Source organism: Mytilus edulis, chromosome 6, assembly GCF_963676685.1.
Source record: "Mytilus edulis chromosome 6, xbMytEdul2.2, whole genome shotgun sequence".
Lineage (NCBI taxonomy): Eukaryota > Metazoa > Mollusca > Bivalvia > Mytilida > Mytilidae > Mytilus > Mytilus edulis.
Window position 1 is genome coordinate 77,918,598 of NC_092349.1, and position 251,220 is coordinate 78,169,817.

At 32.2% G+C, this 251,220-nt stretch overlaps 11 protein-coding genes, 4 long non-coding RNA genes and 3 pseudogenes across 24 annotated transcripts; 10 read left to right on the top strand and 8 right to left on the bottom strand.

The window, feature by feature from the left end:
* Positions 1-2,799: 2,799 nt before the first annotated feature.
* LOC139528482 (uncharacterized) lies at positions 2,800-6,249 on the bottom strand. The gene is made up of 3 exons (XM_071324485.1): positions 6,108-6,249; positions 5,259-5,331; positions 2,800-3,403 (listed from the first exon to the last, which is right to left on the bottom strand). The coding sequence occupies exons 1-3, from the start codon at positions 6,126-6,128 to the stop codon at positions 2,988-2,990; spliced, it is 510 nt and encodes a 169-aa protein (XP_071180586.1). The 5' UTR covers positions 6,129-6,249; the 3' UTR covers positions 2,800-2,987.
* A 6,634-nt stretch (positions 6,250-12,883) lies between these two features.
* On the top strand, positions 12,884-17,900 carry LOC139528484 (probable thiopurine S-methyltransferase pseudogene; annotated as a pseudogene).
* A 782-nt stretch (positions 17,901-18,682) lies between these two features.
* Positions 18,683-20,618, bottom strand: LOC139528485 (uncharacterized). Its single transcript, XM_071324486.1, has 2 exons — positions 20,453-20,618; positions 18,683-19,182 (listed from the first exon to the last, which is right to left on the bottom strand). Exons 1-2 carry the CDS (start codon positions 20,616-20,618, stop codon positions 18,833-18,835), a joined length of 516 nt encoding a protein of 171 aa, XP_071180587.1. The 3' UTR covers positions 18,683-18,832.
* Positions 20,619-26,052: 5,434 nt separating this feature from the next.
* LOC139528486 (uncharacterized) lies at positions 26,053-27,702 on the top strand. The gene is made up of 2 exons (XR_011665601.1): positions 26,053-26,104; positions 26,970-27,702. It is a non-coding gene; the product is annotated as an uncharacterized lncRNA (long non-coding RNA).
* A 1,713-nt stretch (positions 27,703-29,415) lies between these two features.
* LOC139528487 (probable thiopurine S-methyltransferase) lies at positions 29,416-31,484 on the top strand (annotated as a pseudogene).
* Positions 31,485-33,797: 2,313 nt separating this feature from the next.
* Positions 33,798-35,755, top strand: LOC139526826 (uncharacterized). Its single transcript, XR_011665191.1, has 2 exons — positions 33,798-33,853; positions 35,081-35,755. It is a non-coding gene; the product is annotated as an uncharacterized lncRNA (long non-coding RNA).
* Positions 35,756-38,724: 2,969 nt separating this feature from the next.
* Positions 38,725-102,141, top strand: LOC139528505 (mutS protein homolog 4-like). 2 transcript variants are annotated; one of them, XM_071324522.1, is made up of 26 exons: positions 38,725-38,868; positions 43,494-43,574; positions 44,162-44,252; positions 44,776-45,041; positions 49,005-49,153; positions 51,325-51,448; positions 51,681-51,747; positions 52,502-52,623; positions 68,862-69,005; positions 72,118-72,389; positions 72,606-72,725; positions 73,156-73,168; positions 74,710-74,763; positions 75,061-75,233; positions 77,270-77,282; positions 78,707-78,752; positions 79,326-79,450; positions 80,915-81,009; positions 81,699-81,746; positions 82,055-82,222; positions 85,167-85,239; positions 87,640-87,704; positions 88,232-88,302; positions 88,979-89,082; positions 101,080-101,168; positions 101,796-102,141. In XM_071324522.1, exons 2-26 carry the CDS (start codon positions 43,535-43,537, stop codon positions 101,955-101,957), a joined length of 2,694 nt encoding a protein of 897 aa, XP_071180623.1. In that variant the 5' UTR covers positions 38,725-38,868; positions 43,494-43,534; the 3' UTR covers positions 101,958-102,141. The 2 variants fall into 2 exon arrangements, with proteins under 2 accessions (XP_071180623.1, XP_071180624.1); XM_071324523.1 differs by having other exon boundaries at positions 38,733-38,831.
* On the top strand, positions 45,825-47,781 carry LOC139528971 (piggyBac transposable element-derived protein 4-like). Its single transcript, XM_071325216.1, has one exon. The coding sequence runs from the start codon at positions 46,111-46,113 to the stop codon at positions 47,779-47,781; it is 1,671 nt and encodes a 556-aa protein (XP_071181317.1). The 5' UTR covers positions 45,825-46,110.
* LOC139528508 (uncharacterized) lies at positions 58,309-61,390 on the top strand. Its single transcript, XR_011665607.1, has 2 exons — positions 58,309-58,803; positions 59,243-61,390. It is a non-coding gene; the product is annotated as an uncharacterized lncRNA (long non-coding RNA).
* On the bottom strand, positions 62,419-67,131 carry LOC139528507 (tripartite motif-containing protein 2-like). Its single transcript, XM_071324526.1, has 2 exons — positions 67,019-67,131; positions 62,419-63,816 (listed from the first exon to the last, which is right to left on the bottom strand). Exons 1-2 carry the CDS (start codon positions 67,076-67,078, stop codon positions 62,998-63,000), a joined length of 879 nt encoding a protein of 292 aa, XP_071180627.1. The 5' UTR covers positions 67,079-67,131; the 3' UTR covers positions 62,419-62,997.
* A 6,552-nt stretch (positions 102,142-108,693) lies between the features above and the next one.
* On the bottom strand, positions 108,694-136,857 carry LOC139528488 (platelet endothelial aggregation receptor 1-like). Of its 8 annotated transcripts, XR_011665602.1 has the most exons (12): positions 135,464-135,576; positions 133,667-133,826; positions 128,686-128,745; positions 123,285-123,397; positions 122,503-122,529; positions 116,878-117,042; positions 116,437-116,532; positions 115,638-115,727; positions 112,466-112,577; positions 111,441-111,484; positions 109,154-110,840; positions 108,694-109,114 (listed from the first exon to the last, which is right to left on the bottom strand). XR_011665602.1 is itself a non-coding variant. In XM_071324489.1 (11 exons), the coding sequence occupies exons 2-11, from the start codon at positions 133,807-133,809 to the stop codon at positions 110,332-110,334; spliced, it is 1,359 nt and encodes a 452-aa protein (XP_071180590.1). In that variant the 5' UTR covers positions 133,810-133,826; positions 136,394-136,475; the 3' UTR covers positions 108,694-110,331. The 8 variants fall into 8 exon arrangements, 6 of the variants coding, with proteins under 6 accessions (XP_071180590.1, XP_071180589.1, XP_071180592.1 ...); XR_011665603.1 differs by lacking the exon at positions 122,503-122,529 and having other exon boundaries at positions 135,464-135,644; XM_071324489.1 differs by lacking the exon at positions 135,464-135,576 and adding an exon at positions 136,394-136,475 and having other exon boundaries at positions 108,694-110,840.
* Positions 136,858-139,543: 2,686 nt separating this feature from the next.
* On the bottom strand, positions 139,544-153,472 carry LOC139526827 (uncharacterized). The gene is made up of 9 exons (XM_071321978.1): positions 153,413-153,472; positions 152,426-152,571; positions 150,902-150,961; positions 150,032-150,144; positions 146,639-146,803; positions 144,811-144,963; positions 142,914-142,998; positions 141,347-141,387; positions 139,544-140,771 (listed from the first exon to the last, which is right to left on the bottom strand). The coding sequence occupies exons 2-9, from the start codon at positions 152,557-152,559 to the stop codon at positions 140,470-140,472; spliced, it is 1,053 nt and encodes a 350-aa protein (XP_071178079.1). The 5' UTR covers positions 152,560-152,571; positions 153,413-153,472; the 3' UTR covers positions 139,544-140,469.
* Positions 153,473-185,349: 31,877 nt separating this feature from the next.
* On the top strand, positions 185,350-186,000 carry LOC139526645 (GTPase IMAP family member 7-like). Its single transcript, XM_071321806.1, has one exon. It carries the CDS (start codon positions 185,350-185,352, stop codon positions 185,998-186,000), a length of 651 nt encoding a protein of 216 aa, XP_071177907.1.
* A 5,431-nt stretch (positions 186,001-191,431) lies between these two features.
* On the top strand, positions 191,432-201,876 carry LOC139526828 (GTPase IMAP family member 7-like). The gene is made up of 3 exons (XM_071321979.1): positions 191,432-191,484; positions 196,860-196,929; positions 200,805-201,876. The coding sequence occupies exons 2-3, from the start codon at positions 196,899-196,901 to the stop codon at positions 201,662-201,664; spliced, it is 891 nt and encodes a 296-aa protein (XP_071178080.1). The 5' UTR covers positions 191,432-191,484; positions 196,860-196,898; the 3' UTR covers positions 201,665-201,876.
* A 3,987-nt stretch (positions 201,877-205,863) lies between these two features.
* On the bottom strand, positions 205,864-233,864 carry LOC139528489 (glycosyltransferase 25 family member-like). Its single transcript, XM_071324494.1, has 8 exons — positions 233,669-233,864; positions 229,029-229,084; positions 228,025-228,131; positions 210,235-210,309; positions 209,164-209,221; positions 208,009-208,136; positions 207,016-207,219; positions 205,864-206,081 (listed from the first exon to the last, which is right to left on the bottom strand). The coding sequence occupies exons 1-8, from the start codon at positions 233,736-233,738 to the stop codon at positions 205,931-205,933; spliced, it is 849 nt and encodes a 282-aa protein (XP_071180595.1). The 5' UTR covers positions 233,739-233,864; the 3' UTR covers positions 205,864-205,930.
* LOC139528491 (uncharacterized) lies at positions 212,582-214,662 on the top strand. Its single transcript, XR_011665604.1, has 2 exons — positions 212,582-212,712; positions 214,232-214,662. It is a non-coding gene; the product is annotated as an uncharacterized lncRNA (long non-coding RNA).
* A 2,125-nt stretch (positions 233,865-235,989) lies between the features above and the next one.
* LOC139528492 (thyroxine 5-deiodinase-like) lies at positions 235,990-239,347 on the bottom strand (annotated as a pseudogene).
* Positions 239,348-241,765: 2,418 nt separating this feature from the next.
* On the bottom strand, positions 241,766-248,541 carry LOC139528493 (thyroxine 5-deiodinase-like). 2 transcript variants are annotated; one of them, XM_071324496.1, is made up of 2 exons: positions 248,421-248,541; positions 241,766-243,750 (listed from the first exon to the last, which is right to left on the bottom strand). In XM_071324496.1, the coding sequence occupies exon 2, from the start codon at positions 243,748-243,750 to the stop codon at positions 243,019-243,021; it is 732 nt and encodes a 243-aa protein (XP_071180597.1). In that variant the 5' UTR covers positions 248,421-248,541; the 3' UTR covers positions 241,766-243,018. The 2 variants fall into 2 exon arrangements, with proteins under 2 accessions (XP_071180597.1, XP_071180596.1); XM_071324495.1 differs by lacking the exon at positions 248,421-248,541 and adding an exon at positions 244,957-245,063.
* Positions 248,542-251,220: the final 2,679 nt, after the last annotated feature.

Sequence of the window (251,220 nt, forward strand, 5' to 3'; positions counted from 1 at the left end):
ATAATGGGCCTGTACCTATCTATCTCTGAGATGTAATGCCCCAAGTTGTATGTCAAGTATCTAATTATGATTTGAAAACAGCAATAATTATGAAGAGTCCCGCTATAAACAAAATATAAATATAAAATCCTTTTTTTCATCTACTACTATTGAATGGAATTGGCGCAACCCCGACAAACTTACTTACCAAGATACAAATCTATTTTTCAAACGAAAGATGAAATCTAAATTGATACAGCCAACCTCATATTTTAGTAGTGATAGAAAATATGTTCATACACGTTTCAGACACTTGTGCAGTTCTTTGACTGAAATGCAGATCTGCACCGTGTTGATACTTATCCCAATTCCGCATACAGCTGTTGTCTTTCTGTTGAGGATGGTATTCACAATTTATGTGAGTGCTTTTTTCACAACGAGCAGGAGGAATATTGTTTTTTAACTTAGAAAAATATGCTGGATCAATTCAGCTCCTATTGGCTTGTGACGCTGACATTTCATTTCAGCAAAATACACAAATTGTTGATTATGTACTATCTTATACCTAAATTATACATATTCAATATGTATTTTGATTCCTACCTTCAAATCCAGTCTCATATATTTCTCTTCAGCGCTATAAAATCAGGAACAATGCACCATTTTCTACATTTGCAAATGCCTGTGCCAAGTCAGGAATATGACAGTTGTTGTACATTGGTTTGGTGTGTTTTGTCATTTGATTTCGCGATTTAAGTAGAGACTTTACGATTAAATTTTCCTCAGAGTTCAATATTATGGTGATTTTACTTTTTATGATACATTTTGTGTTCCATATTATTTTGTTGTTTCAGTTTTAGTTTTTATTTGTTGTTTACTTGTATCCCTACTTTGTTTTTTGTCATTATCTATATCTGTTTATTTTATATGGATAGAGGACAAAACTTATGTTGTTACTAGTCTGTTTCCCGGCCGTTATTGAAATTCTTGACAATACAATATAGATGGAAAAAAAACGTAAGGAGTTTGTTTCATTATTCGTCTTATTTCAATTTCACGATTATTGTTGATATGGCATAATAGAAAAGATCTGCTTTGAAAAATTACAATTTCGATTTATTTAAAACACAAATGAAAATATCGTCTGTTTCGAAGTTGCCTATATTTAAGACAATTTACAGAAAATGATTCTTAATATCTTTTTTTTTTTCGTTTTTGTTGGGTTTTTGTTACTTCAAATTTGAGAAAAAACGAAACACTTTTATTTTCAAAGAACGTAAAAAGTGTGAAAAAGGGATATCTTATCTCTTGAAAAGGCATCACAGAGGGTTTTTCGGGGTGTGCGAAATTACATGAAAATGAATCTCACTGCATATCCGGAATATTTAGCCACATAGTACGTGAAAATGTCTTTTTTTAGAAACAAGTAATCGTACATAACTTAAACTACAATATGGACAGAAACATTGAGGAAAAGGCTACTATAACCACCTACCTAAATTACCGGATTTGTTATCACATAAGCAACACGACGGGTGCCGCATGTGGAGCAGGATCTGCTTACCCTTCCGGAGCACCTGAGATCACCCCTAGTTTTTTGGTAGGGTTCGTGTTGTTTATTCTTTAGTTTTCTATGTTGTGTCGTGTGTGCTGTTGTTTGTTTGTCTTTTTCATTTTTAGCCATGGCGTTGTCAGTTTGTTTTAGATTTATGAGTTTGACTGTCACTTTGGTATCTTTCGTACCTCTTTTAAATGGCATGCACATCTTGAACAAGGTGTGTCATCTTTACAATATGAAAATATGTTTTGCTGTGTATGGTTCTTAACCATAATGAACAAATGATTAAAAAAGAATATTAACTGTGCATTTTAAGAATTCAAAATGTATCAAGAAAGCATTTAAAAAAAATGTTTAACGAATAGAGATGAAAATAAAGAGAATCGTCTTTAATTTGATCTTTCATTGGTTTTGAAAAGAGTGCTACTGACGGGATTTTTGAAGTCTTCTTCAAGGCAAAAGAATATACGTCAGAAGTCAAAACGAATCGCCTTACAAAAACATATACGTCGAAACTTTGAAACACAAAGGGGTCGTTCACTCTCATTTTTGTTAAGTGTTCTTTGTTTAAAGTTGTTTAAAAATGGAGGTTGAACACAATGCAAATGTTTTACAATCATGTTATTATCGGTGAAGGAGAGCCGCTTATAGCTTTCTTGTCATTACAAACAAGAACATCAAACAAGAGAGTATCGAATTTGGTCTTTCCCCTCACTTCTGTCAGTTTATCTGCAAAAACAAACTGATATTGATTTATTGTTTTGGAGTTGGAAACTAAATGTCCACAATCGCACATTAGAAGGACGGTGAAATATCATGATTGAGGAGACAAGAAATTCATCACTGGAGAATTATCATCTAAGGATTTTGTCAATAACATTAATTTTATAACTAAACATTTAAAGGCAGTTTAGTTTAAAAACATACTCTTTTTTACATATAAAAAGGGACTAAAGAAGGATAGTTTCAAACTGTAGTTCAGTTTGATGTACATGGTAAAATGTATAATATTTGATTTTAAAATAACGAATTTGAAGGGATAACATGTACACTTTTTCAAATTTAAAACAGCTGTTTTATGAGATTCAATGTAGTTTATTTAAAGGCAAAACTGTTCAAATTTATAGAAACTGCTTTTTTACATTCATTAGTTATATGTAAAATATTTATGCGTTTTACTATAAGGATAGCTTTATATCTATTCAATACATAAATGTGCATATACATAATTTGATAAAGCTGTACTAAATATTATGAAAAAATAAAATCCACAATGCTTTTTTTATTGAAAAACTAAACATATTGTGATTCACTTGTGTAGAAATATCTTGCTGGATATTATGATATATGCATAAATTTTAAGATCTCAGGATTAATTTATCTAACTGTAATTACTGTTCTTACATTAAACACAGTCTTCACTTTCAAAAATATAGAAAACAATTTTACTTTAGCCATATTGGTGTCTTACACAGTTAGAAGGGCAGGTTGACCTAGTGCACAAAATATCTGCCAACCAGTTAGCAAAATGGTGACAGTTGTTGCTCAACCCATTAAAATAATATGCTGCTTGGTAATACCTAGCACATCCTTTGACACATTCTGTACTGAGTACACCATATCCGGCAGCGGGATAATCAGTTTCAGAATTACAATGGGATCGTCTTGGTGATGTACCGATTAGTGTTCTTCCTTCCGTTTTACCGGCACTTTTTCCAATCAAACCAGTCCATTCATAGTAATATCCACGATAGTATAGATATCGATGAGTAAGTCTTATAGTTGATATGCTAGGTGACCTCTTTCCTCTGTTAAAACAAGCAAGGTTAGTTGTTCCGAAATAGAATCCATATCCTCTGGAACTACCTGCAAAAGTATTTCTCATCATTTCAATAATACAATTCTATAATATTTTAGAGCAATTATCTTGTTTGTCTTATTATAGAGTTCTTTACCTGGAATAAATTTTACAAATTTGATATAAAATTGCCTTTTTATCAGTTTCACATTCTGTCAAATTAATGTATTAAACAAAATGGACCGAACACAATGTCATTTGATTATTACCTAACTAGTATTAGAATTAACCAGATCACAGTCCGTTTAGGGGTAGCAGGTGCCTTTCTTATGTTGGAAAACATTTATTGATAATAAAGAGAATCACTTAAGCAGGATTGGAACAGGCCCCTTATTAGTAATCGGTGCTCCCCTCTTATAATGACAATTTTGGATCTGCCACTAAAAATATTCATAAAGGTCAGAACGAAAACGAATTCTTTCAAGTTTTAGTTTGACCAGAAGAGAGTTATTTTCCAATAGCTAATCATTTCAAATATTCTTAACTATAACATGTCTTTCTGAAGTTATTCGTTATAAAAAATACGTTCAACTTATCTCATGCATTTGCTTGGATATTTTTCTATGTCTTTTGTTGCCACGTAACTTTGGACTTGATCCGGTACTTATAAATCCTCAAAGTTTCAATCTTTGGCTTTGGGCGCTCCTGAAGAAAGTCAATCAAGTGAATACATTTTGTAAAGGGCTATTTTTTATTTTTCAATATGCACTGGGTCGATACAGTTGCTGGTGGACTAAAACACTTATTTTCTACTGATTAATTAGTAAGCCAGTAAAAAATTGATTTAAAACTATATATATGAACGCCAACGAGATTATTATTTTGATTAAGGCCGCAAATACTAGAAATTTAACTTTCCCTTAGTATCTTATAATTTATTTTTTTGCAAAAAACAAACTGAAGATTGAGCTGCATAACACAATCTTTATTTCCTGTAAAAGTGTATGAGAGAATCAAAACGATTTTATACGATATATTGATAGATGTTTAGAATATTATGTGGATCCAAAGGCGTTACTTAATTGTACTTAAACTGTTTGAAGCATTTTTAACAAATCGGTACGGATCAGTATGCTGCTAGAACATGTACAAATTCATTGTCGCATATTGTGATAAATCCTAAACGAAGAATGTGATACTGGTTCATAGCTACAACAAACATGTTCTTTGCTATACATGACAAAATATTTCTTTACTAAGTTCTTGCAAGAAAAATTGATTTAAACGAAAATTCTAAATTTATAATGAAAATCAATTTTAAAAGAGAGGAGAGCTTTCGACTCGATTCCAGCACAAATATAATATTTATTCTGTTATCAGATTTATCTTCGGGTTTATGTGAGAGTAATACTGAATAATGCATAATGTTTAATCATCTGATACTTGATGCATCAGATTTGACTTCTAATAGTTATCAAAGGAACCAGCTAGATTATAATTTAGTACGCCAGACGCGCGTTTCGTCTACATAAGACTCATCAGTGGCGCTCAAATCAAAATATTTATAATACCAAACAAGTACAAAGTTGAAGAGCATTGAGGATCCAAAATTCCAAAAAGTTGTGCTCAATCTGACAAATGTTACTGTTGACTTTAAGTCCTATAACTGTAATTTTGAACATCTATGTCATAAATTATCTTTAAGAATATCCAATATATTAAATGATATATAAAAGATATCTCAAATATGTGCAAGTATAATAACAATTGTCTTGAAAAGGAGATATTCTGTTTTTAAACATTCAAAAAGGGATTTGACTCAGCTTTTGAAAGGCTAGCCTCTACCACAGATTTATTAAGAGTGTTATTTTCAATCAGGTTCAGCTATCTCTCTTTTGTATAATTTGTAGACTAAATTCTTACCGAAACATCTCTCATTAGATCGGTTGCAACCATTTGATTTGTCCACAAAGAGAACAGCTAGTATCAAAAACAGCTGTAACAATAGAGATATAAGGGGTTTATAAACAATGATACATTGTTTTTTGTTAAACTATTTTGAAAATAAGGATTACAAACATAGCCAAAAACAATAAATTAAAAGATCTCTTAGTTAAGGATTTAACATATCAATACAGGTTCTAAAAGGCAAATGAACACTTTGATTTGACATTCATTGAAATTTTTGGGATTGTGTTGCTTAAGTCATTAGTTTTTATATAGTTGTATGTGGACTGGTGGTTTGAAGTTTTATGTATTTGTTGTTGTTTGGTTTGTAGTGTCATTGTCAGCTATCCGTTGATTAATGACTTTTGAATGTTTGTTTTTGGTATCTTTTCTCCCTTTCTTTTGTAAAAAAATTGACACTTTTATATCAAATTAATAATGAAATGTACATTGCATGTTCGTTGAATTATTATGTGATATAGATTATATTTTGTAATTTCACTTTTTTTTAGTGTGAATTTTTAAAATGTTTTGTATATTGACAATGTAGGTAACATAAAATCGGAGAAAATACAAGTTTTAAGAAAACAAATCTACCATTCGATACATGTAGCCAACAATTAAATACAGCGTTTTTACATTTTCGTAATATAGGGTATAACACGATCAAACAATACAGAGTTTGGTATACGATTTTCATAAATACACAACCTTCTATAGAATTTGTCAAGCTTACTAAAATAAAATGCAAAGAAATAAACATAGCAATATTTAAAAACCGGATTAAAGTTTTAAGACAAATAATAAAAATTCAAAATATCTTACCGCAAATCTATAAAGTTTCATGTTTAAATATTTTCTTGTAATACTTTGGCAGTCAAAATAATCTCACATTTGAAATTACTGTCTAAAAGGTTTAAATATGGTTAAGAATAAGTGGCGGCATGCGCAAATATAAATTTGACACATGTTCAGTACACTCGTACATTTATAGAAATATGAAAACATATCAATCTAAAAATAATGAAGTTGTTCTCATATAATAATTAAAACGTAGTACTTATAATGTAAAAAGCGTCGAAATGAAACTATACAACTATATGCTAGTGCTAAATGTATGATTGCAAAGATGAAATAAAAAAAATGGCTGAATCTGAGATTTTATACCGTCAATTCATTATCCAATGTAAGTTAACCCTTAATATCAAATCTCGTATAAGTCTTAAGCTTTCATCGTGTTCTGTTTCGGTATGACCATTTAATTTTGTTTAGGTTGTTTTCTTGTTCCTTAGTTTCTCAGATAATTTTCTGACGTTATTTATGTTTTTGGCAAAAAAACTATAATATTTATCTATAATACTAAAATAACGAGGTCCAATTTGTCAGCCGTCATGGGGTAAATCACAAGACAAATCAAAGAATTGAACTTTACACATAGCTAATATAGGACAATGGTGCTGATTAAAAATTACACCACTCCAGACCCTTTTGTTTTCCACATAATTAATACTGTCAGTAATTAACAAGTTCCGGGTCGAATCCGATATCGATACCATTAGTATTACCTATTACCTTATCTGTACGTTCCGCATCTGACAGGCGCACCATCAAACGGTGTATTTAGGATTTTGCTATATACACGCGTCATAATCACAGGGTTGACACTACTAAATTCAATTATTGTCACATTGTTCCCTATTGTAGTATTTTTTAATTAAAGTATGACTTTCTAAGATGACAATACGAATACTCAAACAGGAGCGGATCCAGCCATATTAAAAAGGGAGGTTCTAACACAGGATTAAGGTGGGGGGTCCAACTATATGTCCCCATTCAAATGCTTTGATCGGGTTCCAACCCCAGGACCCCCCCCCCCCCCCCCCCCCCCCCCTTTGGATCCGCCAATATAAAAACCTGGACTTAAAAAAATGCGTATAGATACAGTTTTCATTTGTTTGCCGGCATAACGTAAAACATCGAATCATGATTTCAACTTTATTTTTAACTAATACAGGACAATGCTGCTGATTAAAATATACTCCATTACAGGCCCTTTTCTTTCCCAAATAATTAATATTACCAATGACCGATAAGTTCCAGGTCGACGGGTTCAATCAGAAAGATTTTGAAGGAGAGAAAACTGTACATCTTGTAATCGGCATGACTTTATCAGATGACAATACCAATACTAAAATAGGGCTTACGCATATTTATATACTTTAATTCAGTCACAGACCCGCGATATTACGGGTGTGTCTAGTCTTATTAATTTATAGAATTAGCCTTTGATTCTTCACATGATTGATTTTAATCATGACACCATATGCATCACAACGATTTGATGTAAGCGTATCTTCCTAATTGTAATAATACTATTTAACTTCAGATAACGATTGGTATGCCGTGTTCTATGGAGAATAGATATTTTGTTGGGATTTCTTTTCATCTGTGTGTTCTTGTTGTTTGCTAGTTTTTTGCCATAATATTAACATTTGTACAAGAAGAGTATATTAACCAGTGACAACTGGAGCAGGATCTTCTTTTCCTTCCTGAGCGCATGAGATCATCCCTCTTTTTGGTTAGGTTCGTGTAGTTCAGTCTTTATTTTAATATGTTATGTTAGGTAGACTGTTGTTTGTCTTTTTTTCGTTTTTCTGCTATGACATAATGTGTTCGTTTACGACTTATGAGTATGAATTTCCATTGGATATTTTTCGCCTCACTTTTCTCAAACACTAAATTTATATACGGAAGTGCGACCAATCTGAACGGAATTTGCATATGAACTTTGGTAAACAACTAAAAGATATAAACATTTCAGCAAAAAATTCCAAAGACTGTTTTGTTTTAATAAATCACTTTAAATTTATAAATGGTATTATTCACTTGGAATACATATAAAAATATAGAAACATCCTAAAGAGTACCGACAATATAGTTCAACATTGTAGCGAAAAAGTTATAAAATTTATTTGAATAAAAGATTTGATCGGCCATTTTTTACACATACCTTTTCGATAATATAATGTTAAAATGAAATAGCTGTAGCCTTTTTAAATATATCTGTCTATTCTTTTCTATATTGACACATAGACGTCTTTTGACAGAGGACGCAGTCAGACCTACATGTTCTTTCACATTGTATAAGCATGTATAAATAGCCCAACTCAATGCTTTAATTTATTATTGCACAATGTATAGTTGTTCCTGAACTTGTTCGGTAATTGGTAATTCTGCCGGTAATTTAAACCATTGTTTTGTAATTTAAAATCTAGTATTTAATGCCTTATTTCACGAATATAGTATTTACAAATATTTCTGATCGTGTAAAAAGAGAAAGCAATATGTAGTGCTATTGAATTGTACATGTACACGAGCTTTTGAAGTTGAGCTTGAGAGATCGAACATGTTTCATCGGAATTCAGTCCTGGTATCTATGATGAGTTTATTTACAACCACTGGGTCGATGCCACTGCTGGTTGAGATTTATTTCCCCGAGGGTATCACAAGCCAGTAGTCAGCACTTTTTGTGCTGATATGAATTATCATTGATATGGTTATATTTATAAATTAACTGTTAACAAAATTTTGATATATTTTGAAATACTTCGTACTTTGTTTGGCCTTTTTAACTTTTTTAGATTCGAGCGTCACTGATGAGTCTTTTGTAGACGAAACGCGCGTCTGGCGTATATACAAAATTTAGTCCTGGTATCAATGATTTATTTCCAGGCTATGGTTATACTGTGTTTTATGCTCCTAATAGAATATCGCCATCACAACTACATATTGAAAATTATTGAAAACTTATGATGAAGTAACTAATCCGAATGCATGTCAATTGAAATTTATATTGGTTTCACTGTTTCCTTAACATAATTATGTCATACACCCAAGTGCACAATCTTTGATAAAACGCAGTTCCTGTTTGACCAGGATGAACTAAGGAAGAACATGTAAAACAGGAAGACAAAATATTTCATATGCGTAGTTAGCTAACACTTATATAAATTTCAAGTATTAACGAAGTTCACTAGATATAACGGTGTCAAAAACATAAGTTAAGTGGATTGATACATGTTCTTCTTAATCTGAATAAGAAACTTTTATAGATGTTTTGATATGTCAATCGGATTTTTAATTGATGTAAGACTTTTGATATCAATATAACTTAACTTTAAAGGGATTGGATGTTGAGTAGCATTCTACGAAATATATTTTTGAATGTTGGTCAATATATAGTTTTTCATAAAGAAGTAGACATATCTTTCCTGTAAAAGAGGGACGAAAGATACCAAAGGGACAGTCAAACTCATAAATCTAAAACAAACTGACAAAGCCATGGCTAAAAATGAAAAAGACAAACAGAAAAACAATAGCACACACGACACAACATAGAAAACTAAAGAATAAACAACACGAACCCCACCAAAAACTAGGGGTGATCTCAGGTGCTCCGGAAGGGTAAGCAGATCCTGCTCCACATGTGGCACCCGTCGTGTTGCTTATGTGATTATAAATCCGGTAAATAGTCTAATTCGGTAGGTCACATTCATGAAAGGGAAGGGGATTGTAGTTACGACGTAAGGAACATATCCGATATCATTTGTAAAACGGTTATTCCATAACGGTCAATCAACTCGTGATGGCGTCCGTAAAATTTACGAAGGGATGATTTCAACTTCACCATTTGGAACTCTTGGTTTAATAGCTTAATTGAGTCTTATTCATATTTCTTTAAAAATCTTAAGGGTACCTGGTATATAGAAAATGGTCTCTATTTGTCTTTTCCCGATCGACAGGTAATTCCTCGCTATAGTGTGGTGTGCGTTTGCTTTTACGGGATATATATTAAGACGCAGCCTTGTCCGGTTACAACGTGAGCATGACACATGCTTTATGCATGTAAAACATCATTGCAAAAACGTTTACTTTAAAATGTATTATACTAACACATTATGAGGATGACTTTAGCATTAAGGGTCAAATTTATTTAAGACGGTTTAAACATTGACATGACCATGATAAGTAAAGGCAACAGTAGTATATCGGTGTTCTAAAGTTTTAAATTCCTTGAGAGAAAAAATAGCCGGGTTACAAACATTGCAAACCGAAACCGCGGGAAACACATCAACTTTTACAGGAAAACATATGAAAAACCAGAACACCGAAGTGTAACAAAAACAAATGCCAACACGCAACGAACTTTTTGAAAGCATCTGCCATAGAATTGACTTCGTACATGATATTTTGATAAATATTGGTGGGTTAAACCTGGTTTCATGGCACACCAAACCTCCCGTTTTATGGGAAAATAAGGAATGAACTAACTCATCTGAACGCATGTCAATTGAAAATTATATTGGTTTGACTGTTTCCTTAACATAATTATGTCATACACCCACGTGTACAATCTTTGATAAAAAGTAAATTTCGTTTGACCGAGATGAATGAAGTAAGACATTGTAAAACAGGAAGACAAAATTGCATATGCGTAGTATGCAAACACTTATGTAAATTATCACGGTGTCAGACACCTAATTCAAGTGTATGATACATGTTCTTCCTAATTTCAATTAGAAACTTTTATAGATGTTTTGATAGGCCAATCGGATAATTTATTTATGTAAGACTAGTACTGTTGATATTAATCTAACTTAAATTTAAAGGAACTGAATGTTGAGTGGTCTGTTACGAGATATTTTTTGGTATGTTTGTCAATAAAGCTATATTTGTCGAGAAGAAGAAGACATATCTTTCATTTAAACTGATAAATTGAGTCTTTTTCGTATGTCTCTAAAAACCTTAAGGGTGCCTGGTGAATAAAAAAATTGTCTCTCTTCATTTTTTCAAGATTTTCAGTAAATCAATTGCTTAAATGGCTATGTTTTTGCCTCTGTGTACTAACGAAGACGTGCGCTTGTGCGGTCACAATGTGGGCGTTAAATCTGGTGCGTAGTGTAGAGTGCCCATAGACACACTTTTTCAAACTTTTTGGGACTGTTTATCTGAACATGTTTTTGTTCATTTGTAATAATCCTACCAGTACCGATTATCAGTCGTTTTGCATTTCAATACTGTAAATTATCAGTCAACCCAGTATCTATATCACTCTGTTCGGCTCTTAATAAAATTGCAGATCACGACTTTGTGACGTCATATACGTTGACTCGGTCTGAATTACTTCGACCCGGACATATCAGCGACGTCAAAATGTTTGAACCAACGTTCATAAGTTTGACCCGAACTAATCAAGTAATCTTCCGGTTGCTGGTGAAACTAAGAAAACACTTCTAAGTGGCGGATTTAGAATTTTTGTAAGGGTGCTCACTGACTGACCCAAGTGGGGGCCGCTGACTGACCAAAGGGGGATCGCTCCAGTCATGCTTCAGTGACTCCCTATATAAGCAACCAATTTTTTTCAACAAAAGGGGGGCCGTGCTTTCTGGATCTGCCTATGCTTCTAAAAGGAGCAAAACAGCCCTCTAAATCGATTGTCAGGTTATCTGCCTATTGATATATCATAAAATATAAGCTGCTCGACACAATATAAAGGATTTTTGATCTCGTTCGCTGTGCTCAATCGACAATCAACATGCAGACAAGTTGATAATCAGATGCGAGTTATTTAAATTTTTTTTTCATATCTATGTACATTTTACCAATTAAATCGATATTCTGATGTGTTTTATATCTATGTACAATTTACCAATTAAATCGATAGTTCTGATGTGTTTCACAAGCACATCAGAGGTTGACTTAAGAATTAAGGATAAAATATATCAAAGACGATTCAAACATTATGAGGTTCATGAAAAGTAAGGGTCAAACTTATCAAAGCCCAGTCAACGTATTTGACTTATCAAAAAATAAGGATCCAATTACCATACAGAGTTAAGTAGAATAATGCAGGCAGATGGCAGACCTAGATCAAAAAGTGTATTTACCTGATACCACAATCAATTCCTCTGTCAGTTCTTTATAACGTTTTGTTTAATTTTTTGTTTGTGTAATGTACAGAACAAGCCAAAAATGTATCTAACTTTCAGCAAAATTGCATGTTTTCATCATACAAATTTGCATATTTTTGAGCACGAGTGTAACTTAATCAGTTAGAAGTGTACTGATTGATAATTTTTTTCTGGAAAAAATATTTATTAATAGTTTGTAAGTAGCATATGAGCTTGCGAGTATAATTGGAACTTTAGGTGTTTTTGGTTTGGTTTGTATCTTGGGTTTGTTTTTGTGTGTTAATCGTCCTGAACTAATTTATTCACAGTTGCTATGTTGTGCTGTTATGCTGTCACACCAATGTTATGTGTTAGGATAGGATTGAGTTCCGCAAATATGTTGTCTGTATTCCCCTATTCCAACTAAGATGCTTGTAACAAGTTGTTGTCTATGATATTTTTTTATGCCATTAGTTTTTTTTCTTTGAGTTGTGTAACATTTTGTCGGTATCAATGTTGTTCATCGAAAAAGGCTGTATGGTGGCCTATCTCAGACTGGTCTATAGTAGCATATCTATCCCCATGTCATTAAATTGGTAAATCAAACCGCATCTTGATTTTTTTACTACTGGTAAAATTGTAGATTGAGATTGGAATATGGAGAATTACCAAATACAAAATAAACTTCTATGACGACGCTGAATTACAAAAGTAAAGACAATTAATTTACCGGCGAGTTTGGTTTTTATAGCTTGCTTGTTTTAATTTATTTATTATTGGGCTAATAATTATTTTTCGTTAATTCTGAAACATTTCTATTTATACTTATTTTTTTATTTTCTAGATGATATAAATCTGTTTTGCTAATTATCTCCTCGACCTTTCGACGTCATTGAAGATCCTTTTACCTGATATCTCCATCTGATCAAGAATATTAAACTGTTTTCATTCAAATATTATAAATATCTTGAACATTATCGTGTGCATTTTTAATATACAAATATTTTATAGTTATTCTAATATTTTAGTTAAACTATTTAATGCGAGATGCTACAGTATTTCAATATATATGCAACTGGACGTTCAGCCCCGATTAATAAAAATAATACAATTACAGAAACCTTTGGATGCCTCAAAATATAGAACACATACATCCCAATACGTCACAATATCTATTTTTAAAACTAATTAATAATAATGATCTTTATTGACATATAAACAAATTAAAAACATGTTTGTCACCAACTGAAAAAAAACAATATACACTCATACATATAATATACATATCAATTGTTGCAAAGTATATAATATAGAGACAAATAATAGTAATTTTATTACGAAAGATCCTTTGGTTGCCTCTAAATATAGATCATTCAGTGATATATTAATATATATATTGTTTGACTCCGTGTATTGACAAGTTTTACTGTTTTACTGGCGGCTTAACTGAGTAAAAGGTATGCATTTTGTTTTATCTAAAATAATCTGTGTTTAGTCTTTATTGAATTTCCGTTTCTCGATTATTAATACAAAAACATAAATTACTATTGTCTTCGCGGGGTTTTAATATATTAGATATATAAATATGTTCCTGTTTGTGTATTATTGATAAAAGAAATATTCTATTTCTAAAAAGGTGTGTACAAATGGTTAAAATGAAGTATAAATATCCGTATTAATTTTCAAAATAGAGTGATTAGATATGCAAACACAGCACGTCACGTAAAACGAAAAGGTTACTGTCCAACAATTTTTAATGGCTAAGTTAGACACGCGGGAAATATTTGAGAGGAAAAAACTTAATGAAAACACAGCATAAAAATTGTTTTATTTTTAAAATATTATCTAATGGTTGTTTTAAAATCTAGTGTATTGACCGTTATTCAAACCGGTAAAATTGTAAAATTTTTTGTTTAATCTGTTTTTATACGATCGCAAAAATTTAAATTTTTCGTCGTATATTGCTATCACGTCTTGCGTCGTCGTCGTCGTCGTCCGAATACTTTTAGTTTTCGCACTCTAACTTTAGTAAAAGTGAATAGAAATCAATGAAATTTTAACACAAGGTTTATGACCACAAAAGGAAGGTTGGGATTGAATTTGGGAGTTTTGGTTCCAACATTTTAGGAATTAGGGGCCAAAAAAGGGCCCAAATAAGCATTATTCTTGGTTTTCGCACAATAACTTTAGTATAAGTAAATAGAAATCTATGAAATTTAAACACAAGGTTTATGACCATAAAGGGAAGGTTGGGTTTGATTTTGGGAGTTTTGGTCCCAACAGTTTAGGAATAAGGGGCCCAAAGGGTCCAAAATTAAAATTTGTTTGATTTCATCAAAAATTGAATAATTGGGGTTCTTTAATATGCCAAATCTAACTGTGTATGTAGATTCTTAATTTTTGGTCCCAATATCAAATTGGTCTACATTAAAGTCAAAAGGGTCCAAAATTAAACTAAGTTTGATTTTCACAAAAATTGAATTCTTGGGCTTTTTTGATATGCTGAATCTAAACATGTACTTAGATTTTTGATTATGGGCCCTGTTTTCAAGTTGGTTCAAATCAGGATCCAAAATTATTATATTAAGTTTTGTGCAATAGCAAGAAATTTTCAATTGCACAGTATTCACCAATAGCAAGAAATCTTCAATTGCACAGTATTGTGCAATAGCAAGAAATTTTCAATTGCACAGTATTGTGCAATAGCAAGAAATTTTCAATTGCACAGTATTGCGCAATAGCAAGAAATCTTCAATTGCACAGTGTTGTGCAATAGCAAATATTTTCAATAATTCAGTATTGCGCAATAGCAAGAAATATCTTAATTGCAATTTCAATTGGAGTTATCTTTCTTTGTCCAGAATAGTAGTTGAATCAACTTAAATCTTTGTTTTATACAATACAGATATATAATTAATATTTCAATTGGAGTTATCTTTCTTTGTCCAGAATAGTAGTTGAATCAACTTAAATCATTGTTTTATACAATATACAATGTATATTCACTTTTTCTACCAACTGATAAATTAAAACAATCTTTACCATTCAGTGATAAAAAGCACTTTATTTTACATTTTAATATGTTATGATGTATTTAAATGAGTAGTTATTGTTGCAAACTCCATTAGAAATTTGAATTGAGATCAGTTTTGGAAAAAGGGAAAGGGGGATGTGAAAACAAATGGGGGTGGGGGGTTAAATTTTTCTCATTTCAGATTTCATAAATAAAAAGAAAATTTCTTCAAACATTTTTTTGAGAGGATTAATATTCAACAGCATAGTGAATTGCTCAAAGGCAAAAAAAGTATTTTAAGTTCATTAGACCACATTCATTCTGTGTCAGAAACCTATGCTGTGTCAACTATTTAATCACAATCCAAATTTAGAGCTGAATCCAGCTTGAATGTTGTGTCCATACTTGCCCCAACCGTTCAGGGTTCAACCTCTGTGGTCGTATAAAGCTGCGCCCTGCGGAGCATCTGGTTGTTTTTTGTAGTGTTGCTCTTTCTATAAATTTTTTTCTATAGAATTTTATGGAAGTCAGACAATGCTTCTCGTTTCGTCTTTCCATAGCTTTGTCAAGTTCACTTCGACTTACTTGTTTTGAATGTTCACCTTCCATTTTTTTTAACTGATAACTCATCCTTCATTCTATATATAGGTAACCGATGAAGGCTTTCCTATTAAACGTTTCATATGCACAGAAATCAGTCATGCGGAAAACATCACAGGTTTCGGGATCCTACCCCTAATCTGAACAGATGTGCCGAATGTTAAATAATGACCGTACGTTTTTTTTTATCAGCGGTGCTAAATTTAATCCAAAAAGAAGTTTTATACATTACGCACGTCTGGTGACCATTTTAGAATTACCTTCATCATAAACGCTCAAACTAAAACATCAAAAAGTCAAGGATGTACTCTCATGATTTATCAAACTTGAAATTAAGGATCCAATATATAAAAATAAGTCTGCCTTATAACATCTGGACTTACAACTAGAAACTAACAATAAAGGTCGATTGAGAAATGTATCACATACGATAAAATGGATGATTGCAGCTTTAAATTGTCAACTTATTCTTCCTGGTTTGTGGTACGATTTTCAAGATTTGTCATGCTTTATCATGATTTGCTTGAGAAAGGATGCACCTTACGAGGAAGCTCTTAAACTTAAGTGATTAAGTTGACGTCATTCGATCAAAATTTGTACGGATGGCATCACTATATGGTTGACCGATTATGAAATATCTATGCCACAAAGGACGTGGCCATGTTCCAATTATCAAACCAACAATTTTGTCCTCTTTCTTCTATTGTGACATCATCGCATGATACCTATTACCGGATTGTGGTTGCCACTCGTAGACTAGGAGCTGCATAACCTTCCTGAACATATGCGTTCAAATCCCGGATTGTAGTCGAGATTATGGTGCTAAGTCTTAAGTTTCTGTGTAATAATGCGGGGGTCTGTTCGTCTTTTACATTCTTTGCCATTGCACAGTCCTCGATTTCTGAGTTATAGGTGTAGATGTAGGTGTAGGTGTTCTTATACATTGTAGTATCATCAACCTCTATTTTATATTTAATTTGTCTGTTGATGAATGTGTGATATGATTCAGAAGCAAGATATTATTTAAATGTCCCCTATTGGTCATATAGCATCTTAACATGTTTAGGTGCGTGAATTTACTTATTTCTTTTTTATTTGAATTTTCTTAATGACGAGTAAGCATGCGAAAAAACGTTCAAGACGAACACGTTCCTTTTCACATTGTGGACAAAAACAACCCTGTGACATCTGTATGTTCTTATCATTGCTAAGAAGATATTATGATTAATATACATGTATTCAGTTTTGTAATCACAATGTTATTTTTGAAGGTCAAAATGGAAGAGAACATGACAGTGGACATGTGGGCAAAGGCTTGGGAAGAGGGCAAAACGAGTCACATTCCAGAACTATGCAATGCATTTACTAAACACGTTGACAAAATGTTAAAAAGTCGTAAACAAGTTAAATGTTTTGTCCCCCTCTGTGGAAAAGCTGTAGAAATGAAATGGCTTTGGGATAAAGGACATGAAATTGTTGGCGTAGAGTGTGGTGAGGAAGCACTTAAAGAATTTTTCGAAGAAAACAAAATCGGTTGTAGTATAATACAAATTCCTGAGCTTAAAGGCAAATTATATAAAAGTGATGATGGAAGAATACGGCTATATTGCTGTGATTTTTATCTGTTTAACTCAACCATTGAAAGTGAATTTGGGGCAGTTTGGGATAGTGGTGCTCTAAATGCCATCAACGCCACTGACCAGGAAAAGTATGTAGATATCATCAAATCACTTATGGGAGATAAATGTGTGAACCTCACTGTTATAGACGACTTTACAGATTGGGAAATCCCTGTAAATTATGACAAAATGAAGACTTGGTTCAAAGATGGATTCAGTGTAGAAGCAAATGATTATGTGAAAGCTAACAAAGAACTTGAATCGTTTGGCATCAAAGGGCAACAACTGTACATAATATCTAAAATATAAAAATGTAATTACAACATACCTCAATTTTTATCATATTTTGTTCTTATATCTGTGAAACATAATACAAAGTAAGTGACTAGATTTAACTTTTTGTTATATCAGTAATAAACCATTATTCAGTTTCAAACTTTTTATCTATAAGCCTACAAACAATAAAATGAGAATGGAAATAGGGAATGTGACACAGAGACTTACTACTATCGTCAAAATTTTCATTTTTTTCACAAATTGTAGTGCGATCGTGGACTAGTGGGACCTCGGTTTTAGGAAAGGCACATATATACCGAATGTAAATTAACTAACTAAATTTGCTCGAAATATTTGATGTAAACGTTAATGTTGAAAAAAAATGTGGGGGAAGATATCGAGAAAAACAAAATCACAAAGTCCAAGAAGTCAGAAAAATCATTTAAGATCCAAATGAAATTAAGGAAAAGAAAAAGAACGGTAAGGCTAACAACAACAATAAAACATAACACGCGAATAAAAAAATTGAGTGACAGGAAGCCTAACGAAATTGGGGGATGAGATTGGATGTTCTGGCAGGTTTATTGATGTCTGCCAAATCAGTAACACCAATCGTGTTAACTCATTACAGTTAGATATTAGGTGATAAACCACATGCGGAAAATAAACTAATAATCGAGGAAAATATATTGGACGATGAGTGTGATTTTTAACGGCATTGACTTTCCATGAGACTCTTGCACGGTCGGGGTAATGGAGTTGATGTTTTGGTTACTACAATCAGAACATATCGATAGTCATCTGTGATACAGATATGCCATAAAGGCCAAACCTATCATGATGGCGTCAGGAAAACTTTCGAAGAGATAGCTATAACATTCATTTAAAAACTTAAATTCATTTGCCTTCTTGTACAGTCGTTTAAAAAATGAGAAAAAGATACAATTTTGCGATGTTTTTCTAAGATAGGTGTAAGATTACCTGATTGAGTTTCCATCCTGAAAATGTTGTTCGTGTTTTTCCTTCATTGCTAAGAAGACGACCTTGATGTGTATAAATGTTTCTTAAACGAGCAGTGCAACCTTCTCTGATTTATTTAATTATGAATCCAGTAGAACAGGCATCATCACCGCGTTTTTCTGAGTCTGCATGTACTTTTCCACAAATCTGTCCATCAACAACCAACTCTACTCCGAATTCTCCATAACCATCATCATTTATACCCCCATCTACACAGATTGTCCAGGTGAAAGCATACATTCCGCTAGATGGTGCTTGGAAGATACCGGTATTAGTGTTGTAGACACCAGTGGTGTTGGTTTCTGTCATGTCAAAGATTAGCGTTTTTCCGTAGGACAAAGATTTACTATGGCCATTCACATAACCCTGAGACATATATGCAGAAAACCCTATAAACGCTCTCTTATTTCTACACTCGAAATCTGAAACAAATATTATACTTTTATTCTATTGTATGAGCATTATTTTAGATAGTGTAAAACAAAAAAAACTGTAATTTACATGGTTTTTTTTGTGTCTTGGCCAGAGTGGTCTTATCGAAAGTATCATTAGATTCGTCCTAAGACAAATGAGCAGACCAATTTTAGGTTTAACATAGTATTATCTTAAGACACTCTTAAGTTGTGTCTCGGAGCTATAATAGACGCATCTGAATTATGTAATAAAGTCCTAAACATACCCCGAAGTGCGAGATTTTATAAATTTTTAAAGCAATTTATTTTATATAAAACATTTATTAACAGCAAAACTAATAAATAAAATTGTTTACGAATTTTATAATTAGATACATAATTGAATGCATGATTTCAAATGTAACTATAAAATAATATCAAAAAGTATTATAATTCTAACATCCTGGATTTGTACCAAACTTGGACAGAAGCTAGTTTATGATCAAATGCTAGTATCAAGAAGTAAAATTGATAAACATGTATTTCCTGTTTTCCGTATATTTCTTATCAATGGACTTAGGTTTTTTTACCAGTTAACACTACATACAGTCAGTATGCAGTTAAAGTTTTAAAAAACCAGAAAAAAAAGATTTATCAACCATCCTGGATTTTAACAAACATGGGCAGAAGCTTCTTACAATCAAAAGATACTATCTAGAGGAACTTTTGTTTAAAAAATGAAGGCAGCAGTAGTATACCGCTGTAATTTTCCCCCCATTTTTTTAGCCTGCGACTTTTGTGGCAAAAGGGAGACAAAGGGCTCCTACACTTCGTTGTTGTTGATCAACCACACGGTATCACATTTAAAACATAGACAACAGCAAAATAGGCGAGACGCTGGGTTCAGCGGAACACTAACGAATATTTACTATTATTATCTAGAACATATTATTAAACAAAAAAATATATTCTAAGGTTTAAGGTTCACAAATCTAGCGTACATTGAAGTGCAATATTATAATGTAACAATAACATTATGTAACCGTAGACACATATAATTGTTGCATAATTGTTGCATTCGTTATCAATAGGTTCCTTTAAAACTTAACCGTGTATTCCGATAATTAGTCTTCAATGCAACAATATTTCAATGTAACCGTAGCCAGTTCCTATATTCAATATTCACGTGTACTTTTGGCTATTTAGTCTTCAGTTTATTTTCCAACAATTTGTCTTAAATGAAACATTTTGGATTTTTTAGCTTTCTATGTTTCGAAGTATTCTTCTATATAATTCTGTTTCCCGTTATCAGTTCTGGAAAGCCTTTCTAAAAACATATTTTGTATCTTGACCAATTCGTTTCTCAATTTTCTCTCACTTAATTGTAACTGTGTTACTTTCCTTGTACATTCCTCACTTTCAACATACACCACCATAGTAAGAGATACGACAACAAGATATAACATGGTTACAAGAATCAAAATTGACTCAGACAGAATTAGAAGGGATGTTTTCCATGTGCACATCTGTGCATTATATATACCTGTCATTTTATCTGTGTTTAATGGTTTGTTATCACGCAACGTATATAAAACAAAAAATACGGATATTTCCAGGAATAGTGCATGAAAACAATTGTATCTTATTGATTTTTTTCGAAATTCTAAGGTTTCTCTTCTCCAGTTATAGATAACATAATTTAGCTTTTTTTCAACTTCGTACTTTTGATTCGAATGTCATTGGTGAGTCGATGTACAACGCAGGCGTCTAACTCACAAAGTATTTTTTTTATCCTGATGTATATGTATGATGAGTAAATTGATCTAATATTGCTCACTCAGAGATTGCTAACAAACCTTTCGTCACTTAATGTTGAAAATATGTTGTTGGCTTGCTTCAAAATAATGTAAAATTCACACATTATGATAATAATATCATCACTGCTGTACTTGGTTTCATACTTAATTGAAATATTTGTAAATTTGTTTTTCGTATGTTTAAAAACATATGAAAACGGATGTTGAGAACCCCTCATAAATAACATGTCTTGATCATATGAGAATCATATGAAAAAAAAATGATAAACATAGGTTTATAAAAAAAAACGATCGCCTTATTAGGTACTGGGATGACCGTGTATATGTCAAATTTAATGTGGAAGTCTAGAAATGAGGCAGAAGAAGCCGTGTCTCTTGTATAATAATATCATATTATTCGAATATGTTCCATATATCGTAACTACAATCCCGTTCCCTTGTATATAATTAACGAATGTAACCTACCGAATTAGACTTTTTACCAGGTTTGTAATTACATGAGCAACACGACGGGTACCACATATGGAACAGGATCTCCTTACCCTTCCGAAGCACGTGAGATCACCCGCAGTTTTTGTGGAGTTCGAGTTGCTTAGTTTTTAGTTTTATATGTTGTGCCTTGTGTACTATATTATTTGTCTGGTTTTTTTCTTTCTTTTTAGTCGTGGCGTTGTCAGTTTATTTCCGATCTATGAGTTCTACTGTCCCTCTGGTATCTTTCGAACCCCTTTATTTACAACATTTAAATGAATGTCAGAATTCGTTGATTCTATATCGTACTTATATTTTTGATTTGTTTGATTCGTTTATCTGTTATCTATATTATCGTTTGCTTGTTACTCTTTTTACAGTTAAGCACATGTTTTACTCTGAGAACCTGTTGCACATCCACTAAACAACATAATAAGGTGGGGTTGATATCTTTTTTTTTAGTGTAACCCAATTTATGTGTCAGACAGGAATCTTTGTTCTTTTATATCTTAATGTGATTTTGCCGTTTGGGAACAGTTTTGGTGATTGCAGATTGAATTAAAGTGTTGTACAACTTTTCTACACAATGTGGGATCTAGGGTATGACATATAAAATAGACATCAGTATGTCTTTAAAGACGGTAAATTGATCTCAATATGTTTATATATATATTATGTTTATTGGTTGTATTTCCATGACATTGGACCAACATCTCCTATCATTTATATCTGCAGATTCAGTATTCCAAAATATCTGATTGAAACACAAATTACATGAAGCTAACATCACGAAAGATGGTTGATACTTTTATTACAACATCTTTATTGCATTGTATGTTCAATAATATTCTGAATTCGTGATTATTTCTTTGTAACAAAAACAAATATTTAGCGAAAATTATTAAATGAATATTAAACAGGTTCAATCTACCATTTACTTTTTATTTCATAAATAGTATACAAATAAAGGTGAATAAAACAAAACATATCAAAGTTTACGACTAGAAATTATAAGTAAAGGAGAAAGAATTTTTTACAATACAGTATAATTTTTGTTGTTTTTATTTTTATTCAATTATTTTTATGTTTTTGTGGTTTTTGTTTTTGTTTAGCCATTTGAATTGTTTGCGGTTTTTTTTTTTTTAGGTTGTCCTTTCGATTCCCCATGGTGTTGTCCCCTGTTATCTCCATTTGATCATGAACTCAGAGAGTTGTTAGCCAAGGGACCAAAATATAGAATTCCCCAGCCCATCAACTGGAAAAAGAAATTCAAGTTACTGATGGATGCAGTTGAGGACTATGCAAGAAAATGGGTAAAGCGCGAACCAGACGAACCAGAACTGGACACTTTGTCTGAATTGATCAAAGCTATTCGATCATGCATTCAGAGGCGCATATATAAACTACGATGTAATATGAGTACTTGAGTTTCTAACCCTTTCAAGAATCCGGAGGTTGTGGATGCTTTATCCTCTTTGCATGACAAATATGTCGTTGTTCCAGCAGATAAAGCCTCCAATAATATTGTCTTCATATGTAAAATACATTATTTGCAATGTCTCACTACAGAGCTTGGAATTGATAAAACTACTGGTAATCCTACATATTCTTTAACATCATTTACCAAGGACGAAATTTTACAAAATCATAAATCTGTCCTTCTTTCTTTTGGTATCAACATCAAAGAAAACGAAGAAAACTTGGCCTCATTATACTGGATACCTAAATTACACAAAACTCCATATAAAGAACGATACATAGCTGGTTCTTCAAAATGTTCAACTAAACATCTTTCTAAAGTACTGACTACTATTCTTTCTACAGTTAAAGATGGGCTTCAAAAATATTGTGAGGAGATATATTCTACCAGTGGTGTTAACCAGATGTGGATTCTCAAAAATTTCAAAGATCTACTGCTTAACCTTCGATCACAATCTTTGCAATTTTGCAGCAACATAAAAACTTTTGATTCGTCTACGCTATATACTACTATTCCCCATGCTCAGTTGAAAGATCGACTTCACCATCTCATAAAACAGAGCTTTTTCTATAAAAATGGGAATCGTAGATACAAATTTCTTGTTTTGGGTTACAATAATTCATATTTTGTGAAGAATCACACTAAATCTTCCAGAAAATATACTGAAGATGATATTATCAAAATGCTGGACTTTTTGATCGACAATATATTTGTTGAGTTTGGAGGATTTATATTTCAACAGACAATCGGTATTCCAATGGGTACTAAGTGTGCACCCCTGCTGGATGATTTGTTTTTGTACTCGTATGAAGCAGAATTCATTCAAAACCTTCTAAAAGACAAAAGCACCTTGCGAAATTCTTTAATTTTACTTTCCGATATATTGATGGTGTTCTATCATTGAATAACCCATACTTCAGCCAATACTTACATCTCATATATCCCTGTGAACTTGAAATTAAGGATACTACTGATACTAGAAGGACTGCTTCATACCTTGATCTTTTCCTCAATATTGACGTAGATGGACGACTTCACACGAAAATCTATGACAAACGGGACGATTTCAACTTCCCAATTACCAATTTCCCATTTCTCAGCAGTAACATACCATCTGCCCCTTCGTATGGTGTTTACATATCACAATTGATACGTTATTCACGTGCTTGTTCACACTATATGGACTTCATATACAGAAGTGTGCTACTTACGCAGAAACTTCTCCAACAAAGTTATGAGGAGGACAGATTAAAATTGACACTCCGTACATTTTATGGACACCATCACGAATTGGTTGATCCATACGATGTGTGTTTAACCAAACTAGCTGAGGACATTTTTACCACATGGTAGATTGTGGTTTGTCATTATGTCGTCTAATCTTTTAATTACCAAACGTGACTTATTCCCGATTGTGACTGTTTTGCTGAGTGTGAATTCGCATTACTATAAGACGTGTTACGGTACTTGTTTATCCCAAATTCATGTATTTAGTTTAAATGTTTAATGTTATATTTGTAATTCTCATCGGATTTTGTCAAATGTGTTGACGTCTGTTCTATTTTATGTATGTGTTATGGAAACAAAAATTAATCACCGCCGTCATTGATTAAATTTAATTTTGGTCAACATAATCTGTACGATAATTTACGTTTGAAGTTGGATTCATAACAAACTGCACATATATATATTATAGTTAATTGCTATTAATAAGTATTGCAATATGCATTGTGTTTAAATGCAATATCAGTATTTAGTTCTATTTTAATCTTTAATCAATTCTTATTCTATCTTACTTTTGAGATATAGTTTTTCATATGTGACGTAATTTTTCTGCTGTTTCAGAAATTTCATATATTCAAATGTGACGTAATTTTTAATGCCTTTTCACCATCGTATGTGACGTCATTTTCATAATTTACTGCGTTGAGGTCTGGACTGAGTCGGGTGTGTCTATTCTGTGTTGGTCATTCGTTATGTATTCGTATAAATTTGTTTTATGTAATGAGTTAATACTTCAGTTTCATTATGTATATCTGTTATATTCATTTGATAAAATTTACTGTTTGCAATAGCATTAATTGTTCTAAATAATAAGGATGTTCTTATCCCAAGCATAAAAACTTAGCCGTATTTGACACAACCTTTTTCAACTTTTGATCTTCAGTGCTGTACAACTTTGTACTTTTTTTCGCTTTCGATCTTTTATATCTGGGCGTCACTGATGAGTCTTGTGTGGACGAGGCGCGTTCTTGGCGTATTAAATTTTAAACCTGATGCTTTTTTGTTATTCATTAATCATGTGTTTCTTTGTCTAATACGTTTTCCTATTTATTTGTATTGTAGTCCTGTAATATTATGTTGTCATTTCTATGTTATATTTAACATTGCCATTAAAGTGCGAGGTTTGGCATGCCACAAACCCAGGTTCAACCCACCATTTTTTCCTTTAAAAATGTCCTGTACCAAGTCAGGAATATGGCCATTGTTATATTATAGTTCGTTTCTGTGTGTGTTACAATTTAACGTTGCGTCGTTTGTTTTCTCTTATTTTTAAGTGTAATTTCACATTGCGATAAGACGTGTCACGGTACTTGTCTATCCCAAATTCATGTATTTGGTTTTGATGTTATATTTGTTATTCTCGTGGGATTTTGTCTGATGCTTGGTCCGTTTCTGTGTGTGTTAGTTACATTGTAGTGTTGTGTCGTTGTTCTCCTCTTATATTTATGCGTTTCCCTCAGTTTTAGTTTGTTACCCCGATTTTGTTTTTTGTCAATGGATTTATGAGTTTGAACAGCGTTATACTACTGTTGCCTTTATTTAACTATTTCTATTCAAGGATTTTATATAATAAATGTTTATTTTGTCGAATGTATACATAAATTAAACAGTAATTTGAATATTATTTAAAGACAATATCTTTCACAAGATTGACTTTATTGTGTTTGCCAGTAGCCGTTGATCAACAATCAATGAAATAAGCAAACACGATAAACCTTTGGTTGCCTCAAGAATTAGAACGTTTAATATACCAAGGAATCACAATATCTATTTTTAGAAAATGTTTATCGTAATAATATTACAAAACACCCGTTGGTTGCCTCTTTATATAGATCGACAAGTGGTGTCGAATCCAGGTATATAAAAGCGTAAAATTGGTGGGTTAACAAATTATTAAAAGGTAGGATTTTTTTTTATTTAAGCAAATTTATGTTGAGTCTAAAAATAAGGAGATAAGGAGATATTGTAGGATTGCTAATGAGACAGCTTTTGTAAACAACTTGAGTTTACTGTACAGTCTACAAAATTAACTACTGTATACCTGGGGATGACAAATTCATTGTGAAAAAATGCAAGAGCTGATTTATGCCAAAAACAATAAATAAAAAAAAAAGGGTGACGCCTTATATTAAAATATTTTAACAAAATGTTTAATAATTATTGATTATCTGGAACTAAATATAATCCTTCGCGGGTTTTTATGAACTCAAACGTTTGCAGAAATGTAATTGTATTCTGAAATTTCAATGTCAGCTATGTTAATAAAATTATGTTCTAATTATATAGAAGAAATAGTGCGGTCTATTTAGCATCGAATTGAAGTATAGTTTTACACATGTAAAGGGTAATGACCTAAATATATCATTTCTAAGTTAGAAATGCGGGAACACTTGAAAGCAATAAATAAAAACAGTCCAAAATTTGGTTATATCTTTATATAAAGACAGTTGGGGAGTGTCCACTTGTTCTACTCCATTTAATTTGTTATAAAAATCTGTTATTTTTTTTTGACAACTCGGTGATCTGAATAGTTGATCTGGAAGCGTTTACTTTTTACATTTTACATAAAACATAAAAGTGTTAAATGACGAAATATGAGAAAATATTATTGCGCTGTAACTTGAAGATGGGAAGGAGGAGGTACCACGAAATATTTAAAAAAATCCCTGCAATATCCTTATTTTTTAATGCAGTATTTTTTTTTTATCATTTTTGTCCTTAACTTGTTTCCTTTTTATTAAAATTTTTTAATTATTTTTTTATAGTTAATAATGGAAGAGGGAGATTGCACTGTGACAGTAGACGAGTGGGCAAAATTGTGGAAAGATGGCAAAACAGATTTTCACATTTCCGACATTTGCCCGATGTTTACTAAACACGTTGACAAACTGTTAAACAATCGTGAAAAAGTTAAAACGTTCGTTCCCCTCTGTGGAAAAGCTGTAGAAATGAAATGGCTTTGGGATAAAGGACACGAAGTTGTCGGAATCGAATGTGGTGAGGAAGCATTGAAAGAATTCTTTGAAGAAAACAAAATAGGTTACAGTATTGTAGAAGTTTCGGCGGTTAAAGGAAAATTATATAAAAGTGATGATGGAAGAATTCGGCTATATTGCTGTGATTTTTATCTGTTTAACTCAGCTATTGAAAGTGAATTTGGTGCAGTTTGGGATAGCGGTGCTCTAAATGCCATCAACGCCACTGACCAGGAAAAGTATGTTGCTATCATCAAATCGCTCATGGGAAATAAATGCGTGAATCTCACTGTTATTGACGACGCTACGGAATGGGAAATTCCCGTTAATTTTGACAAAATGAAGACTTGGTTCAAAGACGGGTTTAGTGTGGAAGCAAATGATTATGTGGAAGCGGACGAAAAACTAAAATCTTTTGGCATTAAGGGGCAACAACTGTACACTATATCTAGACTATAAATTTGTATTTTGTCAATATGTACATCAAATCAAATACAAATCAAATAAATATTAAATCAAAGCATATCATGTTTTATTCTATTTCATGAAAAACACAATAAAGAAATTCAATGAATACTTTTAATTTCGCATGTTGTTTTGTTATAACAGTACAATGAAAGTTAAAACTTTTTTTTTGGGGGGGGAGAGAACATGAAATGGTTAATTCAAAAATACGTTGACAAAGAAAAGACAGAACGAACAACACGAAAGAGAAGAAAAACAAACAGTGTACTAAAAACTTAGGATTAAGCAACAGCAACCCGATCAAACATTATAGTCGCCGTCAGCTGAAATTCGTTATTACAGTGCGATCACTTAAAAGGTAGGTCAGTAGTGGTTTTTCTTTTTGCGATTTATGAATGGAATGTGAAAAACTATATCTCGAGTGAACGCGATTGATAGTTAAGATTATTTTTACCGATAACCGCTACGAATTTCAGCTGACGGCGACTATAGAGTTCAACGAAAAATGTCCCATGAGGAGCAGGATCTACTACCCCCTCCGGAGCACATGAGATCACTCCAGTTTTTGGTGGTTTTCATATTGCTCAGCAGGTTTTTTATGTTTTGATTTGTACAACGTTGTTTGTCTCTTAAATATTTTCTTTTTAAGCCTTGTCGTTGTCATTTTAGTTTCCACTTACGAGTTTAAATGTCTCTTTGATATCTTTCGCATTTATTTTGCACTTCGAAAAAGGGGAATACTGATAATGCACATTAAAATAAGTATTGTATTGCAATAAGAATTTTGAATGCTGTATCCAAATTTTTGACAATTGCATCTATTATATCTAAAAAAGAAGATGTGGTATGATTGCCAATGAGACAACTATCCACAAAAGACCAAAATGACAAATACATTAACAACTATAGGTCACCGTACGGCCTTCAACAATGAGCAAAGCCCATACCGCATAGTCAGCTATAAAAGCTATATCTGTTTGTTTTGGTCATATGTTGTTGTCAATATAAGGAATTTCTATTTGATTGTCATACAAGTGAGAGGTTTAGCTAACTATAGAACCAGGTTCAATCCACCATCTTTTTACATAAAGAAATGCCTGTGCTACGTCAGCAATATGGCAGTTGTTTGCCATTAATACTTGGTATCTTTTAGTTTTGACTGTGCCATTCGAAATATGACTTTCCGTTTGGAATTTTCTTATATTTGGGTATTTTTGCCTTTTTACTATTTGCAGATTACACGCTGTCTATCATTTTTAGTGAGAACTCTACAGGCACAGTATTGCAGATCTGTTAATATATATGCTAACAGTATATACCATGTATGTATTTTTTATGTTGTTTTGATTTTCATTACTATTGTTATTGTTTACGTTTTGTGGTGGTGTTTATTGACATTTTGATTTCCTATTCTTTCACGTGTTTCATCCATAATGCTTTACTGTTGTATTCATTAGAAAAAAGTCAAAAAATGTATACCAAAGTAGATTTTGCCTAAGGAATTTCATATACATATTAGATAATGTAAGCGAGAATGTAAGTCAAAATCATTTTAGATATTATCCCACTAGTAGTGATTATTTTGAAGCCATATGTGTTGGTGGACGTTAAGCACTTATAAATCAGGTAATTTCATTTGGTAGCCTTCAAATTGAAACGCCTATTATACCAGAATGTTTCAATATGTATTATTAGAAAATTTATTGATTATAACAATATCATTTCCGTAATCCCTTTGGTTGCCTCAAATTATAGAACGATGTCTAACTGTAAAATATATATTAGTTGACTTCGGAGATATAAACTCATAAATAAACTGGTGGTTTAACAGAACAAACGGTATTGTTAAACTCGTTTGTTGTAACTTTTCTTCAATTTGTGATAAGTTTCTCAATTTTCAATTAAAGAACTTAATTCCTAAAACGAAATATATTTTTTGTTGCTGGTTTGTTATATTTAGAATTTAACAGTTTCTTTTTGTGTACTATTTACGAATACACGGAAAGTGGAGGGTTGAAGACTGATACATATATTTATCTCCGTCACAATTGAATGAGGTTTTTTTCTTCTTCTAAACATGTTAATCCAGTAACCTGCGTCATGTATGCCGAAACTATTGTTTGTTTTACTTAATTGTTTTTAAAATAAATATGGACGTTCGTCTTCTCGTTCAGTTGTTTCACATTTGTCATGCCAGAGCCTTTATAGATTACTATGCGGTACGACTTTTTCTTATTGGGTTGGGTCCTACGTTCACGGGGACTTATAGTTGTTCACATCTTTGATTTCTCGTCTTTGGTCAAAAGTGGTCTAATTAACAATTTTGGAAGATCTCCATTTGAAATAACATTTATTCTAATCTGTAAGGCATGAACTTGGTGGTTGATATTTTGATAGTTTAATGGAATCTTTCCTAAAAAGAAAACCATAGATACAAATAGAATGTCACAGATACAAATGAATATGGATATTTGGTAATAAAAATGCAATGTAATTAACATGTTATAATTATGTTTTAGATCATAAAATGTATAGAAGATCACAAAGAAAGAGAACACAAACGGACAGGACTAATAGTGGAATTGCCTCAGCAGCGGCTAAGAAGGCTAAGAACCAACATTCAGACGTTGCAGTAAGTGATACAACTAATAACACTAATATTATAGATTTTTAAACTCATGGATAAGTGTAATCAGTCACATCAGATGCAAGTGTTACAACGGTTACAACAATGTGTTCTGTTCCTACATTGAATTCATCTAGTTCCATTCTCCCTTTTACTCCATTACTTTCAAATATCACTGACAGTACTTTCAACAAAAATAATTTACCAACTTTGTGCACCTGGTAATACCCAAAATGTACGCTTTATTTATACAGGATATATGGTACCCTTTGCAATATTCAAAATATTAGCTCAAAAAATGTAGGACAAATTGTTAAGCGAAAATATGTTGACATGGATAGTATAATTTTAAAATTGGTTTCAAAATATAACAGTGGTTAATCAGACACTTTCATTTAATCATTGACATCTTACGCAACAAGAAGTACAGTTTATTATAACGCTGTACGAGAAAAACCCTGTAATATGTAATATTGTTTTATTTCTTTTTAGATTAAAACGGACAAATCGACGAAATTGTGGAAGGAAGACAAAACAATCCACACTCCAAAACTCTGCACCATGTTTACCAAACACGTTGATAAAATGTTAAACAACCGTGAAAAAATAAAAATATTTATCCCTCACTGTGGAAAAGCTGTTGAAATAAAATGGCTTTGGATAAAGGGCATGAAGTTGTAGGAGTCAACTGTGGTGAAAAGGCAATAAAAGAATGTTTCGAAGATAACAAGATCGGATACAGTAAAGTAAAAATTCCAGCAGTTAAGGGGAAATTATATAAAAGTTATGATGGAAGAATACGGTTGTATTGCTGCGATTTTTATCAGTTCAGCTCAGCCATTGAAAGTGGATTTGGAGCAGTTTGGGATCATAGTGGTTCTCTTATTGCCTCCGATTTGGCCGAACAGGAAAAGTATGTAGCTGTCATCAAATCTCTTATGGGGGAAAAGTGTGTGAATCTCATTGTTCTCGACGAGTTATCTGTGAATTATGACAAAATCAAGACTTGGTTCACAGACGGGTTCAGAGTCGAATCAAGTGATTATGCGAAAGCTGACAAACACCTAAAATCGTTTGGCATCAAAGGGCATCAACTATACACAATATTCAAGATATGACAATTTGTATATCATAAACAATGTAGTATGTATATCAATACACATCTTTATGTGTTTCTTTCTTCTGAAAACCATAATAAATGATATTATATCTGATTTCGAATACTGTTATGGTGTCATTATTTGCAATTGTTTATAATTCTGAAGAAAAAAAATATTTCAGTATTGCCTTTGCATGTTCATGGCACAAAATAATGATACATGGAGAAATGGGACAGGTGTTAATAAGACTAAATCACCAACAACACAAATTTTCATAAAAAAATCATGATTATCATAACTTGAAATTATTAGAATACGTCATCAATATGCAGACCTGTTGCATGTATTATTTGGCTTTTTTGTTATTTCTATGAAGATAAAAAAAATCCCAAATGAGACATGTTTACTTAACTGTTTAATAAGAAAACATGTTCCGTTTATTTTCTGAATTTAACACGCACTCCAAAATAGCAATAAAACCTGGTCCAAAGTCGTATACTAGCTTTTTTCACCAATAGTCGTCCGTCGTGCGTCGTTGTCGTCCGTTATTTTCACAAAAATAGTTTTTTCAAAATATATTAGGCCTAGTTTAAATAACCGAACTTGGCAACAACCAACATTGGAGTATCTAGTTTACAAATATGTCTGATGACCCCGCGTTACAACCATAACGGCCGACGTGGCTAATATTAATACAGAGTTAAATGCAAATTGTGTCTATCATCTTGAAAACCGCTATAAATAGAGAAAACCAGACACGGCCAGAATTGTTCAGAATGTTGATATCTACCCCCTTTCTACATCCTGTCCTAAGTCAGAAGCATGTAGTTCAGTACGTAGTTGCCGTTTGTTCATATTTTGTTTTTCGTAAATTATTTTGTTATAAATAAGGTTCAAAGTTTTCTCATTTGAATTGTTTCACATTTTTTATGTCGGGGGCTTTGATAGCCAACCACACCGTATTGGATTTTCTCATTGTTGAAGTCCGTACGGTTGCCATTAATTGCGTACATTTATTTCATCTGATATTTGGAAAATAGTTGTCTCAATGGAAATCATACCACATCTCAATATACTTATACACAGGTGAACATGTCAAATGTCTTGTGGACACGTAGATACATTGGTGGACATATTAACAGACTGCTGGACAGAAGACAGACTAAAAGACATTTAGGCAGAAGATTGTCTATGTAGACATGAATTTAGATTGGTGGATAAGTGATGAAGCTATCAAAGTATCTGATATGCCGCGCTAGTTGGCACAGACAGTTGCACAAGCATATATATAATCAGAGTACTAGGTAAAGCAAATGCAAAATGCAACATCTAGTAGCCAATAAAATATTGTTATTTTGCTATATGTGGACAATGAACAAACTATTGGAGTCATCAATATATACAGATTGGGTAACGGAATGACAACATAATCATACTTAGGGAATGACCATTTGATAACCGGGGGAGGGGTTGATTCCTCTGATGGATTTGGTGCATGTTGTTTCGAAACGAGTAAAATTTTTTAACACGGAAAGACTATGTCTGATGAAATAAAACAGGTACAATGCATCCCTTGTGAATAGAATAGAAACAAGCATGTAAGAGATTAGCTGCAGATCCGCTATTATTATAAAACAAAAAATTACACGCGAATGCATTTGAAATATCATATTGTTTTGGGAGTATTCATTTTGTTATTGATTTTTTTGTCTTTAAGGAGTTCAGTTTGTGTTGGTCTTTTTTTACCTTTGTTTTATGTTTTTGGAATTTCGTTTTAATGTTCTTTTTGTATTGGTGTTTTTAATTTTTTGTGTAGTTACTCCTAGAATATTCCGTTTTTTTCCTTGACATTTCGATTCATTCATTGGTGTCTTTTACCTGTTATATCCATCAATATAATGGAATTCTATACGATTGTCATAAAAATTAGAGAATTAGTCATATTTAAAACCATGTTTAATCCACCATTTTCTACATAAGAAAATGCCTGTACCAAGTAAGAAATATGACAGTTGTTTTCTATTTGTTAGATAAGTTCGAGCTTTTGATTTTACAGTTTAATAATGTACTTTCTGTGTGGAGTTCATTTTTTTTTTTTACCTTTTTACTCATCAAGAGTATAGACTGTGTTATTGAAATGAATCTCAATGGTTATATGATGTAAGTGTGTTTTGCCGATTTCGTATCAAACACATAACAGTGAAAATTTCTAACATGAGTATTGACCTGAATATGCAAGGTATATTTGCCACTGGACATCGAGTGCCAATCACTCAAATTTTCCACGAAAAAAACCTGTGGTTGCCTCACAATATAGAACGCAAATAATCCGAAGATTTCCCAATATGTATTTTTAGATATTAACGCAAGTGATTAATGTCAGAAAACCCTTTGTTTGCCTTGAGATGTAGATGGATGGTTGAGTCTAGGTAAGTGTAATGATGTATATCAAAACTTTAACTGGCGAGTAAGCTGAGATAAAGGTACGTTTTTCTTGAATGTATTTTATTTGTGACAGATCTATATCATTGCAGTGTCTTGATAAACGCAAAATTAAGATTTCAATCAAAACATTTTTCTTTGTGGGATTTACTATATTCAATATTTTGCAATTCTTTTCTTTATTTACAATCTACTATCATGATTATTTTAACATCATGTGATCAAATAAATATAAAGTATAGATAAGGTATACGAATATGTATGTTTTCTCAAATGAAGTGTTTTGTAATGAAAGAGTAAACTATGATTTTTTTTTTTAATTTTTAAGCAAAAATACGCGGGGTTATTTTGAAGAAAACTTAAAACACTAAATGTGTATTCAGTGACACATTAAATCTGTCTGTACATATGCAAGTAATTAAGTTTATATATTTATTGACCAAAAGTCAAGTCATAGACACAATTCAATGGACTGTCATTTTTGTTCTCTCAAAACTTATGTCAATACATTTTCTCAAATATATTTGTCCTACAAAATCTTCCTGTTAATCAAGTAGCAGATCAGAAGGTTGTTGACTACTTTCAATTTTTTTTTATTTGGTACATGGTATATTGGAAAACCTATGACGACCATTTGATTTTATCGACAATTGAGAAGGTCCTCCTTTTGATTTTTTATAACAGAAATGCAAGCAGCGTTTTCTCCATTTAAGGCTAGAACCTTATAGTCTAGAAAATTATTTGAGCGTTTGCAATTTCAAGATATTTCGAGGATCTGAATGTTCGAAATGACTACAATACTGTCCAAGGTTTGGGGTATTAGCGTTGTTCCAAGTCCTGATCTTGTTTTTTCAGTGGTTGGAGTTGATTGCTGTCCGTATTAATAGTTTTTCGTTTGTTGTTTTAGCAAGATATAGATCGAGTGGTTGGTTTTATTCTTTTGAATTGTTATAACGTTAGAATTTTGCTAATTTTTGGAAGCTGTATGACCTGTAAATGATTGCATCCTCGTCCTAAGGTCGCTGGTGGATAGTGGTATCATTGTCAATCATACAACATCTCTAGTTTTTATAAAACAATCAGTCTGAAATGAGTGTTTCTAGAACTCGCTAAATTTACATTGTGCTACTAGTAGTTGCGGACCTAGTGAACTATTGCTTTACGAAAAAAATGATGCAAATATCGTTATTTATGGCCATGAACGCAGATTTGTTTTATGTTTTATTTTCTAATTCTTATTCTTTTACTAATGATACCTGTCATCGTAGATTGTAATGGAAGAAGATTATACTGGTGATGTTACTGTGGACGAGTGGAGGCAATTGTGGAAAGATGGCAAAACAGATTTTGTTAATCCTGAACTTAGCCCGATGTTTACCAAACATGTTGACAAAATGTTAAATAGTCGTGAAAAAGTGAAAACGTTTGTCCCATTTTGTGGAAAAGTTGTAGAAATGAAATGGCTTTGGGATAAAGGACATGAAGTTGTCGGCGTCGAATGTGGTGAGGAAGCAATTAAAGATTTTTTTACAGAGAACAAAATCGATTATAGTATTGTAGAAGTTCCGGAGGTCAAAGGGAAATTATATAAAAGTGATGATGGTCGAATACGGCTATATTGCTGTGATTTTTATCTGTTTAACTCGGCTATTCAAAGTGATTTTGAGGCTGTTTGGGATAGTGGTGCTCTTAATGCCGTCAACTTGGATGACCAGGAAAAATATGTTAATATTATCAAATCGCTGATGGGAAATAAATGCATAAATCTCACAGTTGCAGACGAATTATCGGTTACTTGTGAAAAACTCAGGAATTGGTTCAATGGTGGATTCAGAGTGGTGGAAAGTGATTTCATGAAACCTGATGAAAAACTAGAATCTTTTGGCTTCACAGGGTTACATCTTTACACTATTTCTAAAATATGAAAATACTTTATTTAGTCATAGATGGATGATCTTTTTTATTAGTTGTTAGTGGCTATGAACTAGCTGTCAGATAAATGGGAGTACTCTCAGATCTGTTCCTAGTATCTTTTTGTTGTTGGGATGTACAAGTACCCGGTCACGTCCACTTGTATTTTTGTATATCTGATGGGTTAAGCCTTTTTCAACTGATTTTTATAGTTCGTTCTTATGTTGTACTTTTATACCACTGTCCCAGGTTAGGGAGAGTTGGGATCCCGCTAACATGTTTAACCCCGCCACATTATGTTATATGTACCTGTCCCAAGTCAGGAGCCTGTAATTCAGTGGTTGACGTTGGTTTATGTGTTACATATTTTCGTTCATTTTTTTATATAAATAAGGCCGTAAGTTTTCTCGTTTGAATTGTTTTACATTGACATTTCGGGGCCTTTAATAGCTGACTATGCGGTATGGGCTTTGCTCATTGTTGAAGGCCGTACGGTGACCTATAGTTGTAAATTTCTGTGTCATTTTGGTCTCTTGTGGACAGTTGTCTCATTGGCAGTCATGCCACATCTTCTTTTATATATATATATATATATATATATACAACTCGTCTAAACATCAACCCAACAATGTTAGATCTGTAAATTTGCTTTCGCAAATTTTTGGTTCTTCCCTCGCCGGGATTCGAACCCATGCTACTGTGATATCGTGACACCAAATCGCCTGCACTGCAGCCGTCCCGCTAGACCACCTGGGCTCTCAAAAAAAGAGCTTTCGCTGGCCGTGTGTTACCTTTCCACGTCAGTTTTAATCTAGCGGCGTACTACAGTACATGATATATAAGGCATGAAGATATTATTGTTACAGATCAGCTAAATTATCTATAGTAAAGGATCCTACAAATTAATGTAATATACAGTCACAGAAAATAATTATATTTATAAGTACGTTTGAGTCAGTGACAACTCCACAACAGATGTATCCATCGGATCGCCATCAATGATGGTGATACATGGCTGTGTACATAATGTATATACAACTCGTCTAAACATCAACCCAACAATGTTAGATCTGTAAATTTGCTTTTCGCAAATTTTTGGTTCTTCCCTCACCGGGATTCGAACCCATGCTACTGTGATATCGTGACACCAAATCGCCTGCACTGCAGCCGTCCCGCTAGACCACACGACCACCTGGGCTCTCAAAAAAAGAGCTTTCGCTTTCGCATATATGTATATGTACAGTTTTACCAAAACATGGAATCAACAAGCTACAATGAACAAAGTGTCAACATTACGCACCTGAAGCAGATCTGGGTAATAACAAAGATAAATAATATAAAAAAATCAAATATTATACATAATAAAATAAGGGCGAAAGATACCAGAGGGACATCCAAACTCATAAATTGAAAATAAACTGACAACGCTATGGCTAAAAAAAAAAGACAAACAGATAAACAGTAGTACACAAAACAAAACATAGAAAAATGAAGACTAAGCAACACGAAACCCACAAGCAACTGGGGTGATCTCATGTGCTTTGGAAGGGTAAGCATATCCTGCTCCATATGTGGCACCCGTCGTGTTGCTCATGTTAGTACAAACCCGAGAATAAGTCTAATTGATAAATTCGGTAGGTTACATTTGTGAAAACGGAAAGGGATTGTAGTTACGACATAAGGAACATATCTGTTATCATCTGTGAAACGAATAATTCATAATTCGTTTAACCAACTCGTGATGGCGTCCTTAAAATTTACGAAAGGAAGATTTCAACTTCACAATTTGAAACTCTTGGTTTAATAGCTTCCGTGTGAGGTGCAGTCCTCATGAAATCATGATAGGAAATATCGTATCAATTTGGATATATATATATTCCGTATGCAGGCGCTGCTGGACTGTTGCAACATAGAAATGGAAAGTTCACAATTTGGAAGCTGAAATCATCTTTTTAGTCGGAACGTTTTGTTTTCAACCGACCACATTGTCATTTTCTAGATGTATTTCAAGTTATGAGGCAGACTTATATGTATCTGTTGTTTCGTTGTATGTGTTTGAGCTTTTGGTTTTGTCATTTGATAAAGGACTTTCCGTTTTGAATTTCGTTATTTTTGTGATTTTTTTTTTTTTTTTTTTTTTTTTATCCCAGTTCGATGGGATAGATGCGTTCAACATAGTCACCAAATTTAGAACTATTCAGTGAGATCTAACATCATCTACTTATAGCGGAAAGTAAAGTTAAAGGATATACAGCTAACTTCTTTTCTTTCTTCTTAAGAAGTTCCTGTGTAAAGTCAGTCTCATAAGAATAAAGGAACAAGTCAGCAAGAAGATGATTTGATGAACTTTCTCCCCCACCCTTGATTTTCATTTTGTGGGGAACCCTAATAGGACCAAGATTAATTATGACACTTTTATTATACCGATTATGTTTTATAGAAGTATCACAATCTGCCGGGTCCTATTGAAGTATCACAATTGAACAGGCTTGGTCCTAACCGGAAAATCGATTTCAAAAAGAAGAAAAATGTATGATAACGCTTAAAGGATTGAACATTTCCCAAATACCTCGATTGTTTTGTAAATTTTCCCCATTTCCCACTGTTTCTCCTGTCCGGCTTTCTCCCAGATCCCACTTTTTTACCCTTACATTACAAAGCCAGTTCCCCCGGTTACCCCTCATTCGTAGTTTTAGAGACATATGCATTTATATTCTCTGGTAGTTTGAAGTCGTCATGGTCTGGGTTATATACTATACAGTAATTAACTGAAACCAGATGGTGCACTGAGGCCTACTAGGACAACTGCTTCATTGCATGTTTTCTTGAAGGCATTTCTTATACTTAGAACGTTTTTAATATTATTTTTCAATGTTTAATTAAATAGAAAGAAGGCCCTGAAGACTTTATAGTAATACTAAATTAATCATTAGTAGCTGCAGTCATGTCAGTCATGATAGAATAATCAGTTTATAACGGACATTTGTCAAACACTTTGCTGTTCGTTCCTTTCCCCTACTTTAAAGTCTCCGTAGTATCTTCGACAAAAATTGCCGGGATTTAGGTTTTTCTTCTTAATGTGACCAGTTAAAAACACAGTGACACAAAGTATCTTTTAGAAACAATATTGAGGAGGAATATTTGTGTTTGTATAAAAAAATAATTTCGCATTGGGGACAGAACTTTACTTTGACTCGTGTCTATACAACATTGCTAAAAAGTATTCGTCAGAAGGTTGGGCGGTAAATACCACCCCCGGTATTTACCAGTGGTATTTACCGGTATTTACCGCCCCGGACAATACTCCCCAAGTGGTCAATACTGGCAAATACTGGTCAATTGAAATTTTCATGGTTGTTTCTACTATTAAATGAAGTAAAATCTTGATAAAAAGTCAAATATAATGTGTCAGCTTATAAAGTTAATGAATTTGATATGTTTTATTTAAGAATTGAATGCCTCTTTTTGTAAATTTATTGGGGTGTAAAAGCGTTGACCGAAGTACATTCTAAAAATGTACGCGCGGTCAACGCTTTTACAACCCTATAAAGTTACAAAAAGAAGCATTCAATACTTATAATTACATTTTTTAGCTATGATTATGAAAACACGAATTTTATATATTTTATTATATAAACACTAGAATTGAAAACCAAAAGATATATGTAAAAGAATGAAAAAACAGTAAATATTTTGTACTGAAACTCAAAATTACTTTTTGACAAATTTAAATGTCAAAATCCAATACAATGTGAGTCTTTGTGACAGCTGGGAACAGTATATCTAACAATAAATATGGTCCTGGTGACAGTATACATTTTCTTTATCAGTAATAAATGTTGGTAAAGCAAGTTAGATGCTTTTAAAGTGTAAACATATTACTGCAATTTCAATGGGTATTTTTTTTTCTCAATTTTGATGGGTCAGTAAAACAAGCTGGAAGTTTCTTATTTTACACATAGAGTGCAACTAGATTATATGATACCTGAATGTAAGCAAATCATATGATATTTATGTGGAGTCCTTTGGGGTACTCTACCCCCTCCTGTTTGATAACTTAGAAACGAATGAGATCCCCACCTCTCATATACATTCATGTATGGGACTATATAACTAATCAAATGAAATATCTAGGTGAAGTCCCTAGGGTCACCCACCACCTCCTGCTTTAGAACTTGGAAACAGTCGAGATCCCCATCCCTTAACCATATATATTCATGTATGGGACAATATAAAAAATCAAATAAAATATAGGGGGAGTCCCTGTGGGTCATCCCACCCCTCCTGCTTGAGAACTTGGAAACGGTCGAGATCTCCACCCCTAAACCATATATATTCATGTATGGGACTATATATAGAAATCATATGAAATATAGGTGGAGTTCGTGGGGCCATTCTACCCCTTCCTGTTTGAGAATTTGAAAACGGTTGAGATCCCCACCCATAAACCATATATATTCATGTATTGGACAATATAACAAATCAAATGAATTATAGGGGGAGTCCCTAAAGTCACTGCACCCTCCTGTTTGAGAACTTGTAAACAGTCGAGATCCTCATTCCTTAACCATATATACTCATTGTAAGGGACTAAATAACAAATCAAATAAATTATAGGGGGAGTCCCTGCAGTCACCCCACCCCTCCTGTTGTTTGAGAACTTGGAAACAGTCGAGATCCCCACCTTTAAATTAAACCATATATTTTCATGTATCATGTGTATGGGACAATAGAACTTGAATCAAATGAAATATAGGGAGAGTCCTAAGGGTCACCCTACCCAATCCTGTTTGATAACTTGGAAACAGATGAGGTCCCCACCCCTCAACCATAAATATTCATGTATTGGACAATATAACAAATCAAATGAAATATAGGGGAAGTCACTGGGGTCCCCCACCCCCTCCTGTTTGAAAACTTGATACAATACAATATACAATATGCTTTATTTTAAAAACACTCAGTCACATTGACATGTGAAACAAGAGGTAAATTACAAAATACAATCACATACAATTAAAGAAATAAATGAAACAACTTAGAAATGAAATACATGTATATAGAAAATTACTTTACTTTATATTATAATATTTTAATATCATAATATTTTAGTTAACTTTGAAATGAATAAAGATACGTTTTTAAGTACGTTAATTTTAGTCAATGACAGTAGTCCTTTCATTTTTGCTTCACTCGGATATTTCACATAGTACTCGGGATAACGGTCGAGATCCCCACCCCTAAACCATATGTATTCATGTATGGGACAATATAAAAAATCAAATGAAAAATAGGGGTAGTCCCTAGGGTCACCCACACCCTCTTGTGTGTGTTTTGAGAACTTGTAAAAGATTGAGATACCAACTCCTAAACCATATTCATTCCTGTTTGTCATTTGTCAATCAAAAAGATTGAATGACATACAAGGTCAATCTCATAGGCGTCACATATGCATATCAGTTTGCTAGACCTAACACCTGTCATTTTATTCCAAATTTAGACATCATGGACTTGGGGTGAAGGTGGGAGTCATTTACATTTACTATGGACAGGTCAGTCAGACCTCACCATTGATCCCTGTAGTAGTAAACATTTGTCTGCTTTGTGTCTCATAACTTTTGTACTGTAGAACACAAACTCAGTTTTCTTTCTATGCAGGGAAGCAAGTTCATTCATACTTTTACAAGCTCAGACTAAAGTCAACTTGAACTACTAACAGTCAACTAATATGAACAATTACGATCAACTAGAAGAACTGCAATCATTGCGAATTTGTACCACTGCTGACTCAAGACTCATGACCACGAAAAAAATATACTTGATATATATACGTTGCTATTGAAAATAATTATGTTTGCCTTGGTTTTTGGTTAACTGCCTACAGTTCTTACAGCGCTTTGATTTTTTTCTGGGACGCCTTCCTTCATATAATTATGATGTCTTGCAAGGCTATTTTAATTTTTTTCTGGGACGCCTTCCTACGACGTCAGAACGCTGAAGCCATTTTTTACGTCTGGAGTTTGAGAGCAAATTTTGGGGGGAACTTTGACACCTAATTTTGACATGAAACTTTCATTGCCGGTTAGAAATTTTTACGTAGTTACAAAGTCCTACCTTTTTTGTGCTTATTGATGTAAAATATATCCAGAAATATCCAAAAGAAAAGATTAAATAAGCTACGATTCCATTTGACAAAATGTTTGAGGTGGGCAAATATTTATTTTGTTTCAAGATGTTTTCCCACAATTACCAAAGAAACGTGACTTCCGGTGAATATAAAATTTAAAAAATGGTAAAATTTAATGGACCCGAACTTCAGGAACGTTTGACATTATCTGGAAATTCGGGTCTGTCAAATTTTTACCAATTTTGAGACTTTGAATTTGGGTAGAGTCACTTAAGCCCTGCATGAGTTATGTCCCTTTATAAATTGAAAATAAGAAAATTTGCAGTTTCCACACCAAAATTTTATTTTGCCATTTCCAAATATTCCCAAACTAATAAAGAATGTTCATTTCCACCAAACATAGACCAAGATCAATCTGAGTTGGTGTCACCAGGTCACTTTCTCCAATCTTGAGTTATGTCCCTTTTATAAAAAAAATGATAAATTTGCAGTTAAACACCCTTTCTTTAATTGCCACATCCATTTGTTCAGAAACTAATAAAGAATGCTTATAACGACCAAGCACAGAGCAAGTCCAAATTTGGGTAGCATTACATGCACTGTTTGGGAGTTCCCACATTACTGTAAAAGTATTTGTCATTGAAAGGTGCATATGAAAGCGCTCAAACACCCAAACAATCTCTAACATTGTCTAACATATATAATGACAACATAGTCAGATGCCTCTGTGTCCTATAGGTCCCATGTGTAGTCGCATTTGTCATCCATTTTTATGATTATTTATATTAGTTTGGGTTATTTTGGGAGAAAAATGAAGAAAAAGGCGTCCAGATATTGTTTCTGTCATCAGACCGACTTTTAACTCATACCTAAGACTAACACTTTTAAACTTAAAAAGAGGGGGTAAAGGTTATTTTCGTGCAACACTTTTTGCCACTTTTTATTTCATGTGTAGCCGTGAAAAAGGTTCGTTATTCCCTGTGTTTCTTAAAATCGATAAAAAGATCAATGTGCAAGAAATTTTTAATTGTTTGTTCATCAATGGCAATTTTATTTCGCGTTCTTTCGTGCAGATACCCCCTTTAATTATTTTCGCGTTATTATGCATATATACATGTACAGTTCTATGATTGTTATTCTAAAACATATAGAGACTCTCTATATAACATAGCAGTGATCGCCGTGGAGAAGTGGAAACATGGAATTGATCAATGTTGATAGTTAATAGCAAATACACTTTATTTATGTTATATGTATGTTCATAGTATACAGAAACGTGAAAATCATGGAATTTAACAGAAAGCAAAAAAATAAAGGGCTTTGGAAAAAAGGGAGAGGGCTTAAGACATGTAAGATAATTGCCCTGTCTCCCAGTGAACATGCCTATGACTCAGTTTGATACCTTTTCTGAAATTCTCCAGACATAAATTCTTTTATAAAAATTCATCCTACAACAGTTTACATACTTTCAACAAAGCTCGATTTTGTGGGTGTGTTCTAGTTAAGTTTTAAAGAAAACAAACATCAACAGGTATGAATTAGTTCACTGACCTGTCATTTTTGCAAGCAGAGACATCTATATATGTCCAATGGACACATTTTTTTTACAATGTATTACTCTTATAAGATTATTATATTTTTAGATTTTGATGAGTTCCTGTATCCAACTTTGATCTATTATTTGATGATGATGTTTCAGTCGGATGCTAAGAAACCCAAATATCGTAAGTACATAAAATGAAGTATTGTAATAAATATTGCATGTATCGTAATAGAAAATGTACATTAAAACTCCCTATTTTGTACTTTTTGACTGAAACAAAACTTTTTTATATTTATAAGTCAAGATATCAGCTGGAAAACACATATCACATGTAAAATGTCTGTGAGCTGAATTGAAAGCTCATCCATGTTACATGTACCAGGACTCAAACTTTATAAAGTTGCACATTAAAACATTGTTTAAAGATAACACTTTTTTGACTATCAATTTTCCCATACAAACTTCCTTTAACAAATTAAAAGTCATTTCAAGAATCATTTTGTCTTTTATAAAGTCATAAGTGTATAAATTTTTCTCATTGTTCTTTACGTTATTACTTAACGCATGTGTGTTGTACCATATAGGATAGGGTTAAACAAATTAAAAAAATTGATAATGTGATAATTGTTGATGTGCGATCTGCTATTAATTCACAAACTAAATGAACAGTTATCCTTTTGTAGTCAGATTTGTACCTCTTAATTCTATTGACAGGATTTGTTAATTTGTTTCTGTTATTTCCTTTAGATCTGACTAACTTTTTTTCAGAACTAGATTTATTGGAGACTCCAGTGAACAACCAAAATGACAGTACCAGTACTAATACATCATCAGTCAGACCTAATTACTCTGTATCAAGGTACTAACAATTAGAAAGCTGATAACAAAATGAACTCTTTTTGTAATGTAAAGAAAAAGATTTTATCATTTAATTTGCATGAGGTCAAACAACAAACAGACATATTCCTGAATATTTGTGCCTATCAAAAAATATTTAGATTAGCACTTTTGAAGTTAAGATCCCTACATAGTACATACCTAGCTACATGTACAATTATTATGATATTTAAAACATGTTTCTGAAAAATGCTGGCCCACCCCTTGCTCATATAGATATATATACTAACAGATCTTATTTTATTCTGCTGGAGTATAACTAAATCATTTGCTTTTTGTTTGGTGATGTGAAGAATTATTTTTATGTTACCGGTATATATACTGTTTGTTTTAATCTTAAATCAATAACTTATGTGTCAGCATGCTATCAGTTTTTGTGTCCTTGAAATCACAAAATAAGATCTTGGGATTTTCTTGATAGTTCTAAAAAAAAATTGCCATTTTTAGTATTCAACAAGGCTCAGAGTTTTATGCTTTGATTTCAGTTCTTCATACACCACTGGTCGAGGGAACTCAAACTTGTATACTCCTGGACAAAGAAGCTCTTCATCCTTCACTCCCAGTCATGGGAGTTCCATGTCATACACACCTGGTAGAGGGAGCTCCACATCATACACCCCAGGGAGGAGAAGTACTTCATCGTACACACCAGGTCGGAGAGGCAGTACCTCTATTACAACCCCTGGCAGTAAGAGGAAGACACCATACTCCAGTACAACACCAATGGATGTCAACTCATCAGTTATTGTTGGTAGGCACATGGTCTTGTATATTTTTACATTGCCTCTTCCAATGAAAAGATAATACTGATCCAAAATATACTTCAAATGTTTATTGTTTGGATGATCACTGCAGTACATTTTTACATTGAATAAAACATTAAAATGATAAAACTTATCACAGAAGTACTTCAAAGTTAAGAAATATATTTATTACAAAAAAAATCACCTGAAGAACATGTGATACAATTGTCATTGATCAGTAAGGATTTTTCTCCTCTGTTTCAAAACAATGACTTTTTAGCTCACCTGGCCCAAAGCACCAAGTGAGCTTTTCCCATCACTTGGCGTCGTCTGTCGTCATTAACTTTTACAAAAATCTTCTCCTCTGAAACTACTGGGCCAAATTTAACCAAACTTGGCCACAATCATCACAAGGGTATGTAGTTTAAAAAATGTGTCCGGTGACACGGCCAACCATCCAAGATGGCCGCCATGGCTAAAAATAGAACATAGGGGTAAAATGTAGATTTTGGCTTATAATTCTGAAACCAAAGCATTTAGAGCAAATCTGACATGGGGTAAAATTGTTTATCAAGTCTAGATCTATCTGTCCTGAAATTTTCAGATGAATTGGACAACTGGTCGTTGGGTTGCTGCCCCCAATTTGTAATTTTTAAAGACATTTTACCATTTTTGATTATTATCTTGAATACTATTATAGATAGATATAAACTGTAAACAGCAATAATGTTCAGAAAAGTAAGATCTAAAAATAAGTCACATGACCAAAAAGGTCAGTTGACCCCTTAACTCTTTATCTACCACTGACGGATATATACGCGGTATTTAACACTGTTTAGTTCGTAGTGACTGATAAATCCGCTTGCCAGTTCACCTGTGTATTCGCAGTGACTGATATATCCGCTGTAAACAACCACATGCGCAGTCGCGGTGACGGATATTCCCGTAAAATATACCACTGTTAAAACCCTTTAGATTGGACAATACTTCTGGGGAATCCCGAAATGAACCAATCAAATTCAGTTAAAATACATTGTTTTTTACACGTGTTTTTGCTCGCGTAATGCGATTGAAACAATGGCGGATGATTGGGCTTCATTCTTCGAATCCGACGATGAAGATGAAGAATTTGAGGGTTTTTCGCAGTCAGATATTGACGAAAGTGAAATTGGAAGTGTCGGCAGCGATATTAGTTTGTCAGATTTAGAAAGCGAGTCGTCTGAGGACGAGGAACCGGAGTTAGATAATGATATTTGGACAAATAATTTGTATAAACCCCCAGTCACGGAGTTTTCGCAACCGTTTGGGGCAGCATTTAATTTGGAAAAGGAGAAGAAAGCTATAGATTTCTTCCACAAATTCTTTCCTTTTTCACTTGTTGAAAAATTAGTGGAAGAAACGAATTCATATGCACGTAAAAGCATATTAACAAAACCTGACAAAGTGTGGGTTGAAACAACTGCAGTTGAGATGATGGCTTTTTTGGGTATCCATGTAATTTTTTCAGTATTAGGAGTTCCTAATTATGCTTTGGCATGGAAAAAACAATGGCCCTTTGAGATTCCTAGTATCCCAACAATCATGACAAGAACAAGATTTGAAAGAATCTCAAGATATTTCCACATGAAAGACACTGCCAACAATCCTCCGAGAGGACAACCAGGGCATGACAAACTTTGCCATATTAGACCTGTATTGGATACGTTAACAACAACATGCTTAGAAAACTATAGGCCACATAAAGAGCAATCCATTGATGAGGGCATGATTGCTTTCAAGGGTCGACTGTCTTTCAAACAATACCTACCAGCAAAACCCACAAAATTTGGAATCAAAGTTTGGGAACGTGCCTCCCCGCACAATGGATATGTGCATGAGTTCCAAGTTTATACAGGACGTGTAGCTGGTGTTCAAGTTGAGGAAGGTCTGGGTTCAAGGGTAATTAAAGACTTGTCCAGAAATCTGGTTGGCAAATATCATGTAATATACATGGACAATTTTTTTTCAAGTCCAGAGTTGTTCGATCAACTTTTGCAAGACAGAATATATTGTGCTGGCACGGTAAGAATCAATCGCCGTGGAATGCCTGAAGCCATCAAGGGGGCAAAGCTAAAGGAAAGAGGAGAGACACTAACCATGCAAAAGGGGAATCTTGTGGCTACTGCCTGGAAAGATAAAAAAGTAGTTACGTATCTCAGTACAAACTGTGATCCAACTCTAGTAAGAACGGTACGAAGGAGAAAAAAAGATGGCACAGTGCAAGATGTCCCTGCTCCAGCTGTGTCTGAGTATTACAACAAATACATGTTTGGAGTTGACTTGGCTGATCAGAAAAGGATGCAGTACTCAACTTGCAGAAAAGCCAGGAAATGGTACAAGTATTTGTTCTGGTTTTGTTTTGATCTTGCCACTGTAAATGCCCTGATTTGTATGCAGGAATCGGCAAATCATAGGAAAGTTTCCAGGACAAATAAAGAAACTAAGTTATCACAACTTGAGTTCAGAAAAGCATTGGCCCAGCAGATGATAGGGCAGTTCAGAGGTGTAAGGAAGAGAAAAGCTCCACCAGTGACTGGAAACTGTGGACTGGCACACTGGCCATTTCAGTTTGAAAAACCAGGCAGATGCAAACAATGCCTTAAACAAAACAAACGACATGAAGTATCAATAGGATGCAAACAATGTAACGTCAAACTGTGTATAAAGAATGACTGTTTTTTTAAGTACCACGAGGAACTGTTGAAGTGAAGCTGTGGCATTATTCATGTAAATAAATAGGAATATATATTGGAATTTTTAGGAAATTATATATAATTATAACAAAATTTTGTGTTTCAACATATTTTATTGGATTAATTAGTGTACATAACTGGATTAAAATCAGGAATATGAAAATTCAAACAATTGTGAGTAAAATGCATTTTTTATTTTTAATTTCTATACAGTAATTGCTGAATAATTTCATATTTAATTAGAGTACTGATTACACCGCTGTAGAATTTTTCTCACTGCAAATTATCTCTGGTAGTTAACCTACAAAACAGCTGCAGTAGCTAACTAATCAACTGTGTGTAGTAGTGAACTGTATAATCGCCTGTGGTAGATAAGAAGTTAAGGAGTTATTGCCCATTATAGTAAATTTTTAACAATTTTCACTAATTTGGTAAATTTTTAACAATTTTTATGCCCCACCTACGATAGTAGAGGGGCATTATGTTTTCTGGTCTGTGCCTCCGTTCGCTTCAGGTTAAAGTTTTTGGTCAAGGTAGTTTTTGAAGAAGTTGAAGTCCAATCAACTTGAAACTTAGTACACATGTTCCCTATGCATTTGCTATGATATGATCTTTCTAATTATAATTCCAAATTATAGTTTTGACCCCAATTTCACGGTCCACTGAACATAGAAAATGATAGTGCGAGTGGGGCATCCGTGTACTATGGACACATTCTTGTTACAAAATATTTTCCTCTGTATCTAAAGGGCCAAGTTTATTATAGATAGAGAAAATTTTAAGTACAAAAAATGTTCAGTAAAGTAAGATTTACAAACACATCACCATCAGCAAAACACAATTTTGTCATGAATCCATCTGTGTCCTATGTGTAATATGCACATAGACCAAGGTGAGAGACACAGGCTCTTTAGAGCCTCTAGTTTTAAATATGAAAAGGTAGATGTGGTATGATAGCCAATGAAACACAAGAGAACAAATGACACAGAAATTAACAACAGTACAAAGGAAATACTCTTTATGGCTTTCAACAATGACTGTTATGAATAAATAGTAGATAAATTACTGAAACAAGAGAAGCAAATATCTTAAATTGTCTTAAAAAGTTCATGCATTTCAGCTTTATATTCAACACATTCAAATCCAATAAGCAAACAAACATAATTATATAAATATTTTTCATAGTCCATGCATATTTAAGTTGAAAATACATTGCAAATTACTATTTTTCTCACACAGCTGTAGTAGAAGGAAGAGGGCTTGCCAGAGGAGAGATAGGCATGGCTAGTATCAATTTGAAAAGTCCTCTCCTAACATTGTCCCAGTTTTCAGACACACCAACGTATGTCAAAACTATCACCAAACTACAGATACTTCTTCCTGTTGAGGTTAGTATTAGAATATTAGGGACTCTAACATGCTTACAATTATTTTGTTTTGTTTTTTGATAATGTTGAATTAAAGCAATATGATAAACTGTTGTTTTGATGATAATTTTGAAATGAAATAGTGTGGTGAAAACTGCCTTATTGAAAACCTGTGTAAATGTAAAAAAAGACATCTTGAAGTTGTAACCACAAGTGAAAGACAACTAGATAACACCACTGTTAAAAGAAAAAAACAACAAAAGTACAAATAACAGTCTTCAAATCACTACCTAGAAGACATGATTAATCACTTAGCAAAACCCACCATAAACAAAGGATTATCTTATGTACTCTTGAATTTACAGGTTCAACATCTCTCGCTGATAAATATTAATTTTTTAAATATCTGCAAAATTTTGAATTTTATCTTTAAATGATTGTGTCAGATAAGCATTTTACCTCCAAATGAGTACCGTCATTTCTGTTTGGAGGTTTGGCTGTAAGTTATTTTACTTCATGAATAATATCCATGTCATGTGGTAAATACTTAAGCCTTTAGGTTTCTGATTTAATGCATAATGTCTCTGTCAGGATATCTATGTGAGATTTGCTCTATTGGTTTTTAATTTGTTAACACTGCAAAAACATTTAAGGTCAAGTAACAGTAAATTGGCTTTGTCACATATTTTGGTCAAGTAACAGTAAATTGGCTTTGTCACAGATTTTGTTAAATTTTGCATACATCTTTGTCTCATTGAACTATAGCCGAAAGAATAATGCATTTATCTTTTTTAATTTCTGAAATATTTTTATTCTATTATGGTGACTTGAATAACACCGGTATCAGTCAGGTTACAATTCTACCTTGACAGGTAAGTTTGTATTTAGCCTATAAAATACTTATTTAGCCTTGAGAATTGAAAGGTCAGTTTCCCATTCATACAATAGAGTTGATAAATTTGGCGTCATGCCATTTACCTTGTCCAAAATTTAGGTCACTTTATTGTTATTGTGATATTGTTAAAGTACAAAAGAACCCTATATTCTGACCAATACTTAAAACTTTGTGCATCTTGATTTAGTTGTTAAAAATCTGTTAATGTTGAATTTAGGGGTTATTTTAGGCCTTTTAATTGCATATTTCTTTACATGGTAGTTTTTTTTTTCAGATATAAAAAAAAAAAACTATCTGCTTGACTGTTATAGAAATAGACTATGCTTGCAGGGTCTTGTTTTTTGTTTACACCAAATCTGACAGATTATTATAAAGTTGCAAAATATTTTAAATGAGAGCTGAAATATTTCTATCTTTAAATGTGCATTGAACAATGTTGAAGGTTAAAATAATCATAATGTGAACAAGAATGAAGAAACCACTTGGTCCCAAAAAAAACCATCATCAACCAGGATATAATATTCCAAATTTTAATTTATTATACTAATATCAGTTGAAATCTCAAGACACTATTTTGCATGTTTACAATATAGGTCATGTCCCAACAGAAAATCAATGAATTTGACAGTACAATGAACTCTTAGCACAGACACATAAGGTCACTGTGAAATAGACATTTAGGGCAAGAAACAGTCAGTTATACCAAACCAGTTTGACTAGATGTCTAGTTTAAAACCAGTTTGACTAGATGTGTCCTATATTTTGACAATGTAAATGACATGAGGCCCTGCATGGGTTTTTTAATATCTGTATTCTTTAAATTTTTAGGGCATTTTTCTTTTAATAGCCTTAAAAATAACTCTCATTCTGTAAAGCAAATTCTCATGAAAATGATTTTACTATATAGTCTTTCTGTTACAAGATTATTTATCAATTATGCACATTGATCATTATATTATCGGTATTGCATTACAGTTACCTAAGTTTCCTTTTTATTTTGCACATTTATTCTTTATACTTTTGCACCACATTATTCTCTACTCTTTATTTTGTTGTTCATTTTCTCTATTCTCTATTTTTTGTTGCTATTACATTTATTCTCTATTCTGTAAACCCCATTCTGACCCTTATAGGTAAACTTCTATTGTATGAATGGGATAAACTGACCTTTCAATTCTCAAGGCTAAATAAGTATTTTATAGGCTAAATACAAACTTACCTGTCAAGGTAGAATTGTAATCTGACTGATACCGGTGTTATTCAAGTCACCATAAAAGAATTTTTTTCTCTGTTTTAGATAATTATGCCTAACACAGCATGTGAAAGTGGTAATATGACCAAACTGTTTACTCTTGTCAACGACCAGTTTGTCAACACAAGTCTGTCAGCTGTTCAAAGGAAATACTTTAATGAAGCAAGAGGTAATATTTGCAGTAAAATATTTAAAATTGAGAATGGAAAAAGAAAATTTGTCAAAGGGAGACAACATGACCAAAAAGCAGAAAACAGCCAAAGACCACCAATTGGTTTTAGTTAAAAAAAATATGGTGCCAAAATAGAGACTTGAGTTTTGTTTGTATAATAAAGTTCACTGTAGACAGGTTTGTTTGTATAATAAAGATTCACTGTAGACAGGTGTGTTTGTACTTGTAGGAATACAGTATGTGAAACAGCTGTGTGTACCAGAGTTTAGTACAGTGGAAATGGAAGTCACTTCCAAGTATGTATATAGATTGATGAAATAAAATGTTTTTATGGTTCACTGGTTAAGTTATTTAATTTTTTCTGCATCTCAGATACCATAAATATAAGATCAACAGTGTTTTGTGTATGGAATGATTTTAAGGTATGCATGTCTGTCTGGCAGGATTCATCTAACCTTGACCCATTTTCAAGGTTAATTTTCAGTTTTTAAAATTATGCCATAAACAGTTAACCAAGCGAGGCATTTTAGTATGTAAACTCTTCTAAATCATATTGATGTTATATGTATTATTACTTGAATTATTACCTCATCAGGTTAGTTCTGTTTCATTGGTGATTTGTTTTACCATACAAAACTGCAAATTTAGAAATGTCTATGCATCTGGTGCAAGAAAATTGGTACCATTACTTTTATTACTACCACTGGGTCGATGCCTCTGCTGGTGAACTATTAGTCCCCGAGGGTATCACCAGCCCAGTAGCCAGTACTTCGGTACTGGCATGAAATACGGATTTTTTGTGTTATTAAAAATTGCTGTTACAAAATATTAGAAATTATTATAAATTAAGGAATGTATCTCCCTCATGCAAAGCTCTGATTCCTTTCACGGATTTGGCTATACTTTTTGGACCTTTTGTATTATAGCTCTTCATCTTTTATATAAGCTTTGGATTTCAAATATTTTGGCCACGAGCATCACTGAAGAGACATGTATTGTCGAAATGCGCATCTGGTGCAAGAAAATTGGTACCGTTAATTTTATTTGTAGATACTATTGTCTGGCAGCAGCAGCAGCCCTGGTGAAGTATGTAGAATTCATACAGAATATTGTATTTGCACCAAGATCTATGAAGATTGTGTTTAAAGGCAGTGAAAACACCACAATGATAGGTAATTTAAAATATTTATTGTTATTAAATGAAAATGGGATGTCGGGAACACATTTCAATTTTTGGAAAGTTTAAAGCAGTCATATTATGGTGTGGGTTTGTTGGTATCTGGTTTAAGACATTATGATTTTCCAAATTACTATATATTTATAGTTTACTAATGATGGTATTTTGGAACAAAGCAAAAACTTATTTGATTTTTGGGATTGTGGGCATACCCATTTTTCCACAAGAATTACCAATGTGACCCAAAGCAGTGTTTTCATAGGTTTTAATGTACAGCTTTTGTTTTCGGGGTAAAAATTGCATGAAATGCAATCAAACCCTAATGGGACTCAGTTGTAATTGAAAGCTACGTACCCATATATGTTCCAGACCTCATCACAACTTTTGAGAGAACAAATGACATAGTTCATTGAGATGAACATTCATATTCTAACCCTGCAAATGTCTAGCAATTTACTTTAAGATAGTATATGCTCAGAATTTAAAGTTACAAACTGATGTAAAACTTGACTTGTGAAGAAAGCTATTTCAGTAAAAATTTCAGAAGTTGTCAATGATGCATATATCTGAGCTAAAATTTGTTACAAAGGAAATGTGAGCTTTTGCCATCACTTGGCGTCCGTAGTCGTCCGTCGTCGTCGTTGTCTGTCCAGTGTAAACTATTTCAAACATCTTCTCCTCTGAAACTACTGAACCAATTCCAACTAAACTTAAGCTGAATGATCCTTAGGGTATCTAGAATAAAGTTTGTGTTTTATTTTCTGTTTCGTCAAAGAACATGGCCGCCATGGCTAAAAATAGAACATAGGGGTAAAATACAGTTTTTGGCTTATATCTCAAAAACTAAAGCATTTAGAGGAAATGTGACATGGGGTTAAAATGTTCATTTAATTTAGGTCAAGTTTTATCAGGTTTGAAATTTTCAGATTAATCTAACTCATTGTTGGGTTGGCAGTGTTCCAGCTAGGCCATTTTCACAGGGCGGTTCCCCCGCCCTTTTCCTAATGCCGCCCTGTGCCCTTTTTGCAGTTTCCAGGGCGCCCTGCCTTTTTAAAGATAGATTGTATTTTATTTTGTTCGTTTTGTTATGATCCGCCATTAATACGAAATTTTACCTTTCGACAAGTTTATGACTTTGTTTACGACCCCAAGCTAATCAACGGTTACAACTGCCGGTGTCATAATCTGTTGTTACAGGTAATCCATGTATCGGATTGGTCATTAATGATCATCAACATTTATTCATTCAAATAGAATCGGTCAGTCGGCATGAAGAAATGTTTATACGACAACACAATTTGCAATGTTAACCTTAGTTTCATGGAGAATATGTAATTGACAGAATGTGGAAAACCATAATCAACTTGTTTTCCGTAATTATTTTTAGCATTGTTGATCCTATTTACTTCTTCTATGTACTGTGTATAATCCTCCAAAGAAGGAGCACACCCGAATAAAGAAAGATAACTCATGTTTTTTTCCTAGCATTGAGTTACCTACTTAAGATATGTCTACATACTTCTGGATTTAGAATTTACATGTTTAGGTCTTTTGAATTATGGGAAAATTTAAAGGGTGTTTGTAGCAGTGTGGGTAGGGTGCCTTGGTCATCTTTTTCTGTATTCTTTATTTCTAATACAAATTTTCACCAGCTATATCCTAACATTGTGCATTTACTGAGCACAGCTGCTGTATTACCATTAAGCACAGCAGAGACAGAAAGGGTCTTTCCCAGGTATAACTTGTATGACTATAGAAACAGAATGAAGCAGGAAACCCTGCAAAACATACTGCATATAAAGCTAAACTGTGACAAGCAATGCCTTGAAAACTTGTGTGACAAGGTGGTTGACAAGTTTTTTCAACATAAAAAGTAGACAAATCGAGTTTTATCTGGGCTAATCATTTGAATGGTTTGACACTAGTAATTTGGGGCCCTTTATAGCTTGTTGTTCAGTGTGAGCCAAGGCTCCGTGTTGAAGGCCGTACATTGACCTATAATGGTTACTTTTATAAATTGTTATTTGGATGGAGAGTTGTCTCATTGGCACTCACACCACATCTTCCTATATCTAATCATGTTGTACTTGTATATATATAACCAGTGATTCAATGAATAAAGACAATGTTTGACTAATATCTTTATTAAAACATGCCCTTTTCATATAATCATATCACACGTTAAATGCCCTTTTTCAGGATTGGCACCCTGCCCTTTTGAAATCCTAGCTGGAACACTGGGTTGCTACCACTAAATTGGTAATTTTAAGGAAATTTTGCAGTTTTTGGTTATTATCTTGAATATTATTATAGATAAAGATAAACTGAAAACACCAAAAGTTCAGCAAAGTTAGATCTACAAATAAGTTATATAAGACCAAAATTGTCAATTGACCCTTTATGGACAATTTTACACAATTTGTTTATCATGTTTTCTAATTTAAAAAAATCTTCTCCTCTGAAATTACTGAATCAAATTAAACCAAACTTAAGCTGAATGATTCTTAGGTTATCTAGAATAAAGTTTGTGTTTTATTTTCTGTTTCCTCAGAAAACATGGACACCATGGCTAAAAATAGAACATAGGGTAAAATGCAGTTTTTATACGACCGCAAAAATTTTAATTTTTTGGTCGTATATTGCTATCACGTTGGCGTCGTCGTCTGCGTCGTCGTCGTCGTCCGAATACTTTTAGTTTTCGCACTCTAACTTTAGTAAAAGTGAATAGAAATCAATGAAATTTTAACACAAGGTTTATGACCACAAAAGGAAGGTTGGGATTGATTTTGGGAGTTTTGGTCCCAACATTTTAGGAATTAGGGGCCAAAAAGGGCCCAAATAAGCATTTTCTTGGTTTTCGCACTATAACTTTAGTTTAAGTGAATAGAAATCTATGAAATTTTGACACAAGGTTTATGACCACAAAAGGAAGGTTGGGATTGATTTTGGGAGTTTTGGTTCCAACAGTTTAGGAATTAAGGGCCAAAAAAGGGCCCAAATAAGCATTATTCTTGGTTTTTGCACCATAACTTTAGTATAAGTAAATAGAAATCTATGAAATTTAAACACAAGGTTTATGACCATGAAAGGAAGGTTCGGTTTGATTTTGGGAGTTTTGGTCCTAACAGTTTAGGAATAAGGGGCCCAAAGGGTCCAAAATTGAACTTTGTGTGATTTCATCAAAAATTGAATAATTGGGGTTCTTTGATATGCCGAATCTAACTATGTATGTAGATTCTTAATTTTTGGTCCCGTTTTCAAATTGGTCTACATTAAGGTCCAAAGGGTCCAAAATTAAACTTTAGTTTGATTTTATCAAAAATTGAATCCTTGGGGTTCTTTGATATGCTGAATTTAAAAATGTACTTAGATTTTTAATTATTGGCCTAGTTTTCAAGTTGGTCCAAATGGGGGTCCAAAATTAAACTTTGTTTGATTTCATCAAAAATTGAATAAATGGGTTCTTTGATATGCCAAATCTAACTGTGTATGTAGATTCTTAATTTTTGGTCCAGTTTTCAAATTGGTCTACATTAAGGTCCAAAGGGTCCAAAATTAAACTAAGTTTGATTTTAACAAAAATTAAATTCTTGGGCTTATTTGATATGCTTTATCTAAATATGTACTTTGATTTTTGATTATGGGCCCAGTTTTCAAGTTGGTCCAAATCAGGATTCCATATCAAGTATTGTGCAATAGCAAGAAATTTTCAATTGCACAGTATTGCACAATAGCAAGAAATATCTAATTGCACAATATTGTGCAATAGCAATTAATTTTCAATTGGAGTTATCTTTCTTTGTATAGAATAGCAGTTGAAAATATATGTTGGAAATTTGCCAGACATGACTATGATGTCATTTTCTATTTTTATTTGCAAATAACTTTATGTAAATAACTTCATTGGAAATTTGCCAATATAAAATGTTGCTGATGAAGCTTTTTTTCCTTATCTTATCTAAAATGTTTTAAGATAATGTATGTTGGACATTTGCCAGACATGACTATGATGTCATTTTCTATTTTTATTTGCCAATAACTTTATGTAAATAACTTCATTGGAAATTTGCCAATTTAAAATGTTGCTGATGAAGTTTTTTTTTATTGTTTTATACAATAAACAATGTATATTCACTTTTACTACCAACCAATCTTTACCATTCAGTGATAACAAGCACTTTATTTTACATTTTTATATTTTATGATGTATTTAAAAGAGTAGTTATTGTTGCAAACTCCATTAGAAATTTGAATTGATATCAGTTTTGGAAAAAGGGAAACGGGGATGTGAAAAAAAGGGGGGGGGGTTTAAATTTTTCTCATTTCAGATTTCATAAATAAAAAGAAAATTTCTTCAAACATTTTTTTGAGAGGATTAATATTCAACAGCATAGTGAATTGCTCAAAGGCAAAAAAAAACCTTTTAAGTTCATTCTGTGTCAGAAACCTATGCTGTGTCAACTATTTAATTTTAGATTTAAAAAGTTTGAAGAAGAAATCTTTAATTGATTTGTAAAATCTTGACATTTGTTTAGTGTAAAAAAAAACATGTAATGTCAAAAATTTGATCACAATCCAAATTCAGAGCTGTATCACGCTTGAATGTTTTGTCCATACTTGCCCCAACTGTTCAGGGTTTGACCTCTGCGGTCGTATAAAGCTGCACCCTGGGGAGCACCTGGTTAGCTTATATCTCAAAAACTAAAGCATTTAGAGGAAATCAGACAAGAAGATAAAGTATTCATTAGGTCAAGGTCTACCTGCCCTGAAATTATCAGCCAAATCAGGTATCTGATTTTTAAAGGCAGTGCTTTAAGGCCTGACTTTCAAGTCATGAGGTTCATCTTTCCTTACGCAAATCTTTGCTGGGGGTCATTTTGCAAGAAATAGATCCGGAAATGTTTAAATTTCTCCTCTACTTTTTGTGGTATGTGTTGGTTTTTGTTCCTTTCATTTACATTGGGAAATAAAGAAACGATCAGTGTGTATTGTTCTTTTTAAAAATCTGTTTATTAATGTGTCTTTTGCATTATAAGGAGTCAATCTGATTACAAACTATCATTATTCGAATTCTGTGTGGAAAGAGGTCCGTTCAATTTCGAGTACTATTTGCGATCTAAAGATATTTTAAAATCATTTCACTCGTTAATATAACATGATATTATAATTAAAAGTCGACTGACCGTGAATTATATTGCATAATATACAATTTAAAGTATTTCTGTACGTGAAGCCGTATGACGTTATAGTTATTTAGGTCTCAGTTATGTAAAATATGAAATTATCGTTCCTGAATAGGGTTCCACTAATTAAAGACAAGAAGCGTCTAAAAGTGATAAGAAGCGACAATAAAATTAAAATAGCGATAAGAAGCGACAATATAATTAATTTAGCGAGAAGAAGCGTCAAGAAGACTATATAGCGACTATACATAAATAAAAAAAATGTCATTGCAACAACTTATTCCCCATAGATATTAAAAAAAAACATGCATTATTTTTTATTATAGGGGCAGTTATAAAACATTTTTTATATTACTGTCCATTGATAGATAAAAATATGTTTTTATTAAGAAGAAAGAGATTAGTTTTTATTAGATATAAAAAAAAAATATATTTTATGCACACGCTAAAAATTGGCCATCAAAACAAAAAAAATCAATTTCCTTTTTGAAGAATTTATTGAATCAAAACCATGCAATATCATTTCCTTTCTAACAGTGAAATTCTTCTTTTTCATAGGGACATATTTGATAGGTGTAGCTTCACCCTATCACATCAAATGAGAATAGCCTCGTGAGAGAATTTCGATTCGCTTGTCCCTTGTTAGTTATTGTCGCTTCGTCACTAAATTAAACTTCTTGTCGCTGTTTGTCTCTAAAATTCTTCTTGTCTCTTATTAGTGAGACCAGTCAGTTCCGTCCTTAACTTCCGTTTTTGCACTGCAAAACAATCACACAATTAACGATGCCTAGTCCTTGTTGTTGTGTACCTGAGTGTCATTTAAGAGGAGGACTTGCATTTCTAAATGACTTAATAAGAAGGAAAAGTTGGATCAACGCCATGGCTCAAACGTAGATTGTCATGTGCGATGCAATCATAGAACCCATATCAATCAGCTGTTGTTTGCAAGGCACATTTGACTGAAAACGACTACGTTCAGGAAACTATTCATGGTAAAACTTTATTTTCTTTAAGAAATATATACTGTTATTTATATAATCGCCATGCAAGTAAACCAAAGTCTGTTTGCAACCGCAATTATCGTTTTAGAATAAAAAGGGGGTGAATTCAAGACGTCATAACTTTTGGGATTACGATTCAATATCATCTGTTTGACATTTTTTGGTTAATACTACAATTGTATGGTTTTTCTACAAGAGATATATTATACTGATAATTATTTTAGCAGTAATTATGTAAATTTCGGTTGTAATGACAAGAATTCATGAGCTATGTCTCGGGCTTTCTTGAAAAATATCAATGACAATGTAAACAGGAACAAAACATGGACATGAATGATGCTCTTCACCTATGTTATAGTTATTTAGGTATGTGTGTTGCACAAGTCTTTCACAAGTTTCAAAAAAGCTAATGTTATAAAACTTTTTTCAGGGCACATACCCACTTTATAGAGACTTGTCTACTGCCATGCATTCCCATCCTATTTTCATGCACCATTTGTAAGCAAGAGACTGAATGGTTTACAAAATTAAAAATCAGGACGGTGTCCCGTTAAACCAAAAGAACTAAACTGGATGAATATTGTAGGAGAAATCTAGAGGAAAGTTTTGATTTGTGAAATTGGTTTTCCTGAACAGATGTACATTCATCCTGCAGGAAAGATTTATAACTGTCCACCACCAACTGACGAGCTAATGTTGAGCTTCACAGATGGAATTACTCAAACACCATAAATGCCTATGTTTTCAGCACAGATTTCACAAATCATGACACAGCTGTGCATTTTTATGCCCCACCTACGATAGTAGGGGGCATTATGTTTTCTGGTCTGTGCGTCCGTTCGTCTGTTCGTCCGTTCGTCAGTTCGTCCGTCCGTCTGTCCCTCTTCAGGTTAAAGTTTATGGTCAAGGTAGTTTTTGATGAAGTTGAAGTCCAATCGACTTCAAACTTGGTACACATGTTCCCTATGATATGATCTTTTTAATTTTAATGCCAAATTAGAGTTTTTATCCCAATGTCACGGTCCACTGAACATGGAAAATGATCGTGCGAGTGGGGCATTCGTGTACTAGGGACACATTCTTGTTTATACCTGTTAAGAGTCGAAAACTAAATATTATTTTTATATAAATAAACATATATTGTGTCATTTTAGAACTTATATTTTTCCAAAGGATGCATGAATGAAAGTAGTGAAATTCATTTTGCTTTGATATATAGATTTGAATTACAATTGTTCATGTTATTGTAATGCATATAAAAATAAGGAGATGTGGCACAATGTAAATATATGATATTCTGTGAGTTTATCAAACTAAAGGGGATAAGAAATGGGTATAAGCAGTTACAGGACTGTACTACTGTACAATCTCCAACAATGAGAAAAACTCATACTGTAAAGAGAATTTCATATTTACAAGCAAGTTTTGTTTTTGCATTGAATAATTTTCTTCTATTGTCTTAAAAGCAAATATGGGAAGTGGTTAAAATGCTAATGAGACAGCTTTTATGGCCACCAGATGTCATTGTTACCTTGATTAAAAACTCCTTTTTAGCTCACCTGACCTGACTCATCACTTGATTTCGTCGTCCATAAACTTTTACAAAAAATCTTCTCTGAAACTACTGTGCCAAATTTAACCAAACTTAGCCAAAATCATCATTGCGGTATCTAATTTAAAAAATGTGTGGTTAGACCCGGTCAACCAACTGAGATGGCCACTATGGCCAAAAATAGAACATACAGGTAAAATGTAGATTTTGGCTTATAACTCTGAAACCAAATCATTTAGAGCAAATCTGACATAGGGTGAAATTGTCTCTTCAGTGAAGATCTATCTGCCCAGGAATTTTCAGACAAATCTGACAACCCGTTGATGGATTGCTGCCCCCAAATTAGTAATTTGAAGGAAATTTTGCAGAGTTTGGTTATTATCTTAAATATTATTATAGATAGAGATAAACTGTAAACAGCAATAATGTTCTGCAAAGTAAGATCTACAAATAAGTCAATATGACCAAAATTTTAAGTTGACCCCTTAAAGAGTTATTGCCCTTTATAGTCAATTTTTAACAATTTTCATAAATTTTTGTATTTTTTGTTAATTTTTAAAAAATATTTTCAACTGTAAATACTGGGCCATATTTATTATAGATGGAGATAATTGTAGCACCAAGAATGTTCAGTAAAGAAAGATCTACAAACACATCCCCATCATCAAAAACACAATTTTGTCATTTTATATGTGTCCGTTGTTTAATATGCACATAGACCGTCCAAGGTGAGCGACACAGGCTCATGAGAGTCTCTAGGTCATTAATACAGGTAGATAACTTTATCATGTTTATACTGAAACATAATTTTGCTTGGAGGGAGAATTTAAAAAAAGTTCTGTCTTCAAAAGAGTTGACATGTTACTATGTACATTAACCATTATGTTACTTGATGTTCTAGCAATACACACAGAACGGAGACTAGTCAATCTTTGTGAATTATTTTTCATAGGATAGGAGTAATTGAATATGTGTATATAATCAATAATTAAAAATAGTTTTATTTACATTAAAAAGGAAAAGTTCTTATGTCTTAAAAAATGCATTTCATGGCGAGGTACAGAAAATATACTGTAAACAGTAGACTATAGATATAGGTGAACTAGGTACAAGAGAACTCTAAATCTGAAATACTACAAACCACCTCTGTTCTATGGAAGATAATGATATAACTGGACTAGAAATACATACAACCTGTAATTAACTGCCTTTACAGCGCTTTCGCGCTTTGATTAGGTTATTGCCCCTGAATTGATGATTTTAAGGAAATTTTGCAGTTTACGGTTATTATCTTGAATATTATTATAGATAAAGATAAACTGTATACAGCAAAAATGTTTACAAATAAGTTTATATGACCAAAACTGTCAATTGACCCCTTAAGGAGTTATTGCCCTTTAAAGACAACTTTTCACAATTTGTTCATCTAGTTTGCTTACTTTAAAAAACTTCTCCTTTGAAACTGCAGAATCAAATTCAGCCAAACTTGGGCTGAATGAGTTTCAGAGTATCTAGTATAAATTTTGTTTTTTATTTCCTTGTACGTCAAAAAACATATATATATATATATAGCCACTATGGCCAAAATGAAACATAGGGGTAAAATGCATTTTTTTGCTTTTGAAGAAAATATGACAGATACAAAGAACATTTAAATGGCATTTTTAAGCCATTCATTGATATATCTATTGAAAGGCAAAAATAATCATTTATAAAAGATTTAAGCAAAAAATTACAGGTGAGTGATTCAGGCTCGTGAGAGCCTCTTGTTTATCATGTTTAATATATATCAAGGGTCTGGAAATAGTCATCTTTACCTTTATAACTTTTGGCAATTTTTATAACTTGTCTACACTTGAGGTTTAAATCTTGTAACATGAAGTTGGTGGTCATGCTTGATTATTGTTTGAAAATTGTACAGGGACTCGTCTGTGTTGATGAACAACTGTTCTTGGGTTGCTGTCTCATTGAAGTTTACCCCTCACCTCCTTTTTATTTAATTCAAACTCACATATTTTCATATTATCAATGCTGGGGACTAAAGAGAATGAATCCAAAATTTAGTCTCTACATTCATGAACAATAAATTAACATGCATTATCATGATTTTATACATTGATTTTTTTAATTGAAATCAGTACATTTGGAAAGACATATAAAGTTTAATACATCAAATATTGATACCTCACCTGGTCTCGTTAAAAAATAAATAAAATATCGTTATTGAACTTGAACCTGAATTAACTGAACTTACACTTGTCTTAAAAACAGTAATTATATAGATATATTTTAGAATATTTCTTAAAAGTTGATTATCCACAAATATGTTCTTCTCACCAAGCACTTGATGACTTATAATAACAATAATATGATAGGGTTATCCAAGTCTTTTCTCAGTAACATGACAAATGTCACATGTGGAGAAGGATCTTGTAGCTCTTCCAGAACACCTGATATCAACCCAGTTTTTGGTGGGGTTGTTTTGCTAGGTTTTGGTTTTCTGTGTTTTGTTTTGTAGACTTGTTTGTCTTTTGGGTGTTTTTTGTTTTTTTTGCTGTGGTGTTGTCAGGCATCTTCAGTCTCTCTTTTGTAGTATAAAAGACAAGAATTATCAAGATTCTTCAATGTATAATTTATCCATAAGTAATATCAAATTCTGCCAAGTATGATCCCCAGGAATGGCAAGTAAAACATGAAGACGCATTACGATTAAAACAAATACGATGAGGATTCTCCAGTCCATCTTCTTTGTTAATCAGTACTTTACTATTCTGTCCATCTTTAGATATTACTATTATTCTATCAGATTCATAGTCTGCAACAATAATATTACCATAATTATCTGTACAAAGTCCTTTTGGCCCTTCTAAATCCTGTGTATATTGCCAGATCTGTTGACCTGATGCATTGATACAGTATACTGCTTTGCCATAACGGTCACTGTATATTACTCTGTCATTACAGTAAACAAGGAAATCACGAGTTGAGTCACACCCTTTTACTATTGACCTTAGTATATTTCCTTCCAAGTCTATTATACGGATTTCACCAGTAAACAAACTTACAGCAAGAGAATTATTAGAGAAAGATAAACCCCAGCATGGACTGTCTAATTTGATAACTTTGGTTACTCTTTTATTTTTCATATTGAAGATCTTAATAACTTTCTCACTAGGATAATTTATGGCAATAGTGTCCTGATTGATCTGTGTGACATTTGAGGCTTCACCAGGTATTTTTAACTGTTTGTCAAGTTTGCCATTAGAAGTAAGTTGGTAGACTTTACCATACCATTCCACTACTAGAATTCTTCCATCCATCAGACATATCATGTCACTGATAGGTTTCTTCATCACGTTGATCTTTATCTTTGTCTCAATATTGATTGTCATGTTGTTTACTTTTCCTTCTCTGCAAGGTTCACACAGTGTAGGTTTACTGGATGCCATGACCTGAACATATACAGAATATAAGTTTTTTAGCAAGCTTGCACTAAAGTGTCTAAAAATAAGAGATGGCATGTAGAAAAATACTCCCCTCCCCACCCCCTCATATTTTACTGATAGAATTAATTCCCCCCTTTTGCACTAACATTAAGATACTGTACCTCCTGGATTTAAATGTTTTTAGACCATGGATGAATTTGTCACCATTTTTTGTATTTCACAAAGCTTGGACAATAGGTTCTTCATAATCAAGAGATAGCTCCCTGGACAAGTTTTTTTCTTATTATTTTTAGACCATTATAAAAAAGAAGATGTGGTATGATTGCCAATGAGACAACTCTCCACAAGAGACCAAATGACACAGAAATTAACAGCTATAGGTCACCGTATGGCCTTCAACAATGAGAAAAGCCCATACTTTATAGTCAGCTATAAAAGGCCCTGAAATCACAAATGTAAAACAATTCAAACGAGAAAACTAACGGTCTGATTAATGTACAAAAAAATGAACTAAAAACAAATATGTAACACAGCAACAAACGACAACCACTGAATACAGGCTCCTGATTTGGGACAGGCACATACATACAGAATGTGGCGAGGTTAAACATGTTAGCAGGATCCCAACCCTCCCCCTAACTTGGGACAGTGGTGTAATAGTACAACATAAGAACGAACTATAAAAATCAGTTGAAAAACTCATCAGATGGATACAAATAGAAATACATATAACAAAAACATGTGGACGTGACTGGGTACTTGTACATCACAATGACACTAAGTTCAGATCTAAGAGTACTCACAGTTACTGACAGCTAGTTCAAAGCCAATAACAACTAATATAAGAAATCATGCATCTAAGACTAAATTATCAAAATCAGTACACATCCAACATCCAATGGATTTAGTGTAAAGACGTCATTAACAGTCAGAGAAAAACATGACCTTGTGCAATGCCAAGATACAGGAGTAGACAGATTGTAGATCGATAATTGAAAGTGCATATGTATATAACAATAATATATAGTTTGCTTTTAATTTACTGATAACAAAATTAATATTAATACCAACAAAAACAACATTCAAAGATCTATTGACAGTGTTGAATTGGTAATTTTACCATTAAACCATTTGGATTTTTTTTGGTAGCCAACACAACACTTTTTCACCTAAATTAAACTAGCTAGCAATAAATGATTAGAATAAAGTAAAAACAAGAATGTGTCCCAAGTACACGGATGCCCCATCTGCACTATCATTTTCTATGTTCAGTGGACCATGAAAATGGGATAAAATCTCTAATTTGGCATTAAAATTAGAAAGATCATATCATAGGGATAAAATTGAGAATGGAAATGGGGAATGTGTCAAAGAGACAACAACCCGACCAAATAAAAAACAACAGCAGAGGGTCACCAACAGGTCTTCAATTTAGCGAGAAATTCCCACACCCGGAGGCGTCCCTCAGCTGGCCCCTAAACAAATATATACTAGTCCAGTGATAATGAACGCCATACTAATTTCCAAATTGTACACAAGAAACTAAATTAAAATAATACAAGACTAACAAAGGCCAGAGGCTCCTGACTTGGGACAGGCACAAAAATGCGGCGGGGTTAAACATGTTTGTGAGATCTCAACCCTCCCCCTATACCTCTAACCAATGTAGAAAAGTAAACGCATAACAATACGCACATTAAAATTCAGTTCAAGAGAAGTCCGAGTCTGATGTCAGAAGATGTAACCAAAGAAAATAAACAAAATGACAATAATACATACGGTAAATAACAACAGACTACTAGCAGTTAACTGACATGCCAGCTCCAGACTTCAATTAAACTGACTGAAAGATTATGATTTCATCATATGAACATCAGGCACAATCCTTCCCGTTAGGGGTTTAGTATCATACTATCATAACATATATGAGAAGAACATAACCCGTGTCATGCCAATAACTGTTTTTAGAATAAATGTGTTTAGTTCCGATGCAAAGACCTTATCAGTGACTGAATATTAACGCCAAAATATGCAATCTTTAATGACTTGACAACAGTATCGTAATTATATCCTTTCTTAATAAGTCTATTCAAAGGTTTTGTAAGTTTCTGAGGTGAATACTGACACCTTTGTGCTTTATAAAGAATATTTCCATAAAAAATTGGATGTGAAATACCTGAACGTATTAGAAGTCTGCATGTTGAGCTATATTTACGAATGATGTCTTTATACCGATGATAAAATTTAGTAAATGTTTTGACTAGTTTGTGATATCGAAAACCCTGGTGTAATAATTTTTCAGTAATACATAAATTTCTCTCGTTAAAATCTAAAACATTGTTACATACACAAGCGAATCGTACAAGTTGAGATATATAAACACCGTAAGATGGTGACAAGGGAACGTCACCATCTAAAAACGGATAATTAACGATAGGAAATGAAAAATCATCCCTTTTATCATAAATTTAGTATTCAGCTTTCCATTAGTGATATATATATCAAGATCGAGAAAAGGGCAGTGGTCATTGTTAGTATTAGCTTTATTTAAAGTAAGTTCAACAGGATAAATTTCATTAATATACATTCTGAAGTCGTCATTATTGAGAGCCAAAATATCATCCAAATATCTAAAAGTATTATTAAATTTGTTTATCAGATGTTGTTTCGATGGGTCTTTGCTTATTTTTGTCATAAATTGTAACTCATAACAATACAAAAACATGTTTACTAAGTTTCAAATTGATTGGACTTCAACTTCATCAAAAACTACCTCGACCAAAAACTTTAACCTGAAGTGGGACGAACGGACGGACGGAAGGACGCACAGACCAGAAAACATAATGCCCATAAATGGGGCATAAAAATAATATAGTACAATACAGTATTTGTTATATTTTTTTAAACCAATTTTAATCATTTATTGCTAGAAATTCATGTGACTGGGGTAAAGCACAGGGTCAGTAGAACTCTTGAGTGAAACATATTTTTTTATATAAAAGAAAAGTTCCTTAATCTAGGTGCAATCACACTTTGATCCTAAAACTCATTCATGGTGTGGTAATGAATTTTTTTCGAAAATTAAACAAAAGAAACAACTCAAAATCCTGCAGTTCTGTAAAAAATCTAAGTCTTCTAAATCATTCAGTGAATCTAATTACATAGTCAAAATAAAATGGGAAAGTTGTGTTATTTCAAATATGCATACCTTTTGTTTTGATAAATTTTCTCCAGCATTATAATTACTTTTTTCAACATATGTTGACATTCCTGGTCCTATTTATACCTGATCCAGGTAAACAGTACACATTTAAATGTCTTCCAATATTCAATGAACTATTTAATATATCGATCTATCTATATTTACCCTTTATCAATGTTTATAGACAGGTTTAAATTTGTATAGATTCTTTATTTGCCTTAATGAAATTGGTCTGCATTTGATTCTTTCTTTGCAAATAAATTAATATTTTCTCATTTAAAAAAAAAAAGTTTATATTTAATTTAAATAAATGAATACCCATTGATTCAGTGATTTAACCTGGGAACAATATATTTGTTCCTGATTTAACCAAAAGTAATCAAATTGTTCACTTATGCATTTTCATTGTATTTTATGCCCCCTGCTATTAGGGGCATAAAGTGTCACCCTTGTCCGTATGTATGTCCTTCTGTACTTCCAAAATTTGTTTCTGTTCTCTAATTTTAATTGCCTCATGTAGATTATAATGAAGTTGTTTCATCATCAACTTGAATCTTAGTACACATGTTCATAAAAATATAAACTTAAAAATAACGTGAAATTTAAATTGTCACGAATTTATAAAACTTGGATCATTCCTTATTTTAAAAACTTCATCAAGTAAATAGCAAAATTAAATAGACGCGAAGTGGTCTAGAAAGGGTAAAACGCAAAATAAAGTATCCATGAAAATAAGTTGGTTTACATTACTTAGTTGTTGTATCCTTTAAAAAATGGATGAATGGTAAGGTGCTTTTTGTCTCGCCTTGACAGAGTAAAAAAGCGAGACATAGGTATGCTGTTTCCGGCGTCGGCGACAGCGTCAACAATGTATTTGTTTGTGATTAAGTCTAGTTTATGGTGAACCACAAGTGGAAGGTAAATCATATTTGGTATGCAGTTGTATAAGCATTGGCACATCTCATTTTCATGGAGATTATTTGGCCCTGCCCATTCAGTCATGGTCTATTGACTTCGAAACTTTTGCTTATTTTACATGTATTAGTTTGTGATTAGGTCAGTTTATGGTGAACCACAAGTAGTAGGTCAATGATATTTGGTATGCAGTTGTATAAGCATTGGCATATCTCATTTCCATGGAGATAATTTGGCTCCGCCCCCTTAGTCATGGTCTATTGATTTTGAAAAATTGTCTAAGTTATAATGTATTAGTTTGTGATTAGGTCAGTTGAAGGGGAAGCATTAGTGGTAGGCCAATGCTAATTAGTATTCAGTTGTGTAAGCATAATGGCACATCTCATTTCCATGGAAAATATTTGGCCTTGCCCCTCAGTCACAGTCTAATGACTGAAACTTATCTTAGTTTACATGTATTAGTTTGTTATTAGATCAGTTTAAGATGAACTTCTTATGGTAAGTCAATGATATTTGGTATGCAAATTTATTGGCATTTGCAAGTATTGTTTCCATGGAGATTGTATAGCCCCACTCCCTCTTCATGGTTCATTGACTTTGAAACTTTTACATAGTTTACAAGTTAATGTTTGTATTTAGGTTTGGGAACAACTTATAATAAGTCAATGGTATTTGTTATGCTGTTGTATTAGCATTGGCACATCTCATTTACATGGAGATTGTTTAGCCATGTAACTCAGTCATGGTTCATTGACTTTGAATATTTGCATAACTTGTGTAAGATTTTAAAGTATTGCTATTTTGATTTCAACATTTGCATAATCAAAATTACAAAAAGGCGAAACATATCTCTGTGATAACAGTTTTTTTTTGAAAGAAACAGAAGCTTTTTATACTTTATATTTTAATTTAAGGCAATACATATTTGTTTCAGATGCTACAACTGTGAAAAATCTTGAGCTGTTACAGAATGCCCGAGATCCTAAGTCTGACCACACGTTGTATGGAGTACTGAATCATACAAAGACTGCTGGAGGGAATAGACTACTCAGAGCCAATATACTACAACCACCTTCAGGTTAGATAACATAATATAATTTATACGTTTTGTTCTTATAATATAAAATCAAGAAGATGTGGTATGACTAATTCCCAGTATGAGACAACCCTCAAGCAAAGGCAAAATGACTTTTTTGTTAGCTAATATATATAGCTCTTTTTACAGCCTTCATTAATGAGCAAAACCCATACTGATAGAAAGTTATAAAATCATAAATGCTATAATGTGGATGGTGGATAAAAAAAAACACTACTCAGGTTTTCTTTTGTCTATCCATCTATTTGCAAATCCTAATATATACATTTTGATAAAATTGTAAGCCTTTATTGTGTTTAATTGTTTTGTTACAAGATTAGATAAAATTACCAAACATAAGACAAATTTGTCATAGATTTTTGCAATTCTGAGATATACTAACTAAAAACTGTCTTGTTCTGCAAACCCATGTTTGGCAACTGCAATTTACTGAACACAAAAGTTATAAATCCAGATCAAGATATAGCACATGGTATTTGACAACATACTACAAGAAACAATTTGGCTACAAATAATAAAAAGATAGAAAAGTTCTGAATCCCATAGTACTAGACATCATATATATATATCACCAATATCTGCTATTATAGATATAAACAGGTATTACATAAAGTATAGTGTCCTTTAGTTTTGGTTATGATACAAGCACATAATTATGTGGCAAATAATTTATTTTAAAAAATTGCATACCTTGATTTTTTATACGACCGCAAAATTTGAAAAATTTTTCGTCGTATAATGCTATCACGTTGGCGTCGTCATCGTCGTCGTCGTCGTCGTCCGAATACTTTTAGTTTTCGCACTCTAACTTTAGTAAAAGTGAATGGAAATCTATGAAATTTTAACACAAGGTTTATGACCACAAAAGGAAGGTTGATATTGATTTTGGGAGTTTTGGTCCCAACATTTTAGGAATTAGGGGCCAAAAAGGGCCCAAATAAGCATTTTCTTGGTTTTCGCACTATAACTTTAGTTTATGTTAATAGAAATCTATGAAATTTTGACACAAGGTTTATGACCACAAAAGAACGGTTGGGATTGATTTTGGGAGTTTTGGTTTCAACAGTTTCGGAATTAGGGGCCAAAAAAGGGCCCAAATAAGCATTATTCTTGGTTTTCGCACAATAACTTTAGTTTAAGTAAATAGAAATCAATGAAATTTAAACACAATGTTAATGACTACAAAAGGAAGGTTGGTACTGATTTTGGGAGTTTAGGTCTCAACAGTTTAGGAATTAGGGGCCAAAAAGGGACCCAAATAAGCATTTTTCTTGGTTTTCGCACCATAACGTTAGTATAAGTAAATAGAAATCTATGAAATTTAAACACAAGGTTTATGACCATAAAAGGAAGGTTGGTATTGATTTTGGGAGTTTTGGTCCCAACAGAATAAGGGGCCCAAAGGGTCCAAAATTAAACTTTGTTTGATTTCATCAAAATTGAATAATTGGGGTTCTTTGATATGCCGAATCTAACTGTCATGACTGTGTATGTAGATTCTTAACTTTTGGTCCCGTTTTCAAATTGGTCTACATTAAGGTCCAAAGGGTCCAAAATTAAACTTAGTTTGATTTTGACAAAAAATGAATCAGTTAGGTTCTTTGATATGCTGAATCTAAAAATGTACTTAGATTCTTGATTATTGGCCCAGTTTTCAAGTTGGTCCAAAAAATTTAATAAATGGGGTTCTTTGATATACCAAATCTAACTGTGTATGTAGATTCTTCATTTTTGGTCCTGTTTTCAAATTGGTCTACACTAAAGTCCAAAGGGTCCAAAATTAAACTTAGTCTGATTTTAACAAAAATTGAAATCTTGGGGTTCTTTGATATGCTGAATCCAAAAATGTACTTAGATTTTTTATTATGGGCCCAGTTTTCAAGTTGGTCCAAATCAGGATCTAAAATTATTATATTAAGTATTGTGCAATAGCAAGTCTTTTCAATTGCACAGTATTGCGCAATGGCAAGAAATATCTAATTGCACAATATTGTGAAATAGCAATTTTTTTTTAATTAGAGTTATCTTTCTTTGTCCAGAATAGTAAGCAAGAAATATCTAATTGCAAAATATTGTGCAATAGCAAGATTTTTTTTTAATTGGAGTTATCTTTCTTTGTCCAGAATCAACTTAAATCTTTTTTATATACAATATACAATGTATATTCACTTTTTACTACCAACTGATAAATTAAAATAATCTTTACCATTCAGTGATAACAAGCAGTTTTTTTACATCTTAATATTTTATGATGTATTTAAATGAGTAGTTATTGTTGCAAACTCCATTAAAATTTTAATTGAGATTAGTTTTGGAACAAGGGAAAGGGGGATGTGATTAAAAAAATTGGGTTCAATTTTTCTCATTTGAAATTTCATAAATAAAAAAGAAAATTTCTTCAAACATTTTTTTGAGAGGATTAATATTCAACAGCATAGTGAATTGCTCTAAGAGAAAACAAAAATTTTAAGTTTATTAGAACACATTCATTCTGTGTCAGAAACCTATGCTGTGTCAACTATTTAATCACAATCCAAATTTAGAGCTGAATCCAGCTTGAATGTTGTGTCCATACTTGCCCCAACCGTTCAGGGTTCAACCTCTGCGGTCGTATAAAGCTACGCCCTGCGGAGCATCTGGTTGGGGTATGTAATGTGATGTAAGCTATATATATGATATTATTATATAGAATCTTGTAATATTAATGAGTTTCACATGGTTAATTTTTACAAATGAGCAGATCTTTAAGATATTAAAAGAATCTCTTCAAGCTTAAGATTCAAAGATACTTATAGATTATTGTTGGTAAACTCAAAGAGATTGATTTTCACACTTGAGCCAGTACACCGAAAGTCAGAAAAGCAATCAAGTTGAGATGACCAATGATAATCTGTTTATGTTGTTTAACCTATGACTACTGAAGTTGTTAATTTCATTAATTTCATTAACAATTGGCATGTGAGCCCTCAGTTTTAGCAATAATTTTTCATATCACTCAACTCCACTGAGAAAGAAAATTATCAGTCAGCAAGATCAATTTTTTTGTGTGTAAAATAGCGATAATAATTATTTGGCTATAAGATTGAATTTTCAGATTTAGAAACAATATGTATGAGACAGGAAGTAGTGGCAGAACTGACATCAAAAGAAGAATTCTTCTATAATCTACAGACAATTGTCGGACGTTTTCTGGACATTGATCATCTCTTGTCACTATTTGTACAAATACCAAAGCAGGACTCGATGAAGACAGCAGAGAATAACATAGCTAACGTCATATACCTCAAACATACCTTAGAACTGATTGAACCACTCAGAGAAGCTTTGAAAGATTTTGAAAACCCACTGCTGAAAACTTACTATAAGGTAAAACTGTACTTTAAAAACTATTTGTTTTGATTATGCATAAAGTTGTTACAGTCCATGGAAATGTCCTTGTAAGAAAGTGATTGACAAGGCAAACTTGGAATGATTTAAAATCTTAGAAAGCAGATAAATTTGTTTCCATTTTAAAACCAAAACTCTCTCATTATTTTCACTGAATAAAGAACAACAATTGTATAGAGTGTTTTTATTTTTTAGTTACTAGAAGACCCGCGGTATGATATTATTATGACAAAGATTATCAGTGTTATACATGAGGATACAAGATACCAGAAAGGGACACTCCACATGAGGACTCAAAAATGTTTTGCTGTTAAGGTATTTATTATAAATTGAATGAGATATGATATGATTGACAGTGAGACATCTATCCTACATCAAGTTTAAGCAACATCTTGCGTAGTTGATAAATGTTGAACCCTTGTGTGCATCAGGATGTGCATTTTAATTGTACACATATTTCTGTTCGCATAGTTGAAAAACTACTGAAGAGAAAAAAGATCAAGCATGTTAAGTACCTTGCCTGAAAGATCAAAATTTTAGTTTCAAGATTTATCAAAAAAAAATTTAAAAAAACAATGAAAGCCTTTTTTCACATCAACCTTAATATGTTTCTTATTAATTTTAATTTGATTGTTTATTTAAAATTTTTTTTTTTTTTAAATCTTTGGCAAATTGCCAGGAGTATATATGTGCAATATAAAAAGGAACTCTCAAAACTTTGATTCAATTATCTTTAATTTTTCAGCCAGAAATCAATGGTAAGTATGTTGTCAATTATATATCCAAAAATATGTAGCCTTAGCTTGCAATTCAAATTAAGGTACATAAAGGGGCCCAAAAAATTACTATTGTAAAACAATTCAAATGGTATAACCAATGGTCTAATCTATATAAAAAAAACAAGAAACGAGAAACATTAATGAACCATATCAACAAAGGACAACTACTGAACATCAGGTGTCTGACTTAGGACAGGTGCAAACAAATGCAGCGGGTTTAAACTTATTAAGGGCATGCGATACAGTTACAGGGGAGGTAATGACGTTGCTAACGTAAAATGTTATTTTCGCGACGTCAAATTATGACATATCGGGGAAAGATGCATTTTTCGACTGATTTTTATCATTCAAACTGATTTAATTTGAAAACGAGTGCATGGACCCCTATTTTTTAAAACGGCAATTTGTTTCATTTTGCAAGGAGATTATGTGACCCAAATTTTATAAAACTGTAAATAGCGCAATTTTTTTTAATTTTGATAAACATGCAGCAAAAAATGACGCTTTTTCCTCTATTCATGAACATTTGATAAATATGAGTTATTTCTTAATAAATAATAATTATTAATGATACTTATAAAATACAGAAATTACCGATTATTTAACAAAAAACAATTTGTGTTTATCTTTTAAAATAAAAAAATTATGTCTTTCTTTAGAAAAAGAAAATACGGACACAAATCTGAATTTTGAGCAAATATACAAAATTTCGACCTCATTTTACTCAAAAAGTAGCACATGAAGGTATATTTTTTATTACATATTTGATTTAATCAGGTAAAAAATAGCCTATATGGAAATTTTCATCAACTTGTAAATACAGGTTCAAAACTGTATCGTATGCCCTTAATAGGTACCAACCTTCACCCTTACCTGAAACAATAATGTAACATCACAACATAGAAAGACACATATAAAATATCAATTGAAATGACTTAACTCAATCTAAAGACATATAAAAATAAACAAGTGAATATACAATGAACAAATAAATTTGATCCATGACACAATGTAGATACAAAATCAAAAAAGTGGGTGAGATAATAAAAAAATTCAGAAAGTCAACCATAACCTTGAACAAAATGCCACCATATAACAATGTAAACCTTGAGCAAAATACTGTCAAATATAATAATGTACACAGGTAAATGGAAAATAATTGTGTACAGTAATGGAGAACTGGAATATTTTTTACAAAATAAATGATTTTGTTGTTTATAGTACGAGAACAGGAGTGAAAACTCAGTAATACCAATAAATCATAAAAGCTGGTATAGATTAAAAAAGAGAGATAAGATATAACTTTGAATAAGCAAATCTTTAGAATTGTCACACGAGATAAATCTAAACTCAGGGTATTTATTAGCCTAAAATAGAAAAAAAATGCTTAACACTAAGTGTCATTTTTTTGTATTGTTTCATTGAAATATGGTATTACTGTTTTTTGTTTATTCTTTACAATTGAATAACCTTTGAAATTCTGTTGGTAGAACTAATTGTTAATTTTCTTTCCATTTCAGGTTTATTAGATGTAGCAAGGACAACTTACACAGAAGTTGTGGATGATGTCTCTAGTTAGTATATAATTATAGATTTCCTGTAGTACTGATACTTAAAGGCTTTTACATTAGGATAATGTATATTAGAAACTAGATCATGTTTACATCAAAAGAAATTAAGAATCCAATAAAAAAGTCATGGATATTTTTTTTTCACTATAAGTGTCAGTACGCTTTTAATATAAATTCAGTTTTATCTACCTCAATGTTTGTCTTGTTTTCACTGAGAAAAAAAATATGCATGGTATATTTGTTTGCATGTTATAAAGATTTAAGTCATTATATGTACAAGTACTTGTTAATGGTTTATAGATTTGGTAAAGCAGTTAGCAGAAGAATACAGTCTGCCATTAAAGACAAGTTATAACACGACTAGAGGATTCTACATACAGTTATATAGTAAAGATAAATACGATAATCTACCAGGGATATTTATGAAGGTCACCAAACAGAGAACCACTCTCAGTTTTACATGTGCAGATCTGGTAGGGCTACATGTTTCTCAAATCAGAGAAAAACAACACAATATTTATAAACAATTTAACTTATACAAATAAGTCAATTTGATAGCACTATACTAATGAATAAAGGCAGCAGTAGTATAGTTCTGTTCAATAATCATAAATGGATTAGGTGAAAACAAATCCAAGTCACAAACAAAAACCAATTGAAACACATCAACTATAAGAGGAAACAATAGAACAACAGTAGCACTGAAGTGTGACAAAAACAAAAGCCAACAAACATAGAAACAGACTATTTGATAACAACTGCCATATTCCTGATTTGGTACAGGACATTTTTAGAAAAAAAATGGTTGCTTGAACCTGGTTGTATGCCTAGCCAAACCTTCAACTTAGATGGCAATGTAAAAGATACCTCTTTTAAAAAATGACAACATTATGTTGACACAGTCAAAATGAAGCAAAATTAAGCAACTATTGGTCAGCATACAGCTTTCAACAATGAGTTTAATCCACCATTTAAATGCATATGTTTCCTTTACTTAAGTATAAGGCGTATAATGAACTTTTGTAATTGTTGATGGAACATGGTTCAGATGGGGTTATCTCCCATTTATCAGAATGAATCTCAATTAGAAATTAATTTTAAAGTACCTTTAAAATACAAATACATTGAACGTATGTGTGATATATGTGTAATTATTTTAAAACTGAAAAATAGAGTATGATAGAAAAATATTTTGTTAATTGCTGTAATAAGGCATACACTATTTTTGAAACAACCAAAATAGAATAATTATAGATTATTACATGGCATTTTCCATGGCTTGAGGACTGATATTGACCGAGGTCTGATAAGACATGTGATATGAGAAATAACAGGTTATGATCTATTTATCATATATATATGCTTCAACAATGGAGAAAAATAACAGATTAATATATTGATCCTTTTACGTGGTTCTCAAATAGAAGTTCAAAGAGTGAAAAGTTCATGAACGTCAGGCCTCAAATGTGGTACATTCGATATGAAATCTTTCTATCATATGCCTCAACAAATAAGAAAAACAGCAGTATGATATATTTAAATAATGGACGATAAAAAAAAAAATAATTCAACAATATACATAATGAACACTGTTTGGAAAAGCCAACATTTTTAAGTAAATTTCGAAATTAGGTTTGAAACTTTTTAAAATGCATTTATTTTATTATTTTTTTGGTTTTTTTTTTTCATTTTACACAATATACTTTCCAGTATCCAATTGTTTTGTACCCTATTTTGTAATGTTTTTCACTGAAAACGTACCATTGAGGTGTATTTTCTGGAATTTGCGGAGTATTACTGGAATGCCATGAGATAGCATTACTGAAAGGCATGTGATAAAAGTCGAAGCATGTGATAAACTTTTCATATCAGCCCGCTAAGCACCAATTAGAAAAAATATGGAATTTACATAAATTTAATGTTATTTTCATATGGTAATAATCCTATGTTATTTAGTGTAAGTATATGATAAAGCAAATTAAATTATTAAACAGTAGTAAATATACAATTATAATGGAAATGAGATTGGTGCTTTTAATTGATATTTTACAACCTTGTTTAAGACTGACAATATAAAAAAGAAGATGTGGTATGATTGCCAATGAGACAACTATCCACAAAAGACCAAAATGACACAGACATTAACAACTATAGGACACCGTACGGCCTTTAACAATGAGCAAAGCCCATACCGCATAGTCAGCTATAATAGGCCCGATTAGACAATGTAAAACAATTCAAACGAGAAAACTAACGGCCTCATTTATGTAAAAAATGAACGAAAAACAAATCTGTAACACATAAACAAACGACAACCACTGAATTACAGGCTCCTGACTTGGGACGGGCACATACATAAATAATGTGTCTGGGTTAAACATGTTAGTGGGATTTCAACCCTCCCCTAACCTGGGACAGTGGTATAACAGTACAACATAAGAACGAACTATAAATTAGTTCGTATGACAATACATTTTATTTGCATAAGATTGCAACATTTATATTACAGATAAAATTAAATGGTGAGAAAACCTGAATCTGTTTAAATTTTCATTATGTTATTTAGTTTTCTTTGTTAGTTTTTTTTTAGCTGTTCTCTTTTATAATTGATATTTACTGAGTTTTTAAATTTATATCAAACATTGATTTTAAAAATTGATTTTTGCTGCCATAGAAGTTGTGTTTAAGTTACAAAAAAAAATTCAGTTAATAAAAAGGAAGAGCATTCAAATTGTTGACCAAAAGCTTGCATGTGTATGTTGATACCATCTACTTTTGCAATGATTACATTTTTTTCCACCAAAAAAACCCAGAAGATCACATGCTGAGAAAAAAAAATCATGTTCATATTATTGGAGGTAGTTATATGCTTTTACAATGGATATATATTTAAAAATAGTAAACATGTTACTCTTGTTTGATTTCAGTACAGAATTTTTGTTATAAAATATGACTTCCAAGTAATCATAATTGATTTAACCCACTATTTTTCAGTTTGAATAAAGTTTCTTTCTGTTTTATTTGCTTTTAAGCTCACCTGGCCCGTAGGGCCAAGTAAGCTTTTCTTATCACTTGTCGTCTTTCGTCGTTAACTTTTACAAAAATCTTCTCTCTAACTACTGAGACAAATTTAACCAAACTTTGCCTCAATCATCATTAGGGTATCTAGTTTAAAAAAGGTGTCCGATGACCCTGCCCATGAACCAAGCCAACCTGGCTAAAAATAGAACATTGGGGTAACATGCAGTTTTGGCTTATATCTCTGAAACCAAAGCATTTAGAGCAAATCTGACAAAAGTAAAAATGTTCATGAGGTGCAGATCTATCTGCCCTGAAATTTCAGACCAATCAGGCAACACCTGAATTGGTAACTTTAAGAAATTTTGCCGTTTTGGTTATTATCTTCAATAATATTATAAATAGAGTTAAACTGTAATTGTTAACAGCAATAATGTACAGCAAAGTTAGATCTGCTAATAAGTGATCATAAGTCAACATGACCAAAATGGTCAATTGATTCCTTAAGGAGTTATTGCCCTTTATAGTCAATTTTTAACAATTTTCATAAATATTGTAAATTTTTACAAAATATTTTCTCTGAAACTACTGGGCCAAGTTCATTATAGATAGAGATAATTGTAAGCAGCAAGAATGTTCAGTAAAGTAATAAGGATCTACATTACAAACACATTACCATCACCAAAACACAAGTTTGTCATGAATCCATCTGTGGCCTTTGTTTGATATGCACATAGACCAAGGTGATCGACACAGGCTCTTTAGAGCCTCTAGTTTGTTTAGGCCTTGGTTTCCAATGAAATGATTATGTCCTTTTTTATGACAAATGTAAAATAGCATTCTACATTTGTAATCATGCATGTTCAATCATATGTTGAAATTTATTAACTTGAAGATATGTTATATTTTTTATTGCTTCTGTTTGCAGACAGAATTAGACAGTCACTCCATGAGATATATCTAATGACCAACATGTAAGTTTATACTCCTCTTTATAAGTTAATAATGAAAGTCCATGAATTCCAAGATCTATTAAGATTTTTTATCTTTATTTAAGGAATGACTGTAATATTTTTTGGTCTATGAAGAAATAACATAAATAATGTGGTGCACACTGAATTACCAGTGTAGCGAGTATTTTGAAGTATGTACCACATTTTTTATGTCATTTTGAAATGATCAGCATGTGGATTAAAAAAAAAAACGGTTGTAGAAAGTAGAATTCAACTAAGAATTAGAGAAATACATTACTTTGCTATTTTTAAAAACTCACATTTGCAAGGACATTTCACATGAACAAGTCATCTGGTTCACATGAAAATAATTTCTGCCTGAAACTTTCATAGACAATATCTTGACTTTTCACAACCTTACCTTAGAAAATCTTGTTCAACTGTATTTTGTTCACGGCGACCTACATTTATTTCTTGAGGTACATCAAGATGTTTTATTTGTTAAAGCTGATATTACTAATACCTAATATGCATGTTATGTTATGCTACTGATATAACATCATTTGAAATCTCTTGTTGCATTATATCTTACAGAGTGGTAAAAGAGGTTTTAGGTAGTATCAGGGACCAGATTGGGTGTCTATACAAACTAACAGAAGCTGTATCCCTGCTGGACATGTTACTATCCTTTGCCAACAGTTGTACACTGTCTAATTACGGTAAGTATAATAATTTTTACAGTTCTATTTGGTTGCCATTAAGATGACCAGAATCTATATTTCTGCTACATTTGTTTTTAAGCTATTGCACACTGGGAAATTATAAGGACATATGTTATAAATTGTGTGGTTCTCCGATGATGGGTTGTCAGCAAATATAAGCCGATCTTTTGTCTTTATCACCCACCTGGCCCTCCCCAAACTGATAAATACTAAAGAACTTTAAAATCGTTGTTTTTATTTTACCACCTTCAAACTGGTCAAAGGATAATAACTCAACAATAGTGAGAATCTTTTTGTTATAGTATTTCACTATATGCACATTTTTAAAACAACTTGATTTTTAAGTAAAGATTGAATGAAATGCAATCAAAACCCTATGTTACTGACTTGATTTCTAAATCTTCCAAGGCTTATCACTACCTTTTTGATATGTAACCGGAGAGCACGAATTTCATTACAAAATTGCTTGTCTCCACCGGGACTCGAACCCGGTACCTCTGTGTTACAAGGCAGCGCGCTAACCGACTGAGCTAAAGAAGTACTTCCTTAGCTCAACCGCTTACGGCTGACTAAGTATCTACTAAGTTTTTCTAAGGGAAGCAATCCCGTCACACTTCCCCCACCTCAAGAGTCATTATACTCTATAATGATGATATCTTCATCTTTTTTATATTTATATTTTAACCTGGCTAGGTAATTCTTCTAACCGTGGGTTATCGTTGGGCGCCAATGTAACCGGAGAGCACGAATTTCATTACAAAATTGCTTGTCTCCACCGGGACTCGAACCCAGTACCTCTGTGTTACAAGGCAGCGGGCTAACCGACTGAGCTAAAGAAGTACTTCCTTAGCTCAACCGCTTACGGCTGACTAAGTATCTACTAAGTTTTTCTAAGGGAAGCAATCCCGTCACAGATACACAAAATATAGTGCATTGATCATAACATTCTAAACATCTTACTCGTGAACGTTTCCAGAAATTTATCAATGTAATATATGCTCATATATTCAAGTCACAAAATGATGTTACACTTGTCAAAAATATTACATAACGTTTGCAAGGTGCAGGAATCTATTATCTTTTCTAAAAATTTAATTGATGTCATTGTTAAAGTCATCTTTTTAAAATTGGAGTTATCTTCCTTTGTCTAGAATTTTTGTTGAATAAACTACAACCAATGCTTTATACAATGCAATATTAAATTTACTTCCCACTGATAAATTAAAGCAATGTTTACATGTCAGTGCTTACAGTCACTTTGATTAGGTTATTAATATAGAAAGTTAAACCAAGGTAACTTGTGATACAAAGAAATCTGAATAATTTTTTTCCTCCATAATTTACAGTTGTTCTCTTCTGTATGTGAAAATCCAATAAATTTACCATCAGTGTGTCAAATGTAAAAAAATAAAATAAATACAGCTTTAAAAAGACTGATTTAACTTTTCTTTGTTTACACAGTGCGACCAGAATTCACTGACACTTTGGCTATCAAACAGGGACGACATCCAATCCTAGAAAAGATCTGCTGTGACACTCCTGTACCTAATAATACAGTAAGTACAGTTTTTTTGCACATCTCCCTTAATGGAGCAGCCTGTATATATAGTGATGGGAACTCTGACCACCTGTTTGTCTGTTCATCCCTCAATCCCACATTTGTAACAGAAACTCAAACACATAATAGAAAAACAACTTTTTTTAAACTTACACAGAATCTACCTAACATGATGTTCATTTTTTTATCCCTGTAAGTTTGGTATTCCCAGTAAGTTTGGTATTTACTTTGGTATAAAGTGAACTTTCAACACATCTGTACACTAAAGTACACATGTAAATTCATTTCTCTTAAATTCTTACAAGAAAATATTGAAATTGCTCAGATTATTAACAGTTTAATGCCATTGTGCACTTCTTATTATGTTTTTTGGAACAAAGTATTCTGGGGCATTTTTTATTATTTATTTTGCAAGTTTTCCTATAATAAGTTATAAAATCTTTACAAGCAATAAACATAAAAACATTGACATCTGTTACGTATATGTTATGGCAAACTGCACTAATATAACCAACTTACAGAAAGAAGAAAGTAGACAAAGACTAGCAACAAGGAGCAATACTTTGATACCATGGCCAGACCTGCATATAATGATAAGAAGTTTTAACTAGTACTCTATACACTCTCTCACCCCTGTGAATGTTGATATTTTATGAATATAAACTTCTAATCTTTTTATATTTCTAGTATGCATCAGATGACAGTAACTTTATCGTTATAACAGGACCAAATATGGTAATCATCATTATATAGTGTCTTTGTATGTTGGATTTAAACAATTATAGGTCATAAACAACCTGAGAATTACTGTACTTGAATGGTATATAAAACAGGAAAATGACTGAATAATTTATTATTAACCATGTAACCTGTGTGAATAAAGATTTAAAATCTCTCTAAAAAATTGTATTTTGAATTATAAATGTTAATTAAAAATTTTGAAGAGATAGGTACTAGGGATTGATAAAAGTATTGGAACATAAAAAGTTTCTCCCCATTTCTCACTCATTTTATACCAGCTGCCATATTGGTTTTATTTTCAGAGTGGCAAGAGTACCTACCTACGACAGATCGCCATGCTACAAATCATGGCACAGATAGGATCCTATGTTCCTGCAGAGTATGCCTCATTTAGAATAACCAATCAGATCTTTTCTAGGATTGGGAGTGATGATGACATGGAAACTAATTCCTCCACATTTATGGTTGAGGTTGGTATACGAGAAAGGTCAACGTCAATTTAGGATAACAAAAATATTTTATTTTAAGATTTCAATGAAGTTTATAATAAAAGCAAGAACAAAGAAAGATCAATGAAGACTAAAATGACTAAGGATGTATTGTAAAAGAGTGGAGACTAATGTGACGTTACCCAAATTGCACCTATTTTAACATTTTTTTCACCAACATTTTTTATGATCAAGACAAAAATTTCCATCCTGTGTTTATTTTGTAGCCATATCCTTCTTTATTATATAGGTACATCAATTTGATTTTTGATCTCTCTATATATATAGGGATTGAGTCATAGAAAAATGGGTTGGAATTGACCATGATTCCGTAATTAAATTCACATCATTGAAAATCAATTAACAGATGTTTTGTTTTATTTTTTCAAATATTTAGAACAATTCAACATTAGTACATTTTTTGTACATGCTCACTATAAAAATTTTTTTTAAATGTATGCTTGTAACATATTTTTTTTGTTCATTTTTAAATAATGACTTTTTTTTAATGTCACATGGCAGCATTTTCGTACAATTTTCTTTTTACTGTGAAAGCTTCATCTGTTGATATAAACTGTGAACGTTTAGTGTATATGGACCATAATTTGGTATTTGACCTAAAACTTTAACTTTTATTCTGTGGGTTGTGTTGGTGTTAGAATAGTATTAATGGAACAATTGAGTTTTTCAAGAAAAAATTAATACATTTTGATTCACCGTTTACGTGACAGGAAACCAAACAGGAAACCAATCTTTATTTTCTTTATTTTGCACAATATATTTCAAAAGACATAAATGAACACCATTACTAGTGTTACTTGCTTCATGTTAATATTTAAAATCTATTTTCAATGTTAAATTAAAGATTTTTTTAAACGCGACAGGAAACCATAAGAAACCGAAAGCATTTTTTTAGTTTTATTTTATTGCAAAATCTGCTTAAAATAATCTGAACAGTATACTTTTTCTTAAAATCCATCTTAAATGTAACAGTATTATAAAACTCCTAAATATGTGCTTGTTTTGAAAACAATAAGTACAATTTATTCAGAAATTTCCATTTTTTCTTCATTGATACAGGATACCATAATCGTTGTATCTTGATGTTTTAGCCAAAAAAATGTATTTATATTTGGTTTTGAAATTCCAGTTATATACAATTTATTCCAAATCATTGGCAATGTAAAATTTTTTAAATCCAGTAAAGAAAAAAACTTTTAACTTGTAATTAAAATCTTTAAAATAGGCACCATGTGATATTTGTGACCTGTACACCATCTACATGGTTTCCACATTTTAACCTACTTTAGTGTACTAAAATCAATAAAGTACTTCCTTTCAAGTCATGCATGGTAAAAGTTTACTTCTCCTTTGACAAGTTTATTGCGTTTCTGAAAAGTGTTTGCAGAACAATAATTAAAAATTGTGACAAAGATACCAACTTTGTACATTCCAAGTGTAACGGTATATTAACATGTATTTTTTATTAAATTATCTTTATTCACCTAAAATATCCAGTAATATTTACTGCTGAAGCAAAATCAATCCAACGAGCATCGGCACAATGATAAGAGACGTAATGTCGATTGAATTTTCTAAGGACCCTTTACATCAATTTCCGGAAACGAAGTGTGTTATAACGTCTGTCAAATCTGAAATCGATGTTGTCAAGTCATTGGGCATTTATTATCACACAAGATCGTATGTAACATTATGCACATAGGAAAAATAATAGACCCCCGGCACAATCTCTGAAAATTGTATTTTCCTTTTTTAAACAAGACGAAACTGTGAAGTCTACAGATTATGTTTGCTAACATCCCGTTGGAAACAAAAACAATGTTTAGACCTAGTATTTCATATATCCGGCTGTAAGGGCATGATCACATGTTAGTCACATGTTTCACGTATGACCGGAAATGATTAGAACTTAACAACAAAATCAATTTTAATAAAAAAAAAAGGAAATAACTGGACTTCTGTTTCGTGTGAAATGTAACGCATAACGATAACATCATTTTCTAACTTAATTATTATGAAGAACAAAACTAGAATGTAAATCATCTCTGATTTAACTGTTTGAACATCTCGCGAGAGTTCATATTTGCATATTGTTATAAAGAATTCTAGTACAACAAAGCAGATTACATCATCTAAAATTTGCGTTACGAAATCGGAAACCAAAGTAACGCTAGTGTTTTTACACCTGCTACAGAAATACTTATAGTTCTCGGCATTTTCTTCTGACTATTCTTATTGGTCGATGTTCTTTATTATTTGAAAGCAAAAGTTACGAATTTGCTGGTGACGATTATCTATAAATCAGTCAGCGTTATGCACTTCGGAAGCGAAAAGTAACGCGAGAAACGACACAAAAATACGGTTGTATAATCTTTGAAATTTGTTAATTTCAATTTTTTTTTCTAGGGAAGAGTAGCATACACTTGTATGTTGATAAAAATAAAGGCATCTTTAGATGTAGTTACAACTTTTCTTACAGTAATACACATTTTTATCACTTTTTTATCGTTATAGGAAACGAGCCCAATAGCAAATTATGGTCCATATTTGAATATATTCACCTATTTGGTAAGACGTGTATAATGTCAAATAATCAAAACACAAATTGTTAAGTCTCAAAGAAAACTTTTAAAAGTTTATGTTGAATAGGTGCAATTTGGGTAACATGAAATTAATTTTAAAAAGAAGAAATAAAGACAGTAGATATTTTAAGTATACTAAGATTCATGCAACAAAAGGTTGCAAGCAAATTTAAATAAGGTATATTGCTAAACATACATATTTATATGTATTGAAAGTAACAACAAATATCTTATATGAAGAATGTCTTTAAGTTTGTGTCTACTATATATACAACTGCTCAATATTAATTTGATGAAGAAATTAAAGGAGCTTATTTTTTCAGATGAGAGAAATTAACTACATTGTACAGAATTCAACAGACAAATCCTTGATTATAATTGACGAACTTGGAAGAGGTAGATCTTTTTGTATTAGATATAGTTATAGGCCTTGAGTTTATATATGAGCTGCCTCAGATAGAAGTTGACCTGATATGTCGTACTTATACATCTACATATATAAGTGTTTGATTGATTTTAGAATATTTAAATACAAAATAGAATATGAACTTTGGTCTGTTTTGTAGGGTTCTTATATAAACTCAATTTTCAGACTTATATAGAATTTTTATACCCCCGCTTTAAAAAAGGGGGGGTATACTGTTTTACCTCTGTCTGTCAGTCCGTCCGTCCGTCCATCAGTCCGTCCGTCAGTCCGTCCGTCAGTCAGTCAGTCCGTCCCATGAAACTTTCGTCACATTTTTCTCAGGAACTACACATCCACCCTTTCTGTAATTTGGTATCAACATTTATATATGTCAGCCACACCGTGTGATGCGTTTTCAGATTCATCACTTGACAACTTCCTGTTTACCGAACACTTGTCTGATTTTACACATGATAGCCAAGTTGAAAATTTTCGTCACATTTTTCTCAGGAACTACAATACAAGGATTTCTGAAATTTGGTTTCAGGATTTATATAAGTCAGCTACACAGTGTGATGCGTTTTCAGATTCATCACTCGACAACTTCCTGTTTACCGAACACTTGTATGATTTTACACATGATAGCCAAGTTGAAAATTTTCGTCACATTTTTCTCAGGAACTACAATACAAGGATTTCTGAAATTTGGTTTCAGGATTTATATAAGTCAGCTATACCGTGTGATGCGTTTTCAGATTCATCACTCGACTACTTCCTGTTTACCGAACACTTGTCTGATTTTACACATGATAGCCAAGTTGAAAATTTTCGTCACATTTTTCTCAGGAACTACAATACAAGGATTTCTGAAATTTGGTTTCAGGATTTATATAAGTCAGCTACACCGTGTGATGCGTTTTCAGATTCATCACTCGACAACTTCCTGTTTACCGAACACTTGTATGATTTTACACATGATAGCCAAGTTGAAAATTTTCGTCACATTTTTCTCAGGAACTACAATACAAGGATTTCTGAAATTTGGTTTCAGGATTTATATAAGTCAGCTATACCGTGTGATGCGTTTTCAGATTCATCACTCGACTACTTCCTGTTTACCGAACACTTGTATGATTTTACACATGATAACCAAGTTAAAAATTTTCTGGTTTCAGGATTTATATAAGTCAGCTATACCGTGTGATGCGTTTTCAGATTCATCACTCGACTACTTCCTGTTTACCGAACACTTGTATGATTTTACACATGATAACCAAGTTAAAAATTTTCGTCACATTTTTCTCAGGAACTACAATACAAGGATTTCTGAAATTTGGTTTCAGGATTTTTATAAGTCAGCTATACCGTGTGATGCGTTTTCAGATTCATCACTCGACAACTTCCTGTTTACCGAACACTTGCATATTTTTACACTATTAATATTATCCACTTGCGGCGGGGGTATCATCAGTGAGCAGTAGCTCGCAGTTTCACTTGTTTTTACCCAAAATAAGTAAACAGATGTATTAATATTAATTTACATGAGCTCAATTTCTAGCTCATATTTTACAAGATAGTTTATAATTGATAAGCCATATTTGGCATAAATTTCTAATTGTTTAGTCCTCCATGCTTTTCAACTTCTTATAATTACTTGATTTGTGAATTGAAGAGTTCATTCCACTTATGATAACAATAGTGTTAAGAATATAGAAAAGAAGATATAGTATGATTGCCAATGAGACAACTCTCTACAAGAGACCAAATGACATAGAAGTTAACAACTATATGTGACTGTATGGCCTTCAACAATGAAAAAAGCGCATTCCGCATGGTAAGCTATGAAAGGCCCTAAATGCAAATGTAAAACAATTCAAATGAGAAAACTAACAGCCTAGTTTATGTATAAAAATGAACAAAAGCAAATATGTAACACATCAACAACCACTGAATTATAGGCTACTGACTTTGGACAGGCACATACATACAAAATGTGGCTGGGTTAAACATGTAAGCGGGATCCCAACCCTCCCCCTAACCTGGGTCAGTGGTGTAACAGTACAACATAAGAAAAACACTATAAAAATCAGGTGAAAAAGGCTTAACTCATCAGATCAATACAAATAGAAATACTACACAGAGTGGATGCGGCCAGGTACTTGTATATCCCAACAACAAAAAGGCACTAAGTACTGATCTGAGAGTACTCTCAGTTACTGACAGCTAGTTCAAGGTCACTTATAACTAATCTAAGACATCAATCCGTACATATCCAACATCCAATTGACTTAATGATCATGAAAAGACGTCATAAACAGTCAGAGAAAAACATGACCTAATGCAATGTCCATATTCACTAGAATACTGTCAAACTGTAGCTTTGTTTTTAGGAACAAGTGCTGAAGAAGGAGTTGGAATATGTCATTCAGTTTGTGAATTCCTACTAGGAATAAAGGTATATTCAATTATGCTACAATTATTTCATTTTAAGTCTATTCTGTTTTTCAAAAATGATAAAAGATCTGTCATCATCACCAAACTCCTTAATTGGCAAAATGTAAATGAAATATGCACATTATAGCACAATGTTTATGTTTTCATATTCAAAGGAGAATGCTAGTTATAATTTCAAAGAACAGAAGAAATGGTTTCCTGTAATACTCTAACTGCATGGACAGTCCACCATGAGTTTAAAAAATGAAATACAACTCAGTGGAACATTTAAAGTACATAATATGATACAAGAAACATTTTCTTTGTAATATATAATGATGGACACTGTTTTTGGAAGAGTGGAAGGAGACAACTAATGTACTAAATGCCTTATGAATACATTTGTATGCATAAGATTTTTTTTGTTCAGTTCTTCTAATTCATATTAATTTATTTCTTTTAACAGGCTTTTACATTTTTTGTCACCCATTGCATAAGATTTTTTTTGTTCAGTTCTTCTAATTCATATTAATTTATTTCTTTTAACAGGCTTTTACATTTTTTGTCACCCATTTTATAGAGCTGACCAATTTAGATAGTCTGTATCCAAATGTTGAGAAGTAAGTACATGTACTATACTTTGACATTAGAAAACTCTTTTAGAAAAAAAAAGAATACAACCATACATTATCCAAAAAACCTTAAGTTATTATTATTGTTTGCATTCTCTGTCAGAGGATATTTTACTGGTTGCAAACTCAGCCTCAATTGTCTTGTGGTAGATTGTTTTCAAACCCTAACCCTGAATGGGTCAAACAACCCAAAGACTGGGTTGCTAGAGACATAATAGTGTGTCTATTAAGTATAAAATGTCTTCTTGCAGAGTGCTACCTTGTATGTCTGTCTACAGTAAAAAGTTCAGGGTTCATTTATCACATGAATAAAATTTGATGCATTGAATATGTTTAGTAAATGAAAAAACATAACTAATTCCACTTTGTACAGCAAGAGATGCTTGTCCTTTTAGAACACCCCTTGTTTTTTTCTCTCTTTATTAATTTTTGTGTAGGATTATTGTTTTCATCTTTTCATCCTTAGTCTCAGGCAGTCTTAAAAATTTACAATTTGTGACTGCTTGCTTGGTTTCTTTTTTTTACAACCCTTCCACAGTGAGGGGGCATTTAGTTTTATCCTTTTCCATTTATACATCCTTTTCCGTACTTCCTAAGAGGGTCTAAAAATCAACATATTTTGACCAATGCCAGAAGAACATGAATATCTTAACATATATTGTAGCTACTGCTTCCAGATCCAGAGATCATTTAACACAGATTGGAATTGTGAAAAGATAATATATACACACATACTGGCAAAGGGCAAAACAATGGAGAAACATTATGGTACGTATATAATATATACACACATACTGGCAAAGGGGAAAACAATGGAGAAACATTATGGTACGTATATAATATATACACACATACTGGCAAAGGGAAAAACAATGGAGAAACATTATGGTACGTATATAATATATACACACATACTGGCAAAGGGCAAAACAATGGAGAAACATTATGGTACGTATATAATATATACACACATACTGGCAAAGGGGAAAACAATGGAGAAACATTATGGTACGTATATAATGTATACACACATACTGGCAAAGGGCAAAACAATGGAGAAACATTATGGTACGTATATAATATATACACACATACTGGCAAAGGGCAAAACAATGGAGAAACATTATGGTATGTATATAATATATACACACATACTGGCAAAGGGCAAAACAATGGAGAAACATTATGGTACATATATAATATATACACACACACTGGCAAAGGGCAAAACAATGGAGAAACATTATGGTACGTATATAATATATACACACATACTGGCAAAGGGCAAAACAATGGAGAAACATTATGGTATGTATATAATATATACACACATACTGGCAAAGGGCAAAACAATGGAGAAACATTATGGTACATATATAATATATACACACATACTGGCAAAGGGCAAATCAATGGAGAAACATTATGGTACGTATATAATATATACACACATACTGGCAAAGGGCAAAACAATGGAGAAACATTATGGTATGTATATAATATATACACACATACTGGCAAAGGGCAAAACAATGGAGAAACATTATGGTACGTATATAATATATACACACATACTGGCAAAGGGGAAAACAATGGAGAAACATTATGGTACGTATATAATATATACACACATACTGGCAAAGGGAAAAACAATGGAGAAACATTATGGTACGTATATAATATATACACACATACTGGCAAAGGGCAAAACAATGGAGAAACATTATGGTACGTATATAATATATACACACATACTGGCAAAGGGGAAAACAATGGAGAAACATTATGGTACGTATATAATGTATACACACATACTGGCAAAGGGCAAAACAATGGAGAAACATTATGGTACGTATATAATATATACACACATACTGGCAAAGGGCAAAACAATGGAGAAACATTATGGTATGTATATAATATATACACACATACTGGCAAAGGGCAAAACAATGGAGAAACATTATGGTACATATATAATATATACACACACACTGGCAAAGGGCAAAACAATGGAGAAACATTATGGTACGTATATAATATATACACACATACTGGCAAAGGGCAAAACAATGGAGAAACATTATGGTATGTATATAATATATACACACATACTGGCAAAGGGCAAAACAATGGAGAAACATTATGGTACATATATAATATATACACACATACTGGCAAAGGGCAAATCAATGGAGAAACATTATGGTACGTATATAATATATACACACATACTGGCAAAGGGCAAAACAATGGAGAAACATTATGGTATGTATATAATATATACACACATACTGGCAAAGGGCAAAACAATGGAGAAACATTATGGTACGTATATAATATATACACACATACTGGCAAAGGGCAAAACAATGGAGAAACATTATGGTACGTATATAATATATACACACATACTGGCAAAGGGGAAAACAATGGAGAAACATTATGGTACGTATATAATATATACACACATACTGGCAAAGGGCAAAACAATGGAGAAACATTATGGTACGTATATAATATATACACACATACTGGCAAAGGGGAAAACAATGGAGAAACATTATGGTACGTATATAATGTATACACACATACTGGCAAAGGGCAAAACAATGGAGAAACATTATGGTATGTATATAATATATACACACATACTGGCAAAGGGCAAAACAATGGAGAAACATTATGGTATGTATATAATATATACACACATACTGGCAAAGGGCAAAACAATGGAGAAACATTATGGTACATATATAATATATACACACATACTGGCAAAGGGCAAAACAATGGAGAAACATTATGGTACGTATATAATATATACACACATACTGGCAAAGGGCAAAACAATGGAGAAACATTATGGTATGTATATAATATATACACACATACTGGCAAAGGGCAAAACAATGGAGAAACATTATGGTACATATATAATATATACACACATACTGGCAAAGGGCAAAACAATGGAGAAACATTATGGTACGTATATAATATACACACACATACTGGCAAAGGGCAAAACAATGGAGAAACATTATGGTATGTATATAATATATACACACATACTGGCAAAGGGCAAAACAATGGAGAAACATTATGGTACGTATATAATATATACACACATACTGGCAAAGGGCAAAACAATGGAGAAACATTATGGTACGTATATAATATATACACACATACTGGCAAAGGGGAAAACAATGGAGAAACATTATGGTACGTATATAATATATACACACATACTGGCAAAGGGCAAAACAATGGAGAAACATTATGGTACGTATATAATATATACACACATACTGGCAAAGGGGAAAACAATGGAGAAACATTATGGTACGTATATAATATATACACACATACTGGCAAAGGGGAAAACAATGGAGAAACATTATGGTACATATATAATATATACACACATACTGGCAAAGGGCAAAACAATGGAGAAACATTATGGTACGTATATAATATATACACACATACTGGCAAAGGGGAAAACAATGGAGAAACATTATGGTACGTATATAATATATACACACATACTGGCAAAGGGCAAAACAATGGAGAAACATTATGGTACGTATATAATATATACACACATACTGGCAAAGGGCAAAACAATGGAGAAACATTATGGTACGTATATAATATATACACACATACTGGCAAAGGGCAAAACAATGGAGAAACATTATGGTACGTATATAATATATACACACATACTGGCAAAGGGCAAAACAATGGAGAAACATTATGGTACGTATATAATATATACACACATACTGGCAAAGGGGAAAACAATGGAGAAACATTATGGTACGTATATAATATATACACACATACTGGCAAAGGGGAAAACAATGGAGAAACATTATGGTACATATATAATATATACACACATACTGGCAAAGGGCAAAACAATGGAGAAACATTGTGGTACGTAGATAATATATACACACATACTGGCAAAGGTGAAAACAATGGAGAAACATTATGGTACGTATATAATATATACACACATACTGGCAAAGGGGAAAACAATGGAGAAACATTATGGTACATATATAATATATACACACATACTGGCAAAGGGCAAAACAATGGAGAAACATTATGGTACGTAGATAATATATACACACATACTGGCAAAGGGGAAAACAATGGAGAAACCTTATGGTACGTATATAATATACACACACATACTGGCAAAGGGCAAAACAATGAAGAAACATTATGGTACGTATATAATATATACACACATACTGGCAAAGGGGAAAACAATGGAGAAACATTATGGTAAGTAGATAATATATACACACATACTGGCAAAGGGCAAAACAATGGAGAAACATTATGGTACGTATATAATATATACACATACTGGCAAAGGGGAAAACAATGGAGAAACATTATGGTACGTATATAATATACACACATACTGGCAAAGGGGAAAACAATGAAGAAACATTATGGTAGGTATATAATATATACACACATACTGGCAAAGGGGAAAACAATGGAGAAACTTTATGGTACGTATATAATATATACACACATACTGGCAAAGGGCAAAACAATGGAGAAACATTATGGTACGTATATAATATATACACACATACTGGCAAAGGGCAAAACAATGGAGAAACATTATGGTACGTATATAATATATACACACATACTGGCAAAGGGGAAAACAATGGAGAAACATTATGGTACGTATATAATATATACACACATACTGGCAAAGGACAAAGCAATGGAGAAACATTATGGTAAGTAGATAATATATACACACATACTGGCAAAGGGCAAAACAATGGAGAAACCTTATGGTACGTATATAATATACACACACATACTGGCAAAGGGCAAAACAATGAAGAAACATTATGGTACGTATATAATATATACGCACATACTGGCAAAGGGGAAAACAATGGAGAAACATTATGGTAAGTAGATAATATATACACACATACTGGCAAAGGGCAAAACAATGGAGAAACATTATGGTACGTATATAATATATACACATACTGGCAAAGGGGAAAACAATGGAGAAACATTATGGTACGTATATAATATACACACATACTGGCAAAGGGGAAAACAATGAAGAAACATTATGGTAGGTATATAATATATACACACATACTGGCAAAGGGGAAAACAATGGAGAAACATTATGGTACGTATATAATATATACACACATACTGGCAAAGGGGAAAACAATGGAGAAACATTATGGTACGTATATAATATATACACACATACTGGCAAAGGGCAAAACAATGGAGAAACATTATGGTACATATATAATATATACACACATACTGGCAAAGGGCAAAACAATGGAGAAACATTATGGTACGTATATAATATATACACACATACTGGCAAAGGGGAAAACAATGGAGAAACATTATGGTACGTATATAATATATACACACATACTGGCAAAGGGCAAAACAATGGAGAAACATTATGGTACGTATATAATATATACACACATACTGGCAAAGGGCAAAACAATGGAGAAACATTATGGTACGTATATAATATATACACACATACTGGCAAAGGGCAAAACAATGGAGAAACATTATGGTACGTATATAATATATACACACATACTGGCAAAGGGCAAAACAATGGAGAAACATTATGGTACGTATATAATATATACACACATACTGGCAAAGGGGAAAACAATGGAGAAACATTATGGTACGTATATAATATATACACACATACTGGCAAAGGGGAAAACAATGGAGAAACATTATGGTACATATATAATATATTCACACATACTGGCAAAGGGCAAAACAATGGAGAAACATTGTGGTACGTAGATAATATATACACACATACTGGCAAAGGGCAAAACAATGGAGAAACATTATGGTACGTATATAATATATACACACATACTGGCAAAGGGGAAAACAATGGAGAAACATTATGGTACATATATAATATATACACACATACTGGCAAAGGGCAAAACAATGGAGAAACATTATGGTACGTAGATAATATATACACACATACTGGCAAAGGGGAAAACAATGGAGAAAACTTATGGTACGTATATAATATACACACACATACTGGCAAAGGGCAAAACAATGAAGAAACATTATGGTACGTATATAATATATACACACATACTGGCAAAGGGGAAAACAATGGAGAAACATTATGGTAAGTAGATAATATATACACACATACTGGCAAAGGGCAAAACAATGGAGAAACATTATGGTACGTATATAATATATACACATACTGGCAAAGGGGAAAACAATGGAGAAACATTATGGTACGTATATAATATACACACATACTGGCAAAGGGGAAAACAATGAAGAAACATTATGGTAGGTATATAATATATACACACATACTGGCAAAGGGGAAAACAATGGAGAAACTTTATGGTACGTATATAATATATACACACATACTGGCAAAGGGCAAAACAATGGAGAAACATTATGGTACGTATATAATATATACACACATACTGGCAAACCCAAAACAATGGAGAAACATTATGGTACGTATATAATATATACACACATACTGGCAAAGGGGAAAACAATGGAGAAACATTATGGTACGTATATAATATATACACACATACTGGCAAAGGACAAAGCAATGGAGAAACATTATGGTAAGTAGATAATATATACACACATACTGGCAAAGGGCAAAACAATGGAGAAACCTTATGGTACGTATATAATATACACACACATACTGGCAAAGGGCAAAACAATGAAGAAACATTATGGTACGTATATAATATATACGCACATACTGGCAAAGGGGAAAACAATGGAGAAACATTATGGTAAGTAGATAATATATACACACATACTGGCAAAGGGCAAAACAATGGAGAAACATTATGGTACGTATATAATATATACACATACTGGCAAAGGGGAAAACAATGGAGAAACATTATGGTACATATATAATATACACACATACTGGCAAAGGGGAAAACAATGAAGAAACATTATGGTAGGTATATAATATATACACACATACTGGCAAAGGGGAAAACAATGGAGAAACTTTATGGTACGTATATAATATATACACACATACTGGCAAAGGGCAAAACAATGAAGAAACATTATGGTAAGTAGATAATATATACACACATACTGGCAAAGGGCAAAACAATGGAGAAACATTATGGTACGTATATAATATATACACACATACTGGCAAAGGGGAAAACAATGGAGAAACATTATGGTACGTATATAATATATACACACATACTGGCAAAGGGGAAAACAATGGAGAAACATTATGGTACATATATAATATATACACACATACTGGCAAAGGGCAAAACAATGGAGAAACATTATGGTAAGTAGATAATATATACACACATACTGGCAAAGGTGAAAACAATGGAGAAACATTATGGTACGTATATAATATATACACACATACTGGCAAAGGGGAAAACAATGGAGAAACATTATGGTACATATATAATATATACACACATACTGGCAAAGGGCAAAACAATGGAGAAACATTATGGTAAGTAGATAATATATACACACATACTGGCAAAGGGCAAAACAATGGAGAAGCCTTATGGTACGTATATAATATACACACACATACTGGCAAAGGGCAAAACAATGAAGAAACATTATGGTACGTATATAATATATACACACATACTGGCAAAGGGGAAAACAATGGAGAAACATTATGGTAAGTAGATAATATATACACACATACTGGCAAAGGGCAAAACAATGGAGAAACATTATGGTACGTATATAATATATACACATACTGGCAAAGGGGAAAACAATGGAGAAATATTATGGTACGTATATAATATACACACATACTGGCAAAGGGGAAAACAATGGAGAAACATTATGGTAGGTATATAATATATACACACATACTGGCAAAGGGGAAAACAATGGAGAAACATTATGGTACGTATATAATATACACACACATACTGGCAAAGGGGAAAACAATGGAGAAACATTACGGTACGTATATAATAAATACACACATACTGGCAAAGGGGAAAACAATGGAGAAACATTATGGTACGTATATAATATATACACACATACTGGCAAAGGGGAAAACAATGGAGAAACTTGATGGTACGTATATAATATATACACACATACTGACAAAGGGCAAAACAATGGAGAAACATTATGGTACGTATATAATATACACACATACTGGCAAAGGGGAAAACAATGGAGAAACATTATGGTAGGTATATGATATACACACAAATACTGGCAAAGGGCAAAACAATGGAGAAACATTATGGTACGTATATAATATACACACATACTGGCAAAGGGCATAACAATGGAGAAACATTACGGTACGTATATAATATATACACACATACTGGCAAAGGGGAAAACAATGGAGAAACCTTATGGTACGTATATAATATATACACACATACTGAGAAAGGGGAAAACAATGGAGAAACATTATGGTACGTATATAATATATACACACATACTGAGAAAGGGGAAAAAAATGGAGAAACATTATGGTACGTATATAATATATACACACATACTGGCAAAGGGCAAAACAATGGAGAAACATTATGGTATGTATATAATATATACACACATACTGGCAAAGGGCAAAACAATGGAGAAACATTATGGTACATATATTATATATACACACATACTGGCAAAGGGCAAAACAATGAAGAAACATTATGGTACGTATATAATACATACACACATACTGGCAAAGGGGAAAACAATGGAGAAACATTATGGTACGTATATAATATATACACACATACTGGCAAAGGGGAAAACAATGGAGAAACATTATGGTACGTATATAATATATACACACATACTGGCAAAGGGGAAAACAATGGAGAAACATTTTGGTAAGTAGATAATATATACACACATACTGGCAAAGGGGAAAACAATGGAGAAACATTACGGTACGTATATAATATATACACACATACTGGCAAAGGGGAAAACAATGGAGAAACATTTTGGTACATATATAATATATACACACATACTGGCAAAGGGGAAAACAATGGAGAAACATTATGGTAAGTATATAATATATACACACATACTGGCAAAAGGCAAAACAATGGAGAAACATTATGGTACGTATATAATACATACACACATACTGGCAAAGGGGAAAACAATGGAGAAACATTATGGTACGTATATAATATATACACACATACTGGCAAAGGGGAAAACAATGGAGAAACATTATGGTACGTATATAATATATACACACATACTGGCAAAGGGGAAAACAATGGAGAAACATTTTGGTAAGTAGATAATATATACACACATACTGGCAAAGGGGAAAACAATGGAGAAACATTACGGTACGTATATAATATATACACACATACTGGCAAAGGGGAAAACAATGGAGAAACATTTTGGTACATATATAATATATACACACATACTGGCAAAGGGGAAAACAATGGAGAAACATTATGGTAAGTATATAATATATACACACATACTGGCAAAAGGCAAAACAATGGAGAAACATTATGGTAAGTAGATAATATATACACACATACTGGCAAAGGGGAAAACAATGGAGAAACATAATGGTAAGTATATAATATATACACACATACTGGCAAAGGGGAAAACAATGGAGAAACATTATGGTACGTAGATAATATATACACACATACTGGCAAAGGGGAAAACAATGGAGAAACATTATGGTAAGTAGATAATATATACACACATACTGGCAAAGGGGAAAACAATGGAGAAACATTATGGTACGTATATAATATATACACACATACTGGCAAAGGGCAAAACAATGGAGAAACATTATGGTACGTATATAATATATACACACATACTGGCAAAGGGGAAAACAATGGAGAAACATTATGGTATGTAGATAATATATACACACATACTGGCAAAGGGGAAAACAATGGAGAAACATTATGGTAAGTAGATAATATATACACACATACTGGCAAAGGGGAAAACAATGGAGAAACATTATGGTACGTATATAATATACACACACATACTGGCAAAGGGCAAAACAATGGAGAAACATTATGGTACGTATATAATATATACACACATACTGGCAAAGGGCAAAACAATGGAGAAACATTATGGTACGTATATAATATATACACACATACTGGCAAAGGGCAAAACAATGGAGAAACATAATGGTAAGTATATAATATATACACACATACTGGCAAAGGGGAAAACAATGGAGAAACATTATGGTACGTATATAATATATACACACATACTGGCAAAGGGGAAAACGATGGAGAAACATTATGGTACATATATAATATATACACACATACTGGCAAAGGGGAAAACAATGAAGAAACATTATGGTACGTATATAATATATACACACATACTGGCAAAGGGCAAAACAATGGAGAACCATTATGGTACGTATATAATATATACACACATACTGGCAAAGGGGAAAACAATGGAGAAACTTTATGGTACGTATATAATATATACACACATACTGGCAAAGGGCAAAACAATGGAGAAACATTATGGTAAGTAGATAATATATACACACATACTGGCAAAGGGCAAAACAATGGAGAAACATAATGGTACGTTTATAATATATACACACATACTGGCAAAGGGGAAAACAATGGAGAAACATTATGGTACGTATATAATATATACACACATACTGGCAAAGGGGAAAACAATGGAGAAACATTATGGTACGTATATAATATATACACACATACTGGCAAAGGGGAAAACAATGGAGAAACATTATGGTACGTATATAATATATACACACATACTGGCAAAGGGGAAAACAATGGAGAAACATTATGGTAAGTATTCCAGAAATTACACATCTTGTATGTATTTGTGAAAATTACACTGATTCTCTATAGAACGTTAATTTGAAGTTCTTTTAAAAATATTTATTTATAACATTTTACATATCTGATTTGCATCTTAAGTTTATCGACACCTGCACTCTATGTTTCCTAATCCTAGATTTTGGTTGAAATATTCATGATTTTGTCAAATTATGTGAAAATCTCAATTTTTGGCCCTACTTCAGCTGTTAAAAACCAATGCTTTTTAAGATTTTAAGATAAAATTTTGACAAAATAGTTCCATTTAACTTTGTTGCATGTCTTTTGTCAACTTAAAACATTTTCTTATCTTGAAACATTAAATTTTAATATCAGGTCCAAAAATAGCCCGTACAGAAATTACTCTGTTTCTTGTACTAGTACAGTAACATTGAGATATGAACAGAGATATGGAAAATTATGAGGGTCCTAATTCTGGATAGGCACATTTATTTGGACTATTATGGCATTAAAACTAGTTTTTTGTCTATGTATCTTCACCCATGAATAATGAAATATTCACACTATGAGAAAAAGGACAACAAATATTATAAAATCGGTAGCTCAAAGATAAAAAAAACAAACTTCTACTTAAACACTACTTAACGAAATTGATTTTTATAAACTTAAACATCTATTCTGATTGCATTTGTGTTTTCCTGTGTACATAGTCAGATTCAGTGTACAATGTATTAAAGAAATTAATTTCTAATAGGAAAAGTGTTGGAAATTTTGTATCCTGTACAATTAAATGAAAACTACTATACTATGTAAAATTGACTTTCACTTTTGACAAAACATACTTCTAGCTTTGATATGATAGGCTGTGGATTTGTAAAAAGGGAAACAGTTTTTTTTAATATTTGTGCACCATTAGCTATAGAAAAGGGGATATACTTGTTAACATCTGTTTTCTGCCCATATGTAACACAATTCCGTCACATTTTTCTCAGAAACTATATATCAGACCTATTTAATATTAAGACCAACCCCCATTTTGCTTAGCTATCAAATAGAGTGAGTGATCGATATTCGCTGCATAATTTGTTTGTTTCCACTAACATCGGACCTACATTAAACTTGTTTAAAAATACCTGCATATTTCTTAATATGTGCAAATAATCTTGGAAATGGGGTAAAGAGGAATATCAACTGTTTGATATTACAAACAGCCTTTACCATCTATTTAGGCAAGTACTGGGTAAAAGGACACACATTTTACAAAACAGCCTTTACCATCTATTTAGGCAAGTTAATGGGTAAAGGGACACACATTTTACAAAACTTGCGAAACGCGGCACCCAATCTACCTTGTGAAAAAATTTCAGATCTAGTTTTCCCTCTGTAAAATATCTCAAACTTTTCAACCTTAATATCTAAATATTGTGTCTCTCTCATGAAGTCAGTGGAACATTTAACGATAAGTCACGTTGGTCATAAATATACATGAAATATAATAAACTGTTTTTAAAGATTTTGGAAGTCTGTGTAAAATATGAAAAGGGCTTTCAGATCCTTGAAGGGGCCTCGGTGGCAGAGTGGTCTAAGTAGTTACTACTGTAATCACTAGCCAGTCAGCACGGGTGCACTCAACTCCAATCTTAATTGACTAGGATTGTCAGTTTTCTAGGTACTCCAGCTTCCTTCACCAAAAAAAACTGGCCGCCACCAAAAAGCCTTAAAGTGGTGCTTGAAAGTGGCGTTAAAAACACAATAATCAATAAATCAATCACAACCTTGAATGTCCCAACATGCTCATTTGAACTATACAAAACTTTTTTTTTCTTCTAAGGTCTTCAGTTGGCTGAGATCTCTACAATGCCAAAAGCTGTCCTAGACAAAGCAAAAGAAATTGCCACTAAAATATCCACAGAAAAACAGGTAAATATTTATATCTTTTCATTATTTGCAAATTTTCCAAGTAACTCAGAGATATTGTATCAGTTTGCCAAAAAATTTTAATGTTGGAAGGTGATCTATGGTCTATCTACTGCCTACATAATTATACAACTGTCACAGTGTCATACATTGAAGACTGCTCGCCATGTGATGTCATAATGGATAAAAGTGTCCATCGATAGTGGTGGTTCTTCATTGACATTTTTCCTTTTTTTTATGCATGAAGATATCAGAGAACAATGGGAATTTTGTACAAAATTAAAATTCTCATAAGACAAATCTTAAAATTATAAGGCCATTAATAACAGTACTTTTACAATTACAATAAACAATCAAAACAGAAGGCCTTGAATGATTTATTCATATTAAAGCAAAGTATTATCATATAGCTTATGTGATCAGCCTAACAGTTACTAAAATGTTCACTGAACTGAACTGGAAAGCTTAGGGTACTCTTTAGTTGAATTTCAAAAGTTGTTTATTGAAGCAGTGGCTGCGAGTGTATATGGAAAATGTTAAATAGTTTTTCAAGCAAAAGAGTAAAATTTGATTACAAATAAGTGCATCACAAAATTGATTCAACACAATTTATCATGTTTATTATCACAGGCAAATCAAGAATTAGAAGGAGAGTTACGAGAACAGAGAGCCATCTTCAAGTTAGCCACAAGGCTCGTTCAGGCTGCCAGGAACTCTAGACTGGATGAAAATGGACTAAGACTTTATTTCAAATCGCTCAAGAAACAATATGAGGAGACTATAGTCCATTAATGATAGAATTCTTATTAATTTTAGCAGTGGAAAATACATGTTGTTTATAAATGTTGTTTCTGTTAATTGTTTTCTCTTCATTATTCATATGATATTGTTGATTATTTACAATGGGTTCTATGTTTTATATGAATTAGCGAGTTCATTAAACTTTTTAAAATAGAAATCTGCTGTTCTTATGCAGGAATAGACATACATAGTTTGGTACCATTTAAACGTTATAACCTGCTTCATTTGTTTGCATCTGTCCTAAGTCAGGAATCTGATGTTCAGTAGTTGTTGTTTGTTGATGTGGTTTATATGTGTTTCTCATTTCTTGTTTTTTATACCACATCTTCTTATATCTTTAAGTTAATTGTTGACTGTGTTTTAACAATACACAAAGAAAAAAAAAGGATAGGTGGTACCACATGCACCCATTAAACAAATACAGTACATGCACAGCAAAAAAAAAGAAAAGGACCAACCATGGTATTGCTGTTCTTCATATATAAGCCCTTCACACTGAGTCCCTTCGACACACGAAAACTCACACTTCAATGCAAAATTAACACTACTGGGAGAACCGGTGCAGCATTCATACAATCTTTTCTAAGATAAAAATGAAAATTATTACTGTGTGTAGAACTACACTGATTCCAAATAGACATACACTAAAGATAATATAAACATGATAGTAGACATTTTGTATATACGCCAGACGCGCATTTCGTCTACAAAAGACTCATCAGTCCAAAAAAGTTAAAAAGGCCAAATAAAGTACGAAGATGAAGAGCATTGAGGACCAAAATTCCTAAAAGTTTTGCCAAATACAGCTAAGGTAATCTATGCCTGAGGTAGAAAAACAGTTTACACACACTCCTACCTACTTTTAGCTCATCCATGATATAACATGAGTTATGTTCCATCTAGTCAATATACACAATTCAAATGGAGTTTTAAACTATTTAGAAAAAGTCAGTCACATTGAGAGCTTTATACAATTTTGGCTGTACTGTTCAGACCAATTTTGATATTTTTGAACGTTTGATGCATTGGACTTCCCTGGCTGAAGGTCTCCTGATCATCATGATATTGACCAAGGAACATGTGTTGTGAACATCTGGTAATAATTGATTACACTTCGTATTTAATACCACGTTTGTTATTTCTGACTAGCTTTACTGGAAACAGAGACATATAATACAAGTTGTATTATATGTCTCTGCTGGAAACTATACACTATTTACTTGAATAATCAGGTATAATTGACAGTTTAAAAAGCAGCTAACAAAATACCACCACTAATTTACTAGACAATATTACAAAATAAGTACTTGTTACCTCAATGATTTTATAAGACACCAATCAGCTTTCTAACAAGCGACATTTCAACATATTTGCACATACAAACACAATACGTTTTGCCAATGAACCAGGGTAAACTTATGCTGATTGGGTCTACGGTTAATATTGAACACGGCATTCTCTCGTGTGATATTTCACGCATAGTCTATTTTCTATCATACGATACAATAAACAGTTTAAGTGATGATCACACATTTAACAAATGAAGTCCCATGTTGATACTAAGAAAAGGTTATCTGTAAAGTATTCAATCAAAACAAAACATTTATCAGTATTAAAAAATGATTTCATATCTATCAAATATGAACTTCCTGTTTGACGATAACTATGTTTTTATCATACTCGCTGTGATCGTCTGAACAAAGATCTATCGTATTTGATGTCTTTAATTCAAAAACTTTTTCTTACTTTGAAAACTCACATAAACGTTTTTTTTTCAAATGTCTCCTCCAGGTCCTGTTCTTTTCATTCTGCAATAGCAGATATACTGTTTCGCCTTTTACACACATACATCCACAATGAACTGTGTGGATCGTTTGGTTGTTTGTTGGTTAATACCACTTAGCACTAATAGCTATATATTGAAAGAGGAATCTAGAGAACCCTTACCCTTATGCAGGACAGAGAATTAATGATACTAGTCATTGAAATTAGAGTAAAACGCACCAGGCACGTACGGGGCACAATCTTACAACCAACGAGTAGACAGTACAGTGCTCCAGTTCTTGGACTACCAGCCTAGCTACTAAGCCACCAATGCCATAAAAAATGCGAAAGAGATGTCATGCTGCCAACTACAGAGGTATAACAGTACTGCCAGTCGTTAACAAGATAATAGAGGCAATAATCAGGGATAGAATACAACCAAGAGTCCTTAAAGATCAAAATCCAACCCAACGAGGTTTCACAGCAAAATCATCGCCACTGAACGCAGGTCTGGTTGTGGAAGAAGTCTATCGAGAGAGTGTAGACAGTAACCAAGAATTTGAGCTGGTTTTACTAGATGCAAAGTCTGCATTTGACGTAGTGGTACACAGTCACCTCATGCGACGACTATTTCATTGCGGTATCGACGACACTCTCTGGAGGATAATACAGAGTATGCACTGGCAATCAACTAGTGCCATCAAATGGGAAGGAATGATTGCTGACGAGTTCCCAGTGAGCCAAGGTGTGCACCAAGGAGGAATCCTCAGCACTGACTTATACAAGGTATATGTTAACCCTCTACTGAATAGATTACAACAATCAGGCCTTGGATGCAAAATTGGCAATGTCCTTTGCAATACTACAGCATGTGCAGACGACATAGCATTATTGGGAAAAAGACCACCTGATATGCAGGTACACATAAATATATCTGCCGACTACGCAGGAATGGAAGGCTATAAGCTCCAACCCCAGAAGAGTGTGGCAATACACATCAAACCTAAGCCAACCAAGAACAATTGTGAGCCAGAACACTACCAGTTAGGAAAAGATCCAATGCCAAACGTCACAAAATCAACACATCTTGGTATAATAAGGACAACATCAATGAGACAAAACATTGAGTCCAATGTTGAAGAAAATGTCAAGAAAGCAAGAAGAAGTGCCTATGCCTTGTTCGGAAGTGGATTCCATGGAGAAAACGGATTAGATCCTGAAAGTCTAATTCATCTATACAAGACTTACATATCACCAGTACTACTCTACGGGATGGAGCTTCTGACACCAAAATCAGCACACTTGGAAACCCTAGAGAAGTTCCAGAAAAAGATGCTCAAACAAATTCTCTCAGTCCCTATGAGTACTCCTGATCCAGCAGTGTACATTCTAACCGGCATCCTACCAGTCGAGGCACAAATCCATACCAAAATGATGACATTCTTTAGTAACATATGTCAGCAATCAGACAATAGTGTTGAAAAACAGCTTGGTAAAAGACAACTAGCTGTAAAATCCTCAGGAAGCCACAGCTGGTATATTGAAATACAGAGGGTCATGTTCAAATACAATCTCGGCAGAGCCATTGATATGCTGAATAATGCAGATGTGACTGAAACCACTGTCAATCAAATAAAAAGGCAAATTGCTAACCACTGGGTCAACGAAATATCAGTTATTGCCAACCTGTATCAAGGGCTAAAATACCTTCAAACAGACAACTTCATGGCAGGCAAAATCCACAGCATACTGAAGATTAAAAGATACACCAACAAAGACCGTTTTAGAATTCCAATCAAACTAAAACTCCTCACTGGAACCTACTCACTGCAGCCCCTAAGATATAAAATCTACAAAGAAGGAAACCAGGAAATATGCAACGCATGCAGCCAGGAAGTGGAAACGGTTGAACATCTATTGATCAAATGTAAAGCTTGGGATAACATCAGAAGACCTGTAATTAAAGAGATAGAGAACATATTAACAAGCAACAGCAAAATAAAGTGAGAATCTCTTAATGAAGGGACCAAAATACAGATATTGATGGACATAACCATGGTACAACGACAACTTCGTCTGAACAGTGAAGAAGTCTCAAAGATAGAACACCAAGCAAAACGTCTCATATACCTTATACACAGCGCCAGATGTAAACTTCTACTTCAACCATAGCTGATTGGAAGATGCTTTGATCAGGGTTTATGGTAGGGTTGGGTCTGGGTGTGTAGGGCAGCCAATTCCAAATAAGTCGAGCTCAATGTATAACATGTTAATTTCAAACGCTTCGGAATTCATGGGTGTAATTTGACCATATTTACAATGAACATTATGCAGAATGCTGCAACAAATACGTAATATGGGTGTGCCGGTGCCAATATAGATGTGAGATAAAATCTTTTACCTTTTAAAGACAAGCTTTTAGAACTATATTAATAAACATATGACAATTGCTGTTACATTACAGTGCGTGCCTAGATCGTAAACGTCGCACAAAGCGCTAATATATAGATGCAACGAAATCTTAAAAATCTTGTTCTATATTTTATGATGTGAAAATGTCTATTTATATGCGTGGATTAAGTTTTTAGGCAATATGAACATTTTAATCAATTTTAAGTATATGAAAAAGAAAAAAAGTGATGTTCTTTTAGCTTTTAGATCTTTTTATCATATCACGAAAGGCGAACTATTTTACATTTTACTGCTGCAAATCTATTATTCTTTTTATTAGTGCGAACTTGAGTGTAGCAACTTATTTTACAACATTGTCTTTTAAGAATGAACTATTTTACTACATTGTCTCTTAAGAATGAACTATTTTACTACGTAAACATATATAATCCCATTGTATATATGTCCGGTAACTAGCCTAACAATTTTAAACGCAACTAAGAATACATACAACAAGATATATGTGAAACTACAAAAGTGATCCTGTATATAGCGGTGGAGGATGGAATTATTCAAATTATAGTGTAAATATATTCCTACTTGTATGGTGGTGGGTTTTGTTTTACATGCCTTAACGGTGTGGTTGTCCTACAAAGGATGTGAAGATTTGGAAGAAGAAGAAGAAGATAGCTCAAATGTGTTAAAGTAATGACAAACATCTACAATTATCCTGGTTAAGGGGATGGACTAGTTAGAAAAAAAACATCCGTTTAAAAACAAACATCACAGTGTAACTGAACTCATCATATTCTTTGATTATTTTTTGACAACCTTTTCATCACGTCATGGGTACGTGTTTTGAATAGATATGGCACAAAATGTGCACCCGAATATAGGTATCTTGTTTTGTTACCCCCATTGAAAAAACAAGGTAACTGAATTATGGTGCACATTTTGTGCCTTATATGGTTTTGAACAGATCTAGAATGATTAAATTTCGATGGGAATCAATCGTGCGTTTTTATGTCGCTGGTTGTTTTCTGAAAACGAATGACAAATGCTTCGCTTAAAGAAAAGACAATAAAATGACAAATAGAATGAACAAAAGCCGCTTGTTCTACATTATTCATAAAGTCAACTCCTTGCGAAATGTTGTTCAATTCGTTCATAGTATCTAACCTAGTTACCTTGAAATAAGGCCAAATATTACCAAACATATGATAATCTTTAATGACACCTACAATTTCCAGTAGGGATAACTAGAATGATAAACAAAACAAAAAAACTTTATTTTTACATTGTGAACTTTCCAGTTGTATGTATTACTAACGTCAACGCTTACCATTTCATAGAATATGATTGATGCTTACAAGTAACCTTTTCAGAATGGTAAAATTGAAGTCCTCTTATTCAAATTTTAAAGACGCCATCAAGATTTAGTTAATCGTTATGGATAATATGACCATATCTATAATAAATTTGTCGTAGCCATATTTTGTCGCTAATCATAATGTGTCTTATGACCGATGTGTTCCTTGTCATGAGCAAAACGAAATTTACCAATAGTAGCAAAGGAACTGCATGCTCCCATAACCAGATTAATCTATCGTTCACGAGATTTATTATTACTAGTATTTGTATTCTAAGTTGTATAATACTTATGCTAGCTTTTCCCCAAGCATGATATATATATTTAACTGGACCCTATTACATAGATATCAAACGTAGGCCAAACTTTAACGTTTGAATAATTTTCTTTACAACGTATGCAAGATCATCCATTTGTAAATTTTACGTACGCCATCACGAGTTGGTTGACCGTTATGGAATAACCGTTTCACAAATGATATCGGATATGTTCCTTACGTCGTAACTACAATCCCCTCCCCTTTCATGAATGTGACCTACCGAATTAGACTATTTACCGAATTTGTTATAACATGAGCAACACGACGGATGCGACATGTGGAGCAGGATCTGCTTACCCTTCCGGTGCACCTGAGATCACCCCTAGTTTTTGGTGGGGTTCGTTGCTTTTTCTTTAGTTTTCTATGTTGTGTCATGTGTACTATTGTGTGTCTGATGGTCTTTTTCATTTTCAGCCATGGCGTTGTGACGTCAGTTTATTTTCGATTTATGAGTTTGACTATTCCTCTGGTATCTTTCGTCCCTCTTTTAGATACTTTTAATTTATAGTTTAAAGGCAAAAGTTTTGATAAGAACATACACATAAAACGATCAGAACATAACGCATAAAAGCAGAACCCATTGTGTGTCTAATTTGCACAAAGAAGCTTCTGGAATAGAGGGGAATGTTAGTGATAACTTTGGAAGTATATGTACACCACTTAGTTACTTCAAATATAGATTGGAATTTTCTTAATGGATTTATCAGATTTGAACATATGTACCCTACTGTTGCCACTAATGTATTGGTCTAGACGCAGTCCGATGAATATAGGAGGATACAAAAATTAAATTCCACGTAACTGCAGACAGACACTTGTATATTAAGATAAGTCTGGCTACACTTCGTCTGTGACTGTAGTCTATGAATAAAATAACAGAACAGTATGAATGTAGTATTTATTGTACACATGGAATAAGACGATCTTTAAAAATCTACATAAAAGTAGGAAATGTAGCAAGTTAAACATTCGTTTGACTTTTTAATACCATTGGCATTGAATAAAAAGAAATGGTTGATAAAAGTCAGAAGAAAGAAATCCAAAAATAATATTTATGACCTACCATTTGACCTTAAAAAAGGAATAAACTCCTCACTAATGTCAAAATAATAGTAGCTACCATGTATATCATTCAGATATACTATAATACAAAATACAATTATATCACTCAAATATAATCAATATTGCACATGTCATGTTTATTCTAGCTTACTAAATGCAATATATACTTTCCTATTCTATTTAATCTCATTTTGATTGTTGAAATAAATGCACAATGAAATTATTTCCCCTTTCACCTTTCAGCTCGAATTTCGTTTTTCGCTTTTTGTCTGCACACATCACCAGAGATACCTGAATTGTTGACGTTAGGCAGTAAATATCATAACTATCACAAGTTCTCTGTTTGTGGAATAGTCGTGTAGATCAGTAGTACTGTATTGGCATACAAATACGGATTGTGCATGTTAGATATTGCTGCTATTAAATTAAGAAACTGAAATTCACTTAAAATAAAATTTCGCCAGTGCACATATCTAATTCCTTATCAGGGTTTTACTATATCATTATTTGTCTTTTCAGTTTTATATGCTCTTGAAATGAACGTCATTTTTGAAAATACAATATTATTTTAACTTTGATGTATGTCTTTCTGTTTGGATATAAAACACTCATGAAGTACTGTGCTATCTTTGATGATTTTTTTTTTCAATATTCGAATGCGCATCTTACAAATATTTTTTTTTAGAAAAGCTTCTTATTATTGTATTGCTTTTATTACTGACAGTAATATATACAGTAGTATTCCGACCTAAATTTATCATGATATGAGTTGATGTAACATATATATAGTTAATAAATCATTCCAAACAGCTACATACCTAAATCTGAAAAACTATTGCAAAACATGGAATGAAAAATGTTCAAGTAGATACAAATGAAACGTGCTTGACATATGGTCGGCAGTATAAATATCTACAAGCACGGCTATATTTAAGGTAATTTCAGTGTATATCATGTCAAATTGACGTTTTTATATACACATTTCATACATTAAAGATACTGGTATCCTAATCATAAGACACGTTTTTAAAGGAATAAATCAAAAGATCTACGCTCAAAGCCAAACAATTAAGAAGCTCAATACACAAAATGTTTGTTGCACATATACAGATATACACAAAAAGTTTAAGACAAAAATACAAGATGATTGAGACACAAATACCTTGACTAACCTGAACAGAACATCTAAAAAAGTTCAAGCAAACTTTGAAAAAAGTTGCAACTTAATCTTTAGTCCAAAGCATTATTCCAAAGGTAAAACGTTAGAAATACCAATTGAATATTCAATTCATCAATTAAATAAGTACCAGTATGACTTAAACTTAGTAACTACAGATCAACAATGATGCAATTACTATATAGACTGACCTTTTGGCAGCTTAGAATTTAAAGCAACGACATATAGACATAGAATTACAATTTGAACAATAAATATTGCACATAATAATGTGTTCTCTAAATCAAATGCTCGACCTTGATTTTGAGTCTCGTTTTAAAAGTTTTTCTCGTTCAGGGTTATCATGAGATTCAGTCTGTTTAGCATTTTTTTCTAGCACAAAATAAACCGGCACATCACTGGACCGTTCATCTTTATCACTAGAATCATTAATGAGTTTATCTAAATCTCCATGCTCCTCGGGACTTGAGTTATCGTCCCTTTGTATCGCTTTTGCTAGGGAATATGTCATATCGTAAGTTCCTTTATCACGCAAGTCTCTGTCCCTGAACAGATTACTTTCACTCCGTGCGAATCTTAATGCAGTGTAAGGGTTGAGATACCCACATTCATCTGTCTCGATGTTCTCATCTGCTTCTGGCAGTTTATAGTACTCATTATTGACAGGTCTGTCGGGAAGGTTTGGTTTATAACAGTTCCCATTTTGTTGACCTATTTCTTCTTCTTTTATTTCAGAATATACAGGTTCTGGATCTACATACTCTGTTGTTTCATCGGAGCTTGAAAATTTTACTGAAATTTAAATAAAACATATATTTACAATCCATGACCTTTGAAACAGAAATAAATCAAATGATACAAATCATGTTTTAAATCTTTGAAAGATCAGACAAAAGAAAACACTGGATCTGAAACAAATACTCAAATATCATTTGACTCCAGGGATGTCATGGCATAATTTTAGTCTACACCATTAAGCCAGAAGGTCCCCATCGTGGGCAGTCATACAACAACTTTATAATGTCAATACAAGAAATTGTTAGGTAAATATCAATGGGACAAAAACTGCATCAAGAAAAAAGAAAGAGTCAACATGGAGTCTCCAAACAACCAGGTTGTGGCTATACAGTATGACAATATCTCAAATAACCCGTGTCTTGCAATATGTGAGTAAATTGGAAAGAATACTAAAAGTTACATAGATAGATCAGTTAAATGTGTAATTTAAAATGTCAACGTTAAGATTTGGAGCAAATAATTTACGAAACGATTTGTAATGTAAACATGTAAAAAGTTGGAACTCCAAACAGATGTTCCCGTTAATGTACGATGCATTCAGTTTTACCAATCAAGACAATAACATAATTGTGTGAAAATGTCAAATATCTATACCTAGTACTGATTCTTTTATTTTCTGTTTCTGTTTTCTGTGATTTCTGGAAGAAAAAATGACGTTCACACAAAAGCATGATATATTAAAAATTTGTAGTTACATTCAATAGGTACTAATAATCGTAAGAGTGCAAAAATGAGGCGAAATATATTAAGTAAACAGGATATATAAACTAACAAAACAACCAAAATACAAACAACATCAAAGTCTTGGAAATCGAATACATTCTATAGATGACAAAACTAAATAGATTCTTAATCGAACTGCAAAAATCGGTCTATTGTGAACTTTCAGTGAGGGAATAGCAATTTTAGGTTGGCAATTCATATTTTATACTATAAAATCGTTGAATAACTGTAACAATGTGAAAGATAAAACATATCGCAGTGGCACCCATCGTGTTGTTTTACACTATTTCTTCATATAAAGGACAGCAGTGAGTCAATGAGATATCAGTTACATATTACATTGCAGGTGCTTTTGTTGTGAGTCTATTTCAAAGGGTATCACCAGCCCAGTAGTCTGCACTTCTGTGTTGACATGAATTATCAATGATATATGTGGTCATAATTATAAATTAACTGTTTACAAAACTTTGAATTTTTGAAATACTAAGGCTTTTCTACCTAAGGAATAGATTACTCTAGCTGTTAGTGTGTTTGGCAAAACTTTTAGGAATTTTCCGTCCTCAGTGCTCTATAACTTCGTTCTTATATATTTGGTCTTTTTAACTTTTGTTTATACGAGCGTCACTGATGAGTCCTTTGTAAACAAATTGCACATCTGACGTATATACAAAATTTCAAACCAGTTATCCATGATGAGTTTATTCAGATATGACAGTCAACATTGCATATGCTGTCATGTGTCAATGAGATATCACAGTTAACATTGTAGTAAACTTTTCTTGATGTAATTAATGTTCATTCCATCTTACCATATTTTAAAAAAGTGTTTTATTCAATACGTATATATATATGTGTTTATTTAAATTTATTATTGTTATCCCAAAATTTTTACTCACCTTTCTCTTAGGACAATACATGTAATTAATAAAATTGTAAGTATGGCTAAAGACAGAACAACGGCTATCAATATCGTATGACCCTTTCCTAAGCCTTTTTTTATATTACTTCCTGAAAAGAAAAACATACTCGAATTAGTTCCACTAAATGTTAATTTGCTCATTGTAAGCATGTATTCATCTATAACAGGGCATTCATTCTCTTTGAAAATCGTAAAGAGCTTTGTGGAACCCAGTGTTTATCATGCGATTGCTGATGTTTGTGTAGAGTATTTCAAAAACAAAGACAGTGTATAAGTATAATACAGAAAAGTTCTTATTTTTTTCTTTAAATGCTATGTTCTGATCCTAAAGAATCTTCTGTTCTTCGTTTTTAATATTCTATAAAAGTTGTCTACAACATCAGGAAAAATCAGACAAACGAAGAAAGGGTACAAATGTACAGGAAATGAGTGACACCTTCAAAAGAAACTTTTTTAAAGTATAGACAAACATATCCATGACATGAATACACCAGAACAACAAGAACCTAGTTGTTCAAAAAGATTTAAAGGCAACACCAACACGTTAGGCAAACTAAAAATTGTCAAACTATAAACAGTTCCAAAAGACGTAAAAGGGCAAGCCAATAGAGTAGAATATTCGTACATCAATGATATCATCATCAAAGCCCTATTTTGGATGTACATCAAATCCAGAAAAGCTAATCATAGCGATGTATCACCTGTAAAAAACAATCAAAAACGAAAGGGAAGTTGATCAGTTGACAGGAAAGGGAGAGGGGAAGCGGAAATATTAAACCAATAATTTCAACAATTTAGATAAGTATGCATAATTGACCTATCAACATCGAAAATAAAAATAAAAAATACATAAAAGAATTTAAACTACAAATAACATCAAAAGTTAATGAAAACAACTTAAAGATGTAAATCCATCCAAAGCATCTAGACCAGACGGTATACAAAACAAGATTTTGAAAGAATACGCGACAAAAATAGAACCAGGCCTAAGTGCTATCTTTTAAACACCAATATACATTGAAATACTATCTGAATACTGGGAACATGCAATCATTTCATGTGAATTCTAAAAGGGAGATACGACCCTTCCTAAAGTTCCAGGCAAGTCTCATTGACATCGGTATCTTGCAATCTACAAGTTCACGTCATATGCGAGCAGATCTCAATACATCTTAAAAAGCATAGAGTAATTGCATAGATTTTATGGATCTGGCTATTTCTGTGAAACACATCTGTTGGTCACTTGACATGACTTCATGAACAAATTCGACAACAGCATTCAAAATGACATAGTATGGAACTGTATATTGTCCGTTAGTCTTATATCACATAAATGACCTCCAGGTCGACACTGAAATATCTTCCGTATGACTGTTCGCTGATGACGGTTTAACAAATCAAAACAGAAAAGACCATAGACTATTTTATGAAGATTTATTTAACCTAGACAAATCGGCACACAACTGGAAAATGTGATGTAATGCAAAACAGTGTTACATCTTAAGCATTAAAACAATAAACAGAAATTCTTTACACTTTATTTACAAATCAGATCCTACAACAAGTACAAAAAAAACATGACTAGGAGTACAAAAATAAGATATGTAGTTAACTAAATACATAACAAATGTTGCAAATAAGGCACACGGAAGGTTTTCAAGGGGAAACATACGGTACTGTCCACTGGAATGTAAGAAAAATGCTTGCATGTCGAGTGGCAACAGACGATGTCTCACTTGCCAACAAATACTGAGTTCTCAAACATTTTCTTTCCACTCTACTGGGTATATACACTATATATGTGGTATGCAGTGTGTTGGCGAGAAAGAACAGTCATTCAACGAACGCATGGATGGTCATCGAAGTGACTGCACCTGCAAGCCCTACCTTCCCGTACATTTTCGTGTGAGACAACCTGAGCACGCCAAGGCCGATATCAAAAACCTTACCATCATTATCATAGACCATAACGAGGATAGATCAAATGCCTAGTCGGGAAATTTTTGGATATAAGAAAGTTCTTGACAGTTTTCTCAAGAGGGCATTATTGGGGAAAAATAGAAGTAGTCCCTACTCTCATTTGTTTCCTATAACTCAGTTTAAGTACAGGACTCCTCACAGTTTTAAGGAATTTATTTTCCCCCAAAAAAATCAATATTAAAAAAAATTAACGAACGTATTGATTCGTGATGATTTGTATAACGATCAAGATTTCAGTTTGACAACCATATTCCAAGATACGAATCAATTGACATCTAACTAATGAGGGATATTAATTTTCAGAAATATCTAATATTTGTTCATGATTTTCCTTTTTTGGTGATGTTGGATCTTATAGACCTTATAGACTTGCTTATAATATACCTGTATTTAAATCATATATCTATGACATGAAATCAAAACGACCTAGTAAATAAATCGTAATTGGTCAAGTGCATTTGTTTGAGTCTGTATTTGTATCTAAATATATTTTGACACCATAAACAGTATGATTTCCATGTTAGTTTTTCGTTTATGTATATAAAAGAAGATGTGGTATGATTGCCAATGAGACAACTATCCACAAGAGACCAAAATGACACAGACATTGACAACTATAGGTCACCGTACGGCCTTCAACAATGAGCAAAGCCCATACCGTATAGTCAGCTATAAAAGGCCCCGATAGGACACTGTAAAACAATTCAAACGAGAAAACTAACGGCCTTATTTATGTAAATAAATGAACGAAAACCAAATATGTAACACATAAACAAACGACAAACACTGAATTACAGGCTCCTGACTTGGGACAGGCACATACATAAATAATGTGGCGGGGTTAAACATGTTAGCGGGATCCCAATCCTTCCCCTAACCTGGGACAGTGGTATAACAGTACAACATAAGAACGAACTATAAAAATCAGTTGAAAAAGGCTCAACTCAGAAACAGATGGACAAAAATAAAGTGGACGTGGTGTTTAGCATAAAATTGTTTCATATTCTGTCATGACACATGCTTTTATAGCTTACATATTCAAAATGGTACATGGTTTGTTCATTATTACAGACCGTTCGGTGACCTAAAGATATATACGTCCTTTTAGGCAGGCCTCAAACGAATCTCATTGGCTATTTAACCACTTTTTGTATTTATAGTTTACGTACCATGTCCTGCTGCTGATAAAGCACAACCAGGTTCATTTGAACAATTTCCAAACTGTTCACATATGTCACAAGGAAGGGCTGTAGTTATATCTATTAAAAAAATGGATTTCAAATAATAATACTTCTTTTATTGGAAAGTTGCAAATCACAAAAACAAAAACGTTAGGAGTCCGGCCATAGTGTTAAATGAAATATAGTCTTAAATAAATTGTTACATTATCCAAGCATAAACCTACCAACCAAGTGTTAATTTAAAAGTGGAAAATAGTAAATAAATCTGATTGAGATACAAAGACAGAAAAAGACAATTGCATGTTATATGTGAAGTAATTCTTAGCCTACATGTTTTAAGCTTTGTTCCATTCCTTAGTTAACTGTTGGGTATTTTACAGTCCCAAACTTCCCTTTCGCTGAAATATCCTTTTCTATCATACGATACACAAAAAAGGGGGAAATGGTATAACGAACACTTCATGGTGTGATACGTCCAGAAACCTTCTATCTATATGTAACATGGTATATACTCTGTTGACGAACTTTTGATAGACAAATTGACGGTTAAACTATTATATATTCCTACGTGTGTGTGTAACATAGGTCTCTACAATTATAAGTCACGGTTATCTTTTTTCATACTTTCGACCGAAGTTAAAACTGCATGAATATTCTTATATTTCTAACGAACGTTAAACTCGCTTGAAACATGCATATTAAAGATATCTTGTTTATTGATGGCTTTATTTCAAGGAGAGTAAGATTGTCTCTTAACTGTCGATACAAAAACTGTGTTACTACGTACTGTATTTAATTCCATTGTCAGCATCAGTCGCACCTATAACTGTTGAAGGTGAAGAACTCTTCCCTGTTGACTGTGGTATTGGTGTTGTACTTTGGTCTGCAGAAATAATTTCATTTCAATATATCTATACATAATATAAGCGTGTTGATAAGTAAAACTTCAACTAAAGAAAATTAATTGATTTCTATCTATAATGAGTGCTGAAATTGTAATACATTTTACAAGTATTCTTTTTGATTAAATAATATATTTTGATTTTGTAATTTTGACAATTGTTTACGTTATGCAACAACATTGGATTATACAATCATTCCGATAAAAAAAAGTTTTAAAATATAATTATAAACAAGATAAAAAAAAATAGAAACTCAAGATAAGGAATTTCATAATAAAAGTATGGAGAAATTGAGTCAATTACAACGCAATGAAAAAGAAAGCTACCTTTGTTAGACACAGTAGACTTATCATCCCCATCCCCTTCTTCGTCGTCTTCACAGAGCTTTTCTATGCACTTCTTGCATTCTCCAGTTCTGCGGTCACACTTTTTGAAGCCTGGACAATCACATTTATTCAAACAACCTAGACCGTATGTACCTTTGGGACATCCTTTAAATATATTTTGTGAAGATTATAACAGAGCGATCATAAAACATACTTTTTAATCTGAATCGTATGCGTATAATAAAATTGTATGATATCACTTCAATGTTTGTGTCTGAATGAGCTTCATTCGAATAATATATAAGAAGATTCCGAATGATTGCCAATGAAACATCTATCCATCAATTACCATGAAAACAACTCTAGGACACTTGTATGGTCGTCAAATACCATACAATAAAGTACTAAGTTATAAGAATTAATGTCCCTTCATGACAAAATATCGTATTTTGCTAATCATTTTCATGTTTTCATCTTCTATCTATTAGCTATAGTTATGGAAGCAAAAGAAAACAACACAAAAATTGGTATACATATTCAAGGAGAATATCTCATATAAAGAGTAAAAAGATTATTCCGTAAATGGCAACTTGTTGAACTCGAAATCTGTAGATCTTATGTTTGCTTCCCAGTTTTTTCTATTTTCAGTTCCACTCTAGTCTACTTCGGTTTTCGAACAAAAAAAACCCACAAAAATGGAAAACAACATCAGGAAAAGGGAACAGCTGACTGGGTGTGAAGGTATTTATTGCTACATTATGTTAACTATTATGGATTATGGACTTCCCGAATTGATTTACCTCTAAGTTCAGTATTTTTGTGATTTTACTTTTTAACCGTACATATGACCCTTCCTTTCTTGCAGTAAAACGGAAAATGCTTGATATAAGAATACTTTTTGTCCTTTATATTGACAACTGTGTTGTGTTATGTTTCCTGTGCAAACCATGTCCTCACAACACATAGGCATAAATTTAATAGAGGACTCTTACATTAGGAAAGTAAAAATTCAACAGACAACGTGTGCTAAAGGTTCACAACACAATAGATACACAAATGAACGTTGCATAGATCGCACACTTTATAAACACTTTGTTACCACGATGTATTCCCGTCTTATTGTTTTATTCAAATTTGTAAATTTTCAAAAGTATACTCTCCAATCTTTCATGAGATATTTATCATTACTGTAAGTTGGGACATAATTGTTAACTTTTATTTTTTATAAATTCATAATTTTGTTTAATTTGTGTTAAACACAATGTTACCTTAAATATTTTTATGTCACCAGGTTATGTGGTTTTCTGAACAAATGTACAAACTATAAATCAAATATAAATTTTGCAACTAAATCACAAAATCTGGAATATTATAAACAAAGTATATTAGGCAATAATTTCAAACTAAAACATACTCAGATTATTGCTGAAGAGTATATATATATATATGAATGTGAATGAATTCACGATTGAATACATTTTCTGACCATTTTTGTTAATTATGTCATAATAAAGCTGGTTTCAGAGAAGGATATTCAACTACAGATAACTAGTTTGTTATTTTTATGCTTATTAGTATCATGAAATATATGCTTATTAGTATCATGAAATATATGCTTATTAGTATCATGAAATATATGCTTATTAGTATCATGAAATATATGCTTATTAGTATCATGAAAACTAATAAATACAAACTATTCCGTGCATTCAATGATTTTGCTAAAGCCTTTGATACTGTTTGGAGAATGCGTCTTTCGCATAAATTACGTATAAATGATATTAAATAAGTGAATAAAATATTGTAGATTTAGAACGGGAAAACACAATTTACCAATTAAAACTGGTAGATGGAATAAAATTGAACGTAACTATAGATATTTTAATTATGTCAATGTAACGAGATCGGTGATGAATTTCATTACATTGTGCAGTAAAGCTCTTTTCAAATTTTCGAGCACAATATTTGGATACTTTTTTCTTGCACAGAATTTATATACTAAAGTTGGAAAACCATTTCAGTTAAAATACAAAAATAAGTTAAAAAAAAAAAAAGCTTTGCAAATTTATCAGTTATAACTTTTCAAGTAAGTTTTCCTGGTTAATCACCACTCTTCGCCACTACTGTTTATTTTATTTTATTTTTTCATCTCATCTTGTCATGTGTGTTTATGTTATGTTATAACTTTTGATGAACTTATTTGTACCATTGTATCTATATGGTGTTGAGAAATAAAAATCTCGAGTTTAGAACCAATTCCCCCTGCATTTATTTAAATTCAAAACAATTAAATCTATACTAAAATTAACAGTATCACAACTCCTTGTGGGTAGCTATATATAGTAAAGAGTTAATAACATCATACACATGATTTGCGGCTCTTTTCACAAAAAAAATCGGAAGGGTTACGCGGAACCCAGTGTCTCGCTTACTTTTGCTGTTAATAGCAGACTCAACAAAAATGAGGAAAAACATCAATAAAAATTTCCCTCTCGATACTGTCTTTTGATTGAAAGAAGCTTTCAAGTTTGGTAAAAATCCAGGATAGTTTATGAATCTAATAAATGTTTTATAAACTTTAACTGCAGACTGTATGTAATGTTAACTGGAAGAAAAACTAAGTCCATTTATAAGTAAAATACGGAAAAAGTGGATTTTTTTTACAAAATTTACTTCTAAATAATATCTTATGATCAGAAACAAGATTTTGTCCAAGTTTGGTAGAAATCCAGGATAGTTTAAGAACATTATAAAAATTTTAAAAACTTAAACCACAGAGTGAATGTTTTGTTTCTGGCAAAAAAACTAAGTCCATTTATAAGTAAAATACGGAAAAGTGGATATTTATTTTTACAAAATTTTCTTCTTGATACTAACTGATTGTAAGTGATAAATTTGTCCTGGTAAAATATGTCTGGGCGGACAAATATTACTAGTATAAAAAGTCCATGTTTACAGAGTTTACTAGTATATTTAGTCCGATGTTAGTAATATATGTCCCCAGACTAATTTTCCTAGGTAATCATGTCCTATAAAATAACATAATAAATTCAATTACATTTAAACCATGGAAATTTAAATGTTATGTTTTAGTAATGTTTAAGAGTTGCATAGTATTTTGATAAAAGTTATGTCCCCAGACTAATTTTCCTATAGAATCATGTCCATGTCTTAGGTTAAAATGTCCATGCCCTTAATTTTAAAAGGTGAATATGAATGTAATATGTTTTAATATTGTTAAAGACAAAACGAAAGAGTTGTGTATCAATCTGTTTAAAAAAAATTGTCTCCAGACTAATTTTCCTAGGAAATCATGTCCATGTCATTAACAATTCTAGGTTAAAATGTCCAAGCCCTTAGCTTTAAAAGGTAACTATTAAATGTTTTAATATTGTAAAAGAGTTGTGTATCAATTTTTTAAATAAATTTTATGTCCCCAGAATAATTTTCCTACGAAATCATGTCCATGTCATTAGTATTCCTATGTAAAAATGTCCATGTACTTTATTATAAAACGAAAATGTTATAAGCAATGGAAACTCAATATTCATGTTTTAATTAGGTTATAAAGGAAATGTCCTTCATTTTAATTGGAAAAAAATAAGGAAATTTTCCAATCTTATCTAACATATTTTCTTCTTCTAATTTGAATATATTTTATGATATAATAAAACAATTAGAAAAAACAAGTCTTGGGACAATTTTTTCTAGAAAAACAAGTACCAGACATATATTACTAGCTGTGGACTTATTTTCCTAGGAACATTTGTCCTAGGACTTATATTCCTAGTCAAATCATGGACATGGACTTGATTAACTAGGAAAAAAAGTATGGCGGACAAATTTTACTACCGGACCAAATTTACTGTTCCATTATGATCATAAACAAGCTTCTGTCCAAGTTTGGTACTAATCAAGGATAGTTTATGAAAGTTATTAAAATTTTTAAAACTTTAACCACAGAGTGAATGTAATGTTTCCTCGCAGAAAAACTAAGTCCATTTATAAGTAAAATACGGAACAAATGGAATTTAATTTTTACAAAATTTACTTCTGGATACTTTCTTATGATCATAAACAAGCTTCTGTCCAAGTTTGGTAGAAATCCAGTATATTTTAAGAAAGTTATTAAAATTTCAAAAACTTTAACCACAGAGTGAATATTTGTGGACGCCGCCGCCGACGACGACGACACCGACGACGGAATGTAGGATCGCTTTTTCGACTAAAGTCGAAGGCTCGAAAAAAATCTTACGATTAAAATTGATCGAAAGTTATACTGAAATGTGTATGACTTACAGTATTTTTACTCTAAAGGTTTTTTGTGAAAAGTGTCGCTGGATTGAAACAAGAGTGCACACGCTGAAATGTCTCGCCTTCTTTACTAATCATTGATGGTTGACAGTCCTAAATATAAAGCTTTATTACAACTGTCACATAAACCTAACATTAACCAAGAAAACTAAACATTGACCAATGAACCATGAAAATGAGATCAAGGTCAGATGAACCATGCCAGACAGACATGTACAGCTAACAATTCTTTCATACAACACATATAGTTGACCTATTGATTATAGTTTAAGAAAAACAGGCCAAAACACAAAAACTTAACACTGAGCAATGAACCGTGAAAATGAGACCAAGGTCAAATAAAACCTGCGTGACTGACATATAGATCATAAAATATTTCCATACACCAAATATAGTTGACCTATTAATGCATATAGTATTAGAATAAAAGATCAAAACCCAAAAACTTAACTTGGACCACTGAACCATGAAAATTAGGTCAAGGTCAGATGACACCTGCCAGCTAGACATGAACACCATACAATCATTCCATACACCAAATATAGTAGACCTATTGCATATAGTATAAGAAAAACAGACCAAAACACAACTTTACTATAACCACTGAACCATGAAAATGAGGTCACGGTCAGATGAAACCTGCCTGTTGGACATGTACACCTTACAGTCCATCCATACACCGAATATACTAGACCTATTGCTTATAGTATCTTAGATATGGACTTGATCACCAAAACTTAACCTTGTTCACTGCTCCATGAAATGAGGTCGAGGTCAAGTGAAAACTGTCTGACAGTCATGAAGACCCTGCAAGGTATGCACATACCAAATATAGTTATCCTATTACTTATAATAAGAGAGAATTTAACATTACAAAAAATCTTTACTTTTTTCAAGTAGTCACTGAACCATGAAAATGAGTTCGCGGACATTGGACATTGTAACATGACGCATCTGTATACAAAGTATGAAGCATCCAGGTCTTCCACCTTCTAAAATATAAAGCTTTTAAGAAGTTAGCTAACGCCGCCGGATCACTATCCCTATGTCGAGCTTTCTACGACAAAAGTCGCAGGCTCGACAAAAACTAATAAACCACAAAAGAAGATGAAAACAACTTTTTGCTTTTGAGTGACTGTTACTTTGCTATAAAAGAAACGAAACTCATGCATGAACTAGCTTTTGTCAACTTTAACTACCCGAAAAGAAGCCCTAAAAGATATGTTAACGAGCAACTCAGAAACGGTGGCAAACTTTGTCATAGACTGTTCAAAGATAAGACCAGATGTTATATAAACATTTTTACTTTACCACAACTACTTATACACGACGTAAAATCTGTAAAATGAGCATAACATTTTTATATTATATTATGTCAATTAGGGTTGCACTTTTATAAAAAAAAATATTTTTATTCACATAAACCACTAAAGATAGCTCATAACATGCAATGTTTAAAAATTCGGTCAAACTACGAGTTCTTTTTCCTCAAATAAAATAAGAATGAAATTTATAACCACAACCAAATCTGTCGGAAGTAAATCGGTAGAAGGAGTTTCTCAGATACACCTTTAATTCATTTTGGTAAAACAAACACTTGAAAAATTGACCCTAACTGGTGGATGAATAGGAATTAAAACAAGTGAATCTGTGAGCTACTGCTCACTAATGATACCCCTGTCCCGCTAATTGTTGAGGTAAACAGGAAGTTGTTGAGAGAAGAATATGAAAAAGCATCACACTGTATAGCTGACTCATATAAACCCTGAAACCAAATTTCAAAAATCGTTGTAATGTAGTTCCTGAGAAAGATGCGGCGAAAAATATTCATGGGACGGATGGACGAATGGACTGTCGGATGTACTGGCGGACTGACGGATGGGCGGATGGACAGTAATGAGTATACCCCTACTTCTTTCACAACGAGAGTATGAAAGTGTGTTTTTTCACTTATTGATTTATTAAAGATAAACAAGGGAAACGTAATTATGGCTTTTTTCTACACATTTTATTATTCTATACATAAAAGGAATCTGAAGTTATACGTTTTTATTTGCAGTTATATTTCTCTTAGGTAAAAATAAAAAGCTTACTTTTACATTTCTCTTTGTGGTTTTCATAGAAGCCTGGACAACAAATCACCGTCGTTGTGGTAACATTAACTAATCCAGTCTTAAGCACGTCAAATTTCACCTGTCTCTTCGTACTAAAAAAATATAAAATATATAAGTGTGATGGCAATTTATTAATTAAATCCTGTACGAAAATTTGTTCAATCATTAATATCAATTCTCTCTAGAAAAAAACTACTTGTTTATATGAAAACAAACTTTAAGATCATTGACGTCTCTCTCTCTCTCTATATGTGCTAATACAGAGTTGTTATATCATTTGATTGCAGTAGCGTTAATGCTGAAGTAAAAACTCCAAGGACTCACTTTGGTGAAGAGGTAGTGCCATCTCTAGTAGTGTCAGGCAATAAAACACATCCATTCAGGCCGTCTATATGCCTGTGCGGATTTATAAATACGATACCATGTCCGGACAAAATGGGAGCATAAACTGTGATGCGTGTAGGATGAATCCTGTAAGTCAAAATAATCTTACAACAGCTGTTAGAGGGGTCTAATAGTGTTTTAATTTTCACAGCAAATAATTGCGCATTTTGTTTTGAGGTATAGAACAATTTTCACCAGATTCATTTGACGACCCTGTCTGCAGATCTTTCCAATGGATTATTGTTGATATGTTATCGTCCTTAACGTACAGAGCAGTTTTCTACTGGGTGTTTGCAGACAAAAATCCATAAATCCAAACTTGTAAAGAATAGCATCATGATTATGAACCTATTGATCTTCGGAGTATGACATGATCGAAAGATTGACATTCTGATCTGTTGGGGACTTGTCTTTTTTTTTTATCAAACAGTCGTCATTAATTTTTCGCCAATTTGTTCAAGTCCATTTTCGTGTGTTTTCTTTCAATGTGACTATGTTGAAAGCATGGCTTTACCATTAAGGCAATCGTTAGACAGTGGTTCAGCGAACAAGCAAAACCATTTTGTTTTATATTGCAGCTTTCAACTTCAACACCTATACTATAGTCCAAATAGTCTGTCGTATATATTCTTGAAAATTATTTACGAATACGTAAAGTCTCTCTGAACAATCTCTTTTTCTTCAAAGTTTGCGATAACAAAAAATTGTATCAACTTATATAAAATTTATAACGAAGTTTTAAATGATGTTTTTTGGGGGAAAGTTGACAATAAAAATAAATCAGAATAAACATGATACATTTACTCTTTTGTACATTTATCATAATGTATCTTCCACCCAACAATTACCAAGCTTGTATTAAAATCGTTTTAAAAATATATACATATATATATATGTCTAAATGTCTAAGAATATAACTTAAACACGCTAATTTTCTAATAGATTTTAAATAGAAATACGCAATATTTCGCTAAACAAATTAGCTTCATCAGGCGTGTGTGAAATTCACCTTGAGAAATGCACACGCCTGATGAAGCGAATTTGTTTAGCGAAATATTGCGTATTTCTATTTAAAATCTATTAGAAAATTAGCGTGTTTAAGTTATATTCTTAGACATTTAATATCTAATTTTAATTCAGTAACTGTATCAGTTTATTTTCACAAGCTGATCCACGCTCAAATAGATTGAATGTTGATTGTTGCTATTTTGCTATTTTTAGACATTATATATATATAGAGTCTATAAGAATCTACCAACCAGTAAACTTAATAGGTATTGGATCATCAAAATTGACAATACTACACAAACAGGAAAAATTATATGAGTCTGAAAGGTTGTGTAACAATACCGATAAATAGATGGAAAACAAAACACTAAAAAGTGTTGAATATCATTGCACAAAGATGGAAAAACTGAACAGATGATATAAATTATACAATAATTGCAAATATTTCGGCTCAACAAATGGCCTTCTTCGGTGACAAAAGTTTTAACAATAATCGCGGATGGTCGTAACTAAAAGTTACGACCATCCGGAGATGGGAGACAACTCTGGGGATAAACTTTTCTTTTCCGATTTTCGTGCGGTAAAATGTTCATTTGAGTCAAACCGCTCGTCTCATACATACTAGTCGGTGGTTCGGTGATATTGAAACCAAATTTGATGCATTAAACCATTCCAATTTTCGTAAAATAGTCATTCAAAAATTCGAGCATGATGGTCGTAACTAAAAAAACAAAAATGTTGAGGATGGTCGTAACGAAAATTTGTGATGGTCGTAACTCTGTTTTAAATAAGACCGAGTAAGGCAAGTCAAGAGTTTTAAATGTGTCTATTATTGTATTCATATATTATATGACGTATTTCTGAAGAATTTTTAAAAATTTTACATACAACGTAAAATAAAGCAATTTCAATCCGTGTAACCCTTATCAATTCAAAATTTTAAAAAAGTTTTCAGATATTAGTTTTGGGGAATTTTGATTAAAGTTTCAAATTGGTAAAATGTTTTGGACCGAACAAGGCAAGTCAAGAGTTTTAAAGTGTCTTTTATTATATGAATATATTATATTATATTATTGTGAAAGTACGTTGTTTTCACCAATGATAAAAACTAAAAGGGGTGAAGAGAGGGGTACCTGTAAAGTGCGAAACGGAAGAAAATTGGAACGAATCGAACGAAACAATACAAAATGAAATGACAGTCATATATACTGAAAATATAATGTATAAAACCAACCAGAGGCAAATAGTTGAATTAATGTAAGCGATTAAATTCATTAACAATGTAAATTTCTCAAAAGTGGAGAATTCATTTTAAAACAAGAAACACAGCCTTGGTTATGATAATTCTTAGTTGAAAATAAAAAGCACGAAATGTATCAAATCATTTTTAATTACAAAATAAATGATTTTAAGGAAAGGCATTTTTAATAAATTGGACATCAAATGAAATACATGGTGTTTTTTTTCTCCTTTAGATTTTGCATCTTTTGAAAAGATAAACATTGTAAATACTTTTTGAGGATGTACCTACTAGCTGATTTTTTGAAATCTACAATTTAAGATTGATACATTAAGTCGAAAGAGCATTAGTAAGGAATCAAAATAATCTAAAAGTTAATATTATTGATAGGTTATGAAGGTCGTTATCTAGACTAGACTATTCCCGCGAATTCGCAGGTCCGTACCTGAGTTAAAGAACATACGCTTTATTTTTAGCCTGGATTTTTAGAAGTCATATTGTTATTGGGTGAAATCAAGCTGATAATAAGGTGGAAAGTTATGTCCATTACGAAGTCCATGAGTAGCGTGTAGCCATTCATACAATATAAACATATAACATACACATAGTGTTCAACCTGCATACCGTGGGGTTTGTATGTGATAGTTGCCGCAGTACCTTTAGTTCTACCTAAGTCTCTGACATATTATCCTGGTTACAAGCCTAAGTCTGGCTACAAACTAGTATTTTATTTACTCTTAAATTCAGCGCGTGTAGCAGTGTAAAATATATATCAACAATATTCCTAATTTCGAGGTTAATACAATGTGCATTGCGACACCATGGTTCAGTTTTCATTCCGTACCAATACTTATAACTAATATCAATGATATACCGCAATATATAATTGTTATGTAATCGATAAAATATAAAGACAGCACGTTTAAAAATCCTGAGTTGAGTTCAATATCTTAGCGGCTACGTAGTTGCTATCAATATCTTTGTAGCAACTAGACTATAGCTACACCTTCAATAGTCAAAATCTACGTAGCAGCTACGATATTGATCACAACCCAGGACTCCGAAGTGTATTTGTGGATTTAATTTCCGCATGAACCACCAAAAGCCGAATATTTGAAGGCCTATAGTTTATAAAACTGCAATAGCTGATTAAAAGTTAAAAATGATTGTTCAGAATTGTACGTTTAATTATTTCACCTGCCGACATGATTGCAGATAAAAAAAAAAAGTCGAAAATAAAAAAAAATATGAGGGAATACACGTGCATTTAATAATTTTATGCCTTAACGTACAGTAAAAAAAATATTAATACTCAACCCTAACATACTTTTAGGCTTAATGCGAGTTGATAAGTTTTCACTGTAACTCCTAAATGATGAGCGTTTGGAATACATCAGAACTGTGTTTGTTTAATAATTTTCTAGCTCAATTTCTGCATACCATTATCATAGTAACAAATACTATTGTTTGTAACAAATTATATATGACATCTAAAAATTGTCTAAATACTCGAGTTACGGTCATCTTTCAAAGTTACGACCATCATCCAAAATATTATAGTTGGATTTACGACCATCACACATTTAAAGTTACGACCATCATGCTCGAACTTTTGAATGACTATTTTACGAAAATTAGAATGATTGTGTCTATCAAATTTGGTTTTAATATCAACGCACTCACGATAAGTGTATGTGAGACAAGCGGTTTGGCTCAAATGAACCTTTTACTGCACGAAAATCGGAAAAGAAAAACTTATCCCTAGAGTTGTCTCCCATCTCCGGATGGTCGTAACTTTTAGTTACGACCATCCGCTTACCACCAGTGAATAATGAGATATAATGTATAAGGTGTAAACATAGATCACTAATAATACAGGTAAGTTTTGATCGATTGATTTTAATCCAAAATCCTGAATATAATAATATTAACACTAGACTGTAAATTTAATTATTTCTTTCTATTGATTCCATCTGGATGGAGGACACCCAGTGTTTTTATCCAAAACCTCTCCCGATTTTCTCTTTGCCTATTTTGCCATGTACAATCCTGTTCGATCACAAGGATCTTCATGTGATCAAAATCTTTCAGGTTGTGATCTGGTAACCTGAAATGTTGGCTGACAGGAATGTACGGTTTTTTTGTGAGGTCACTCCTGTGGCCATTGAGATGGAATCAATAGAAAGAAATAATTAAATTTACAGTCTAGTGTTAATATTATTATATTCAGGATTTTGGATTAAAATCAATCGACCAAAACTTACCTGTATTATTAGTGATCTATGTTTACACCTTATACATTATATCTCATTATTGTTAAAACTTTTGTCACCGAAGAAGGCCATTTGTTGAGCCGAAATATTTGAAATTATTGTATAATTTATATCATCTGTTCAGTTTTTCCATCTTTGTGCAATGATATTCAACACTTTTTAGTGTTTTGTTTTCCATCTATTTATCGGTATTGTTACACAACCTTTCAGACTCATATATATATATATATCTATATATATATATATATATATATATATAAACACTTTTGTATTTAAGATTATATTATTGCATTAATATGTATCAAAATCTTCCATGTCCTTCGAAAATAGAATACGAAAAAAGATCTTATTTATAATAAAAAAATGTTACAGCTAGTAGAAACAATATCTAAACAAAATGCATGAAACAAGGTCTTTTTCTTACTTTATTTTTTACATCTCGATGTTTACTCAATACATGTATAATTGCACTTACCCGTCTCCTTTTCTTAGGACTTTTGACAATTTAACATATACCTCATAACTCTCAAGTCTCCTAACAAATAAATAATAGGTGGGTATTAGGTTATCTTAAGGCTATATCCAAAGTAAATGTTATGTTATGATATGATGAACCCCTAAATATGTTAAATAGTTTTACCTTGATAGTTAGTATTAAGTACATAAATGGGGAATGTTGGCGTATAAAAAAATAAAAATATGTAGTATGATTGTCAGTAAGACAACAGTCTACACAAGAGACCAAGAGACGCAAACATTAACAATTATAGGTCACCATACGAATCTTCAACAATGAGTTAAACCCAAACAACATAGTCAGCTCTAAATGGACCCCAAAATGACAAATGTAAAATGTAAAACTAACCATGCACATTTGTTTGGGGTAAAAATAGTACGGATAAGATGGAGGAAGAATGCGTTTTAAGAATAATGCCGAAATTTACGAGATGTACTCGTGAACTTTCATTTCAAGTTCACAGAAAGTCATTTTCAACAAGGGGACATTTACTATAGTAAATTATGTGACAAAATGAGAGAAAATGCAAAAAACAAATGGCAACAATTTGTTTCTGGAATAGACACTCAAGGTCAAAGTCAGATAAACCAAGCCAACAATACATTAACACCTTAAAATCATTCCATACAACACATATATTTGACTTATTGCTTATAATAAACAAGAAACAGATCAAACTATGAAAACTTTACATTGTCCAATGAAACAAGAAAATGAGGTTAAAGTCAGATGATACCTACAAGATGGACATAATATACCTTACAATCATTCCATACACCTAGTATTGCTCATAATTTAAGAAAACCAGATCAATACAAACCAGATGCTCCGCAGGGCGCAGCTATATACGACCACAGAGGTTGAACCCTAAACAGTTGGGGCAAGTATGGACACAACATTTAAGCTGGATTCAGCTCTAAATTTGGATTGTGATTAAATAGTTGACACAGCATAGGTTTCTGACACAGAATGAATGTGGTCTAATGAACTTAAAATATTTTTTTTGCCTTTGAGCAATTCACTATGCTGTTGAATATTAATCCTCTCAAAAAAATGTTTGAAGAAATTTTCTTTTTATTTATGAAATCTGAAATGAGAAAAATTTAACCCCCCCCCCCCCGATTATTTTTTCACATCCCCCTTTCCCTTTTTCCAAAACTGCGCGATCTCAATTCAAATTCCTAATGGAGTTTGCAACAATAACTACTCATTTAAATACATCATAAAATATTAAAATGTAAAATAAAGTGCTTGTTATCACTGAATGGTAAAGATTGTTTTAATTTATCAGTTGGTAGTAAAAGTGAATATACATTGTATATTGTATAAAACAATGATTTAAGTTGATTCAACTACTATTCTGGACAAAGAAAGATAACCCCAATTGAAAATTTCTTGCTATTGCACAATATTGTGCAATTAGATATATTTCTTGCTCTTGCACAATACTGTGCAATTGAAAATATTTGCTATTGCACAACACTGTGCAATTGAAGATTTCTTGCTATTGCGCAATACTGTGCAATTGAAAATTGCTTGCTATTGCACAATACTGTGCAATTGAAGATTTCTTGCTATTGCTGAATACTTAATATACTAATTTTGGATCCTGATTTGAACCAACTTGAAAACTGGGCCCATAATCAAAAATCTAAGTATATGTTTAGATTCAGCATATAAAAAAAGCCCAAGAATTCAATTTTTGTTAAAATCAAACTTATTTTAATTTTGGACCCTTTGGACTTTAATGTAGACCAATTTGAAAACGGGACCAAAAATTAAGAATCTACATACACAGTTAGATTTGGCTTATCAAAGAACCCCAATTATTCATTTTTTAATGAAATCAAACAAAGTTTAATTTTGGACCCCGATTTGGACCAACTTGAAAACTGGGCCAATAATAAAAAATCTAAGTACATTTTTAGATTCAGCATATCAAAGAACCCCAAGGATTCAATTTTTGTTAAAATCAAACTAAGTTTAATTTTGGACCCTTTGGACCTTAATGTAGACCAATTTAAAAACGGGACCAAAAATTAAGAATCTAAATACACAGTTAGATTCGGCATATCAAAGAACCCCAATTATTCAATTTTTGATGAAATCAAACAAAGTTCAATTTTGGACCCTTTGGGCCCCTTATTCCTAAACTGTTGGGACCAAACCTCCCAAAATCAAACCCAACCTTCCTTTTATGGTCATAAACCTTGTGTTTAAATTTCATTGATTTCTATTTACTTATACTAAAGTTATTGTACGAAAACCAAGAATAATGCTTATTTGGGCCCTTTTTTGGCCCCTAACTCCTAAACTGTTGGAACCAAAACTCCCAAAATCAATCCCAACCTTTCTTTTGTGTTCATAAACCTTGTGCTTAAATTTCATTGATTTCTATTTACTTATACCAAAGGTATTGTACGAAAACCAAGAATAATGCTTATTTGGGCCCTTTTTGGCCCCTAACTCCTAAACTGTTGGAACCAAAACTCCCAAAATCAATCCCAACCTTTCTTTTGTGGTCATAAACCTTGTGTCAAAATTTCATAGATTTCTATTCACTTTTACTAAAGTTAGAGTGCGAAAACTAAAAGTATTCGGACGACGACGACGCAAGACGACGACGACGACGCCAACGTGATAGCAATATACGACGAAAAATTAAAATGTTTGCGGTCGTATAAAAACATAACATTGAGCAATGAGCCGAGAGAAAATGAGGTCTCGTCGTAGAGAAAAAAAAACAAGAAAATGAGGTCAAGGTCAAATAATACCTGCCAGACTGAAATGTAAATCGTAAATATTTATATAACATCAAATACAATTGACATATTGCTACATTACTAAAAATAACCAGATCAAAACACAGAAACTTAACTTTAACCACTGAACCATAAAAATGATTTGATTTTTTGACTTTTAAGCACCGCTTTTCGGCTATTTCGTGGTGGCCAGTTTTTATTGGTGGAGGAAGCCGGAGTGCCCGGAGAAAACCACCGACCTTCGATAGGAAAACTGACAATCCTAGTCAATTAAGATTGGAGTCGAGTGCACCAGCACGAGCGGGGTTCGAACTCACAACCTCAGTGTTGACTAGCAAGGGATTACATAGTAACTACTTAGACTACTTGGCCACCGAGGCCCCACCATAAAAATGAGGTCATGCTCAGATGACACCTGTCAGTTGGAAATGTTCACCTTACAATCGTTCCAAGTATAGTAGACATATTGCTTACGGCATCTGAGATATAGACACGACCTCAGGTCAAGGGAAAACTGTCTAACAGACATGAAGACCTAAAAAGGTAAGCACATACCAAATGTAGTTATCTTATAGATTAACTATGCTGTATAAAATAAATTGGGGGTTAGTGGAAGTTCCTAAGGACAATTTAACAATATCTGATAGACGTACTAGGGGGAAACATAAATTTAGGCAAATATCTACAAATAAAGATTTCTATAAATTTTCATTCTATCCTCGCACTATTTCGGACTGGAACTCACTACCTGAAGCAATAGGTATGTCTGACACCCTGGAATCCTTCAAAAGTGGCATATCCACTCTAACACTTGAAGGATCCACAACAACTTATTAATTTAAACTACAAAGCCACTGTACATAATGTATATATGTTATTGTTAATGAATTTTCTTTGTCATATTATTTTTAAATTAAGTCCATACGTACATAGCACACAAGTTCCGGGAAGTTTTACACTCCTACCTAGGAGTCTACTCCCGTATTCGGAAGAAGAAGAAGAAGAAGATCTTATAATCACAATGAAAGAAAAATAAATGAGTAATGCGCCCATGGGACACAGATGATGCCCCCAAAAGTTATAAAGGGACATAACTGAAGAACGGTAAAATTAAGTGACGCTACACAAATATGTACATACTCTGAGCTTTGTAGTTAATAGTATTGCGTATAAGTCTCATAATATTTAGTTTAGGATAACTTAAAATTTTTGCATTTTAAACGGGCATAACTAAAGTATTCTGTGGCATTTAAAGATGGGTTCACGGGTGAATACAACTACTATTATGTCATTGAACACAATTTTTTAAATACGCCATTTAACATCATACAATGCCAACTGACGTTTAATTAAAAAAGATGTCGCTACAGTAGCTTCAAAAAAATTTTGCCATTGAAGTTCAGCAGCAAACAGTACTGAACAAATTCTTTGTGTTTGTTTTTCTTTGAGCTAGACCGACACACTGAGATGAATTTTAAAAACATTTTTATTCACAAGGTAACAGTTCACCGGGAGAAATGTCACCCTATATATGGACACATTGATAACATATGTGACTCCGATTCGACCAGTTATATTAGGGACATGAACAGCAAATACATGGTAATCGACACTTGACTCCCATTCACAAGGCAAGCATGCTACTAGATGAGACCCTCGAAGTGGTAAAGATCCTTCATGTGGTTGCGATAATCATGCTTGAAATGTCAAAATACTAATCGTGATTACTTAAAATTAAATATATCATACTAATGCATGCCTATGTTTTCTAGCGGTTTAATAAGTTGACCTACTGCAATCACTAGCATGGCAGTACTGACGTTGGGATTTGGAGCCCTGCATGTAGCAGATGCATTCGTCTCCGAACTAACAGACTAAGATCGCAAGTTTTCCTGTCGAAGGTCGGTGGTTCTTTTCTGGCACTCCGGCTTCTTCCACATAATATAAATTACAACAGAAGACAATATTTACTACATGAATCAAAAGTTCAAGCCGACATTTTTAACGGTACGTACAAGAACATGTAAATCGAGTGTGGTTCTTTTTTTAACTCTTTCTTTAGGATTTCAAAAATGAAATGTCTCTTAGGACTGTTTGAAAATCAATAAATACATGTACATGAAGCATTTCTTATATCTTGGTATCAATCTATTGTAAAATGAAGAAAATCATATTACCATTTTATATTTTGACATATACGTTTGTCCGCTGTATAAACTATTCCTGATCCTTGTTGATCTATTGATACTCCCAAATTTGCAGTACACAGTATCAGGGTACAAATACAAAATATGTTTGTGGTATGAAGCATCACATGCATGAATAATTCCACGGAATCTAAAACAAATAAATTCACATTCAGAAGTTAGAAAATCAAATAGGTTGCATATTTTCCCGTATATTCAAAAATTTATAGGAACCCATGTGGCAAATACAGAAAATGTCATTAATGACACTGTGTAATAGCAAGACAGTAAAATCCCAATAACTCAATATTATCGCTGACACGTGTAATAATTAGCAAAACTATTTAATTACAAAAGCTCCCTTGTTCAAGACATAAATCAATATTTTGACACAACATACTCAAAATGGTGAATGTTTTTATACATTCAATTCTACATATATGGTGCCATACTGATTCTAACTCAATACGTTGCATTTATTTTGACGATGGTTGTTCTCATTTGTTAATAATTATAGATTATGTTATTGCCGTTCGTTTTTTAAAGCACACAGTTTGTATTATTAAATAGCAACATAGTTCCCACAAACATATACAAACGAAAAGATGAGCTTGCATTATTATACCTCATTTCATATTTTCTGTATAAATTTAAAGACAAATACATTTCCTTTTGAACGAAATTGGCATGAAAAGGCTATTTATGGTTAATATTTTAAAAAACTTTTAACTTGGTATGATTTTTTCCCTGGAATAAAACATTTTCCTGCAAAAGGCTATTTTACCGATTAATAGTTTGCAAAGTCTTTACTGGAAGAAATCATTTTCCCGTACTTTCTGTATAATAAAATACCTATTTATTGGCTATATTTGAACAATAGCATTGTCAAGTTTATTACCACCCTCCAAACCCTGTATTTCACTCATCTTCGAGTCGGGGTATATGAGAACACAGGTATAAATTGTTGAAACTAATTTTAACAGGAAATGCCGGTTCTTTATTTTTATTGTTTCTATAACTTATGCATGTTATGGCAAGGAGGTAATTTTGAACTTTAATAAGGGTTTGGGGGATGGGAGTTTCTTTTTTAGTATACACGCACGCATTACTATGATGTTTACGGACTTAAAACTGTCGGGTAAGAGAGGCATTCCTAATTCTCTTTGATTGCTGACCTTATAAAGGCTTATTAAGGTCCAATCTACGATTAACAAAATACTATCAGTTTACGGAATTTAATCGTCTTAAAATATGATTATGCAATGTATTGTGTAATTTATCGATTTGTGCGTAGGTGGTATGAAAGTTGTACATACGCGGTAATATCTAGAAAGATTGACATTTCCCCTTCGTCGTGTTTTTAAAAGTAACAAGCCAGTATTGTTTTTTCGACAATTAAATATAAATATCATGAAACTGTTTTTTAGCACTTTTGGTTGGCAATACAATATTACATGTATATTAATTTATTTGCGTCTCAACATTTACATTACAATCAAATAAAAAAAACATTTTAATTCAACTGCATGTGGTATTAAGGCCGTTCGTGTATGAGAGACTATCATTTGTTTTAGTGATCTGTTGTAATCTATAGAAAAGAGTGAGTAATTTATGTGTAATTATGATATCATTTACACACCTTGAAAATACAGGTAAAATAGTAATTGCGTCAATGGGTAAATGATTGAAAACCCGAACATAGACCCACAAAAAAAGTCATCTTAAAATAATATGATCTGTAACAAATGATAAAAACAAATAAATTGTTAAAATCAACTTTCATCTTACCCTTTGAAATAATAAATTCCTCGTTTCACAATGTAAACATTTGATAGTTCGCCATGTAAGGAAGTTAATATTTTCTAAATATAGATTAAAATTTAAAACGCTCGAGTGCTTTTCATAATTTCAAAAGTCAAGTGTGGTGAAAAGTACTCGGCTTACCGATAGGGTATTGCTGTGTACCGACATATGAATCATTGATCATGTTGATTGTTTTTTCCTGTTAAATGTCATTAACGGAAATATAAAATGAGGAAGTTAAAAGAGTGAAACGTGATAAATTGAATTGCACAATAACAAAATTCTCACAAATTAAGCTTTTATTTGGTAAAATGAAAATAATCAATGACGTCAACGTTAGATGTCCTTGAATTTTTATACTCTTTCACTTTTTTTTTGGGGGGGGGGGGGGGTACATATTATTGTCGGTATTTAGATCGCTTTATTGTGGTCTTTTCAATATAATATTGAATTGGAAGGAATATTCAATGACGTTTAATATACACATACTGTACATATAAAAAAGAAGATGTGGTGTGATTGCCAATGGGACAACTCTCCTGACTTGGGACAGGCACACACATGCATGTATAATGTGGCGGGGTTAAAAATGGAAGGGGGATCCCAATCCTCCTCTAACCTGGGACAGTGGTATAATAGTACAACATAAGAATGAACTATAAAAATAGCTGGAAAAGGCCTACAACTCATCAGATGGACAAAAAAACAAGTGGACGTGGCCGTGAATTTGTACATCCCAACAACAAAAAAAGACAGTAGGAAGAGATCTGAGAGTACTCGTACGTATACATGTATATAATGCAATGTATCACCTTCCCCGTTTTTTAACTTGAAGCGTCGTTACCACCGTCCGACTTCACTGATAATATTTTTGGTCGTTATTACTCGTCTAAATTTGACAACAAAAATAATTACCTTCACCAATGTTAAAGATCAGGACCTCATTCTACCAAATACTCCCAGTATAAGTATTATAAATTGTTATTACTAGTATAACAAATTGAAGCCAATTATTATAATCCTCATTCAATGCACTAATGTGGTCATTGACATACGATTAATCCATTAATTTCACACATTGACACTTTGTTATAGTGTTTAAATATAATAGCCTACGTAGATATAACTATTATAATTGTGAATATTATGATGACAGATGGAAATTAAAGTACTGAAGTACTGAACATCGGATGATTGCAAGATCTTGTGGATGGTCCGGCAAGCACTTGTCTCAGAAAAAGAAATCACATCTCTTTACCTGAAAGTGAGGTTAATGTACAGAGATATATTTTGTTTCTGAGACAAGGTCGTGCATTGATGATGAATAGATCCTCACCGTAATAACTATTATATTGTAATGATACAAATCAGTATACACTAGTTTGTTGTTATATATTATATTGATATAACAGTTACATGCATACATAGTTTTCATCCATTGTATATCATTCTATTCTACTATTCTAATAATAGTGCACAGCAAGTGCATAGTGACACTCTCCTGTAAATATTCATTGTTTTGTAAAATATTGGATATGAGTAGGCATTCAAATTATCCCGCAAAAACAATTACAGAGTTACCGGTCCTAGCCGGAATTGTCGCAAAACGTTCTTGAGATATTCTTCCGCATGCTTTAACACAATTTTTCGGTTAGTGTGCATAGCATGCATAGATATTATCAATGTTTTTTAACTTAAATATATATAAATATTTCTAACGACAAAACATTTTCATATTATAAATTTATGTTCTTAACAAACATAATTTTATCAGTATTCATTGAAGATATGTCACGATTTATAACAAACGATAAGGAATGTTAGCAATGGTTAGTTTGCACTCGTTAATATCTGCGTATTTAAAATGTTAATAGATATTTTACAAACCCAAAACGAAAGTTACATAATGAAAATCTAGGCGATAGCATTATTTTGAAATGCCCTCACGGCAATCCAAATGCAAAATTCGAAGAAAAAGCTTGAAAGCAAAATAGCAAATGTTAAACCCCAATAAGGACAACAAGACTAACACAACACATTACATTAAAGACTGGTCATGTGCAGCACAATCCCTATCAATAGCCGGGTGTTAAAACGGTCCGGTAAGCATATCCTTCTCCACATGTGGCACCCGTCGTGTTGATTACAGAATTTTAAATGAGATCAGTTGAACTATTTGACAGTTATTTTTGACTTATATTAATTTGCTCGTCTTGAATATGCTTGAAATATACCCCTAAATGTCAATCGATCGATGTATAAACATTTTATGCAGTAACAGGTGCTATAAAAAATTTAACAAGGGTTACCAAAATATATTTACAATTCATCTCCATGTGTAGTAGTATAAAACATATTACTTCTGATCTCTGCATACGTCAGTATTTCATCTTGTTAACTATACAACATACATATACTTACTGGGGTTAACAAAAATAGAGATAATTTCCCATCAAAAAGTCTTTTTCACTATTCATATTACTTTTACTGTTTAGTCTTTTTTTTTGGTGATATCCATTTGACGTGACTCTCTACTTATACATCCTGTCATTGTGTTATTGTATGATACGATTTGTATTCTTGTCTTTCATTTTTGCTTATGGGCTTTGTCCATATGCAGTTTCGTGGGTTTTTTTTTTTTACATATGACGTGGTTCGGTACTTTTTCATCCCGTCCTTTTATAGTTTTAAATTCGTATTCTTGTCGGTAATTTTTACTAATGGTCTTTGTCTATATGCCTTTTTGTGTTTCTTTGATACATATGACGTTACTCTGTGCTTATACATCCCGTCATTGTGTAACTATTCTATTATGATCTTTATATATTCTTGTCTTTGACGTTCGCTGATATGTTTTGTTTGTACGCGTTTTTTGTGCTTTTTGTTACATATTTGTTTGTTTTTGTAGTGATTGAGACTATAACACAATGTTGACTGCTGCACCCTTATTTTTGACATTTTACCTATTATGTCTATTATGTCTGTTTGTTTTGTTTACACATAATTGTCAATATAATGGAATTGGATGCGGCTGTCATACAAGTGAGATGTTTAGCTAGCTATTAAACCAGATTTACTCCACCGTTTTCTACAAAAGAAAATACCTGTACCAATCCAGGAATATAACAGTTGTTATCAATTCGTTTGATGCGTTTGAGTTTTTGATTTTGCTATATGATTAGGGACTTTCCGGTCTGAATTTTCCTCGAAGATCAGCATTTTTGAGATTTTACTTTTCACATGTCAAAGAGGTGCGTCCATTTGGCCGTGTTGATATCTCATCCTTCTGTGCTCAATGTGACAACTTCAAGAAGTCGAAATCAGAATTATCACCGTTTTTGCTTGTCTAACCAACTCACGATGTGTCACAAGTGTAGCAGCTATTGCTGTTGCATACTTAGTTAATTAACCTTTGGTTGACAATCATTTTTGTTTACTGTGTCGTGTTGTGATAGTGAGACACCTTTTTGACTGTGAAGGCTCGATCGAAACAGGAACATTCAGTCTGATTACTCAGGTAGAACGAGTGCCACACTTACTGCACGATAAAGAATAAATGGAACCATTCTCCGAAAGCACCCCCAGGTGGCATACTGCATAGCAAAATATCTACCCCTTTATATTACTAGTAGTCATTTCCGTTTTCAGGGACGGGATGAATGTCCCTCTCGTTATTCAAATCTTTCTATCTTGCATTCACGTGCTTAAGATATTTGGCACGCAATGTAAAAAAAACACATTGCGTTCCAATATTCACCATTCCTCATTTCCATTCTCAATTTTATCCATCAATCAATCAGTTAATCAATCTTGTTCTGCCGTAGAATACATAAAAATTCAGATATCCGTCAGGTTGTACAGTTGTGAGACATCAATACTACTTTTGTGTTTGACGAATCAGGCACATTTCAGTTGTTTTCCATTTTGCCGTTTGTTGAAATAGTTGAGCGTTGGATGTTGTCGGGTTTTATGGACTTTGCCGTTTCTGAATTTACTTGGAGGTCGTTATTTTTGTCATTTTTGTTTTCTGTTTGTACTTGACATCAAAAGACAAATAACTAAAAGTTATATTTACATTCAGATAAGACTTAAACCATTTATTATACAATATTTACAAGTTTACTAAACAAAATTAATTACACCATCTGTGATTTAATCCATACATCGTTGCACGTGACACATTATTATTTTGCATATACATTATATAGTTAATAACTAGTATGTATCAAAAATCAAACAACTATCTCTAGATCAACATACTGTAGAAAAGTGTCTGTTTAGTGTTAATGTCAATTACTTAATAGCCCTGTATATCATCGTAAGTGGAGTAGTTGAGCAAAGACAACCATAGATCTGCCAATAATATCACATTCTTAATAAATGAAGAAAAAAAAAAAAACACACAGAAGGCTCTCTGATGAGATTTCCTGAATTTGGGCAGACATATGACTCCTTGAGGGGTTAAACATGTTGAGGTTGTTTTGATTTTGACAAAGAAAAAGAGTAATGTGATCTTTAAATTGTAATTTAACTTTTCAAAAATGGTTCTAATTGTTATCATGCATAATTGAAAGAAACTTTTGTTTTCATTTGATATACAAAAGTGCGTTCAAAATTAAAAATAAGTTTCTTTGAAAAAGTATCATTTTGACTATATTCCGTACTTAAGCCTTTATCCTCAAAAATAATGCGTACTAATCTTGAAGTAATACCTGTCATTTGAGTTTTAATGAATAACCAAGTAATTTTTGCCAAAGTGATTTTTTTCGAAACTTTCTGAGTGAGTTAGAAGATACTGTATTGCCAAGTTTAAACTAAATGGCTGTGCTTTGTAACTGTGCATATCACTGTACACGCAAACATTACAAAATTGTTTAAAATTACCGTATGCAGCGCTTTGAATAAAATAATTGTTTATTGATCTGCAGGTTTAAAAACTTGGAAATATCTACATGTTGTCCTACAAATTCATCATTTGTAAACTTGAAATTTCATTTAGATGCTACAGTTTCATTGTCATTTGGAATAGATTGTCTCGTGCTTTTAGTTAAATACTGTAAATGCATGCTAATGTATTGTAGATCTTTACTCTTTCTTTCCATATCTGAGTCCGCATGACGAATATCGACATTCATTGCATTGTACATACTAATGTAAACTCGGTTACCCTCCACGTCTTTGTAACTATCACCCCTCAGTATTTCTTCACTGATATTAACTTGAGTTAATTCGTGGCTTTCATTCATCAGTTTCGTTGTATGACTGCTTTCACTCATCAACTTGTGAACTGATTCTAAAAATATCATTGCCAATAAGATAGTATCCAAGTAAACCGTTCACAGCATCTAATATTGTAAAATAAATAACGTGTTTATATTGTCTGAGGTTTCAATTAATAGTTTGATATATCGTTTACAAATGTAAGGTAGTTCTCTTGCATGTGTTTTTTTTATTTATCGAATGTCTTTCTGCTGTTTTTTTTGGCGTATTTTCATATGGACATTGTTTCAATTCTTCCGTACTACATCAACACAATGTAATCTAATTTCTTGATTTGTCCATTTAAATTGATGAGTTTTGAGGCAGAGGCAAAACTTTCCATGATGGTCGACAAAACACCCGCGAAATCGCTACTATTGAGACATTACATGGAAGATTAAATGAAATGAAACATTTTCTGTTTAAAAACATAGTTTCTTAGTTAAAACGATAGTCTTTTCAAAACGTTTTGAACATTCAGAATGTCTCTTTCAATCTATAAGCGTACAGCAATGTCAGATTAGACGATAATGAAACTTTATCTACCAGTATATCATTTGCATATTTAAAGTAAAAAACAAGCTCACATTCTTTGATAAAACTATTTACCTGTGGTTCCACGTTTCTTGAAATTATATCCACCATGATACCTGCAAAAAAGAGTGGCGAAAGATATCAAAAGGAATATTTATAACTTTAGTCAAAATAAACTGAACATCGCCATGGGCAAAAGTAGTACATGTATACAGGAGTAGATTACCTTAGTCGTATTTGTCACAACTTTTCGGAATTTTGGGTCTTCAATGCTCTTCAACTTTGTATTTGTTTGGCTTTTTAACTATTTTGATCTGAGCGTCACTGATGAGTCTTATGTAGACGAAACGCGCGTCTGGCGTATAAAATTATAATCCTGGTACTATTGATAACTATTGAAAGTCATAAATCTATTGAGAGAAAACAAATCCGAGTTACAAAGAGAAAAAAAAAACTAGTAGATGAACAAGAGTATGTAAAACACAACATAAAGAAATAAAGACATAACACGATCCCAACTAAACCTTTGGGCGATCTGAAGTTCTCAGGAAGGGTTAAACGATCTTGTTCCATATGTAGCAACAGTCGTGATGTGCATGCTAGTACAAACGAGTTGATAAGAATATCGATTGCACAAAAACATATTTAACATCTTTTGTCAGACTGATGCAAGATTGACATGTGCACGAACAAACAAATAAAATGAAACACGCCATTTCCCATTACAATTTTATGGTGTTTATGAACAATCATATAAAAACAATGTAATCATAACATACCATATTGAAAAAAACCATATTGAATGTTTTATTGATACCCAGTTCAATGCTGGGATTATGCACATATCTAACTACATATTGATACCAAATTGTAAAGATGCTGTTCTAACACGTGACTCGGACTTCTTTTAAACTGAGTATTATGTGTATTGCTGTGCATTTCTTTATTCTATATTTGCTAGATCTATAGGGAGAAGTTTGAAATCCTACAAAACTCAAACTAATTTAATCCCGCCGCATTTTTGCACCGGTTCCAAGTTATATTAGGAGTCTCTGGCGTTTGGTAGTCCTGTATGTTTTTTTTTATTTTACTTATAGTTCATTTATATGTTTTGAAGTTAAGTATGAAGCTCATTTTCACTGAACTAGTACACATTTTTATTTAGGGACCAGTTGAGACCCACCTCTGGGTGCGGGATTTTCGCGCTGCGTTGAAGACCTATTCACATTTCTTAGTGCCAAATATTGTCATTAAAACTACTTGTACAATGTACGTGCTGTAATAGGTTTATATATAAACATCGACAAGTAAGTTTGTTAATTTGCTTTTAGCTATATATTCCAACAGCCATTGGTGGATAATTCTCTCAATGACAATCGATTTCATCTCCTTAACATTTTCTGCTGGAAGAGTCTTCACAATGGTATTTTTTTCTTTTTGTAATCGGATTCTGTAGATTGTTACAGGGTAGCTTTAGCTAAATATTCATAACATATTACGAGACGCTCATTTATAGTGTTTCTAATTTAAGGGATATTTTGAGAGACGTTATTTGATTAGGTTACATGACAATTGTTTTACCAAATTAAAGACATTTTGATTTTTTTTTATCTAAACCATTTGTAATATTCTGTTTACAAACCTTTTCACTAATAAAGCAATGATAATGATTATCACAAGGATTGGTATAACCACTGATACTGCAATAAGTGGTGTAGAAGCATCGCCTACAAAGGAAACACTTTTTATAATAATTAAAGAACCAAAAAACATACTGTGGTTCAATGATATCAATTTTAACGAAATTCTAAGAACTAAAGTGTTTAAGGAAACAATAAAATCTTGTAGTCTCATATGCAAAATATAAAAATATGAAAGAAAAGTGACGTTTTCATTTCTTAACTCACTGTAATAGTCAATGTTACCCCGCCATATAACCAAATAACTGATTTGACAGCAAAGAGTAATAATCATAATAAACAGTTAATTAAACTCCGTGAATATTAGTTTTGTGTGACTATAAATTGCAGGTTGTGCATTTATCTAAAATTACATTTGTAATGATGGTGACCGTTGACTATACCTTGTGCATACAGCCTCCTCAAAAACTAATAATTCTTTATCAACTGAAGGTCTTTCCACCAAAAACAATGTATTTTATTTCGAAAGTTGTCAAATTAAGTTTAAAATGTCATTTCAATCATCAAATGATAGCTTATTGTAGGCTGATTCCCAAAATATATGGTTTCTATACGAAACTATTTAAACCAGGGAGATAATTTGTTACTTCCGGTTTGAAAAATGTTACTTCCGATAATATTTGAATTTTACTTCACACTGATTCCACAAATATCTGGTCTATATACTTTTATATAAATAAAGCACAAGGTCACTCCCGGTTGTTTTTTCAGGGGTTAAATGGTTTGATACCTTTTGCGAAAAGTCTCATGGCTTTATCATGTATGCATATGAGGTAAAAGCAAAGGTCAAAATCTAGAACTTCAAATTAAGCTATGACCTTGAGATCAATTTCAAGGTCATTAACCAAGGACCTTAAATCAAAAGACCATAGGTCTTAATTATATTTGGTTAATGAGTTATATCACCATACGGATATTTTTAAATACAATAGGGGAGAAAACTCCCTTTTACGTTCAACGTACCCTTGCAATCAAAATTTACGTGTTACAACATGTCGCAACTAAAGATTTAGTAAAAATAATTGTTGATATCTTATACAGTTTTTGGTAATAAGTGAAAATAAGTCAAATTCAAAAATTATAATATGACCTTGACCTTTGACCTTGACCTAATTTTCTTTTTTTTGGACCAAGGACCTCAAATCAAAAGATCCTAGGTCTCTATCACTTATGGTTTACATGATAGAAATGCATATCACTTATATCAAATGCATAAGGGGAAATAACTCTCATATGGAGCGTTCATATTGCTTCGATCAAAATGGGACAAATCATGCAAAGGATATAACGAGCAATGTTATAAAATAAATTTGTCCTAATCTTTTACCGTTGCTAAGGAGTAGTGGACACAAGGAAAACAGTGTTTGGGGAGATAACTACTACAAAGAAAAGTATTCGGTTACGCAGGGTAAATTTCAAAAGCGCATAAACTGTTCGATATCATATACCAAATATCTAAGCTTCATATTGCGAAACAAATATTTATCGCAAGAACAAAATTAGGCGGAAGAAAAAAAAAAATAATCAGAAGAAAAACAATAGGTCTTTCCACAGAAAAGTGGAAAGACCTAATAAACAGTTAAGGTAATTTTCCTCCGTGAAGATTAGTTTTGTGCGACTATAAATTGCAGGTTGTGCGTTTATCTAAAATTACATTTGTAATGATGGTGATCGTTGACTATACCTTGTGCATACAGCCTCCTCAAAAATCAATAATTCTTTATCAATGCTTATCAATTGATACTTTATTTGACAATGTTGTTGTATTTTAACGTTTATGTATAATCATTTATCTTTTAAAAAATACTCCTCATAGACATTATTCAAGATTTAAATTACCATGCTGAAACCCTTGTCTTGGATCCTGATTTCTTTCTTCTGCAGTTGGAAATACGCTTACATCGACTTGGGCATTTGTTGATGATATAGTTTTCATTTTTTGTCGATGGAAGAGTGTGGTATGTGAAACAATTGTCAATGTCGACGATGGCTCTATAATAATAAAAACATAAAGTAGTGAAAACATATTTCATGAAATGCAGCTCCGACCATTATTTTGATAATTATCAGTATCCAATACATCATTCTCAATCATATTTAAAGTAATACCTGAGACCAGCATAGCCCTAACCAACAGAAACAAACATATATTTGTGGTAACAAGGGATCATATAACACACTGTTCTTGCTTATGTAATGCACCACTGACAATTACATGTGCTGTGTATTGTTCGTTCTTATGGTGTACTGTTACACCAATCTCCCAGGTTAGGGGGAGTGTTGGGACCCATCTAACATGTTTAACCCCGCCACATTATGTATGTATTTGCCTGTCCCAAGTCAGCAGCTTGTAATTAAGTGGTTGTCGTGTGTTGAGGTGTTACATATTTGATTTGCGTTCATTTTTTGTACATAAATAAGACCGTTAGTTGTCTCGTTTGAATTGTTTTACATTTGTCATTTCGTGGCTTTTTATAGCTTACTAGGCGGTTACGGACTTTGCTCATAGCTCATAGCTGAAGGTAGTACTGTGTCCTGTAGTTGGTAATTTCTTTCTCATTTGGTCTCTTATAGAGAGTTGTCTCATTGGCAATCATACTAAATCTTCTTTTTCATTCTTTCCTTTTTTAATTCATGTTGAGTTCGATATTTTTGTTAATACTATTTTATACAGATAGAAGTTATATAAAAGTGTAACAAGTTAATTGCTTTTGTGACTAAAATTTTGAAATAATAGGCAAAATAGAAAGTTTATAACAAAAGGGTTTCTAGAGAGCACCATGAATTGCTCTTATTCATTTGAATGTCTCTTATACTATTGTTAAATCAATGAATGCAGGTGGAATCATTTTGATATGATCAATGGGTAATAGTTTAAGGTAACTGTTTCTCGAACACGATTTATTTAAAACAGGCTTCGGATTGTAATTTGATTTAATTTGCCTGATTGCCATGGGAAGTATACAAGTGGAAACAAAGGAAAGAATAGGAGCCTTTTTTTTTAATTTTTAGTGTCAATATAAAGTCAATGATCACGTTAACAGTAACAAAAGAAGTGCTGTTTAGGAAACACAATGAGCTCCATGAAGTGTTACTTATGTTTTTGATTTTTATTAATATATTGGGATATATGCTGCGCACCTGAAAGGTTGGCAATAATGTGAGAATCTCTCAAGATTAAAAAAAAACACAACAGTGCATCAGAAACCATTTTTTACTGTTTAGGAAACTGAAGCAAGTATTTTTTAACAATTTCAACTTTTAGATAAATGCCTTTTTTAGTATCACTTTATAACAGAACCCTTGCTTAGTCAAGTGTGTTGTCGATGACTTAAGAATCTAATTATAGATTTTAACACTGTTATAGCTCCTCAACTGTTTCGGTTCTTATACGTCTTTGGTTTACAATTATCCGACATTGAACTTCCCTAACGATGAGTAATTCAGGAGAGTGCTTCCGGACGCCAGCAATTTATTACGTGTTGTTTTCATTCTTTATTGTGATAGAAAGCTAGTAATAATAGCACGTTTTTAGTTTTGTCCCTGCAACAATAATAGTGTTTCAAAGTTTAGTTTAGTAAAATACATTATAGATTATTTATGGCTCTTTTTTTTATTTTCTTTACATAAATGTGTGAAACGTTTCAATTAATATTTGTAGTAATACCTGTCCTAGTTTGGGTTGTTCCTTTGATTGTTTCTTTATAACATTTTGTCACAGCCGGATTTTCGTCACACCTTTTACATTCTCCAGTTGTTTGATTACACTTTTCAGACGAAAGACATCTACATTCCTTTGAACAGTTCAACCCATAAGTTAATTCTGGACACTCTTTAAAAAGAAATATGACGAAGAGAATTGTAGCTTTATTTTATTAATCTAGGCAAAATTCAATTTTCAATTGTGTCCTTACCTGAGTAACTTTGCAATTAATATTAATTATGAAAAAGGTGTATTTGTTTTTCTTGCATATTCTTTATCATGTACTGCCAGTGCCACATTTTTGAAAGGGTTAAACCGATGACATTTGTGAAGATGCAACTTGAATTCTGCATTTAAAATTATAAGTCTTTATGAGCGTTTCTGATGGATGTAAGACCGTTATATTCTAGTATTGGGACTTTGAACATATCAATTTATGATGCTAGTTTCAATAATCATGACACTTGTTGCTGGAATGACTTGCTGCTAGAATGACTTGTTGCTGTATTCAAGTACATTATCGTAATAGAACTCATGTGAAATTATCGTGTGTGTTTTTTGCTAAAATTTATTAGATTACAAGAATTGACACCTTTATTTTTTATTTATTTTTCATCAACAAAAGTATTTTTACAGATCACGATCAAACATTTCAAATACATAATTTCGCATTCATGATGCGCCTTTAATTGTTTTAAAATACAATTAGCACACACCTGGCATAGAAAATATCAATCAGAAATAACCAGATAAGAACAACATTCGATCACGATAATTGTTTTATGTGAAAATACCGGACATCCAGGAAGTATATTTATTTGTTATGCGAACAATGGCATGGACATCCGTTATGGACTATTGTGTTTTTTTCCATTGAATGGTACTAATATTTGGGAAACGTATTTATATGTTCACTTGAACGAACTGCAAGGAATTTCCGTATCGACAATGTGTTGATCGTTGTCTGGTTACAAACTGATGTCAATATTCAAAACAATTCTTCCTGATTTTGAGGTTAAACTTTTAAATCTAGGATTAAAAAAGATAATTTTATGACTGTATCTTTTATTGATGACATGTTGATTAGAATTAAAAACTCTTCAGATGTATTTTAGCTTACTTGGGTATATACATTCGTTACCTCCATCTATATAAATTTGGTCTGTTATAGTTAAGTAAACAACTTTAACAAAATCAAGAGATGAAGATAAGAGATAAAATTAAGCTCCATAATCCGCTTATAAATCTCAATGATTCAGTTTTATGTATGAATTATTCAACAAGTACCTGTTTTTTTGTTGGAATGAGATCAATGTACAAAAGTATTTAAAATATCACTGTGACATTCTGACCTTATTGTGTCATTTTAATATAATATTTATCAATTTTGTATATAACTTTTATTTTATAAAATTATCAAGTGAAAAGCTTGATGTGATAGGAGTTAGATCTGTAGATTGGTTTTGTTCATATTTGACAAACAGAAAACAGATTATTTATATTAACAAAACAAACTCTGAAGTGTTTAATGTAACTTGCGGTGTACCCCAAGGTAGTATATTAGGACTGCTTTTATTTTTGATATATGTGAATGATTCACAAGTTAGTATTGATACTGATTATAAGGTTTTATCATAAGCTGATGATACAGCTATTCTTTTTTCACATTCAGATCCAAGAATAAATTCAAGAAAACTATCACTTATGTTGAAATCATGTAAAGATTGGCTTGTTGATAATAAATTGTCTCTACATTTAGGAAAGACTGAAAACATTTTATTTGGACCAAAGAAAAAACTTTAGAATGTTAATAAGGATTTTTCTATTGAATGTGATGATATTGAAATTGAAAGTAAATCAAATGTGAAATATTTAGGTATCATTTATGACAAATTGTTATCTGGTGAACAAGTTGTTGATAATATTATAAAGAAGGCAAATCAGCGCTTAAACTTTTTGTATAGATATAAAGAATGTTTGTCTCATCAATCTAGGTTATTCAAAATAAAGTTCTACGGTTTATACTTTATCTTCCTCAGAGAAAACGAATCACTGTAAAATAATTTGAGGAAGTGGGGTTATTGAATATTTGTAACAGAGTGAAATAACTTCGTTTGAATCATGTATTTAATGTTTTTCACAACAAATATCCGAAATATTTTAAAGATGGTAATACAAGAACTTTCTCGAATAGGAATACTAGAACAACTGCTTACAATTTTTATGTTACAAATGTAAAATGTGTAGAATCTGCTTCTTTCTGTTTTAGTGGTATTAAAAACTGGAATGCTTTGCCAGATTTTATAAAAAGTATTCATGTAAATTCAAATTAAAATCTAAAGATGAAGTAAAAAAACACATAATGAGTATACTCAGGTCAATGTCAGATTCAGATTTTATAATTTATTAGATTATTTTATATGAATAAGTTATGCTGTGTATCATGGATACTATTATTGCTGTAAAATTGACTGAAAAATGATTCGTTTTTATATCAAGACTTAAAGGACCCCTTTGGAAATAAGCTTGTTCGCTTTCATGGGTCATCCCTGGGTTAAGGCATTAATGGTACCTATGTAACAACCATTGATATATTTTAAGGTTGTATTATGTAATTGTATATATTGCCTTTACCTGAATAAATATTATTATTAACTGAATAAGAGCAACATTAAACTCTTATATAAGTATAAGCATTATAGTAATACATTTGTTTATTAAACCACAAATCCAGGTATGAAAAACAAATACGAGGGTTTACACACTAGTGTAGTCTAATATCATCCTAATCATGCTAAAGACTGGCTTATTCTGCTATTAAAACCTAAACTGCGATGGTATAATGTTGTCTGTGACCACTACACTGTTTTCTATAATTTCAAATAAATAGTCAGTCGACACATTTTCCAATTGCGAATTATAAACTATGAATGCTATGCAAATGTTATACAAGTGTGAGGTTTAGCTAGCTATAAAACAAGCTTGCATCTACCATTAACAACATAAGATAATGTCTGTACTTCGGTATTTTAGTAATTTTACATTTTTGGTTGGTGACTATGATTAAAGGTTTTTTATTTAAGCACACATCAGGTATTTGGTTTTCCTTTTTTCGCATTGGTGACTTTTATAGATTACTATACGGTATGGGTTTTGTTAATTTTTTAGGAACGGCAGCCTATTGTTGCGTACATTCTGGTTTTACGGTCTCTGGTTGATAGCTGTCTCATTGACAATCAAAGAAAACATTAATTTTTGTTAATGCAAAATGTATTCACTATATATGAACAAGAATGTAATCATTTATATTCTTGTCCAACGAGTTTACATATTCATAATGATTAAATGATCAATTACTGTCACATTTCCCCTTGTTAAGTTCATGGAATCCTGGGCAGCAAATTGACACATTAACTGCTACAAAGACACTTCCTGATTTCTCCACTTCATGTGTACCGATTCTTTGTTGACTGAAAATATATCAAGACAAGCAAATTGTCAGCACATATTGTTCATTTGTGTCATTAACTAGTAATTTGCACACACTGTGAAATAAACACAATTTGTAAATCTTAAAGTTGTTGTATCAAAGCACATACATTGTATTTCAGGTATTCTTCAAAATATCAATAACTAAAGGGTATATTATCATATTCTATAGAAATGAAGTGTGTAAAAGTTGATTAAAAGGTTAGGAAAACTTATGTTGGTATGTTCATGATCCTATATTTAAAGTGAAAATAGAAATAGCAATAATGCATAATGTCTGCATTAATATTACAGTTTTAAGATTTAACAAGGAACATATTTATAGATATATATCATGGTTATTTGAGTTTCCAATGTGATTGATGTCAAAGGTCGATTTGCTTCTACCTTATCGTTTATTCGCATGACTTTTTATCTGCTCTGAATACCGGAACACTTTCATATCGAAAGGGATAGAGATAAGGTAAATAAGTTTTGAAAATGAAGAGGTGTTTGAAAAGCCAGTCTTCAATTTTTTTAGCACTTAAGTGAAATAGAAGTTAAATAAAAATAATTAACGAATGCGCTTAGAATTTATTAATTTACGTGATTTTCAAGTGTAATGTACCTAATCTTAGGTATTTGTATCTTTTCGCTTTCGTAAAAATAGAAGAAAAAAAAAACATGTAAAGAATTAAGTCTCATCTTTGTGTAATTTTGCACGAATAAGCTCTAAATAATGTGTAATAATTAATTTACCCATCTCCTTTTCTTAAAATACCCGTTTCATTATAGTAAACAGGCATTGCTTTCAGTTCCCTGTAAATAACAAGTAATACATGACCGATGTTGAATAAGGTAAGAAAATTGCTACTAAAATCTACGATCACCCCTAGTTTTTTGTGAGGTTTGTGTTGCGTACTCTTTAGTTTTCTATGTTGTGTCATTTGTACTATTGTTTGTCTGTTTGTCTTTTTTCATTTTTAGCCATGGCGTTGTCAGTTTATTTTCGATGAATGAGTTTGACTGTCCCGCTGTAATCTTTCGTTCCTCTTTTACGACTGTACGTTGTTACATATCATCAGATGTCCTCTTGTTCTGATAATCCGTTTGACTTCTATCAATCTTCAAAAAATAATTCTTAAAAATTCATTTTTAAAAATAAATATTTTTTTTCTTCGTGTATGCTAATGTATGATATATACGAACTCTGACTATGCATATCATAATTTTGAATCAATAATCAAAACAGTTACCCATTAGGTCTCTGTGTTACTCTATTTCTTTTTATATAAAATACTCAATGGAGTAAGTATGAGTATTGTTACAGCCTTCCATTCAAAACAAAAACATTAGACATGTGCTTTAAACCTGTTTCATTGTACCATGTGACTTTACTCATTTGAATAACTTTGACCAGCAATCATTTAAGTTTCATTTAAGTTTTATGTCATGTGAGTACTGAGCTTTCTGTATACATGATTTTGTATTTTTCAATGTTTAATTTCTATGAGTAACCTTAGTCCTTTGGAGACTGATGCATCTGATTGACAGAAAATTGATGAGGGTGTTTTTAACGACCATGACTACCCATATAATAATCAACTTTTTAAATAGTAGAGATCTGTTATATAAAACCGTAAGTTTGAAGTCTGTTTTTGTTTATCAAAACAGAAATCACAAAAATACTAAACTCAAAAGAAATTTCAAAAATGAAAATCCGTAATCAAATGGCAAAATAAAATGATAATAGTTATCAAAGGTACCAGGATTATAATTGTGTACGCCAGACGCGCGTTTCGTCTACATAAGACTCATCAGTGACGCTCATATCAAAATATTTATAAAGCCAAACAAGTACAAAGTTGATGAGCATTGAGGATCCAAAATTTCAAAAAAGTTGTGCCAAATACGGCTAAGGTAATCTATGCCTGGGATAAGAAAATCCTTAGTTTTTTTCAAAAATTCAAAGTTTGGGAAACATGAAATTTATAAAAAATGACCACATTATTGATATTCATGTCAACACCGAACACATCAAGCGTATAGAAAACAACTGCCATATTCCTGACTTGGTATAGGTATTTTCAATTGTAGAAAATGGTTGATTGAACCTGGTTTATAGCACTGTTCATTTAAAATGTATACTTATATATGTATCTACTCTGAATCAACTACTCTCTCGCTCTCCTTTTCACAATCCAGGTCAATCTCTTTTTCTACCACTTTCTCTCTTTCTCACTCTTTCTCCCTATAAACATAAATAAATGCTAGTTTTATTACCATGTGGTTTTGGTGCAGATTCCAACATCTTTTGTAAGACTGATATTTGCAAGATCGGCGTGTGCACGAACAAAACAAATTAAACAAACCATGCCAACTCCTATAACAGTTATCCGATGTTTATGAACAATCATATCAAGTTTAATCTGAAAAAAAAACATGTTGCATGTTTTATTGATACTCTGATCAATCTTGGGATAATGCACATATATAACTACATATGTATACCAAGTTGTAAAGATGCTGTTCTGACAACGCACTCGGACTTCTTTTAAACTGAGTTTTACTGCGCGTATTACTGTGTGTTTCTTTATTATACATTGCCTAGAGGTATAGAGTTGAGATATCACAAAACATGTTTAACCCCGCCTTTTGTTTGCGTCTGTTCCAAATCAGGAGACTCTTGACTTTTGTTAGTCTTGTAAGTTGTCATTTTGATTCTTTTAAAGTTTTGGGGTTTGTCCATTTTACCTAAACTAGCACACATTTTTATTTAGAGGCCAGCTGAGTCCCAACTCCGGGTATGGGATTTTCGTACTGCCTTGAAGACGCATTGATGACCGTCGGCTGTTACCTGCTTTGGATCGAGTTGTTATCTCTTTGAGAGACAAACATGTGAAAATTTAATGTTGCAATCTGACTCATTATACTTTTGTAATAGTATTCAGAGACTGATATAAACTCAAATACAAACAAGAATATCAGTACATTTGTTTTGCTTGGAAAAGCATGGCAAACTTTAATATGTAGTGAACTATGAAATGTTGGTCCTAATCTTGATTTAGCATATACTTTTGATAGATCATATTAAACATTCATACCATGTTACAAGTCGATGTGATCTTAACTTGATAATAAAATGCTTGCTAGCTAAAACTTTAACCACACAATTTAATGATAAGTCTTTTGCCTCTGAATTCATAGCATCAAATGTTTTTTATATGTTTGCAACATCAACAGCAATAAGATTGATAAATCATTACATACCCCTCAAATTCCTTGTTACAGTTAGACGATAAACTACCTTTTCATGTTGCCAGCTTTGTTGGAAAAAACCCACTTTACATTTGATTTATAACAAAGAAACAATAGTGAACTGATGTATTAATTGCATCCGGATGACTAATTGATAGATTTGATTAAACAGGATTATAGTACATTTTAATAATTACATTAGATGTATGTTTCATTATAATACGTTATTCAGATAGCACATCTGGTGTTATTCCTTAGTCGATTGCATTACACAATAACATTTATCATTCATTGTGACACGAGGTCCAAGAATAAAGTGCACAGGTAAATTGAATAAAAACTTGATAAAAATTTGATAAAAATCGTGTTTTCATGATCATAGCTAAAAAATGTAATTATAAGTATTGAATGCTTCTCTTTGTAACAAGCGCTTCCACGCTTCATACAAACTATACTTCGGTCAACGCATTTACACCCCAATGAAGTTACAAAAAGAAGCATTCAATTCTTAATTAAATACTGTACACACCCGATTGTTATTTTTAGTGATGATATTTTCAAATATCTCTTCTTTATGGGACCTTTATCAGCGAGTAAAAGATAATGTATAATGTCTATTACTTACATCATTGCCCTTGCTATGGAAAAAATAGAAAAAGATTTTATCAATGGTACTTCTATTGCTATATTGTTTCTTAACTACATGTCATATCAGAGCTGTATATGAGAGAGAATCTGATGCAAAACCATTGATAATTATAGATTATCGTTGATCCTCTGAACGTCAGTATTTTTCTCGCTTGAACCGGGACGGCGAAAGCGAGAAAGGCAATCGAGTTGAGATGACCAATGATAATCTGTTTATTGCTATTTTACCTATAACGACGTTGTCAATTTCCTGTCAATGTCATTCCGTTAGCAACGCCACGTGCGTGCTTAGTTTCTAGCGATAATTTTCCATCTCAAGCGAGTAGCATTATATGAAAAATTATCACAAAAAAAGATCAAAGGAAAAATGCACAAAATAAAGAAAAGCTATAATAATCGTTATTTTACGAAATAGATTTTTGATCGTACTGACAGATAATTTTATTTCTCAGCACAGTAGAGTGATATGAAAAACTTACGATAGAAACTAAGGGCCCACCTGCCCGTTGGCAATGAGATTAACAACGTCGTCATAGATAAAATAGCGATAAACAGATTATCATTGATCATCTCAAACCGATGTATTTTCTCACTTTCAATATGATCAACGATCATGTATAAGTAATGATTAGATATCAGTTCATATTTTAGACGACTAAAATCGTTGTTCAAATTTTTTTGGCGATCATTTGTTGCATTTTCACAATTTCTTCTTGGTTTTTAACTGACTTTCTATTACATTATATGGATCTATATTCATGTGATTCGAAGTTCCTTCGGACACTTGCCAAAAACAAGAAAATCAAGAACGACTCACTTGATATAAGATGTGATCTTTTCATTAACAATCCAATCGTTTCTTATTGAATCCCATTAAAATATCCTCCAGAACTAGAAATTAATGAAACAACAGACATGGCTATTTTTGCTTCTTGTATATACATATACTTTAAATTTGAAATAAGCGGGCATCTCAGGAGCAGAGTGTATGACAAACGAGACGATTTTATAAATTTTCCCACCTTAGCAGCATATACCAAATGCATATGTGATATACATTTCGCCACTTATTCGGTATTTAAGAGCTGCTTCTCAGACTATCATAATAGAAAAACAAAGCAAGGTAGATTTTAAACCTTTACTACTTAGACCATTTTTATTGTGATATCCTTTTGGCGTGGTTCGGTATTTTATACATCCAGCAATTATGTTCATTTTTATATTCATGTCTTTCAATGTAGAGTGTCTATATGTCAATTATTTTTTGTTGTTGTCATAGTTGATTGTTATATGGTGATTAAGATTACAAAAAAATGTTGACTGCTGTACTACAGTTATTTACATTTTTTCCTGTAATGTCGGTTTGTTTTGTCAATATAACAGAATTCTGTGTAACTGTCATACAATTGAGAGGTTTAGCTATATATAAAACCATGCATAATCCACCGTTTTCTTCAGTAGGAAATGCCTCTCCCAAGTCAGGAATATGCCAGTATGTTCCTGTCGTTTGATGTGTTTGAGCATTTGTTAAATAACTTTCCGTGATGAATTTTTATTGGAGGTCGTTTTTGTTATAGTCCAATGATAGCGGTAACAAATAGAAAATTTTAAATCAGATAAAAGATATTAGACAAAAATGCTTGCTAATGATGGCAATGAAACCCTGAAAGGTGTTATTGTACTTATTGTTTCCAATAAAGACTACAAGTGACGGATTGCAATTTTTGTACTCTTTGATTGTGGACATTTTCCCTCATATTGCTCGCATTCTTAATATACCACATGTGACATAAGACAGAGAACTATTAATGCAACACACTTCAGACAAAAAAGACGGGTTTCATATTGAGATCTTTTATGTGAATTTCAGCTAAAAAAGTATGAGTACAAGATTAACAGAACTAAGAATGATAAATATTATGGTATATTGTGAGCCTGTTTTCGACTTATGAGTTTGAGTATTCTTTTTGTATCTTTTGCATCTCATTAGGCAATCAATAAAACATGGATTATTTGACTGATGGATCGATGCAAACCTTTTCATATTAAAGCACTGTGAACAAAATTTAGAACGACTTTTGTTTTGCTAAGCAAATTTATTATACGATTGGTGAACACGCATATGCATAGTGAAAGTGAACACGTGTACTGAGGATTCATTTATTTTCGTGGGTACCAATTTTCGTGGTTTGAGGAAAACTTGCATATTCGTTAATATTTCATAACGTGGTTTTGGCAAGGTCTACATACATTCCTTTAGAAAATTTGTAATTCGTTGAATATTGAAATTCTTGGTTCCCCTGTACCCACGAAAGCCACGAAAATTGGTATCCAACGAATATTAATGAATCCACAGTATTCATTAAGAATCATAGCTGTTTATTTTTGTACATATGATAGCAGAATCTGGTTTGATTTTACAAACATTGTTTTGTGAAAAGAGCCAAATTGAAACCGATAGTGTCATGCTACTCTACAGTGTCGTAGTCATTGTCAACAGAATGTCTATTTTTCTCTTTTTCCCTCTCAATATTATTGAGTTTTAAATCATTTGTGTACTGCTTTATGTCCTTAATTTCATTATACATGCTGACATAGGCTCTGTTGTTGTCTAATGCATTGTAGGAATGGCAGTCATCCGTCATTTGCAGGTATTCATGGCTAGACTCAACCAGAATATTTTCACCGCCATTGTTGACCTCATTCGTTATTTGGGTGACTGATGCTGTCAATAATAGTTAGAATAATTTTATTTGGGTTTTTCAAAGATATACGAATACAAATAGAACCAGATAACGAAATTGGTTGACTGCCCGATGTCGGACATATTTTCGCTGTATTTGCATTTAACTTGTCGGTGCATACTGTCTCGCTTATCTAACAAGTTTAAGAGTTAACTTAATTCTCACAATTTTATAACTTGATTAGTATGTTCTTACTGGTCTTGTTAAATGTGAACCTCGCTTTTCTGCTATTAACTCCATTTTAATTTTAATTTTTAATATCAAAACACATAAACCTTTACCAGATATGTAGTTGTTTAATTATGAAACTGTATTGAAACTTTTTCATTGAATAAAAGTGAAATGGCTAAAAATATGATTGTTTTTATAATGATGGACATTCAATAAGTTTTCGATTTAGACTTTTTATTAAATATTTACATTCATATAGTGTATTCGCACGTGACCTGATCATTTAAAACACATAATTATCTTTTGTCTTGTTATATAACATGAGTTGTTGTTGAATGTTTAAATAGGAATTTTACGTTTGATGTAAAATAATAAAATAATTACCGATTTTACTTTGCTTTCGTTGTCGTCTTCTTCGGAACCTGAAATTAGGAATGAGCTGATAAAAATAGGTAAACTTCAAAACGAAAGGCAAACAAGCTGAAGTGTAATCAACAGCATGAAGTATACAACGAATTTATTCAACCTATCATATGTCTTATTGCAGCTTTTAAATGTATTGTGTCATTCTTAATCAGAAACCCTTACTCATGAACAACACAGAAACCGAAGGAATCATTTTGTATTTAAGAAACGAACATAATCATTTAACTTTAACTTTAACTTTGATCATTCATAAACAAAAAAAGATGATCGAGATAAGTTGAGTCCTGTTTGATTAACATATGCACGTTGCAAGGAACAAATATACCAAATATAGTTAGCATGCTACTCATAATAAGTGAGAAGTTTTTATGACAATACCATCATATCTTTATTTAAGCAGTCGATGAACTATACACATGAGGTCAAGGAAAAGCGATATATGAGAGACTGAAACTTCGTAAAAGATATGAAGCTTTTAGGACTTCTGCAATATAGCTTCTTTTAAACTGAGTTTTACTGTGCGTTTAGCTATTTGTGACTTTATTCTACATTTTCTAGAGCTATAGCGAGGGCGTTCAGATCTCACAAAACATGTTCAATTCCGCCGTATTTTTGCACCTGTCCCAAGTCAGGAGCCTCTGGCCTTTTAAAGTTTTGTTTATGTTTTTTTTAATTCTAGTTCATTTATATGTTTTGGAGTTTATTGTGACGACCATTTTCGCCTTAACTAGTACACGATAGTACAGCTGAGGACCACCTCCGTGTGCAGGATTTTCTTGTAGCGTTGAATACCCATTGGTAACATTCGGCTGTTGTATGCTCTTTTGTCGGATTGTTGTCTCGTTGACATATACCCCATTATCATTTTCAATTTTATTATGCAAAATACTTATGGAAAGTATTCCATATGTCTTCAATACTGTGACATTCTTCGCAGGTGAAACAACAAACATATAAAATTGTCGTAACAAGTGATACCGAATCGTGAGTTTAATATTAGAAATTAGAAATTAAGTTTCTGATAGACATGAAAACGCATAGGTTGCAAAAAGGAACCAAATCTTAATAAATGTTCGTTCGTTCGAACTGATTTTTTGTATATAAATTTTTCTTAAAAGTTGCAACATTAAAGATGTACAAATATTTTAATGCTCCAGGGCTACGATAATAAAAAGAAAAGACAAATTGACATGAAATTAAAATTTTGTACCGAGTAAATTTTTATTAAGCTACCTAATACATCTAAAAAAACAAATATGAATCAGTACCAAAGCACAAAATAGTGAGACAATGATCAACTTATCACTGACAAATATGAAGTTAAATCCATTCATTTGTACCTATACGTTAATTTCTTGGCAAACCCATGAAGTGGTTAATTACAATGTTTATTGCAATAACATATTCCCCGTTTATTATTTGAGTACTACTGCAATGATGAAAATATATGATACATGTATACTGAATAATTTCTTTGGAAACTCCCGAAGTTGTCCTGGCCTTTCCGTCCAAAAAACTTTGGTTGTCTCCTTGAACTATTAATTTGCTTTGTAAATGAGTGTTTACATATTTATTTATTTCAGAGATATAAACGTTTTCTTCATTTTTGTGTCTTCTTCTTGTTTTTATCTAAAGTGTTGTGGTATTGTTAGTATTTAATAAAGCATTTGTATTAACATGATTAAAGATAAGTTACTCTATTATTTGACGTCTTTGCAATGCCTGTACCAAGTCAGGAATATGACAGTTCTTGTCCATTTTTTTTTAAAATTAAAAATCTTTTTTTGTCCATTCGTTTTTGATGCGTTTTGTTATTTGATTTTGCCATGTGATTATGGACTTACCGAATTGATTTTCCTCTAAGTTCAGTATTTTTGTGATTTTACTTTTTACCATTCTAACTTTAGAATTGGTTAATTTCTTTGACAATCTTAAAAAGTTTAACCTACCTTATGAATCCCAATACAAAAGCAATGACATTTCCTACTAAACTTATGGACAATACGATGCTCATAATAGTCCACGTGTCAGTCTTCAGGCTAGAATCAGAATCTGCAACGAAAATAATACAATATTTGATATTCATTTCAACAAAAATACCGTGACAGTTTTCAAAGGCCCTAATCATTCTTAATTTTTCATATCAAATCCGTAGAAAGGTTCTTGTTACAGAAATAGTGATATTCAAAGTCAGATATTTTATTTCTATGTCTACTACAATGTACTAATCTATTGATTTCATTCACTCTTATTTCATAATCCAATTTTCTCGACTGTTTTTCGTTCTTATACATTCATGACTTTCAAATATTCGGATATGATAAAGCTAAATCAAAAGTTGCAGTCTAATGACATTATGTACGCAGTTGGTATAACATTTGCATATCTCATGTGAGATAAATAGATTTCATTTCAAATTTGGCTTGATTAGGTCAGTTAAAAGTGAATATTTTATGATAAGTTAACAATATCAAGTTTGCAACTGTATACTCATTGTGAGTTCTCAGTTCCATTGTTAATTTCTGTGTCATTTGGTCTCTTGTGAAGAGTGGTCTTATTGGCAATCATATCACATCATCCTTTTAGTAATTACCTACCATACAGATCTGAATATTCACTACACTGTAGTTCACTGGAACAGTTCCCAAATTCTTTGCATGCACCACAAGTACGAATGGTAGATAAAACTATAAAAAAAATTAAAACATAATCCTGGTTTGGAGGAAGAACTCAATTAAAAAAATGTTGGTTTAAACTTTGTTTTCTAGCTATCTTAACCTCATACCTGTATAGACAATTGTTAGAAAGATACGTTTTATTAACATGATTGATAAAATTGGATGAGCAGGCTAAACAGACATAATTGGTCATCATGACAACAATTGGATTCCAGCATCCACAAATGTAAATATAATTCACATAAAAAGAAATAAAAAAATAACAGTGTAGTTATATCATGAAATTGTTCACGCTCTTGTTAAAACAGCAAAAGAGTTACGTCAATTTTTATATTTAAGTAGCATGCATTTTGAATATATTTTTCACCTTACCGTTTTTAATTTTGCTGTCTGTTGTTGTTTGTATCGGAATTGATACATGTAAATCGGTTATTTTTGAATTATTGGTGTTTGATACCGTTGACCCGTCACCATTCCCTTCGTCGTCATCTTCACATGGCTTTTCTAGGCATTTTTTGCATTCTCCAGTTCTGCGGTCACACTTTTTTAAGCCATCGCAATCACATTTGTTCAGACAATTTAGACCGTATGTACCTTTTGAACATCCTATAAGTATATGTTGATCAATAAAGAATGATAATAATTTCTGTAACAATTATTGTTAATACAAAATTGGGTATTTGAAGGTGGCGCATTCATATTTCACTGACAATAGTCAATTCTAATGATAACAAAATACACGAAAACAGTGTACAGGTTGAATACATATTTTGAGTTTGAAATATTGATTGGTTGCTGTCTAATTAATGTATAATCTACTATTATTCTTACCGATTTGTTAGCGCACAAGAGAGGTCTGTTTTTTTAAACAAATAAACGTGTGCAGGTAAACTGTGTTGACGCTATGAAAATTAACAAACAAACAAAAAAACGAGAGCAAAGAAGTTAAAAAGATGAGAAGTAAAACAAAAACACAATGAGCACCGTGGAAAAAAGAAAATAAAAGAAGAAAAATCAAATGCTCTAAAAAAAAAAACACCTACAAATTGTACTACGAATTTATGGTATCATTGTTTGAATGTTAAATGGGATTTTGGGATTGCAAGGCATTTAGATGTACCACAAAATTGAACATGCAACTAAATGTGTTAGTTTCGTAAACCACTAATCGTAAATTCTCTAGTTATCATTTTCAAATCAGTTTAGTTTAATGTTTTCGATTATCTGTAGTATGGAGTTACCACTTTTGAATAGACAACGGGGCATATATTATTCACATTAAATATACTTCTATAGAAAAAAGTGTCTAGCAAGCATTGCATCGATCGTAAGATCCAATAATAAGCGTGCTGATCATTCTAGTTCATGATAACTATAGGGTATTGGTATATGCATACGTTCTTATCCCTCCACATAGTATGTAGATAACTTTCAAAAATTTGGCCTTTTAAACATTTTTTGATTCGGGCAACACTGATGAGTCTTTGTTAGACGAAATGCGCGTCTGGCGTTAATATAAAATTTTGATCCTGGTATATAGGATGAGTTTATTCACAGTAAGGAACCTCATTAGAGGTTGTCTTTGTCACCTCATAATGTTTTTTTTTTTTTTGTAATTTGGAGGGTAAGGTGCTCCTAGTAGATAGTCCCTGTTTAATGTACTCACAAATATTTTAAGCGAACTACTGGGAGATTCACTTGTGGTAAAAGGCTATGTTTGGCAATAAACTGTGTTTTGACTTCTAGACGCCTGTTTGTTAGTTGAGTCGTTTAGCTGCTGTCAGATAAATACGCAGATAAAAAACATCCTGAAACTTCCTTAAAGGGTTGTTGTATTATATTTGGCAGCATGTGTTATTCTGGCCCCGATCGTAGATAAGTCGTTTGAAAACGGGTGTAGGTAGGTTAAATATGTGAAACAAACTAAAACCAAAATATTTGTATATGCTCCTGTTAACTGTTAAATACATGAACACTTACATGAATGTTTTAATTTTAACGCTCATCTTGTTTTTAGAATCCATTTAGTTAGTGTTGTCAACGGTTAACCGGTTAACGACCGAATACCGAATACCAAAAACGCTAACCGGTTAATCGGACTTTTTTTTCAATTTGAATAGATTTAATATAAATTTGTATTAAAACCATTACATAGTTATGTTTTATTTGAAAATTGTCGTCGTGGTAATTAATTTGACAGATCAATTGTCCAGTATATTGATTGCTATTGTTAATTCAAAAAACATAAAATTAATTAGCACTTGTCTTTCAGCTCGGGGCAAGATCTTAAGAAAACATAATTAGAGTACAGGATGTTTTAACAGTAACTTGAAATCAGTAATACGATTAAATTTTACGATTTACTTCATTATTTCGTTTTAATCTAATATTGTGTAGACCAACATCGAAATGTGCAATCTTCGTCGTGCAAGGCTTGGTCATAATGTAAACGAAATGATAACTCAAAAATTGTGAAATGCAAATTAATGTGAATGTACTCAATGTATACTTGATAGTACGAGTAACAAGCTTAATCATTTTAGATTGAAACACTCCACATTATCTTCGGAGACAACAAGAGAAAATGAAAGAATAATCGGTTTCAGACATATTCAATTCTACGTGATCAAGATGTTTTTCTTTTATTTTTCAATCTGAAGTTGGTACAAACTCCATAGTTGATACGGTGTATTTGATTATCAAAAGTCAAACTTAGCCAGGAATCCGCGCAGACAAATGACAAACTTCAATTCAAAAAGCGTAGACTTCTGATTTGATGAAAGGTTGTCACATTGACCCTCATACCACATCTTTTATCCTGATTCAGAGTAAATTCTTGCAATTTGATTGGCTGATATTGTCTTAATAAATTTCAGTACTATAGGGTTTAATACTGCATGAATATTGGGGATTATTGTCCCGAGTAGAATTTTATATTGCACGAGCTTGCGAGTGAAATACTTGTTCTACGAGGGACACTTTCCCCCAATATTCATGCAATAACCCTTTTATTGTATTATTATACAATATTTCAAAGTAAACACTGGTTTAAACTAAGATCTTGTCGTTGATGACGTCATGAATTTTGAAGATTTATTGCACTAGCGAAGCCAAACCCGATATGAATTTTATTGACCCGATAAATTCCGTATTAGGACAATTGAACACTATGTAACGAATTTATCCTGATTTTGTTATTTTACATATTATTACATTCAATTTTAGGACAATATCAATCAAAAGGCTTTCAAACACCAGCTTAAACTACCGGTAAACCGGTTAGGCAAAAGTGTACGATTTTACAACACTACTTTAATAAAATATGATTATTTTTTTAGTGCATGAAATACCAATAACAACAAAGTGCACAAAATAAGAAAAGAAATTTTGCATGCATGTACGCCGTCCCCTAAAAATTACCTTTCTAAACAAGACCGTAAAAGGAAATAAACCTCGTCGGACCCACTTAATTTATTTTAAATGCTTTTTTAAAAATGGCAGGAGGATATAACTTTTTAAATTTCAAAGATGATCTTGAGAACTTACTTCGACACTTCACTTCGAATTTCCATTTATGCTTTTTAAAAAAGCCTGGACAACAAATCTCCGTCGTTGTGGTTATATTAACTAATCCTGAAGTAAGCACGTTGAATTCTTTATTTCTCTCCTCGCTAAAAAAACAGCATCATCATGTGAACACAATTGGTTAAACAATACATTAAAAACTACAACATGACAATAACAGTTTTCGAAAACATCAAAAGATATGTAACAATTTGCCGAAAACAGTTCATTAAATAAAAAAAAAAAACCATCCAAGCTCGACCATTAAACATGCAAATTGACCGTTGTTTTTATCAAATTTTTGAAACGCTACTAACTTGCATTATTAAGAATTCTCCGAGATTGCACATATAGTCCAGTCAATCTAGCATAAATTTGATCCTAACCCGAAAGTCATTGCAACAGATGACTTTTAAGTTTAAATCTTTAGCATTATACCTAAATTATACACAGAAAAAAGTCCCATAAAATGTAACTTGAAGAAGACTTAAAAAATCACCATTTAAGATATTTAAGATTCCTATGGAGATTTGCATTGAAAGGGGAGATAACTCTTGCAAATGTGGCAAAAATATCAATAAAAATTGATACAAAATTATCACTTTATTCATCAGAATGTATTGCCTCTTGATTTTTTAGCGGTCTTTAGAGTATAAGAAAACAACTCTAAAGTTGTTTTCATATCTTTAATCAATCTATAACCTAGATTTCGTAATTCATTAGTTGTCCATTTATTGAATTTTTCAACATGTCAAGGTGAAGAATCTCAAATTCAATAAAAATAATTAAGCATGTATTCTTCTTTTTGTGGTTTAAAGTTTCTTTAGATAAGTAAGTTGCTGAAAAAATATAATATACAGATATAAACAATACCAAATTTTCACATTATTTTTTTCAAAATAGTTTCAAAGCTTCAAATCTGCAATTTCTTAAATGAAAAATGCACGAAAAAAATAAAACTACTCATAACACTTAGGTTTTGTACATTTTATGAGCAGAAGATTATATAATTTAGACAAATACAAACTTATAACACCATCAAAGTAACATACTTTACATAAATTTCAAGAAAAACAACCAAACACTGACCCAAAAAGACTAATTTTTGCAAGAGTTACCTCACCTTCTAATGTTAATTTCCATTCGAAAATGAAAATGCTGATTTTGAGTTTTCATCAAGTTTGATTTTATGGGACTTTTTTTCTGTGTATATAAAGGGCATACTGCTATAGATTGGAACTAAAACATTTTCTGTTACAATTTGTTTGAGGTTAAATCTTAGTTTGACTGGGCTAATACCATTTATATATATATAAACGAGTCTAAATTGAAAACTACGTTCAAACCTATGATTGCGTTGGATAAAACCCGCAATTTTTATACATGTGCATGTAAAACAAATTTCGTTGTGAAAGGGTCTAAATACAACACAAACAACATTTTCCAAAAGACCAAAAAAGTGAAGAAGTATATTTAAACAACTTCTGTTCTTTAACCCTGCTGACTGCCTTTGGCGATTGACAAATAAAATTGATCACAAGATGTAACAAAATGGATCTTAATATAAATTTGATACTAACCAGAAAACAATTAACGTGTGGCCACGATGTTATGCCACAAACAAAAGGTGTTAATATTTTGTTGTACACCAGATCCGGATTTCGACAATAAATGTCTCTTCAGTGATGTTAGGGATCGAAACGGTATTTGGAAGGCCATATAAAATGTACCCTCATTTTTAGATAAACTCTTGAATTTTAAGAGTCAATATAGGATGAACGGATCATACAAACCGGAGGGAAAATATGATACAAGCCCAAACGAAAAAATATAAAAGGGTCTAAATTGAAAACTACGTTCAAACCTATGATTGCGTTGGATACAAAGCACAAATTTTATACGTGTGCATGTAAAACAAATGTTGTCGTTGTAGAAGGGTCTAAATACAGCACAAACAACATTTTCCAAAAGACCAAAAAAGTGAAGAAGTATATTTAAACAAAACGCATTTGATAAACAGGTCGAACAACTTCTGTTCTTTAACCCTGCTGACTGCCATTGGCGATTGCCAAATAAAATTGATCACAAGATGTAACAAAATGGATCTTAATATAAATTTAATACTAAACAGAAAACAATTAACGTGTGGCCACGATGTTATGCCACAAACATAAGGTGTTAATATTTGTTTGTACACCAGATCCGGATTTCGACAATAAATGTCTCTTTAGTGATGTTAGGGATCGAAACGGTATTTGGAATATATATATAGTGTTTCTTTATTTTGATTATATATTTTTTTGAGAAATGTACAGAATTATTGTTTTTAATCTCCCAAACAACTTTTTATGAAATAAATTTGTTCCGAGCCTTCTCATCGAAGGTTATGTCAATAACTAGTGTCAATTATACTTAATTCGGTATCATACCTTTACATAAAATCATAAATACGTGTTAAAGAATCATAATAATAAGTTGTAAATTATGACAAAAACATAGCACATACCCATCTCCTTTCTTTAGGACCTTCGATAAGTTTACATAGACAGCATGACTCTCAAGTTTCCTGAATTAACAAATAATTCATAAGAAATTACTGCGGGAATGTCTCAAAACAGTCTGGCCATCTGTACTTTTGGTTTAATAATTCAGATATTTGTTATAATTCTGACAACAGTTCTGATGGAAAGTGCCCCTAGATTTTAAAAAGATAGACTTAAATGGATCTTAACCTCACAGATTAAATTTCAACCACTTATTCGTTTTCAGAATATCTGTACCTCTATTTTTTTTCAAATTACGACTGTTTCGTATAATATTGGGGGAATAGAAAGGGCTAACATGTCAATTCTAAAATAAAAGACGGGACTTCCTATGTGTTTCATTTACAACGTGTAAAGGATTTTCTTTTTATTGAAAAGGGAGAACATTTGTAGATTATCACGAGAAACATCAAAGAAAGCAAATGGAAAACTGTCAAAGTAAAATGCGTAACTCAATAAGTTAGCTTATTTACAGAAATTGTCAGATTCATTAAGGATGTGCTTAGGTAAAATAAAAAAAACAAACTCTTAAATTAAAAATAGTGATTTTATAAGTCGGTAGAGCATTCATTCGTTAAGGAACAATATAAGCTAAAAACATTGATGATGATCCTTTTTTCGAGATATTCAAGTTTTAAAATATGACTGGAAAAAGCTGACTCGGACTTTTACCATATATTTGCATTGGTATTATTTGGGTTTCAAATCGAAAGAAAAGAAATATAGAATTCGCTTAAATTCTGGTAAATTACCTTGATGAGCTATTGAAGTCATTTAGTGAAATACTAAAAAATAACGGAACTAAAAAGGAATATGAAAATGAAAGGTCCCTTTTCCCTGTTTTCGAGGTATAAAGCCATAGTAATTAGGGTGGAAATGATTCTCTATAGATTTTGCATAAAATAACATTGTCACTTTTTTTCACCAATAACTAATAGTAACAAGAATTTTAAAGGATTTTCAAACAATATTTACTAAAATGTTGAAAAAAAGTAGGGGTTGGCGGGCAAATCATTCATTGGCACTACATGGATAAAGTAGAGGAATATCATATATTACCATGTTATATTTTGACAAATTCGTTTATCTGCTGTGTAAACTATTCTTGTTCCTTGTGTATCTGTTTTCTTACCAGAAGTAACCACACAAAATACAAGAAAGAGGGAGCTAAAACTACGAATTGGATAAATCTGAAAGTAGAGTAATACAACATTTGTCATGCTATACGTAGTTTATATGGTTGCTTAAAATTATACTATACAATTGTTCACTTGGGATGAAAACAAATTAAAGCCATAATTATCTATATGTCTTCGTGTCTGTTATAATGACAGGAATATCCCCTGAATGTATATTTATATTTATACAATTATTATATAATATATAATTTTGTATCAGCAATTCCAGAATTTTTGATTTTTATTTAAAACTATAAAATCATAATGACCTCCCAAACCAGTGTTTATTGTAATTTATTTATTTAAGGAATGATTGTAATATTTTTTCTGTCTATGAAGAAATAACATAAAAAATATAGCTGGTTATTTAACAGTGTGCACCACATTTTTTATGTTATTTCGAATAGAATGACAAAATATTATAGTCATTTCTTATAATTTAATTCTAAATTCCATTTTAAACCGGCGTAAATTATGAAAAAAAAAACGTTGATGAAGTCATGGTCAAATGACAAAATTTTGTCTATAGTTATCAAAGGTACCAGGATTATAATTTAATACGCCAGATGCCCGTTTCGGTTAGATGATATGATATACAAAATTATGTCTGCCAATCCGAAGACGCGTTACATCCAAAATTAAATTATTAGTTTCTATTTAATTTGAACTAACTATCGGTAACTGCGAATACTCTTATATTGGTTCTTTGTGTCTTTTATTTTCAATGTTGTGCCTAGGTCACATATTCACGGATCACCTCACCGGCATTTTTAAGAAGTCAAATCAAGCTTTTAGTAATTTCCACAGTAATAACATTATATGAGAGATTTTTTTAGTGACCTGAACTGGTGGACACATGCCCCCTGTGCACCCTGGTAATCTGCCACTGGGTTTGTGTATTTTGAAAACACTTCAAAGAAATTTTGGGTTACTTCCCCTGTTTAATCATGTTTTAAGTTACCCTCCTTTAAATAATGTAAATTGATAAAAGAATATAAATTGAATACAAATTCAACAAAGAATAAAAAAAGGATGGTAATTTAATGATTTTGAATGTCTTAGGACAAATAAAAAAAAAATATAAATAATTTTAAAATTGAGAATGGAAATGGGAAATGTGTCACCGAGACAATAACCCAACCATAGAGCAGACAACAGCCGTACAGTAAACGTAGTAGTTGGCGTATTCCCGCGTTCCAAAACCCATTGTATCATGGGGAAGTGTAATGTCGATTAACGTCCGAGGGCTGTATCCTAGGTGTTAGATGATTGACATTCATTTCACTGCCTCGCGGCTTTGGTCCTGATAATGCTTCATGTCATCTTTAATACTACGTCCACGAGTCTTATCAGTACTCCATCATCGAGGTTAGTGGGTTGCCAAGCTGACCAAACTGGCCCTGAAAGCAGCCGTAGTGAAGAATATAACATCAAAATAGTCAACATACCAAATCAAAACAGCTCACAAAACCAAGCATGGCGACCTCCAAAATGGCGACCACCACTCGTTCCTGACCGATGGCAAACAAAATATTGAAACGCTCACCAAACGCCTTCGGGCACACAGTCGACCGTGCGAGGGCTGTATAGCCAGTCAAGGTCGTTAAACACTTCCATTTGTTTTCAACAGCTGAATATCACCCATTATGTGTCTTCAAGTCAGCGAGACACCCGAGGAAGTCCTTAAGCTGCTGACCCCTACACAAGTATGTATAATTGTTCAGTGATAATGGACGTCATAATAAACTCCGAATTATACACAGGAAGCTATACTTATATTGAATGTTTAAATTGAAATCTGTAAGAAATGTATTGAACAAATCCGGAAGATGCTGGAAGATTATTTTTGACCGTGCAAGGGATGTTAATTCAGTCAAGGTCGTTGAAAACTTCCATCATCTGAAAGATTATATTTGAGGATGAGAGATACTTTTGCTGAAAATCTTAAATCTCCAGTTGTGGCACGAATAAGCTAAGAGGTATTGAAAAGGCAAAAATAAAACCCAATCAACACACCTTGTTACAAATATAGCAATGATTGAAGAAATATGGCATATTTGATAACTCTTATTGGTGTTTTTTTAGATGAATAAATAAACAGGTCATATATGGTCCAAAACGGTACATTGTATGTGGATATTTAGAAGACATGAACTTTATCGGGAAAGCTGATACTATATACGGTATGCACTATCAAATCCCAAAAACTTACTTTAAATCAGTGTCTTTGTCAATTTACTATCACTACAATGCCTCTTTCGTCGGCGTCTTTGTTAGATGATTTTTGTATGTTTGTTGTAAGTTTTTAGCCAGTTGTTTTTTTTAGATATATGTTACACAATTTTGACATAATGGATTCCCAACTATTGTCACATCAACTTATAATATCTGTTATTGTAGCTCAACACATTTTGTCAATGTGAAAACTATAAGCAACTGTCACACAAATTTGAGTTTTAGCTAGATATAAAATCAGGTTAAACAAATCATTTTTTTCTGAAAATATATGTTTTATTGACTTCTCTCTATTTGATTTACCTTGGAGTTCGGTATTTTTGTTAAACCTTTTTGAAAGTAATGATATAAAATTAGCATTCTAATATGACGTCCTTATTAGGCTTTGTAAAAAGCCGTGCTCTATGAGCACAAAATATGTTTGACACATGCGCACAAACTTGCTGTTTATATTAACGTTATTTCAATCGTTATCCTTTAAAATATATGCATTTAAGCAGCTATCATAAACTTTGTTTTTAAACTTATAAAATGTGAAATGTAATGTACAGGCTCCTCGGGGAGGAAACGGGAACTGCCAAACATTTTACGGTATTTTCGTACGCTTCGACCTATAAAAATACTGTATTTGTCCTATTAGAATCGAAATAATTCCTCCATGTCATGCTCTATGCTCATTTTAACATGGGTATGTATTATATTTGACCACATTTTACATGTTTACATGTGCCCACCCATGTACAAATAACCATAGAACATGACATGAAGGAATTATTTCCTAATTTAGTATTCGAATGGTCAACCCCTGAAGATGTCATGTATGCATACAAGGGTAAAATAACTATATAAACAATAGATAAATACACAAAAGGGGGATATAAATTGATTTAAAAATATCTTTATCACCATTAAACATGAAAAATATTACTAAAACTTCTGTCTGATAGGATGTAAGAAATGCTTACCATTGTTGTTTAACGTGTAAATATCAGTAAATTAACCGTTTTAGATCAAATGATGAAAGTTATACAATTACTTCCTCTACCAGATGTGTGATTAATTTATTGTTTAATATATCTCCAGTATAACGGAAACATATTATTTGATATCTTTTCCAATTGTTTGATTAAACTATTCAATAACAAAAAGCACTTAGCATAATACAGGTTTGCAACGCCTTGATTAATCAAATTGCTTTATGAAACACAGCTGTCACTGAATGAAGGACAATACCAATCACAACCAAGGAGTAATCAAAGACTCACAAAACCAATGACATTAACATCAACAGTTATAAATAATAATTAAGAAACAACACGAACTCCACTAAAAATCGGGAGTGAAATCAGGTGCACCGTATACGGCACCCGTCGTGTTATTTCTTTGTTCATTTCGGTAATGATGAAAGGTTATTTTGACTGAGGAAGAATATCAGATATGATTTCTGACATACTTTTGTCATAATGGCCAATCAGCTCATGATGTCGACCGTAAAATTTCTTGAGTGATGACCTTAATTTGATTGATTCATAGCCCTGTCTTTGCAACTATTGAGAAAGCAGTATTCCTCGTTCAACAAAATCAACGTACTTTGAGCTAGCTCTAGAGTAACGTATCAATTGAAACACATATACTTCATATGCTGGTGCTGCTGGGATGTTGCTACACAGAAATGGAAAGTTGACTATAGGAAAATTAAAATCATCGCGTTTGTCCTAAATTTTGGTATTCAACCTACCATCAGTAGTCATTTCGAGAAAAAGGTCTAAATATGAAGCAGATTTTTTTTATCTGTGTCGATAGTATCTTTAATTTCAAGTTCAAGTGAAAATTCATGTCTGATTGCATTGTGTTGTGATAAAAAAAAAAGTGCCACCATCTTTTCCAAAATATAATGTTGTGTCCCAAATTTAATTTATTTATGTAAAAGTTTTTCACATTTCATTTCTAGTCCAAAATGCTATATCCATCAAAAGTGAACATATATATCGTCTTATATCTGTATTACACTATTCACACGACATCTAGCAGGGTGTCGAAGATTTTTGCATGAGAGGCATATGTAGGGCGAGTTTTACCCTATATTCAGAAAACATATCATGTTTAGGTATTAACTAGGCCAAAAGAAATGCGTACATCAAATGTGTTCCGTAATATAGGGATAAAGCTTACCCTTAATTTCGAAAATCTTGTTATGCCGCTTAGTACAAGTTATTCAGCAGGGGTTAAGAAAGGGGTCAGTTAAAAAGGGTAGAAACATAAACTACATAAAAATCAATGGTCTGTATCTACGAAATAAACTCCCAAAAGTTGTCCATCAAGTGTTCAATCCAATCTCTTATTTTCAACTAACCAACACATACAACTGTTGTTAGTTATATAAGCTTTATTTTAAGATTTTTTTTATTTACGCACATCAAACCTGACTTTTAATAATTGAAGTTTTTATAACTGCAAAGTAGCACCTGTTCATCGAGTATTGTATCCTTATGATGTTGGAGAACAACATCATGTTTAGGCATAAAATATGTTAAAAGATAATACTCCAGTCCCACTAGGCCACGATCGAACTACGACCTGTGAAAAAATTGCAAATTTTGATGATCGTAGTGCGATCGTGTAGATCGCAGTAAGGTCGTATCACGGTCGTGGTGAGGTCTTCAAGATCATGAAGAGCGTGGCCAACTTTGAACATGTTCAAAACAATCGTGGTGCAGTCGAGGCGAAATCAGGTCATAGTAGAAGCGTAGTGAGAGCGCACTAAGATCGTAGTAAGATCGCAAAGGTCGCTGTATAATCGTAGCGAGAGCGTAGCGAAAGCGTGATTCTATTCGGAGAGACTGGCTACGATCGCAGAGCGACGTTATCACGACCTCACTACGACCATCACGTTCTCACTGGGACCCAACTACGCTTCCACTACGACTATACCACGCTGTTCACGACCATAGTACGATTCTAGCACGGCCTTGCCGTCCTCCTCACGCTCTTGTTCCGACCTGACTACGTTCACACTACGACCATCATTCTAATTGTCATTTTCACATAAAATATATAAAAGAAGCTCCCTAGATTTCGTTTGTTTGAATGTTATTATCTATTCCCTCTAACGGCTCAACCATGCTTCTCGTTTTTATATAGATTAAACCGTTGGTTTTCCCGTTTGAATGGTTTAACACTAGTAATATTATGGGTCCTTTATAGCGTGCTGATTGATGTGAGCCAAGGCTCCGTGTTAAAGGCCGTACCTTGGCCTATAATGGTTTACTTTTATAAATTGTTACTTGGATGGAGAGTTGTCGCATTTGCACTCATACCACATCTCCCTATACATATTGATACATCTATGTCATCTCTGCTATCGTTCAATAAGATATCGTCATTGAGCCTTTTGGACCAGCAATAGGTTGTAATTTAGGTTGGATTGGTCGGTCCGACATCTCTGCTTGATCAGGATTCGTTACTTTGCTCCCTCTGCCTCTACATTAACTCCTACCACCATGCCCACGTGTTCTGGTAGATTTTGGTGGCTTGACTGTATTGTTTTCGAGAAATCTACGATTTAATCAGAAATAGAAGGAATTGAACTGTATTGATATGGAATACGATGTTAACGTTATTGCTGAGAACGTAGTATAATCGTGCTATGAACGTAGTATAATCGTGGTAAGAACGTGTTATAATCGCAGTGCAATCGGATAACTCGTGGTGTGGTCGTAGTAAAAACGTGAAGAGAGAAGAAAGATCTTGATAAGCGTAGTGAGAACGTGCTATAATCGTAGCGGGGTCTTTGTAGAAGCGTACAGAGGACGTAGTAGCATCGGGAAAGCAACGAAAATTTACATTTTCATGCCGACCGCGACCTCACCACGATCTAAATTTATATTATATCGCAGTGAGCTGGGTGCGATCGTGGTCTAGTGGGACTGGGGCTTAAGAGAACATATTTGTACTTATTGTTGTGGTAAACAAATTTAAATACAGTTTACATCATAATTCTTTACTAAACTTGAATATTAGAAAATTGGTACATTGTTTTCATATTACTGATAGAAACTATTTATGGATTGTGCATTCTAAACAAATCTACAATAGTTCAGTTGAAACCGTTCAAAGCAAAGATGACGTTCAAAACAAAGATGATCTGAAAGACAGGTTCTACAAGAAAGCCAAAAGCAACCGAAACAAAAGCTAAACCTTTGGTTGACTTCTTAAAGAGTTATTGCCTTTTTGTGTGTTTTAATTATTTTGAAGACTATACTATATAAATACAAACTGTCCATGGCAAAAATTGTCAGAAGTATATGACATTTTATATACAATAACGGATTGCAATAAAGGTTAACATCGAGATCAAAATAGGATATCTACCAGTTGAGTGACTCAGACTCTAAGAATCATTTTATTTGTCGATCTTGTCTAGCTCATCATTTTGTTGTATAAATGCTTTTCAATTTACTCTTGTCGTCTGAAACCACTCAACCAAAACAAAAAGCACCTTAATTGGCAACAATATTTATTAATGTCTGCTGGAAGGCACCCCCTGCAATGCTTTTTTTGGCATTTTGGCTTTGATCCAATATTTAACATTGCTGTCAGGTTCAATCATATATTCTGATTGGCCGAAATTTCATTTAATGACTACTGTAAATCCAAGATGCCTTCTATTGCAGGACCTAATTAAGAAATGACAGCATTGGGAAAATATACAAACAAGAACTGTGACTAGTCGCGATCCTAAACCTTCTGAAAGGTAAAGCAGCTCATGTCTTTCCAAAAATGATTAACACCAATCAAAGATTTGTTCGTTTGACAGTTTTTACTAATTTATTGTGTTTTTATCACAGATCCTTCTAAGAACACAATTAATGGAGAACAATTACTAACATTCAGTGAAAGATTCTTCACAGCTGGATATGTTACAATTGCTGTAAAGAAACTCATCAAAGATTCCAGGATTAAACATGTATATTTGCGCCAGGGGTGCGTAGCTCATTTCTAACGGGGTTATAGTACAACGGACGTGAAACAGTCAATGCGTATCTTTCAAAATATGTTCGTATCCTTACTTTTGTTTCTTCTTCCGGTTAATAGCATACAACCTCAAAACGGTCAATCTGTTAAGGATGGGGGCCTTAGAATTCTGAACAGAATAATTTCAACTTAATCGCTGAGAACTCGGGGTTTTACATGTTCGTTATCATGTAAGCAGCAACCCTCTAATACAAAAATAGTGTAAGGAAATGTAAGCGCAGTAATATGGTATTAAATTCATATGCAGGGGCTGATTAAATGTTGATATGAAAAGTTCAACTTAGTCGCAAAACTTGTGTGAAAGGAAACCCTTATTATAGAGGAACTTATTATCATTATTTTGAGACAAAAAGCATGCTCTATATGTACAAAAGGCTATACGATTCGTGAGCATTTGAATAACAAAACCATATAAGGTTTCCATGCATAACTTTAATTGCATAAATTCATTTCTGATTTATAAACAGGGCATTTTAAGTGTTCGACGCTCCTTTCCACAACTAATCTTATTATTTTTTACTTTAATCTATTAAAAATGTTTTATCATGTCAATTTGTAATTGAAATCCTTCTGATTTATTTACAATGAACTTCAAGTAACCACCAGTATTGTCTAAATCGGGAGTAGATTATCATATCTGCATATAACAAATCTATATCATTTTGGGTCAACAATCCTCTTCTACTTTAAGCGTTGACGAGATTTTGTAGACAAAACGTGCGTTTGACGTTCAAAGTTATTATTATGAGGCTGACTTCATACAGGAACTTTTTAGGAAGAAAGATAAGAAGTTAGCAATATCCTTTAACTCTACTTTCCGCTATATAGATGATGTTCTTTCACTAAATAATTCAAAATTTGGTGACTATGTTGAACTCATATATCCGATCGAACTAGAGATAAAGGATACTACAGATACAGTTAAGTCAGCCTCATATCTTGACTTACATCTAGAAATTGACAATGAGGGTCAATTGAAAATAAAAAATTACGACAAAAGAGATGATTTCAGCTTTCCATTATCATGTCAATTTGTAATTGAAATCCTTCTGATTTATTTACAATGAACTTCAAGTAACCACCAGTATTGTCTAAATCGGGAGTAGATTATCATATCTGCATATAACAAATCTATATCATTTTGGGTCAACAATCCTCTTCTACTTTAAGCGTTGACGAGATTTTGTAGACAAAACGTGCATTTTTCTATAGTTTTCTATGTTATCTTTATTATACATAAGAATATAATCTATTAAACATATAAATGAAATTAGACTATACAAAAACAAACCTGTATTAATATTTTACTGACTTACTTACTACTACTTATATTTATTTAAGCACAAATCAATTTTTTTTTGTATTTAACTTAGTCTTACTCTTCATTTTTATTTTTATTTTTCACATTTAACATGTTTAAAGAATTGTAAAATTTCCATTCGTAAGAAGCAACATTCCAGCAGCACCTGCCTACGGGGTATATATCTCGCAATTGATACGATATTCCCGTGCATGCATTTCCTATCATGATTTTTTTTATAGAGGGTTGCTGCTCACAAGGAAGCTATTAAACCAAGAGTTCCAAATGGTGAAGTTGAAATCATCCCTTCGTAAATTTTACGGACGCCATCACGAGTTGGTAGACCGTTATAAAATAACCATTTCACAAATGATATCGGATACGTTGCTTACGTCGTTACTACAATCCCCTTCCTTTCCGAATGTGACCTACCGAATTAGACTATTTACCGGATTTGTTATCACATAAGAAACACGACGGGTGCCACAAGTGGAGCAGGATCTGCTTACCCTTCTGGAGCACCTGAGATCATTCCTAGTTTTAAATGGGGTTCGTGTTGCTTTTTCTATAGTTTTCTATGTTGTGTCATGTGTACTATTGTTTGTCTGTTTGTCTTTTTCATTTTTAGGCATGACGTTGTCAGTTTTTTTTCCGATTTATAAGTTTGACTGTCCCTCAGGTATATTTCGTTCCTCTTTTATAAGTCTGGTATCTTTCAAAAGTATTTTAATACACATTATCTTTATTATACATAAGAATATAATCTATTAAACATATAAATGAAATTAGACTATACAAAAACAAACCTGTATTAATATTTTACTGACTTACTTACTACTACTTATATTTATTTAAGCACAAATCAATTTTTTTTTGTATTTAACTTAGTCTTACTCTTCATTTTTATTTTTATTTTTCACATTTAACATGTTTAAAGAAAATAAGAATATAGTCAAACTTGATTTTATAACTGTACTGTCGTGAAGAACAATAACAATGACTTCAATTTATCCTAAAAAGGTCAATAAGGCAACAAGATAAAATGACGTAGAAGGTGAGCATTTGACGCACAAAAACTTAAAGCCTGGTATCTTTGAGGAGTTTTATCGACGGCAATATCATTTTATAAGGAATAAATCATCAGCTTTATTATGATTTTTAGAGACAATAAGTTTGCTGTAACTCGAAAGTGTCCCTTATAACATCTATATCGGTAGGTTCACATAATGATTATACACATCAGGCAAATTCACTGCACGGAATTCACATCTGCCAACGAATGTTTGGATCATTGCTGCGCATATTGCTGAGAAATCCACGAACTTTAGCCTGACGTCCTGCGAACGTCGGTAAGGAACTTTTATTGTAACGTCATTCTTTTGTTGTTGTTACTATATACCTGAATGATGGCTACTGCAATACAAATATACAGCTTAAAAATTTTGTTTCCTTCACAATAATATGATGCCGTGATCATGGACGTTTTGCTGTGTATTTACAAGTATTGGCATCGTACGATATATTTGTATTGCAGTAGCCATACTTCATACTTCATGACCCAGAGTTATGATATCAGACAATGCTATAACATTTGTTGCCGCCGCGGAGGAAATAAGTAAGTTAACGTAATCTTAATCTTTACATGACAAATTAATCAAATTTGTACGGCGGATTTTATGGAAAGACTGGTTGGACTAACTAAAAATTGCCTAAAAAAGATTCTTGGACGTGCATGTATAGATTTACCTCTGTTACAGACAGTTGTTGTGGAAATTGAAGCTTAACTTAATAACAGACCGCTTACCTATATATCGTCGGACATTGCCGATCCAGAGCCGCTTATCCCGTCGCATTTATTGTATGTAAGACAAATTAAATATTTCCTGTATCCGTTACATACAGATGATACAGACTGTTTTAGTGCCGATATTATAAACAATCATGAAACAAGAATGATCAAGCGAAAAGGAAATTCCGTCTTATTGAACAATTCTTAGCCAAATGGAAACACGAATATTTGACTTCTTTACGAGAATTTCACCGAGTGTCTGGAAATAACAATCAAAATGTAAAACTAGGAGATGTGGTACAGATATACGATTACGACATGGAAACTCGGTGTAATCGAAGAATTTATCTATAGAAACGATAACCTTGTGCGATCTGCGACGGTCCGAACATCTAACTCTTAACTTAACAGACTAATATATCCTTTGGAGATTTGTGAATCCGATTCCATTACTACCCATCCGCAAAGATATCAGCGAAGACCCAAGCCAGATGCAGTAGATAAAATCACAAAGTGCTTAATGTGAAATTTTCAATTATATTTTAAGTGAAGTGACAGTAAATTTAAAATCATTTTTCAACTTATATGAGCCATTAATTTAAAAAATGTATTTATTTATTTGTTAAGTTTCATCAGCTCTAGGACAATTTATTTATTTTATTCAGTATATTGAGCCACTTTCTGCGGCCCCGGATAATGTTGAGAAACCCAGTAACGTCATTTTTTTTTGTTACTATATCCGTGAATGATGCTACTGCCATCTTGTTTTGATCGGATACATTGAAACAGCATTATGTGATCAATTTCATCGTAACGCAGTCATGTTTGATCTATAGAAACATCAATGAACCGGTATCGATGCATTTATCAGATGTAATAAAAAGTAAAACAACAAAAAAAGGATAATCTTTTCATCCTTATGTTCTTATTAATGCAATATCACTGAAACATCTGTAAATAGTTATCAAAGGTACCAGGATTTTAATTTAGTACGCCAGACGCGCGTTTCGTCTACATAAGACTCATCAGTAATGTCTGTGTATCTATGATACATAGATTCTATGTATGAATTTATTGTTGACATGTACTGTCCACAGTTTGTTCATTGTGTGTAAATTTACTTTTCAAACATTTGTGTTGTATTGTTGGAAACACTCAGGGTTTTCTACCCCAGTTATAGCCTATATCGTAATTGGCTTTTTACGATACAGTTTTTTGGATAGTTCAGTTTTCAATTTTGTTTTTGGCGAACCAAATCATAGGTCGTGTATTTTTGATAAATGTTTATATTGTATTATCTTGTATTTTTAGTTCAAGCACTTGTTTTAAAATAATGAATGTATTTTGTTTACAACTCATATCATATGCACTGCGAACAACGAAGTCGCACTTGAAAATGTCCAATCAAATTACTGAAAATAAACTGGATCCCAGCTGGACACTAAAACTACCATGACAATGATATGCAAAAAAGATATATGTTAACAATTATTTCGTGAGTTGATTATAGAAAAAGAATGCTTGTATATCGTTTTAAGGTAAGAAGTACATGCATATTTCGTATTTTGTAAGTTTTTAAAGGTAGCTGTTTTCAACGTATAGTCTTTGAAAAATTTCGCTACTATAGCAATATTTTAATTTGACTTTTGTGATATTATATTATAACTGCATGGTATCGCAATCGATCAGTTTATTCCTCGGCTGATTGTGGTGACGATGTTAGAATATGGAATGAAAATGATCTTAAAGTTTATATTTTAACAATATGAAAGGTCGTTATTAAAATTATTTTGCTTCTATTTACCTAAATCTACAAATAAGTAGCAATATAGGATTGTAACCCAACAAAGAAAACATTGCAAACTGAAGATATATTAAGTTATATTTTGCAGAATTTTGTCTTCCTGAGCAAACAACTTTAGTAGCTCTAAGCATCCAAAACTGGCGTCTCATATTTTGTAAATAAATCTACATTGTATATTATAGTAACATATTCCTAAAAGAGGTTGAAATCATATTTCCCAAAAATATAAAATGTTTTTTTGTTACAAAATGGAATAATAAAAAGGAGTTATGATAAATTCAATGCATGTTGTCATTATGATGTCAACGTGCTATGTAAAAAAACAGCTATCGCACTTTCAATGCCACGTGCACACAGATATTACGCCGTAATCGAAGCGTCAGTACTCAGACTATTGGTTTATAATCTACTTTAAAGCTTTGACCTTCACATTGATAATCAATTTATAAGTAGTTAAGTTGTTATGTCAGCGATTTCTAATCACAAATTATTAAAAAAATATTATGCAAAAGTTGTTGTTTGAGGTTAACCGTGCTAATCTTATCACAGACTGTGTATCTCATTATAATTTTATGACAACGTTTTTTTGTATATTACAAAGTGTTTGCTACTGTTTATCAAGTTGGTTTTTCGTTATTTTTTTTTAACATACATAAGGCTGTAAGTTCTCTTATTAGGTCTTTCCACTTTTCCGAGGAAAGACCTATTGGATTTCTTCTGATTATTATTTTTTTTTTCTTCCGCCTAATGTTTTTCCTTCGCTGTTTTTTTGTTTCGCAAGATGTCGCTTTGATATTTGGAATATGATATCGAACAGGTAATACGCTTTTGAAACCAACTCTGCTTAACTGAATACCTTCCCATATAAGAGTTATCTCCCTGAACACTGTTTTTCTTGTGGCCACTTCTCTTTCGCAACCGTAAAAGATTACGACAAATTTATTTTACCAAATTGCTCGTTATATCCACAGAATGTTGTTTCATTTTAACCGAAGCCGTATAGAGATTCCATATGAGAGTTAGTTCCCCTTTTGTATTTGAAATTTTGAAATGTATTTTAAACTGGAAAACCATAAGTGATAGAGACCTAGGGTCTTTTGATTTGAGATCCTTGGTCCAAAAAAATGAAAATTAGGTCAAGGTCAAAGGTCAAGGTCATATTCTAAATTTTGATTTCGGCTTTTTTTCACTCATTTTCATTAACCTTATAAGATATGGACAAATTATTTTTACTAAATTGTTAGTTGCGACATGTCGTAACATAATAATTTTGGTTGAAAGGGTGCGTAGACAATAAATGGGAGTTTTAGCCCCTATCACATCTAAAATTATGCGTAAAGTGATATAACTTATTAACCATACATATTAGAGACCTAGAGTCTTTTGATTTGAGATCCTTGGTCCAAAAAAATGAAAATTAAGACAAGGTCAAAGGTCAAGGTCATATTCTAAATTTTTGATTTTAGCTTACTTTCACTAATTTCCATTAACCTTATAAGATATTAACAAATTATTTTTACTAACTTGTTAGTTGCGACATGTCGTTACTTAATAATTTTGGTTGAAAGGGTGCGTAGTCAATAAACAGAAGTTTTAGCCCCTTTCATATCTAAAATTATGCGTAAAGTGATATAACTTATTTACCATACATATTAGAGACCTAGGGTCTTTTGATTTGAGATCCTCAGTTTGTGACCTTGAAATTGAGGTCAAGGTCAGAGGTAAATTTGACGTTCTAGATTATGACCTTTGCTTAAAATTCATATCTATACATCATAAAGCCATAGGAACTAACATTTTAGACTGATTTTTAATATTTTAATATCAAAATAGATATTTACTGGTGGAAAGACCTTCAATTGTTCTCTGAATAATTGGTTTTTAATTTAAATTGTTTTACATTTTGTCACGTCGGGGTTATTTATAGCTTACTGTACAATGTGGGTATTGCTCGTTATAAATGATTATAAGGTTTCCAATATGTGCTTACACATACGTCATTTGGTCTCCGGTGAATAGTTTCACACAAATCTTTTGATGTGTATGTATAAAAGAGGGTTGTCAGATTTATTTCGACAGAACAAAGACATGATCTTTATTTGTGAATAAGACTGCACTTTGTTATTTCTCTATATTTTTGATAACTATGACATTTTCAGAAAGGAACCGATTAAAAGAAAGGTGTATTTTTTAACTACAGAAACTAAGCTATTTGGGTTCTTGCTGAAAGTTGTCTCATTTGAAATTGTACCTCATCTTCTTTTAAAAATATAATTAGCCAATGATCTGCTGTTTAAAAACATACTGCTCCAATAATATTGTTCTTAAACGTTTAAATAATGTAATTCATAAGGAATAAATAATATCCACATGATATAACCGAACAGCGATATTAACACAAACAATTTTCCGCTTGACTGTCAGCAAGTAGCGAAACACGTATAAACCATACACTATCTCCTTGATAACAAATCTTAAATAATTTAATGTATAGAACATGCCATTTTTTCTAAGCTTATTCTATATACTATACATGGGACATCCGTCATGGCTGATAGGAACTAACCACAACCACTGAACCACATGATCCCTGTTTGCATGGTGGTTGACAGCTGAAGATTGCGAAATCATTTAAAAACAGATTTAGAACAAAATTTTTAAAACATAGTTTAAAAAAGATAGGCGAAAGATACCAGAGGGACAGTCAAACTTATTGATAAAAAATAAACTGACTACGCCATGGCCATAAAAAGATAAAGACAAACAGGCAAACAACAGTACACAAAACAAAACATAGAAAACTAAAGACTAAGCAACACGAACTTCAACAAAAACTGGGGGTGACCACATGTGCTCCCGAAGGGAAAGCAGATCCTGCTTCACATGTTGCATGACAACACACTTCGACATAATAAGACATGAAAGACAAATAACAAAAAGACGAACCATACAAAATCCTGATTATTTACAATAGTTATTTTACAGTTGTTTTCAAGGCCAGGATAACAGATTTTTAAATATTATTTGTCAATAAACTATAACACGCTGTATTTGAATTGCTTAACATAATATCTACTTGTCATATAAATAATAAAGATCTTATAATTTACTTCTATTTGACTTATTTTATTAATTAGCAGACTTGTACTATTAAAGATTATAGAAATGGGAAATTCCGCATCATGCAGTTCGGATACAGGTATTATACGTGTTATAATTATAAAATAACTTATCGAGGTATTTAAAAAAAAAAGTATCCAACGAGTGACATAAGAACACATGGATTCACAAATGCGCACAGTGCATGCTTTATTTATCAGTGCTATTCGGTCACGACATTAGTTATTTTTTTATTACATTCAATGAAAATGAAATTGTTTCATAGAAAAATGTAAACAAAAGTACCTATATCTTTTTCTACGCATTCATAATAGACAACATCTTGACAACGTGAACACCTATTGTTGTATGATGTCGGAGGAGTGAAATCGAGTTTATTTCATTTACATCGTAGTTGTTATGTAATGAATGAAAGTCATAACAGATAAAAAAAAAAAAAAAAAAAAAAAAAAAAGATCTCACGCAGTCAAAATGTCTAAATCGGGAAAAGGACACATTAATATGTAAGTTAAACAACAATAAATGTATACATATATCTTAATTGATTGATTGTTGGTTGCTTAACGTCCGGTGGCAAATAGGTCATGCATGTTCATGACGAGAACAAGTTAACAATAAATACAATAGGTAGGTCCTGTAATAGAGGCTATCCGGGATGATGGTCTGGAAAAAGTTGAACTGCCACTATAAAATGAGGTTTTATTAGATAGGGACAGAAATGTGGCCTTGCCACAGTCCACCTGCGGGCCCCTCAAAGAGTTGTTGTAATGGTACTTAACGTGCAAAGAACGTGTCACTCTTTTAACACGAGGCATCGGATTTCACGCCCACATCTTGACAGGACGTTGCTGCAAACTTGGTACATCCCGCACAACAGACGCCCCACTTTAGCAGGCATTTTAATGACAATCGGAAGGCCTAGTGTCCATATTTCTTTTCCCAAGGGACCATGGGGGCATATATCTTAAAGTATAAAAGTTAAGGCCATACAAAGATTGGTAAAAATGATATTATCGTTTATATTGGATTTCATGGTTCTGCATAACAGCCTAATTACTGTATACTGTGTTGAACATTTAAGTTCGTGATTGACCTCTGTCAGTATTTTGGTATCAAATAGCAATTGCTTTTTTCATTTCGTGACGTCACAGGTATTAATTTCTACACCGGGGAAATAGCACCTTACTGTTGATACCTAGTTGATCATTCATCATTTTGAAAAATTTACTGTACTTGAATTAAATAAAATATAATATATAGTAAGTTGTGTGTGTATAGTCGGGATGTCATACACGAGCTCAACAAGGTCCTTTGAATATATTTAAATTACCAAAGAATAGACAGACATCGTCCCGGAGGGTACACCAGCCCAGTAGTCAGCACTTCGGTGTTGACATGAATATCAATTATGTGGTCAATTTTACAAAGGAGAAGGTCCGGTAAGGACCGATTTTGGCCTCAAATTTCAGGTTCATCTGACGAAAGATTTTGACCACTTTTTAAGCACTAAAGTGTCTTATGTGAAAGATTTTAGCTGGTTTAGTCATTAAAAACGACCTGATTCAAGCTCAAATATGAAAAATCTACCAAATATGCCGAAATATGTCACTTTTCAGATGGTTTTTGCCAAAAATGAAAGTGGCCGCATCCGTGTTCATCCTTAACCTTTATATATGTTATGTATTAACATCAAATACAACTTACATTTCAATATTAAGGATGAACACGAATGCGGCCACTTTCGTTTTACACGAAAACCGTCTAACATTTAACTAAAATGCCAGAATTGTAAAGATTTCAGTAATTAAGCATGACTTCACGGTACCCAATTTATGTGCATTGTATTGTCAAAAACAGCCCATATTTATGTAGCAGAAGCATTCTACTGTCGAATAAATAACTAAAAGATTACATTTAATCAATTTTGTAAAACTGCTATATTTTGGGGCCAAAAAGGGGTCTTACTGGACCTACTCCTTTCCTGTTTACAAAACTTTGAATTTTTCGAAAAACTAAGGATTTTTTTATCCCAGGAATAGATTACCTTAGCCGTAGTTGGCACAACTTTTTTGAATTTTGGATCCTGAATACTCTTCAACTTCGTACTTGTTTGGCTTTATAAATATTTTGATATGAGCGTCAGTGATGAGTCATATGTAGACGAAACGCGCGTCTGGCGTACTAAATTATAATCCTAGTACCTTTGATAACTATTCACACATAAATTAATTTTCATTACTCTGTCATTTTGACAAAATTTTAAAATGTTGTTATAATATCGGAAGGGTTAAGGTGACAGCCAAAGTATATGTTCTATTTTTAAAAATGAGAATACTGTCCCCAAATATATGCAACATTTTCTAATAATTCTCCAAATTCTGCAAATTTAAGCATACTTCAGTTATCATACTTCATGCAGCAAAGTTTTAAAGCACTATAAAAAAAAATGGTCGAATTTTAAATGAAAAGCGAATCTTTATTATAAGTTTTTTTTTCCAATTGTAGGAATAGAAAATGAGGTACGTATAGTTATGATTAACAGGTAGTGGTAAAAGTGCAACAGATAATAGCATCCTTCAGAAAGTGGCTTTTGCGTCAGCATCAAGTAGTTCATCATGTACGAAATACTGCAGACGAGGTGAAAACATTCACGACACAGGACACACAAAATATCATCTCATTGTTATCGATACTCCTGGAATATTTGACACGGGCATGGAAACTGAAGACGTAACCAAAGAAGTTGTAAGGTGCAACGGAATTACCTCCCCTGGGTCACATGCTATCATTTTTGTTGTGCCGCTCGCATCATGTTTTACACAAGAAGAAGAGGCGACTGCATTGCATTTCATCAAATTGAATGTTTTTGGCGGTAAACTCATGGACTTCATGGTTATTATTTTCAGCCATAGAGACAGTATAAAGAAAGAAGATTCTATTGAACAAAGAATTGCAGATTCACCACAATCTCTTCAGAAACTCGTCAACAAATGCGACAACAGGTTTGTAGTGTTCAATAATACACTCACATCTAACGTTCAGAAGAAAAAACAACTAAAAACATTAATTCAAATAATTAACAAAATGATCGAAAAAAATGAACAACCGTTTTACACAGACGAGATGTACAAAAAAGCTGAGGAAGAACTACAAAAACGGATGGAAGGATTGAGGAAAGCAAATGAAAAAATGACAGCGGTCGATCGCCGTACAACTGTTCGAAACGAAGTTGAAGATTATGGAGGTGTTTTATCGATGATTGGCAATGGCATATATAATTTTGGACAAGACATGGTCACATCAGCTGTGCAGGCTACAGGAATTCCTGCTCTTTTTAATGGCTTAGCAAGCTGGTTTGGAAAGTAAAAAAGGATATGTACGTTTAGCAGAAAAATATGTGAAAACAATTGAGTGGTATATCTGTATAGTATATTTGTTATTCATTGTTTGTTTTACTTAAGAATGGTTTAAGTTCATGTAAATAAGAATGTCTTCTTGTATAAAAACATTGATGAATTAAAGTGTTATAAACTGTCTGTTTCTGTATTGGTCATGTTATAAGTTTGAAGTTAACTGTAAAGGTCCTATGACCCTGCTGCTAACAGGGAATCTATAACACAGCTAATACCAAAAACACCCAGCTCCTTACACTTTTATTAAATTGTTATGAATTTTTTAAACTAATAAACTTATTGTGGAGAAAATACAGAATTCTGTGAAATATTTAAGAAAAAAAATAAAATTCCAACTATGTAATTTTTTAAAGGAATAGGTCCGGTTAGGACCGATTTTGGCCTCAAATTTCAGGTTCATCTGACGAAAGATTTTGACCACTTTTTAAACACTTAAGTGTCTATTTTATTTGAATTAATTAGTTTATGTGAAAGATTTTAACATATTTAGTCATTAAAAACGATCCGATTCAAACTCAAATATGAAAAATCTACCTAATATGCCGAAAAATGTCACTTTTCAGATGGTTTTCGGTAAAAATGAAAGCGGCCGCATCCGTGTTCATCCTCAACCTTTATATGTGTTATGTATTATCATAAAATACAACTTACATTTCAATATTAAGGATGAACACGAATGCTGCCACTTTCGTTTTACACAAAAACCGTCTAAAATTAAACTAAAATGCTAGAATTTTGAGGATTTCAGTAATTTAGCATGACTTAGTGGTGCTAGTACCGGATATATGTGCATTGTATTGCCAAAAACAGCCAATATTTATGTAGCAGAAGCATTCTACTGTCCAATAAATAATTAAAGGTTTACATTTTAACAATTTTGTAAAACTGCTATATTTTGGGGCCAAAAAGGGGTCTTACTGAACCTACTCCTTTATTTCATATACAATATCGATTTTGAGTGTGGACCTATACAAAAGTGGATTAAGCCAAGACGATATTTTAATCTCCTAAGTTAAGATAAATTGAAAACGGTATGGTAAAAACAGAGAAGCAATGAAAAGATAAGGAACTCTCATCAAATCACTACATACATTTAGAACAATAATGGGAAACACTAAGAATACCAAAAATAATGTCACCTGACTCAGGTAGGCAAGCACATCCTGTTCATCATGTGACAAATATCGAAATGCATATGTAAATACTTATTTCTTAAAGATTAAGTTTTGTTTGATTTTAAGTTTATTACACACTGTGTTCCATAAAACCTCTCGAAGATAGAGGCTTCTTTTCATGATATATATCTCCCTCACAGAATGAAATCGGATAAGTCAATTAACATGAATTATGCTATGCATATCCTTTTATTATGATCGATAATCTTAAATTTCATTATAGCAAGACTTCACCAATATATAATCAACTCGTCATTTGAACTGGTACTTGAACTATAATATTGTAATTTGAAACTGTTACTATATATATATATGTATCACAATAAACCAAATCCGTGATGTCAATTTTTCAATGAAACTCATATTTGATTAATGAATGCTGAAACCTTGAAAAACAAAACAATTTTCAAATTGAATTCAATAATGTTCTTGATGCATCTGCTGCTTTTTAATTGTAGTATGATTCTAGTTTTTAATTCAAGTTATGTTGATGTTATGATATTTTGTTCTCGAAATCTACTGACTTGAAAACGCAGACAAATGTCCTCAAAACTTATCTAATATGCATTATATGCCAATCATTCGTCAGGTTAAGTCAAATTCTTACCTTTATTCTAATTAGTCAGCTCAAACGAATATAGATTTTTTAATAGATAAAACAACGCATAAATAGGATAAGTGTGCCTACAGGTGTAGCAGCCTTTGATAATAATTACATTCAATATGATTTTAAAACTGAAGTCCTTCACTATAAATTCAGGTATACTACCAATCCAATCATACAATAGAACAGTAATATACAGTAACACAATCACAAACTATAAAAAAGAGGAAAACTTAATATTAATATAATGTAATATATGTATATTCCTACATTAACGATAACCATATCATAAAAGGGCGGGTGGGTTGGTCAACAGAATAGCGAACTGCTACTACGTTAAACTATAGGCAAACTGCGAATAACTTTATTTTCTAAAACTAACCCCTTAAGTAACACTTTATCAAGCTTTTCACGAAACTCATGAGCGCATATATCCGTAAAACCGGCATTGCGGGTATATGACATCCAATCTAATTGAAAATAAACACACACCATGTGCTTGATAAAAACACATACACGGGTTTATAGTAAACAATCACTTGACCTTGACCGTTACTACGTCATATAACTAATACCTTAAATAAATATATATTTAATAGGGACACGCAAGTGTTATGTTATAGATAATGCATATTTTAAGGTTTTTCTTGTGGTAGAACACACCTCAGGGTGTCAGGATTGATCAAATGAAAGACCGACCTAAAAATATGCATTATCTGACTTATATATACCGTCAAAAAATTACATTTGGGAATTTATTTTTTTATAAAGATTTGCAAAAGTTAGTATCCTATTGTACCGACCACAACAAAGTGGGATATTCCTTTCTAATGCGTTTAGATTTTAATACGACTTCCGGCTGATTTAGAATGTGATATAAAACTCACTAATTTATCTAGATATAAACCTTTTCAAAATTAATATCCATACTCAATAAAGATACTACTGTAACTGCATGAAGAAAGAAACAAATGAATTGTTACCATCCGATAACGTGATATGACAAATACAAGACACATTGTAAGGAATTTATTGTACCAACTTAGTTTAATGATTGTGTGCTTTTTTTAATTGTAATGACATTTCTATCGCGGGAAAAGTTGTCATTTTTTCAACAATTTTAATCGAATCGAATGAAATATTCAGAAAGATTGTCTTTTGAATAGAAATACATTTTTTAAACAGATAATCAGGATATAATAATATACCCTCCCCACCCGACCCTATTGTGAGTTACGTGAATATTATTCAATTGAATATAAGAATATCTTATTAGTTGATCATATGATATAGTAAAAGGTATACATAAATTTAAAAAAGCGAAGAACTGACACAAAGACTAATATAAATACATGTAGGTCACAATATGATTTCCTACTCAGTATGTATCGTCCTGAACTTGCATGAAATATTTGCCTCTGGACGTTAAGCAAACATCCAACAATCAATCAACCTATTCAGTGTGACTGAATAAGATTTTCAAAAACTAACACGCGAATATGTTAAATCTGGCTTTAGTTTATGAAAGTCTAAATTAGAATTCATCTCACATATATGATAATGTTTCTGTATTGTACCGATAAAATAACAAAACTTCATTTTATATTTGTTTCTAAAATTAAAATGCGGGCAAAGACAAGTTTTTGTACACCGATCATCGATCATCGATTGAACTTTGAAAAATAAATTCCCAAATCGGCAACAAAAAACTGTTAGACGAATACAATTTTGAAGTAAATTATAGATTGCATTTTTATCAAGGAAAATAGTTACCTCACATAGGTCATTATTTTATACCTCGCAGCATATTTCATTTAAACATGGTATCGTCCGGGTTGATTCTGAAAAAGAATGACCGATGGTTCTAAAATAAAATAACTCCATATAGGTATATAAACTTTGCTAAATGCTGCCCACATTATCAGATGATATATTCATTATCATACAGTACAGTCTATCCATTAAAATTGTGTACTAGTACTTCTCTAGAAAAAAATCCTTGTCACATGATAGGAGTCGCCTGCATTTATGTGTTCGCTAATGTTAAAAAAGTGGATTGTAACTGAAAATAACTGACTCATGTTTTAAAAAGTCGTCTCGCTGCATAAGTTGATACAGGTAACAGAAAATTACATTGTCAAATTGACACACATAAAACAGAGCAATATATACAGATTTAATAGGTATGAAGTTCGGGGTGATATTGACAACTCTCAGAGATCATGCAGACCAAAATCCGTTCATCACCAAAGCATGATAAAACTGTCTCGTTATGTAAAAATCATCCCCATAGATCTTTATCTGAAATTAGTAATATTTGGAATGTGAACATTAATCCCCTTTCCTGAAAATAAATTGTTGAACATGAATTGCATTCTGAGGGGTTAACAAATGATGAGTAAAGGAAACAATTTGTATCCTTGTGTTCAACATCATAACCGAGAAGGAAAAAAATCTAGAAAAAATGCATATAAGTATTATTACAAAGCTACAAGACATGCCGAAAAAGAGTGGTTGACCAATTGTATCTGTCCTACGTCTAAGCGCCAGTTCGTTTGTTTACCTCTGACCTTGATGTAGGAACTATAACTGTTTTGAAGGGAATTTTTTTTCTTCATAAAATACATTCAAATATTTTACTTTACCTTTTTGCCGGTGGATTTTTCTATTTTTTTATAGATGAAAATACCCATTATTATTAGCCTCTGTATATTAACGAGGAACCGGTCAATAGGGAGTAGTTGGCCAGCTCAGAATGCTTACATCAATATAATTGAGTCTTTACATTTCTTGGGGACGAATAAAAAGCTGCCAAAAACATTACGCAAAACATGAATAATATATATACAGAATGTGTAATCCGTGACACATGGAGAATTGAACTGTAATTCACTCAAAATTGATGAATAATATCATTCCTAGGAAGATTTTCTGAGAAAAATAGGCAGAAATAGCAACATCTTTTTGTTTTGAAGCCAATATGGTTAGGGTAGATATAAATTATCAAATGCCAAATTTATAAGCTCAAAAATATCAAACGAATGGATAACTACTGTCATATTCGTTACTTGGTTCAGACACAAAATAGTGGATTAAACCTGATTTTATAGCTAGTTAACTCCCCCCCCCAACACCACCACCCCCCCCCCCCAAAAAAAAACAAAAAAAACTCATATGACAGTGAAACGTTGAATATCCTGGGTTGTCATAACGATCAGTTTTCTAAATTCAAATGTATAGTAATATAAAACTATATAGATTTCTTCAGGTTTTCAAAAATTACCTGATTTTCTAAGGGATTTATCAATCAATATGCAGTTAGAATTACAATGAATTCAGATTTTTTAATTTTACACTTAGCGTTTAGTCCGCATTAATCAATTTTACTTTATCAATATTTTCTATTGAAAAGAAAATTGATCATTGCAGTTTAACAATATTTCACATTTATTGTTCAAACCCACAATCATGACAATAGGATCAGATAAAATGTACAAGTTTTACAATTTAGCATTAAAAAGACCATGACAAAAAAATCCACTCAATTTAATGTGACCATGAAGATTGAAAGAATCACTGGAATATGCGCAGAACATATATACATTGCATTTAAATTTTGATTCAACAAACTTAATATCGATAGTTTGAAGGTATAAAGGTAAGAAATTTGACGGAAATATATTGCTTTTATAAGTTTTTATCTTAAGCATACTGTTTTGCAATGTTTTAGTTAACTGTTTTTACTTCCATACTGGGAAATGTTTTTAATTGCCCTTAACTTAGTTCTTCTTTTCTGGTAATCGTGTGCTGAATAACTATTTTATTTGCTGTTATTGTAATAAATAACACCATTATATCACTAATTAATGATAACAAAATTAATGCAATTTCAAATTTTAATCTGCTTTTAGTTCCAAAAAGAATGATAAAAATATCAAAATATAGCAATTTACCACAAACAGATTTCATATCTATTTAGAAATTGTTCACAATAATTTTTCCAAAGGAATGTTTGTTATAAAGAACAAAATACAGGTCTGCATGCGTACTTCAGATTCTGGACATGATTCTATTAGTGCACAGTGTTGTTTTCCTCTTATAGTTGATGTGTTATCCTCAGTTTACCAGCAGTATACTATTGTTACCTTAATTTTATCAAACATTTAAAACATTGTTGTGTCGACTTTCTATTGTTATACCCGTTCTTTATTTCAGTGATCGGGCTATCGTTCACCTGTAAGAAACTATTATGTTACCTTTTTCTGTCCAATATTTTAAGAGTAATTCTCCTCTTTCTTAACAATATTGGATAGCTGAAGGTAAAATAATTGATTTTTCAAGATCAATTCTGATACGAATTGTATTAGTTTCTTGGCAATGTACTTTCAAAATAGTTAATATATATACTTCACTTTTGTGTATATCTTAAAGGTTAACAAAAAAGAAAAGTAAAATAAAAAAATACTGAAAATTTAAAACGGAAAGTCCCTAATCAAATGATAAACTAGCAAATTTACCTGACCATATCGGGAAATAGGTATTTAGTCGGATCTTAACACGTACTTGTGATTTGTTTGAAGCCGGTTTTGATCAAAATAAACGAAGAAATGTATCAATTCAATATATTTCAGTGTTTGTTATTGATGTATCAAAAACATTGATGTACGAATATAATTTCATAAATTTGAAACGTTTAAAATGATTACATACCAATATAAAGAACCGTTCATTATTGTTGAAAAAGACTATGAATGAAAATCGAATTTTTTTATCTTCCCTTAATGATAAATTGATTTGGTAATGAACCAAAGTTATCTAATGGTAATCACAGAGAGGGACTAGCAAGCAATTTTTAATTGTAGCTTATTCAACGTTAAAACAATGTTCCACTATAAACGAATGTTACTTTATACAAATATAAGGACTTTGTTAGCTAAATCTACAAATTTTATTAGATATCATGATTTTTTATTGCAATAGATTAATATGCTAGATAAACTCATCAAACGAATGGACCACAACTGTTATATTCCTGACTTGGTACAGTCATTTTGAAATGAACAATGGTGGATTAAACCTGGTTTTATAGCGTAAACCTCTCACTAGTACGACAGTCGCTTCAACTTTCATTACATTGACAATGATGCGTAAACAAAATGTCACAAATAGGGGAACAACAACAACACGAACCCAATTAAAAACTGCGGGTTATTTCAGGTTCTCCGTGTAAGCAGATCCTACTCCACATGTAGCACTTGTAAATACATTGAATGCCATAATTATACACTATATACAGAAACAAAGATATGAACACCTTCATCAGTACAATGCTTTGTTTTGATAAAAAAAAAAAAAAAAAAAAAAAGAAAAAGCGCTTTTTACAAAGGGAAATCGAGAGATAGCAATATGTTTCGATAACATGAAAAAAAACACAAGTTAACATCCATACGCATAGAAACGAAATTTAAATGCTCTTAAGAGCATGTGACGCTCTCCATGGTTTATATGCATTTTCAACAAAGCACACTCTGAAACACTCATAACTGATGCGATGACCGGATAGAAAATGAGTCACGTTGTTGAAAGTTTTCATTTGACATCCAAATAAGTACACATTTTTTCTAAGAAAATTCAATGAATACAGGTCAATTCCATTGTGTGATAGGACTTGAATCACAAAGGTCACACGTCGACAAAAATGATCTTGAAGAATAATGCTTGAAAGATCCTTTTGTTATTTATAACTGAATAACTGATTTTTTTTTATCTTTAAACAATTACTTTAATTTTCGGGGCAAAACAAGTGCCTTATTGAACTTATTACTCTAATAAAAAGATGCACATTATCGCTACCAATGACAGAATTGAAGAAAAACTACTATTACGTAGGCCAAACAGTCCTAATAGCTTGCTTATCAGAGCAGTTTTGTCGTCAAACCTAACAGTTGCAGCGGAAGCATTATCATAGGAATAAACGATGTTAGACTTACAAAGAAAATACTGCATACCAAAACTTTTTTTGCAACGACTTACACAATATTTAGTTATGTAACTTGTAAGACAATGTTTATGTCCTTGGTAAATATGAAAGCCAGTAAGCCAACAGCTCAGATCAGTCCATTTAGAAACGAATGAATGACAACTGTAGTGAATATGACAAAAAACCTCATCAAAGATGATACAAAGCCTATAATGTGGTACTCAATGACAGCTGAAACGTCAACATGGCGAATACTCAAGTTAGCTTCAAAACCAATCTTTCATAAAGTAAATCTCAATTCTGACAAATCTGCGATTGAACTAGACATTTTTTAAGTTAATGTACTGATATGATCTGACAACGCTAAGTTAACATGTAACCGGGACCGGTTTATATTGATTTATATTTTTATTAAATGACCTTGCTACTGTCTTGTTGTTATGCATAAACGTTTGAATGGAATATCAATTTCTTCTGATATGCTTTTAAGAAAAATCAATAGAAAGATATTGGTTACACAGTTTATAGACAAACAGCTTATGTACATTACGTAGTTTAATACAGATATTCAAGTCATAAATATTCTATGTTCACAGGATATATCAAGTTCTATACTGCTTAAGAATGTAGCAAGCCGTGTTAAAGTTTGCGTGTATGATTGTATTGATAAACAATATTGACACGTGTTGAATTATCATATATAAAATTGTATTTCAAATTTGGTAATATATATAGGATATATTGTATAAACTACAAGAAATATTTAAACAACATGAACAAGTCGAATAAACTCAAATATTCATGTACAATTTCAGGGGGTCTTGATTTCTGTTTGACAGCTTTAGATAGAAAAAATGTGACATTTTCAACTGGCCTTTATCACTTCTGTTCTGGTACATGCATAACAAAAATGCTTTTCTGTGTAATGTCATCACTCTACTGTGTATTGGAGGAATATATAATTGGAAAGGGGTATGCAGAATATTTGCAAGTAAAACACTGTTGCTGCTAGGGACTTTATCTGTATTAAACAAATATCAGAGATACTGCTTTCCCTGGCCATGCGTAGTTTTTTAATATATCTAAATGCATTTTTTGACGGATAAACGATTTTCCGACAGAGTTGTATGTTGAGATAAAGTAATATGAGTTTTTTTAATAAATAAATAGTAACTATTTGTTTTTGTTTGTTTATCCAAATTCTGGTAAAAAATATAACATCTATATTTAAATGATATTTACCTCCTGGAGAGACAAAATTTACATGTACTATTTTTCTTATTATCATGCATTATGTTTGTGTATATTGTTTGTTTATATTGGAATGCCTCATGTGAATCATTTAGTGAAATGTAAAGTTTTAAAGTTTCGCACCTACATGTATCTGGTATCCGGGATGAAATAAGGTATCCGTACATATTTATATTTGTTCATGACATTATCAATGATTCAACTGAAAGATAATCGGACATTGATTGGCTAATATTTTTTTTTTTAAATAAATCACAAAATACTTAAAACTTCGAGGAAAATTAAAAAGGAAAGTACCTAATCAAATGGCAAAAACAAAAGCTCAAATACATCAACGAATGGATAAAAATTGTATATATGATGTTTATTTGTCATATTCCTGACTAGGTACTGGCATTTCTTATGTAAAAAAAATGGTGTATTAAACCTGGTTTTAAAGCTAGCTAAACTATGACAATCACATCAAATTTTATTTAATTGACAAAGGTGTGTAAACAAAAGAAAACAGACTAAAACTGTCAGAAAATGAGGTACATCTGTCTACACTTTTTTTTTAAATCTAAATCACCATAAAACCAAACAAATATGTAATTGGGAAGCACAAAATGGCACACAGACCAAGTATATAAGCATAAAAAGACGCAAGAAAACACAAATTTACCAAAGTACAATAACACAATGACGAGATGTTTTTTAACGTACAGAGCCATGTCATATATGTTTCAAATAAACATAAAAAGGTATAGACAAAGCACATTATCAAAAATGAAAGACAAGAATACAAAATTGTTTTACAATCGCCAAATAACGTTATTTTTAAGTTTGTGTTGTATTTTGTGCTGTTAAGAATACCCGTAATGATACATTCATTCCATCAATCCAGAAGTCATGGTCTCCGTTCACGATGTTTTAATAAATCATTGTGTTGATACTTTAATATTTTAACAAATACGAAGTTCAAAAACCTTCAATTAAAAGAAGTCCTCGGTGAGCAGAGATAACAAACTACTACTAAAAGTGCAAATAAAGACATGTGACATCAATTAATGCATAAAAATGGAGAACGTTTATATTAACTCACCTTCCTTCACACATACAAACAAACGATAAGTGTTTCCAAACATTTTATTAATTAAAGAAGCAGATAAAGTATTTTCAAATGCATGTTCCTTATTTAGAAAGTTGCTACCTTTGTCATCAAGATTTTTTCTTTATTTTCAAGGAATATATTTCAGAATATTTTCTTATGTATCACTTTAAACGATTTGTTTTCTTCAATTTGTTAATTTTCCTTTATTTGATGCTAAATGTGCAGTGATTTATTCTTCAAGAGTGTTAATTATACATGCTTGCCTTCATGTATACTTCAGATTTCAATGGTATTGTTGGAATGGGATAGTAAGTATTCCAAATAGAATACTGTATTACAATCACTTTCCTTATACAAATCATGTTTTAAGAAACAACTAAAGAGCAATAAATACATTTTATGCCTTTACATATTTTTGGTTTAAACTTGTCCTGATATGTATGCTACACCAACATTATTACGTCATGAAAACTATTTATTGTTTTGCTTTGACGCCTTACTGCGGAGTCATTTTTATAGTTAATCTTTGAGAGAAAATTTCCTACTTTATTTAAAATATTTAAATGAATTCTCTCTCAAAATCAAACCCAAAAAATAGCTTCAGCGTTATGACGTCGCCGAAAGAAGTTAAAGCAAATATAAGAATAGCCTTTCAATTATTTGACTAATATGTGTAAGTGAAATTTTACTTGGTACATTTCTAATATTTCAGAAAAAGTTCTGAACGGAATTTGAAGATAATTGAATTGAAATGGGCAATACATCTTCAAGTTCCTCTGCAGGTATGATACTTTAAGATTATACAATTCTAACTTTCTAGTCTTCGTAATCATTTATGATTCTTTCTATTCTTATGTTTGATTATCTTTGTTTTTACATAAGAATAGAAAGAATCATAATAACAACTACAAATAAAATGCATATAACAATATACGGTCAGAATTACAAATACAAAATCATCACTAAATACATGAATGCTGGATAAACAAATACCGTGACACTTTTTATAGTAATGCGAATATACACTCAGCAAAACAGTCATATTCGGGAATAGATGATGTTCGTTACTTAAAAGACCAGATGACATAAATGGTAAACCAGAATTTAAGACGTGTTAAAAATGTCATGCGTTAGTATAAACCTCGTATAAATCAACCAATTCGTGATGGTGTCCATAAATTTTACGGAAGGTCATTGTTAATCGTTCCTCCTCATAACTTTGTTGGAGCAGTTTCTGCGTAGGAAGCACACTCCTGTAAATGAATTCTGTTTAGTGTAAGTTAGCAATACACAGTTAGGACAAAAACTTAAAAGTTACACTCATAATTTTCAAACACCCTCTTTCCCCTCCTGTCTAACAAAGAAGGCTTAATATTTGTGTTATGCATGTATGTATTTATAGAAAGAGAATCTTCCATAAGTTTGATTTCTTATGGTCATAATGGGGAAATATTATCCCTTTTGGGTTTAACCATGGCAACAATCTGCATTTCTATGATACGAAATATATAGCAAAAAAGGGGAGTGAACATGTCACAAAAGTCTCCAAAATTTAGTCCAAAGGAAAATTTCAATCAATTACAGTGATACCTTTCCTGAAACCATAGGTTCATATCTATTAAGTGGTGAAAAAAATCATATGCATTTATGCTCGTTTTTCGATGAATTTGAATTGAAAAGATCGAGCGCAAAATCTTTCTTTATTTACACTATAATTTTTTATGGACCTATGGGCAGTACGGATAGGAAAATACGGACTGTCAAACAGATAAATGGCCTATAAAACATGCTAAAAACAATCTAAATGTTCATATAAACCCACTAAGAAGGCTATATTATCCTTCAATTATCTAAAAATCAATGTTATTGTACAAAAACTTTCATATTTAAAACATTCACTATGGCCAAAATGTGAAACTAAACTTCTAACTGTGTATTGCTACCTAAACACGTATCAACTGGGATATGTAAACACCATATGATTGGTTAGAGGGTATGTTAAGGACGCCATCACGAGTTGGTTGACCGTTATGGAATAACCATTACGCAGATGATATCGGATCAAGTCATTATGTTGTAACTACAATTATCTTCCCTTTTCACTAAATATTGTGATCTACCGAATTAGACTTTTAACCGGATTTGAAATACTATTCGCAACACGACGCAATACGACGAGTTTTCTATGTTTTGTTTTCTGTACTATTACTTGTATGTGTGTCTTTTTTTATCCATTGGGCTGTCAGTTTATTTTCAATCTATGAGTTTGACTATCCCTCTGGTATCTTTCGTCCCTCTTTTACTGGTGTTTCATCATGTGTAGATGTTTTATCTATATATTACTTTCAAGTTATCAAAACTTTAATTAGAAAATATTCATATTGTGATTTATTACAAAAGAGAAGAAATAAAAGTTTATACGAAAAATAGCATAATGTCATAATATAAATTTAGATATAAAGATGAAATGTTGTTGTTTGATGTGCAGTATGGGAAATTTGCAATTTCTGTTATCTCTTTTATTCAAATATTTATAAAATCACTTTGTAAAAGATAAATTGAGGTCAAGTATAGATACATTTTCAATGTTTTATTCGCAACAAAAGTAGGACAGAAAGATAGATACAAAACTGCATTTCTGTTTCAAATTTTTTTTTTGATAAACAAAAATATATATGTTCCAAACCAATGTTTGCACTTGTGTTGAATATCAAAACAAAATAATACTTTTAAACACTACTGCAAAAATGTAATTATGATAAAATTATTGTTTTCAAAGCAATCTGTCTTAAAAGACAGGCTTCTGTATGCATAGAAATATTAAAATGTGTAAGCTTTTTATCTAATAATGTTATTAAACGAACAATTTCGAACCATGTTTTTTTTCTTTAGAAATCAATTATTTCAAGAGGTTTCTCTTTCATGTTTAACATGTTTAAAAAAAAAAGTAAACAAATGAACTGTGACTTTTCAAAAACAGTAGTTTAATTAGAATAATTAATTCTTTATATGTACAACAGATTCACTTTTTTTTATTATACATGTATATAATAGTATGAATAAGGAATAATAATGAACAGAAAATAGTCTATATATGTAAAAACTAATGGCAATTATCTAATATACAAACCTTACAAACAATATAAATAATAAAGAGGGACGAAAGATACCAGAGATCCAACTTATAGATATAAAATAAACCGAAAACGCCATGGCTAAAATTAAAAAGACAAACAAACAAAAAACAGTACAGAAGACACAACATAGAAAACTAAAGACTAAGCAATACGAACCCCACCAAAATTTAGGGGCGTTCCCAGGTGCTCCGGAAGGGTAAGCAGATCCTGCTCCACATGTGGCATCCGCCGGGTTGCTTATGTTATTGCAAATTTGATAAATAGTCTTACTCGGTAGGTCACATTCGTGAAAAGGGGGGGTATTGTAGATACGACATAAGGAACATATCCGATACCATCTGTAAAACGGTTATTCCATAATGGTCAACCAACTCGTAATGAACTAACTTTACTAGCTATTTTGTTACCGGCAATGATGTTAAAGAGTATGAGTTATTATGTAATACATCTACCATTCAATGACGTTATTATGTCCAATAATCCTGCCAATACGGCATGATCTTAATTCCCTCAAAATTTCTATTGACTTAAAAAGACGAAGGGATTTACCACGTAAAGTGAAAATTCTTTTCATTTGATCTCTGTTCTGAATACCGTTAAACTGTCAGATTGAAATAATTTCAAAATATATACGTTTGGTAACATGCATTTATTTGCAGTTTACGAAAACAAGCAATGATCACTTTCATAGTTACATTATTTATCAATTCTTTTACAACACGAGACACGAATCCTAAAAATCGTCAAAATCCAACTTGACATTAATTATCCAGTATTTTCCAATTTTGAATTTTCGGAAAACAATCCTTGAACGATCTCGTTCGATTGACTAGAACAAGCGTACGCTGCCCGATACCGACTTCGCGAACCTTTACTATTAAGAATTGATAACTATATATTCGGTTAGAACATTCATTGAACACTTGAGTTTTATTAGGGGGATTCTAGTTTTTGACGGGAATCGTTATCGAACGGTGCATAACTATTTTTCTCAAATTTGGTCAATTGAGGCACGGCATTCAAACCAGAAAGTTAACGTAAACCCTGTGTAATTTTTTTGAAATATACAATAGACAATATATAATATTTCATAAACACATTTACATTGAATTGCCGTGGCATTAAATCTTGATCAATTGAAACAATTAACTAACACTTATTTAATTTGATCGACAGAAGTATTCAAACTCAAAAATGTGTGTATAAACATTTAAAAGTTGTTTTATCAATAGAATGGTAACATTCATTCAGAATAGTATATTCGGAGAAAGAAAAAGAGACAATTCATTCATTTTGAATAACACATTTGTTTTCATAATGTATCAAGTCTTGCATTTTAGTAAAGTTCTAAGACAATTAGTCAACTAGTTACAAAAATATATGTTAACGTTATACAATGTCGCGTTATTAGTGCCTATTTAAAAAAAATTACAATTTAAATCTTATGTGATATATTATTGCTTGATTTTAAGAAGTTAAATGTAACAGAAGATTAATAAATTCATTTAAATTTCTTGTAGGAATAGAAAATGAAGTACGAATAGTGATGATTGGGAAGACCGGAAGTGGTAAAAGTGCAACTGGTAATAGCATTCTCCAGAAAGAAGCTTTTGTTTCATTATCAAGTAGTTCGTCGTGTACAAAAAACTGCAGACGCGGCGAAAACATTTACGATACAGGGAGCAAAAAATACAATCTTGTTGTTGTCGATACTCCAGGATTATATGACACTAAGATGTCAAACGAAGAGATATCTAAGGAAATTGTCAAGTGCGTCGGAGTTAGCTCCCCAGGTCCACATGTTATCATATTTGTTGTGTCTCTTGCAGGTCGCTTTACTGAAGAAGAAGACGCAACTGCAATGCATTTCGTCAAACTGTTTGGAGAAAAACTAATGGATTATATGATTATTATTTTCAGCTACGGAGATAACATTCAAAAGGAAGATTCTATTGAAAAAAGAATAGCAAATGCACCGGATCCCCTCAAACACCTCGTAAAAAAATGTGGAAACAGGTGCGTGGTTTTCAATAATAAACTCGGATCAAAAGATAAAAAGAAGAAACAATTAAAAGTATTGATAGATGTTGTTGAAAAAATGATCGAAAACAATGGTAGGTCGTTTTATACTGACGAAATGTTCCAGGAGGCTGAGGAAGAACTGCAAAAGGGAATGGAAACTTTGAAGTTAGAAAATGAAACACTTCTGGCAGTTGATCTCCGTAAATCTGTGCGAAATCAAGTGGAAGAGGAAGGTAGTATGTTATCAAACATTGGTCACGGTATATTAACCGCTGGGCAAGGAATGGCAGCAGCAGCGATAGAGGCCACAGGAGTTCCTCGCCTTGTGAATGGTATTGCCAGCTGGTTTGGGCAATAGTATTGGACAAACTTTTTAAAAATTATTATGTTTAAAGGGTATCTTATATAAATCACTCGTGTATAGTGACGTAAGTCCATTATAGTGCACTTTATGTGTTTTCTTGGAAATCATTCGTGAAAACTTTCTCACTAAGTCTGTCTGTTTTTGTCTGTAGTGTTATCAAACATGCTATGTAAATAGTGCTTATTAGAAAATAAAACATAATAACGTATTTCAGGATTTTTCTTTAACCCATTATGGTATGGTAGCAAAGTATTCTTTTCCAATCCACATCAGTTACGATTGCTGGCATATAAAAGACAATAAAGTTAACGGCTGACAATCTTTTGCACCTGTAATGTGAACAGTCACTCGGTTTAAAAATTCTAAGATTGATAACCATACGAACTGTGAAATTGAGATGTTTTAGAAACTCTATACACAAATCAGAAGATTTATCTTAGATTATCTTAGAGAATTTTTACGAATGCACAAAATTCACAATTTTCAAATTTTTAAATATGAATTCCTGATCAGATCTATATGTTAAGGACCCCCAGTGGCAATAAGCTGTACCGCTTTAATTGGTGGGATATAATTGATAATGTATTAATATCTCCATAATTTTATGCGTTCTTATTTATTATTGATATTCTGGTATTTTTGTCATATTTTCAGGTACCGCGAATGCAGTTGATAATTTAACTTAAAAAATTCTATATTTTAATCAAAAAGTTAAAACACACTGAAAGCGCTCAAACACATATAAATCAAACGCTATGATAACTGTTGTAAAATTGTCACATGAATAAAATAGGATGATGGTTGAGAAGTCACAAAACTATGCGGTATCGGCTTTGCTCATTGTCGAAGGCCGTCCGGTGACCTATAGTTGTTCTGTGTCGTTTTGGTCTCTTGTACAGATTTGTCTCATTGACAATCATACCACATCTTTTGTGTTTTTTATATTTACCCCCATTGCATTTTTTGAGAATGTTAATTTTAGACCCTTGATTTCGACAAGTGAAAAGTTTTAGACAAGTATCTAGTTACCTCATATGTTTACAAGACATTTATCTATGATCTTAATCACTTAAATATGACCATTGCTGTAACTAGGAAGCTGAACATACCAACACAATGTCATGGGACAAACGAGGTAACAAAGTTGTCACTAAAGGAAACAGAGCACACTGAGCTTCATACGAATAAATGTTGGATCCTGTCCAGAGTAAGTCAAGAAACAAGCAAAAAACCCTTTTATCTTGTCCATGTTCGACCTCACCTTGAAAACGCTTGCAGTGCATGGAACCCTTACTTAAAAAATCATCCATAACCCCAGATTGAGATGGTCCAGGGCTGTGCTTCACGCTTTATCAAAAGCAATAACTCAAGAGAGCCTGGAACATTTACAACACTTTAAAAAGAATTAAACCTGACACAACAAGAAAGCAGAAGACAAATAGCATGTATAAAGCTCTTTTATAAAGCTTTGCACACATTTTAAAATCAAGAAGTACTTCAAGTCTCCATCAATCGAAAACTAAACAAATACGTACAAATCAGGCCAAATGATATCTACAAGTTCAGAGACTAGAATAAACTAACCGACGAACTACTAGAGATTGAGAGTTGAGGAATTCAAGACCAAACTCACCAAGCTTCTCTGTAGTGACTAACCAACAAGAACAAACTATAGATGTTATATGTTACCATAACATGTACATAAATTTTTAGCACAATTTGGAACTATTGTCTATTAAATGTGGTATACATTTTTTTTTGTTATATTGGTAGACGTCAATCTAAAATTTATAATTTAGCGACGGGTCAAAGAACCTTTTTAGAGTGACGATATAGCTTTGCAGCTAAGTCGTATATGTAGATGCGAATGTAACTGCAAAATTTATATTGCAAAATCATTCATTTTTCACATTTTTATGAAAGAGGGACGATAGATACCAAAGGGACAGTCAAACTCATAAATCTAAAACAAACTGACAACGCCATGGCTAAACATGAAAAAGACGAAAAAATAACAGCACACATGACACAACATAGAAAACTAAAGAATAAACAACACGAACCCCACCAAAAAACTAGGGGTGATCTCAGGTGCTCCGGAAGGGTAAGCAGATCCTATGACGTACGAAAACATATGATCGGACGATCATTATATGAATATATACCGTCTAGAATACAATCTGTCGATACTTATCAGTTGGAATTGCACAAAATAATGATTTTATATTCCGTCTTCACTTTAAACCATTGGAATTGCCCTGACAAATATTTTAATCTTCGATAAATGAATTGTATACAAGTTGTTATTAGTATTGAGTACGACTACTCTCGGATACAGGCTCTTTTTTATTTAAAAGAAGACATTATTGTTTTATAAACTGAATGTGACTTTTCCCTTTGTAATACTGGTTACTTCAAGCATTCCTGTCAAGTTTGGTCATAATCAGTTCCATAGTTAAAGAAAAATCTAGTATAATGAAAGACAACATCTACAGCTGTTCGACCAAAACACTTCTTCGACAAATCCAAACTAAGCCGATTCAAGATAGACTATAGTGTGGACAAATAAATGATCAAATATTTACCTCATCTGCTTACAAACAATTAAATAGGATTCACAAGATGATTTTAGGAAGATAAATACCACTTGTGGACTTCTTAGTCCTCTTTATAAGGGTCTTTTGGTCAATTTACACCTCTCATCTCCTCAAAATTTCAACTTTTCAGGCCAATAAATAAAAATAATGGGGTACTTTCACTCATTTATCATAGAAATGTTATACAAAATAAGTAATTAAAGTATTCACGCAGAATGAACAATCCATATAAAAGTTTACTGTCTCCAAGGAGGTTTCAACTAGTCCTTACGTAAAAAATAAATTTACACCGCGTTCCAGAGAAGGACATAAAAGCTTCTCTTTTAGTGAATAATTTGTTGTTACAGCATTCAAAATAATTTCATTTACTTATAGCTATATATTTATTAAAGTGTTTCCTAGGAAAATTTTCTATCATAGCAGAATATACATATTTAAAAAAAGGAGAAAAAGCTCCCCAAAACACTTAGTATGGCTTGTTCTGTCAACTGAATATTCATGGTACAGTCCTATTTCAAGGATATTTTCTCATAAAATTTGTTGTGGAGACTCAATCCACTCAGAATTTTGGTTTTTTTGTTGTAATATTTCACTTAAATAGCAAGACATTTTCACACATGAAAGTATTTACAAGTTCAAAGATGCGTGTACAGCTTCCCATATTAGGTGTTTCAAATAAAGAAATACTTGGCATAAGTAAAGTTTTATCCTGTCAAGTACTATAGAAAAAAAAATTCATATAACATTTCATTGCATACAAGAAAAGAACCATCACTGGAAGTTAACCAATAAAATTTCCCCCCTTAACTAACCTGTGTACAGGGTTTAGGAACCATGTAACTTCAAGTTAACAAATATTCTATAGAAACCCTAAATAAAAAACAATAGTGATTTGAAATACCCAACACATATGTTTATGAAACAGAAATGTTTAACTGTAATAAAATGTAGGATTAATTACCTACAACTGTCAAATTCAAGGGAATAATTTTTTTCGACCTATACAACCGGATGTGACGTACAATGAATTGGTGGTATTACACCTTAAGTCTGTAATTATTTTTCTGTGTGTGTGTTTGATATCTATCTGATAGTTTTTCGTTTATTTTAATCATAAATCAGGCTGTTTCTCTTCTCATTTGATGTTTTTTTTTTTCTCTTTTTTTCGGGTATTTTATAGCTTGATTTGGGTATGGGGTGTCCTTACGCTTCAAGCCACACGGTGATCTATACTCAGTAACCTTAAAGCTTTATGTCATTTAGATTTGGGTGGAAATTTTTCTCACTTACAATAATACTAAGAACATTCAATACCAATTTAAACTAATTAATAAGGGTTTATACAAAACGTAGTTAGGGAGCTATCATTTGAATTTTAAAGGATTCAAGGATTAAGAATGTTGTACTTTATTTTATGTAAGTTGTAATCTCTGTCCTGCCTTTTTATCTGTCACTTTATTTGGTCTTGTCCTTTTATTATTTTATCTTTATTGTAATAAATACATTGTTATCGTGCCTTTATTTTTATGAAAGGTTGTAAGAAGATACAGGTAACAATACAATTTTGCGAACTTCACTGAGCAAATAACAAAAACATTGTAATTGGCAGAAACATTTTATTGAAAACATCGAAAAAATTGCAATGTGATACACAAATTAAGTATCAAGTTTCCAAGGTAGAAGCAATTTTGCGAGAGTCTTCAGTATCCGATATGTATTTGGTCTCCCCGAACCACCATGACGGATAAATTAACAAAGGATTGGTGGCAACAGCTTTCAAATCATTTGGGTAAAATAGTTTCTTCCATTCTTCCCTGAAAAAAAGGATTTTGTTCTATAAATTAATAATAAATTCAATAAGTTTTAGACTTCGATGCACGATATGTTTTTAATTATATAGTTGTTATTGGCTTTTAACTAGCTGATAGTAACTACAAGTACTCTCATGTCTGTATTTGGTCTTCCTTTTGTGAGATGCATAATTAAGTACTCGTTCACGTCCACTCTATGTTTTTGTTAGATGTATTTCGATTTGTATCCATCTTATGAGTAAAGACTTTTTAAACTGATTTTTAAAGTTTGTTCATATTCTGTTTAAAGAGGGTTGGTGTCTTCAACCCCGCAATACTTTGTTTATTCCTGTTCCAAGTCAGGTACCTGTAATTCATTGGATGTTGTTTGTGTTTGTGTAATATGTTTGTTTTTCGTTCACGATTTTGTAAATCGTTTTTGATAAGAATATAATTACAAGTAATATAGACGTACATATGTTTTGAAGCTCAAATTGACAACTGGGAATGTTTCAAAGATACAACAACACAACCAAAGAGCAGAAACACCACCAATGGGTCTTCAACACAGCAAGAAAATCCCGCACCCGAAGGCGGGATTTAGCTGACTTCTAAATAAAATGTATACTAGTTGATTAGTTGTTTATTTTAAGAAAAATAAGAGCTTATTCGTATAACAATAAACTCATCATAGATTCTTTTTTTACGCAGACGCGCGTGTCGTGTACAGAAGATTTAGTCTCATCAGTAACGCTCGCATAAAGGAGTTTAAAAAGTCAAAATAGAACGAAGTTAAAGAGACCATTGATGACCCAAACAATTTTATCAAGTTTTGCCCAAAGAAGCTAAGTTTATCTATTACTATGGTAGAAAATGCAAAGTTGAGTAAACAGTTAATTTAATGACTATGTCCATTTCAATCATTTTTGTCAATACTTGTTATTATTAAATTTCTTACATTGGATGTCTGTTGTACATAATTGGTATCAACTCGTCGGTTGGAACTAGTTTCTGTAATGGTTTCTGCTTCAGTATCTTTTTCGCACCTTTTCTTGTGATTGCATACGCTAACGCCCAATAGGAAAAATCTGGCCACATCGCAAAATGCGTTCCATCCACATATTTATCAGCAGTTGCATTCATGGGCTTGCGTCCCAAAAATCTACAACAAATCAATTATTTAGTATACAGAAAAAAAAATCGACCATCCTAACACATTTTAGCAATTTGGTTGTAAGTAATAGAGAAGGTCGAATTAAATGACGCAAATTATCTTCGTTTATGTAAGTTATAGTTACGTTGATTACTAAGACTGAACTAAAGAGTAAGCTATTAATATTCAATTTATGAAGTCTCTAGTCGAGTCAAAGGATCAGAGTTGTCTTGCTTAATTGAACGACAAATTGTTGAAATTCGATAGCATGTTTTTATGTGTTGAGAAATTTTAACTTATGACCAGTGCATGATTGGATTACATCTTTCTCATTGGTCAATGATCTTGCGAGGTCAGCACGATTTCACATGTAAGTGTCGTGTGGTCACTTCCTTTTATCATCAGCATTTGATGTGTTAACTTGTAATTCTTATCAAAATATTTGTGAAAAATTCCCATCCTCATACCTCCATTAATGTTATCTGTAAAGTAGATATGTATATAAGTTTATTTGGGTTGTGTGTGCAGCTTTTTCTCCCCACCTTTGCTATTTTTTGTTATCTATTCAATTGATATGATATTAGTTAATGTTATTTCGTATTAATAATGTTGTATTATTTCATATTAATAATGTTGTATTATTTCATATTAAACATGAAGTTTTATGTCAAATGTTTGATTTGCAAAATGTACATTTCTTGAATTTTATGATTTTGAATAAATGTGTATACATATGTTTATGGTATCCAGCTGTCTGTCTTAAATTATTTTCGTTTATCTTGGACCAATAATACTCACAAAAGATCCCAATCAGGTACAAACTCTTCTATATCGGCAAACGACCTTGACAATTGTTTGCGAAACATAGGAACGAATTGCGCGTCATCTTCTAGTATAAGAACTCTTTGGTAATTTTTAACTACCATCTATGAATAATAAAAAGAAATGTTATGTTAAATAACACTTTTTTACTTTCCAATTTCGAAATCGATTTATCGTTATCGAACTGTAGTAATATTTTGAATGCACGCTTTTAACTAGTGTTAAGTTAGATTCAATTTGATCTGTTATGTTCCCTTATTTTAAAATTTAATTTGAATGCTCAACAACTATTAAAACTTAATTTTGCGGAATAATTCATCAAATTTAAGCTAAGAATTATATACACCAAATTTGCATATAAATAAAGGAAATAGAACTAAACCACTTTTAAATAGCTATACATGTATTTCAATTAACCAATAACTAATCTCGGTAATGAAGTAAAACCGAGCGAGAACCATCAACTATTAGTGGTAATAGGGACAACAGAAACTCTGAACTACAACAAAATCGAACGCCAAAATACATAGCATCGTACTCATGGTAAACAAAAAAATACTTGTAAGAGAGGTAACTTTGAATTCAGGTTCAAAATGTATAGATCGATGCAACTACACAGAGACAAAATAATTGTGTTATGTTAAAGGCATGTTTCTACATAACACACGTGACCTTTATTGATGACTTCCAATAAACATTTTATTGGGGTATTTTGGTAATATTAAGCTTTCTATGATAATATATTGTTATATTTCGACCCTAACAGTTAAATAAAATACTTTTTTTTCAAAATAGGAGCACAAAAATCAGCACTTTTTAAGTGTCAACAACTGTTAAAGAAAGCCAAACGTACGCGATCTTTCAGACAAAATTTTCAATTCAATATATCTAAGGCCAAATATTCATTCCAAGCAGAAGCACAATATCTATTAATAACATTAACGGTACCAATTTTCCTGCACCAGATGCACATTTCGACAATACATGTCTCTTCAGTGATGCTCGTGGCCAAAATATTTGAAATCTAAAGTTTATATAAAAAATGAAGAGCTATAATCCAAAAGGTCCAAAAAGTATAGCCAAATCCGTGAAAAGAATCAGAGCTTTGCATGAGGGTGAAAATTAACTTACATCTTCCAATATATAATAATGAGTAAGTGCACATCCAATTTCACCATAGGTCATATTCCTACAATGAAATATATAAAACACGAATGAAAAGTTAAGGCATGCAAGGCTTTCTAAAACACAACAACTGTAGGTAGTGTGTGTCGAGTATCAAGCGTTTTTTTCCGAAGGTGAGAAACTATGGAAAAGATCAGATACGTCATACCCGTGTCATTAAAATCGATTGCAGACAAATACATTCCAGATTGGTTTGTAAGAAAACAGGTCATCAGACACACACAATCTTCCCAAATATAATTTGATCTACTTTAATATATCACCGCTAGAAAAATGGTTGCCACTTGGACATATATAATTATTGCTATTTTGTGCATTTTTCCTTTGATCTTTTTTTGTGATAATTTTTCATATCATGCTACTCGATGAAAAATTATCGCTAGAAACTTAGGATGCACGTTTCGTTTCTTATGAAATTGACATGAAATTGACAACCTCGTCATAAGTAAAATAGCGATCAACAGATTATTGTTGGTACCTGCTCAAGCGAGAAAATCAATCTCGTTGAGATGATCAACGACAATCCATTATTCTATAAAATGCTAGTATATATGATGACATACCTTTTAAAGTAATCGTCCAATACCTAATTCTCATCACTACATCGAGTGTGATACATTATTTATATTTAGACTTTTAAATTTTAAATTGTTGATAAATATTGTATTGTAAGCGATTTGCTAGTTGGATATGTTACTCGTATGACTGTAAGAAAATATGCAGACCAATTTACCTGTTTAATGCTTCATTTCAATTGATCTAAAAAAACGACGAGTTCTTTTTATGTGACGTTATCGATCATGGTCGCCGTTTTCCAATGGGTCACAAGAGGTATTTCACAGGAAAGCAAGACCACTTGACATCATAATCAAATTTAAACTATTGAAGAAATGAGATCAAACAAACTTCACTATCATTCTTTCTAGGATACAACCTTCGTGAAACTTTTTATAATTACCTGTGCCTATTTTCATCAACTATATACTACTAAAGATTGTATGATAGTGTATACGTTACCTATTTTGATATATATCCGAATAGCCTTGTAATATTTGTACTCCAAGTTTGTCCAGTTTTTCAGTATTCAAATTTCTATTAATTATATTAAAAAAAAACACATCTTACATCGTACATGCATATGGCACTGTTTGATAAATATCACTTTGCAAATTGATTCATTGATATAAGACTATCGTGTCTTATGTTTATCTGGACCAAAATGATGTACATTTATACTAAATGCAATTAAGATCTTTTTGTTGTGTTTTGAATTCTTATTTTCTGTAAGGTGATATGGATACAGTTGATTTTCTAATGTTATAAAAAGAGTTAGCTGTTGGTAATTCAAGTTACTTTTATTGAAATTCGTCAGTTAATCATCTAATGATACTATTTTTGAATAGAAATGTTTTATCCCTAAAACAAGTATTAGCAAAAACATGTCGGTTGATTATTTTTGGGGGTAAAATTTCATTTCTGTAAATAATGAAGAAAAATCCCTGTTAAGAATGAATGGTAGATTGGTAACATCAGTATTATATTAAAGGCTCCAATATCATCGACGTTACAAAAGTACAGTTCAACCTGAAATTTACTATAGTGTTATGTTGAAAATTCTGTATGAAAGAAAGGCCAGCTTATATGTGCAAGAATACTGATATAGATATACGAAACTGTGGCATGTGGCCAATGAAAAAGTAAAATCACAAAAATACTGAACTCAGAGGAAAATTCAAAACGGAAAGTCCCTAATCAGATGGCAAAATAAAAAGTGAGACAAATTTCAGGTTGCTTATTTCTTTAAATGACACCTATTGGAATGATAACTGGAGTATAGATATAAGGTAATTTGACCTTTTGATTCATACTTTAATCATCTTTAGTCTCATAATTACAAAATGTATGCAAGAAGAATTACCTAAAAAATAAGTCAAGAGAAGTTAAGTAAATATCAATTTATGGCACAGTTAATTAGAAAGATTTATTGGGCAGCTTTTGTTAGGTATCACTAGTAGCACGATTTCAGTCTGAAACGGTCATTTTGGTCTGATCGTATCTTAATTGACTGGATTTACCGCTAGAGGAAAACGTCAAGATTTGTCAGTTCGTTAAGTCTCCATTCGGATCGATAGTCTCATTAGGTAAATTAGTCCCGTTAAGGCATGTCAAGATATTTAAGACTGTATCTTCTAGCGAGCTGTTTAGATCCGTTAAGACCGTGTCAGACCAAAACAGACCATGGATACAAACTGACGTCAAGATGTTGTCAGACCGTGTCCAGTCGTGTTCAGATTTTAATAATTTGGACACAAAACGAGTGAAACTTTCCCATTATTTATCAGGGGTTGCTCCCCTTTCAAGAATAAAATAAAACTGTGAAAGAAGACGATTTTTTTAACTGAAAGTCTACCACGTCCCCTTAATCATGTTATTTAAATAAAACAAATATTCAATTTGAATTCTAACTTCTTCTTATTTAATTATTTAACACTGTTTTATAATTATATAAATAAAAAAAGTAGCTCAAAGTCATACTGCTGCACAAATCGCCGCGAATTGACTAAAAAAAATCAACAGATTGCCGAAATAATATTTGATTATTGAATATAAGCACCTGAACCTTTATATTTAATGGTTTACAAGTGATTGCAATACGTTTTATATGCAATTACAGACTGCCGTACGTGGTGAAGAATTTGTCATTCATTTTTACACCCTTATTTAATAATAACGGATGTCGGCCGTGAACACTTGAAAACGTGATCTTAATATGTTAAATTAAATTTAAGATGTAACTATTTTTAAATATTGTAAATGAATGCATTATCATTTATCTTTTTATGTTACCTATATAAATTGCATTTGAGTAAATTTGAGGCAGGGAAAAAAATATATAGATATAACTCTGTCTTTTATCGTTTTCCGTTTATTGTCATGACATTGTCCGTTAACTTTACTTTTGCCAGACTCATGCGTTTGACTTTCCATCTTTATTTTTTAATGTGTCTATAATTCGAGGGCCTTTTGTAAAAAAAACTACATACCAGAAGCCTTCGTTAAAAAATAAAGTTTGAATATTATAGCAGAAAAAGGCTTATAAATTCATTCAAATTAATATTTGAAATAGGATAAATAATCAAGAAAATGTTTATAAATACGTCAGACACTGTACTTAAAGTACATTTAAAGACCAGGTTACATATATATTACATGCATACAGCATAATAAAGCTGGTTTAATTTGAATGACTATCCATTAGGGACATTTTTCGACGATATAATTAATCAAATCTGACAAGTTTAATTAAAAACGGAAAATAATTCTTCGCCCGTAAACGATTTAACGTTACCGTACCTTGTTTATTTTTGTTGCATTCATGTCGCATGTGTGTCGGCAGTGTCAGCGCTTCTAATAGCTAACTTATTTTACACAAAATCGTTGACATGGTAGAAGGAAACTATAGTACAATATAAGCTGAGCTGGAAATTGCAATTGGTGAGTAGAAATGAATATTTTAATACATGTCTATCAGAATAATCATTGATCATGGATCATCACCCAAGAGTTTGAAGGAAAAATGTTCACATTTGTTAAATTTGTGCATACAGGTTTGAATCGACGTTCCAATACTCCACACTCTTGGATAGTAGCCTGTTCAAAGGCAAAGTAAGAATTTGGGCTTGTTAAAAAATTGTGATTGGACCCCCCCCTTTTTCATTTTTTTTGGAAGATCAATGCTATATAAACAAGTATGGTTTAAACCCCCTTTTAAAAATGGCTGGATCCACCCCTGTTTATTGCCTAACATGCATTGACATGTGGGGTATTCACAATGGTATGGTTGTGCGGGATGGCCTATAGGCTATACAACAGTTACAAGACCTAAACCCCTGATCGAGTAATCCTACATATTGTATGTTAATGTATTGATAACTGTCACGTCCTAAATTTGCATGAAATATTTGTCACTTTTTTTTATTAACCAATAACCAACCAATCTTCACATGTTACGATGTAGTCCGAGACAAGCTTGTCTGGCAAAACAGCCGTTTGGACATCAGAGTAATCTCGGACTAGTTACGTTTGGACGTCAGAGTAATCTCGGACTAGTTACGACGATGATATACCTATTTATATAGCCACTGGTGGGTGATGTACAATAATTATAATTTGTCACATATGTGTTATGAATACCTTCAACATGTTCAAGGCTTGGGTTTGTATATATATGCAATAACCTCAAAATTGCCCGGGCCAAAAAAAAGAGTATATTGATATTGTGCCCTGACATGCCTGATTCCAAATGATGAGACAGCATTGCGTCCTTAACAACAATTTTTAACACTTTTCATCTTTTGTGATAAGAAATTTAAGATTTTACCGGGTATGATTCATTATTTTGTTATAAATGATTTGTTATGCTCTTAATTTTGTAGAACTTAAATATATGTTATAACAAGAAAAAGAAATTATGTTGAAATTTTTATTTTTATCTTTTGTATATTATTCACTGTCATGACTGTCATGACTAAATAAAAATTAGATCCCACGCATGCGCGGCATAGTTAAATAAGTGCCCGACACGTTATCATCAGTATGTTGATGGATTATAAAGAAGAAGAAGAAGAATCTTATAAATACTATTTGCTTTGTCACCATGTCACGTTGGTAGTAATATTCAACAAATTCTATTTTAAAATAAAAAAAGTATTATAAATTGATCACAACAAGTATAGTGCTATAGCCTCTATTAGACAGTAACCCTTCAATGAAGTATACACCTAAGAAAACATTGATGTAGAAAGAGAGAACATTTTGTTTTAGAAATAGAACCTCAAAAAAGGGTTTTATTCTTCTTCTCATTTATCAATTAAATTGTATAAGTCATAAATTCATTTCTATACATCATTAAACTTTGTTGTCAAGCAACTTATGATTGCTAGTTTTTCTTGTAGATAAATACAAGTTTATATATAATAAATACTTTATTCTTAATGTATATTTTTTTTTGTAGATAAGATATCACATTGGTTTGAGCATGATTCCCAGCCAGATTATGAAGCGGCATATATCATGTATATCAATGTATATATAGGAAATATATAGTGTCACTAAGTTACTCTCATATGGTACCTCATTTGTACCTGTAGCTATAAATTGTGAAATGGTGGATTCATTCATAATTTTGTGTTACTTGTTGGTTTGGAAATAACGTTGATAGAGCTAACAGCATTATGTCATGATGTACAGTTGATGGGATGATCTGATTGGACAAAAAGAGAATTGTGAATTGAACAAATAGCAAACTTACAATTCATAGAAAAAATGTAGGAAATACAATGTACTACATTACTTGGTGACAGAGCATACCTTTGATATATATATATATATATATATTTGAAATAAGTAATATTAACAATTTGAAATAAAGAGAATTTAAAGTTTTCTAGGAATATTAGTAGTGCATCATATCTTAATTCCATGATTATCTTGGATAGTTATATCATTAAGAATAGAAAATTGGAATAATGGAAATTTCTAGTTTCAGTGAATATATATCAATCATTGTCAATACTAAAATAGACCCAGGACCATTCCAGTATATATTATTATTATCCTTTGTAATAAATTACATTGTCTGTGAACATGTAGCAGTTTGTACAAATTATAATTCACTTATTACTTGTACAATAACTTATAGTATGGATTTTGTTATAAAAAAGGCATTGGTACACCCTATAGACTGTTTTATTCAATGACCACATAATAATCTTTATGTTGTACTATTACACCACTGTCCCTAATTAGGGGAGGATTGGACACCAACTAGCATGCTAAAGTTGACGCAGTCACATTCTGTATGTGCCTATTTCCAAGTCAGGAGCCTGGATTCAGTGGTTGTAGTTTGTTACTGTTGTTGCTAAGTTTCTCGTTCACTATTTTGTGGATAAATAAGCCAGTTAGCTTTCTCCTTTGAATTGTTTTATATTACTAAGTGGTGTGGGTTTGAATTATGGCTTTGGGAATTATACAACATCTTTTTCTTTTAGCATTTATATTATAAGTGCTACTCCCTCTCTTTTCATTTACATGAAAGAGAACCCTGATCACCATATTTTTAAAAGCTTTTTAGCTGCTTCACATGGCGAAAGTGAAGCTCAGAAACCATTGATGCAAATACAGATGTGTCTTCAGTTTAATTTTACGACAAATACCCTTTTTAAAATCCTACAGCTTCTCCAATGCTGTACCCAAATTTTCCATATTCTATAATTTCACATAAGATACATGATTAATGTTTCACTTGGTGTCATCCAAATTTTCACTAGGTCCAATTTCTATTATACTATCAGAATTCTCACTTGAGTCAATTTCTATTATCAGAATAACCACAACTGGCATGCGTGTTTCAGTTACAAGTCCTGTCTCCAATGATCTGGGTATTTTTGTATTTTATAAGTAAGTTTTATCATGAGGTCATTAAATTAAAAAAATATATTGTGCATCAATGTATTTTTTATTACTTGTAAAGTATATATATATTGCTTTTCAGAATTTTTTTTATCTAAAAATCAAATTGATCATGTTGATAATAAAGTGTCACTGGCTGCACTACTTTCAAAAATTAAATAAAAAAACCTAAATCATTAAAAATTGATCCCTCAAATGCCCTAGATTAAAAATATCCCTATATCAAAAACAGAAACTAGTAATTTCGTTCAGAAAAATTCAACATCCATACTATAACTTATTGTACAAGTTACGGAAAAAAATAGACCAAGGCAGAACTGCCTCAACGGCTGAAACGTCTTGTTTATACAAATTTTCTAGGTCCATACCACAAGTTATATACTAAGATCTACGAGTCATCTACTGGATTGGTCCTGGACAGATTCATTTTCATATTTCATTACTGTTATCTGTTATTATCCCTTTTCAATTCCTTGTTATCTGTTTTTCACCAAATCAATTCACTGTTTTGCTGTTATGGGGACCCCCCTTGTCCCCCTCTTAATATGTTATGATGTTTCAGTTTGCCATTATATGTACATTGCACCTGACCCCATTTTCATGGTTCAATGACTGCATGTAAAATATACTGTTACTTAATCAATGAAATGCTCTCTTATACTGTATATTTTATATATGTAATTGGATACATTTTATTGTATATGAGTATCTTGAAAGATCTACTTGTCTATCAGGTTGGGTTGACCTGACCTTGACCTTCATGGATAATTTAAGTGATTAATAAAATTGAGAATGGAAATGGGGAATGTGTCAAAGAGACAACAACCCGACCAAATAAAAAACAACAGCAGAGGGTCACCAACAGGTCTTCAATGTAGCGAGAAATTCCCGCACCCGGAGGCGTCCTTCAGCTGGCCCCTAAACAAATATATACTACCCGTAGTCCAGTGATAATGAACGCCATACTAATTTCCAAATTGTACACAAGAAACTAAAATTAAAATAATACAAGACCAACAAAGGCCAGAGGCTCCTGACTTGGGACAGGCGCAAAAATGCGGCGGGGTTAAACATGTTTGTGAGATCTCAACCCTTATTTCAGTTTGATACAATGTTAACATGGTTAGGTTTGTTTCTCAGTTTATACTTCCTAATAAAATTGACACTGGAAATGGGGAATGTGCCAAAAAAGACAACAACCCAACTTCAGAGCAGACAATAGCCGAAGGTCATCAATGTTTCTCATAAGCTATAAGCTACATTGTACATGTATAGGATCACTACTTTTGGCATAATTATGGAATAAATGTAAGTTGTACATGTTTGACATTTTTGAATGGCTTATTTCATCTGACAATGACACCATTTTCATGGTTTTTATGTTTAGTCTTTTTCTCTGTTTCTATGGTTACTATAAACGTTTAACCATAAATTTGGGGTATGGAAGAACTGTGAAATTCAAAAATTCATGAAATTCATGAAATTATCTGTCATATATCTGTCTGGCATGGTTATTTTGACTGGACTTCATTTTAATGGATTATTGATGATGTAAAGTTTATTTGATACTTATAGACTACCGGTAGTAAAATCTTCTTATTACAGAATTTCAATAAAAAGATCATGAATAAGGCCACATTTAAAAGAATGTCTGTTTCCCATCCCAGGGGGCTTATTTTTTACCTGGGTGTGGGGAGGGGAAACAAACAATTTTTATTTTGGCCTAAGGAGATATGGTGAGACGACTATCAATCATTTAAATCATGTAGACCAAGTGATTTACTTGTTAGTCACTATATAATAGGTCACTGCACACCCTTCAACAATGACCAAAAACTAAAACTTTATAATGAGCACCCTATAAAAGGTTCAGCCTGTAATGAGGCATCTGACACAGTTAATGTAAAATATTCAGACGAGAAACCCAACAGTGATGACAATTTGATTTATTATACCATACCCTCCCCCCTCCCTTGAAGTTAAATGTCTAATCCCTTGGTGTACTGATATGAATAGTATTTTACTGGAAATGTTTCGGAAAATAGATATTGATGCTAACGTAAATATTTTATCCAATAAAAAGACAGGAAATAAGTCGGTGAACCAAAAAGTTCAAATCTAATTGAAAATTAAAGTGCCCATGAACTCACTGATCATGCACGAGTGATTCTATTCATAAAACGTGTCCGTGTAACAATTAAGAAGAGTCTGTGTATCATCGAAAAAGAGTCCCCCTTAATGTACTGTTTTTCTATAGCTCTGCAGGGGGGGGGGAGGTCAAAGTCGTTCAAAGGTCACTGTACGGCCTTTAACAATGAGCAAAATCCATACAGCATTTTAGTACGGCATACGTTTTACCTCAGCGAACTCTCTGTCTTGGTGATGTATCAATCATTTGCTTCAGGTCGATCCATTTCGCATCTCGTCATGAATATGCGTGATATATTTGCCACTGGACATTAAGGGCGCAATCAATTTATCAGTTTCATTTAGTGATGCATGCTAATTATACATAGTTCTCAAATGATAATTGTCTAAAACTGTTTCCATTTTTGTGTATTTTATTTTTTAGCGTAAATTTTAGAATTTCTTTCCGAATCTTTCTCATTGCATTTATTTGTTTGTAAACATTTAATAAAGTAGTCCATGTCAGGGGTTAGATTGTATACAGCCAATCTCGGACAAGGGCAGTAGAACAGAAAACAGTCTCCATTGTATATATACATATGCATTTATGTTGAAGCGTAAAACAACGACATGTAGTTGAGCTCGTTTTGGTGAATCAATTACTGTCAAATCTTTATATATATATATATCTGGTAAAGTTGTCATAAAAGCAAAAACGGACGAAAAAGTTGGCAACAATTTATAATAAGACTAAACTTATTTTGGCCGTTTCGTTTCTTCTAAAGTGTTAAATTCAACCATGCGACTGGCTTACTTGGAGATTCAGGTGACCTTTTTCGTTTTTTAGAAATTTCAATCAAAGTTCGTATATCCCTTCAACGATTTATTCAATTTTTTTTTAACGTATAGATAGCGCGAAACTCTCACTACACCATGCATAGACTATTTTTTTTTTCGACCAAATGCGGCTGCTTATTTATACAACCGAACAACCAAACGTCCGCACCCAATTTTAGCAAAGATATACTGTCGAACGGGAGATGTGAATATTTCTATACCCAATCCATCATTTGGTTTTGAAAACAATTTTAAAGGTATACATTAATACGACATCAACCCAACGACACATATCAATCAAAACATTAAGAGTCAACACACAGATTTTTGTTATAGAAAGAAACCTATACAGAATAAAAAGCCTAAACCGCAACAAGACTAAATAATACGGGAGCAGTGATTTTTTTTAGGCAAAAATGCAAGTGTTCCGTAGAAATATTTCACGTACCATTTTTTTTTATTTCGATCGTTGAAAATTATAGCAGGTGTGATATAAATCAGTAGATTTAGGACAAAACTATAATATGGAAATATAATATGAAAATTAAGCCTGCTTTGTACTAGACCGACACACTGAGATGGATTTTTAACGTGTAAGTTCACAAGCTAACAGTTCGAAAGAAAGAAAAAACTCTTTGTTAGACCCGTTTGGGATTCGGACTAAAGTCCTCTCGCTGTCGAGGTGAACTTATTCTCACGAGACCAACCAGGAGAGAGGTCGCATAGTCATACCAAAAACTCGAGCATAATAAACAATACAGTTTAACAGAATTATCACCGTTACTAAATAAATGCGATTTTAAAGTCATGATCTTATCTAAATTAGATACCGTTATGTGATGTTGGTATCTACACGTATGAATAGAGATGGCCGACATCAGAGTAGATTGAGAGGACCATCGCTCTCTGCAAATTGAAAACTCTTCCTCAATGATGTTAGTGGTCCCATTGTAGCGAGCTGTTGCAAGGCTAAATTTCTATCCTTATTAAATCTTCTCTCATTATTCAGTGGTATTTCAAGTTTACTTTTAATCTTATTGTCAAACGACTATTTGAAGTGCTTCCTATTATATTTAAAACTTGTGTTCTCGTTATGAACACGAATGAAATATTTGCCACTGGAGGTGACTGAGGCAAACAACAATGAATCACCATCACTAAAATATAAGTATTTGTTCTCACAAAATACTTTGTAATTAATTAGAAGAATGATGACAATTTCTCATCTATTCACGTTTTGATCGAGCCGCTTCAACCTCAAATCTTCACTAGTGCTGCAATTGTTTTACATTTAGGCTACTAGTATTAAATACTATTGTATTCATTGAAGTTTACATGCGTAGTTTTTTTTATTCAAAAGAATAAATTAATATTTATAAATAAATTGGACTAAACAAACAACACCAATTATTTCTCTTTTGCATGTAACGCAGTTTAGAAAAATAAAAGATTTGATTTTTTTTTTAGATTAGCACACATGCAACGCATCCCCACTTAGGAGTCCTCCAAAAAGGTAAAATTTACCTGTAACGGAACATGTATGTCTGGTGTATGTATATCACTCGTTCCATCTACAATATACGGAAATGACACGACCGGGTATTGTAAAGCTTTGAGGGACTTTTAATGTCAAATTCATATCCCTGGGCGAAGAAATTACCAAGTTTGGAAAACACCGTGTGTACACTGACTTATAAAAGTGTTTATGTCTTTCATGCTGTCTAGTCTGAGAATAAAAGTTTGAGCAGTTTTTGAAGGTAAAAAATAAAGGTTTAATAATATTGCAAAAGTCTGTGAATAATTGAAAATAGGACGTTCCGGAAAACACAAGTCGCTATATTAAATGCTTGTAAATCTCTGTTACATGTGGTGCGCTTCTATTTAAATACCTTTCTGTTAATTAAGAAAGTGTAAAAACAGTTATTGAAATCCGGCTGAAAAAAGGGAAAACGAATAGTGACTATCTAACTTATTTTTCAAATATCGAATACACAAATAAATCTCTAACCATCCACGCTTACAATTTGTTTTTACTGACAGGTGTCTGCTGGCATTCGATTGGATATCAGTTTTATGTAGGCGTAACAATTCATCCCATTTATCCAATCAGCTGTCTTGTGTGCGATCTCATACGGTTCACACTAGGGTTCACAAAGTCTAGTTTTTTTATAATGATAGCGATACAAATTATTCGTGCAGAATATACATACACTATAAAACAAAAATATCCTGTCCAAAAATGACTTACGAGACACCATATTAACCAAATAACTATTTAAAAACTAACACCGTACGAGTATACGTATACGGTCCGGACCGTACGCGTACGGTCCAAATACTCAAAATTGATCGGATTATCTTATTTTTGTTTATGAATTGTGTTGTTAGTACTGGTCCGGGAACACAATTATCCCCCTTCAATTTTCGTTGTCAATTTTCGTTCACAAATATAGTTCCCTTTAATTTCAGTATATTTTTTCTTAAATTTTTTTTGCCTTTCCTTTGAATTTCCCCCCATTTTTTTTGCTATAATATGAATGTAAGGTCATCTAAGAGAATTTCTGTAAAATTTCTTTTTGATATTTTGAGCAGAAATGAGTGATTTTGTTAGGTAAACATAGGTGGGATTTCCCTTTTTCGGAAGCTCTCTGGCTTAACCCATACTGGTGTCCTTGTGTTTAGAATTAGAATTTAAAATATTTATAAGACAGATCAGTATCTAAAAAAGAATACTTTAATGAACGAATGAACTTTATTACCTTAAAACTACATTTCATAGTAACAGAGAAAATATATATTTACAATTATTAATACCATGCACATTCATTTGGTTGAAAAAAAAACCTTGATTTAACTTGCATGTAGCTTGCAGGACCGATTTACCTGTAACATTTGTAGAAATTTAGATTATTTTTATGTAAGATGACCGATAGTGCTGTCTCAATTCAGAGTTTGAACTTTAAAAAACATGATTAAGTGTGTATAAATATAGTACATAATAGTATAGAATGTGAAAGCGATTCCTTTGATATAAAATTTGCAGCAATATTCCAGTATAAAATGTCTGTCTATCTGTAGCTACATCCAACACTTAACATGTCATGATATAATGATATTCGTCACATATATCTCTTGAGCCGCAGAAATGACAACGTCTGTCTTGAAAGGGGTTAGTTAGTTATAACTTTATGAAGTTAATCTCTTTTCATGCTTTTGGAGAGTTGTCTCATTGCCAATCAATACCACATCTCGATCTTTTTTTTATTTTTTTTTATATATATAAAGTTAGACTTCAATGCCCCCCCCCCCCTTTTTTCTTGAAACTCCTCGTAGATTTATAATAGATAGCTTACATATAACATATGTTTTGATAACTAATAATAAAGATCTTATTTTAGTTTAAAAACTTTACGAATGCCCAGCAAAGATTAAGCGTGTTGCATTCGAAGTGATCAGACTACCGCTAGGCCATTTCAACTCAAAATATATAAAATTTCGTTGCATCGGTAAAACTTTGAATCATTTTTGACAAAACTATTAGAATTTAAGACTGCTCTGCTTTTACAATAACTGTTTACTTGTTATCATTTCAATGAATATCGAGTAATATTTGTCGATGGACGGTTGTTGAGTTAATGCACGGTATTGTGATTTTTTTCACAATTGAATTTATAGAACCTTTTGTTAAGATTCATTGTCATATGTATCAAATCAAAATAGCTTTCTATTACCAGTTCCTTGGCGTTGCAACACCACTGCATGGTCATCCAATCAAAAAAGGAAAGTTATAATATTTATTTTATTAATAATATAATCTTTTATTCGTAAGCAATACAACTTACAGAAAATAATTATTACAAATATTCAATTACATCAGTGAAACATATTTACATTTAAACAATTAGTCAAATAATCATATAAGTAGGTATACCATTATAACAGTACAGCAGAATAGGATCAAATGGATTTTTAGCATTAATGAATGAATTTAATTTCGTACCTTCTCAGTCAGAAATAAAAACTTCCCTTTAATTGGTTAGTTCCTTTACATTATGAACAGATACTGGTGAGAACCCAACCACTTTAAAAGGGGGTCCCAACCGAGCATAAAAAAAGGGGCGAGTTCCAACTGTATATATATGCCCCCTTTCAAATGCATTGATCGTCTAAAAAGTTTAAGATTCGACGGTTTTCTCCAACAATATGGTTTGATAAATTTCTTTCGAAGTTCATTATACTTTTCACATACTAAAATAAAATGATATTCATCTTCAATTACTTGTTTATCACACCATATTACAAAATCTCGGATATCTCTCAATATTATAAATTTAAAATCGACAAGTTTCTATATTCAAACAGTGAACAGACTGATTTATGCGGTATTTACAAATAAATGGTTTTATAAATATAATTTACAGCATGATCTAAATAAAATTGTTGGGGTCAAATACATCTATGCAACATACATTTAGGCGAGTCTTCAAAAAAATAGTTCATTTCACTATTAAGGCAGCAACCATTTGATTTTCTGGGGGGGGCTATGGATTTTTTTCCAAACATTTTTTTGGCGACAAATTTTTTTTCTTTCAATATTAGCATTACATATAGTGTCAGCTGAGGGTAAAACAAACATTATTTTTCTCAGGGTCAAAAACAAATTATTTTTTTTCCAAAACTCGAAACAAACTTTTTTTTCCAAAAAAAACCATAGCCCCCCCCCCTTTTCCACCCCCAAAAAATCAAATGATTGCTGCCTAAAGCTACCGTTTAATCTATCTTTGAATTCAATTAAAAACAAGTTCACATTTTTTTTTAACCCTAATGTAACCGTATGTTATTTAAAGCGTTTTCGTCCGTATCAATAAATTGTTTATCAAAATTGAAGTGCATGAGTATTATTAACGTCTAAGATGAGTGTGAGATTTCTCTGTTGATGGGAATAAACAAAATTTAGCTGAATTTGTATTATTCAAATTAATGAAAAGGCAAGCTAGTGTGTGTTTAAAATGATATTGTTGGAATGGATTTATAACATTAAAAATGTGTGTAACCGATTTTAGGTTGACTTGGACTGCGAATTTGAAAATAATTTATTTGTGAAATCACATTCTTTAAGATGACATATTTTGTAAGTACGTTAACCTTTTATTCTAATTATAGTATCTTTGAAATGCATTTTATAGCTGACTATGCGGTATGTGCTTTGCTCATTGTTGACGGCCGTACGGTGACATATAGTTGTTAATGTCTGTGTAATTTTGGTCTCTTGTGGACAGTTGTCTCATTCGCAATCATACCATATCTTCTCTTGTATATTTATATAGCTGTTACTTACAACTGTCATGTGTACATGTTCCAGGCTCGTGCCGCTGAAAGGGGTCCCTTTTCAAGTTTGAAAATAGGTGAATAGGTCGGGAAAACTATCAGAAATATATATGATAAAAAAAAAACAGTAAAGTTCCCACTACTTTTTTGGTAAACTTTCTTGCTATTCCCGAATGTGTTTTTGTGATTTATGCAATTTTATTCATGGACTAGCTAGCATAAAGAATTACATGTACTTTAAATGTATAAAATAATTTTTTTCTACAATGATATATAATTAGGAATGGAAATTAAAAGCCTAATTCAAAAACATAAAAAGGATTTTTTTATTTGTATCTTTAAATATCCTCGAAAATAACTGCGTTTGAAAGCTTCTTTTAATATAATTTACACGTATATCGAAATGTGTTCATACCAATTGTCCCGCTTAATACCGAACCCGCGTAACCTTAACAATTAAGACATTACACAATCAAAACATTACAATTTTGTTTATTACAGATATTTTATCATATCCACGGTTGAATGCACAATATCCCCACCAAGAGACCCGTCTACTGTTAGAGGTAGGACGACAGCCTAGATGTCGTGTGCAAAAATAATAATCACTTGGTACGGTTTCAGCTTGCGTATTGTAATTTTAAATAGTATAGATCGATTCGTGTTTTAAAATCAAACAAACGCTACTGCTTGCACTGATGATCAAAAAATTATATAAAAAAAACAATGTATTTGTTACGTTATTGGTATTAAATTGTATATTTTGAAGATCATATTCCGTAATGTTATGCCCTGAATTCTATTCGATGTCTATAAAGCAAATAAAATCTATTTGTACTCGTAACTAAAAGGAGAAAAGATTGGGCTGCCTCTCTTCAATTTTGTCCAGTTACCAAAGTAAAATCAAAATTAAATTCTCCGACAATGCACATGTTGATATATTGTATATGTCATTCCAACACTTACACTTGTTCTTTTATTTGTGTGGCAAATTTAATGACCATTTTAATTCAAAGCTTGGATTTGCATCCTTCATTCTCCAGTACGTTTGAATTTCTACATACATCACAGTCAGTAATTAAAGTTGTGTGTTAAACGTCAGTACGAAAGCAAACAATCCATAGTAAAAAAAGATATTTAGAGGGCACATATGTATCTTTCGTCTGACACCACAGTTATCGTAAATTATATAAACATATAAAAAAAAAAAATCGATTTTTTTTTTTAAGACAAAAAAGAGAAAAGAACTGATAAGTGCGGGTAATCCATGCGCCTTGCCTCCTTTATGTTTCGATATCTTAAAAATTAATTATTCTTTTATCTATTATAACACGTGAAAACTACACCGGTGAGTTCCATACATGTCATAAACTTACAGCTGGTCCTGAACATGCATGAAGTATTTGCCACTGGACTTTAAACAACAATCAGTCACACTACAACTTATAGTATATATAGTTGTGAAATACAAAATGTATATTATAATGATACATTTAGATGAATAAATAGAATACAAATACACACTACTTTATATATCTGACACAATTTAAAGGAATACTCTCTAAACTATATAAGTAGAGAAGCGAAACGTTTCTTTTGAATACTAAACAAACTTCCTAACAGTACATGTTTTTTTAATGGTTTTACATGCGGTGCTCAAATATTTTGCATGGTCTTTTGGTATAGTGTTTAGACATATATGGTATTGTAAGAACCTTTAACGTATAATAGATTCACATTCGTTACTTTGCTCAATATAAAAAAAACATAAGCATTAATTTATATTAAAAACTGAAGGTCAGACATCACTAATACGTGTTCATTCATTCTTTATTAAAGTTTAGACCTTTTTATCAAGAATGATGATGAGAGTAATTGTAAAATATAATAGGCATGTACTTTCTTACGTTATGGATCATTGATTTTGTTACCTGTTGACCCGGTTGATTACTAGCACGTGCCATTGAACTCGACCGTTTTAACTAAAACAGATTTTATTTTAAATCAACGCCATATATATATATATACAAAGTATATACAAAGTACTATATACATATTGTATGGATAAGAAAATAAATATTATAAGGATATATTGTTTGAATGAAAATTTTTATACGGTGATACTTTAACACCGTCCCGACAGAGACTGAATGCATTATATGATCAGGTTTCGGGATCCGGGAAGTCTTTTTTTCGAATTTCCGAATGTCGGGAATATTTTTTTCCAACTTTAATAGAGTAACTCGCACGAAAAAAAATAAACATACCAAAAAAGCAACAGCTTCAACGGTAAACTAGGACATATGTCAACAGAAAACGAATTAAAGAAACTGTCATGCATAAAACAAAAATATGCATGACTGTGTTAATTTGCCTCCGCTGCATTTCTGTGGATTGTCTCATTGGCAATCATACCACATCTCCTTAACTTTTTTAGGTTACGTTTAGGATTTTCCGTTACTAATCTTCAAATACAAAAAACATTTTTACCGGTGTTCACAACATTTCAAGGTTAAATTTATGGCATACATTCTGGTGTGTATACAATTAACGTACGTCCTTGCATTTAATTATCAATATATATTTATATAAATAAACATTTATTAAAAAATAAACAACATATATATATAGACGAATAATTTATTAGTTCCTCAACAAAACAAGAAAAGAAATAAAGAATTAACACAAGATTTAATCTTTTTTTTAATTAATCAAAATATACTTCAAATTGTAATAATAAAATACATATATACATGTATTAATCTAAAATACATTATCGAGTAGAAGGGGCGCAACTCGTGGTATCAAACCGGTATACTGAACGGATCAAAACAGGGTCTGAAAATTTTGAACGTTCTTTTGTATCCATGGTCTGTTTTGGTCTGACACGGTCTTAACGGGTCTAAACAACCCGCTAGACGATTCAGTCTTTTCCGTCTTGACACGCCTTAACGAACTGATTTACCTGATGAGGCTATCGATCTGAACGGCACCTTATCTATCTTAAATATCTTGACGATTTTTTCTAGCGGTAAATCCAGTCAATCAAGATGTGATCAGACCAAAATGACCGTTTCAGACTGAAATCGTGCTACTAGTGTATAATAATCGAAATATAAAGTATTTCAATCAGTCAGCACTTTTTTGTGCTGACATGAATTATCATTGATATGGTTATATTTATAAATTACCTGTTTACAAAATTTAGAATTTTTGAAATACTAAAATAAAGGCTTTCTACCTCAGGCATAGATTACCTTAGCTGTATTTGGCAGAACTTTTAGGAACTTAAGTCCTTAATGCTCTTCAACTTCTTATTTTATTTGACCTTTTTATCTTTTTTTTATTCGAGCGTCACTGGTGAGTCTTTTGTAGACGAAACGCGCGTCTGGCGTATATACAAAATTTAGTCCTGGTATCTATGATGAGTTTATTCGAAGGTTTATTTTAACAATAATTTGGTTTTTATTTGTTTATTAATAATACGAGATATGTTAAGTGAGACATCTATCAATAAGAGTTCAGATAGAGTGTCTCCAGGCATAGATTTCCTTAGCCGTATTTGGCACAACTTTTTGGAATTTTGGATCCTCATTGCTCTTCAACTTTGTAATTGTTTGGCTTTATAAATATTTTGATATGAGCGTCACTGAAGAGTCTTATGTAGACGAAACGCGCGTCTGGCGTACTTAATTATAATCCTGGTACATTAAATAACTATTCTGTACTTTGATTTGTCTATTTGTCTTTTTATTTTTTAGCCATGATATTGTCAGTTATTTTCAATCTATGAGTTCGACTGTTCTTCTGGTATCTTTCCTTCCTCTTTTACCACATACTTGTTTTGCGTCGTCGAGTTTCAGTTATATTAAATACTAGTATTGCAGTTCATATCAAACAGATTATTCTAAACAAATGTCGCACGATAAAAATGATAACATCTTAAAGTTTTTAAAAAAAAAAGGTTGTAAAGTAATAATGTTTTATAAGAACATGTTTGCAATGTATTCTCTATCATTAACTAATTAATACTTAGTTCCCTACCGTCCATCAACAGCATGAAAATATGTAAAGTCAAGTTTCATTGCATCGGCTGCCTTCTCCATTCTTTGCCGTCTTTCTGTTCTTCTTTTTAAATGCACGATATAAATCTAAGGTGAATGATAAGGCAAAATTTACGATAAAAAGTAAATAAATAAAAATACCGAATTCCGAAAAAAAAATATATAAACGTAAAATCCCTAAGCAAATGGCAAAATCAAACCTAAAACACATCAAACGAATGGATAACAACTTTTATAATCCTGAATTAGTACATGCATTTTCTTATGTAGAAAATGGTCGATTAAACCTGGTTTTATAACTAGCTGAACCTCTCACTTGTATGAAAGTCACATAAAATATCAAAACGTGCTTCATTGAAGGAGTTAAGACTTGTTGCTAATTCAAAGTCACATAAAAGTTTTTTGTAATGAAAATAAAAGATCAATAGAAACTAAAAGGACAATAAAAAACACATGTCGAATATGAATTAATAACATCAGAACATAAACAAAAGGGCAAAATGACCAACCACTCCACAAAAAATAACATAGAAAACTATAGTCTGATCAATACGAGTCCATGATTGATTATATTATGAAAATCTTTAAGAAATTGTTTTACTACAAGTATGGGAAAACCAAACATTTTCAATGGTCCATGACATATAAACCCCCTGTCAGACATACATGTCACCTCAAAATCATCCAAAACACCAACTGTAGTGAACTGACTACAAATGGTATAAGGAAATTTAAATTTTGCCAATATAACATGCCAATGAGGGCAATGCCAGTTGATACATGCCAAACAGAACAAAGAGTGACCAAAACACGACCCATAACATTCACCAAAGCATGAAGTCAAATGAAAACTACCGGACAGTCATGAACATCTTATAGTTTTCATTGATAAGACATTGTTTAATCTTTGAGGTCATATTTTAAAACGATGATGAACGTTCACGAAAATCTAAAAAAAACTTATTATTGTTGAACTAAACAAACCTTATCAAACATCATAGTATCTGGTTTGAAAGCATGTTTAGATATTGGCGGGAAATCTGAAAACAAACAAATTACAATTATTGTCAGTATACACACTTTGTTTATTTTTGGACTTAATTAAAAAAAAACCTCTTAAATGTATTGAAACAGCTGTTTGGTTTTAATATTTATTTTTTGTATACTCTTATGTTTGAACAGTACATTAAATGAGACTTTTGTCCAGACAAATACGAAGACAATGCTAGTAAGTGATATTTATATATTAAAATAAAACAAAGGCTTGTGAGTTGGATAATTGTATACTCCCTCCCGGGGTTTCATCAGCTCAGTAGTAATAACGTCTGTTCAAACAATAGTATGACTTATTTCTAAACCGATGCTTCAAGATTGCATTAAACTTAAATTTGGAAAGTTTGAGTATTACACCAAAGATGTATATTACGAAGATTGTTAATCCTAACCCATGTTATGTTGGATGGAGTGATATAAATCATCCTGCAGATACACAGCAGCTAATTTTAGTTAGCGACGGTTTCACAAAACATAAAATTGCAATTTTTCAACAGCAACATAGAGTGTTTATTATCAATTTTATTTTATGAAATATGCAAAATCATTGATTTTTTTTGGGGGTGTAAATATTTGATATATGATGTATACTCTAATATTCAATTCCCAATAGGCGTTGACACCCTGAATTTTAATTGATTATGTCATTAAAAAAAATCAAATATTTACCAAACTTTGAATGAATCGAAATACTAAGAATTCAACCCCTAGAATAGACTACCTTAGCTGTACCTTTGACAAAGCTTTTCGAAATGTTTGACCTCTATTTATCTTTAACTGCACTATTTCAAATTTGGCCTGTAAGCTTTGTCGATTCCAGCGTCAGTGATTATTTTTTTTAGACAAAACGCGGGTCTGACGTATAAATAATCAGCCCGGTATCTATAATATTGATTATATAGAAATATATGCTCTGTTAAAGTCCTTCAAATAATAGTAACAACTTTATTCGTTATCAATGCATTTCATAGAGTATATGCATCTAACAAACATGTTTACAGCACAATGTCATCAGTTACCAGTCAATAATCAACGCTAAAACAATATAAAAATCAAATCAACAGAGTATATACAATACAGCCATCAATTACAGATCTGTTTAATCAAAATTCCCCTATGTTACGGAAAGACATTAGTTATACAAGTTTGTTCTTCTCCAATAATGAGTTCAAATATACGTTTTTGTTACATCGGCTTCGATAAATGGTGCATACAGCTCATTATCACAGTTTTCGTTGGGTTATCATTTTCCAGTGGCTCTCTTTTTAAATTTTCAGTACAATCGTTTCGGATCGGTCCTTTTAAAACTAGATTTAATGTTTCTTTTTTTGTATGTTTAATTTCTTTTGAGCCTATTTTCTAGGTTCTTATACCTCTTTTTTGTTAGATTCAAGTTCGTTTGAACGAAATGTACTAGAATAATTCAAAATATCGGATAGTAGATTATTCTAGCTTTATACACTAACGTGAATGTCACTGTTTACATTATTTGTCCTTTGGTATCTTTTTTCTCTCTCTCCGCTCATTATTTTCCTAAATACATTTTAAATACAATATAAGACTGGTTATGAGGTCATCCATCGTCGATAACCTCATTCCGTGTAATCAAGCTACATTCATGTTTGAAACATGTACATTGATCTTTGATCACCTTACTTGTATTTTCAGGTAAAGATTAATATGAAGCGACAAGAGTAACCGTTGAACATGCATACAGTCTGATTGTTTTAGCAATGTTAAACATATAATTCTGATTAATTACGATGTAGTTTAGTACTACATTTTTATATTTGTCGTCCCTATGAAATGTATTCACAAAAAACAGACATAGTGATCCTACATTCTGTTTTTCAGAGACGTGGTCAGCGGTATCGGAGTCGGCGGCGTCAACAGTATGGTTCAGTCTGTGATATAGTTGTTAAAGTCATCAATAAATTTGTCAAAACTACATGTAATTTTATGAAATTTCGACAGCAGGATGTACGGGGCGCCGAATGGGACTCTTGTGGTTTTGTACAAAATTCAAATCTGTCATAATAAAATCATTTGTGTCTTACAAAACCATGTGATACAGACTTGTTTTTTTAAGAACTTGAATTTTTTTATGACAAAATTCATTTTTGTAGACAAAATTCATTTTTGTAGACAAAATTCATTTTTGTAGACAAAATTCATTTTTGTAGACAAAATTCATTTTTGTAGACAAAATTCATTTTTGTAGACAAAATTCATTTTTGTAGACAAAATTCATTTTTGTCATGACAAAATTCATTTTGTAGACAAATTCATTTATGTCATGACAAAAGTGAATTTTGTCAAAAAGGTATGCAAATATAAACTTATTTGCATACAAAATTGACTTTTGTTATCTGATATGAAAATTAAAACACAAAAGTCAATTGTGTGAGACAAAATTGACTTTTGTTAGACAAAATTGAATGTTGTCTACAAAAATGAATTTTGTCATAAAAAAATTCAAGTTTTCAAAAAAACAAGTCTGTATCACATGTTTTTGTAAGACAATTAAAAATTCAATTTTGTCAATTTTGTCTCACAAAAGTCAGTTTTGTCTCACAAAAGTCAATTTTGTCTCACAAAAGTCAATTTTGTCTCACAAAAGTCAATTTTGTCTCAAAAAAGTCAATTTTGTCTCACAAAAGTTGATTTTGTATGCAAATAATTAACAGAATCCAATCTAAACTAATTTGCATACAAAATTGACTTTTGTCGCCCAATTTTCAAATTTTAACAAAATTAAAGTCTGTGTCACAAAAATGAATTTTGTCATGAAAAAAGTAACTTTTGTCCACTGAAAGATAATTTTGTATGACAAAATTTTAAATTTGTAGTATGCTACAAATTTTGTTAAACTGGGCTCATTTTTGTTGAATAAAACTCACTTTTGTCCGTACAAAATTGAATTTTAAGTACAAAACCACAAGAGTCCCATTCGGCACCACGTAGGATGTTTGTGACTCAAATATGTATGAGAACATTTAATTTCATTTATCAGAATTTACTGAAAATGTATTGCGTTTTTTTGTCAGTCTACTTGAGGTTAATGTTTTGTTAGCGATCAACAACTTTTTCAAACCTAAATGGAATTTATGAAATTTGATCAAAAGCTTAAGTATGACAAGAATACAGAATCCAGAGCTAATTTTATAAAAAACATTAACTTTTATTTTTCAAGTTTTTGTTCATAATCAACACTCAGTCTGAGGTTCAAGTTTCTCAGTCATCACTTACTTTGTCCAACCTTCATGGAAATTTATAAAATTTAAACAGAAGCTTGTTTTTAACCAATATACAGTTCCCATTGCAAAATTTAGAGGATATTTTTTTTTTTCATTTTTCAATATTTTACTGAAAAACGGACCTTATTTCAGTAATCATGAAGATAAGTCGGGAATTTAGATTGAATTTTTTTGCACAACAGTTACATTGTCAAACCTTTGTTGAGAGTTATGAAAGCTATGGCAGAAGCTTCTAAATGATTCATAGAAAATGTCTGAAGCAAACATTTTAAAAATATATTTTCTTCATTATTAGTGATGTATTGTTAAAACGGTTCCGTTTGTTACAGATATTACTTACAGTCGGTCATGCGTTACATTGTTTTGACAACACAAACTGTTTAACCTTCATAAAATTTTATGAAACTTGGACAGAAGCTTATCTTCAAGACCAAGGAAGAGCATCCAAAGAAACTGTTTAATTATTTAAAAACTTCTGTATACAAGCCTTCTTTTAAAGTCAGGATTACACTTTAACATTGACAGCGGCAATTGCAGGCGATCCACATTGACCTGCTGAACCCCTTGTGAATCTTTTAATGTATTTCACCGGTGTCTGATCCGAATCTGCCGTTATATATACGTGACCCGTCGATCTACACAACTGTAAAATCGTATTGTAAATGCTGTTAATTGCAAAGTAAGACCTGCCAATAAATGGTTTTAAATTTGGTTATTTTGTTTCTGCAAACTTATTCATTTTTATATCTTCTACGGCTTTCCAGAGAAAATCCCAAGTATTTCGCATTATTCAAAGTTTTGAAATTTCTAAACGCACGTTTTTTTTTACAAAAGACTCATCATATTCAAGAGAAATTTAAGGAAAATAAATTAAAAAAAGTAAGGAGCCGAGAGGACTTGTTTTTGATACCTATTTACCAAAAAAAAAAAAAAACCAAGGCTATCTATTAGTAGTGTAGACATTTCTTTTGCAGACAGTGAGTTTATGAATATGATCGTATCAATTAATTCACGTTAACTGGTCTGGTGATACATTCGGTGAGGAACGTCCTCAAGCAGTGACATTGACCCTTTGGTTGTCAAAAACTCATTATTGATACCAGACTTATAATTATGATCGCCTGACTCGCGTATATAGAGAGTTCTCACCACAGTACCATTATTAACTGTAAGATTAGGACTCATCGCTTTTCCACTCATTACCCGAATGATTGGTTCCCACCGCTGTTCTACTCATTACCTGAACGAATGGTTATCATCTCTTTTCCACTCATTACCTAAACGATTAATGCTCACCACTGTTTGACCCATTACCTGTTAGATTAGTTCCAACTACTGTTCTAGTCAATACAAACACAACCAGGCTTGATAAATACAGTACCATATTTGTTTACAAAGACAAATTCCAGTTTACAACACTTTACTTGAACACTTAAGACGTTAACATGAATCTAAACAAAAAATATTGTCAATAGTGAAAAATGCAAACCGAATAAAGTTCAAGAGTATGGAAACACCTGTCACCGTGTCATTAGAATAAAACAAAACATGATGTAGCTAACATAAAACAACATTCAATTGATCGTAAAAGTTCAAAGGTGTATAAGTTTACAAGTTAACGATCCTTTTAAATTCAATTTAATACATGTTATATAAACCTATCTGTGAAATATGAATTTACATGTACAGTTCATAAACGTATTTGTTGAAATTTAATCTTAAACGTGAACAGTTTAAATGATGGAAAGAGTCATAATGTTTGCAAAAGGATCTTTCCAAATATTTCTGAAATATTACCAAAGTCGTAAGCAACATATGGAATGAATAAAAAAAAATCTAGAAGGCATACAGGCTGAAACAGCTGTTTATCATATTAATAAACATAACTTTGTTAGAAAAGGATATTTTGGGGTAGAAAAGGTTAGGCAACCTAAAATGAGCAATATGCATATGATATTGTATCGATCGGTTTTCTCATATGGTTGCATTTAGTAATTGAAATTATATGTGTTTAAGTATTTATTCATAGGTAGCTTTTAATATTTGGTGTTTAGGTGTCACACCACCAATTACTCCCTCCAATTTGGAAAGTAGGCCTACTCGGGCAAAAAATAGTGCATTTGATGTCATTGTTTACTTAAACTAACCAACAAATTGGCAGAAATGAAACTTTTGGTGAAAGAGAAATATATTAAGACCATTTTGAGCTAAAATTTACTTGTTTATGAGTTTGCATTCAAAATTGAGGATTAACGCACTCCATAGTATACTAATTTAAGATTTCCAGAAAACCAGGGGTTATTTTTATTGGTATCTCTATTCGGAAGACCTCTTCTTTCAAATATGATTTTAAACATCTGTTGAAAATTGGCATGTAGAAAGCTGATACATGTACGATTCAGGATATACCTGGTTTCTATGAAGTTAAACTTAAGGTGAAATATTTAGAAAGCTGTGAAAATTGCAAAATTTGGTTGAACAGATAGGGACGTAATTGGTGGTATGACACCTTTAAGCATTTGCCATGAATGAGAACGCTTTAAAATGTGAAAATAACACTTTATACATTTCATGCGTCCGAACCACTGTACTGGATTTACCATCATCAGAAACGCTCAAAGCCAAATAATTGAAGGCCAAGGATGTATATGGTCGGAAATTTTGAAGAGGTATAAACCAAAAAGGACCTACACAAATAGAAGTATCCATCTAAGGCCAAATTTGGATGATGGAGTTGAAACCTTATTTTCTGTATAATTAACAAAATATTAAATGTGTAGTTGCCATATTATAGACTGGTAGTTTGTTCAGACTGCAGTGAACGGAAGTTATCAGTACAAGAAACAAGTTTCTTATGTTTAACGATAACGACAGTTCACCCGTGATAAAGTCTTACATTGATTTTTGATATGGCTTATGCATATTCCCCTTTTTTAATTTACATTGGAGCTTATAAATTCTTTTTTTTATATTTGGAAATTGCAGGTAACTTAGTAATGAGAAAAACCGATACTAAAGTGGACAGTGCGGACGTCATCATCCAAACTTGGTCTCTATAATTAATACAATTAAAATCTATCTCAACTAAGAAAACGACATTCAACCAATGACATCAGTTACATTTTGTAGTGTTTTTAGAACATATCATCGCTATCATCTGTAAAATGGATATTCCTTAACAGTCAGCCAACCAAGGATCAGTATGTAATTACGCGTTTTAACTAATTACAAGTGTATTTATTGGCGAAAAAACGTTGGTTTATGATCATTCAGATGGTCACGCCTTGTTGTTCGATACGATCCAAAAAATGCATTGCTTGATCTTTTACGATCAATTTTTATTAAAAATATCTAAAATAATAATGATTTTTTTTTAAGGAATAACACATTGTTATTTTACTGGACTATCTGACAAACTAAAGATAAAGTTTCAAATACTTCGTTACATTCAAGATCCGACATACGTTATGCAAAAAATCATGCAATAATTGAAGAAGAAAGACGATTTCATCATATTTCTAACAATGCAGTTAGAATTATTTGTAAAAGTAGAAAAATAGAAGTTAACTCGGTCATGTCTTTACATTCAAATTAATAAAACCAATTAATTTATTATTCCAGCAGAATTGCTTCCAACAAATTTGACAACTATTTACAAATTTATCTTCATACGTTAGACTGGAAATGATCACTAAAATGATTTTGTATGTATTTTATATTTTACAGACTATAACGTTGCCAATTCTAATTCATAAGAGACAACTAAAATTACGAAGGAAATATTTGCGCGCAACTTTAATTAAGTGCATTACATGCTTAATATATCATTTTTACTGCTTGAAAAAATTCCAGTGTGATATACATTTTATAAAGAGTTAATAGTTTCATAGTAATTTTGGTCTACATGGTATATATTCATAATGATATTAGAGTTTCTTAATGGTTTCTTCTACCTAACAACGCTTTCAAATAAAATTTAAAGCTTGAACAGTTCGCTGCCAATGCAACACACGTTAGTAATCATGATAAAATACAATCGTCTTACACAAATTTGCACATACATTAGGCAGTTGTTCTTCTCGTTTAAATCTGTCCTTTGCGGGCCTAGCCCATACAGACTATGCAGTATGGGATTTACTCATTGTTGAAGGTCGTACAGTGGCCAAGATTGGTTAATTTCTGTGTCTTTTTTGTCTATTGTGGAGAATTGTCTTACTAGCATTCATACCACATCTTCTTTGTTATAGTTATTCGTTGCTTACTATCATAAGGAACTACTTCTATATTGTTTGACTGGTTATATCATACACAAATACTTGTCTAACTACAATAATGTTCTAACCATTGCTCTACTTCCTCAACACGATACCCTACTGGTCCTCGTTCACCTGCAAATGCAATGACGTCATTTAAAACAATGTATAAACGCTCATAAAGCCCTCCGTATTGCAAATTAGCCTCATCTCGCATGTTATCCACAATAATTGAACATTTCGGTCCGAAGGATTGTAACCGTTTAGCTGCTGTAATGCGTTCTTGTAAGTTTCTATGATAATTTATTTCTATATTATTTCCAAATTTCCAACCATCAGAAGGATGTGCCTCTTCAATGTAAAGGATTAGAAAATCAGCGATATCAGAAAAGCGAGCTATTACTTCATTGAAGTGCTCAAGCTTCACCATAAACGGTGGTCACGTACAACTGCCGAAATTTAATATTAGTGGTCTTCCCTTTCGTTGAAAGTCTGAAAGCCTCGTTTTGACCAAATCGTCTATCCTAATCACTTCGACGTTTGGAGTCTTGCCATGTAACTTTGCAGTTTTGAAAACGTCTAAATACATCGCCTTCCATTCTTGTTTGAAAAAGGCTAGTGTATAAATAGAGTTCATATAATCTTCGTCTGTTAGTATAGTTCCTTTGAGTGTTTTTCTAAATCTTGCTGCCTTTGATTCTTTGATAGAGGGAACAAAAATTGATAGCAGAACATTAATGGACAGAGCAACCATTTTTAGTATGCAACCAATTACCTTGAAGAAATGGAGGAGCATCATCTGTAATTCAAAAAATATAGTATGTGTATAAGATTAAAATGAAATGTAGGATTCACGTGATTCAGACTGCAACACAAGAACATAAATGACCAAAAGACAACTAGAATGCAAACATACAGACTTCAGCAAAAATAGATGTCAATGAAAGCTATCATTAGACACATTTCAAGTAGAATCATTCTAAATTTAAGTGAAGGGTTAATATTTCTAGAAAAAAATGTTTTAAACATATAAATATTACCTTAAGATACTAGGTTGACGTTTTTGTTTTAAGTGTTTCATCAACAAAAGATTCATCAGCGAAGATCGAGTCAAATGATAAATGCCAAATACAGTATAGAATTGAAGATTTCCAGTGGCAAGTATAACATGCAAATTTAAAATTGTACAAGGTTAAGGAAAACGAATTCGTACTGAACAATTGCTACGCTTTTCTTGTCTCTCTATTGTAATGAATATGCTAATCCCTACATTGAAGTATGGAGATTTAGAAGGATAATAATATGGTTTACACCTCACCACACATTTTATTGCTTTGTATTTACATTGTGTCATAGATTAAATGTATGCGTTCAGTTTATGTTCACTTGCTTTAATATTTATTTTGACTGTGTTAAGCCATTTCAATTGCTATTTTACAGAGTGTCCTTCTATGTTGTGATGTTAAACTATTGTTTTAGGTAAGGTTAAAAGTTGGTACCTATTCAAACATGAAACGTGCTGCATTTGTTTGCAACTGTCTTAAGTTGTCGTTTGTTAATGTGGTTCATAAGTGTACTTTCTAGTTTTGTATATAGATTAAACTGTTGGTTTTCCAGTTTGAATGGTTTTACACAAGTCAATTTTTGTCCCTTTATAGCTTGCTGTTGAGTATGAGCCAAGGCTCCGTGTTGAAGACCATTCTGGGATCTATAATAGTTTACTTCTACAAATCGTGACTCGGATGGAGAGTTGTCTTATTGGCACTCATACGACATATCCTTATATCCATTTAATAAACCTATTAACATGAAATTTGGGCTAAATGTATTAAAAAAAGAGTTCTTCTTTCGTTTCATATACTCATAACAAAGAACTCTTAGGTTAAATGAATTAATCAGAAAGTCCATTTGTTTTTAAATCATCATTTTTTAGAAAACATCTATAGGAAAATAAATACATTTAACCAGTCGATGATAAGAACTGGTCAAATTTCATGACTATTTTTTAGGTAAAATTGCGAAACATTCAAGATGACGTGCTTTTGTATGTGTTTGGATATAAGGTGTTTTGTTATTTCGATGTAACTTTGAATTCCTTGCTAGATCAGATTTATCTTCTCCAGGGTATAGGTTCTCACAACATGATATCTACTGTCAAATTATTTTGCTTATGCATATCCTTTTTTAATTAATAAAAGTAACAAAACAATCCTTCTTTGCCTCATGTTTGATGCTTGTGCGTTACTTTATAAAGATTTTTATTCAACCTTTAATACATTTTCTACTTCATTTCAGTCATTCAAAACTAACCACCCTCTGTCTTGGTCAAAATGTTTTCTGACCATATTTGTTGAATACCTAACCTGCAATGTTCGCGTAATGTATATGCATGAAATATTTGTCACACTTTGTCTTGATTTTCACACAACGTTTGTCAAACAATGATTCCAGCGTTACATTCACACCTTACTGTAGTACGATTACCTTTGGGTAAGGAATAAGTCCTTTTTATATGGTATTTACTTTCTTTTATCAAATAAATATTCTTTTATTTCAACCAGATGGACCTTAGTCTGCCAAAAACGTGTCAATTCAATGAAGCTTTTATCAATATAATTTGTTTAAAAACTTACCGTGTGTGAATGTCCTACTAGTATTTACTAATTTGGTTACTTTAAGTCAATATGAACATCTTGCTCGATCGTAAAGTTTGATAACATGACATGAATATCTATTTAAAGTTTTAATCTCATTTGAACTCAGTTATTTCAATTTGGCATAGGTAATGTATATGTATGTTAGTTATAACCCCCTCATTTATGATTATGTATTTAATATTGTAAACGTAAATTCCTCAAGTCTAAAAGGTTCTCTAGAGTGACTGTTATCAGATATTAATTTTGACTAATGACGTTTGGTCTTCGACAAAACAAAAACACCGAGTTTTACAGTCAATTCCAAAAAGTCCAAAATCAATGTAAAAGAAATACATTGGCATCCGGCCATTTGAAGTTTTTGATTTAAACATTGTTCAAAGAAAATGATTTGAAGTTTTACAACTTTAAATGGAAATAAGTTAACAGTTTACAGAATAACAAGTCAACAGATTTTAAGGTATCATATTCAGCGCCACAAAACATATTTTAATGTTGTATCAATTGTTTGTTTTGTCGCAAATAGTGGTCGATGTGGTGGAATTTGTGCGACTGTCATACGAGTGAGAGGTTTAGCGCGCTATGCAACAGGGTTTAATATACCGTTAACCATAAGGGAGTGGGGTGGCTGTGTGGAGTTAGGAATATGACATTTGTTGTCTATTTTTTCATACCTGTATGCTGTCCATTGACCTAAAAAGTTATTTGTTGCTACTGCCTCTCAATTTGCTAAAACTTCGACTTCCTTGTCATCGTTGGGAGCAGGTAGCAGACACTTCTTGACACTTAAACAAGAGGGTTACATAAACGTTATAATGCTATAAATAGAAAGGGTAAAACCTTTAAAAGAAGATAAAGAACAGAAGAAGAAGAAGAAGAAGAAGAAGAAGAAGAAGAAGAAGAAGAAGAAGCCATAATATAAATAGAAATAGATAGATGTGGTATGAGTGCCAATGAGACAACTCTCCATCCAAGCAACAATTTATAAAAGTAAACCATTATACGTCACGATACGGCCTTCAACACGGAGACTTCTCTAACACCGAACAGCAAGCTATAAAGGGCCCCAACAATTACTAGTGTAAAACCATTCAAACGAGAAACCAATGGTCTTATCTATATAAAAACGAGAAACGAGAAACACATATGAACTACATAAACAGACGACAACTTCTGTACACCAGATTGCTGACTTAGGACGGGTGCAAACATTTGCAGCGGGATTAAACGTTTTAATCATACCAAACCTCCTCCCTTTTCTTAAACTATAGTATAACACCACAACATAGAAAGGCACACTATAAAATATCAATTTGAAGGCTTAACTCAATCAAAAACGCAGATTAATACACAATGAACGAATAATTTAATTTGCGATACCTGAATGCAAATACGTAGTTGATAAAAATTATAAGGGATAAATAATTTGAGGTCAAAAATAAATAAAAAGGTTTAAACATAGAACGATTTAGGTTTCACACTTTCTATTTATTGCATTTTCAAGTTCATGGATGAACTGATATCATTGACATTAAAATACTGTATAGACTGAAGACTGAAGGGTGTTCACGGCCATGTGTCTATGTGTCTATTAAACGAATAAATCGGGATCCATGGCAAGCCATTTTTTTTATTACTTTTGCTTGTTTTACGTATTATTTTTCAGTTTATTCATATTCGCTTGTAGAGGATCAGCGTCTGTGTTTGGTGTTTTATTCTGGTAAACTATTGTATTGGGCATTATTGTCAAGAGAAACCCCAAATGTCACACAATTAAGCAATTATAGATCACCGGACGACCTTCAACAATGAACCAAATAAAAGTGAAAGGTACGACGGCCAGATTTTAATACAACAAGATAAACGATATATCAATATAAATAAAACAACAACGATAACCACGTGCACTGAATTGAAACAGAAGAACGAACGATACCAGAGGGACAGTCAAACTTATAGAGCGAAATTAATCTGACAACGCCAAGGCTAAAAAAAAAGAGTGAGAGAAACAGACAAGCAATAGTACACAGGACACAATATAGAAAACTAAAGACTAAGTAACACGAACCCCACCCAAAAGTGGGGATGATTTAATGTGCCCCGGATGGCTCCTGTCATGGCACATACATAATATGGCGATGTTGAATATGTTTACTGGCGCAAAACCCTCTCTCTAGCGTTGGACAGTGATGTTATAGTACACAGTTAAAACTGATTTTGTAACACAATGCAATCTTTAAGCTACATTCAAGATCAGATATACAGTCTTTCATGATCCTATTGCATTGCTTGGCCACCGTTATTCTTTTACGATTATTTGTCTCGATATACAGAATGACACTCGTGTAATTAAAGCAATAACTCGTACAATAATTGAAGAAGAAATGCAATTTCATTACATTTCTACTAATTTAGTTAGACACACTAAAAGCCTTCAAAAGTATACAAAATATTAGTAAAATCAGTATTTTCTTAACATTAGAATTCATAAAACGAAGACTGTATTGCATATCAATTTTATTATACCATATCCAGTAGAATGGCATCCAACAAATCTGACAACTCTTTACAAATTTGATTTCATACGTTCGACTAGAAATGGTCACTAAAATGTGTTTTTTTTTATACATATTTAATACTTTACAGACTATTGCATTGCTACATTTTATATTATTCATAGGAGTAAACTACAATTACATAGAAGATAGGTGTACGCTACTGCCACCAAGGGCATTAAAAACGCTCATTTCACCTTTTGTCAAGCCAGAATAAACACTAGCTTCTTAAACTTTTTATAAGGATTTTTTTATAGTAACCTCAGAACAATTACAAATACAATTGAAAGCTTGAACAGTTTGCAATCGATGCGACAAACGTTAGTTTAAAAGGTAAAACACAATAGTCTTACATAATTTTTTACATGAATTGGGCCGTTGGTTTTCTAGTTGTTTTAAAGTTAGTCATCTCTTCGCCTTTTATAGCTGACTATGTGGTATTGGTTTTGCTTATTTTTGAACGCCGTACGGTTGTCACGATCCAGATGAATTTTGTAGAGTAATTCACATATTTATTCAGTCAAACTTGTATATAGATAATGATTTCGAAATTGTCGTAATGATCAGAGAATTGCACTTGCAGTCTTTGCGCAGGACGCCTTTTCACAGTTTATTTTATACATAGTTTTAACATACGCTTTTATGTATATATGTACGTTTGGCCTAAGTTTGGTTCACCTGTGTTTAAACGCACACTGATTAGGCTTAGCCTATTTACACACCTGTTGACTATTTTTAAATAGTGGTCAATCGAGTTCTTCGGACAGGTTTGGCTATTTTTAAACAGTGGTCAAGATGAGTTCTTTGGACACGTTGTCATTTTATTTCTGCTTGGGATTTTCGTGTGGAAGGATGCCACACTCGTTAGAGCATTTTCATTTTGATAGCTAAATTTAACCTACAATGGTTCTACTGTCTATCAATTCCGAGGTTCCAGCCTGCACCAGAGTAATAAATAAATAATTTATTTATTCTAATCGTTGATTCTTTAGTCAATATTGTAAAATAGCACTGAAAGACTTATCCATCCGTCCGTCCGTGACAACGGTGACCCATAGTTTCTGTGTCATTTTGGTCTCCTGAAGAGAGGTGTCTCATTAGAAATCATACTACATCTTCTTTTTTATATTAACTCTCTTCCTACAATCATAAGGAACTCCTTTAATATTGTTTGACAACTTATTTCATACACAAATACATGTCTAACTACGATAACTTTCTAACCACTGCTCTACTTCCTCAACACGATACCCTACTGGTCCTCTTTCACCTGCAAATGCAATGACGTCATTTAAAACAATATATAACCGCTCATACAGTCCTCCGTACTGCAAATTAGCTTCGTCGTGCATGTTATCCACAACAATTGAACATTTTGCTCCTAGAGATTGTAGTCGTTTGGCTGCTGTAATGCGTTCTTGTAAGTTTCTATGATAATTTATTTCTATATTATTTCCAAATTTCCAACCATCAGAAGGATGTGCCTCTTCAATGTAAATGATTAGAAAATCAGCGATATCAGAAAAGCGAGCTATTACTTCATTGAAGTGCTCAAGCTTCACCATAAACGGTGGTCACGTACAACTTCCGAAATTTAGTATCAGTGGTCTTCCTTTCCGTTGAAAGTCTGACAGCCTCGTTTTGACCAAATCGTCTATCCTAATCACTTCGACGTTTGGTGGTTTGCCATGCATTTTAGCAGTTTTGAAAACATCTAAATACATCGCCTTCCATACTTGTTTGAAAAAGGCTAGTGTATAAATAGAGTTGATACAATCTTCGTCAGTCAGTGTAGTTCCCTCGTGTATTTTTCTAAATCTTGCTGCAATTGATTCTTTAATAGAAGGAACAAACATTGATAGGAGAACATTAATCGAAAGCGCAACCATTTGTAGGATGCAACCAATTACCTTGAAGATATGAAGGAGCATCATCTGTAATTGAAATAGAAAATAGTATGTGAATAAACATAAATGGAAATGTATGATTCACGTTATGCCGACTACGACACAGCGACATAAATGACAACACAGACATCTAGAATGCTACATACAGACTTGAAGGCCGTACGGTGACCTTTAGATGTTAATTTTTGTGTAAGTGTGGTCTCTTATGGAGAGTTGTCTCGTTGGCAATCATACCACATCTTCTTTTTGTATATTCAGCAATATATAGATGCCAATGAAAGATATCAATTGACACATTTAGAGTAGTATCATTCTAAATCAAGTGATGAGTTTTTTTTCTAAAGAAATTTGCTTCAAAAAGGTAAATATAACCTTTAAGATACTTGACTGACAGTTGCTTAGCATCAAACGTGTAATTCGTCTATAAAAGACTCATCCATGACGATCGAGTTCAAGAATAAAGCCAAAAAAGTACGAAATTAAAGAGCATTGAGAACCCAAATTCAATAATTGAAACCACATGTACACTGATATACAAACTCGATAAGAGGTATTAAAATGTATAAAACGTGTGATTAGAATTTTTTAGTGTATAATAGTCAATTGCAAATAAAGGCAACAGTAGTATACCGCTGTTCGAAATTCATAAATCGATTTAGAAAAAAACAAATCCGGGTTACAAAATAAAACTGAGGAAAACGCATCAAATACAAGATGAGAACTACGACACACCAGAAACATAACACTAAACTGCAACACACACAGAAACGAACTATAATATAACAATGACCATTTTCCTGACTTGGTACAGGACATTTTAAGAAAATAAGAAAAAAATGGTGGGTTGAACCTGATTTTAACTAGCCAAACCTCTCGCTTTAATGGCAATGTTAAATATATAACATTAAAATGACAACATTATCAAGTAAGTATTAACTACCAATTTTTATTTGTACAAAGTTAAAGAACAACGAATTTATCACTGTCTGTTTATTGTTACAAATATGTTACACAACATTTAGTAAACAATTATTCCAGTGATACATTCACACTTAACCGTAGTACGATTACCTTTGGGTTGGGAATAAGTGAACCGTTTTATATGTTATTTCATATCTTTATCAGATAAATAAGTCTTTTTATTTTTACCAGCATGCAGATGGACTTATTTCTGCCAAAAAAACGTGTCAATGAAAAGCAGCTTTGATCGATATAATTTATTCAAAGACTTACCGTGCCTAAATTTCTTATTTCCTAAATTGGCTACTTTAAGTCAATATGCACATCTTGTTAGAACGTACACGTTGAATGACATGACATGAATATCTATTTAAAGTTTTAATGTTATTTGAACTCGGTAAGATTTGATTCGATAAAGGTAAAGTATATGTATGTCATTGATAATCCCTTCATTCATGATTATATATAGCGTAAAACGCCGATAGAAAATTGTACACGTAACTTGCTCAAGTGTAGAATTTCTCTAGATTGACTGTATTCAGAGATTGATTTCGTCGGAAGACGTTTGGTTTTTGAAAAACTATAACAAAATCACCGAGCTTCAATGTCAAATCCAGAATTACAAAAAAGCTGGAAACAAATCAAATATTTTCAACAAATGAAATGATTCAAAAACAAATGTATTTATTCTGTTTTTAAACAGGTATTTCCGAGGAAAATTAAGACGAAACCTTGTTTCAAAGCAAGCTTAACACTTCACTTGTATAAAAGTCTGGTTGATAAAGTCAACACAGTAGACAAGGAAAAAACGTAAATATGCTGTAAGAACACTTGTCTAGTAATTCAGACGGTATGTTAATCACTAAATGTCTTGTGGTGTATTGTTTTGGAGTAGCTTTTCCATTGACGTACTCAAATTAAAATTGAGAAAGGAAATGGGGAATGTGTCAAAACGACAATAACCCGACCATAGAGCAGACAACAGCCGAAGACCACCAATGGGTTTTCAATGTAGCGAGAATTCCCGCACCCTTTGGTGTCCTCAACTGGCCCCTAAAAAATATGTATACTAGTACAGTGATAATGGACGTCATACTAAACTTCGAATTATACACAAGAAAGTAAAATTAAAAATCATACAAGACTAACAAAGGCCAGAGGCTCCTGGCTTGGGACAGGAGCAAAATTGCGGCGGGGTTACACATGTTTATGAGATCTCAACCCTCCCCCTATACCTCTAGCCAATGTAGAAAAGTAAACTTATAACAATACGCACATTAAAATTCAGTTCAAGAGAAGTCGAGTCTGATGTAAAAAGATGTAACAAAAGAAAATAAATAAAATGACAATAATACATAAATAACAACAGACTACTAACAGTTAACTGACATGCCAGCTCCAGACCTCAATTAAACTGATTGAAAGATTATGTCTTCGTCATATGAATATCAGGCACAATCCCTCCCATTAGGGGTTTAGTATCATACTATCATAAAATAAATGAGAAGAACATAACCCGTAGCATGTCAACAACTGTTTTTTTAAAGAAATGTGTTTAGTTGTACCAAGTCAGGAATATGGTCATTGTTATATTATAGTTCGTTTCTGTGTGTATTACATTATAACGTTGTGTCGTTTGTTTTCTCTTATTTTTGAGTGTAAATTCACATTGCGATAAGACGTGTCACGGTACTTGTCTATCCCAAATTCATGTATTTGGTTTTGATGTTATATATATTATTCTCGTGGGATTTTGTCTATGTGTGTTACATTTTAGTGTTATGTCGTTGTTCTCCTCTTATATTTAATGCGTTTCCCTCGGTTTTAGTTTGTTATCCCGATTTTGTTTTTTGTCCATGGATTTATGAGTTTTGAACAGCGGTATACTACTGTTGCCTTATTTAGTTCCGATGCAAAGACCCTATAAGTAAATCAATATTAAAGCCAAAATATGCAATCTTAAATGACCTGACAACAGTATTGTAACTATATCCCTTCTTAATAAGACTGTTTCAAGCTTTTGTAAGCTTTTGAGGCGAATACTGACATTTTTGTCCTATATAAAGAATATCACCATAAAAAAATAGATGTGAAATACCTGAACGTATAAGATGTCTGCATGTTGAGTTATATTTACGAATTATTTCCTTATACCGGTGATAAAATTTAGTAAATGTTTTGACCAGTTTGTGATATCGAAAACCCTGGTTTAACAATTTTTCAGTAATATATAAATTTCTCTCGCTAAAATATAATACGTTGTTACATACACGAGCGAATCGTACAAGTTGAGATATATAAACACCATAATATGTCAAAACATGTTTTATGAATGACAAATAAGTACTCAATGACGTAAATTACAATAATCAATTGATAGCCTTTCTTTTATTTTATGTTAAAACAACTGTTACATTTTTGTCCTTATAAATAAAAAAAAATACATTATATATGTACAACAATAAAACCGATAAAATATAAGAGTGCAAAATTCGGGTAACAAACATATATAATAGAACTTTATAAAATACAAGATCCAAGTATAAGGTAAATATAGATTCTTACACTGATACGAGTGGATTATCGGATATATCCAATCGAGATAGTTAAATTATCAATTTTTAAGTCCGAGCCTAGGCGAGGACTTTAAAATTAATAATATAACTATCAAGATTGGATAAATCCGATAATCCACGAGTAACTATGTAACAATCTGTTTCTCTAATGATTAAAAAATACATTTTCTTTTTTTGTTAACCGAAAATCCCCTTCGAGTGCCTTTCACATTGCACGAAGTTGTCAATTTCATTAACACCAGGGTTGAGATCAATATCGTTGCAGCTACGTATCAATATATATGCAGCAGCAAGTCTATAGATACACGTTCAATAGTCAGAATCTACGTAGCACTACGTAGCAGCTGCGACATTGAACGCGGCCCTGTTGTAGCATATTTTGATACATCCAGTTAGCTAAAAAGGTCATGACCCTTAAAATCATCCAATGATCTTCTGAGATCACCGGCAACCACACGTTGATTAAATTTTTTTATACAATGGGTTCCGAAAGGGATAAATTTCCATAGAATTAGAGAAATATAAATAACTTGTACATGTACACTGATACATATAATGCATGATATACATTTCGGTGAAAAGCTCAGTAGAGCTTATCTTATGTCCTTATTTTTGCAAACCTATAAATACCTATATTTTGTTCACTCTTTATCAAGGTTATCTATTTATTGTTTTATTTACATCAATGTTAGCAGATGCGCCTAAATGCCTTTAAAGATTGTATGAAGAAGGCATATGCGATACATTTAAAATAATGCAGAAAACTAAATCCTTTTTTATAACCGTCTCCATATTAGTTCGAGACCTAAGTTCCGAAGGCCATTAAGATGAAATGTCTCGAAGCAATTAAAAAAAGGAACGAAGATACCTGACTACCTTCATTCGTTCAGCAGTGATTAACATTATACTTCTGTTTCCTATTCATAGCATATATCAAACGTATACAATATTAAACAATAGATTATGGTACTTATACATCCTTGGCTTTCGAATATTCGAGTGTTTCCGATGATATTTAATCAAGAAAAGTACTTCGGAGACACCAACTTTATAATGGCTGTTTTTATATTTGTCTTTTTAACTAAATTTAGCACGTAAGACAAACTATCATCGTAATGTATCAATTTATAGTTTTATAAAATTTTGATCTAACAAACTTACCTTGAACAAATAAATGTACTCTCAACATAAAATATATTTATAATTTAAACATGTAGATGAATTCGTTACATCACGTTTGTACAATTTATAATAGCTATTTACAAATTGTACAACATGTCAATAGTATAACCCGAAGAAAGGTGACTTAAGTGACTTTTACAATAACTCGCAAAACAATTATCGCCAAGTTTCGCAGGAGTACAATAATTATCGGATTAGTTTTTGTTAATTACTGAAATTTAAAAACTATTTGGGTGTTAGAAATAAAGAAACATGATATTTAAGAATAAAGAAACATTTAAAATAAGAAATTTTCTTTTCAGAACTAAAAGAGAAATATTCAATCTAAACAAGAGTTTATATGAAGCTGTTTGCGAATTATAGTAAAAATTCCTAATGTCCACTTTTCTTCCAGTTATAATTATGACGCTATTTCATAATGGGCAAAAATATTTTGACCTCAAAATCCCTTTCTACCTTTTAAAATAAATGGGGTGAAAATATGTTCTCTTAGTTTTCAAATTATAATAAACCAAAACCCAGCTGGAAATTTGAGGATAAAATCATGCATATTCGACTTTTTTTGAAGCGTTCACAGGATTATTAGGTTGATATTCATCTTTTGCAACTAATTCTAACTATTTTAGCCTGTTATTTATTTTTTGTGATAAAAAAAGAGTTGCTTGATTTAAATTCTGTTCTATTTTGATATATTTTATAACACCAATCGTATATTCATCGTTCTACAATACAATTTACCGATGTGCCGTTTAGAGAAAGAAAGCAATATCTGATCACATGCACAACACATAAAAATTGTAGACATAATTTATTTTGTATGAACGGATGCAATGGTGATTGAGTGGTCTAATTAGTCCAACTACTGTATTATTAGCCTATCAACACAAAGGTTGTGATTTCGAATCCTGCATGTGACAATCTTAATTGATTGGGATTGTCAATTTTCTCACCAAAGGCCGATTGTTCTCTACAGGCACTCAGGCTTCCTCCCGTGATGAAATCTGTTCACCAGGAAAAAGCGCGAAAATGTTGAAAGTGGTATTCAAAATTAATCAAACAATCAATCAATCAATATTTTTGTTAAACGATAAACAACTTCATATATTTAAAAACAGTATGTATGCTTATTTCGACCTTGACATACGGTAATTCTGAACACAATTGTCTATCTATGAACTCTCAGTGTTGCTCGTATGAAACAGATATATATGCCAACATAACGTACGAAATCGAAAAGGTTGAAATTGAATTTGTCTATACTGAAGGATGGTGGCGTGTTTTGTATATGCGACTTTTTGTATTTCTTTGGTTCTTATAACGTGACTCTGTACTTTAAAAGATCCCGTCAGTATGATATAGTTCTAGTTTATGTCAGTATGATATATTTCTATTATGAATTACAAAATACATTGAACCATAAAAGTCAAAATCATTCAATCGCGTAGTGGAATTAACTATTTGTGGATTCTTATAAATTCTACATATAACCTTTGGGCTATTTTCAATCTCGGTCTATTTCTGAAATTTATTCTTACATACTTTTGATTTTTTAACCCTATATGCTAACATTGCCTATGTAAATTTTAAAATTGTTTGTAACGTAACGGTACCCAAATTGCACCGAGTACCCAAATTGCACCTATTTAGCAAAACTAGCAGCGAAAATCTTACAAGATTTCATAGAGACTAAACAATTTGTATTTTTATGATTTGATACTAAGCACATCTTTCAACATATGTAAAACTATTTAGATATGCACAAAACGTTCACAGTATTTATCAACAGATGAAGTATTTACTGAAAAAGCAAAATGTACTGAAACGTCGCCATGCGACGTCATCAAAACGTCATCTTTTTAAAATGAGCAAATACAATATGTTACAAGTATCCATTTAAAAAATAATGAAGAGTAAGCATGGACTAATATCCAATTGTTCAAAATATTTGAAGAAATTAAACAAAAGCTCTGTTATTAGACTTTTGACGATGTGAATTTAAGCATGGATGCAATTTGGGTACTCCTCATTTCAGAATCATTGATGGTTTGGAGGTCAGTTTAGACCAATTTTTCTATGATTCCATATGGAATAAAAATCAAATTGGTGTACCTTTATAATAAAGAAGGACACGGCTACAAAATAAACACAGAATGGACATTTTTGTCTTTATCATAAAAAAACGTAGACGAAAAAACTGTCAAAATAGGTGCAATTTGGGTACCGTCACGTTATGCACATTGAACGACAAATCTATGTGACGTATAAAATTTTCTGACGTCAGACACACAAATCAATGAATGTGTTTGTAGATAGATGTTTTTGTGTTCTGTTAAATTGTTCCTTTTAAAATTGTTATACGATGATGGTACTGATGTACCCATATTTTGACTATTTTATTTATTGTGTCTGTTTAGTTAACGCATCAATGTAAATATAACAGAATTTGATGAGACTGTCATCAAAGTGAGAGGGTTAGCGCTATAAAACCAGGTTTAATCCACCATTTTCTACATTTGAAAATGCCTGTACCTAGTCAGGTATATGACAGTTCTTGTACATTCGTTTTTAATGCGTTTTGTTATTTGATTTTGCCATGTGATTATGGATTTTCCGAATTGATTTTCCTCTAAGTTCAGTATTTTTGTGATTTTACTTTTTAGGTGTGATTAAGGAATTAGTGTCAAATGTTGGGACTCCATAACGCCCTTTTTTTCTTTTCATAAAGTCTACATGTTAACCTAATATTGTTCCTTAACTAATGCTCGATCAACTTTAAGTA

What these genes read in the sequence shown, in the direction of transcription:
- LOC139528482 (XM_071324485.1), bottom strand. Translation starts at nt 6,128, where the DNA reads ATGAAACTTTATAGATTTGCG. An exon ending in TGAAACTTTATAGATTTGCG is followed by an intron (nt 5,332 to 6,107) that starts GTAAGATATTTT and finishes CTATTGTTACAG; the next exon opens with CTGTTTTTGATACTAGCTGT. An exon ending in ATCTAATGAGAGATGTTTCG is followed by an intron (nt 3,404 to 5,258) that starts GTAAGAATTTAG and finishes ATACTTTTGCAG; the next exon opens with GTAGTTCCAGAGGATATGGA.
- LOC139528485 (XM_071324486.1), bottom strand. Translation starts at nt 20,618, where the DNA reads ATGTTATATCTTGTTGTCGTATCTCTTACTATGGTGGTGTATGTTGAA. An exon ending in TTCCAGAACTGATAACGGGA is followed by an intron (nt 19,183 to 20,452) that starts AACAGAATTATA and finishes TATTTGTTTCAG; the next exon opens with ATTTCGAGTGTAGAAATAAG.
- LOC139528505 (XM_071324522.1), top strand. Translation starts at nt 43,535, where the DNA reads ATGATGATGTTTCAGTCGGATGCTAAGAAACCCAAATATC. An exon ending in AGTTGTGGATGATGTCTCTA is followed by an intron (nt 74,764 to 75,060) that starts GTTAGTATATAA and finishes AATGGTTTATAG; the next exon opens with ATTTGGTAAAGCAGTTAGCA. An exon ending in AATTCCTACTAGGAATAAAG is followed by an intron (nt 87,705 to 88,231) that starts GTATATTCAATT and finishes TTCTTTTAACAG; the next exon opens with GCTTTTACATTTTTTGTCAC.
- LOC139528971 (XM_071325216.1), top strand. Translation starts at nt 46,111, where the DNA reads ATGGCGGATGATTGGGCTTCATTCTTCGAATCCGACGATGAAGATGAA.
- LOC139528507 (XM_071324526.1), bottom strand. Translation starts at nt 67,078, where the DNA reads ATGTCAACATATGTTGAAAAAAGTAATTATAATGCTGGAGAAAATTTA. An exon ending in AAAATTTATCAAAACAAAAG is followed by an intron (nt 63,817 to 67,018) that starts GTATGCATATTT and finishes GTATATGTTCAG; the next exon opens with GTCATGGCATCCAGTAAACC.
- LOC139528488 (XM_071324489.1), bottom strand. Translation starts at nt 133,809, where the DNA reads ATGCATGTGATGCTTCATACCACAAACATATTTTGTATTTGTACCCTG. An exon ending in ATATGTCAAAATATAAAATG is followed by an intron (nt 128,746 to 133,666) that starts GTAATATGATTT and finishes TTTATTTGTTAG; the next exon opens with GAGACTTGAGAGTTATGAGG. An exon ending in CCACAAAGAGAAATGTAAAA is followed by an intron (nt 122,530 to 123,284) that starts GTAAGCTTTTTA and finishes CTCATTTTACAG; the next exon opens with ATTTTACGTCGTGTATAAGT.
- LOC139526827 (XM_071321978.1), bottom strand. Translation starts at nt 152,559, where the DNA reads ATGATTGTTCATAAACATCGGATAACTGTTATAGGAGTTGGCATGGTT. An exon ending in AAGACAAGGGTTTCAGCATG is followed by an intron (nt 142,999 to 144,810) that starts GTAATTTAAATC and finishes TTTCCTTTGTAG; the next exon opens with GCGATGCTTCTACACCACTT. An exon ending in ATTGCTTTATTAGTGAAAAG is followed by an intron (nt 141,388 to 142,913) that starts GTTTGTAAACAG and finishes TCTTTTTTGCAG; the next exon opens with GTATCATGGTGGATATAATT.
- LOC139526645 (XM_071321806.1), top strand. Translation starts at nt 185,350, where the DNA reads ATGGAAACTGAAGACGTAACCAAAGAAGTTGTAAGGTGCAACGGAATT.
- LOC139526828 (XM_071321979.1), top strand. Translation starts at nt 196,899, where the DNA reads ATGGGCAATACATCTTCAAGTTCCTCTGCAG. An exon ending in ATCTTCAAGTTCCTCTGCAG is followed by an intron (nt 196,930 to 200,804) that starts GTATGATACTTT and finishes AATTTCTTGTAG; the next exon opens with GAATAGAAAATGAAGTACGA.
- LOC139528489 (XM_071324494.1), bottom strand. Translation starts at nt 233,738, where the DNA reads ATGGTACTGTATTTATCAAGCCTGGTTGTGTTTGTATTGACTAGAACA. An exon ending in ATTATTATATATTGGAAGAT is followed by an intron (nt 208,137 to 209,163) that starts GTAAGTTAATTT and finishes TATTATTCATAG; the next exon opens with ATGGTAGTTAAAAATTACCA. An exon ending in GTACCTGATTGGGATCTTTT is followed by an intron (nt 207,220 to 208,008) that starts GTGAGTATTATT and finishes GATTTGTTGTAG; the next exon opens with ATTTTTGGGACGCAAGCCCA.